General features: G+C 44.9%; 2 protein-coding genes across 6 annotated transcripts; both read left to right on the top strand.

Moving 5' to 3' along the window:
* Positions 1-54,658: 54,658 nt before the first annotated feature.
* Positions 54,659-137,945, top strand: LOC129699141 (putative malate dehydrogenase 1B). Its single transcript, XM_055638810.1, has 9 exons — positions 54,659-54,680; positions 59,296-59,408; positions 74,893-75,027; positions 85,746-85,888; positions 89,045-89,544; positions 107,788-107,929; positions 112,395-112,570; positions 118,724-118,863; positions 133,620-137,945. Exons 1-9 carry the CDS (start codon positions 54,659-54,661, stop codon positions 133,713-133,715), a joined length of 1,467 nt encoding a protein of 488 aa, XP_055494785.1. The 3' UTR covers positions 133,716-137,945.
* A 17,552-nt stretch (positions 137,946-155,497) lies between these two features.
* Positions 155,498-241,105, top strand: LOC129698918 (putative malate dehydrogenase 1B). 5 transcript variants are annotated; one of them, XM_055638354.1, is made up of 9 exons: positions 155,502-155,708; positions 158,332-158,444; positions 164,275-164,409; positions 171,569-171,714; positions 173,749-174,248; positions 182,744-182,885; positions 194,467-194,642; positions 216,859-216,998; positions 240,330-241,105. In XM_055638354.1, exons 1-9 carry the CDS (start codon positions 155,687-155,689, stop codon positions 240,459-240,461), a joined length of 1,506 nt encoding a protein of 501 aa, XP_055494329.1. In that variant the 5' UTR covers positions 155,502-155,686; the 3' UTR covers positions 240,462-241,105. The 5 variants fall into 5 exon arrangements, with proteins under 5 accessions (XP_055494332.1, XP_055494329.1, XP_055494331.1 ...); XM_055638353.1 differs by lacking the exon at positions 155,502-155,708 and adding an exon at positions 156,498-156,813; XM_055638357.1 differs by lacking the exon at positions 164,275-164,409 and having other exon boundaries at positions 155,498-155,708.
* The last annotated feature ends 47,253 nt before the right edge of the window (positions 241,106-288,358 follow it).

Raw genomic sequence — 288,358 nt, 5'->3', positions numbered from 1 at the left:
CTACAACTGGAAGAGAGAGATACTGTTTCTGAATTTATGGCTTACGTGCAAAAATATCATCCTACGTTGGGATTGTCCGTGATGACTCGCATCAAGCTATCGAACAAAGTCCCCGCAGCACTAGAATGCTGCCAATACATGTTCAATCGCATTGAGACTCTTTGTCATTGAGCAAAGCAGAATGCGGGTAAGAGCTGCAGAGATTTATTTACAGGTATAGGAATGCAGTTCATATTCCTGCAACACCTCAGGCAGGCAGTATGTGAAAAAAACTGCAAATGTGCTTGGGGTATAATTTAAACTTCCATTTCCAAATAAATATTCAAGAATAGGGAGGCACAGTGGCAAAGCTAGTAGAACTGCTGCCTCACTGCTGCAGCAACCTGGGTTCAATCCTGACTTCAGATGCTTTCCGTGTTGAGTTTGCATGTTCTCCCTATGACCACATGGGTATCCTCCTAGTGTTCCAGTTTCCTTCCAGATCCCAAAGACGTGCAGGTTGGCAGGTTAATTTACACTGTAAATTGCCCCTGTTGTGTAGTGTGCTTGGTATAATCTGGGGGGGGGGGGGGGGGGGGGGGGGGGGGGGGGGGGGGGGGGGGGGGGGGAGGCAGTCGATGGGAATGTGGGGAGATTAAATTGAGTCAGTCATAATAAGGGCTTGATGGTCAGTGAGCCAAGGGACCTGTTCCCATGCTCTATCTCTCGATGAATCTATGACAATAACGTAGCAAAACTCTTACTGTATTTAATTTAAAATAAAGGTATTCTGTAATATATAGTCATATGGTGAATAACATTTAAGCCAATACTACAAAGAATAGTGAGCTCCCTATCTAATATTTATCTCAATCAAATATCACAAAAAAAACAGTGATTTGTTCACTATTACATTGTTTGGCTTGCATAAACTGGATGCTGTAATTTTTCCATTACAACTGCTTTTACATTTCAGCAGTGCTTTATTAGCTGTAATGATTGGCTGAGTTGTGAAAGGAGCTTAATAAATGGACTTTCTTGTTCTTTAAATCACAGTACACGCTCACAATAGAATAAATCAATGGGAAGTGTAATGACTGTAAGGGTTGGGAAAACTTATTGCAGGCAAGTAAAGCACCAATCTGGTGCTGACTAAGATCCAGCAGCAGCCACTGATATTTGTAGCAGCCAGTGAAATTTGTGGCACGTTAATGTCCATTTGCCAAGAGAGAAATGCTCTTCCACACATTAGGCAAATACTCCTGAATTGTGACAAACGCCCAATGAACCAGAGCTCAGTTTAACTAGTCAACTGATTGGTCGGTTAATTGGTCACTGTAACTTGCCCTAGTGTGTAGTGAGTGGTAGAATTTGTGGGGAGTTGATGAGAATGTGGGGAGGAATTAAAATTTGAATTAATGTAGGATTGGTTGTTTGATGGTCAGTGCATACCTGATGCGCCAAGGCCTGTTCCGAGCTGTATCTCTATATTTTTGACAATGAACTAACCATTTTCTACATCACTGCTATTTTGGTATCATCATGCCAGACAAGGTCATGTGCTCTCATGGAATAAGAGCTTGAACCATCACCTGGCTCAAGGTGAAAGTAAGAGCCACAAACAAAGTGAGTACATATAATCTCATAGAATATCTTTGAAGAAACCCTCTGAGGTTCACTCTGCAGAGACTTGCATTACACAGGAGAACCGGCTTCACAATTAATTGTGGTAAGATGTAGGCTGCAATGTCCCACAAACACGAGGACTCCAACCATGTCCACAGTAGGAGGAAGAAGAAGGAAAGCAGAAAGTAAGGTTGTGGAGATCAAACTGTACCTCTAATTAATATAATCCAAGTTCATTCCCAGCAATTGTTGCAAATTTATTTGTCCTGAGGGTGGTACAGTGGCATACCTGGTAGAGCTTCTGCCTCACAGCTCCAGCATCCTCAGTTTGATACTGATCTCCAAAGCTGTCTGTGTGGAATTTGCCTGTTCTCCCTCTGATTGCTATCCCAGATGTTCTGGCTTCCTCCCATCATACAAAGGCATGTAATTGATAGGTTAAGTGACCACTGTGCATTGCCACCAGTGGGTAGGTAGTAGAATCCAGGGGAATAGTTGAGAATGTGGGGAGAATAAAATGGAATCCTACTCTTAGGATTGATGTAAATGGATGCTTAATGGTCAGCGTGGACTCAATGGGTCAAAGGGTCTCTTCTGTGCTGAATGGCCTATCAGGTCCCCTCATTTCCCAGAAGAACAGGCTTTTATTTTGCTATAGGTCACTAGTGGCTTAGCCTGCCATAGAAACTGTAGGATTATCCCCTCCATGAGAGTTGAGCTTAAAATGTACCTTATTTCTTGCAGCCTTGGTGTGGAGGGAGAGTAAGGCCAAGTGTCTTCAACTCCAGCATGACACCTCCGTTGTTGGCTGAATCATTAGTGCTGATGAGTCTGTTCACAGGGGAGAGATAGAACATGTGGTTGAGAGGTACTGCAGCAATAACTTCTCATTCAACGTCAGCAAACCAAAGAACTAATAATTGACTTAAAAAAGAGGAAAATTGGGAGACCATATCCCAGTTTGTGTTGGTGGGTTGGTGGAGGAGTTAGCAGATTCAAATTCCTGCATGTTAACACCTCAGATGACCTGCCCTGGGCCCAGCGCATAGATGTAATCGTGAAGAGTACACGCTTGTGCATCTACTCCCTTAGAAAGTTAGATATTTGGCATGTATCCGAATAACAATCTTCCACAGATGTAGCATAGAAAGTATCCTGACTGGTTGCAACCCGGCCTGGTATCACAATTCCAAGAGGCTGCAGAGAGTGGTGGACTCAGCCCAATCTATCACAGACAGCCCTCCCCATCATCCACATAAAGCGATGTCTCAAGAAAGCAGCGTGTATCATCGAGGATCCCCACTATCTGGGTCATGAGCTCTTCTTGTTGCAACAATTTGGGCAGGAAGTGCAGTAGCTTGAAGTCCTCACACCACCAGGTTCAGGAATAGCTACTTTATTACAACCATCGGGCACTTGACCCAACCTGCACAGTCCTAATTCTACCTCAGCAATGGAATACTATGGAAGGACGTACCAGGGGAACCCAAGATGGCGGCGGCGCGGGCACATGTGCCTCATGAGAATAAGCGAACTAGCAATAATTTACTTACTTGTTTCAAGTCTGTTCACACGGAGCAGTCTTGCGTTCCTATCGTACAGCCGACAGGAACTTCTGAACATCGGTTCCTGCAGTTGCAACAACGTTTTGGGCAAACTCCGTCTCGCTCCTGAACTAGCCAGAACAGCGGAGCAGCAGAACAGTGGAGTGCACCAAGCCAGCTCGGCCGATTGGAAGCACCCATAGACGCGAACGCAAACACCGCCGTGGATGCCGAGGTGGGTTAAAAGGTTTAACCCCACACAGGCTATCGATTCCTAGCCTTTTCCTCGCCAACGTACGCTCGCTGGTGAACAAAATGGACAAACATGGTGCACGGACACTACCATCATCGAGAGTCACTGTTCAGCTAACCTTGAGTTTCTCATGGTTAAATGCAGACCGTTCTATCTGCCCAGAGAGTTTACCTCCACTGTGGTGACTGCAGCCTATATTCCTCCAGAAGCTAATGCTAAGCTTGCAATGAAAGAACTGCACACTGCCATTAGCAAACAACAGACTCACAACCCCGAGGCAGCTTTCATTGTTGCGGGTGACTTCAATCACTCCATCTTGAAGACTGTACTCCCCAAATTCCACCAACACGTCTCCTTCACCACTAGAGAAGACAAGACACTGGACAAAGTTTACACCAACATGGCTGAAGCTTACAAAGCCGTCCCCCTCCCCCACCTTGGACAGTCTGATCACCTCTCATTGTTCCTGCTCCCAAAGTACTCTCCACTCATCAGACGTGTTAAACCCACAGTGAGGACCATATAACCATATAACAATTACAGCACGGAAACAGGCCATCTCGACGCTTCTAGTCCGTGCCGAACACATAATCTCCCCTAGTCCCATATACCTGCGCTCAGACCATAACCCTCCATTCCCTTCCCATCCATATAACTATCCAATTTATTTTTAAATGATAAAAACGAACTTGCCTCCACCACCTTCACTGGAAGCTCATTCCACACAGCTACCACTCTCTGAGTAAAGAAGTTCCCCCTCATGTTACCCCTAAACTTCAGTCCCTTAATTCTCATGGACAGTTAAAGTTTGGTCAGAGGGAGCGGACTCCACACTTCAGCAGCGTTTTGGAAACACTGACTGGAATATGTTTGCAGCTCAGGCCACCCTTGACTCCCACATGGACATTGACTCATATACCTCCTCCGTTTTGGACTTTATCAACTCCACCATTAACAATGTCACCTCCATCAAACGGATTACCACATTCCCGAATCAGAAACCATGGATGAACAGCGAGGTCAGGCTGCTGCTGAAGGCACGTGACACCGCTTTCAGGTCAGGCGATGCTCGAGCCTACAGTTCATCCAGGGCTAATCTGAAGAGGGGCATCAAGAAGGCTAAGCACAGCTACAAGCTAAGGATCAAGGAGCACTTCAAGAACAACTCCAACCCCCGACGCATGTGGCAAGGCATCCAGGCCACCACGGACCATAAACCAACACCACCCCCACATCCAGCAACGCCTCCTTCCTTGAGGAGCTTAACCACTTTTATGGCCGCTTTGACAGGGACAATCAAGAGATGGCCATCAAGACTGCTCCCTGCTGATCACCAGCCCCTCAAACTCACCCCCATTGACGTGTATGCAGCACTGAGCAGGATTAATGCACGTAAGGCTGCTGGCCCTGATGGCATCACGGGCACGTCCTCAGAGCCTGTGCTGCGCAGCTGACAGACGTCTGGACTGACATCTTCAGCCTGTCACTTGTCCAAGCAGCTGTCCCCACGTGCCAAAACACTCCACTGCGGCATGCCTCAACGACTTCCGCCCAGTTGCACTTACTCCCATCATCACTAAGTGCTTTGAGAGGCTGGTCCTGGCACACCTCAAAGGCTGCCTACCCCCCCACATTGGATCCCTATCAGTTCGCCTACTGCAAGAACAGGAGTACGGAGGATGCCATCTCCACGGCACTTCACTCCGCCCTCTCCCACCTCGACAACAGAGACACCTACGTGAGAATGTTGTTCATCGACTTTAGCTCAGCATTTAACACCATTATCCCCTCCAAACTGATCACCAAACTCAGCGACCTGGGCATCGACCCCTCCCTCTGCAACTGGATACTGGCTTTCAAACCACCAGACCCCAGTCTGTTACATTAGACAACCACACCTCTTCAACCCTCACCCTCCTCAGGGCTGTGTGCTGAGCCCTCTCTTCTACTCCCTCTTCACCTACGACTGCACACCTGTACATGATACTAACCCCATCATCATGGTACTAACTCTATTTCTGGGGGTCAACATCTCTGATGACCTCTCTTGGACCCACAATACCTCAACAATGGTCAAGAAGGCTCACCAGCGTCTCTTCTTCCTGAGGAGACTAAAGAAGGTCCATCTGTCTCCTTATATTCTGGTGAACTTCTACCGCTGCGCCATCGAGAGCATCCTTACTAACTGTATCACAGTATGGTATGGCAACTGGCCTGTCTCCGACCGGAAAGCACTGCAGAGGGTGGTGAAAACTGCCCGACGCATCACCAGTTCCTCACTCTCCTCCATTGAGTCTGTCCAGAGCAAGCGATGTCTGCGAAGGGCGCGCAGCATTGTCAAGGACTGCTCTCACCCCAACCACAGACTGTTTACCCTCCTCCCATCTGAGAGGAGCTACAGGTCTCTCCGTTGCCGGACCAGCAGGTTCAGGAGCAGCTTCTTCCCTGCGGCTGTTACCTTACTTAACTTTACGCCTTCATGATTGCCAGTCATACGACGCAGAAGGATTCAACCAACCCCTATGGTGGTCAGATCGCCCCGATGCAGGAGCTCGATCGCCCTGATGCGGAGGGCCCGACCGCTGGCTACAGGAACCAAGATCGCATTGTCAAAGGAAGGCTCGAGGCCCCCGACCGTGCTAGAACAATGAAGGAATGTGATTGAACTTTTTTTCACTTCCATCACAGTGCGGGATTTGGAGGAGTCACTGTGGTGGATGTTCATGTTAAAATGCATTTTGTGTGTCTGTTGCTTTTTATTGGTATGATTGTATGGCAAATCAAATTCCTCATGTGTTGCCAAACATACTTGGCTAAAAAAGTATGATTATGATTAGTATGACATACATTCTAATTCCGTTTTGTACTAATGTCTTGGTTTTTTTGCGCAGACTTTTTCTTTTCATTGTCTTTCAGAACTTTTGTGTAACGTATGCATACTGTATTTTATATTTCTGTTGTCTGAGTTTATGTGCCTATGATGCTGCTGCAAGCAGGATTTTCATTGTACCTGTGTTTCACCGTACTTGTGCATATGACAATAAACTTGACCTGATTTGGCAAAGATGAAGGAGCTCCCCAAATACGTTACTGCAGGGACACTAAATTGTTTTGTATTTATTTAACCCATTCTCTTTTACTTGTTGGAGACACAAGCGACTGCAGGTGCTGGAATCTGGAGCAACAACAATCTGTTGGAGGAAGTCAGTGAGTAAAGCAACATCTGTGGGGGTAAAGGAATTGGTGCAGGGTTTCAAAACATCATTATTTCCTGTTCCCCCACAAATGCTACTCAACTGGCTGACTTCCTCCTGCAGATTGATTGTTGCTCCTTGTCGAGACTGATTAGAAGGAACTGATTATTCTTTGACATAATTTTAATACATTATTTTCCAATGAATGGCAACTCGATTCACTATCACTTCCAGACAATATTGATGACGTTCATTAGGTCTCTGCCACTAAATCTCCCACGTTCCATGGCAGAGTTGCAGCTTGGCCCCCCATTTCTTCTGTGTCATGCTGTTGTGAACAATGCCATGTCATCCTCTTCTCCATTCCTTTCTGCTTATATCCTCAGGATCCAGAGTCTGGGCTAGGGCTCCCAGGATTGATTTGTGGGTAATTATTTGTCTGCTGTACTTCATCCCACAGTAGTTCCAAGGCAACAAGCAGTGCTAAAATCCAGGGTGTGAAAGGGAAAAAGTGGGAGAGGCAGAGACACTAAGAGAGACATAAGAAACTGCAGATGCTGGAACCTGTTGCTGATGTTGAACCTGAAGCAACAAACAATCCACTTATTACTCACACATTTCACTCACCAGCTCCCCCCGTCTCTCCCCACTGGTTCCATCTGCCGACATAAGGAGCTGCATGTGCTGGTTTACCAAAAAAAGGCACACAGTGCTGGAGTAACTCAGCTGGTCAGGCAGCCTCTGTGGGGAACATGGAGGTAGGGGGGGGGGGGGGGGGGGGGGGGGGGGGGGGGGGGGGGGGGGGGGTTAATAGGCAGGTGGTTGGACTAAGGCCTGTCACCATTTGCCTTTTTGGCTGCTTCCTTTTTACTCAAGCTTCCAGCACCTACAGTCATGTCTCCACCTTCCATCTACTTGCCTCTGCCAGGTAGACACAAAATGTTGGAGTAACTCAGCAGGTCAGGCAGCATCACTAGAGAGAATGAATGGGTAACATTTCGGGTCGAGACCTTTCTTCAGACTGAAACATCACCCATTCTGTCTCTCCAGTGATGCTGCCTGACTCGCTGAGTAACTCCAGCATTTTATATCTACCAGCATCTGCAGTTCTTTCCTACACTACCTGCCTCTGCCTCGTACTTCCACACCTTCCACATGTCGCTCAATCTGCCCTTATCCCTTATCCCCCTCCTCAATGCACCAATCATACACTGGTCCCTGTCTCACCACTCCCGGGCTCCTCTTTATGTTGGCAATCTCCTCCATTCTCATTCCTGATGCAGGGTTTGTGCCTGAAATGTCAACAATTCCTTTCTCTCCACAGATGCTACTTGACCTGCTGAGTTCCTCCAGCAGAATGTTTGTTGCTCGAGACACGGACAGATATTAGCATACATTGACAAGCACCATTAGATCCTATTCATAGTCATACCCAAAATGACAGAGGTTAGCAGAGACAGATAATCAAGACAAGTCGAGTTTGTCATATGCACAAGCAGGTGAAGTACGGGTACAATGGAAATGTTGCTTGCAGTAGCATCACAGGGGCTTAGGCTGACAACAAAAACACAAAAACATAAATGATTTGTGATTAATAACTGATCCCCTTCAGTCATTTTCAAGCAACAAAAGCCGCAAGCTAGAAATATCAGACACTGACAGACGTGCCAAGATCTGCAGATGGTCAAAGGTATTAGACTGGCTGGGATGCTCAAAAGTTGGACATCTGCTTTGTTTTTTCCTCTTCTGCTTGTCTGTGGTTTAATAGTCTGCAGATTGTGTTCATAATCTTACAGTTCAATGCACAGGTCTCATCAGAACACGTATAATAAACTGATGGCATGTTAAACCTGCATTTGAGCTATTCATACAATTAAAAAATTAATTGCACATTCAATTGGGGGCTGTCATGTAGCTAAATGGACCATGTATGGAAATAATTATATGCTTCAGCTGTAGCTCTTACATTTTCTGATTGTCCCAAAGTGAATTCCCCCAAAGAAAGTACCAGTGTGGTGTGGTTACTGTTGTAATACAGGAAATGCAACAGCCAATTTCTGGGTTTTGTGAAGTTTGTTGCAAGATAAATGTTGGCCATGACCCTTAGAAGTGTTTTGTAGCTGTGCAATAATACATCAGGATTCTCGACGAGAGAACAGAAGGCTTGATATTAAGATTTTGTTCAGAAGGCGACACCCCACTATCACATCATTGCACATGGTTTTCCATGTTGGTGATTACACTTCAATATTGCTCCACTGGCTTTAAAACAGTGTACAATATCCTGAGGTGATGAAAGGCGACATCCAGTGTGAAGAAAGGGATGATAATTTGGTGCTATTTAAAATCTAGCAATTTATGATGAATAGTATTAGAACTTTAGAAGATTCAACCCCTTGCGCCTGCTCTAATTTTCAATAGGATTGGCGTTGAACTTATACCTTTGCGATATTTACTTACCAACCTCTTATCCCTTGATTCTCTCAATGTACGTGTACGTGTTCCCTGGCTTTATAAAAGGGTTGCATTCCGAGAAAAAAAACATCTTTATTGCGGTTTTCCATTTCATAGATCCTTTTTTACCATCGAATCTCATGTTACAAGTGGAGATGTATTCCTGTGTGAGGCTTTTCTCTCAACAATAAGCCCCTGCATGTGCAAGTGACCAATGCACATTTAGGCCAGGTATCTCCTGTTCGTGCAGGCATAATTGGATTCTGTCCTCTAGTTAATATTGCCTCTTCAAAATGTAACACTTTGCATTCATTAATCTCACAACTTGTAATACAATTGTTACATTGAATGTACACAACCACAATTATGCCATATTTTCCAAACACTATTGTAACACTAAACACAGACTTGTGTTACACAGAAGTTACAATTACACATTGTTTTCAAAATATTACTAAATACTATGAATCCAATCATTTCATTTTCTATTTTGATGTCTTCTTTTGAAATGTTCCTCACCTTTTTGGATCTGCTCTCACACTTACAACCCGACTCCTCATTGACACTGAGCCACTGAGAGTGGTGAATCTCTGGAACTCTCTGCCAGAGAGGGTAGTAGAGGCCAGTTCATTGGCTATATTTAAGAGGGAGTTAGATTTGTGGCTAAGGGGATCAGGGGGTATGGAGAGAAGGCAGGTACGGGATACTGAGTTGGATGATCAGCCATGATCATATTGAATGGCGGTGCAGGCTCGAAAGGCCGAATGGCCTACTCCTGCACCTAATTTCTATGTTTCTATTAACCACGGTTCAAGAGGTCGCAATCCTTCAGGAAGGTATTCTTGGCATGGAGGGTGCAGAGAAAGCCATTTTGGACGGCACAATGATACAGCTCTGGTGACCCAGGTTCATGCCTGACCTATGATGCAGTTTATACACAAAATGCTGGAGCAACTCAGCGGAACAGGCAGCGTCTCTGGAGAGAAGGAATGGGTGACGTTTAGGGTCGAGACCCTTCTTCAGACTAATGTTGTTTACTGTTTGGATGTTCTCCTTATGACCATTTGGGTTTCTTCTAGGTGTTCTTGTTTCCTCCCACATCTCATGGACATGCAGGTTAGAGGGTTAAATGGCTGCTGTAAACTGCCCTTGGTAGTTAGTGATTGGTAGAATCTGTGGGGAATTGATGGGAATGTGCACAAAATAGATTCCAGAGAAAACTTATGTTGGAATGGGATTGCTCCGGTAACCAGCAAAGACATGATGGGCCAAAATGGCCTTCTTTTATATTGCAAGGAAAGATGGAGATAAGGATATACAGCACTAATAGTTCTACACACATACAGTGCTGGAAGCTAGCAAGTATAAATGAATTTTTAAATTGGGACCGAACACTGAAAGAGATTAATTTAACAATCTTTGTTCCTTCATGTAAATGCTGCATATTCCTTACATCATTTGTTTAGGCTCATAGAATTACAGAGAGATACAGTAAAGAAACAGACTCTCGGCCCAGCAAGACCATGCAAACCATCAACCACCCATTTACACTAATCCTACATTTGGTCGTGGGGAGTTCCCCCTGCCACGGGTACCATGTAATCCCATGCTACCTCCTCCATGGTCGGATAGTCGGCGATTAAACCGTTTACCCCACCTGATTTGCCAGGCGAGGAAGGGCTGTGGACCCCTAGCAGGACCAAAAACAAGACCCGTCAAAGGGCGGATGAGCTTCTAGCAAGCCAACAGCCATCCACACTTCAGTAGAAGTTGCAATCACTGTCATACATAGCATTGTAAGGAATGATGATAAAACACACACACCAAAATCCTATACTTCTAGCGGCAGACGTCCGCAGGAACTGGAGGACATAGATGTGTGGTGCATCCGTCACCGTTCCCGTTGGAAACCAGCACCACTGCACCGCTAATGTTTTCAATGATGATGAATGAATACACAAATCTAATTTAATTTTATTCTCCTCTCATTCTCATCAGCTCTGCTAGATCCACACACTGGGTGAAAATTACAGCAGTTAATTAATCTATCAACCCGCTCGTCTTTAGGATGTGGGAAGAATAGCGGAGTAGACTTGATAGGCCAAATGCCCTAATTCTACTCCTGTCACTTATGACCTTATGAAACCAAGGCACCTGGGAGAAAACCATGTGATCACAGAGAGGTCAGAATCGAACCTAGATCTCTAGCACTCAGACAGGTTTTCATTGTACCTGTATCTCACAATACTTGTGCATTTGACAATAAACTCGACTCTACCAGCTGTGCAACTCTGCATTAAAACAATCATAAAACCATTAATTGTGAAAGCATTAGCTACAGATGAAAGTAATGCAGTATTTACTTCTGGACTAAAGAAATGGTTCATGCTTCAAAGCAACTCCCTTCTGGCCACATTAAGAAAATTATGTTTCAAAATAACTATATTATGCCATTGGCAGAAATTATGAGCCCTAACCCCAATGAGGTTGATGAGTATTCAAAGATTAGTATGTTGCTGTTTCCCTGAAGGATGAGCAGATGGGCTGGGAAGAATCCAATTGCAAAATGTGCACGGACCAGTTCTATTTATAATATTAATCAGTTATAATTAATGTTTGTTACATGTAATAAATTGGTTCTCAGAATGTGTGCAGTGCGAAGAATGACTCCAAACTAACACCCATTGAAATACATGCGTTGCAAATTAGGTGTTGCTTATAAAATTACCAACATGCACATGAAATGTGGTAACTAGTTATTAGTCATTTTTCTAGTTGCAGTGCAGGGAAAAATAATTTGTACAATATAATAGCACACTTTTAAATGTCCAAAATGCACATGTGATAAATTCTGTCCACCAGCCTGGATGCATGCTGCTGCAACAATTATCAGGAAGTTGAAACCATCAACGATCTAGGAGGCTGCATGAGTGACATCTCCTGTACCTGACTAAACATTCACTCCGCTGTTGCACAGTGAATATGTTATGCACTCTTTACAGGATACACTGCAATTCATCTAAACCTCTTTCACAGCGCCTTCCAGCTTTCAGCATCCAGAAAGACAATGACAGAAAATTGCCTGCGCACACCAGCTAAAAATGTTTTTACAAATGTCACATCTGAATTAGACAATAGACAATAGGTGCAGTAGTAGGCCTTTCGGCCCTTCGAGCCAGCACCGCCATTCAATGTGATCATGGCTGATCATCTCCAATCAGTACCTCGTTCCTGCCTTCTCCCTATATCCCCTGACTCCGCTATTTTTAAGAGCGTTATCTAGCTTTCTCTTGAAAGCATCCAGAGAACCCGCCTCCACCGCCCTCTGAGGCAGAGAATTCCACAGACTCACCACTCTCTGTTAGAAAAAGTGTATCCTCGTCTCCGTTCTAAATGGCTTACTCCTTATTCTTAAACTGTGGCCCCTGGTTCTGGACTCCCCCAACATCGGGAACATGTTTCCTGCCCCTAGCGTGTCCAAACCCTTAATAATCTTATATGTTTCAATGAGATACCCTCTCATCCTTCTAAACTCCAGAGTGTACATTTTCCCTTGCTCCATTCTCTCAGCATATGACAGTCCCGCCATCCCGGGAATTAACCTTGTAAACCTACGCTGCACTCCCTCAATAGCAAGAATGTTCTTCCTCAAATTAGGGGACCAAAACTGTACACAATACTCCAGGTGTGGTCTCACTAGGGCTCTGTACAACTGCAGAAGGACCTCTTTGCTCCTATATTCGATTCCTCTTGTTATAAAGGCCAACATGCCATTCGTTTTCTTCACTGCCTGCTGTACCTGCATGCTTACTTTCACAGACTGATGTACAAGGACTCCCAGATCCCGTTGTACTTCCCCTTTTCCCAACTTGACGAATTTAGGTATTTATTGACAGTTCTTTATCATCATTGGGTTAAAATCGTATAATTTTCCATATAACCTTATAGCAGTTAATAAAGTTCACCAACACCGACTCAAGATCAAGGGAGACACTGTCGTGAGCTAATCGAGCTGCGGCCTCGCAGCTCCATTATCCCAGTATAATTCTGACCAGTGTGTGGAGTTTGCATGTTCTCCCTGCGACTACATGGGTTTCATCTAGGTGCTCCAGTTTCCACCTATATCCCCAAAACATGCTCTGAAGAAGGGTTTCGGCCCGAAACGTTGCCTATTTCCTTCACTCCATAGATGCTGCTGCACCCGCTGAGTTTCTCCAGCTTTTTTGTGTAACCTCCCCAAAACATGCGATTGGTTGGCAGTTTAATTGGCCTACAAAATACCTCTAGTGTGTAGTTGAGTGGAAGAATCCTGGAAGTCGATGAAAGTGTGGGAAGAATAAAATTCAATTCATGTAAATGGGTACATGATGATTGGTACAAACTCAGTGGGCATGTTTACATGCTGTATAGTTCCATTACTGTAACTAGGAACAGACAAAACTGCTGGCTACATCCAGAAAATGTTAGCATCCCATCTTAGGTTTGGTCAAAAAAGCTAAAAACCTTTCTATTTTAATAAATATCTCCACCCACCCAGTCCACCAAAACAGCCTTCACAAATTGGGGAAAGAGAATTTCCTTACTTAACTGAAGGAAGGAAACTCACTGGCTGGTTTAGCCAGCTGGTCAAAGCCGTTAGCTAGATATCACATGCCAGCATCTACTTAGTGCCACTAGTAAGAGCTGGATGTGAGGCGAGGAGGGAGGAAAACCAAAGCAGAAAAGGGTACAATGTTTATCCTTGACAAATGTGGCAATCATATCAGGCACCTCATACATCTATTCCCTTAAAAGAACAACATCTAGTCAATGCTTTGCAGAAGTTACCAGCCACTGAATTTCATGGTAGCTCCTTCACCTTTCATTCCTGCCAAATTTTCTTCCATTCTTACCTGAGTAAGGAGTCACTTCAAAAATTTAAGACTGTTGGTTGGGTGTATTAATGAGAGGGTGACCTACTCTGCGAGGCATGGATTTCCAGCAGAGAAATTAAGCTGGGAAAAATATCTACCTTCTCAAGTGGACAAAATGATCCTTCAAACATTAGATTATTCCATATGAATAAATCTAATGATTACAGACCAAAGATTCCTTTGCTCCACTCTTACGGAAACATTGTTGTCCAGTTGAAAATGAGCTGAAATGGAGTTAAGCAATTTTATACCCATTTCTTGGTGTCATGACGTTTTGGTAGGATTTTCATTTGCACCTTTTTTCTCAGCATAATTTCTGCCCTCAATGATTTCAATAGTGGTACAACATGCAAAATTAATTTGGACTGACTTTTTCAATCTCCTCAGTATGAACAACAAAGCCAAAAATATTGGGAAGTTGGGAGAACACATATCAATTTTCATTGGTGGACCAGCAGTAATGGCAGGGAAACAAGCTCTTCGGCCTAATGAGTCCACGACAACAATCAATCACCCACTCACCCAAGTTCTATATTATCACACTTGCTCATCCCCTCCCTCCACATTAAGGGCAATTATACAGAGGCAAAACTACAATCCCTCACATCTTTGGGACGTGGGAGGAAATAGGAACACCTGGAGGAAACTCATGTGTTCAGGGGGAGAACCAGTAAACTCCACACAGATAACACCTGAGGTCTGGGTTGAACCCAGGTCTCCAACGTTGTTGAGGCAGCAGCTCTACCAACTGCGCCACTGTGCCATCTTAAATAGCTACTTTGTTCATAGAACAACTCTCTTGCACTAAGACTGTGCTATTTGTGGGGCCAATACTCAAATACATATCTTCTCTTCATTGAACACTCTGATCCTTTGAAAGCTTCACAGGGCATTCGGTGTGCCCTGCCTGTGGTGAGCAGATCCATGGTCACTCTCAGTTTCCCAGTGATAGGATGATTTCAGGCATCAAATGCTGATTTCTGCGACAAATCAGTTTGTTGCTCACTGCAACATGAAGGACATTACACACATCCTGTACTCAAGGAGAGAAGACTTATGGGCCTGCCCCACATAGGTGACATTTTAGGCAACTGCAGGAGACTTTGCGGTCACCACATGGTCGCCACATGTTCGCGGGTGGTAGCCAGGGAGTCGCCTTCATGGTCGTGAGGAATTCCCACACTCCAAAAGCAACATCCTGTGCTGGTTCAAAATACAATAAAAAGAACAAATAAACCTGAAAATCTGAAATAGAATCCGAATATGCTGAAACTACTCGAGAGGTCAGGCAGCATCTATGGAGAGAGAAACAGAGATGCTCGGTCTAACAACTGCACCATTGTAGAGCTTGGTCATCAACTCAAGTCTGCATTGCTGGTGCGGTGACAGTTGAGTAGGTTTTACCATGGATAAATGTTACAGAGGTGATGAACTTTAAGTAAGCACTAGGGCAGGGAAAGTGAACTGGGAGGAAAGAGAGACATTGAAAGTCTGTGATGGAAATGCAGGAGAGATTTGGATTTTCACACTGATGACCTAAAATGTTAATACTGTTTATCTCTCCATAGATGCTGCTTGTCCTGCAGAGTATTTGCGGCAGCATGTTTTTACTTGTAATTACAGACCCTGTCCTTGGTGTTTGGTGTCTGGAGTATTGTGTGCAGTTTTGGTCCCCTAATTTGAGGAAGGACATTCTTGCTATTGAGGGAGTGCAGTGTAGGTTTACAAAGTTAATTCCCGGGATGGCGGGACTGTCATATGCCGAGAGAATGGAGCAGCTGGGCTTGTACACTCTGGAGTTTAGAAGGATGAGAAGGGATCTCATTGAAACATATAAGATTGTTAAGGGCTTGGACACACTAGAGGCAGGAAACATGTTCCTGATGTTGGGGGAGTCCAGAACCAGGGGCCGCAGTTTAAGAATAAGCAGTAAGCCATTTAGAACGAAGATGAGGAAACACTTTTTCTCACAGAGAATGGTGAGTCTGTGGAATTCTCTGCCTCAGAGGGCGATGGAGGCAGGTTCTCTGGATGCTTTCAAGAGAGAGCTAGATAGGGCTCTTAAAAATAGCGGAGTCAGGGGATATGGGGAGAAGGCAGGAACAGGGTACTGATTGGGGATGATCAGCCATGATCACATTGAATGGCGGTGCTGGCTCGAAGGGCAAAATAGCCTACTCCTGCACCTATTGTCTATTGTCTATTGTCTCCCTCAACAAAAGGAAGCACCTCTTGAATGTTTAACTAAGGATAAGCCTTGATAATAATAATGCTCTACATTGGTCACTATTCAGGCCAAGTTTAAGCCCTTTTAATCTTTCCTGATAGTTATAACCCTCTACACTCTGGTACCGATATCAGAAATGCTAAATCATTGCACTTTCTGTGAAAAATTCACCATTGCAAACCCTGGATTTACTTTTAAAGCGCATTTTATATCTTATAGTAAGGTTTGGTGAGAGCTCTTTCTACTTACACTAGATGTGCAGTTACACCAAAATTACTGCTGTTTCACTGGTCACTGAAAATATTTTCTGCACGCAGCTAACAGCAGTGAAAAAGAAGCAATGCATGACAATCCTATTCAAGAGTGATGGGAATATATAAACAGCTTACAGTGATTCTGATTAATAGCACAAAGCGAGGCGAGACATTCAGCCGAGGTCATTCAGTCAAATTTAGAATATGGATTGAAAGCAAATGTCAAATCAATGGTAAACAAAATAGAAACACCATAGATAACCCACCCTGGAATAAGAAAAATAGAAACAGGTCAAAGAGCAAAAATACAAAACTACCTGAGGAAAATATAAATCCAAGAAAGATTTGATTTGTTAACCTCGGGAGTTCATGTTTTTCAGCTCCCTGATCCTGAAGAGCTCCTTCCTGAACAGTTTGTGGGTTCTAGGACATCAGCAACTATGTCCAATTAAAAAAGTTGGTATTTGAACATTAAGTCAGTGAAATGACCAGAGGTATTTTTCCTCTGGTTGTTTCACACATATTGGAGGTTAATGTGAGTAACAAATCGCTATCAAAACATGGGGGGGACACAATTTCTTGGTGGCTGTACTCGCACACACGCGAGGCTTCGGATTCGGCCGTGGGCCCTATGGACGGTAACATCGGCAGCTGACCAACTCCGAACTCCAGCAACAGCAGCTTCGTCCGTCCTGAATTGTGGGGCTTGAATCGGCCCTTTTGCGGGGCAGAGAGAGAGCATTTTAAGCAGTTCTCCCTGAATACCTTCAGTAATACTTGAAGGTCAAAACACAATTGGTGACACATCGTGTTAATATGATGTTAATAGAGACATTTAACAAGCACTTAACAGTGACACCCCCACTGTATTGCGGAAAGCGGATTTTTAAATAGATTTTTTTCACCGAATTTCGAAATCCGGATTACAAAACATTGCACCTCTCAAAACATGGGAGGGACATGTTCCACCCATCCGGGATGTCTGCCCTTGTTAATGTGATGCTTCATGAACTAGGATCAAGTTGAGTAGGAAACGATGGGGCGATTATGATGAGAAAATTGTATAGCAGGCAATGTAGGGAGAAATGGCCTATAAAGTTGATAACAGCAGAAATGGAGTGTGCTATTTTATAGGGAGTTGTAAACAGCAACTCATCATATCTTCAATGCCAATGATTGATTAAACCAAAGCAGCTGAAGCCACAATGATAGACACAAGCTGAAAAATCAAAACTGGTTATGTTATCTTTTCTGATAATGAACAGGCCTCAACAGGCCTTTGTGGGAATAATGTCTGATTCTTCATCTTGTGATCTCACCTATTTCAGTGAAATCCAATTGCTCATAATGACATTACTCTTATCCCTGCCTGAAAAGTTGCCTGATCTAATTTTAACAGATGGCTTCACTTTCAGCTCAGAAGTAAAAAGCAAATGTTTGTGTAAAGATAGAAAGACCTGCTTATATACAATACCTTGGCACTTGAATGTGTTCTATTGTGCTACATAACATTTGAAATGCAATCTTAATGTCCAAACAGTATAATGATGGAATCATAGAAATCCAGAAGGAAATTTGAAAACAAACAGTAAAGGGGGAATGAATGTTACACTATTAATTATGGTTGAAGACAAAGAAGCAGTCAAGGACAGCTAGAAGGGGTACTTAAAAGACATGCCCCACTGTGACTGCATCCCACAGCAACCTTGGAAGTCTAGGTTTGCAATCATCCCTGATTGACAAGAAGCACAGAGACTACAATCAGCTAAGAGGCAGCAGGGTTTCAGATGCATATGTTGTCCTTGCTGAAGTTCTAAAATGTAATGGTGAGGTTTCTCAGTCACAGATTAACAACCTTATTGGACATGTCTGGGAAACCGAGGATGTATCGGGGATCTCAGAATGCCATTATCATGACCAGGTTCAAGGATGGAGACAACCCTTTCTGTGGTAACTACACTGACTGCCACGGGAAATAGTATTGCTTGGGTTCTCCTCAAATGTTTCCCCCTTGTGGTCAATGAGCATCTCCCTGAATCACAATGTGTATTCCTTCCATCGACTCATGGAATGTGCATGATCTTCACTATGCCTCATGTCCAAAATAAATGCAGGAAGAATATCATCTTCTATATGTGACCATTTTTGACCTGTAAACTCTTTGACTGTTTTTCATGAGGGCCAGAAATCCATCTCCCATCTTACATTTGGTTCATGATGATCGATTCATGACAGTGCCAAGCTTGGGACAAACTGGTGTCAAGCAAGGCTGTCTTGTTACCATAACACGTTTTGTAATCTTTCTTGCCACAACGTTGCACCTCACATCCAACAAACTTCCTTCTGGAGAGGAATTAATATCCATTAAACCTATTTCACTTTCCAGTCCTGACCCAAGGTCATCCTAAACCCAGTGAACAAGCAGCAGAATGCTAACGAGACTTGCCTACGTATCTCTTCAGAGGTTGAGATGGAAGAGCAGCTAGTAGATCCACTGTCTCACAACACCAGTGACCCAGATTTGATCCTAACCTCTGGTAGAATTGTAAAGAGTTTCCCCTTTATCCTTGTGACCATGTGGTTTCCTCCGGACCCTTGCAATCTGCAGGTTGGTGAGATAATTAGCAACTATAAGTTGCCCCCAGTGTGTAGGTGAGCAGTTGAATCTGTGGGGAGAGTTGATGTGGGGAGAATAAAATGGATTGAGTGCAAATGGATGATTGATCCAAATGGACCCAGTGGGCTGAAAGGCCTGTTTCCCTGTAGCATATTTCTGTTATCTGATGATTTTATGTACTGTATTCATCTCAATCTAACCTCATCTGGAAAAGGAAACAAAGGAAAATACAATCCTCCCTCGATAGCTCCTTGTGGGAGAGTAAGTCAGCAAATTCATAGTCAACTCCTGGAGTGAGCCATGGAAACATAGAAAATAGGTGCAGGAGAAGGCCATTTGGCCCTTCGAGCCAGCACCACCATTCATTGTGATCATGGATGATCATCCACAATCAGTAACCCGTGCCTGCCTTCTCCCATACCCCTTGATTCCGCTAGCCCCAAGAGCTCCATCTAACTCTCTTTTACATTCATCCATTAGGGTCACAACTGACTCCATGCGTATATAAATTGGTCGGTTGGGGCGCTGCAAGCTGGCAGCCCTGTCAGCAGCGTTCAGTTCTTTTAGTATGTCCTAATGTGGGTTTTCAATTTTCCTCTGTGTGTCTTGAGTGGGGGGTGGTGTGATGGGGGGGAGGGGGAAACCGTTTTGGTCGCCTCCTCCACGGAGAGGCGACTTTTTCCATTTCGCCTCCCCCATGGTCTAACAGCAAGGATTGGTGCGGCCTTTCCCGGAGACACATTCTTTTTCATTGTACCACTGCTGGCAAATTAATTTCCAATTGCAAATCAAGTGACAAATAAAACTGATTGTATTGTATTTTATGAGATCAGGTTCAGGCTGAACTCTCTTACAACCAAAACTCCCATCCCCCTTCATGGAGTAGCAAGTTAGAATGCATTTTGCAAATTCACACAAAGAATTGCAATTTGTTGAGGCACCATGGAGAAATTATCAAAAATGGAGCCTGCACAGGTGGTCCTGAGGAGCATGCGTGAAAATAGGGAGAAATTAATTAATTTCTTCTTTACCCTAGGAAGTGAAAAGCAACATGACAAATTCCTCTGTAGTGATGCATTTAAGGTGAGTTTTGTACTTGCTGGTCTCAAGACTCATACAGAAAATCTCAATCAGGGAGAGGAACAACACCCTCTGGTTCTCAGAGACTGGGCTGAAGACTGATAACAATGGGTTAACAGTGCAGTCCTGATGCAGTGTTTTGACCCAAAAAGTTTTTGCCTCCAAAGATGCTGCCTGATCCCTGAGTTTTTCAAGCATTCTGATTTTTGTTCCAGATTCAAGTATCTGCAATCTCTGTTCTCTTTCTGTTAGCTTATAAAAGGGTAAAGTAAGATGTGAATTCAGGAACCCACATGCTATTGGTTGTTGATTGACATACACACATACCTGGTGCTGATTCAGAAAAAATTTGAGTTTTTTAGCACTCAGCTAGTGAATCAATCAATGATGAAGTTGAACCATCTACAGCTATTTCTTTTCATGAAGCAAACAGCAAGGAATGGGTGGAGAGTAGGGGAAGGAGAAAGACAGGGTAGCTCGGAGGTGATTGAAGTGAGTTACATAAAAGGGCGTAATTAACATTAAAGTCTGACTGACAACTATTTGAGGATTCACTGAGTAAAATTGAATCTTCTTCTTGCGTATGGCGTGCACAGCCTAAAGTTGTAAGACAACTTGTTCTGTTTGATCGTCTGTTTGTGCACGTCAGGTTGATTGCATTCGTCGAAACAGGGTGAACCACGTAGGTATGTTACAAAACCTACCTGAATCGTGTCTGAGCATCTGCCCTAACCCGTGTGCGCGATTTTGGCGCTGTTTAGAGGGGGCGGGTTTAAAACGCGATTTTTACTAGGCTGTTGCAATCGAAAATGTTCAGCCTAGTAAATCATTAACGGAAAATCGCTGAAAGACCCCGTCGCAAAAGGTATTATTAGTTTTTATGGCCTTGTATAATAGTTATAGTAGTTTAAAAATCACTCTCTCAACTCGCAACCTCTCGCAGCCCCAGGGTTTTATAAAGCAAACAATTAAAGGTATGTACCTTATTTTTACATTAAATGGGGCTTGTATATAACCCTGTATATAACCCTGTATATAAAGTTTTCTATAGCGAGTAGGTCATTTTGGGCTCTTTATATCCCGCAGTTTCTGGGCATTTGAGGGCACAAATCCAGCGCAATGTGGACATTCTAAACCAGCGCGTTCACAGGAACCCACTAGAAAGCCAATTTAAAATGACTTTAATTTACAGCAATTGAACACTAAATTCCTTCCATTTGGCCTATAAATTGATGTAAATGAGATTTAAAAATCATGTTTTATTGTGAATTATTTGTGACACTTGAGCTATTTAAAAATGTTAATCATTTATTAAGAAATGGGTAGATGTTTAGATCTAGTAATTGAAGTTTGAAATTAGCTACAATTGGGTAACTAACTAATTATATGCTTTAATTTCAGGTCATCCAAGTAAGATTATTTTATATTTGTTTCAGAATGCTTCAATCTATGATAACTGAAAATTTCATTCAGTTCTCTTAATTTTTAAGAAGGTTATGGGCTTTTGACTGTCCACGATCACAGCTTTTTTGTTATGTCCATAGAAAATCAATAGGGAACAAGATGCTAATTTCCGAGTATGAAAATGGCCATAACTTTTTTATTACTTGAGATATGAAAGTGAATTAGGTGTAAAATTAAACTTATTGTTATGCTTTATCTGATGGGATAAATTGCAGACTTGAATTTTTAAATCTCAAAATTTTGTAACATTGCTAGACCACATGAAGGTTGCAATCTCCCACCCCAGTAAAACGTAATGATTTTTCATCTCCTCCCTTGCTTTTTTTATTAGCAAAATTAAAAAAAAATCTGTTGTAACCTACCAACCATTGGAAAACGTTTCCTCTTCTTTTCACTATCAGCAAAAAGTTGAATTTAGGCAGTGCCTTAATTCCAGGTATTTCACAGGCATGTTAGCACACAAATATTCGATCATAGTCCTTCTGTACCGCAGATTGGCAATTGCATGTTAGCCAATCAGAATGCTTAGTCGCGTCGGCCTGTCCCTCCATTCCCGATTCTAACCGGTTCCCTGGACTTCTTGCGCCGATCTAACCCCTGTCCTCCCATGGCCGTCTCGCCCTCCGTGTCCATTGGGTGTCCCGCGATGTTACCAACCACAGCTTCCATTTTTTTGGAGGAAAATGGATAAGATAGCTCCACCACATGGGGACCAGGTGGGTTAGCAGGCCATCCATTATATATGGTGATTGTGTTTAACCCCAGTATTATTCCCTTGGTTTAAAATGCCCTAGTTGTAGATTGTTTATCAGTTTAAAACGCCTTAGCCGTTCTTTTCATTTATACAAGAAGAGATGTAGATTGGCTATTGCATGTTAGCCAATCAGAATGCTTAGTAATTATCATCTGCCTAATTATAACATTTATACTGTAAGAACTTACCCACTGCTTGCCAGTAGCAGCAGTAGTGAGAACGTATGATGTACTGCTTAGATGATGTAGACCTGAACAATAAAGATGCTTGTGCTTCAACCTGTGTGAGACTAAGGTATTTACACATGTGGGATTAAGCTCTTTACAAGTACTTTGACCATGTGTGTAAAACCTCCCTTCAGGTATCGCTGCTTTAAGGATAACAAGCCCTAGTTGTTTCATGGATTATCATTGAAACATGAAGTAATTCAGCATAGAAACAGGCCCATTGGCTCACGGTGCCAACCATCAACCACCCATTGGCACCAGTCCTACTCCTTTTATTCCATTCCCCCCGCCCCACACAATCAGTATTAACTCCCACCCGGGTTTTACCACTTACCTGCATGCAAGGGTCAATTTACAGCAATGAATCCACCAACCTGCTGCCATGGTTAGCGCTACTGCATCACAGCTCCTGTCCAATGCCACTGTCTGTGTGGAGTTTGCATGTTCTCCCTGTGTGCATAGGTTTCCTCTGATGGTCTTGGTTTCATTCCACAAAAAGAAAATGTGCAGGTTGGTGAATCAATTGGCTGCTGATTTTTATTGACATTTAAGAAAAAATGTTTAGCTATTCACATCAACACAGTGGTGCATCTGCCTAAGACCCAGGTTCGATCATGACCTTCAGTGCTGTGTGTGTAGAGTCTGCATGCTCTCCATCTCTCCACATGGATTTCTCCTGGCACTCCAGTTTCCTCCTATATCCCAAAGATGTGCTCATTTGTAGGTTGACTTGTCACTGCAAATTGCCCCTCCTGTGTGGGAGGGTGATAGAATCTGGGGGAGTTGATGGGAGTGTGGGGATAATAACACAGATAGAATTAAGCTTGATCGTTAGCTGGGATGCAGGGCCGAAGGGCCTGTTTTCCTGCTGTATCTCTCTATGACTACTCCATCTTGTTGGGCATTTAATAAAATTACAAAAAGAGGATTGCTAGGTCATGGATGTCTTCTTTGGAAATCTTGCAAAACATAACTAGCATCTTCAGAAGGACGATGAGATAGTGAGTCAAAGGTCGGCAATTCTCTAAAGCACTTGCGGAAGGGAAAAAAGGTTACAGATAAAGTTTCAGAATTTGATGAGGAATCATTAACCTGAACACATCAAATCTGCTTTTCTTTTTCCATGGAGGCTGTCTGACCTGCTGAGTATCTCCAGCATGGTTCTGTATTAATGTGCTGTAGGCTGGCTGACTGCCATATTGCCTTTCCATTTTATAATATTGATTGCAATTCAAAAAATAAATTATTATGCTGTAAACCACTTTGAGACATCCCTTCTCATTTGTTCGCATTTGTTCTTTTTGTTCTTCTATTTCAACTTCATACGTTTTAAATTATGATTGAAAGCATTGTTTAATTTGCTTATTTGCTTTCTCTTTGAATCCTGCATCCGATTAGCCTCGGGTTAGTTCAAATCAAAGTTGAGTCAGAGAGATATGCTTGTGTTTGTGAACAAAATGAAGCTTGAAGCCATTTTTAAAGTAAACCAAGGTGACCCGGCACCTCGCTGCAGCCCTAATAGGCCATTTGCTTTGATATGTTGTTGAAACGCTGTAACTGTAGTAGAATTTTCAATAGGTTTTCAGAGGAATTATTTCCGCCTGATAAGTGTTGAGCCTGAATAAATTAGGTGGGATGACTAAATGAATTTGCACTCAAATGACTCATCCCCTTTCAATTCTGTCAATGTGCAGAGTAGAACTGTCTTGTTCTGAAATGGTTGCTATGTTGCATTTAATCTAATTATAAGCAGACAGCAATTTGCAAAGCAGCTGATTATTTTTTTCCCAATTAAGTAGCAGAATTATCAAGTGCCTCACTAAGTGGGAAAGAAGACAATTTCTGTTTACCATGACTGTGCATATGACAACGGTAACCAGGACTACTGTTGAGATGGATAACTGGCCAATGGCAAAGGTGGAAAGTTTACTTAAATGACAAACTATTGCTGAGAAATTCAAGAGTGGTTTATAATTGCCGGCCAAATCCTGCTTTTTAATGCAGAATAAATTTCCATCTTTAGTGCTTGAGGTGAAAGTTTCACGGACCAAGACAAAAATTTGAAAAAGTATCTATTAATGGAAATTAATGAATATATGTATTGGCTGCAAATCTATCATGTGCATCAAACACATCTCACTTAAAACAGAGATAGTATATTTGTCTTTGATTGGATTCAAACAGTAGCAACATTCTCACAAAGTTAGAAGATTGTGAATCCAAGTCCCACTACTGTAACTGAGCAGGTTAACATTTTGGAGTGTTGCTAATGAAACACTGCAATGTCCAGTTGTTAAACTGAGTCATACAGTGTGTACACAAGTACATTAGTTCATTGCATCCATGCCCAAGCACTCATTTTTATACTAATCCTACCCTAGCCCATTTTATTCTCAGCACATTTCCATTACCTCCTCACCCCAGTTTCTACCAGTCACATACAATCGGGGAAATTTACAGCAAACAATTAAACTACCAACCCGCATGTTTTATGGATGCTCCAAATGAGCATCTGGAGTAGACTCATTTGGTCACAGGGAAACATACAAACTCCACACAAATAGCATCCAAAGTCACTGAAGCTGTGAGGCAGCTGCTCCACCAGCTTGTCGCAGGAGTTAAAGGAACATTGAACGGCACAGAAGATAGACACAAAAAACTGGAATAAATCAGTGGATCAGTCAGCAACTCTGGACAAAAAGATAGGTGGTGTTTCGGGTAACGACCTTGAGGTGAAGTGTTCGGCGAAGCGATCGCCAAGCCTAAGCTTGGTCTCACCGATGTAGAGCAGCTGACATCTAGAGCAGCGGATGCAATAGATGAGGTTGGAGGAGGTGCAGGTGAACCTCTGCCGCACCTGGAAAGACTGCTTGGGTCCTTGAATGGAGTCAAGGGGGGAGGTAAAGCGACAAATGTAGCAATTATTGCGGTTGCAAGTGAAAGTGCCAGGCGAGGGGGTAGGATGGGTTGGAAGGGCCGAACACCTCAGCTCGGTTGGCAATAACCAACCTGTTCTCCCGGTGGCTCAGCACTTCAACTCCCCCTCCCATTCCAAATCCGACCTTTCTGTCCTGGGCCTCCTCCATGGCCAGAGTGAGGACCACCATAAATTGGAGGAGCAGCACCTCATATTTCGCTTGGGCAGTTTGCACCCCAGCGGTATGAACATTGATTTCTCTAATTTCAGGTAGTCCTTACTGTCTCCTCCCCTTCTCAGCTCTCCCTCAGCCCTCTGGCTCCACCACCTCTTCCTTTCTTCTTCCCGCCTCCCCCCACCCTCACATCAGTCTGAAGAAGGGATTCGGCCCGAAACGTCGCCTATTTCCTTCGCTCCATTGATGCTGCCTCACCCGCTGAGTTTCTCCAGCATTTTTGTCTACCTTCGATTTTCCATCATCTGCAGTTCCTTCTTAAACGCGTAACCGTGAGGATGCCTTTCTTGAGTCAAGATTTTGCAGTCTAATTACTTTTCCCGAGAATCTAAATAGATGGGAACCAATTTTAAATACTGAACCTGTAGGATCAAAATCATGATTGAATGCGTTTAATTGGCATCTGATATGGCTCAATAAATATCAAAAGACAAGCAGATGGTTCATGATTTCTGGTTTATTTATGTTTTGTATTTTACACATTAGTTCTGAGTGCCTGGTATCATTCCCTGTGAAAATCTCTATTATCGCTTTCTCATACCAGTGTTAAGTTTGTCATCTTCCTGTGAGAACACTAAGTGGATGGATAATTATAGGTTTTCTATAGTGTTGCCTAGTGATGTACATAAGAACATAACCCCCAGGGTTGTGTCTTATCACCGATTTTATTTTCCATCTACACAAACAACATAACAAACAATAACAGTGACATTTCCCTTTTTAACTAAGCAGATGATATGGCCCTGGTGGCCCACATCAAGGATCACACTTCTCTGGCTGCCTACTATCAGCAGGTCAACACCCTGATGCTGTGGATCAAAGAGAGCTCTCTGGAGCTTAACATCTCCAAGACCAAGGAGCTGTGTTGTGGGGGGAGGCAAACATCTTCCCCCCAACCTCTCTTTGAACCTCTGAGGCTGAATGGGCAGACAGTTGAGCAGGTGGAGGCCTTTAGATACCTGGGCACAGAGATTGACACCCGCCTGTCCTTCTCCCAGCACACGGACTCTGTGTACAAGAAGGCACAGCAACGCCTGTTCCTGCTGAGGAAACTCAGGAGCTTTGATGTCAGACAGGACATTTTAACAGCTGTCTATAAATCACATAGAATCTGTACTCACCTTTAACATCACATCCTGGTTCACCCTCACCTCTGTCAAAGACAAATCAAAGCTTTCCCGGATCATCAATCAGGCAAGCAAAATAACTGGCAAAACTCAAAATCAATTATCAGTACTCCACACCCAGGCAGTTAAAAGGAACAATCTCATTACACAGGATCCCACCCACCCCCTGCACAAGTCTTTCCAACTTCTGCCATCAGGCCACCGATATAAAGCCCCCCTATCCAAGAAAAACATCCACAAAAACTCATTCATACCCATTACCATAAACAGCATAAATAAAAAATGAACAATGGACAAATTAACCCTGACGCATTGTCACTTTACACGTATCCACAACTTTTATCTTGTCTATTTTTTAATCTTTATATTTGCTTTTAAGATCGATACACACTGTGTGTGTGCTCGCAGAAATCTGTGTTGTATGACTGATCAGCACATTGTCCTGTCTGTATGTTGAGCCACGTAAAAGAAGATTTTCTGTTACGACAGACAATAAAGTTCTCTGAATCTGAATCTGAATCTGAAAGAACACATTGAACATTGACATTTGTAGCCCAGATTCAGTGGTTGTTACACAGTGATGCAGACATGCTGTATTCAGTGGCGTAGCGTGGGGGGGGGGGCAGTGGGGCGGTTGCCCCGGGCGCTAAATTTTTAGGGGCGCAAAAAAATTGTTGCTCCGAGGCCAGGTCGCCGCCCCAGCTCCGTGGGCAGGCCGCCGCTGTCGCTGCTGCTGCCGCCGTCCCCCAGCCGCCGCCGCCGCTATAATGCCCCCCATACCCCCCCCCGGCCCGCCCCCCCCCCCCCGCTATTTGTATTACATGCCCCCGCCCCGCCCGGCCCCCCCCCCCCCCCCCCCCCTAGCTAAATGTCGATACTACAATGAATGACAATGGCCACAAGGTCTTTCCATGGAATGTGTTTGGAGCATAAGGGTACCAAATTGGTTCCAAAATGGTACACGGCCCACACTGTGATGCAACTTTTATGTGAGTGTATGAGCATGGCCAACACCTGCAAGAAGTAGATGAAGGAGGTAGGTGTAAGTTAATCACCGTTGCCCTCTCAATCTCACTTTGGCAGAACACACGTTCAGGATATCTGCCCATCGTGGCTGCATAAAGGGATTAATAACTGTTTGCAGGTGATATGCAACATGTTTTCTATTAGCTGTTGCTGCATGTCTGCAAGTGATTGGTATTTTCTCTAAATTTCTTTACAGTTGCCACTGGGAGAGGTATGGCAATTGGTCAAAGACTCAGGCTTAGAATACAAGAAAAAGAAGCAGGTGTAGGCCATTTGCCTCATTGTGTCTGCTGCCATTCAACAAGATCATGTTCCACCTCAGTGTCATTTTCCTGTACAAACCCAATATTCTTTGATTCCTTTAATATCTAAAAATCTATAAATTCTGGATACTGAATACAGGTAGAAAACATTGAAATATGCTATAATGCATATTTACATACCGTGAATTGGATATAATGTGATTGATGAGTTAGGGATCTATTTGTATTACATGGGCCAATTTTTTAATAATATGATTTTGATTGGAAACTGGTGAACTAGCTAAAAGTTACTTTGGAAATTGACAATAAAGCGGAACATTGAGTGACAAAATGAGACTTTAGGTGGCTGGACCCTTCTGGAGCACATTGCAAAGTGTCTCAAAATATGTGGTGATCAGGTGTATGTTGCCACGCACAGTCAACAACTCAGCAGTTATCAACAGCTGGGAGTGGGGCAAGAGAAGGAAAGGGAGGAGAAGGGGGAGGAATGGGATGAACAAGAGGAAGTGAGGTGCCACTGTTGACTCTTTGGCCCATCTATGAACAACTTAGCTATCTGTGATACCAATGAATACACCAAATCCCAAACCCTACCCGACCTGCATCTGTGAATGTGTCCACTGTAATGCAGCTGTTAGAGTTGCTGCCTCACGATGTCAAAGACCCAGGTTAAACCCTGACCTTGGAGCTGTGTGGAGTTTGCAAGTTCTCCCTCTGGCTACATGAGTTTCCTCCAGGTGCTCTGGTTTTCTCCCACATCCCAAAGATGGGTTGATTGGTTTCTGTAAATTGCACCTAATGTGTAGGGAGTGGATGGGAAGGTGGGATAACACAGAACCAATAAGAATGGGACGGGTGTTTAAGAAAGAACTGCAGATGCTGGAAAAATCGAAGGTAGACCTAAATGCTGGAGAAACTCAGCGGGTGAGGTGGGTGATCGATAGGTGATGGTGATATGGACGGGTGATCGATAATCGGCGTGGACCTGTTGGGCTGTAGGGCCTATTTCCAGGCTGTATCTCTAAAAGGAACTTTCAATACAGTTTTGAACCATAGGCAGGCATATAGCAGGGAAATATTAACCATTCTTTATGCCTAAAATCTGCGAATCTCATGTTTCTAAGTGATGCTACAATAATTAATAGAACACCACCAATTTTCAGTGAAGGAGATTGTAGATGGCCTTGGAGAATGACCTTGAACGTTTCTAGGCATACACTGTATCTTCTTGCATGTATCTGGGAAGGCTAGCTGTCAACCAACAGCAAGAGAATTGATAAAGGTAGGGGTGAGATTGCAAAAGAAGCTAACAGAACAGAGGGTAGGGGTTGGACGTTCGTAATTAGTACATTGTTACATTGTTCAGGATGTTGGTGAGGCTAGACCTGAATCCCTATTAGAGTATTTATGATTTATTTTGTACATAATTCTGGTCTCCGCCTCCTTAAAAAAGGGTATACAGTAGTAGCATTGGAAATTCACCAGGTAAATTTCTGAGATAAAAGAATTGTCCAGTCAAGAGAGGCTGTACAGATTGGATTTTCATTAGGGTGAATTTATTACAACATGTAAGATCCAAAGGGGGCATAACAGAGTTGATCTCAAGATGTTCGCACTCATGGAAGAGTCTTGAACAAGGGGTTATGATTACAATATAAGGTATGTCCCTTTAAAACTGAGTTAAATGGAATCTTCTTGCAAGGGGTGGTGCATCTATTTAATTCTCAGAAGTATTTAAAATGTAGATAGATACATTTTTCAAAGATTGGAAAATTGAAAACTATGAGAATCTGAGACAGAGGAGTTGAGGCCCAGGGTGAATCAGCCACGATCATATTGAATGGTAAGGAAGGCTTACAGGGACAAGTGACCTACTCCTTCTCCATTTTCTTATGTTCTTGTTCTCGGGTATTGCAAGGGATGATAGGATAGATGCCCATTAGAATATTGAGCTTGCAAATGTCAGGCGGAAGAAAGCACTGTGGAGGAACAAGTGACTTTAAAAAGCAAATCAGAAGTCTGAATAAGAAAGTTTACTCTGTAAAATGAATAAACCAATCTACTTAATTATTGTGAATAGTGTGGCTGCCTTGCTCCTCTAGGGTTTCTTTTTCCAATTTTTTATTTCTGTATTTTCTTGCATCTACTCTGTCTCATCTTAACCTCCAGCTATTTCCATGAAATGGGTATGAATCATACAAACACATATTTGCTTGCAATTTTTTCTGGCCCGCTGAGCCAATATCCCCCTAGATGATATTAAACAGGGTGTGAAAAAAAAATCTTTATCACGATCGTCTGCTTTCTCAAATTTGAAGGTCAAGACTTTGCACCACATTCTGTCCAGTCTTGGAATAATGTAAATTACAGGTTGGAAAACAGAACAGAGGTCAGTCACGCTTGATATCTATCTCTTCCCGTTTCATATCAGGTACCAATGGATCCACAATTCAACCTGAATCAGTGGCTTGTAGATTGATTGAACTCATTGCTAAAGAAATTTAGAATTTGGTTGAGGATCAAGTGGTGCGACAGTCCTGGATTAAATCTGATCTTGGGTGCTTTTTATTTGCAGTTTGCACAATCTCTCCGTAATCACATAAATTTCCTTCAGGTGCCCTGGCTTCCTCCCACATCCGAAGATGTCTAGCTTGGTAGGCTAATTGGCCACTATAAGTTAGCCCCTACTGTGCAGGTGAGTGGTAGAGTCTTGTGGGAATTGATGTAGATGTGGGGGGGATTGGATTGGAATTAATGTAGAATAAGTGGTGGATTGTCAGTGTTGGTTTGGTAGGCTAAAGGGCCTGTTACAATACTGTATCTCTGTAACTCTATGACTATAAAGTAGAATCCAGAACAGGGGCGGGGGTGTATACAAAAATAAATCTTGGTTCACTTAGGATGATGACTGAAATGTTTCCGTACGCAAAGAATCCACCAGGGAGGTAGAGGTTATTGAGGTAACTGCGGTGAATTACTGCAGTGCAGGCTCAGATGATGAACACTATAGCATGGTTACTCCAGGAATACAGCGGTTGATGCATAATTAATTGTAAACTGCCCTAAAAGGACGATGAGGTGGAGCCGTTTGAAAATTTCAAAACTGTGATTGACAGATATTTTTCAGGTCAATTTTAAACATTTTGGAAGGATGGTGGGTGAAGGGTGTCGACATATTATGTCCTGTATGTTAGGGCTAAGATACAGTATACCCTTCTCCTAGGTAGAAAGTTTATTGCACCTGATATTCCCAGGTGGTCTCCCATGTAAGTACCACACATTAGTCTGCTTAACAGGAAGCACAGAACACCACCGGTTCGGTCTCCCTCACTGAGGATGCTAAATAAATGCAAACAGTTTTTATTGTCCAGTTTCAGAGATCCTTATCACTCACAAATTCGGAGCCATTCTGGATCTCTCAACAATGGGCAGTACTTGATGTTATTGTTGGGTTGACTATTGGCTAGTTTACTGGAGTAATTTCCTATACATAGTTTGAGCTTTCAAATACTTTTCTCCCTACACTTTCAAACCATCAACGAACTGTGTGGTTACCTTGATAGACAATTTGAATATGTTAATTGTAAACAGAAACTTTAGAATAAATAAATCAATTCCTATGCCAATCATATCTCTACTAACTAGCCATATTAAAAAAAATCAAATTACTCCGAAAACAAATCTGTAATTTATCCTAGATAAGGTTATCTTTAAAACAATGTTTTGAAACATAGCGTTTACAGATCTCAGATACTTTACAATTCAAAAACCAATCCCCATTGCTGATCCTGCAACCTCCCACACTCTCATACATACATTATATAAGGCACATTCATTGATTCATATTATGTGATAAAGGTATCAATAATTGCTTGCTTTATGTAAGAATATCACTAATCAAGGGTTACTGTTTAGAAATGCCCTTAGTTACTCATGTGCACATAATCCAAGTAACCCCTTTTTCCTCATTATTCAAGAGACCTATCATTAATTTGTATCTCATAGAAGAGTATTCTCAATTTCATTTTATATTTGAAGAATTCCATATCATATACCTGGCTTTCCCTTTGTATACGTTGCAAAATCATGGCTGATTTTGCTTTATTTTGGAAGATGCAGAAATACTTTCAGCTGAATGTTCTTTATCTATGTCATGTATATTGTACATTTTACCACGCGTTCTATTTTACTTCAGAATCATAGAATCATAGAACCATAGAAGGAGCTAATGGGTCATTATTTTAATTATGAACATTTTCCATTTAATCTCATTCCTTTGCTCTTTTCATACATTTTTCCTTTTCAGTTATTTATTCTTACATTTGACAGTTATTATTTAATCATTAATGCATCAATTTTAAAGTTTCTACTTTGTGTTCAAACCCTTCCAAGGTCTTTTGCTTCCCTATATCTCATGGAATTATAGAGACACAGAGAGATATAACTTGGGAACAGGTCCTTCGGTCTATCGAGTCTGTGCCATTGATCAACGACCCATTTCAATTATTTGCGCATAAATTCCATTTTTTAAATTCTCCCCACTTTCTCATTAACTCTCCGCCCCAAATGGTACCATTCACATACACACAATGAGCAATTTACAACAGCCAATTAACCTACCAACCAAAGGGTCTTTGAGATGTGAGGTAAAACTGGAGCATTCAGAGGAATCCATCAAAATCCACACAGGTAAACCCAAGGTCAGATTGCACATAGGTCTCTGAAACTGTGAGGCAGTGACTTTACCAGCTGCACCAGCTCTTGCTCTATCAGAACTGGGGCACTGGCAAGTGGTAGGGAATGTGGAACCAGGGCATGGGTAGGTAAAAGGGAATGTGGGAACCAGAACACTGACAAGTGTAAAATAGAAATGGAACTGGGTATGAATGACTAGACGGGCGTGTAGGACACAGCATCCTGGACCCACATGAGAAACCACTGGATTCCTTAAAAGTTAGGTAGTGGATTATTGGAATTTTACTGTACTAGGTTTGCATACAGGTTCAGATTTGGTTATCTGTTGTCGATTTGGTTATCTGTTGTGGGCACCCTTTGTTTGGTACTTTTTTTACTCGTCTTTTCTAACCAAGATCTGCTCCGAACTTTCTACATCTTAAAATTCTAATTTTGTGTGGCATCCAGGTGAACTAAATTAAAAATTGAAATGTTATTGCACTTAATTCAGCAAGTGCCTAATGTGCATCCATGCTGGATTTGATGTTCAAGTTTTATTTGTCACCAAAATATGGCGATTTAAACAAAATGTTTTGGTATTTACATTTTGTGCTTTTCTGGCACTCTGATCTCTTTAATGGTGATTTTCATAGTTCTGGGGGAAATTGCAAAGATTAGGTAGAAATTCTGACATAAACAGTGTTTGGGATTAGTAATAAAATTATCAGAAATATTATTCTCCTTTACACTAATGCAAGGGCAGCACGGTGACGCAGTGGTAGAGTTGCTGCCTTACAGCCCTTGCAGCGCCAGAGACCCGGGTTCGATCCTGACTACGGGTGCTGTCTGTACGGAGTTTGTACGTTCTTCCCGTAATCACGTGGGTTGTCTCCGAGAGCTTCGGTTTCCTCCTAAACTCCAAAGACGTACAGGTTTGTAGGTTAATTGTCTTGGGTTTGTATACTTGGTATAAGTGTAAATTGTCTCTAATATGTGCAGGATAATGTGTGGGGATCGCTGGTCGGTGCGATTCGGTGGGCCAAAGGGCTTGTTTCTGCACTTTATCTCTAAACTAAACTAAACTGATCCAGAAAATTCTAAGTAGGAGGAGAACCAAGAAACTGCAGATGGCCAAAAAGGGACAAGCTACAAGTGGAAAAGTGAGGGATAAAGGAAATATGGGACTTGGGGACAGGAGATGAACATACAGAAGAAGGGAAAGAGCAGAGTGACTGGGATGGTGGGAGAACTGTGTGCACAAGAGAGGGGGGTGGTAGAGGGCGGTATTACTTGAAATTGGAGAGTTCAATGTTCACCCCTTTGGGTTGTGGCTACTCAAGCACAATACGAGTTACTGTTCTTCCAGTTTATGTGTGGCCGCGTTCTGGCAATAGACGAGGCCAAGGATAGAAAGGTTAGCATTGGGTTGGGAAGAAGAACTTTGCATTGTGTACTCCAATGTCCTCTATTGGCTGCAGGCATTCTGGATGTACACAGCATTTCCATCTTTCATATGTGGTTGATAAATGTATTTTTATGTCATGTCCATGCAAATGTCTGCCTACATTGTTCGCATTAAAAAAATGCTTGGTGTTCCTTTTGAGTCAACCCAGTTGATCAATTTATCATTCAGAATCTTCTTCTTGCATATGGCGTGCACAGCCTAAAGTTGATGATCAGACAGCATCAGTTACTGGGTGGAATCCATCAGGGAAAAGACTCAGTAAGCAGTCATTCACGATGTGTGGGATGGTCTGCTCTGGATGTCCACAGTCGCAAGCAGGGCTGCCTGTCATCCCCCACTTATGCATGGAGGGTGCGGATTCTGTTCAGGTTTAGCCATTGTTTGCGATGTAGCAATGTTACAAAATTTTGAGATTAAAAAAATCAAGTCTGCAATTTATCCCATCAGATAAAGCACAAAAATAAGTTTAATTTGACATCTAATTCATTTTCATATCTTCAGTATTAAAAAGGTTATGACAATTTTCATATTCAGAACTTAGCATCTTGTTCCCTATTGATTTTCCATTGACTTAACACAAAAGCTGTGATCGAGGACAGTGAAATGGCCATAACTTTCTTAAAAATTAAGAGAACTGAAAGAAATTTTCAGTTATTATAGATTGAAGCATTCAGAAATAAATATGAAACAATCTTACTTGGATGACCTGAAATTAAAGCATATAATTAGTTAGTTACCCAATTGTAGCTAATTCCAAACTTCAATTACTAGATCTAAAAATCTATCCATTTCTTAAGCTACATTTTAAATAGTGTCCAAATAACATTCACAAAGAATTCACAATAAAACATGATTTTTAAATCTAATTTACATGGCTTTATAGGCCAAATGGAAGGAATTTAGTGTTCAATTGCTGTAAATTAATGGCCATTTAAATCAGCTTTCGAGTGGGATCCTGTGGAACTCTGTGGAACGCGCTGGTTTGGAACGTTCCCATTACGGTAGATTTGTACCCCCATATGCCTAGAAAAATCCTGCGGGATTTAATGGGGCCCCAAATTAGCTACTTGCAACTTAAAACTTTGTATAAAGGGATCTTAAGAAGCCCTTTTTAATGTAAAAATGAACAACCTACCTTCCGTTGTCCCCTGTATGTGACCCGTCCTGTTGTCGGCGGTCGCGGGTTTAGAGGATAATTTTTAACCTACTATAACAATTAAATTAACCAAATAAATTAAAAAATAGCTCCAGCGAACGAACCTCCAAGCAACTAAGTAGGCTGAACAACCTCGATTTGAATAGCCTAGGGAAAATCGTGTTTTAAACCTGCCCCCCTCTCAACGGCGGCAAAATCACGCACACGCGCTGGGACAGATCTGCAGCGACGCTTAAGGTACGTTTTGCAACATACCTATGTGATGGAGGTCAAAACCCGGTGGTTTCACTGTGGAGTCTGTGATGACCTCTCTGTTGTTGGTGTTGGCATCTTTCCAGGCTCTGTGCCACTCAGTCTTGGAGTCCTGGTCTTCTGTTAAATTGCCGGAAGACTTTAAGGGTTTGCAGGACTTCAGGCGCATGTTGGGCAGATTGTTCAAGTTAGCATGGATGGAAAGGGTTAGCCTCGATGGTGCACCAATCTTTCAACATCCTCTGTGTTCAAGAAGGAATTGCAGATGCTCTGAAGAAGGGTTTCGGCCCGAAACGTCGCCTATTTCCTTCGCTCCATAGATGCTGCTGCACCCGCTGAGTTTCTCCAGCAATTTTGTGTACTTTCAACATCCTCTCCCTTCTGCGTATGCTGGGAGGGGAAATATATGAGAGAGGACAGAGAGCTACTGCAAAGGTGTTGACTTAAGTGTTCCTGTGATGACCCGCATTGCCGAGTTAAGGACAGTGTCAACTCATTTGGTGTGGCAGCTATTAGCCCAAGCTGTTGAGCAAAACACGGCTGTTCAGTAGACTAGGGCTAGGCTTGCGGTACGGAGGGTGTGTGCATTGGATCCCCAGCTGTTGCCTGCAAGTTTCCTGATGATATTGACTCTTGCTTTCAGTTTATCACCCACCCTCTTCAGGTGTTCACGATAGGTGAAGGTGCGATCCAGGGTGACTCCGAGGTACTTGGGGAATTCTTCATTCTTCACCGGCTTACCACAAAAGAACACTCGGAGCTTTGCATTGGCGAGCCGATTGCCGAGTTGAAAGGCAATGACAGTTGTCTTAGATGGGTTAGGGCAAAGTCGCTAGAAGGTGAAGTACTCCTCCATCCGCTTCAAGTCTTGGGTTAGGACTCTGCTGATAGCCTCAAGGGCAGTTCCCTGGTAGGCAAAGGCAAGGTCATCTGCATATGCAAACTTCCTGGACGAGGTAGTTGGCATGTCACTCACATAAATGTTGAAGAGTAGGGGAGCTAGGACAGAGCCCTGGGGGAGACCATCATTCAGGGACCTGACAGAGTTGGTCTGGTTCCCAAGCGAGACCCTAAATCTACGGTTGCTGAGGATGGATGAGAGGGCACGCACAGTGGTTTGGCACTTCAAGATTCTGGAAGATTTCAGCAACAGACCATGTCTCCACACGGTGTCATAAACTGAGAGCAATACCAGTTTTCAGGGCACATTAGGAGCCAGCCTCTACATTGGTAGAAGGCAAGGACTTGATCTGCACAGCTTCTACCAGGTCTAAAGCCAGCTTGCTCTCTGGGCAGATCAGGTTCTACCAATGGAGAAATCCTGGCAAGCAGGAGGCACTCAAACCACTTGTATGATGTGCACAAGAGGGAGATGGGTCGGTAACTAGCTGGATCATCAGCAGATTGCCCAGGCTTGATGATGGTGATGACTTTAGCCTCTCTCCAGGCCTTAGGAATAATTCCATTACAATGGACATGGGTGTTAAAAGCAGCCAACCAGTTGAGTCCAAGGTTCTTCAGAAATTCCGGGTAGATCCCATCAACTCCTGCTGCTTTCCCAGCTTTAATAGTGGACAGGCCTTTGTCTACATCAACTGAAGTGTATGGATTAGAAAGGAGGGGGCTTGCGGTTGGTGAAGAATAGATGGACTTTGTAAGGCTCCGTCTCACTTCTTGACGGGCTTCTTTGGAAGTGGCGACCTTCGAGTTTGCCAGCAGGTGAGAGGCTACAGCCCTTGGGGGTGGTGGGGGGGGTGGGTGGGGGTGGGTGGGGGGGGGGGGGGGGGGGGGGGGGGGGGGGGGGGAGTTGTACCGGGCAGGAGCAGCTGAACCAAGATGATGAAGGAGAGTTCAAGCCTTCCTGCTGGAGTGCGTAGTTCAAGTCATCTACAGTCTCTTGCCAGCACTGACGACGTGCTGCATCCAGAGAATCTAACAGTTCTGCGGCAGTATCTGGGTCACCTGTGGCCTCCTACTGCTTCAAGAGGTCTTGTGATTCAGGGAGCCAGCACGGAGTGAAGTTTTTGCAGAAGCCTCTAGGGATGTACATTTTTTTGCTGCAGAAGGACTTGTAGTTCTTGGGGACGGGTTCTAAACTTATGATCATTTCCTCAACTACTTGTATGAAACATGTCCAATCTGCTTTCCTGAAGTTCCAGCGTGGGAGAGGCCTGGATGAGATCACAGGACTCTGTACACCGACGTGGATCAGAGCAGGTCTATGTTGACTGTGAGGGAAGTGCGAAAGGATCTTACGTGACCGCATGGAGGGGGTGGCCAACATCGGTTTTCGATGTGAAGCAGAGGTCTGGGTTGTAGTCTCTCATCCATCTGCTTGAATGGAATGTGCCTGGTTGCTTGGCATCATGGAGGAGGTAGCGATCATTGTTGAATGCCCACAGATCCAGTCATTCTCCATTCTCATTGGTGGTTGAGTAGCCCCAGGATGAGTGATGACTGTTAAAGTCCCCTGCATGTACTTCTGGATGGTGGAAAGTGGGTAGAATGGAGGCAGGCCACGTGACTCTAGGGGATTTATATTCATTTGTGATATCCCCAATCCTCACAGTAACAGTGAAGATGTCATTAGAGCAAGATTCCTCAAGAACACAGAAATCATGTAGGTCATAACTCAAGTAAGTAGCAATGCCATATTTTTTGTGGCATACAGCAGCAACAAGCTTGAAGCCATAGATACAGAGCTTGGAAGCACATGAGGTATCAGCGATGTGTGTCTCTTGTAGAAGGAGGACATCAGCATTAAGGTCCTAAGCAGGTCTTGAGATGTAGTCATTCTTGGCTCTGGGCATTCTTTCCACATTTATCTGGAAGATGTGTAGAGATTTCCTGATGCTGCAGGAGTTTTGGCCCTGGGAAGGGCCATTTGGGTTACGAGTCATTAGTGGCATGGTCAAAAGTGACACCAAAACACTACATCTATTTGTTGGTGCACGTCGGGTTGATTGCATTAGTCGAAACGTGGTGGACCACGTGAAGGGTGCAATCTCCCACCCCATCATTCACCATCACCTTCTCAAGGGCAGTTATGGATGAGTAACCAGCGGCATTATCATTCATAATGCCGCTGCTGCTAGACTGATTTCCAAATGCTTAGTGAGTGTAGCGTTTAATCATTGGCATTTTACCAGCCATGTAATCACTCAGTGTAAACAATTTGGCAGAGTGATATTATGCTATTGGTCCATTGCAATTGATGCGTGCTAGTCCTAGTCATAGAGGCGAAAGTGATTCTAATGAAATTTCAATTGATTTTTCTTGGACACACCCCATTAAAATGTAGTTTGAGGGTAATGAACTGCACATAAATTGAAAGGTAATGGTCCAACATTTTCTTCCTATTGATTATAAAATTAGAAGAAGGTCATTTATTGCAGGCAACTGAAAATGAAAATATGACTATTGAATTGTTCCCATGACAGTAAACATGCAGTCAAAGCATTTGGTTTATCTCTTGTCTGCACGTCATGCTGTTTATCTCACCTTCTGCCTTTTTTAGTTTCTTTCTCATGCTTCTTTTATTGTCCTCTTTTCCGATTTTTGTTTTCCTTGTTAAATGGGAGATACCAAAGTTTGTAGCTTGCATTTGGGAGTGGGAGTTGCAGAAATAGACATTAATGTGAAATATTAACTCTGAATCTTTCCCCACAGACGCTGCCGACCTGCTGAAGTGCTTTGCATTCATTCCAAAAATTCCATGAATCACGGTTTTGAAAAATTAATTGGCATCTCTCGTGCTCCACAGGTTCAATACTTATTTAAGGATGCGAGTGATGTTGGCAAGGATGGTACTGATTACCCATCCATAACTGCCCTTGAGAAGGTGATGGTGAATCATGGCTGTGTATATGATGAAGGTGCTCCCACAATGCTGCTGGGGAGGGAGTTCTGGGATTTAGATGCCATGACAACAAAGGAGTGATGATAAATTTCTAGGTTAGGACAGTGTTTTACTTGAATGGGAAACTGCAGGTGTTGGTGATCCTATACACCCATTGTCTTAACATTTATGTGCTAAACTTTGGTCCCTGGATTTTCGTGAGGAGGGTGGAGTTGATGGGGATGCTAGAGAGAATAGGCTATGATTAAATAAGTGGGGGAATGAGACTGAATAAATTGCTCTGAGATTTAATATAACCATATAACCATATAATATGCTGAACGATCTCCTATGCCATAAAAAACAATAATTATAGTCTACTATTTCTTTCTCCATATATGTTCACATACCATCCCTTTAATATTGCACCATTACATCAACATTACATAATCCGGTAGGCGGCGCGACTCTGGTCAGCAGCGGCCTCTGCAGCCTGTCCGCGTTTTTATTATTTTTTGTCTGTGTTTTAATGTAGTTTTTGTTATTTTATGTTGGGGGGTGTGTGTGTGTGTGTGGGGGGCGGGGGTGGGGTGGGGTGGGGGGGGGGAAAACTTTTAAATCTTTCCATGCACTGGAGACACCGACCTTTTCTCGTCGGGTCTCGGTTGTCGTTGAGGCCGCAACGAGGAGCGGCCTCCAACAGGGAGAAGCCGGGGACTCAGGTGCCGACTCACCTCACCGTCGCGGAGCTGGCCGAGACCGGAGTGGGTGGAGCGGTGGAGGAGCGCTGCCGCTGCTGCTGCTGCTGCTGCTGCTGCTGCCCGACCTCCAGAGATTGGGAGGCTGCTGCTGCGGGTCTGCGGACGGCGGCGCCGGGAGACCGCTTTTCGGGGCTCCTGCAACGGCGAATTCTCCCGCCCGTGTTGCGGGGTCGAAGAGCTCCTGGAGCGGGGCCTAGCACCACTGCCCCGCGAGGCTTGGAACGGCCACGGGACTTTGCGAGCGTACACCGGGGGCTCCAACACCAAGACCCGGTGTGCGACGTCGCACCACCCGGCGTGGCTTTAATGGCCGTGGGACAATCGCCATCGCCAGCCGGGGGCTTTGACTTTGACTTTGACATCGGGGGGGGGGGAGAGTGCAGTGGAGAGATAAGTTTTTTTGGCCTTCCATCACAGCTATGTGATGGATGTTTATGTAAAATGTAATTGTGTTGTGTCTGGGGTCTATTTGTGTGTAATGTATGGCTGCAGAAACGGCATTTCATTTGGACCTCCAGGGGTCCAAATGACAAATAAATAGACTATTGACTATTGACTATTGACATTTCTAGTCCACCATCCTGATCATTCTCAGATTTATATCTTTCTGCTCATGAAGCATTTTTATTTTGTTTAGTGTCTAAATTTCTTGCAACCTCTGTCACCTATGTGAAAGAAACTTTCAAGCCCAGATTAGTCTGATCAATCACCTTGGTACACCGTTGACTAGTTGTCATGGTTTTCGTCAAGAACTAGTGAAGAAGAACAGCAAATGTTCTAAATTGGAAGTAGCAGTGAACTCAACTGCAAAGAAAACTAGTTACACATTATCATCAAGTGTAATATAGAGATGTAAATTGAATATGTACACTGACCAGGAGGTCACTGAGCAAAGTCTAACACTCCTACATTAATGAACTAACCTGGTTTTTTGCCTCTTCTTTAGCCATCACACTGCTGGCAGGGGCTCTCCATATCCTGCAAATAGCATTATAATGAGATTTATGCAAACATACCTGCCAAACGGGCCGAGCACCTTCTGTACTTCAATTGCTGTTTTGTTTTATCTTTTTTCCCCTTCCCGGTGATAGATAAGCATGACACACAGGCTCATTTTAAATTGAAAAGCAGGTTGCACTTGACAGGCCAATAGTTTTTGTTGAGAAGAAAACAAAAATCTTCTGCAAAACTGTGTGATTGGGGCCTTCCATCAGTAGAATCTAGTTCATGCAGAGGTGTGCATTGTTGGGATAACCACTTTCCTTAGGGTAACATCACCAGTTTCTTCTGCCAATGCAAAATGTCTCAAGATTTCATTGCAGGCTTAAAATAACTTTATTCCTGAGATTAGACGTGAGCAACTGGTAGCAATTGACCAAGTATAGCGCCTGGTAAAAGTAAAGTTGGTGGACATAAATGGGAACATACTGCACTAGCTGAAGACATACCCAACACAAAAGAAGATGACTGCAATTCAATTCAGCCCTAGGATCTCACCTCTAGCAGCTGCTGAGGTTCTGCCCGAGGCTGCTTCATAGTCATTTTCATTCCCAACGTAATGTCACAGTGTGATTATTCACGAATAGTTGCACAAGGACCATTCCTTTTGTAATTCTTCAAATATTGAAACAAACTGTCCAAGTCCAGCAGGACCTAACTAACATTAAGGCTAAAAAACATAGAAAGTGACCATTCAGCCCTTCAATCCTGCACCATTATTCAGCACGACCTGACTGTCCTGTATGTCTATTAACATACTCCTGCTCTCTCCGAATGCCACGGTTTCTTTTCTATCTACTAATTTTTCTGCCTCCTTTAGTAGTGGAAAATTCCACAGGTTCAGCAACTCTGTTCTGCCCATGACCTGCATGGGTTTTCTCCAGGATCTCTGGTTTCCTCGCACGTTCCACAGATGTACAGGTTTGTATTTTAATTGGATACCATTAGTGTGCAGGAATCACTGCTCGGTACAGTCTCGGTCAGCCGAAGGGTCTGTTTCTCCACTGTATCTCAAAACTAAACAAAACTGAGTGAAGAAATAGCCTCTCATCTCAGACCTAAATGTCCCATCTCGAATGCTAAGTGAATATTCTTACTCTCTGAAACTTGCCTATCAACCAGTTTTGAATTCATGCCACTATATTAGCTCCAATCTTATGAACTTTTAACCTCTTTATTTTTGCACACTAACCTTTTACATGGAACTTTATCAAAGATCTTACCAAAATTCAAATATACATTACCAGTTCTCCCTTCTCCATTGGCTTAGGTTAATAATAGGCAAGTAACATATCACAATAACTAGGCAATGATCTTCTCAAACAAGCATTCTACAATTAACTGTCAATTGTCAAGTCCCCATCATTCTTCTTCTTCTTGCATATGGCGTGCACAGCCTAAAGTTGTAGGACAACTTGTTCTGATCTTATTTGATTGTACACGCCAGGTTGATTCGATTCATCGAAACAGAGCGGACCACGTGAAGGTTGCAATCTCCCGCCCCAATCTACACACAATACCCCATAATAAAAAAGTTAAAACAGGTGTTTAGACATTTTTGCAAAGTAATTAAAAAGAAATAACTGAAATATCACATTTACATAAGTATTCACATCCTTTACTCAGTACTTTGTTGAGTCACCTTTGACAGTGATTACAGCCTCAAGTCTTCTTGGGTATGACACTACAAGCTTGGCACACCTGTATTTGGGTAATTTCTCCCATTCTTCTCTGCAGATCCTCTCAAGCTCTGTCAGGTTGGATGAGGAGCGTCAATGCACAGCTATTTTTCAATTCAATTCAACTTTAATGTCATCGCACAAATACAAGTATGAGTACAACGAAATGCAGTTTTGCGTCAGTCCGTAGTAGTTGTGCATAAAGAAATAAAAAAAATAGAAAGAGAGAAGATACAGTATAATCAAAAAAATACAGAATAATTAAACAATGGGGACGGAGGGACCGGAGAAATCTATTGGCGGGACTCCGAGTTCAGCAATGTAATTGTATTATTGTAGAAGCTGTTCCTCATCCTACTAGTACATGACCTGAGGCTCCTGTACCGCCTCCCTGATGGGAGGAGGGCAAACAGTCCATGGTTGGGGTGTGAGGGGTCTTTGGTGATCTTCCCAGCCCGTCTCAAACACCGTTTTCGGTGGAGGGCATCCATGGCAGGGAGCGGGGCACCGATGATGTGCTGCGCGGTTTTCACCACCCGTTGTAGTGCCTTCCTGTCCGCAACAGTGCAGCTGCTGTACCATACCGTGAAGCAGGTGGTCAGGATACTCTCTATGGTACAGCGGTAAAAGTTGGTCAGGATCCGGGGGGACAGGTGGGCTTTCTTGAGCCTCCTCAGGAAGTAAAGGCGCTGCTGTGCCTTTTTGATCAGCTTGGAGGTGTTGAGGGACCAGGACAAATCCTCTGAGATATGTACTCCGAGGAATTTATAGCTGGAGACGCGCTCCACCTCAGTCCCGTTTATATGGATGGGGGTATGACTGCCTCCTCTGGTCTGCCTGAAGTCAACAATAATCTCCTTCGTCTTTTTGGAGTTGAGGACGAGGTTATTGTTGGCACACCAGGCTGTCAGGTGCTGGATCTCCTCCCTGTAGGCTGACTCATCATTGTCGCTGATCAGTCCTACTACCGTGGTATCGTCAGCAAACTTAATAATGGCGTTGGATCCGTACTTTGGGATGCAGTCGTGGGTGAAGAGGGAGTAGAGGAGAGGGCTGAGCACACAGCCCTGTGGCACTCCGGTGTTCAGTGTTATAGTGGAGGAGGTGAGGTTATTGACTTAATCTTATCAATTTAATTTACAACTGGTGGACTACAATGAAGTTGTAGAAACATCTCAAGGATAATCAATGGAAACAGGATGAACCTGGATTTTGAGTGTCATAGCAAAAAGGACTGAATACTTATGTAAATGTGATATTTCAGTTATTTATTTTTAATTACTTTGCAAAAATGTCTAAACTCCTGTTTTCATTTCTTCATTCTGGGGTATTGTGTGTAGATTGATGATTAAAAAAAAAATAATTTAATCCATTTTAAAATAAGGCTGTAACGTAACAAAATGTGGAAAAAGTGAAGAGATCTGAATACTTTCTGAATGCACGGTATATAAGAGGCATGGTTGGAGTAGACAGAACTATTTTCCCTGGGTGGGAATGTCAAAGACTGAAGGGCACAGTTTTATGATGAGAGGGGTAAAAATTAAAAGAGACTAGACCAAGTCGGACCCGTTGGGTCCCATCCCCGACATCCGCCTGCAGCTCACCGACGCCTCATTCGCCGACACCCTGGCCGTCGGCAGGTGCACTAACGCACTGTGATTGGCGCGCCGGGATGAAGTCAGCACCCTGGCCATCACTCCGGGAGCGCCCGATTTCCTCCAGTTGATTCAAGATTCAAGATTCAATTGAATTGTCATTTGGACCCCTTGAGGTCCAAACGAAATGCCGTTTCTGCAGCCATACATTACAAACAAATAGACCCAAGACACAACATAATTTACATAAACATCCATCACATCGCTGTGATGGAAGGCCAAAAAAACTTATCTCTCCACTGCACTCTCCCCCCTCCCCCCCCCCCGATGTCAGAGTCAAAGTCAAAGCCCCCGGCTGGCGATGGCGATTGTCCCGCGGCCATTAAAGCCACGCCAGGTGGTGCGAGGTCGTACAACGGGTCTTGATGTTGGAGCCCCCGGCGTGCGCTCGCAGAGTCCCGCGGCCATTCCAAGCCGCGCGGGGCGGTGCTGTGAGGCCCCGCTCCAGGAGCTCTTCGACCCCGCAACTCGGGCGGGAGAAGTCGCCGTTGCCCTGAAAAGCGGTCTCCCTCCAGGGACCCGCGGGCTCCCGGTGCCGCCGTCCGCCAGACCCGCAGTTGCAGCCTCCGAATCTCCGGAGGTCGGGCCGCAGCAGCAGCAGCGCTCCACCACCGCTCCACCCGCTCTGGACTCGGCCAGCTCCGCGACGGTGAGGTGAGTCGTCGGCACCAGAGTCCCCGGTCTTCTCCTGTTGGAGGCCGCTCCTCGTTGCAGCCCCAACGACAACGGAGACCCGACAGAAAAGGTCGGGTCTCCCGTGCAGGGAGAGATTTAAAAGTTACCCCCTCCCTCCCACCCCACCCCCCCCACACACACACCCCAACAAAAAATAACAAAAACTACATAGAAACATAGACAAAAAATAATAAAAACGCAGACGGGCTGCAGAGGCCGCTGCTGACGAGAGTCGCGCCGCCTACCATTGGGCGGCTGAGCTGTGGAGGGAGTGACAGCTGCGCCCTGGAGGCCTATACGATCCCCTCCCCTGCGGCCGTACTGCACCTGCAGTCCCGCACCAGCAAGCTCCAAGCGCCACCGGCAGGAGGCACTGGTGCTATTACCACCAGCGCTGGGGTGCTGCAGCACGACAATGCCGCAAGCTATACACGTTTCTGGGAAACGCCGGGGCCTGCTGGTCCCCATGGTGGCTGGCCAGATTCATCGCCTCTTCGCCTGGGATCGGCGCTCCGTGGGTTGCTTCCTTGTGCATACTGGGGCGGAGCTGAGCGTCCTGCCCCCTTCGCTGGTGGACATTCGTCCCGGTAAGTGGGGGCCCATCCTCACCGTGGCAAATGGCAGACCCATCTGTACGTATGGGGTTCGAACGGTCCCGGTCGTTTTTGGCTCCTGTCATTTCTCGTGCCAGTTTACCTTCGCCGATGTCTCCCAGCCATTGCTCGGTGCCGACTTCCTCCGGGCTCACTCCCTCCTGGTGGACGTTAGGCGGCAATCGCGCTGCGTCTGGATGAGCCGATCGCACGCCCCCTGTCGTCCGTGGATTCCTGTTTTGCTCGGGTCTTGTCCGCGTTCTGGTCCCACAGTTCCGGTCGTCGACCCCCATGCATGGAGTGGTGCATTTCATATCAACTACCAGTCCACCCCTCCACGCACGAGCACGCCGACTGCCGCCTGATAAGCTATGTCTGGCATGGCAGGAGTTCCACATGATGGAGTCCTTGGGGATCGTCCACCCTTCGAACATCCCATGGGCGTCCCCACTCCACATGGTCCCCAAGGTAAGCGGGGATTGATGACATTGCGGGGATTATTGGCGGCTGAATGCCGCTACTGACGCAGACCGAAACCACGTGCCCCACATCCGGGACTTCAACGCCCATTTGGCCAGGGCTACTATCTTCTCAAAAGTGGATTTGGTGCGCGGCTATAACCAGATTCCGGTCCACCCGGAGGATGTGCCCAAGACGGCAATCATTACGCCATTTGGATTGTACGAGTTCATGCGGATGCCGTTTGGCCTTAAGAATGCCGTGCAGGCATTTCAACTGTTAATGGATGGGGTGTGTTGTGGTCTCGTGTTTTTGTTCATCTACCTCGACGACATCTTGGTGGCCAGCCGCTCACGGCAGGAGCACTGTGCCCACCTCTGGCAGCGGCTCAGTGAGCATGGTTTGGCTGTCAACCTCGCCATGTGCCGGTTTGGGGTGACCACTATCGACTTCCTCGGCCACCACGTGACTTCACAAGGTGCGGTTCCCCTGCCGGACAGGGTCGACGCCATCCGCTGGTTTCCCCGTCCATACACTGTGCGCGGCCTGCAGGAGTTCGTCGGCCTGGTGGCCTTTTATCACTGTTTTGTGCCATCCGCGGCCATCATGCAGCCGCTGTATCATCTTCTGGCGGGTAGGCGGAAGGACGCAGAGTGGACCGACGAGGCAGTGGCGGCATTTGATGGCACGAAGGATTGCCATCTGCTGGTTCACCCGCGGGAGAATGCCCCGACCGCCCTTACGGTGGACGTATCGGAGTCGGCGGTTGGTGCCATGCTGGAAGAACTGATGGATGGGGGTTGGCGGTCCCTGGCCTTCTTCAGCCGGCACCTCATCAACGCCCAGAGGAAGTACAGCGCAAACTCCTGGCTCTGTACCTGGCGGTGCGCCACTTCCGCTACTTCTTGGAGGGCCGCCCATTCACCGCTTACATGGACCACAAGCAATGGCAAAGGTTTCCGACCCCTGGTCCGCATGGCAGCAGCGGCAGTTGGCATACATCTTGGAGTACACCACCTCCATCTGCTTCATCGACAGGAAGGAGAACCGGGTGTTGTCCCACCCCGCCATCTACGCCGTTTTCATGGTGGCGCCCGGCATTGACTATTCTGCCTTGGTGGAGGCTCAGCTCACGGACAGTGATATGCCCACCTACCAGACTGCCATCTCCGGCCTTTGCCTTAAGGATGCCCTCTCGGCCCTGGATGAGCAACAATACTTTGCGATGTGTCGTCCGGTCAGCCGCGCACCATCGTCCCTGCTGCCTGGCGTTGGAGGGTTTTTGACGTGATCCATGGGCTGGCTCACCCATCCATCCAGGCGACAACGGCACTTGTGTTTGCTCAGTTCATGTGGCACGGTCTGCGCAAGCAGGTTGGCCACTGGGCCCGCACTTGCATTCGTGCCAGACGGCAAAAATCCAGTGCCACATCCAGGCGCCCCTCCAGGAATTTGGTCTACCATGCCGGTGGTTCGACCATCTCCACGTGGACATTGTGGGGCCTCTCCCGCCATCCCGGGGCATCACCCACGTCCTCACGGAGGTGGACCGCATCACGCGGTGGCTGATGGCCATACTGCTGGCCGATACCTCGACAGCTACGTGTGCTCGTGCATTGTCCGTGCACTGGATTGTTCATTTTGGGGTACCGGTGGCCATTTCCTTGGACCGGGGCCACAGTTCACCTCTGAGTTGTGGTCAGCCATGGCTCACCTGTTTGGTGTGTGGCTGCACCACACCACGGCCTATCATCCGCAGGCAAACGGCCTGGTGGAAAGGTTCCACCAGCAGCTCAAAGCAGCGCTGAAGATGCGAACTCGCTGGCCCGGACTGGATTGATGCACTGCCGTGGGTCTTGCTGGGCATTCGAACTGCGCCTAAGGAAGACTTGGCCTCATCTTCAGCATAGCTCGTTTACCGGTCTCTGCTCACGGTGCCCGGGGAGTTCGTGCCTTCGGCGCTGGGGAAGCAGGGACCGCCCTCATCCACCCTACAGGGCCTTCGTGAGCGAGTTGGCAGGCTCGCGCCCGTGCCGATGTCCCGTCATGGGACATTATGCCCACACGTGCCATCAGCCCTCCGAGATTGCCCCTATGTTTTCCTTCGCCGTGATGCCCACCGGACGCTGCTCCAGAGGCCGCATGAAGGCCCGTTCCGGGTGCTGGAGCACGGACAGACAACCTTTGTGTTGGACATGGGGGGCCGGCTGGAGGCCGTGTTGATTGACCGGTTAATGCCGGCACATTTGGACATTGACCAGCTGGTTGCCCAGACTCGGTTGCTCCTCCGCCGGCCCCTCTTTCGGCCGACTTCCATACGCTGTCCAGTCGGGTTGTATGCCCGCTGGTGCGATTCATGCCTCCTGTTCTGGGGGGGGGGGGGGGTTCCTGTGGCGGCTCCCAAGGGTCGGGCCATGCCACTATCGAACCCCTCGACACGGGAATGGACTAGTCCGTGGGCGGCCTTTAGCTACAGGGATAAAGGGCAGGAGTTTAGGCGTGATCGCTCTCTTGCAGACCCGACTGGACAAGAGAACAACAACTAATAAAATTCCTCCCGAAATACTTGGTTCCTCACCTTCATTTCGAGCTTATCGCTGCACCACAACTGTATGTTTGACTGGCTGAGGGCTCCTGGGTAGGGACAGGATGGAGATTTTGGCCTTGATGATGGGAAATTGCCAATCCAGAGTGGGAATGTATGTCAGCTTACCAGGATGTTAATGTTGACCACAAAATCAGTGTCAGTGGCATTTGAGGGACGGCCTGAACGTGTTGCCTTTGATGGTGGGTGGGAAGGGGCGAGGTCAGCACCATGGAGGGTAGAGGAAGTGGAGGAGTTCAAAGAGTAGAAGGTAAATAATGGTACTTTCCTTACCATCAGATCACAGAGCCGCACCCAGTATATTGCAATGACGGAACCTTAGTTCCATCAGTAACAAACGTCAAGCCTCCCAAATCTACTTCCTCCAGCAAGGTTCTAAAATGAATAGAAATGAAGCCATTTGATGCCAATCTGGTGTCAAAATTGGGTCCAATGTGCGAGCGCAATTCAAGCTGGGTCAAATTTACGGAGGGATTCCAAACAACTCGAAAGAGCTTACTATTGTATTTTGCTTGGGTAAAGTCCATTTTTAATTATGTAGTGTTGGAATAAACTGTTTGGTGCAAACAAATTTCTATCACTTCATGCAAAGACATAACGAACAGTATATAGACACGTCAGCCCATAGCTCCATCTGGTGGATCTTTAAACTGTAACCAAGTGAAAAACTGAAGTAAACCAAAAGAGAAACTGCTGATATATATTTATCTAGGAGCTCACAGCAGGAGCAGCGGATACAGTGGATGAAGTTTCTTCCGGTTGTCTCCTTGGCTTATGCAATCTCCTGGTTGCCAAACATTTTAACTCCCCTTCCCATTCCCATACTTACCTTTCTGTCCTGGGCCTCCTCAATAGACAAAAGATAATAGACAATAGGTGCAGGAATAGGCCATTCGGCCCTTCGAGCCAGCACCGCCATTCAATGTGATCATGGCTGATCATGCACAATCAGTATCCCTTTACTGCCTTCTCCCCATGTCCCTTGACTCTGCTACCTTTAAGGGCTCTGTCTAGATCTCTCTTGAATGCATCCAGAGAGCCAGCCTCCACCTGAGGCAGAGAATTCCACAGACTCACAACTCTCTGTGTGAAAAAGTTCTTCCTCATCTCCGTTCTAAATTGCTTACCACTTATTCTTAAACTGTGGCCCCTGGTTCTGGACTCCCCCAACATCGGGACCAGTTTTCCTGCCTCTAGCTTGTCCAAACATTTGATAATCATATGTTTCAATAAGATCCCCTCTCATCCTAAATTCCAGAGTATACAAGCCCAGCCATTCCATTCTATCAACATATGACAGTCCCGTCATCCCAGGAATTAACCTGGTGAACCTACGCTGCTCTCCCTCAATAGCAAGAATGTCCTTCCTCAAATTGGGAGACCAATACTGCACACAATACTCCAGGTGTGGTCTCACTAGTGCCCTGTACAACTGCAAAAGGACCTCTTTGCTCCTATACACAACTCCTCTTGTTATGAAGGCCAACATGCCATTTGCTTTCTTCACTGCCTGCTGTACCTGCATGCTGACTTTCATTGACTGATGAAAAAGGACCTCCAGATCCCGTTGTACTTCCCCTTTTTTTCAACTTGACTCTATTTAGATAATAATCTGCCTTCCTGTTTTTGCTACCAAACTAGATAACCTCACACTTATCCATATTAAACTGCATCTGCCATGCATCAGCCCACTCACCCAATCTGTCCAAGTCACCCTGCATCCTCTTAGCATCCTCTTCACAGTTCACACTGCAACCCAGCTTTGTGTCATCTACAAATTTGCATATGTTACTTTTAATCCCTTCATCTAAATCATTAATGTATATTGTAAATAGCTGCGGTCCCAGCACTGAGCTTTGCGGTACCCCACTAGTCACTGCCTGCCATTCTGAAAGGGACCCGTTAATCCCTACTCTTTGTTTCCTGTCTGCCAACCAATTTTCTATCCATGTCAGCACCCTACCCCCAATACCATGTGCTCTAATTTTGCCCACTAATCTCCTATGTGGGATCTTATCAAATGCTTTCTGAAGTCCAGGTACACTACATCTACTGGCTCTCATTGTCCATTTTTCTAGTTACATCCTCAAAAAATTCCAGAAGATTAGTCTAGCCTGATTTCCCCTTCGTAAATCCATGCTGACTCGGACCGATCCTGTTACTGTGATCCAAATGTGCTGCTATTTCATCTTTTATAATTTACTCCAGCATCTTCCCCACCACGATGTCAGGCTAACTGGTCTATAATTCCCTGTTTTCTCTCCCCTGCCTCTCTTAAAAAGTGGGATAACATTAGCTACCCTCCAATCCACAGGAACTGATCCTGAATCTACAGAACATTGGAAAATGATCACCAATGCGAATACAATTTCTAGAGCCACTTCCTTAAGTATCATAGGATGCAGACCATCAGGCCCTGGGGATTTATCTGCCTTCAGTCCCATCAGTCTACCCACCACCATTTCCTGTCTAATGTGAATTTCCTTCAGTTCTTCCGTCACCGTAGATCCTCTGGCCACTAGAATATCAGGGAGATTGTTTGTGCCCTCCTTAGTGAAGACAGATCCAAAGTACCTGTTCAATTTGTCTGCCATTTCCTTGTTCCCCATGATAAATTCACCTTTTTCAGTCTTCAAGGGTCCAATTTTGGTCTTAACTTTGTATTCCTCTTCACATACCTAAAGAAGATTTTACTATCCTCCTTTATATTTATATACATCCTCCTTTATCCTCCATGGTCTGAATGAAGCCACATGCAAATTGAAGGAACAGCATCTCATATTTTGCTTGGGCAGCCTGCAACCCAACGGTATGAATGTTGAATTCTCAAAATTCAGGCATTCTTTCCCCAGGCTCTTCCTACCCCACCCATAATGAAGGAGGTCACAACCTGGCCACTCCCTTTCCCATCGGGCAAAAGGTGTAGGTGTGAAAATGTGCACACCGCCAGATTCAGGGACAGTTTCTTCTCAGCTGTTATTAAGCAACTGAATCATCCTACCACAACTGGAGAACAGTGCTGAACTACTATCTACCTCATTGGTGACCCTCGGAGTACCGTTGATCGAACTTTGATGGCTTTACCTTGCACTAAACGTTATTACTTTATCATGTATTTATACACTGTAAATGGCTCGATTGTAATCATGTATTGACTTTCTGATGACTGGATGACGCAACAAAAGCTTTTCACTGTATCTCAGTACACATGACAATAAACTAAACTGAAACCCCAGTTATCGTACTAATTCCACTGTTTGCATCCTTGTATCCCTATCATTATGACATCTTCCCCAGCCAACAATGTGCCATTATGGACTCCACCCTTCATGAGGTCATCAGTTGTTGGTTCAGTTTTGTTCTAGCCTTCTCTATCTTTCAGTCTGAAGAAGGGTTCTTATCCAAATTGTCACCTATTCCTTTTCTCCAGCGATGTTGCCTGACCCACTGTGTTAGTCCAACATTTTATGTCTAGCATTTTCTTTATAAAGAAACATCTGCAGTTCCTTACTACACATTAGAAATAAAGTAAGATTTCCATTTGTGTGCAAGACTTACCAAAGACATGAGTGCAAGACTTACCAAAGTTTGTGAGATCTTCTATATCCATCGGCAAGAGATGATAGTCTTGCTTTAAAATCTTAACATAAGGATGGTCTTTAGTTAGTGCATCACTTGTCAGCATAGATTTTGTGGTTTGAACTCAAGTGTGACTTGAATTCACAAAGTTCCTCCCCAGACCTAAGAGTACTACCACTCAGTTATTATTAGTTAGGTTTAGTTTATTGTCACATGTACCGAGGTTGAAGTGAAAAATAAATAGGATGTCCAGTTACCTTAATCCATCACCCATCCTTAAAGCCAGCCATTGATAGAACCCACTTCACTGTCTGCAAATACATTCCATATATTAATCAGTCATTATATGAAGAATTTGCTGTTCCCTATGCATTTCCCTTTATTAAGAAATCACGTGTTCCCGAGTTCTGTTCTCACAATAAGTGAGTTCGGTTTTCCGACTGCGTATGCCCAGGTCATAGGTCACTTGCGATTACCCCATTCTCGGCAACTGTGGCTGCATGAATACAGACTGACTTCATCCCAAGTCAGGGACCGGGTCTTTTGCTGCAAGCGCTGTTGAATTGCTACTGGACCATCCCCGTCCCCTCCCGAGTGTCCCATCCCTATGCGGGGGGGGGGGGGGGGGGGGGGGGGAGGGGGGGCTGGGGCAGAGATGTCCGGGGTGACCCTGGACTCTGGACTGATGGGACACTGGCCCATTGCAGTAGCGGTCCAGGCTTACAGCCTGCGTGGAGACGAAGTGCTAACTCCACTGCTCCGGGCCGGTGTCCTGTCAGTCCAGGGCTGTTGGTTAACCCGGTGGGACAGGCAGTGTTGAGCTGGAGTTAACGCTTCTTCTCCGGGATAGGACACTCGCGAGGGGACAGTCTACTAGCAATTCACAGTGCTTGCAGCACCGGAGACCCGGGTTCGATCCTAACTATGGACTAAATGCATCCCGACTATGGGCACAGTTTGTACGTTCTCCCCGTGACCTTCGTGGGTTTTCTCCGAGATCTTCGGTTTCCTCCCACATTCCAAAGATGTACAGGTTTGTAGGTTAATTGGCTTAATAAATGTAAAAATTGTCCAGTATAAAATTGCCCAACTTCCTGTATAGTTCCTGATGGACTCTTTGGAAGGTACAAGGTACAAGGTCTGCATTCATGCACCAGCCACTACCTTCCACTACCTGCAACCTCCGGTAACCACCTTCAACTAGCATCGCAACCGGCTTCAAATAAAAAATTACCGATTTTTAGAACAGCAACCTATTTTTAGTCGAGGCCGGTTAGAAATTTTTGAAATAATCGCCGGAACATAGAAGAAGCTCGACTACGCGGACACCACTTTCGACCATTAGGAAGAGTGACAAAAACCTCCTGGAACCTCACGGAAACCTTGGGTGACCAGAGGTTTCCGTTCAGGTTTCCTAAGTGGGACAGAGGCTTCACAACGCACCAATACCCCACACCTCGTGCTCCTTGCCAAACTTGCCCGAGCCCAAGTTCCGGCGAGCCCTTAAAATTTACGAGATTCACAGGAATGTTTATCGTTCTACACCTCAAAAAAGTGAATTAGAAGTGTGTTGGAGGGTTTAAAAAAAATAACATTCAACTATCCTGAAAATGTGTCTGGCTGAACTGCAGATGTTGGTTTAAACCGAAAACAGACACAAAATGCTGGAGGAGCTCAGCTGGTCAGACTGCATCTCTGGAGAGAAGGAGTCCGAAACATCACCTATCCCATTTCTCCGGAGATCCTGCCTGACCCGCTGAGTTACTCCAGCATTTTCAGTCTACCCTGAAATTATGCTAGTCCGGCATTATAACCATGCTATCTTAAGAGGGTTTTACCGTTTTGTTCCATTCTATTTAACTACATTATGCCCTTCAAAAAAGACACCTTTAAAGACGAAGGGTTGGAAAATGTTCAGACGTCCCTCTGATCTGAGGACTTTGGGGGTAGTGTGTCAGCCTTGTGGTTTCTTTGTACTGCTCTTTGAAGTGGAGGGAGTGTTGGCCGATGCTCTGATCAAAGGCTTCAGCTGTTGATGACTGCGGCTCCCGGAACACAGTGTGGGTGGGTCACCGCTATTTGTGACTAACGTTGCCTGGCAACGCTAAAACAAGATGGTGAAGTTTGTGGTGGCAGGTGGGTTGGGTTTGTTTGTGAGTGTTAACTGAAGTTAAAGCTGCGGATAGGTAGCTGCAGCCCCCGTTGTAGTTTTCATTCCACCCACATTTAAGAAGTACAAGAGCGAAGGGGTTCAGAACGGGAAGGACAAGCAGTGGAATTTAACAGTCTATCCAACGCAGACTATTCAATGTTAGTGTGGAGGGCAGGCTAGTCTTCGCCTCAAGTGTCCTGTACAAGAGGGACAAGTTGCACCTGAACTAGAAGGGACCAATATCCTTGAAGGGAACTCTGCTGGTGCTACTGAGGAGGGTTTAAACGAGATTGGTAGGGGGTTGACAGTTATAGTAGTAGATTAGCTATTGGAAGGAGTGATGGAAAGGTAGAGGTTAGGATCAGTAATTCTCAAAGGAAGGACAGGCAGAGAGAGAGAGAGAGATGAAGTGATGAACAGAGCAGATCAATGCCTCAGACTGAGATGTGGTGGTCATTGTAGAATGCGATTGCAAGAGGGACATGACTGGCAATTCAACATTCCAATGTTTCAGATGTGAGAGAGAGGGAGGGGGGAAAGGCAGTGGAACCACTACTAATCAGGGAGAATGTCACCGTAACATTTGGAGAGGACTTACTGGAAGGTTTGTTTGCTGAGGTAATATGGGTTGAGCTCAAAAATAAAAAAGGTGCAACCACTCGAACTGGATTGTTCTTATAGCACCCAACCCTCTCCCCACAAATAGCCAGATATGTAGAGAGATGGCCAAAACAACCCAAATCAACACAGTTATTTTAATGTGACTTTTAACTTCCTCAATATTGATTGGGACTTTTTTTAAGAGGGAACTGACCTCCCGGTGGCTCAGCACTTCAACTCCCCCTCCCACTCCGCCTCCGACCTCTCTGTCCTGGGTCTCCTCCATGGCCACAGCGAGCAGCACCGGAAATTGGAGGAACAGCACCTCATATTCCGTTTGGGGAGTCTGCACCCCGGGGGCATGAACATCGAATTCTCCCAATTTTGTTAGTCCTTGCTGTCTCCTCCCCTTCCTTAGCCCCCCTGCTGTCTCCTCCCATCCCCCAGCCTTCTGGCTACTCCTCCTTTTCCCTTTCTTGTCCCCACCCACCCCCGCCCCCGATCAGTCTGAAGAAGGGTTTCGGCCCGAAACGTTGCCTATCTCCTTCGCTCCATAGATGCTGCTGCACCCGCTGAGTTTCTCCAGCTTTTTTGTGTAACCATTGATTGGGACTTGCTTAGTGTTAAAAGCTTAAATGAGCAGAATTTGTTAGATGTGTCCAAGAGGGTTTCCTGGCGTGATATGTGGATAGTCCGACTTGAGAAAGGAACATACTAGGAAATGAGCCTAGCCAGGTGACTAATGTTTCAGTGGAAGTGCATTTGGGAGGTAATGATCACAACCCTGTAATTTTAAGATTGTTTTGAATATAGAGAAGTTGGGACATTGTGTGAAGGTACTGTATTGGAGTGAGGCTGATGGTATGAGGCAAGAGCTCAGGAGGGGACATTGGGAGAACTTTTTATTAGTTAAGTCCACATCAAACATGTGAAACGTCTGAAAAAGGGTCTCAACCCGAAACCTCGCCTATTCCTTCTCTCCAGAGATGCTGCCTGTCCCGCTGAGTTAAACCAGCTTTTTTCTGCCTAACATGTGAAAGTTGTTTAAAAGCCAGTTGTTGAAAGTCCAGGACTGGCATATTCCTGAAAGGAGGAGGGATATGGATGGCAAATGAACCTTGAATGACAAAAGAGGTTGTAAATTTGGTGAGAAAAGAAAAAGAAAGCCTATGCAAGTTTTCGAAAGATAAAATCCGACCAGACCTTTGAAGAATATAAAGCAAGAAGGAAAGGAACTAAGTGGGCGATTAGCAGGGCCAAAAGGGGCCACACAATGCCCTTGGCGATCGTATTGAAATATATCCTAAGGTCTTTTTATACCCACATTTAAAACAAGGACAAGATAGGACCACTCAAGGATAAAAGAGGGATTTTGTGCTTGGAATCAAGGGATGTAGGTGAGGTACTAAACAAGTACTTTGCATCACTTTTATCACTCTCAGCTTAGTTTACAACCCGCAATGTTTATTTTAACTATACTAGCTGGGCTGTGGAACCTAAACACCACACCATTTATTGCCACACTGACATCGTAAGTTCCCTATGTTGGTAATTTTCCCATCATGCCTCCTCAGTATGTAAGCTCCAGGGTTAAACATATTACAAACTACTCATACATTTCAAAATTTCTGACATCAAAAAGCATTCAGGTGAATAAATCCCCAGGTTATTAACAAAAGCAAGAGAGAAGATTGTGGGAGTGTTGACAAATATCCTTGCATCTTCTCTAGCCACCGGTGAAGTCTTGGAGAACTGGAGAGTAACTAATGTTGTTCCTTAGTCTGAGAAGAGAAGAGAGAATCTAGTGAATTACAGGCCGATGAGCCTCACTTCAGTGGTGGTGAAGCTATTGGAGAGATTCTTCAGGATAGGATTCACTCCAATCTAAAAGAGAATGGATTAATTAGTGGCAGTCAGATAGCTTTGTACACAACAGGTCATATCTTACTAACCAGATAAAGTTTTTTTGAAAGGTGATGAAGGTGATCAATGGGGATAAAATGGTGGATGTAGTCGACATGGATTTTAGTAATGCATTTGATAAAGTTTGATTCAGAAGATTAAGATGTACAAGATTAACATTGATTTGATCATTTGGATTATTCGCTGTCATTGATGGAAGACAGAGGATTGTGATGGAAGGATGATATTCAGACTGGAGGTCTGTGATTAATGGTAGTTAATAGATGCAGCAGCATCTATGGAACGAAGGAAATAGGTAACGTTTCGGGCCGAAACCCTTCTTCAGACTGATGGGGGGTGGTGGGGAGAAGAAAGGAAAAAGGAGGAGGAGGAGCCCTAGGGCTGAGGGATGGGAGGAGACAGCCCGAGGGCTGAGGAAGGGGAGGAGACAGCAAGGGCTAACAAAATTGTGAGAATTCAAAGTTCATGTCCGCAGGATGCAGACTCCCCAAGCGGAATATGAGGTGCTGTTCCTCTTTTTAGTCGGAGAAACTCAGCGGGTGCAGCAGCATCTATGGAGCGAAGGAAATAGGCAAAGTTTCAGGCTGAAACCCTTCTTCAGACTGATGGGGGGTGGCGGGGAGAAGAAAGGATAAAGGATTAATGTTCTGCAAGGAACTGTTGCAAGGTGGGGAGGGAGGGACGGTGTCATCTCAATAATTAAATAAAAACTGTGATGATGTGGACATACACGCACTTGTTGCCCCCAAAACTTTAAAGATGTACAAGAATGCTTTTCCAATGATCAGCAAACTTAAATTCCTTATAACAGAGGGGGAAGAAGCTGTTCATGTCAGGTGGAACACACTTTCAAGCTTTTGTATCATCTGCAGGATGGCAGCAGGTAGAATGATTGGAGTGGGATGTCTTTGATTATGTTGGCTACATTCCGAGGTATACTGTAGATGGCGGGAACTCTGGTCTATGAAATGGACTGGGCTACATCTCCCAGGCTCTGCAATTTCTTGGAGTCTTGGGCAGAGGTTTTTCCAAGCCAACCAGTGATGCAACCCAACAGTATGCTTTCCATGGTGCTTCTGCAGAAGTTTGTAAGAGTCATTGGAAACATGCCAAATTTCCTTGGTCTCCTCAGGAAGTAGAGGCATTGGTGTGCATGAAATTGATTGGTCCATGACAGACCATTGGTAATATTAACACCGACACTTGAAGCTCTCAACCATTCAACATGTACAGTGGACGAACTCCCCTGTTGTTCTTTGGAACAGTGTCATAGAGTTATACAGCACAGATGCTGGCCCTTTAGCCCAACATGTCATTTCCGACCAAGATGCTCATCCATTTGCCCACATTTGACCCATATCCTTCTATTTGTACCTGTCCAAATATATTTAAAATGTTGTTATAGTACTTGCCTCAACTACTTATCCTGGCAGCTTGTTCCATATCCATTACATCCCCTGTGTGAAAAAGATTGCTATTAAATCTTGTTCTCAATTTCCCAACCCCAGGACAAAGACTCTAACTATGTCCCTTGTGTTTTATGCACCTTTATAAGATCATCCCTCAGCCTCCTATGTTCCAAGAAATAAAATTCCAGCCTGCCCAACATCTTCCTATAACTCAGCCCCTCGAGACAAGTGAGGGAAAACTTAAATGCCGTTAATAATGCAGTTAGTGCTTTGGATGACACCATCATATCTAAAGGTGTCCTTCTGTGCACACCTGTCCCTTGTATAGTCATAGTGAATTTTGGTCACAAATTTGTGGAGTGCAGCTTGAATATCTTCAGATTCAGATTCAATTTTAATTGTCATTGTCAGTGTACAGTACAGAGACAACAAAATGCATTAATCTTCCTCTGTTGAGTGTGCTATTCTTCATGTATAGCAGCCATTTTTCATCCCAAGTTGTTAAACAAGAATAGGATATGGTCCTAGAAATAGATTGTTTACATGAGCAAATTAAGGCATTTCTGAAAAATTTGTAAAAGGGTGAATAGAATTTAGATTTTAAAAGTAGGATCTCTGATTTTTACCTGATCCTAAAAATGTTTCTGATTTATCTCAATTGCTGCAGGCAGGGTAAATTGCCCTTATTATGCCAAGTGTGAAATGGTGGCAGATCATCTTGTGCAAAGTTTGACAGATTTTGAGATTCATAAGATTGTTTTACATCCTGATGACTGGAAGGTGAGTTACATCCTAATTCTAATATTAAGTTGGTAAATAAATGGAGTGCCCCTGAAATCAACGGTAAATTCGGGGTTAGATCGAGAGGTCAAATACATTGTTTTCTGTACTTCCATCCAGTAGATCTGCCAGCTGATAGTTAGCATGATTCAGCCCAGGAAATTAGTATATTGTATTTTCTAGCTTGGGCTCCAGTTTAGCTGCAAGCTACGCGAGTCTTCTCTCTGCAGGGATGTTAAATGCTCAGTTTCAGGGAACTGTAGTCCTTGAATGAATGTAAAATCAGTTCATGATTTTCCTTGGTGTTTCTTCAAGATGCCTAAGATATTTTTTCACTTGTATTCTCTGACCTGAGTATACTCGAGGGTGGCACTGAACAGGTTAATATCTGTAAATTATTTTGTCATTTAGATTTATCATTTTTTTGTATTGGTGGACTAAAAAGCAAAGATTTACACATTTCTCCCTGCACATTTCAAATCATTACATTGTGAAGTGAATCTAGAAAATAGTCTTGTTTGTTCTAGGTTGGAATAAAGGAAGCCTTATTAATGCTGTTATCCTGGAGGGGATGTTTGGAGTCTCATTATTCACTTATTCTCCCCTGAGCAGCAATGTAGAAAGATCAGTAATTGATTGATGTGGGAGAATGTATGACATTTATTTGAATATGGTTATGTAAATATGTCTCATGATATAATTGACAATCACAGAGTTTTCTTTCTGTTAGAATAAACATTCCTGTTGAAAGCTCCTGTGTCCTAAAATTGATATTGTAATGAGAACCTATCAGAACTTTGGGAGTATCCAAGGTTCACCTGAGCATTGTCAACAAGACTTGGAAAAGTCTGAAAAAAATTACAAGTAGTTTCCCACGTTATGTAAAAATCCTGTTCCTGAGAACAGTTTAAATTAATTTTTCCACCAAAAGTTAGTAACAAACAATTTCAAAGAGGATTAATTAACATTTATTATCTTCCGCTCAAGTCTCCATCTTGATGGGTGGGTTTATATCTTTATACAGAGAAGATTCTGAATCTATTCGAAACCTCAAAGTATAACTTCTCTTTGTAGAGTTTATAATAAGTCATCAAGTCAAGTTTATTTGTCATACACATACGAGATGTGCAGTGAAATGAAAGTGGCAATGCTCGCGGACTTTTGTGCAAAAGACAACCAAACAAACAAACTATAAACACAATCATAACACACATATTCTTTTACATAATAAATAATGGAAGGAAAAACGTTCAGTAGAGTTAGACCCTGATGAGATAGGCGTTTACAGTCCGAATGGCCTCTGGGAAGAAACTCCTTCTCAACCTCTCCATTCTCACCGCATGGCAACGGAGGCGTTTGCCTGACCGTAGCAGCTGGAACAATCCATTGCAGGGGTGGAAGGGGTCTCTCATGATATTGTTGGCTCTGGAGTGGCACCTCCTGATGTATAGTTCCTGCAGGGGGGCAAGTGAAGTTCCCATAGTGCGTTCGGCCGAACGCACTACTCTCTGCAGAGCCTTCTTGTCCTTGACAAAGCAATTCCCAAACCAGATGGTAATGTTCCCGGACAAGATGCCTTCCACCGCCGCTGCGTAGAAGCACTGGAGGATCCTCGGAGACACTCTGAATTTCCTCAATTGCCTGAGGTGGTAAAGGCGCTGCCTTGCCTTACTCACGAGTGCTGAGGTGTGTGATGCCCATGTCATATCCTCGGAGATGTGGACTCCCAGATATTTAAAACAATTCACCCTATCCACAGGATCCCCATTTATCCTCAATGGAGTGTACGTCCTCGGATGATGTGCCCCCCTAAAGTCCATAATCAGCTCCTTCGTTTTTTTGATGTTCAAGAGGAGGCTGTTATCCTGGCACCAGAGTGCTAGACCAGCCACCTGCTCCCGGTAGGCCTTCTCGTCGTTGTCTGAGATCAGGCCCACCACCACAGTGTCATCAGCAAAATTAATTATTGAGTTGGAGCTGAACCTAGCCACACAGTCATGTGTGTACAGGGAGTACAATAGGGGGCTGAGGACACAACCCTGGGGCGATCCCGTGCTCAGGGTGAGGGACTTCGATGTATTCCCTCCCATCTTGACTACCTGGGGCCTGGCGGTGAGAAAGTCCAGGACCCAGGCACACAGGGGAGTGTTGAGCCCCAATTCCATTAGCTTCCCGGCCAGTCTGGTGGGGACTATCGTGTTGAAGGCTGAACTGTAGTCTATGAACAGCATCCTCACGTAGCCCCCCTTCTGGCTGTCCAGATGGGAGAGAGCGGTGTGCAAGACCTGGGAGACCGCATCGTCCGTGGATCTGTTCTGACGGTATGCAAACTGCAACGGGTCCATGTTCCGAGGGAGGAAGGCGCAGATGTGTTTCTTCACCAACCTCTCAAAGCATTTCATGACTACCGAGGTAAGGTCCACCGGACGGTAGTCATTCAGACAGGCTGGGGAGGCATTTTTTGGTACCGGTGCAATGATGGATTTTTTGAAGCAGGCAGGGACCACGGACTTGTCCAGGGAGAGGTTGAATAATGTAGTGAGCACTGGAGCTAGCTGCGTAGCACAGGACTTGAGTACTCGCCCCGAGATGCCATCGGGGCCTGCAGCTTTTCTCGTGTTCACCCGTGTCAGAGCCCTCCTCACGTCATGCTCGGACAGCGAGAATGTATGCACATTCCTCCCTTCAGCTTCGGTAGCCAGCCCATTGGCGGTATTGTCAACAGTCGGCAGACCTGGAGTGGTGTTGCCCCTCTCGAAATGACCGTAAAAGGAGTTCAGGTCATCAGCTAGGGAGGTGCCGGCACTCGCGGATGAGGGAGGGGTGCTCCGGTAGTTGGTTACAGTCCGTAGCCCCTGCCACAGGCTTCTGGTGTCCTGCTGCTCCATCTGTAACTCCATCTTGTCTCTGTACCTTCTCTTTGCGTCCTTCACTGCCCTTCGCAGTCGGTAGGACTCTGCCTTGTAGACAATAATCGCTATCACCAGTAGCCATAGGAAAAGATTTTAGAGCAACACTTCATGCAAGCATGAATGACTTCAACCATATGTTGACACGCTCATTGGAAAGGTGTTTTTTGTTTGAGTTTGGCCTGAACCTGGCCAGCTGGGGTAAATCGTTTTACGATTTACGTTTTAAGAGCATCACAACCCAAAATTCCTCCTGAAAGTTTTATTAAAACTGAGGAAACATCAGAAACAATATAAATATGAGCACACTATAATAACCTGACATAAGATGTTCAGTGAAATTACTGAGGATATGATAAAACGATTAAAAATCGTCATATTTTAATGTGCCCTCGGTATCCTGTACCTTGTCAAATTTTAAACTCTGTCACCTATGCCGTATACTCACATACACATTCCCTCACTCTGGGTGACCAACTCTGCAGTTCTTTCAGTTTAAAACTTACTCTTTTTAATAGAAAGATTAAACGAGAACTTACCGTTAGAAGTTTGATCTTGATTTTATGAGAAGTTGGAGTGAGAGACTTCGTGAAGAACCCGCCAGCCCCGCATGCACATCAATCTTCAGAGCCACTGTATGAAACGACAGTCCACTTAAACCAGGATCAAGCTTTGAAAGATTTATAACCCTTGACTTACCGAATTAAATTTATGAGATTCAGGGTTGGGAGTGTAGGGCACGTAGTCTCTCACTCCAACTTCTCATAAAATCAAGATGAAATTTCAAACAGTAAATTCTCGTTTGATCTTTCTATTTTATTTCGAAGTCTCGTGATCAGACTATGTGAAGCCTTTGAAGCTCTGTGGTTTCATGCAATAAACCAATCTGTATGTGAACTACACTGATAAATCATAAATGGTAGAAAATACATGGAGCATTATCAACATGATGCTAACTTTACATACATGTACATCATCCTTAATTGAATCACAGTCCCATTTGCCTTTGAGTTAGACAAACAGCTCATGTAGCACTGTCCAGAATTCTATCTGCAATCGTCCAGACATGTTAAACGGTATTTTATAACTTCTGAAAGTGCATTCATCTGAGCCTCCTGCCGTTGCAAGAATGTGATCACGAGGAACATCCATTCTATTGACTGCTGAAATGCCAACAGTGTGACTTGAAATTCTTTGGAGCGCAGAAGGTTAAGGGGGGACTTGATAAAGGTCTTTAAAATGATGAGAGGGATAGACAGGGTTGACTTGGATAAGCTTTTTCCATTGAGTGTAGGGAAAATTCATACAAAATGACATGATTTGAGAATTAAGGGACAGAAGTTTAGGGGTAACATGAGGGGGAACTTCTTTACTCAGATAGTGGTAGCTGTGTGGAATGAGCTTCCAGTGAAAGTGGTGGAGGCAGGCTCAATTTTATCATTTAAAAATAAATTGGATAGGTATATGGATGGGAAAGGAATGGAGGGTTATGGTCTGAGTGCGGGTAGATGGGACTAGGTGAGAATAAGTGTTCGGCACAGACTAGAAGGGCCGAAATGGCCTGTTTCCGTGCTGTAATTATTATATGGTTATATGGTTATCTGTATTCACTCCCGCTTTCAGCTGGTTACTCTCTATCCATCATGAAATAGTCTGCACCAACACTTTTGAGAGACTATTTTATAACTATGAAGAAACTTTTCCTTCATCTCATAGGTTCTTAGTAACCTCAATGTACCTTTTCACATAATAAACACCCACAATCTCCGATCTGGTGGGTGTGTTGTCAACTCCAACTTGTATCCAACTATGCCTGCTCTGCTTTATGAGTTCATTCACATAAAATGCTACCCTCTTGTCAGATATGACCAAGTTATCCAGACGGAGATTGTGTAAAGACTGAACTCTTCATGCTGAAATAAGTGTCATAAGCATGACTAACTTAAGAGTAACTGCTCCAACGTTAGGGATGCAGATGATGTCAATTTGAGTTAAAAAAATAATACTGATTACACATTTCACACTACTTTGTATCTAGGCTTTAGAGGGTTCATATTAAAGACACCTTCCATAACCTTTGTCACTAGTGGGTGAGTGCCTATCGTTTATTGTCCCACTTCTAGTACTAGATACGATCACAAAGCACTACGAGCAGTGTTAATTGCGCTATAACTTAGTCGCTTCTCATAAAACCAAACTGAAAGAAACCCCCAAACCTCTGCTACTTCTGCTTAAAAGTAGCTCACATGTGTTTCTTCACAAAACGTTTCCATACGACCATGCAGTGTTAAGTGCACGAGTGATAGGTTGAACCAACCACTGCTCGTGTCTGTGAGCAAATATACAGCTGACCTATTTATAATGGAAACCATGGTTGAGTAGGCCAATTTGGCACTACTATAATTCATGTTGCCTCGTCTTGAATTATCTTTTGGAGGCATCTTCCGATATTTATACCCTGTTCATGCCACTACAATTTTCTGTTTCTTATTTGTGGGCAGGGTCACATACATATCTGCAGAGTTTATGACAAAACCTAGATATATAATAGATTTTGTCAGCTCCAGTCCAGTATGGACATTCATGGATGAATAACAAAGCCTAGATATTCTAGGAGTGCCTTGGTTGCTGAAACAGCAAACTTTGTGACACATGATCTCTTCCCTACAATTAGCATGTCCTCTATAAACCCCATGACAATATGCCCATTAGATCTGAATAAGGCAACACTGGCTTTAGAATCTTTGTAAATAGCCTAGGGGCTAAACGCAACCCATTAGGTCAAGCCTAAAATTGCCACAACTGGCCTTGCCAGATAAACTTCAGATATATCCTGTGACTCTCGTGTATTGGTACTGAATAGTATGCATCTTTGAAATTGATTAAGGCCATAAAGCAATCCTCTGTAATTAGTTATTTTGCTGAATGAAAATTATCCATCTTAACATGGTTATATTTCAAGCACGTTCAGACTAACCAAATCCTAGAATGAATCGGTATCCTCCACTTTTCTTCAACCTTGAGAAGATATTAGAAATATACCCGTCCTGTTCATGGACAGACTGCTCAATCACACCCTTTTTGTGTCATTTCTCTATTTCAACTTGGATATCCACAGTTTCCTCTTTAGATTATATGTACAGGAGTCTTGGCTTTTGCCACGGAGGAAATTGGTCAGCCAGAAACTCAATCTTATAACCATTTATGATTTGTAAAATGAAAGGATCAGAGGTTATCTGTCCCCACCTGTTTATGAACAGTCTCAATCTACCTCCGACTTGAATATCGTCAGCACATCTCATGCGACTGATGGAATAATATTCAGATACCTCCATGGCCTTAGGCGTTTGATCAATAGTGTCAGCTGACACTAGACTTTGCTCTGCCCCTTTGGCTCTGGCATCGTGGGAACAATACTGTGTATGTGGAGTGCATTGCCTCCATGGTCAGCGCTGTGAACCTGCGCACGAAAAAGGCTTGGTTTTAATTGTGTAGGCCTGGTGCTCCAACCAGCCTCAGTGTAGCGGTTTCTGCCGCTAGCTTGATATAGGTATGTTACAATACTTACCTTCAGCGGCGCAATTCTGCCACTGGCTGAGTGCGCGATTTTGGCGCCTTTGAGGGGGGGGGGGGGGGCTTCGAGCCTGCACCGAGCCTGCTGAAGAATCGTTCCGACGGGCATTCTGTGTAGTTTTTTTTTTTTTTTTTAAATCGCCCAACAAGTTCAGTGCTGGAGTAATTTTTAAATCAGCTTCTAAAGCCCGTCAACGCCAACAACGGGGACGGATTTCAGGTACGGGACAGGTAAAAGAAAGCTGTTTATTTTATGTATAAAAGTGCTCCTTAAGATGCCTTTCATTCAAATTTTAAGTTGCGAAACGGTGATTTTTTTTCCCCCCATACGAACCGGCAGTATTTTTCCTGCCGATATGGGGTATAAATTCACCACAAACCGCAACGTTCCAAATGATCGTGCTCCAGAATAACCCATTCGCAAGATGATTTAAATGGCCATTAATTTACAGGTAGTAAACATTAAATTCCTTCCATTTGGCCTATAAATCCAAAACAATGAGATAAAAAAATTATGTTATATTGTGAATTCTTGTGTGAATGCTATTTGGACACTTAGGCTATTTAAAAATGTTAATCTATTCTTAAGAAATTGATAGATGTTTAGACCTAGTAATTGAATTTTGTAATTAGCTACAATTAGGTAACTAACTAATTATATGCTTTAATTTCAAGTCATCCAAGTAAGATTGTTTCATATTTGTTTCAGAATGCTTCAATCTATAATAACTGAACATTTCTTTCAGTTCTCTTAATTTTTAAGAAAGTTATGGGCTTTTGACTGTCCTCGATCACAGCTTTTGTGTTAAGTCAATAGAAAAGCAATAGGGAACAAGATGCTAATTTCCGAGTATGAAAATGGCCATAACTTTTTTAATACTGAAGATATGAAAATGAATTAGATGTCAAATTAAACTTTTTATGCTTTATCTGATGGGATAAATTACAGACTTGATTTTCTAAATCTCAAAATTCTGTTACATTATGTAATTTTGTAACTTGGCAGGGATGATATGCATGCCGGTAGACAGGAGTATTACCCACAAAGGGTGTCTTTACCACACCCACAGCAGCCTTGTATTCTTCTTGCAAGTCTTTTACTTGCTTGCTCAAATCTTTTCCAAAGAGATACTTTGCAGACTGCACATTACTTGCCTTGCACAAATTAGCATATATTGGGTTGATCTCAGGCCTTATACCATCCTTGCGAACACAATTGAGCTCAAACTGTGCATTACACAGAGGTGCTAAGACATCTTGCTGCAAATCAGACAGCTGAGTTCCCTCCACCGACCTTGCAAAGGCCGTAATCCCTCTTGTGAGAAATCTCTGAACTCGCTGGAGTTTTAAGTCTTTTTACTTTGTTTTGCCATTCAGATTGCCCCAAATGGTGGCATTATTCTTCGGAACCTCCAGTGTCTAGCAGTTATCAGGGCTAGCATACTTTCCAGCAGTGTCCTGAATGTTCTTCTCATTCAACTGATGAGAAGTAAAGCAACCAATGCTACTTGATAGTTCTTCCTCTAACGGTTCTCCTATCCCCGAGGGGGATGGCAAATTTAGTCACAAGTGCCGGCAGCTACTTTTTAGACTTGAGTTGAAGCATATCATCCACGTTGAGGGAATTCGAGTTCACTGTCGACTTCCCCACAGTCAGAGTCTACCACATAATAATCCTCAAAACACCCCTCCTCTGAGCGGGAGATATCATAATGCAACATGAACCAGGTATTGCTGCCGCAGACATCTGACTGGAACTTCCTTTATCGGTCGCCAGTGTGCGGAACACATTCCCGTCGACCAGCCTCTCAATCAGGTTTTCCAGTTTTGAGAGCCGACAGATGATAATGGATGTTGAGGCAGTACCTTTGGACATTTTTTGCCGATTTGGCCTTGGCCTTCCCCGAACTCGGGGTCGCCAAACTGCTCCCTTTCGGAGCTTTTGTTTTTTTTTTTTATCACAAGCCTGCCCGTTATCAGGATTAACATACTTGTCAGCATTGGCCTGCATGTTCTCCTCATTCAGCTGGTGTGAAGTCAAGTATGTAATGCTACTTGCCAGTTCAGCCTCTACTGGTTTACCTATCCCCGATGGCAAATTGGGTCCCAGAGTGCTGGCAGCTCTTTTTTAGTCATGAGCTGAAAGTATTATGCATGTGTTGAGGGAATCCTCAAACTCCCTGCCTCTGAGCAGGGGATAACCTCAAATATCTGAATTTAACTGCAGGTATCAGTGCAGTGCACCTCCCCATGACCAGCCTCTCACTCCTTGCTCTGGTGAGTAGCCTGATAACCTCAATCTTAGATGTTGAGGCAGAGCTTCCTTGGCCAATATGGTCCTTTTGGACAGCCAGTTCTGAGTTGGTCTTCCCTGAACCCGGGGTTGACAAGCTGCTCCTTTTTGGAGCTTTCACAGAGGTTGCTCTGCAGGCCACCCTGCCAGCGTCTCTGAGCCCGGGGTCGCCAAGCTGCACCTTTTTGGAGCTTTCAGAGGTTGCTGTGCAGGCCACCCTGCCAGCGTCTCTGAGCCCGGGGCACCAAGCTGCTCTTTTTCTGAGCTTTAGTGGAGGTTACTGTACAGGCCATCCTGCCAGTGTCTCCAAGCCCGGGTCGCCAAGCTGCTCCATTTCGGAGCTTTCACAGAGGTTGCTGTGCAGCCACCCTGCCAGCGTCTCCGAGCCCGGTTGGACCAGCTGCCCCTTATCAGAGCTACTTGTGCAGGCCGCGCCTGTTCACATCTTCGAGCCTGGCTTGACAAGCTGCTCCCCTTTCGGAGTTTAAATGGAGGTTGCTATGCAGGTCGCGCCTGCCAGCGCCTCCGAGCCCAGTTTGACAGGCTGCTCCTTTTCAGAGCCTTAGTGGAGGTTACTGTGCTGGTTGCACCTGCCAGCTACTCTGAAACCGGGCTGGGCCACCTGCTCCCTTTCGGAGCTTTAACAGTGGTTGCTGTACGGGTCACGCCTGTCAGCATCTCTGAGCTCGCTGCACCGTTCCTGCAAATAAAAACGTACCTCATCGTTTCTGACGGAGCATTTCCGAATGCATCTGTATCTCGCACCATGGGACGACGTAGTGATGCGCATGCGGGTTGGCGGGTTCTTCACGTAGTCTCATCACAAGACTTCGAAATAAAATTCTGCACAAGTGATCAATCTGTCTGCAATTCCCATGCAAATTGCAAAACTCTTCCTGAGTCTTCCCTACTTTAAAACCCAAACATTGCTCTTATGTCGATTTGATGACACATCTTCCTTTTGTACAATTGTACGATGTTGCTACTAAATCGTAACCTGAACAATTTGGAATATTTGATGTCCAACCACTAGCACAATGGAGATGCCTAGATGGGGGAAATTGTTATGTTTCACAAATTTTCTAAAGGTTGTTAATGAGTTATGTTCTACTGACGATTGTCGAATCAGATGTACTGGTGCTATCTTGTTATTTATGGAATGACTTTTGATGGTATTGTTACGTAGGATTGGTCCAGAGAAAAGCTTGTGATTGTATAAACAAATGTATCGAGAGTATCTTTCCACTTTGAGCCAATTTGAAATGTTCAACATTGATACTGTTTTCCCCAAAGCATCTAGCATTTCAATGAATTCTGGTTTACCATGAGTTATACATGCTTATTAATGGCATGACAGTAGGTGTGAGAGATTTGGTCCAGGCAAGCGTGCATTCTCCTGTTATAGAGCATTTCAGGGCCTGGTTCTAGTTACAAAGGGTGGGGGTCATCCTTTTCCTGGATTCCGTCTTTCCTCCTTCATTAAGAAAGTGCAATAAATGTTTCATTCCAATGGGTGACTTCATTCTTGAAACCTAAGTCCAAGTAGGACTAACTGTAGCCTTGGATTTAGAAGTGTAAGTTTAAAGAGAAAATTAATACTATCCTGCCTCTCGCAAGTCTCATTTCTGCTGCCTCTTTGCCCTTGACAAGCTCCTTCAAAAGTACATGTAGGCCTGCTAAAACGTGACAGTTGTGTTTCTAAGGAACCTCGTGTTAAAGAAAATCGTGTTAGACAATCAATTGTGACAATGAGAAAAAAGTGGTTAAGGTCCAGAGAACTTCAGATTTACAATAACAAAGTTTTTTTTCCCCTGCAGGATTTTCAAAAGTAAAAAGGTCTTTCTAATAGCATTTAGCTTATGGTTTTGCTGCAAACTAAAATTACTAGAGGCTGTGTGTTACAATGTTTAATAGAGTATCATTGCACAAATCTCAAATGTGGAGTTTGTCAATTTCAATGTCCTCCTGCTGTGATACTGACATACTGTGTTCTTAACAGACAATGGTGTGTGACTACTGTGGGGAGGGTTTAAATAAATATTTTTGCCCGAGACGTTTTTATGCGAGATGGCTTTTTGTTTTGGTTGTCAATTTTAAAGTAACTTTTCTAGGCAAAAGTGTGCAAAATTTCAAGTGTGCAAAATTAGAGCACATGGTATTGGGGATAGGAGGATATAATAGACATAGACAATAGGTGCAGGAGTAGACCATTCGGCCCTTTGAGCCAGCACCGCCATTCAATGTGATCATGGCTGGTCATCCCCAATCAGTACCCCGTTCCTGCCTTCAGATTCAGATTCAGATTCAATTTTAATTGTCATTGTCAGTGTACAGTACAGAGACAATGAAATGCATTTAGCATCTCCCTTGAAGAGCGACATAGCAAACGATTTGAATAAATAATAATAAGTGTCCGGGGGGGGGGTGGTGATTGGCAGTCACCGAGGTACATTGTTGAGTAGAGTGACAGCCGCCGGGAAGAAGCTGTTCCTCGACCTGCTGGTTCGGCAACGGAGAGACCTGTAGCGCCTCCCGGATGGTAGGAGGGTAAACAGTCCATGGTTGGGGTGAGAGCAGTCCTTGGCGATGCTGAGCGCCCTCCGCAGACAGCGCTTGCTTTGGACAGACTCAATGGAGGGGAGCGAGGAAACGGTGATGCGTTGGGCAATTTTCACCACCCTCTGCAATGCCTTCCAGTCGGAGACAGAGCAGTTGCCATACCATACTGTGATGCAGTTGGTAAGGATGCTCTCGATGGTGCAGCGGTAGAAGTTCACCAGGAACTGAGGATGGACCTTCTTCAGTCTCCTCAGGAAGAAGAGACGCTGATGAGCCTTCTTGATCAGAGTAGAGGTATTGTGGGTCCAAGAGAGGTCATCGGAGATGTTGACTCCCAGGAACCTGAAGCTAGAAACACGTTCCACCTCCGTCCCGTTAATGTGGATGGGGGTGTGCGTGCCGCCTCTGGACTTCCTGAAGTCTACAATGAGCTCCTTGGTCTTCTTGGAGTTAAGGGCCAGGTTGTTGTCAGCGCACCATGCTGCTAAGTGCTGGACCTCCTCCCTGTAGGCCAGCTCATCGTTGTTGCTGATGAGGCCAATCACCGTTGTATCATCTGCATACTTGATGATGGTGTTAGTACCATGTACAGGTGTGCAATCATAGGTGAAGGGGGAGTAGAGGAGGGGGCTCAGCACACAGCCCTGTGGAACGCCGGTGTTCAGGGTGAGGGTTGAAGAGGTGTGCTTGTCTAACCTCACAGACTGGGGTCTGTTGGTTAGAAAGTCCAGTATCCAGTTGCAGAGGGAGGGGTCGATGCCCAGGTTACCGAGTTTGGTGATCAGTTTTGATGGTATAATGGTGTTGAATGCTGAGCTGTAATCGATGAACAGCATTCTTACGTAAGTGTCTCTGTTGTCGAGGTGGGAGAGGGCGGAGTGAAGTGCCGTTGAGATGGCATCCTCCGTACTCCTGTTCTTGCAGTAGGCAAACTGATAGGGATCCAGTGTGGGGGGTAGGCAGCTTTTGAGGTGTGCCAGGACCAGCCTCTCGAAGCACTTGGTGATGATGGGGGTAAGTGCAACTGGGCGGAAGTCGTTGAGGCTTGCCGCAGTGGAGTGTTTTGGCACTGGCACGATGGAGGTGGTTTTAAGGCAAGTGGGGACAACTGCTTGGGCAAGTGACAGGTTGAAGATGTCAGTCCAGATGTCTGTCAGCTGCGCAGCACAGGCCCTGAGCACGTGCCCGGGGATGCCGTCAGGGCCAGCAGCTTTACGTGCATTAGTCCTACTCAGTGCCACGTACACGTCGTAGGGGGTGAGTGTGAGGGGTTGGTGATCGGCAGGTAGCACAGCCTTGATGGCTGTCTCTAGATTGTCCCTGTCGAAGCGGCCATAGAAGTGATGGCCTTCTCCCCATATCCCCTGACTCCGCTATTTGTAAGAGCCCTATCTAGCTCTCTCTTGAAAGCATCCAGAGAACCCGCCTCCACTGCCCTCTGAGGCAGAGAATTCACCACTCTCTGTGAGAAAAAGTGGTTCCTATCTCCGTTTTAAATGGCTTACTTATTCTCAAACTGTGGCCCCTGGTTCTGGACTCCCCCAACATCGGGAACATGTTTCCTGCCTCTAGTGTGTCCAAACCCTTAACAATCTTATATGTTTCAATGAGATGCCCTCTCATCCTTCTAAACTCCAGAGTGTACAAGCCCAGCTGTTCCATTCTCTCAGCATATAACAGTCCTGCCATCCCGGGAATTAACCTTATATTGACATGGATAAAGAACTGGTTGGCAGGCAGGAGCACAGTAGAGAGCATGCTGACCGGTTGCATCATGTCTTGGTTCGGCAACTTGAGCGCCCTGGAGCGGAAAAGACTACAAAAAGTAGTAAACACTGCCCAGTCCATCATCGGATCTGACCTCCTTCCATTGAGGGGATCTATCGCAGTCGCTGCCTCAAAAAGGCTGTCAGCATCATCAAGGACTCACACCATCCTGGCTACACACTCATCTCCCCGCTACCTTCAGGCAGAAGGTACAGGAGACAGAAGACTGCAACAACCAGGTTCAGGAATAGCTACTTCCCCACAGCCATCAGGCTATTAAACTTGGCTTGGACAAAACTCTGAACGTTAAAAGCCCATTATCTGTTTATTTGCACTTAATCAGTTTATTTATTCATGTGTGTATATATTTATATAATAGTATATGGACACACTGATCTGTTCTGTATTCATGCCTACTATGCTCTGGTGTTCTGTTATGCTGAAGCAAAGCAAGAATTTCATTGTCCTTCAGGGACACATGACAATAAACTCTCTTGAACTCTTGATCATATTGAATGGCGGTGCAGGTTCGAAGGGCCAAATGGCCAACTCCTGCACCTATTTTTCTATGGTTCTAGGCATCTAGGCATTTCTGTTGTGCTAGTAGTTGGACCTCAAATATTCCAAATTGTTTAAGTTATGATTTAGTTCTCTAATCCAAAATAAAAATCGCATTATAGACTATTTAGTCTGTATAATGGTGATAATGTTATATTATTTATCAATCACATTCAATTTGCAGTGTGGAAACATGAGTTATAACAGAACTACATTTATCAAGCTCCAGATCAGAGTATTTTGGATAATTTACAAGGTGACATGGCACCAAATTATACATATGGCATGGCACGGTGGCGCATCGGTAGAGTTGCTGCTGTACAGCTCCAGAGACCCATGTTCGATCCTGACTATGGGTGCTGTCTGTACGGAGTTTATGCATTCTCCCTGTGACCTGCATGGGTTTTATCCGCGATCTTTGGTTTCCTACCACACTCCAAAGACGTACAGGTTTGCAGGTGTAATTGGCTTGGTAAGAAAATATAAATTGTCCCTATTGCAGGATAATGTAAATGTGCAGTGATCGCTGATCAGCACTGACACGGTAGGCTGAAGGGCATGTTTCCGTGCTGTATCTGGAAACTAAACTAAATAAGCCATTTATTATCCTTATTATATTCCTTTATTTTCTGACATGATTGGTTTTTAAGTGACTCTAAAATGTTCAAGACAAAATAATAAATAGCTTCGAGGAGATTTTACCAAAATAAATTAGGTAGTGCAAACACTATAAATTGAATCGAGAAACAGCAAAGAACATATGACTGGTAAAAATTGTCTTTAAAAGTGCAAATAAAAATGTAAAGACAAATACAGAATGTTGGGGATATGTGCAACAAAAACAATGTCCTTATAATGCAAGATATAATTTTAATGTCAATTTTAAAAAACAATATAACTAGAGTGGTGAAGGCAAAGGATTTTTGGAAATGTGATGAGATTAACATCTGTTGAGCGTTTGACGGCACTGGGCCAATATTTGATGGAGTTTAGAAGAATGAGGGGAGACGTCATTGAAGTACAGAATAGTGAAAGGATTAGATAGAGTGGATGTGGAGAGGATGTTTCCACTGGTGGGAGAGTCTAGGACTGGAGGTGATAGCCTCAGAATTAAAGGACGTACTTTTAGGAAGGAGATAAGGAGAAATGTATTTAGTCAGAAGGTGGTGAATCTGTGGAATTTGTTGCCTTAGAAGGCTGTGGGGGCAAAGTCAGTGGATATATTTAAGGCAGAGATAGATTCTTGATTAGTACAGGTGTCAGAGGCAATGGGGAGAAGGCATGAGAATGTTGTTAGGAGAGATATATCAGCCATGATTGAATGGAGGAGTAGACTTGATGGGCTGAATGGCCTAATTCTACTCTGATAACTTATGATTGTATGATGTCATTGAAATGGTTTTCGAAAACAATGCGTTATTTTAATTTTTGGCCACTTCTACTTAGAAAGTGGCAACCATGATTTTTGAGGCTCCAGCTTCATTTGCCTTAGGTCAGTTTGGGTATCTAATTTATGGACTGGCCAGTGTTACCTGTAGTTTTTTTTCTGCAAATGTGATGGATGGGAAGAGACCCAAAGCAGCAGCAGTGTTGATTATATTGTAGGCAGCGCAGAAGCACTTAAGCAAAGACAATTCGAAAGTAAACATTTTAAAATAACTAAATTTAATATAAAGAAAAAATATTTTATTCTCTTATACGAACAAATTCTTTCATTACAATTTTGTTTAGCATTATATATTCCCTCAGCTACTGGTAATTATGGTTTAATATTGTGATTCAAGAAAATAAATATATTATGTTGTTGCATTTATTGTTTATCTAGTCATGGCTTCAAACAATATGTACTGCAAATAAATGGCAGCATGAAAACTCCCCAATCATATGGCGAGAACTAGTGGACCGTGGAGGAAAGGGATCGCTATTAGGTGGATTCAATGAATTTATGGAGTATGTACAGGTAGGATGTACAGTAATTTGCAAGTTGGAAATATGTTAGAAATTGAATTAATTTTGTCATAAGTTTTTCTGAACTAGAAGTGCCAATGCTTTGAAAAATGGCAGGATGTCAACTAATCCTGGCAGTTCATAGCTACCTTGTAACTGTAGACTGTCTACTTTTGTAGGTAAACATGTGGTGACTTAGAGGTTTAAATGACAGGGATCACCAGTGCTGTACCTTTTATCCGGTGTTGAAACCGAAAAGCTTCAACCGGCCAATTTATGCGGTTTGGCGTGACCCAAAATGACCCACGGTCAACCCAGGTCTGTACTAGTAGCGGCTGCCTCCTCCCTGGAGTACGCTTAAACATCTGTAATTTGCTTAAATGTTGGTTAATATGCTTTATGTGAAGGGGGGTGAAGGGGGTAAACTTTAATTTTGTCACCTGGTAGAGTTTTTCTGTAAACTCCGCAGCGAAGTGGCCGGTCTGGCCGCGGGCGGCGGTTTGCTCCGACCCCGGCAAACCCCTGGCTGCGGGCGCTCCAAATCCACAATCCTGGCAGCTCCGTGAATGTCGGGATAGCTACCTGGGTAACTGTATGCCTACCGGGTCGCCTGCGGCAACTTGCTGTGCCGCCGACACAAACATCGCGGAGCGTGGTGGACTTAGCGCACAGGGTTTGGTTAAATCGGACACCGGCGGAGCCCGCGGCCGGACCAGCTCCGCGGCTCCAAATCCAGCGACGCTCCGCGAATTTTAGGCGGCCACAGCGCTCCGGAGCTACGCACGGCGACCCGGAAAAGCTCCCTCCCGAAATTTACATCTTTCCATCTGCTTTTGGTTTGTTCTCTATTATTTGCTGTATGGGGTTCATCGGTAGTGGCATAAGAACAGGATGAGGCTAAGAATTTTTTTTGACTAACATTTATCAATGATTCTCCCGGTCTGCAGCTGCTCCAGACTTTTCAAGCCGCCCGCGCTACCTACCTAATCCTAAAAATCTTCCATTCAATCCGAAAATCAAGGCTGGACCCCAAGGCTTTCGGATTAAAAGGTTGTGACCCTGTGAAAAGCTCCCTCAAATTTACATCTTTCCCATCTGCTTTTGGTTTGTTTCTATATTTTTTGGGGTTCATCGGTTTATTTCACCATTCAGTATCAAGGCTGACATGTGGCTCATTAACATGGACCCACCTTTTCCCTCTCCCCATTTATATTTTTGGTTTAGAAAAATCCATCCTTCTCAGATTTAAAAATAACTATTGACCCAGGATCATTTGCCATTCATTAAAAAGGTCCAAATATCTGCTCATAGACTTGTTTCCAACAAGATTCCCGACTAGAAGTATCTAATTTTTAAGCTTATGGTCTTTATGCCAGATTCTAGACTAGACTGTGGGGCCCGTTGGGTCCTATGTTCACACAGGAGGGCTGGTCCCCCAATGCAATGTTCCACCTCTCCACCAATTCCAATATTGGTGGCCAGTGGGAGGGGGGGGGGGGGGGTTTCTATAGCACTAGTATGGGTGTGGTGGGCTGAAGGGACTGGTTGTCAGAGGGCTAGTATGGACATTGTGGGCTGAATGGATTCTTGGGCTGGCAGCTCAGTCACTCAAGCCTGGCGTCCTGGCAGCTCACTCACTCACGGCTGGTGGGCTGGCAGTTGACTCACAGCTATTCCTGGAAATTCCATTTCAAGCAGGGTGCAAGGCCACCAAATTCAAATGCAGTTTCCTACCATTTCAAGCAGGATGCATGGCCACCAAGGGCAGTGTCCTACCACTTCAAGCAGTGTGCAAGACCACCAAATTCAAGTGCAGTTTCATGCCATTTCAAGCAGGGTGAAACCACCACAAGACCACATAAAACACCACATAAAAACCACACTCACAGTTCAGTAGACATTCAGTGTGTTCAGTTGGTTCACAGCTCAGACAGAGAGTCGTGACCTCTCTCTCCCCCATTTTGCAGAGACTGAGCCATGCCCACACTTCCTGGTTTTATAGTCCCTCCCCCCGGAAAGGGTGTGACCTTCGTGGCATGATTGACAGGAGAGAGAATTGCAACATTTAAAAAACACTAATAACTCTTTTATTATTAGTTGATGGGAAAAATCCTCTGCACCTGATGAGCGGAGGGGGACTTTGAGTAAGATGGCCAAAAATCATAGCCATGTGGTAGTGTTGTTCCTAAAATCAATATACAGTGCAAACAGGAAGTGGTCAAGTTTAGATATTTAAATATAAGCTTTTTCAAGCCAACCACCACATTTGCTTAGCATTTTCAAACCAACCACCACATGTGCTTAGCTTTTTCAAACCAACTACCACCACATTTGCTTAGCTTTTTCAAACCAACCACCACCACCACCACCACCACATTTGCTTAGCTTTTTCAAACCAACCAACCACCACCAGCACAATTGCTTTGCTTTTTCAAACCAACCACCCAACCACTACATTTGCTTTTCTTTTTCAAACCACATTAAGGGCACTAACTGGTCAGTAAAAACACCCACAGTTTAGTAGACATGTGTTCAGTGTTATTCACAGCTCAGACTGAGAGTCGTGACTCGGCTTGTACTCGCTAGAATTTAGAAGATTGAGGGGGGATCTTATAGAAACTTACAAAATTCTTAGGGGGTTGGACAGGCTAGATGCAGGAAGATTGTTCCCGATGTTGGGGAAGTCCAGGACAAGGGGTCACAGTTTAAGGATAAAGGGGAAATCCTTTAGGACCGAGATGAGAAAAACATTTTTCATGCAGAGTGGTGAGTCTCTGGAACTCTCTGCCACAGAAGGTCGTTGAGGCCAGTTCATTGGCTATATTTAAGAGGAAGTTAGATGTGGCCCTTGTGGCTAAAGGGATCAGGGGGTATGGAGAGAAGACAGGTACAGGATACTGAGTTGGATGATCAGCCATGATCATATTGAATGGCGGTGCAGGCTCGAAGGGCCGAATGGCCTACTCCTGCATCTATTTTCTATGTTTCTATGTGACCTCTCGCTCCTCCATCCTGCAGAGACTGAGGCAGTCCACACTTCCGGGTTTTATAGTCCCTCCCCCCCTCCCGTCGGAAGGTGCGTGGCCTTCAAGGCGTGATTGACAGGAGAGAGAATCTCATCATTTTTTTAAACATCATTAAGTCTTTTATGTTTCATCGATGGGAAAAATCCTCTTGTCCTGCGCAACTGAGAGGGACTGAGTAAGATGACTAAAAAACACAGCCGTAAGTGGTAGCATTTTTTCTAAAATCAATATGCAGTGCAAGCAAGAAGTGGTCAAGATTTGAGTTTTAATTATATAGATAACCCCAGTTTCCTACCACCTTCAGTACCTTCTGCACCTTCCGCCCTATTAACATTTACATTCAACAAATTATTCTTCATGCTTTCTGCAGTTCTATCAAAATCATGGCCAGTCACATATTTTCTTCCCCTCCCTTTTCAGCATTTCAAAGAGATAACTACCTTCACAGCTCTTTTGCCCATCTTCAATCCCCACCTACTGTTCCCCATTGATTGGCATTTTCCATGCAATACGTGGGGCATAGTATCTGTCCTTTCATCTATTCTCTTCCACCTCTAGGGATTCAAAGCAGTTTTCCAGTGAAGGCAAATATTAATTTCCACTTCTTCCATTTAATACATCGAATTTGATGTTTAAAATGTGGCCTCCTCTGTTTTGAAGAAACCAAATGCAGATGGGGTGATCGCTTTGTGGAACACCTGTGGCCAATCATGACATGCTACCATCAAAGTCCTGGATGTATAAATGAAAATAGCTTTCCCTTACTAATTAGACTCCTGCGTCTGGACACAGACATGAGCATATCATTTTGATAATAGAGTAAGGGCACTATCTTGTATGTGAAACATTAAACCAATTTTCCATCTGCGGTTTTAGATTTCCACAAAGCATTTTGCGGCATTATTTCAAAAAGGATTTCTCCACTCTTTATCTCTCTATAATCTATATATTACTAAAACTCTCATCTTGTTTGTTTGTATACGTGTGTGCGTGTGATCCCAAAACCCCGCCAAAGCGATACACGATATCGCTATAATTTTTGGCCCACCTTACTCACTTTTGTCCTGGGATGTAAATGAAACACTTTTTGTTCGGATTAATGTTATATTTTATATTATTGACATTTTAAACTTTACAAAAATCACTTTTCAAACCACCTTTCCACTTCCCCTGCCCGTCAGCCACGTTCGACATCACAATGATGTCATAATGGGATCACAAATCTCATTTACATTAAAAAATCGCGATTTTCAAAAAAACTTAGATTTAATCAAATTCCGTTTTCATAAACAGCTATCATTGTGTTTAGGTTATTTGTAAAGAAAAAACATGATTTTCATTGAGAATTTTAATTTAAAACAAGTATCGCGATTTTCATTGGGGGGCAGGGTGGGAAAGGGGGAAAGTTTCATTTAAAAGAAACATCGTGATTTTCATTGTGGGGGGTGGGGTAGGAAGGAGGTGAGAAGTGGGGGAGCATAGGGATGGAGGGGGGTATGGAGGGGAGAGGGAGGGGAAAGTGTGGGAGGTGAGGCGGGAGAATGGGGATAGAGGGAGAGGAGTGGGGGATAGAGGGAGAGGAGGGCAGGGGGGGAGATAGAGGGAGAGGAGGGTGGTAGGGAGAGGAGGGTGGTAGGGAGAGGAGGGTGTCGGGAGGGGAGATGGGTTATGGAGGGAGGGAGGGAGTGACTGAGTGTAGGGGAAAGTAGATGGAGGGTGGAAAGGAGGGGGAGGGAGTGCTGGAGCTATGGGTCAGTGGTGGAATATTGCCTTGGGGGACAGGCCCAATGTGTCCGCACCTGGTCTAGTTATCCATAAAAATAACCAGAGTGGATTTTATCACCTTTCTGTTTGTGGAAGCTTTCTCTCTGAAAATTGGCTGCAAACCTTTCTACATTACAATTTTTTAAAAATATTTGTTTTTCTGGTATATTTTCTACCGGTGTAGGTTAGTGTCAACTGTAATTTGATAATGATCCTCTAAAAATATTGGGACAGTTTGCTATATTACAAGTGGTAGATAAATGCAAGTTGCTGTTATGACGCACTTTAGAATGGAATATGAACATCAGTAACAGGGTCAGCAGTTGACGATCCACCCCTCTACGTGGCAATATACTGTGATTTACCTAAACTCTCTCTGACATCCACTCAGAGCATGGGGTAGATGTGAGATTTACATGATGGACTTGAACCCTTTTCTACTTCCGGGCAGCTGTTCTTTGCACTTCACCGGCCCTACCCACTCTGTGATTGTGTAGGGGTCCTGCCAGGTGACCAGAAACTAGCACTCAGTATTCGGGAGTATCAAGACTCGGTCACCAGACTGGAATGCACGGGGCTGGGTCGGCTGGTTGTAGCTCCTCTGTTGGGTTAGCTGGGCCTCTTCCATGTGTTTTCTTACGATCGGTGTTATCTTAACGATATGTTCCCTCACTTGCTGAATGTGCTTGATCAGCGAGCGATGTGGTGATGGTTGTTACTCATATGCTTTCTGTTTGATATCAAAGAGTCCCCAGGGGTGTTGCCCATATATAGAAGTTCAAAAAAGGAAAATCCGATGGAAGACTGGGAAACCTCCCTGATGGCAAAGAGAACCTTTTGGATCATCAAATCCAAGTTGTTCCCATCCTCAGCCACCACCTTGTGGAGCATGCGCTTGTGTTAGGTTGAATCGCTTCACGAGGCGGGAGGTAAACTGAGGTGTGTAAGTGGCGAGCACAGAGGAGCTTACATTGGCCATGATCCGGGAGATGAAAAGGTTGCCCTGGTCGATAAGTAGGTTCTTTTGGGAGGCCAAATAAGAGAACCTGTTCTCAATCAAAGGCGTTACTTGTAGCCTTTCTAAAGGGATTGCCTCCGGGTATTTTGTTAGTCAAGGATTTAGGAGGCAGCTCTATCAAGTTCATTCCAATGCACTCAAAGGGCATCTCAATGAGGGCGGCAGTACTAGAGGGGCTGGAGCTGGGTGGTCACCCAGGTGCCCTCCCCATGGATAAGTGCTAGCCTGCTAGCCAGTTCCACTACAGTGTCTATTTTGGAGTGCGGTAAACCAATAATCCAATAGGCTCGCCTCCCCATATGAGGCCACTTTTAACCATTAGGTCGTTGTCTGGGTATCGCCCCCCCTCTTTGTTCACTCTATGAAATTGAGTGTAACAATTCTTTAATCGGTCGCCTTGCTCTGATCCATCCTGAATGACCCTTCCTCCCCTGCTTGTTCAAAATAATCTAATAGAGGGTCAATTTGTTGGGGCAACTAATTTAGCCAGATGAGTGTAATGTGGCTGCCCATTGGTATGGAGGGTCATAAGGTCATAAAGAATAGGAGTAGAATTAGGCCATTCGGCCCATTAAGCGTACTCCGCCATTCAATCATGGCTGATCTATCTCTCCCTCCAACCCCCATTATCCTGCATCCTCCCCATAAACTTCTTCATGTGAGTCTACCCTACAATGAGTGTGTTGGTGTAGTTGTTGTTGAGCTGATCCCCATGTTCAGAGTGGTTGCCTTTCTTCCGGCACCCATGGGTGATGCAGCCCATCAACCATGTTTTGGGCATGGGATGGGGGTGCCCTTGGCGTGGTCCCTGTGACCTGGGCTATGAGGTGTGCTTGTGCCTTTCTGTCCTGCCCACCAGCTGTTTGGGCCGGGGTCCTGGTTTCCTCCAGAGAGGAGTAGGGCATCTGGCCATGCTGGGACCCCCAAGCCATGGCTCGTGTTGCTTGAGCTCGGTCAGTGTAGTCGATGATTTCCTCATAGGTCCAAGGGGCTTGTGCTACTATGCGCTAGTCCTTAGCCGGCAGGCTTCTTAGATAGTGATCCATCACTGCGTGGTCCACTACTTCCTCAGGTTTATGTCAGTGGCCGTGAAGCCAGCAAGTGAAGAGTTTTGTGCTATTTTCTTGCTTCCAGTTCCTCCCCCCTATAATTAGTCTGAAGAAGGGTTTTTCTCCAGACATGCTGCCTGACCCACTGAGTTACAGCAGAATTTTGTGTTGATCTTTAGTATAAACCAGCATCTGCAGTTCATTTTTATTATAGAGAGTCTCCTTAATTTGGCCATCTCAGCCCAGAATATCTTTGGCATGTCTATTCGTGAAACTGCTAATCTGCAACTACATGTGAGAGGCTGAGGGGGTGTAGTACTTTTGCCTTGACAGTGTCAGTCAGTAGCCGGCGCTTGGGGCATCAAAAGAAATAAGCCTGCTGGGCCTCCCCAGTAAGATACAGGGCAAAGGTGTACATCCAATTCTCCCACTCCCACCCTTCTCTCTCAGCAGTCAATTCAAATGTTTACAATATTTGCTTCCACATAATTTTACTTTGTAAGCTTTGTGAGATGTCCATGGGCCATATGTACACTCCCAGTCACATCCTGGGATGCATGCCTTCACTGACATAAAGCATCAGTGGTTCCATTACTCAAGCAAAGTAATTGATCAACTTGAGTGGTCCATTGTTGTTCCAGGGAGACTCTCTGGAACAGCGGTTCAATGCTGGCCTCTGGCAAGTGCCAGATCAGCTCTTTCATCGTGTGAGTAGTCAGTATATTCATGCCCACACTCTCCACCAGTGTGGCATCAGGTAAGACACCAGGTCCGCAACAACTACACCAAACCACTTATCGTAGGGTAAACTCACATGAAGTCACATGAGTCTGAAGAAGGGTCTCGACCCAAAACGTCACCCATTCCTTCTCTCCAGAGATGCTGCCTGGCCCGCTGAGTTACTCTAGCCTTTTAAGTAAGTAAGTCAGTTTATTGGCCAAGTATTCACATACAAGGAATTTGCCTTAGTGCTCCGCCCACAAGTAACAACATGACATAGTGACAGTTACAAATGACTCAAAAAACACTAAACATTAATAATAATAAAACATTTATGATAAAACACCATTGATCAAGCATGTGAACCAACAAAATACCGGATCAAAGGGAGGCTACAGATTTTGGCTGTTGAGTACTCTACTCATGGATAAAAACTGTTTTTATGTCTGGCTGTAGCAGCTTTGACAGTCCGGAGTCGCCTTCCAGAAGGAAGTGATTCAAAGAGTTTGTGGCCAGGGTGAGAGGGGTCAGAGATGATCTTGCCCTCTCGCTTCCTGGCCCTTGCAGTGTACAGTTCATCAATGGAGGGAAGGTTGCAGCCAATAACCTTCTCTGCTGATCGGACAATTCGCTGCAGCCTCCAGGTGTCGTGCTTGGTGGCTGAGCCAAACTTTACCATGATGGAGAAGGTGAGAACAGACTCTACGATGGCCGTAGAGAATTGGACCATCATTACCTGTGGCAGATTGTGCTTCCTCAGCTGCCATAGGAAGTACATCCTCTGTTGTGCCTTTTTGACTGAGGAGTCGATGGTAGCTCCCCACTTAAGGTCCTTGGAGATTATGGTTTCCAGGAACTTAAAAGACTCCACAGATGTAACTGTGGTGTTGTTGATGGTGAGTGGGGTGAGGATAGGGGGAGCTCTCCTAAAGTCTACGATCAATTCCACTGTCTTAAGAGCATTGAGCTCCAGGTTGTTGCAATGGCACCAGGAGGCCAGGTGGGACACTTCCTGTCTGTAGGCAGATTCCTCCCCATCCTGGATCAGTCCAATCAGGGTTTTGTCGTCCGCAAAATTGAGAAGCTTGACAGAGGTGTCTGTGGAGGTGCAGTCGTTGGTGTAGAGAGAGTAGAGGAGACGAGAGAGTACGCAGCCTTGCAGTGCTCCTGTGCTGAGCGTTTGCAGGTCCGAGATGTGCTTTCCCAGCCACGTGCTGCTTCCTGTCCGTCAGGAAACTGGTGATCCGCCAACAGAGGAGTTCAGGCACAGTCTACACAGGCACAGGCAGTGTCTAAACTCGCATAAGGTTTATTTACTGATTTAAAAGAAAACAATGGATAGTTCCTTGTAGATATGGGGGCACAGTCCCTCATCTTCTGTGGGTAGGTGAGGAGGCACTGGGAGTCTCAGGTGTGTCCTGGCAGCTCAGTCTTCCTCCAAGCCTGCAAAATGAGGCACAGTTAGTAGAGAGTCCTCCATTTTCTTCATTCCTTCTGACAGGAACACCCTTACTAAGGAGTAGGATAGACTCGGTGCAGGTGAGTTGATCCAATCCTGGCTAATTAGACCCCAGCTGTTGCTCCTTTGCTGTGGCTTCATCTCAGCCCAGATGCTGTCTAGCATGCCGGTGTTTTCTGGCAGCCAAGCTCTGTTCATGGTGCTGGTTGTTGGCTCCTCCTGGCCTGTCTGCCAGTGATGGGGATCGGAGCAGCCCTGACGGAGGTTGCATCGTCACAAACTTTATAACTGGCTTGTTCAAAGTGGCCTACTAATCTGAAATTGTTGAATTCAATATTATCCCCAGAGATTCAAATTGCCAGATAGATGATAAGATACTGTTTCTCAAGCTTGCATGGGCTTCATTAAAATACTGGAATGAACCAAAGATGTGGAGGGCAGATTGGGCAATATGCAAAATTATAATTTTAACATATTAGTATACTGTCATATACTCCAAGGTGCAAGAAATGACTTGCTTGCATGAAGCTCATAGAGCAGCTTTTCTCAACCGGGGTTCGCTGGATCGCTAGGGTTCCGCGAGAGGTCGATAGGGATTCTGAGAGAAATAGTGATAAATAGGCTAATCATATGGAAATGCATTTTTGAGTCATTTTTGTGTTTAATTTCGTATTTGTAATTTTATTATACACGTACGGCATATTTAGCGACGTCTATTTAGCAACCTTATATTTAACGACACCTAAACAGCTCCAGTGTGAAATGGCCTTTAGTGGTCAGTGGAGTTGTACGTGACAGATTTGTGTATCATCAAGTGACTCACTCGAGTACAGGCACATGCACAGTCTCCATCAGTCCAGTCTGTGCTTCCTGGCGTGCAGGATTATATAATAATTTTTACCCATCATTTAGGGATGTCATATGAATTTATTTTAATTAAGTATGTTTGTTTATTTTTATTAGTTTATCAAAAGTTTATTTATGTATGTTTTTGTTGGTTTATGAAAAGTTTATGTGTGTTGTTTCCGGTCTCTCTCTGTCTGTTTCTCTCTCTGTCTGTCTCTCTCTGTCTGTCTCTCTCTGTCTCTCTCTCTCTCTCTCTCTCTGTCTCTGTCTCTGTCTCTCTCTCTCTCTCTCTCTGTCTGTCTCTATCTCTCTGTCTGTCTCTCTGTCTCTCTCTAGTCTCTCTCTCTGTCTCTGTGTCTCTCTCTCTCCTCCAAAGTTAGTTCTGTTTGTCTATTTGCTTCAGTTTTGAACAAGCAGTTTGATTTCAGTTATTTTTTTGGCATTGTCAATAAACTTTTGAAAAACGTGTTATTTTTTGCTTAAGCGTTATCAGAAAAATATATTATGTTTACCTTATGAACTTGAAGTTTATGAAAGAGAAAGAAAGGGATTACTGGGTAATAAAGATATATATAGTAATTTTTATGTAGGGTTCCCTGAGACATGAAAATTATTTCAAGGGTTCCGCAAGGGTAAAAAGGTTGAGAAACGCTGTCATAGAGTAAACATATACCCGGTAATGATAAATTCAACAATGAATACGATGAGAGCAAATCAGCAGAATGGTGCAAAAATAAATAGTGTTAGAAGGAACAACAACTCTACTGGGTAAAAAGACAGGATTCAATTTTCTTACAACAAAGCCTGATTAAACAAATTGCGGCACTTTCCTACCTGTTTTAACTTTAGGGTTACTATGGATATGTTTCTGATATGCAAACTGACCATCAGATCAAAACTGGAAAGGAGAACTTCATGAATAGCATAATAGAGCAAGACGAATTGTCAGCAAAAAAACGTCAGATAAAACCAATGTCAATCTGGATTAGTGGGTAAGGATGGATTGTATTTTATCTCATAGTTGTACTAGTTATCCCAACCTATGTTCAAGACACCTCAGACACTCTCCATCGTCTCTGGGCATTCCGCTCTCTAGGCCCCCATCCCCTCATCTTCACGATGGACGTCCAGTCACTCTACACCTCTATCCCCCACCAGGGGGGTCTCAAAGGCCTCCGGTTCTTCCTCGACCGGAGAACCTACCAATCCCCGTCCACAGATACTCTCCTCCGACCTAGGTTATTACCCTTAATAAATTTTCGTTTGACTCCTCCCATTTCCTCCAAATACAAGGCGTAGCGATAGGTACGTGCATGGGCCCCAGCAATGCCTGCCTCTTTGTAGGGTATGTCGAGCAATCCTTGTTTGAGATGTACCAGGGCCCCATCCCCAACCTCTAATCCCGGTAAATCGACAATTATAATGGAGCTACCTCCTGCACCCACACACAACTCACTGACTTCATCCACTTCACCACTAACTTCCATCCGGCACTCAAATACACCTGGACCATTTCCGACACTTCCCTACCATTTCTTGACTTCACTATCTCCATCGCAGGTGATAGACTTCTGACCGACATCCACTATAAACCCACTGACTCCCCTGGCTATCTAGACTACACATTCTTCCCACCCTGCTTCCTGTAAGGACTCCATCCCCTACTCCCAATTCCTCCGCCTATGCCGTATCTGCTCCCAGGATGAGGTGTTCCACACCAGGGCATCGGAAATGTCCTCATTCATCAAGGAAGGGGGGGGGGGGGGGGGGGGGGGGGGTTCCCCTCCCCTACTATAGATGAGGCTCTCACCAGGGTCTCTTCAATACCCTGTAACACTGCTCTCTCTCCCCATCCCCCCACTTGTTACAAGGGCTAGGTCCCCCTAGTCCTCACCTTCCACCCCACTAGCCGTCACATACAACAAATAGTCCTCCGTCATTATTTTCGCCACCTCCAACATGACCCCACCACTCACCACATCTTCCCCCCCCCCCCCTCCCCCCCCCCCCCCCCATCTGCTTTCCGCAAAGACCGCTCCCTCCATAACTCCCTGGTAAATTCTTCCCTTCCCACCCGCACCACCCCCTCTCTGGGCACTTTCCCTTGCAACCGCAAGAGATGTTACACTTGTCCCTCCTTGACTCCATTCAAGGACCCAAGCAGTCGCTCCAGGTTCACCTGCACCTCCTCCAACCTCATCTATTGCATTTGCTGTTCTAGATGTCAGCTGATCTACATCGGTGAGACCAACACACGATCGTTTCGCCGAACACCTCCGCTCGGTCCGCAATAACCAATCTGATCTCCCGGGGCTCAGCACTTCAACGCCCCCTTCCATTCTGAATCTGACCTGTCTGTCCTGGGCCTCCTCCATGGCCAGAGTGAGTACCACTGGAAATTGGAGGAGCAGCACCTCATATTCCGCTTGGGCAGTTTCCACCTCAGCGGCATGAACATTGACTTCTCCAATTTCCGGTAGCCCTTATTATCTCCTCCCCTTCTCAACTCTCCCCCAACCCTCTGGCTCCTCCTCTTCCTTTCTTCTTCCTGCCCCCCCGCCCGCCCCCACCCCACCCTACATCAGTCTGAAGAAGGGTTTCGGCCCGAAACGTTGCCCATTTCCTTCGCTCCATAGATGCTGTCACACCCGCTGAGTTTCTCCAGCACTTTTGTCTACATTCGATTTTCCAGCATCTGCAGTTCCTTCTTAAACAATTATTTCTTCCAGCTTGCTTCATAGAACTTCTTCCTCAACAATTGTCACAGCTTGTTGATTCACGCACATTTTGTACAATATTCAGGGCCTTTGCCTTGCAGTTCCACTGTGTAGTATGTATTTTGGGATTTACCATAATAATCATAGTTCAGAAATTAATTAAAATCAAATAACCACTTGTTCTTTTGTGGAACTAATGTCCCCTCTTTTTCTGATATGGAATGGTCAGACTTACCTTTATACCCCTCTGTCCCTACCTCAACAGGTTCCAGGCTTGCCAGGATGCAGAGCTCTTTTTTCGTCCTCGCCTCAGGGCCTTTTTCTATGAGAAGGAGTCATCACTGCCCAGTGATGACCTTACTCCATCTCCAATATTCTTCCTCCTCTTGGATTGTCCCTGCTGGCCTTCTACCCTTTTTATTTCTAATTGATAGTGAGACATCAACCATCTTGACTTTTCTACTCTCCTTACCCACTCCAATCTCATCCCCTCTGGACAGAGACAGCCCTCATTTTGCAACAATCCTGACTGTCATTAAACCTGCTGACAAAGGAGGTGCCATTGTTGTCTGGTGGGCTGATGGCTACTGTACTGAGGCTAGGCGCCAGCTCTCGGACACCTCCTCATACCTCCCCTTTGACAAACAGCAGGCCATTATCTCTTAGATGTTTCTGATTTCGTACATCTGGCAATCTCCCCTCCGCAGCCTCCTACCGTATCATTCTCCAGGCCCACACTGCCCGTTTACAAACCAACGGTATGAGCATTGAATTTTCCAATTTTAGTTAACTCTCACAAACCCCCCCCCCCCTCTCCTGCACTAAAAGTCAGTTAACTAGTTCCGCAGATCGCAACTTTTGGGATCATACCATCTCTAGCCAACAGTAAGCCTCCTTGCCAAAAGCCATCTGTTGCCAGCCCAATTTGTCTTGTTTTTTCCTTTTCTTCCAGTTTCTTCCCCCACTCTTCTGACTACAATCAGTCTGAAGAAGGATCCCGACACGAAATGTCATCTATCGAATTTCTCCAGAGTTGTTGCCTAATCCGCTGAGTTCCTCCAGCATTTTGGGTATATCTTTAGAAATATTTGGTTCAGCATTACACCAAATTGTGATCTTTCACTACTGAGCTAACATGCAAGTTGTATATAACAGAAATTGTAATAAATATGTATAGCACAACAAAGAACTATTTTTACCCAGTGCTTATGGAATTATTTCTCAAAGGCTTGGTAACCAACTTGGTACATATGAAACAGAATTGTTATTTCATTTTATACTTATGAATTTGGTTCTATTCAAGCTGTACTAATAAGTTAATAGCATGTGAGTCCCCTAGATATCTTAATAACATTTGTAGGTGAAAATAATCAATGGATAGCGATGGGTCATTTGTACATACTTAACATAAATTTGCTTCAAAATTTACAGAGCATTACATACTGCATGCAGTATTCTGATTCCGATCTTGATAAGTGGAGAGATATTTGGTGAGAACCAGCTAATCAACTTAAGTCTGTTGGACAATGAAGGCTCCATGTCATTGTTAAATGGCTTGCAAATGGAGGTTGAAGATATGGCCTGCCCACTGCTTCATAAAGTATCAGCACAAAATAGCCTAAGAAAGGCTTTTATGGATGCCGACATAATTATTATTCTTGACGATATTGCACTAGATGAAAATCAACCAATTGAAGACTCCTACAAAGACATAGTCAATCTTTACCAAGACATTGGAGTTAGGATTGACACTTTTGCAAAATCTGGTGTCCGTGTGATTGTGGCTGGTGATCACGTATTGAATTTGAAAATACATAATCTTCTGCAAGGTGCATTTTCAATTGATCATAATAATATTATAGCACTATCAACTCAACTTGAGGGAGAGGCCAAGGCACTACTGGCAAGGAAATTAAAAGTGAATACACAAGGTGGGTGCATTTTGCTCTTGTTTTGTTAACCTCTCTTTTCTCGTGTAGTCATGCTTGCCTCTGAGTCTAAGTTTCATAACTTGAGGGACCATCACTTGCTTTCTCTATGGAGTTTAAGTTCCTTGAAATATTAATTTTATCCCTCTTATTAAAATGAGCACAATTCATCTATTATTTGGGAATATGTAAATTATGAGTGATTTCACATTTCTTAAGCATCCTCCCTTTACATAAAGATTTAGAAATGTCATTATTATTGAGTACTAATGTCACAGTGTTAAGCCCAATATTCCATTAAAATCACCTTAAATTTTCCACAAAATCATTGAAAGTTCCAGTTCGTGATATGAGCTACTTGCTGTAACTTAACAATTCTAAAGCCAGTATTTAATGATATTAATGAAAGAAATCCTAGTCCGGTAATCTCATCCTATTTTCCATATGTCCCTCATATCAAAAATGATCTTCTAATACAAATGTTAAAATATCAGTTCAGGAATTCATTATTTCATTAAAAATATGCTAGTGTAAATTAAGATTGCATGGTGGCGCATCTGGTAAAGCTGCAGCCTCATAACGCCAGAGACCTGGGTTCAATTCTAACCCCAGGGTATTATGTGGAGCTTGCACGTTCTCCCTGTGACTGTGTGGGTTTTCTCTGCATGGCCTGGTTTTCTCCCACATCCGAAAGATGTGCAGGTTTGTAGGTTGGTTTGGCCTCAGTAAATTACCCCCTTGTTGTAAGGAGTGGATAAGGAAGTGGGATAGCATAGACACGAGTGAACAGGCGTGGATTCTGTATACCGAATGGCCTGTTTCCATGCACCTCTTCATTTGTCTTGATAGTTACAAACAAGATTTTTTTTTTTGCTTTAGTTTTTGAGATGCAGCATGTGCTCTCTTGGTGTGGACTTTCTTGATTATGGACCAATCTGTCAATGTCAATTAATATGTGCTGTGCAGTGGTCATTTCTCCAAAATACTACTGGTTAGAGCAAAGTTAATCCACAAGCAACCCTAGAACCCACAGAACTGCAGCGAAACCAAGTCATCCTCAACTCCCCCCCCCCACAACTAAGGACTGGTTATGATGGTTACACAAAAAAGCTGGAGAAACTCAGCGGGTGCAGCAGCATCTATGGAGCGAAGGAAATAGGCAACGTTTCGGGCCGAAACCCTTCTTCAGACGGTTCAGATCCCTCTGCAGTTCCCTCTTATCTCCAGCATCTGCAGTTCCCTCTTAAACACTGGTTATGATGGAGTAGGTTAACTTATGGTAGGGGCTACTATTATTTCTATTCTATATTAATGGCACAGGCAAAGGATGTATTATATAGAACTTTGCAGATGATACAATGATTGGTGGGAATCTATATTGTTTTTAAGTTGAGAAGAATGTAGGGCACCTAGCGAAAAGAGTGGGGTTGGAGGGGTGGGGCAGTCATTTTGAACTGAAATATGTGGAGGCTTGATCATTGAAGAAGTTAAAATAGAAAGTAGATCAGGGATTTGAGGACTATGGGATGTGCCACGGAAAGGGATCAGAAGGCCTGGGCAGTTTACTAATAGTCGTATTATAGTTAGCAACTGATTTGGGCAGGTGCTTCCGGTATGAAATTAATGAAAGGGTCATGGGGTTCCTGAATTGAAGAATGCGGCAGGTATATTGCACAGGGTAATGGTAATGATGATGATGACATCATGTAACTGAGATGGAGAAACTGAACTGATAGACAAGAATCCATACAGAAAGAAGGTGGATGTCCAATTAAGATATCTGCAAAACCCTGCAAAACGTGTTTCTTGAGAGCATCTTTGATAACTCTAACAGACCTTTCCGCCGCCCTGTTGGAGGCTGGATGGTATGGGGGAGTGTGTGTTTTACACCATTCCGCTGCATGAACTCCTTGAACCGTTCTGAACGAAACTGAGGCCCGTTATCAGAAACAAGTAAACCATGGCATGCAAAAATTGATCTCAACTCATCTATGGTACACTCAGTAGTAGTGCTTGACCCCATATGCTTAACCTCAATCCATTTGGAATGACTATCTACTAGTACCAGTAAGTGATCATTACCCTTTTCACAAAAATCTACATGAACTCTCTGAAAAGGTCTGCTGTGGTTTACTCCAGTAATTTTGGCTGACACTACATTTGCTCATCAGTGACTCAATGTCACTGTCAATACCAGGCCAATACACAAAACATCTGGCAATTGTCTTCATGCTTACTATGCCAGGATGTTCGGCATGAAGTTCATTCATAATTTTGTTTCTCTCTACAACCACTCTGTAACCCCACTTAATGCATCTCTGGTCACATTATAATTCATGGCATCGATTATGGAAAGGCGTCAGAACTGAGTTCAATCCACTATCGATTTCAGTCTATCCGTTCAATGTCTGTTCATAGACGCACTTCAGCACAGCGTCTCTCTCTGTTTCTGCTGCAATTTTTGTTGCAGTCACTAGAAAGTGCAAATTGCAGTGTGTAAATTGAGTTCTCACTTCCCACGTCAGAGTTCTCATGGGGCAACCGGGCCAACGCATCTGCATCTGCGTTGCACTTGGAGCTTCTGTACTCCACCTTGTAGTCATACTGGGACACCAAAATTGCCCAGCGCTGCATCTTAGATGCTGCCATGGAAGGTATAGTTGACTTGGGACCAAGTATCACTAGTAGTGGCTTGTGATCAGTCACTAGGGTGAATGATCTGCCGAGAAGAAACTGATGGAATTTCTTGATTCCGAACACGATGCTAAGTGCTTAATTATCTATCTGTGCATAATTGGGCTCACTCGGTGATAGGGTGCGAGATGCAACATCAATAGGCTTTTCCTGTCCGTCATTCATTACGTGGGAGATCACTGCACCTACACCATAGCTTGAAGCATCACAAGCAAGTTTCATCTCGCGTGTCGTATCGTAGTGAACAAGGAGTTTGTCACTTGTCAAGCTTTCCTTGCAGATGTCATATGCACGTTGCTGTTCCTTTCCCCACATCCATTTCACATCTTTTTGTAGCAGATGATGTAGTGGCTTTAGCACTGTTGCTAAATCTGGAAGGAATCGTGCATAGAACTGCACCATCCCAAGGAATGATCGTAGCTCTGACAGATTGTTCCCGATGTAGGGGAAGTCCAGGACAAGAGGTGCAGTTTAAGGATAAAGGGGAAATCCTTTAGGACCGAGATGAGAAAAACATTTTTCACACAGAGAGTGGTGGATCTCTGGAACTCTCTGCCACAGAAGGTCGTTGAGGCCAGTTCATTGACTATATTTAAGAGGGAGTTAGATGTGGCCCTTGTAGCTAAAGGGATCAGGGGGGTATGGAGAGAAGGCAGGTACGGGATACTGAGTTGGATGATCAGCCATGATTATATTGAATGGCAGTGCAGGCTCGAAGGGCCGAATGGCCTACTCCTGCACCTATTTTCTATGTTTCTATGTTTCTATGTGACCTCTCGTAAACAAATCCTGTTTAGTGACGATTCTTGCTCCTCTAGGTTTTGTGTGCAGATCTTGTGAGGTTGGTAACCGATATTGTTCATCATCAACGGCTTGGTTGATTGTGACTTTGTGGTCACTGCATAGTCGAACAGTTTTGTCGACCTTGGGTACTGCCACAATTGGCGTTGCCCAGTTAATCTGGACTGTCTTCACGAGTACTCCATTCCGTTCTAACCTGTCAAATTCTTCCTCCACTTGTTGCTTTAGTGCATATGGTACAGGTCTTGGTTGATAATACACAGGTTTCACATCTTGCTTAAGTCGAACGTGTTATTTCTGTGGAACTGTTAGCAAAAATTTCTGCATGTTTGCTTATGACGTTTTCAAGAAGTGATTTGGACAAATCGACGCTGAAAATGTTCTTCCAGTCTAACTCTATTCTACTCGGCCAATCCTTTCCGAGGAGGGTTGGTTTATTTCTGTAGCTGGTCACTACGATGGGCAGTGTTACTGACTGACCATTATGCTGAACTTTACAGTTCATTTGTCCGCATGTCACCAAATTTCGCCCGAGTAGGTTCTCAGCTTGACATTACTCTCAAACAATGATATCTGTGGGAATTTTGTTTCCTACAGGTCTTTGCTCATGACCGAACAATCTGCTGCCATATCAAGACACATATCGATTAACTGTTCATTAATCAATAGTTTAATTCGAAAGTCCTTGCCTTGGCTGGTTGTAGGCTTATCGATGTTGGTTGTATGAATGTTGTACAACCCAAGTTCATTTCCATCTGGGTTCATCTCCAAGTTGTGAACTCCTTTCTGGTGTTGTCACTCGTTTCCCGCAGGTTGTTGGATTTCTGTTTTAAGCTTGGCCTGACTTGCTGAGGCGATATGGCATTTCTTCTGGCAGTTATAGCACTTGGCCATTTTGAATTAACAAAATTGGGATGAGTGATTACCGTTGCAACGATAACAACTGGCTGAACTCGGCTCCCCACTTTTGTGCCTCTTGGTTTGACCATTGGCACTGCCTTATGACTGTAAACGGCCACTGCAGTCTGTGGTGGACGATACTCGCGAGTATTCTTTGATGCCATCTCCATTGTGGTAGCAATCTTGCTTGCTTTCTAGAATGAAAGATCTGGAGTGTTCATGAGTTTGGGCCGAATTAGTTCATCCAATATACCACAAACAAATCTGTGGTTCCAAATTTACAGTACAAAGTTAAGTTTTTCAAGGCAACAAGGTACTCATTGATTGTCTCATTCTGCTTCTGATTTCTGGTGCCGAATTTATAGCTTTCTGCAATTTCCAGAGGCTTTGGGTTGGTGCTCATCGAACTTCTTCATAATGTAATTGAATGGCACGTCTTTTGCCTTTATGGGCGCAAGGAGATTCACGAGTGTGCCGTACACTTCAGGACCGAACTGCGTGAGCAGAATCGTTTTGATGCATTTGCAAATGGCCTTATTTGTTTCAGTCGCTACCTCTCCTCCACCATTAATCTCCATTATGTTGTTTGCCGTGAAAAACAAGTTCGCTCTCTCCGTATAGGAGCTGAACGGCTCTCTACTCTTGTTGAAAGTGCCAAGGTTTCCGATGTAGCCCGTGGATGCCGCCATCGTGTTGTTCTCTTTTTTTTTAAAGTCTGTTAAGAAACCCTGATTTCCTGTCTGTTCTGGTGTAGCAATTCACCTAAAACTTAGCTGTACAAAGGCTATACAGCTTGAGGAACTCGACAAAAAAAAAAACTCAGTCTAAAATCGTATACAATCCCAAGGACAGCATCTTGCCACGTAGACACAACATAGAGATAGCCTGACAAACTCTTGACGATTTGTAAAGCTGCTGTTTTAAACTACAGTCCCATACGTACAAGGATCTGCGGCCTATCGTTTCCAGTTCGCAAACAACTGCAACACCTCTCCTTATTTACTGTTTAAAATGTTGAACAATACTGCATGTATAAGTCCTACACTGTATTTAAAGGATGAGTTCACAAACTCTAACCCATCCTCATCGCCAATTTTGTTACATTCCGGATGGCAGAATGAATAACACACTTACACACTGGTTGCCTGGATCATGAGAGAGTGATTTATTACCCTGCTTATATTGAACACCACATGTTACTGGACTTGCTGAATGTCCCTATCCAGCTATCCAGCAAGCTAAACAATTGATCCAATAAAGACCAGTATAGACGAGCTGTCGTTTGATGCTTTACTGTATTCAACTGTGAAACTGTAACATATCAGTACAAAAAGAAACAACATAGGGTTTAGTTACGTTATACGTATAGGAACACAAACGAGGATGCCACCACCAAACACAGTTTGGTATGCGAAAAACCAGCCAGAGTACATGAAACATTCTTAAACCTTTGTTAATAATCACAATCCTGCTCAATAACATTCATAACATATAAATATGATGTCAATAAACATAATTACTTACAGACATTCCGTCTAACAAACTCTGTGAGGAAGGGTGAAAGCAGATTAAACACCAGTGAATTACACTGTCTAAACACCATGCGGTTTACCCTTTCTGAGCTGCACTTGCTTGTTTATGACAACTTCCTGTCTAATAGGAAATGACACTTAAGGCTGCTATACCAGAACTACCAGCAGGTGGCACTAATGCATTTAAACAAAATACAGTCCAGTACACTCCCTGCCTGGGGTCTCCCAGACCCCACGCAAATCTCCCATTTAATCCCCAGAGTCCTCGAGAGACAGGAGGACCACTTCAGTGATTGGGTGGATGTCGAGCTTCTGGCTTCCATCCTTGAAGATTCTTACTTCCACTCTCTGAACCTTCCCATCCTGACTCGGAAAAGTCTTTGAGATGATTGCCATGGGCCACTCATTTCTTCTGGCCTATTTGTCCTTCAGGAGGACAATGTTCTCTTTCTTTAAGATTTTGCCTTATGTCCAACCACTTGCATCGGCTTTGCAGAGTAACAAGATACTCCTGAGGCCACCTGCTCCAAAAGGTTTCCGCTAGGCTCTGAACACGCTTCCACTCTTCTTTGAGAAGAATTCCTTTCCCAAAGTCACCAGGAGCAGGAAGGGGAATGCCTATCTTCTGAGTCAAGAGTGTAGCTGGAGTCAGAATGAAAGGTGATTCTGAGTCCGAAGAAATAGGGATGCGGGGACTTGCATTAATCACAGCTGTGACCTCTGCCATAAATGTTGTTAAGACCTCATGTGTGAGGCGGGCTGCTCCATCTGGAGGAGCATGTAGTTGATGATACGACGGGCGACACCGAATCATCCCCTCCCACGCACCAACCATGTGGGAGGAATGGGGAGGATTGAATACCCATGTACACTTCTGATCCTGGAAGTATTTCTCGACTCTTTTGGAAATGTGAGCTCTGGCTGGGTTGCCAGCTTTGCTTTCCCAAAGATGAAGCCCACCTCCAGTTTTCCATCTTCGGTGGTGACCCTCAGATAGGCAACTGCGGCAATGGCCTTGACTGATGCGTCTGAGAACACACTAAGCTCCTTTTGTGGCATACTCAAATTTGAGAATGTGGTGTAGGGGCGTAGAATCTGTAGCTTCTCTTGATCCTGGAGCGAGTCCCTCTAATTCATCCTGGAGCGTGTCCCTCTACTTGATCCACTCTGCCTCCATATCTTGGGGGAGAGAAGAATCCCAATCAACAGCCTGCTTGGAGAGCTCCCTGAGTAACAGCTTGCCTTGTATGGTGACCGGAGCAAGGAAAGCTAGTAAGGTGTTGTTGAGATCAGGCCCTTTGAGCAGCAGGTAATTCAACGAAACACCCTCAAACGGTGTGCTGTAGTCAAACACCACACAAATTTGTCTTGCTTTCTGGGATGGTAGACTCCGAATGAGAGAAGATACCAACACACAATGAGAGATGAGATCAACTCTGAGTGGTGGGGCTACCCCTGCATGCTGACTGCTGAGCATTTTGTCCATGAACTCCACATAGTGTGTCTTCATCTGTAGTCGTTTGTCCAAAGTCTGATGGAGAGAGGCAAGTCTGTTGTTAGCGTACTCTAGATTATTGGGCAAACGCTGCCTGGGTGACTGAAACGGCAGAGGTGCGACCTAGCTATTTGAGTTATCTTGGTAACACTGGTCATCCATAATGTGGAGAAACCTCAGGTCATCAAATAATGGTGCTAAATCGTTATCACTAGCAGTACGACGGAAGACTGACTGCCCCAGGTTCTGTCCACATGTGGTCCCCTGTAGACCGGCCATGGACATCAACTCTGGATCATCCTCACAAAGAGGTGAGTAGGTGAACTTCTCCTTCACTGTAGCATGGCATGTGCATGGTGGGAGGTAAGTAGGTCGACCGCTTCCTAGAATGCAGGTCTTGTAGGTGCTCACTTGGGTAGGTCTATGTGCTCCACCAAGACATGAATCATTGACAACTACCCATCCCAGATCCAGCTTCTGGGTGAATGGAGCATTGTTAGGACCATTAATTTTCTTCCTCACTTTATGCACCTGCAGAATATCTCTTCCCAATAGGAGCAGTATTTCGGCCTTTGGATCCAGTGGAGGAATCTCATTGGCAATGCGTCTGAGATGGCTGTGGTGACGCGCAGCATTAGGAGTGGGGATCTCGGCACGGTTGTTAGGTACTTGATTGCATTCTAGGAGCGGAGGAAGAGGGAGCAATATCTTCTCATTCACAGACTCCACCATGTAACCGCAAGCTCTCCTACTTGCAATCTGCTTGAGCCCAGCACATGTCCGCAGTGTAAATCGCTGAAGATTTCCTTTGATCTCAAAGATATTGAAGAACTCAGATTTTGTGAGAGAGCGGTTGCTCTGTTCATCTAAGATGGCGTACATCCTGCGTGCCTCTTGACGACGTCCTTCTGGATAAACTGAGATGAGATATCTTAGCACATGCTCTCGCTCTGACCACTTCACTGCACATCTCTGTGCATCTGGAGGTGATCTCCTGGTTTACCGCTACATCTTCCTCCCCGCCATGCTCAGATGTGGGAGGAGATGGCTTGGACTTCAAAGGGGCTGGGCCAGAATATAGAGCAGAGAGGTGTCTATCACTGTCGCACTCAGTACATTTCACTTCTGTTTTACAGTTCTTGGCGAAATGACTTGTGGAGGAACAGCAGCGGAAACAAATGGAATGTTCCTTAAGGAAGTGTTTGCGGCCTTGCAGGCTCTTCTCTGAAGGCTCTGCACTTCTTTAATGGATGAATCTTAGCATGAATGGGACACAGCTTGGCTGGGTCACGGGATTTCTGTGTCTCAGAAGTTGTTGGAGATGCTTGTGTCCTGTGGACGGAGATGAGAGTTTTACCATGTCTCTCTATTTTTCTCTTTTGACCATTGCTGGATGAGAGAAGCAGAGATTGAAGCTGGGGTCAGTTCTGGTTTTTGCCTCCAAGCAGATAAAGTCGGGCAAATACTCTAAATGGGGGAAAAGGGACGTTATGCTGGAGTTTGTAATTAGCTCCAAAGGTGGTCCACTTTTCCTGGATGTTATAAGGAAGCTTCTCAAAAATCGGTGCAACTCCCCTGGAGGTGTCATGGTAAGACAAACCAGATAGATACCCATCTAACTTTGCCGCTTTGATTTCTGACAGAAGGTCCCCGAGCTCGCATAGCTTGTATGGCTCTTTGATGGTGATCCTAGGAAAATTGTCAAGCTTGGTAAAGAGGGCATGCTCAATAGACTCAGGTGAACCATAGGTTTCTTCAAGCCTCTGCCAAACCATCATCAAACCTGCTGATGGACATCTGATGTTGACAGCCTTAATTCTTGTTGCCTGCTCCGAGGATTCTTTTCCAAGCCATTTTATCAAAAGACTCTTCTCCGGGTGAACGGCACAGGCCTGCTATGGTGCTTTGGAAGGAAGATTTCCAAGCCCGGTAATTCTTGGGCTTGTCATTAAAGGCTGTTAATCCCATTGTAACAATATGGCTGCGCAGAAGGTATCTGGCGAGGTCTATGGTGGTGGGATTAATATCATTGTTGGCTCGAGGAGAGTCGATAAAGCCACTGTGCAGAAAGGTTGCAGTTGGCTTTCTATCCTCCAATTTAGGCTCCATGCTTCCTTGGACATTACTGGGATTGTGACTCCTATGAAATGTACTGGCCAGATTAGACTTGGTCTGATGGGTGAGCGGCAATGAACCAAATAGTATGCTTTCAATCTCAATATCATGATTGGTGATATGTTGGCTTGACTTTATGCTGGCTTGCTCTATGACGTAGTCCAGAGTATGCTCGTGTTGGTTTTGAGGGTGAACAGGGCTTGGTGATCTATTACGTGACCCTTGTTCTGCTAATAAACCTGCTTCGATGGTGTCGGCCTCTGCAATGGCTTCTTTCATCTCTTTCTCTTGCTGCAAGGCCTCTAAGGTCGCCTGAAGCCGAGCAGCATCGACCTTCATCTCTATCTCTCTCTGAGCGAATGCTGCTCTGGTTTCAGTTGCATTGGCTTTAGCCCGAGCCCTAAGGGTGGCCATGCTGAAACGGGAACTGGCTGAAGAGCGATAAGAACGAACGCCGAGAGACTTGACTTCATTCTGTGAAGCGTTGTCTTGGTTGCCTGTTGCCATGGAGTGGATGGACAATGTGATGATGTGAGCCAGCTTGTAGCACAGCTTGTTGTGTTGCTGTCTTTTCACTATACTGGACTCGCTGAATATCCTTATCCAGCTATCCAGCAAGCTAAACAATTGATCCAAGAAAGACGAGTAGAGACGAGCTGTTGTTTGATGCTTTACTGTATTCAACTGTGAAACTGTAACATATAAGCACAAAAAGAAACAACATAGGGTTTAGTTACGTTGTACGTTTATTATAGGAACACAAACGAGGATGCCACCACCAAACACAGTGCTAGTATGCGAGAAACCAGCCAGGACACATGAAACATTCTTAAACCTTTGTTAATAATCACAATCCTGCTCAATAACATTCATAACATATAAAGATGATGTCAATAAACATAATTACTTACAGACAATGCGTCTAACAAACTCTGTGAGGAAGGATGGCAGCAGAGTAAACACCGGTGAATTACACTGTCTAAACACCATGAGGTTACCCTTTCTGAGCTGCACTTCCTTGTATATGACAACTTCCTGTCTAATAGGAAATGACACTTAAGGCTGCTATACCAGAACTTCCAACAGGTGGCACTAATGCATTTAAACAAAATACAGTCCAATACATTCTTCATTTTCCTAACAAACTGTCCTGAAGTCAATTTCACCCCCAATATTTTCAGGGCAAATGTTTGTTCCAATGCTCCCCATTCCCAATTACTTTTACATTGAAGTGATTGAAATCCAAGTGAAGTTTAAATGGCATCAGAAAAATAAAACCTCCGGAATGGATGATATTCATTACGTGGTTAGTTGGAGTCAGTATCAGCACAATTACTATATTAACCTTTGAATCTTCAGATGTCCTGGTTCAAGCTCAAACTAAAGACAATAATAACCTCCTCACACATTCCCCTGCAAGTATCTCTGTCACTCCTTTAAAATATGCCCCTTCTTTAAACAAGCTCTTAAACATCGCATCTAAATTGGTTTCCATCTGATTACACTCCTTGAGGATGTTCATCTACGTGTTCAATTAATAAAACAATGAGATCGGGGGCATTTCTATTCAACCTGTCAAAGGAATTTTGAGGGGGGGTTAGAAATAGTCAGTGAGGTAAACAAACATAGTTAGTTTTAAAAGTATGTTTATTTAGCTTTTCTATGTGGGGGAGGGAGGTAGGGTAAGGGAGAAACCATTTCACAGCCATTTCCTGGTGAGGACGTGACTATTCTCTGAGTCGCGTCCTCGCCCCCCTCTCGTGGCCTACCATCTGGTTTGGAGCGGCCTTTCCTCCCGGGGACCCGGACCAGAGCTCCAGCAGCGGCGGCGCAGCGCTGGATTCACCGCAGAGCGGGTGATGCCTTACCTGGGATCGTCATAGTTGAAGCTCCGGAATGCTGGGCCTGCTGCAACAACATCGCCACTTTTGCCACTCCATTTGGCAGATTCAAGTTTCTAAGAATGCCATTCGGCATAAGCTCGGCCAGTGAACTACTGTTCCAGGGCCTCCCGTGTGCCATCATCGTAGACAATATCTTGGTTTATGGCAAAGACACAGCAGAGCATGACAACAACCTAAAGCTTATCATGGACCGGGCACGTCAGATCAACCTGAAATTCAACCCTAACAAGTGCACGTTCAGGGTTCCAGAGGTCATCTATGTTGGACATGTGTTCACTCCTGATGGTGTCAGGCTGGATCCGAAGAAAACTGCTGCCATCACAGAGATGCCAGCCCCCACCGATGTGCTCAGCCTGCAGCGATCCCTGGGTATGGTGAACTATCTGGGAAAATTCATACCTGACCTCAGTGAACTGAGTTCGCCTCTGAGACAACTGACTCGAAATGATACTGCCTGGTCCTGGTTCCAGCAACACCAAAACTCGAAGCTGACCAGTGCCCCCACCTTGACATTTTTCGACCTGAAGCGCCCTGTGACAGTTACCTGCAATGCCTCACGATTCGGACATGGCGCAGCCTGCCTTCAAACCTCTGCCGATGGAACTTTACGCCCTGTCTCCTTTGCCTCCCGCACCATGACCGACACTGAACAGCGCTATGCGCAAATCGAGAAGGAGCTGCAAGCTGTGGTCTTTGCTTATTCCAAATTCAAGAACTTTATCTTTGGAAATGTTTTCACGGTCGAGACAGACCACCAACCCCTAGTGACCATCCTCATGAGACAAGCCTATACAACGCAACATCTGCACGTCTGCAGCGCATGATGATGCAACTACAGCGATTTGACTTTAAAATTGTTTACAAGGAGGGTAAAGACATGCTCCTTGCTGACACTCTCTCTCGCGCCCCACGGGCATCCAACGAATGACACCCCTACGAACGGGACGAGTTTACGGTTCTCAGCATTGACTTTGTTCCCACAAAACAATTGCGCCGCTTAATCGAACACACAGCCGCTGACGCCACCCTCCAGCTTCTCTCATCCATAATCAAAAGAGGCTGGCCAGACAGGCAATCCAGCACACCAGCTGGTCTTCTTAGTCTGTGAACTGGTAATACAGGACGGTGTCATAGTTAAGGGCAACAAAGTCGTGATCCCCTTATCTCTACGTTGCGAATACTACAAAGAGGCACACAGCGGCCACCCAGGCACCGATGCCATGCTGGCCCACGTGCAGAACATGTTTTACTGGCCCAACATGGTCAAGTACATACGGGACAGGACAGCCTCTTTCCCCATTTGCAACAGCCTGGTACCGCACCAACAGAGACAACCCTTATTGCAACAGCCTCCACCAGCACTGCTCTAGTCCTGGTTGACTCCTATTCTAACTGGTTCAAACTCGATTTACTGCCTTCTATCACATCAGAGATGGTCATTCAAAAGCTACAGAAACACTTCTCCACATTCGGCACACCCGTCCGTTTGCAGACCGACAACAGAAGACAGTTTACCGGTCATGCCTTCAAACACTTTGCCAGCCGATGGAATTTCCACCACGTCACGAGCAGCCCTGAATACCCACAAAATAACGGGCTCGCAGAATGAGCTGTCAGAAGCGGTAAACAGCTAATGGAATGCATCCACCTAGCCAAGTCAGATGTGTATCTCGACCCCTTAAACCTCAGGAACATTGCTAGAGACGGGATCCTGGCCTCGCTGGCCCAGCGACACATGTCCAGGACAACGAGACCTCGATTCCGATTGCCCAACAGAAGCTGGTGCCACAGGTGCTGAAGCCAGCTACGATCCAGAAGCACATCCAGGGGAAACATGACATACAGAAACGATCGCATGACGAGTCCTGCAAACCACTTAAACCACTATTACCGGGCCAATTCGTTCGTTTGCAAACTTCTGTGGGCATTCCCGTTTGGGTTACGTTGTTGGCCTGGCTGAAGAACCACAATCTTACCTTGTTGACATTGATGGCTCCCTGTACTGTCGGAGCTGCCAATACTTGCTGGCTGTGAAAGAACCATATCCGCCACCAGCTGATCCTTTTGCTCCACCTCTACTGTTCCAGCCGCCTGCTGCCGCATCCACCACCAGTTCCAGCATGTCCATAACCCTACCACGACCGGTGGCTATGACTAACCACAAAACTATCTCTCCCACATGCTCCCCCTGTCGGTCACCACGGGTGTCCCCTGCTGCTTTCTCACCTCCGGGTTCACCACCTCCTTTTAATCTTTCTGGCGAAGGGGGAGAGGGCTTGGTCCTTACGCGTTCGGGCCGTATTAGTAGACCGCCTGGCAGATACAGTATGTTTGAATTCCTGCGACATGTATGTTTAACCATATTCACTCTTTACGGGGAAGGATGTAGATTGGTATATGCATGAAAGCCAATCATAGTAAAATAGCATCACTAACCCCATCCTACTGTATGATTCATACTAACACCCACTTCCTACATTTGTCAGTCTTGGAACCGGTCACGATGTACTAACAACCAACGACCTGCTGTACTGTTATAATATGGGTACTGATTAAAGATGGACTTGAAATTTATATTTTGCTTATTTACAGTCTGACTGCACATTTACTGGCCTTCCATACATATACACGTGGAACCTCTCTAGACCAAACACCACTGCCAACAATTCTTTTTCTATTTGTGCATATCTGGTCTCCGCATCCGTCAGGGCCCTGCTGGCATAGGCAACTGGATGGCCCTCCTGCATCAGCGTCGCACCAAGTCCAGTTTCTGACGCGCTGGCCTGTACTGTCAGCTCCTTGGTTGGATCATAGTATCTGAGTACTGGCTCAACTGGAGTACATGCCAAAACCCATTCTTTGCATCAAATGTGCTAAAGACCTTGGCGTCATTCAGGTCTGTGAGAACATCTTCAATCGTCGTCATTGGGTAATGACTTCTTTTCAGCCCCTTGTTCAGATCCCTCGGGTCTAAACACACTCTCAACTTTCCATTGGGCTTTTCCACACACAAGGCTGGATACCGATGGAATGTGGGTCTCTACTGGGGCAATTATTTCAGCTTCTGTTAGTCTGCCTAACTCCTCTTTCAGCTTACTCCGTAAGGCTGCAGGGACTCTTTGTGGTTGATGGATCATCGGCATTATGTTGTCATCTACCTGCAAATGGTACTTGCTCTCAAATTTACCCGACCCTTCAAACACATCAGCATACTCAGCCATCAGTCTTTCCTTTCTCAGAGGCATTTCACTGCCATTCAATGTCATTATGTTCACTTTACGCACTGAGAAGAGCCCCATCTGCTGGGCTGCCCTGCTTCCCAGGATTGGAATGCAGTCTTCCTCGAGGACTACAAACTCTACTTTGTATTTCCTTCCATTCTTTCGGTTCACTAGTCTCACATTGCCTTTCCCAAGAGGCACCACTGTCGTATTGTTGTACATCGACAATACTTGCTTGGTTTCATTCACATCCTTTGCATACATCTTGGGAATGATGTTACATGTGGCTCCACTGTCCATCTGTAATTTTACTTCCTTCCCTTTCAGCATCATGGTCACAAAGATTTTCTTTGGGAATTGAGTCTCCTCAACATTCCGCTTTTCCTTCTTCGGGTTGCAGTTCCATTGTGTGAATTCCATCATCATCTTGACTGTCATCATACTCATCACTGGAACTCTCCACTTCCACCACTGCATGCACAGGTTTTTTTCCTTTCTTTTCTTTCTTCTGTTGCACCTGCTTTTCCATGCATTGTGATGCAAAATGGCATTTGAAACATTCCCGGCCATATGACGGACATTTCTCCTTCCTCCTCTCATGTTTGTATCCGCAGTATTTGCACTGTATGGTTAGCTGGTATCTCTTGTCTCACTGCACAGACATCTTGTCGTTGGTCATTTAACAGGACATCAAATCTGGCCTTGGCAAGCACCGAAGCCTGGCATGCCTTCACACACTGAGGCAAGTGAGGTTTCTCGGAGTAGTATGTTTCTCCTGCAGCATGTCATCTCTTATGCTGCATATTATTCTATCACGTATCAGTGAATCTTTCAACTCTCTGAAACCGCAATGAGCTGCCAAGAGCTTCAGTTCTATTAAAAACGAATCAAAAGTATCCCCTCTTTCTTGGCTCCTTGTAAAGAATCTATACCTGTCGATGGTCTCGTTCCTCACGGGTTGAGAATGCTGTTCGAAAGCATCGAGAGCCTGCTCTAGCGTAACTTCTTGTACGTTGCCCTCTGGCATCCGTGTCTCTAGCATTTGGTCTAGCTCTCTCCCTTGCGGTCCAACTAGATACATGAGCAGTTTCCTCATTGTCTTCTCATCCTTCCCTGCCATGCTCAATTCACCATAGAGCTCAAACTCCTCCCTCCATTGCCTCCACTCCATTGGTGGTTTCAAAATGCCCAATAATTTTGGTACTGATATATTAGAACATCAGCCGCTTTAAGATTAGCATAACTATTTAATTCCTATTTCTTATTTTAGTTTAGTTTAGAGATACAGCGCAGAAACAGGACCTTTGGCCCACCGAGCCGACCAGCAATCCCCATTGCTGGCACTTGTGTGGCATGAATGTCAATTATCACGTCTCAGTCCATGCTCATCTAACACTTACTGGAAGTGTATGGAGGCAAGTCAAGTCAAGTCAAGTCAAGTCAAGTCGAGTCAAGTTTATTTGTCACATACACATACGAGATGTGCAGTGAAATGAAAGTGGCAATGCTCGCGGACTTTTGTGCAAAAGACAAACAACCAAACAAACTATAAACACAATCATAACACACATATTCTTTTACATAATAAATAATGGAAGGAAAAATGTTCAGTAGAGTTAGTCCCTGGTGAGATAGGCGTTTACAGTCCGAATGGCCTCTGGGAAGAAACCCCTTCTCAACCTCTCCGTTCTCACCGCATGGCAACGGAGGCGTTTGCCTGACCGTAGCAGCTGGAACAGTCCGTTGCAGGGGTGGAAGGGGTCTCTCATGATATTGTTGGCTCTGGAGTTGCACCTCCTGATGTATAGTTCCTGCAGGGGGGCAAGTGTAGTTCCCATAGTGTGTTCGGCCGAACGCACTACTCTCTGCAGAGCCTTCTTGTCCTTGGCAGAGCAATTCCCAAACCAGATGGTAATGTTCCCGGACAAGATGCTTTCCGCCGCCGCTGCGTAGAAGCACTGGAGGATCCTCAGAGACACTCTGAATTTCCTCAATTGCCTGAGGTGGTAAAGGCGCTGCCTTGCCTTACTCACGAGTGCTGAGGCATGTGATGCCCATGTCATATCCTCGGAGATGTGGACTCCCAGATATTTAAAACAGTTCACCCTATCCACAGGGTCCCCATTTATCCTCAATGGAGTGTACGTCCTCGGATGATGTACCCTCCTAAATTCCTTGATCAGCTCCTTCGTTTTTTTGATGTTCAAGAGGAGGCTGTTATCCTGGCACCAGAGTGCTATACCAGCCACCTCCTCCCAGTAGGCCTTCTCATTGTTGTCTGAGATCAGGCCCACCACCACAGTGTCATCAGCAAACTTAATTATTGAGTTGGAGCTGTACCTAGCCACACAGTCATGTGTGTATAGGGAGTACAATAGGGGGCTGAGGACGCAACCCTGGGGCGATCCTGTGCTCAGGGTGAGGGACTTCGATGTATTCCCTCCCATCTTGACTTCCTGGGGCCTGGCGGTGAGAAAGTCCAGGACCCAGGCACACAGGGATGTGTTGAGCCCCAATTCCATTATCTTCCCGGCCAGTCTGGTGGGGACTATCGTGTTGAAGGCTGAACTGTAGTCTATGAACAGCATCCTCACTTAGCCCCCCTTCTGGCTGTCCAGATGGGAGAGAGCGGTGTGCAAGACCTGGGAGACCGCATCGTCCGTGGATCTGTTCGGACGGTATGCGAACTGCAACGGGTCCATGTTCCGAGGGAGGAAGGCGCAGATGTGTTTCTTCACCAGCCTCTCAAAGCATTTCATGACTACCGAGGTAAGGGCCACCGGACGGCAGTCATTCAGACAGGCTGGGGAGGCATTTTTTGGTACTGGTACAATGATGGATTTTTTGAAGCAGGCAGGACCCACGGACTTGTCCAGGGAGAGGTTGAATAATGTAGTGAGCACTGGGGCTAGCTGCGTAGCACAGGACTTGAGTACTCGCCCCGAGATACCACCAGGGCCTGCAGCTTTTCTCGTGTTCTCCAGGCAAGGACTGGAGGCAAGGACAGCTTTGTTTCCTAGAAGTTACAAATAACTCCTGAATTTTATATTTTTCAAAATGTCCAATAATTTAGGTACTGATAAATTAGAATATCAGCTGTTTTAGATTAGCATAATTATTTAATTGGTAATATTTATTTTAGTTTAGTTTAGAGATACAGCGCAGTAACAGGCCCTTCGGGCCACAGAGCCTGCACTGACCACTGATCCCCACACACTAACACTATCCTACACTCACTATGACATTTTACAATTATACCAATGCAATTAGCCTACAAACCAGTATGTCTTTGGAGTGTGGGAGGAGGCCAGGGATCCCGGAGAAAACCTCCACAGGTCATGGGGTGAACGTACAAACTCCGCAAAGGCAAGCACCCATAGTCAGGATTGATTCCAGGTTTCTGGCACTGTAAGGCAGCAACTCTACCACATTGCCCCCGTGCCGCACTTATATTTGAGCTTTATCTTTAACATCAATTCTGACAATATATATATTATATATAACGAACGTGCTTGTTTATGGACATAATGAATATATTTTGTCTTCCATTCCCACACTCCCCCAACAACCTTCTGGTTCTATAGACGTGGAAAATATAATTGTTTGGGGAAACATCGGCAGAACTACTTACATTGACCTGCACAAAGCACGTGTTCATCGGTACGAAAGCGCAGTCTGGGGTCCAGCTGATTTTTCACTCCCTGTAATGGAGATAATCAAAGATAGGTAAGAAACGATTCTTGATAGAGAATAGGTTTGCACTGAATATTTTCTTCAATATCCATCTGCCTGGGTAGAGAATTCTAAATATTAATAATCTTAACTCAAATTAGAAATAGTTCTAAAGAAGCATTTCTTTATCTTGACAGAGTCCACCGTGGGAAACATTCTCTTGCTCCACCCCCCCATGCCATTTTACATACTTTCCAAAATTCAGAAAGTTCAAGACCTGAAGATTGGAAGATGGGTTCTGACCTAAAATACTATCTGTCCAGTTTCTAACACAGATGTCGCCTGACTTGCTGTTATTATATTTAAAATTCCAGTCTTTTGTGTCTCCCCGTTTTGGGTCAATTTATTTAGTTTTATTTATCTTAATTCTTGAAATTAACAATGAATCTTCCCTATATTACCTCCCAGGCTCTGATACGCTTCCTTAAATAATGAAGGCAAGACTGAATACAGTATTTAGCTCTGGTCTCACCATAGCCTTATGCAGTTACAGCAAGACTTCTTTCCTCTTGAGTTCTGTTCTGTTGGCAAAAAAACATTCCATGGATCTTTGTAATTACTTTCTATGCCTACAAGTTACGCTTCTGTTTTCATGAAAACATTCAGATCTTAACGCCTACATTCATGAGTCTCACACAATTGAAATAATGTTCTGCTTGCTTATTCCACCTATCAAAATGGCTAATCTAAAATGTAATATATTTTTATGCCATCTGTAATCTCTTTGGCCATTCATGTAACCTCCCTATATCAAATTTAGGGCCGGCCTTGGGAGTTGCGGGGCCCAATTAGGAACCATTTTGGCGAGCCCCAGGTTCCCAGCCAAGGTCTGTAGATTCATAGAAATATAATTAAAGTCTATTATAGACTTTATATCTCTATGGTAGAATGGAAAGTAATCAGAATGTGCACTTAAAAAGTGCATGCGACTTAATGGACCAAACAGATCTAAGTTACATTATAATATAAAATTGCATACATGTAAGCCTACAAGTAACAAACAAAATGTGTAGATCACCTCTGAAAAGTACATAGTTACAATACCACTTGTTTTAGTGACTGTGAAATTAAAAAAATAATAATTTAATTAAATAGATCCTGGAAAACCGATAACCATTGGTGAAAAACCAGTCCAGGCATTACATTTTGGGTTTCAGCCCCATCCTACCCTTTGGGCTTCTACCCCATCCTAACTTAGTTGTGTGTGTTAGTTGTCTGTGCATGATATGTGTGTTAGTTGTCTTTGCGTTATGTGTATGGGGGAGGGAAGGAGAGAAGGGAGGGAGGGAGAGAAGGAGAGAAGGGAGGGAGGACAGAAGGGAGTGAGGGAAGTAGAGAAAGGAGGGAGGGAAGGAGAGAAAGAAGGGATGGAGGGAATTAGAGAATGGAAAACAGAGAGGAAGGGGGGAGGGAAAGAGTGGAGGGAGGGAAGAAGGGAAGGAGAGAAGGGAGGTAGAGGGCCGGCAGCGGGAGCGGATGCCGGGGTCCGGGCGGAAGGATGTGAGCTGAGGCCGATGTTTGTAAACGTTGCTCCAATCCCCGGCCCTCCATGTATTGTTCACCGCTTCTCCCCAGGGAGAGAGAGGGGTGGAGCCGGGGCTGTGTGCATGAAGCACGGCGACTGGAGGGGCGGGAGCGCTGCCGTGAGCAAACGGCCCACCTCCCCCGCTCCCTCTTCTCCATTCCCCCTCACACCCCCCTCCCCATCTACCCCTTTCTTCCCCCTCCACCCCTCTGCTCTCTCTCCATCCCTCCACCCGGGGTAGATCTACCCGAGCCGAGAGTAAATTACTGGCGCTGGGCCCCCTTATTCGCGGGGCCCAATTGGGAGCAATCGGTCCAATCGGCTTAAGGCCGGCCCTGATCAGATTACACCTTGTGTGTCTTTCACAATCTGTTTTTCCCATCTGACTTTGTAACATTAACAAACTTGGATCCATATGCCATCCCACTAAATACATCTTCTCAACTTAAAGTGATCCATTTTCCTTACTCTTTTGGTCAGTTAACTAATTCTCCATTCTAATACATTACCCGAAATATCATGAACTCTTATCATGAGAAGCACATTTTTACATGGCTTATCATTTTTTTTTTTGGCCAAATCCACTGATCCCCATTTATTCATCTTTTTAATAATATTCTCAATTAACTCAAATAGGTATACTAGATTAGAACTTGAAACCTCACGTCACAGTAGGCATTGGATAAGATGTGTGGAAATAGGACAAGTAATAATGGGGATACTTAATGGTTGACACGGACATCTGTGATTCTAAGATTTTGATTTAATAATCCCTGAAAACTTTGTGCAATAATAATTATTTTTGAATGAAATTGGCTCCACCAATTTTCACAAGAATACAATTTAAGTTAATCTGTGTATCTTTATCTGTCCTTTCACAATTTGTAAAGTTGAATTTGTGATCATCCTATCTGCTGGGCCCTATCTGGTATTTAGAAAATGTTGCAAACTTATAACCAAAGCAGCTCATATCTCTGTTATTTTGCATGGATCCCTGGTATTCAGGCTGTAAGATCTAGGGGGTTTGTCAAACTGTAATTCAATTTAGCAATTGTTTTACATTCCTCTCTTCCTTGTCTTGGCCCAGTTGTAACTGTTTTTACCATGCTGTTTGTTCCCTTCCATTGAGAACTGACAACAAAAAATACGTGTTGTAATTTATATCTTTATTATATCTTTAATTATATCTTTAATTCAAGCCATCCTATATGTCTATTGGTCTGTTGTCAACCAGTGCCTTGGCTCTTTGAAGTACTGCTGTAGATTGTCGAGAAATGTTTCTGGAACCATTCTTATTTCTATGCACACGTCTGTATCTTCTGTGTGGCCTAGATCTCTCCACTGGAAAGAAGAAGGATTTTCAGACATCATACCCCTTAACATATATTTTCTCAAAATCTGCTTCATTTTCGACATCCTTTACCATCAAGTAATGCTTCCTTAACCTTTTCATCTCCCATACAGCTTTAGGATGAGGGATTCATAATACATTGAGTGACAGAAAAGCTGGGATTGTTCTCTTCAGCAGATAATTAATTGAATTGTTCAAAATTAGAGTTTTAATTCATAACCCAAAAATGAAGATACTCAGCAGGGAAGTTAGCATCTGTGGAGAGAAAAATCTTAATGTGTCAGGTTGTGGACTTTTCATCAGAAATTCTGGCAAATAGGACAAAACCTCTCCACTGGCAGCCCTGCAACTAACTGGAGTACAAAGTAGTGACATAACAGGCCCGTATGAAGCTTGTTTTTTAATATTTTACTGATAGCCTGCACATATGTGAATTTTTCACAATTCTTGTAATAGAATTTTATGATAAAGAATCATAAAACGTTTGTTTTTTACTGCACCAAGGAGATCTTCCAACTCCATCTTCTGCCTAGGTTCCACAGCAGCAACATCATCAACGGACTGCTGCATTACTGCAGACAGATACATGATGACCATGAAAACATGCAGATTTTTGTAATATTCATATTACATTAAAAATATGCTGCAAAAAGAGTCACAAACTTTGGAATTCATAATTTTCAGTATAGTTATCAAGGCAAAGAAAGCAGTTCAAATTGTTTGATATTATTTGATATTATTCATGAGGAAAAAATATAATAGCTCTAAAACCTACCTCAATTTTACAATCTCATTAAAATATTCCCCTTTCCCTCTCCCTTCCCCCATCTCTCTCCCCCTACCCTTACCCACTCTCTCTCTCCTCTCCCCCCTCTCACATCCCTCCTCTTTCAGGGGGGGGGGGGTGAATATGAAGGTGATGCGGGCCCACCAGCGGCATCTGGTGGTGGGGTTACAGCCACTCCCGCCCGGCAACGGGAGGACGAGCTCCTGGTCGCCAGGCTGGCCGATGGCAAGGCTCGGACGCCGCGGATGGAAACGCTGGAAAAGGCGTGCAGACACCGCACCCCCCCCCTCCCACTACTTACCTGGAGTAGACGCGAGGCATCGAGCTCAATGGGTGAAGCACAAATGGCAGTCTGATCCCGCCCGGGCCCACTGCGCATGCGCGGATAGACGGCGCCATTTTGCGTCGCTTACCCAACTGCGCAGGTGCGGATGGGCGCATTTGTTTCTCCCCCAGCAGCCGGAGCCAGAATTCCGGGCGATTTCCCAGTGCACCCACCCCCCCTTCGGACGACCATGCATAAGGACTATTGAGGGTGACAAAGAGGTGAATCTGTTTTATTTACTGGTAGGTCTGGAATGTATTTGGTAAGTTGCATAATTAATTGATTTGATGATCTCTATAAACAGTTATTATGTCATATCTTCCCCCATATAAAACACACCAATCTTTAAATCTTCTTATATAACTACATTGTTGCATGATTTGTCAATTGGCCTCAATTGTTAGATATAATTATTGGGAAATTTTTACACCAGTGCCATGTATTATTTTTGCATTAACTTTTACTTTACAGAAAATGGATAGAGACCGAATTCCAGGAAGCAGTACATTCTCACCGAACAACACTTCGGCAGATAATAAAACATCCTATAGGTTCTTCCTTGGCCATTGCAATATACAAAGTCTTGAAGTACTGGTACTTTGATTCACCACCAGGGGAGATACTGTCTCTTGGAGTTATCAGCAAAGGTGAGTTACACGCTTTAAAAATTATCTTTCCCTCCAGTTTGCTCTTCTCTTTCTACACTGCTGACGTGTTAAAGCATATCTAGATAGTTATTTTACCAGTACAAGCCTTAGTGGTTTTGGTGCACCTCTGTCTTATATCCAATTATTTCTATATTTCCAAACTGGAATTAAGGGTAGGGGGCCAATTTGACCTTTACTGTCTAATCCAATCAAGCTAAAGCCAATCTATCATGGCACTCTATCGCCACCTCCACCGGATGGCCCTTCGATGGCAGCCTTTCCTACAGTCTGTCCTTTTAGTTTTTTTTGTATTTTTTAGTGTTTATAAAGTCTGTGTTAATGTTCTCTGGTTTGTTTTTTGTGAAGGGTGAGCGCGGGGGCAGGGGAAACTTTTTTTCAATCTCTTACCTTGCCGAGATGCAATTGTTTTCCGGATCGTATCTCCGGTCGCTCTGCAGCCTAATATTGTGGAGTTGGAGGCCTTGCTCGGGACTGACTTTGAGCCCCACTGCGGGCATGGATTGGGATCAACGCTCCAACTGCAGCCTGCGGACTTTAACATCAGGATCTCGCAGTCTCAGGTAAGAGACCGACGTCGGGAAGCTCCAAAAGCCGCCTGACGTTCAACTCGCCCGGCATGGGGAGCTGAGATTCTCCCCCGATGGAGATGTTTGATCGCCCCGATGAGGAAACCCGCTGCCGGCTATGGGAGTAAGATCATCCTGTCAATGGAAGGTTAGAGGCCCCCATCCACTGGAGAACAAAGAAGGGATAGATATAACTTTTTTTCGCCTTCCGTCACAGTGAGAAATGTGAAGGAGTCACTGTGGTGGATATTTATGTTAAAATGTATTTTGTGTGTTCTGTTGCTTTTATTCGCCCTACCCCTCTGTGGATTGTCACCTTGTCGTGGTGGAGAAGCTTGTGTGGTCCTGAGATCCTGAGAGAAATGCCATCTGGACCTATGCTCCTGGTAGGGCCACCCATGGCTGTAAGGTTGAGGGGGAGGTCTCTGACAAAGAGCAATTCAACCAAGGCCTCAACAGTGGAACAGGCAGAGGATGATGGCACACGTCAAAGAGAAAGATCAAGGTGTTAAAAGCAGTATTCCATGGCTGAAAGGAAATAAAGGATGCAAAGAATGAAAATATAGTGGTGCGTAGGTCTCAAAACAAAAGGGAGGAGTCAGGTATTTCGAGAGGCATCTTTATTTGTGTTTCTCCCGGTTGTAGGGAAGTCCACACGAGAGAAAGATGGCACCCAAACCCCTGCCTTTAAACCCTCTGGTTAAGGGCCGCCTCTGGACTGAACCACTCCCGTGCCGAGGGGTTCGACAGTTAGGATGACCCGACCCTTGGGAGCCGCAACAGGACTCCCCCCTCCCCCAGAACCCGAGACACAGAACGCACCGGCGGGCGCACGACCCAGCCGGCCTGAGTGCGGAAGTCAGCCGATCGTGGGGCTGGCGGAGGCATAGGTTGAGGGATAGGTCGAGGGATCGGCGGGAGGACAGGTGGAGTGACAGGCGGAGGGAGCCGTGAAGGGGGGTGCCCTCGAGGCTGAGGTTGGGCAACCAGCACCGGCTGGTCAATGTCCAGGTGTGCCGGCTTCAACCGGTCAATCAACATGGCCTCTGGCCGGCCCCCCATGTCCAGCACAAAAGTCGTCTGCCCGTGTTCCAGCACCCAGAACAGGCCCTCGTACGGCCTCTGGAGCGGTGTCCGGTGGGCATCACGGCGTAGGAAAACGTATGGGCAGTCCCGGAGGGCTGATGGCAAATGCGGGCGAAATGTCCCATGGCGGGACGTCAGGACGGGTGCGAGCCTGCCAACTCGCTCGCGAAGACGCTTTAAGGTGGATGCGGGCGTTCCCTGCTGCCCCGGCACTGATGGCACTAAATTCCCGGGCACCATGAGTGGCGACCCGTACATGAGCTTCGCTGATGATGAGGCCAAGTCCTCTTTAGGAGCAGTCCGAATGCCCAGCATGACCCACGGCAACTCGTCCATCCAGTCCGGGCCGGAGAGTCGCGCCTTCAGCGCTGCCTTGAGCTGCCAGTGGAACCTCTCCACCAGACCGTTAGCTTGCGGGTGATAAGCCGTGGTGTGGTGCAGCCGCACCCCAAGCAAGCAAGCCATAGCCGACCACAGCTCGGAGGTGAACTGTGGCCCCCAGTCTGAGGAGATGTGTGCCGGCACCCCGAAGCGAGCAATCCAGTGTGCGGACAACGCACGAGCGCACATTGCTGTTGAAGTGTCGGCCAGCGGAATGGCCTCCGGCCACCACGTGATGCGGTCCACCATCGTGAGAAGGTGGGTGATGCCCCGGGACGGCGGAAGAGGCCCTACAATGTCTACATGGAGATGGTCGAATCGCTGGTGAGATAGACTGAACTACTGGAGAGGCGCACGGACATGGCACTGGATCTTCGGCGTCTGGCACGGAATGCGAGCAGACCTTGCCACATGAAACGAGCGACCACTAGTGTCATTGTCGCCCGGATTGTTTGGTGAGACAGTCCGTGGATAACCTCAACCACCCTCCGGCGCCAGGCGGCAGGGACGATGGGGCGTGGCTGACCGGACGATACATCGCACAGGATCGTTGCTCCTCCAGGACCGAGAGGGACATCCTCAAGGCGGAGGCCAGAGATGGCAGTCCGGTAGGCGGGCATCTCACCGTCCGTGAGCTGTGCCTCTGCAAGGGCAGAATAGTCAATTCCGGGTGCCACCTCGAAAACGGCGTAGATAGCGGGGCGGGACAATGCGTCATCCACGTAGCGGATAGATGTAGTATATTCCGAAATGTAGGGCAATTGCCGCTGCTGTCGTGCGGACCAGGGGTCGGAGACCTTTGCCAGGGCGAAAGTGAGCGGCTTGTGGTCCATGTAGGCGGTGAACGGGCGGCCCTCCAGGAAGTAGCGGAAGTGGCGCTCTGCCAGGTACAGAGCCAGGAGCTCGCGATCGAACGCGCTGTATTTGGTCTGCGCGCGGTTGAGGTGTCGGCTGAAGAAGGCGAGGGGATGCCAACATCCGCCCGTCAGTTGCTCCAGCACGGCACCAACCACCGACTCCGAGGCGTCCACCGTGAGCAGTCGGGGCATCTTCCCATGGGTGCACCAGCAGTATGGCCCGAGCAAGGGCCTCCTTCGCGCCGCCAAATGCTGCCACTGCCTCGTGGGTCCATTCAACTTTCTTATGCTGCCCACCTGCCAGAAGTTGATACAGCGGCCGCATGATGTGGGCTGCGGATGGCACGAAACAATGGTAAAATGCCACCATGCTGACAAACCCCTGCAGGCCGCGCACCGTGCGTGGGTGGTGAAACAGACGGATGGCGTCGACCCTGTCCGGCAGGGTAACCGCGCCTTGCGAAGTCACGCGGTGGCCGAGGAAGTCGATCTCACTTACCCCAAAACTGCACTTGTCGAGGTTGATAGCCAAACCATGCTTGCTGAGCCACTGACAGAGCTGCCAGAGGTGGGCGCCGTGCTCCTGCTGCGAGTTGCTGGCCACGAGGATGTCGTCCAGGTAAACAAAGACAAAATCGAGGTCGCGACACGCCCCGTCCATTAGGCATTGAAAAGCCTGCACAGCGTTCTTGAGGCCGAACGGCATCCGCGTGAACTCATAAAGTCCGAATGGCGTGATGATCGCCGTCTTGGGTACATCATCCGGGTAGACCGGGATCTGATTATAACCCCGTACCAGATCCACTTTTGAAAATATTGTAGCCTCAGCCAAATGGGCGGTGAAGTCCAGGATGTGGGGTACGGGGTATCGATCCGCTGTTGTTGCGGCATTCAGCCATCGGTAATCCCCACAAGGTCGCCAGCCCCCGCTTGCTTTAGGGACCATGTGGAGTGGGGACGCCCATGGGCTGCTGGAAGGGTGGACGATCCCCAAGGACTCCATTGTGCGGAATTCCTGCCGTGCCAGACGCAGTTTATCCAGCGGTAGTCAGCGTGCTCGTGCGTGGATAGGTGGGCCGGTAGTTTGTATAAAATGTACCACTCCATGACTGGAGGTCGATGACCGAAACTGTGGGGTCAGGATGTCCGGGAACGCAGCCAAGATCCGTGCGAAGTCGGAATCCACGGACGACAGGGAGCGTTCCACCGGCTGATCCAAACATAACTTGATCGGCTCCATTGTAGCGGCATTGACCAAGCGCTGACGCCTGACGTGCACCAGGAGGGAATGCGCCCAGAGGAAGTTGGCCCCGAGCAACGGCTGGGAGACATCAGCAATGGTGAACCGCCATGAGAAATGGCAGGAGCCGAACACAATCGGGACCATGTGCGCTCCATACGTGCGGATGGGGCTGCTATTCACCGCGGTGAGGCCGGGCACCCGCTTACCTGTACGAATGTCGGCCAGCGAAAGGGGCAGGACGCTGAGCTCCACTCCAGTATCAACGAGGAAGCGGGTCCCGGAGCGGCGATCCCAGGCGAAGAGGCGGTGAATTTGGCCGGCCGCCACGGGAACTGTTGGCAGCCGGCCCAGGCATTTCCCAGGAACGTGCACAGCTGGCGGCATAGTCGTGCTGCAGATCCCCAGCGCTGATGGTAGTATCACAAGCGCCTCATGTAGGTGGTACTTGGAGCTTGCCGGCTCCTGTTGGTGGCACTTACAGCTTGCTGGCGCTGGACTGCAGGTGCAGTACCCGACACAGCCGCGGGGGGGGCGATCTTACGGGCCATCGGGCTGGAGCTGTCACTCCTTCCACAGCTCCCCCGCCCCATCGGAGGAAATCGGGAGCTGCTGGGGTGGCGTCATCGGTGCGCTAGCCGACGGCCAGCACGTTGACGTCATCAGGGCGCGTCGTCCTCAGTGCATCCCCGTCTCTGCTGATGGCCAGCGCGTTGACGTCATCAGGGCACGCCATCCACAGCGCGTCGGCGCGCCTCCCGAGGGCCCTGATGTCAGTGAAGGAGGCGTCCGTGAGCTGAAGACGGATGTAGGCCGGCAGCAGATGGAGATAAGTATACTCCAACAGCAGGCACGGTGTGTGCCCATCCAGGAGAGCAACCATCCCATTTAAGAGGCTAGATGGCCGTCGGTCGCCTAGGCCCTCCATATGAAGGAGCCTAGCAGCACGCTCCATCCTGCTGAGTCCATAAATCTGGAGCAGGAGTTCCTTAAGTCCGAGGTATTTATCGGTGGCCGGGGGGGGCTGCGAGGAAGTCCATGGCCTCTTCGACTGTGTCCTGGTCGAGGGCCCCCACCAGGTAATAGAAGCAGGTGGCATCGACTGTGATGCCCCGCAGGTTGAATTGGGCCTCCGCTTGCTGGAACCAGATGTGCGGCCGGGTGGTCCAGAAGGTGGGCAATTTTATCGAGACCACGTCCAGAGACAGGGCCTGGCCGGCCTGTGAGGTGGTAGGGCGTTCTTCTTTCTCCATCATGACGACAATGGAGCGTCGGGGTCACCAATGTGGTGCGTAGGTCTTGAAACGAAAGAGAGGAGTCAGGTATTTCGAGAGGCACCTTTATTTGTGTTCCTCCCGGTTGTAGGGAAGTCCACACGAGAGAAAGATGGCACCCAAACCCCTGCCTTTAAACCCTCTGGTTAAGGGCTGCCTCCAGACTGAACCCCTCCCGTGCCGAGGGGTTCGACAGTTAGGATGGCCCGACCCTTGGGAGCTGCCACAATATGTTTATAGCAGACAATCAATATTGCATGCATTATTGGCTCCAAGATCTATACTGGGATTTTAATTGTTCTAACGTGTAATAAGGTGAACAAATTAGTTTTATTATTATCTAACTGGAAATCTAAATTCTCATGTCAAGTTTAATTTCATTTTATTTCATATTTGAAGAAGAGTAGCTGGACTTTCCCTCTTTCCCTCAGTTAACATCATAAATTCAGATGATTAAGCCATTTCCTGCTTCAGGACTTGTTGCATGCAAATTAGATTATATCTTACCACAGTGAACACTCTTCAACAATTATGCTATTGTGTATGGTGTGTCCTATGATTGCAAAAGGTACCATGTAAATGCAAGCATTTTTTCTTGCACAAATATGTGAAGCAGTGCGCTATGAGAGGAATTGAACACCTTCAAATTATCTACATTTTCTAAGACTGAGATATTTACTTACTGTTATAAGATGTGCACTAATCTACACCATTTAACCCTGTGTTAGGTGAGTTCAATATTCCAGCGGATATTATCTTCTCTATGCCAGTTCGATTTTGTGGTGGAAAATGGGTGATCCAAACAAACATTAAGATCAGCAAGGTGACCCAAAGAAAGCTGCAATACATTGTTCAAGAACTGAAAATGGTGAGTTGGCGAGAGCAACAGAAAATTATTTTGAATCAGCCTAAAAGGGCATTGATGTTTGCAAAGAGGGGGATTTTGCTACAACAAAGGCCGTAAAGAAAGTTTTCACGGGAAGTCTGATAGAGGGAAGTGATTCAAAGAGTTTGTGGCCAAGGTGAGAGGGATCAGAGATGATCTTGCCCGCTCGCTTCCTGGCCCTTGCAGTGTACAGTTCATCAATGGAGGGAAGGTTGCAGCCAATAACCTTCTCTGCTGATCGGACGATTTGCTGCAGCTGTCGTGCTTGGTGGCTGAGCCAAACCAGACCATGATGGAAAAGATGAGAACAGACACTATGATGGCCGTGTAGAATTGGACCATCATTACCTGTGGCAGATTGTGATTCCTCAGCTGCCGTAGGATGTACATCCTCTGTTGTGCCTTTTTGACTGTGGAGTCAATGGAAGCCACAAACTTAAGGTCCCTGGAGATGATGGTTCCCATGAATTTAAAAGACTACACAGATGTGACTGTGGTGTTGTTGATGGTGAGGGGGGTAAGGGGAGGTGGAGCTCTCGTAAAGGCTACAATTAATTCCACTGTCTTAAGAGCATTGAGCTCCAGGTTGTTGCGATGGCACCAGGACACCAGCTGTGACACTTCCTGTCTGTAGGCAGATTCCTCCCCATCCTGGATCAGTCCAATCAGGGTTGTGTCATCGGCAAACTTAAGAAGCTTGACAGAGGTGTCTGTGGAGGTGCAGTCATTGGCGTAGAGAGAGTAGAGAGGAGATTCAAGATTCAAGTTTCAAGAGAGTTTATTGTCATGTGTCCCTGATAGGACAATGAAATTCTTGCTTTGTTTCAGCACAACAGAACATAGTAGGCATGACTACAGAACAGATCAGTGTGTCCATATACCATTATATAAATATATACACATATGAGTAAATAAACTGATCAAGTGCAAATAACAGATAATGGGCTATTTTACTTCGGAGTCACGTGAGTGACTACGTGAAGAAGGACCGTCCGCCTGCGTGCGCGTCATTACGTCTGAACGCAACGCGCGCGACAGACTGGCAGAGGCACTGTGTCCTTCCAGCCCGTCGGGATGGGCAGGTAAGCAAGTTGAATTACTTACCTGCGTTCTTTCAGGCTTGAAGCTTTTTGTAGTTTCAGAGCCCAGATGTCGAGGAGACGGTCCGCGGGGAAGTTGGCTGCCGAAGACCGCAGCATTTCCAGTAGCGGGCGACGGTCTTGTTTCCCAACATTAGCGCCGGCAGAACCGGCAGGAGACTTCGGGAGGAGGAGGAGCTCCGTTGGTGGTCCCGGGGGACGTAAACCACCCGCAAGTCTGACAAACCCGTTGACTCAGATGAGTCCGGGGAAGAGGGATACCCTCCCTCAACGGAGAGCGTCTGAGGACGACTCTCCCACATGGGGCAACTTTTGGAGAAGTTGCTCCAACAATGACCTGCTCCAAAGGAGGGAGCTGTGTCAGCCCGGGGCCTACAGCAGTGCCGGGAGCCTCGCACATGGGGCAGCCCAATGTCTTCCCCATTGGAGGGGGAAGTACATATGGAAGAAACCACTCTGAATCAGAGTTCAAAAGCAGGGGGGGGGGGAAGGAAACCTTCCCGGGGACAAACAGAAGAAAGGAAGTAAGTAAGTAAGTTTTACTTATATAGCACTGTTTAAGTTAACTCGCATTGACACCAAAGTGCTTTACATAAAATGAATAATAAGCTTCCATACAAACAAAAGAAAATAAGTACTTCTGCAATCATCAAGTTTCCACTGGGTGCTTCCCTGGATGGAGATCTAGCAAATGTCTCCTGCTCTGAGGAGAGGAGCATTCATGGTCAGTTTCAGTCTGACCCAAAGCAAGAATCTCATTTAGATCCGCTGGAGGGGCCATGTCAGCGCAGGTATCCTCAGGGGCCTGCGGCAGCACATGTTTTCAGGGCTGCCTACAAATTTCACTCTCAGTGGAGGGGAGTGTGAGTGATCAGTAGGTAACTGATCTCAAATTTAAAGTATGAACATACTGAAGCACATGCATATGGCCTCAAGAGCCAGCAGTTGGCGGAATATCCGCACGCTACAAATGCCGGCAAGGGAACAGCGCTATCAGGGTGACTTTGGAGAAACCAGCCGCTGAATCCTCTCTTCAGGTAAGACCAGAAGAAGGAAGCAAAAGCTGTCGGGCCAATTAAGGTACCAATGACAAGCAAAACTTCAATAGTAGGCGACAACACACCCCCACACCACCGTAGGGGGTAAGCGGTTCACTGAAGCTGGTGGTAGCTTGAAAGCTGGGCACGGAAATATGATCAGTCGTCTTTCAAGGCAGACTCAGAGTTATGGCCAGAATTGTCCTACAAGGCAGGCTCAATATGATGAGTTTTTCAGACCAACATGGAATCTACACTCCCTACCAGTCCTACTCCCAATCAAGGAGAGAAAAGGGGCATTTGGGCTTACCACAAGACCACCGGTAGCCATGGAGGTAAGTGGGTCTGGGTTTACTGAAACAAGGGATTGTGGACCAGTTACATGTTGGTAATTCTACTCTTGTGTTTTTGTTCAAAATTACAATAACATGAATTTCAGATCTGTTTTTAAAAAACAGATAATAACATGTGATTATGTTTACTGCACAACATACATAGGTTCCAAGCAGACTTGGAACCTGGACCGGAGTTGTCTTCAAGGCAGGCCCAGTATTATGGGCAGGATTGCCTTTCAAGACAGGTGACAGATGGAGGATGACACTTCATCAAGGTTTAACTCATTTGTGCAGTACAGACTTTCAGAACAGCCAATTTTGTTACGGTCTAACAACTGTTTTATAGGAGCTTCCTGTAAAATGGTCACATGGCATGCATCAACCTCAAAGATGCATACGATTCGGTGGTCTATTCACTAAGAACAGGAGATATTTGAAGTTTAACTGGATGGCATGGCTCTGCCAAATGGGTTGACATCAGCTCCTAGACTATTGACAAAACTACGGAAACCAATTCTGGGTCTACAAAGGTCTCAGAACCACATAGTAATGGCATATTTGGAGGACATTTTTCATTTTGGAATCACCAAGAATTGGCAGAAGCATCAGTCAAAGCAAACCAAAACCCTGTTTGAAAGACTTGGTTACCTCATCCATCCAGTTAAATCAAAATTGACACCTACAAGGGTAATTGATTACCTAGAATTTACTATCAAAAACAGTAAATATGTTGGGAACATTGCCTAGGGGCAAACAACAATATTTAATTAAGCCTGCTATGACCTGATAGTCAAATACTAGCCACCTTTCAGGCAAACAGCGAGTGTAATTGTCAAATAGTAGCTGCATATCCAGCAGTACGTCACGGGCCTTTGCATTACCAGAATGTACAGCGAGCAAAGGAACGAACACTCAGATTCCATGCAGGCCAAATTGGCAAAACTATGGATTGCCAGCAGAGGCCATTGTTGATAGCCATGCTGGATAACGAACGTGAGACAGCTCAAGGGAAATTTTGCTCGAAAGTCATCGGGGGTTCTTCAGACCTATGCAAGCGGCTAAGGATGGGGAGCCACAAACACAGTCTAGAGCTGTGGAGGCAGATGGACTGAGCAGGAGTCTGTAATTCCCCAACACATGGAATCAATTACCCAGAATTGTTGGGGGCACGATATGGACTCAAGGTTTTGGAGCAATATATAACCAATGCTTGTTCAAATTCAGATTGATAACACCACTGCGGTGGCATATATCCATTAACAAGGGTGGTGGAAAATCTGTATCTTATGACAGATTGTCGAACCTCATTTGGCACTGGTGTATCGAGAGGAATATTTGGGTAACAGCGGTCTATCTACGAAGTAGATATAACACGGTGACAGATGCTGGATCACGAATGTTTAATAACAACACAGAATGGATGTTGAATCAGACAGTATTTAATGAAATAACTACACGATTTGGCATACCAGGCATTGATCTGTTTGCATCTAGACTAAACCATCAGTTACCCAGATATGTGTCCTGCGTGCTGGATCCAGGAGCAAAGGCAGTGGATGCTTTCCCCCTCAATTGGGGAAGAATGTTTATGTATGCTTTCCGCCAATTTGTCTCACAAACCGATGCTTGACCAAAATCAAGCAAGCCTAAGCCACAGGCATATTGGTAGTGCCAGATTGGCCTGCTCAAGCATAGTTCCCAAAATATTTTGGGAACTATAGTCCAGCCAGTTATGGCTGTACCCAAGAGCAGGGACCTCCTAGTGAACCCAGTTACAGGGAGTAATCATCCACTACATGAACGTATTAACTTGTTTGTCTGCAGATTCTGAAGAGGCCATTTCAAGGCATAGGACTGTCCGAACAAATACAACACAGTTCGGATAATGGGTGTCTTGGAGTTCCTATCATCTCTGTACTATAACTATAAACAAAGTTATAGTGCAATCTATAGTGCCAGAGGCGCACTCTCCTCCAATCTGATACTGCAAGCAGGGCACGGGTCGATAGGAACGCACCCCTTTACAACAAAATTCAGAAAGGGTATCTACAATTTAATACCTCCAAGGCCAAGGTACACGGACACATGGCATGGGAGCATGGTACTAACCCTACTTTGATAGTGGGGACCGACTATAACTAACCCTGAAGGTGGTATGCTGACAAAGAGTCCAGACACTGCAAAAGTTACGGTTGAACTACATGACCACCAATATGAACAACATAACATTCGTAATCAGGAACCTGATAAAACAGAGCAGGCCAGGAATGCCAGGGATGGAGATCCAGTTCTTGGCATATCCAGAAGACCAATGGTTGTGTGTGTGGTAACATACTAACACCACTATCTGAGAGTTATGGAGAACCTCAGAGGCTCAGAACAATCGGTCTTCATCAGCCATAAAAAACCACACCAGAAGGTGTCAACTCAAACCATCTCCAGATGGTCAAAGGAGGTAATGGCGGTCGCAGGAGTGAACATATATATATGGTTAAATCTCACTCCACCGGGACTGCATCTACGTCGGCAGCAAGAGCTATGGACGTGCCCCTTGACGACATCCTAGTGGCTGCAGGATGGACGAATGAAATAATGGTCCACCGGTTTTATAACAAACCCATAACTGGACTGGGGATGTTTGCACGTACCATTTTAAGTTCTGTCCCTTAGTTTCCCCCCAAGGTGACTATTTTTTTTTTAACTTTTCTTTCATTTTAATAATAATAATAATAATAATAATAATAATAATAATAATAATAATAATAATAATAAAGTTTATTTATATAGCACATTTATAGTCAATTTTCATTGACCCCAAAGTGCTTTACATAATTTAAAAATCAGTTCCATACAAAGCATAAAGATGGGTTAACAAAATAATAAAATGCATAAACAGGACACAACATGTAACATAAACATCCACCACAGCATTCATCACTGTGGTGGAAGGCACAAAAAATTTTGGCCGTCCTCCTCCATTCCCCCCCCCCCACCCCCGTCCAGAGTCCAGTCCAGGATCGGTCTTTCCTCACCGGAGACCGCGGCTTCAAGATTGTGTAGGCCGCAGGCCGGCGGTTGAGATTTAAAGTCCCCGCCGCAGCCAGAAGCACCGTAGATTGCAGGGCCGGCGGTCGAAGCTCCCCTCCAGGGGTGATGGTAAGTCCATGCCGGGCCCGCGGTAGAAGTTATCCGCGGGCCGGCAATGGCGGCTTCTTCTTCCCCCACGTCCCCCACGAGGGATCCCGGGCTGTAGACGCCGCAGCAGCTGGAAATCTGCAGACCGCGGCTTCAGGCTGCGACTTCAGGCTGCCGGCTGCCCCGGGCCAGTGAAACGGAGCACTCCCCTCCGGCGAGCCCCAGCGAGGGCTCACCCGCTCCACGCCGAGTCCACGCTTCTATCCACATTTAAAGCAACGGTGTCTTTACTTAACTACGTAATGTCTGAATGCTTTTAATGATTACACGCATCCATGGTCAATCCATTCAGTGTGTGACGCCTGGATTCGTAGCCGGCGTAAAATCACAGAGCTTTGAAATCTTCACGTAGTCACTCACGTGACTCCGAAGTAAAATAGTGAGATTAAACGAGAACTTACCAGTTTGAAATTTGATCTTGATTTTATGAGGAGTTACGATGAGCGATTACGTGCCCACGGCTCCCACCCTCATATTATCAAGGTCATATGGAAGTTCTAGTTTCTTCACAATCTTACTATTCTCAGGTCTTCTTTTTATCTGTGATTTAACACCGCTGCTTTGAAGATTGACGCGCACGCAGATGGACGGCCCTTCTTCACATAATCGCTCATCGTAACCTCATAAAATCAAGATCAAACTTCAAACTGGTAAGTTCTCATTTAATCTTACTATTAATGTTCAGAGTTTTGTCCGAGCCAAGTTTAATAACCTGATGGCTGTGGGGAAGTAGCTATTCCTGAACCTGGTCGTTGCAGTCTTCAGGCTCCTGTACATTCTACCTGAAGGTAGTGGAGAGATGAGTGTGTGGCCAGGATGGTGTGGGTCCTTGATGATACTGCCAGCATTTTTGAGGCAGCGACTGCGATAGATCCCCTCGATGGAAGGGAGGTCAGAGCGATGATGGAATGGGCAGTGTTTAGTATTTTTTGTAGTCTTTTCCTCTCCAGGGCGCTCAAGTTGCTGAACCAAGCCATGATGCAGCCGGTCAGCATGCTCTCTACTGTGCACCTGTTTCTGGTGTCCAAGTGGTCCAGAGCGCAGTGGAGGGCCAGCGAGATCACATCCATCGTTGATCTGTTGTGGCGGTATGCAAACTGCAGTGGGTCCAGGTTTTTGTCGAGGTAGGAGTTGATTTGTGCCATGATCAACCTCTCAAAGCACTTCACCACCACAGGCGTTAGTGCCACTGGTCGATAGTCATTGAGGCACGTCACCTTACTCTTCTTGGGCACTGGTATAATTGATGCCCTTTTAAAGCAGGTGGGGACCTCAGACCTCAGAAGTGAGAGGTTGAAAATGTCCGTAAAAACTCCAGCCAGTTGGTCCGCACAGGTTTTTAGAACACGACCAGGTATACCATCAGGTCCAGGCACTTTTCGAGGGTTTACCCTTCTGAAGGATTTCCTGACGTCGGCCTCTGTGACTGAGACTGAAATACCATCACAGCGAATCGGGGCTTGGGAAAGCACATCAGTATTCTCCCTATCAAAGCGTGCGTAAAACGCATTGAGCTCGTCAGGGAGTGATGTTTCGCCGACATTCGAGCTGCCTCATGGTTTCGCCTTGTAGGAGGTGATTGCATTCAGGCCCCGCCACAGCTGTCGAACATCTGTCTCATCCTCCAGTTTGGAGCAGAAGTCCCTTTTGGCCTTTTTGGTGACTTTACCAAGGTCGCATCTGGACTTCTTGGAGACCACTGTATCATCAGACATGAATGCCCGGTGTCTGGTCTTCAGAAGAGTGCGGATCTCAAAGTTCATCCAAGGTTTCTGATTGGGAAACACTCAGAATGTTTTTGTAGGGATGCATTTCTTGGTGAAGTCTGTAACGCCTGTGGCGTATTCGTTCAAGTCCGTTGCCGAGTCCTTGAACATTGCCCAGTCTACAGACTCCAAACAGTCCTGTAATTGTTCCTCTGCCCCCCCCCCCCCCCCCCCCCCCCCCCCCCCCCGACCAGCTCTGTACTGTCCTCACCTCTGGGGGTGCACTCTTTAATGGCTGCCTGTTGTAGGCAGGAAGAAGCAGCACCACGGTATGGTCGGATTTACCAAAGTGAGGGCGAGGGATAGAGCGGTAGGCATTCTTGATGGTCGTGTAGCAGTGGTCGAGGGTGTTTTGGTCCTCTGGTGCAGCAGGAGACATGTTGGTGGGAGTTAGGGAGTGATTTCTTGAGGTTTGCCTTATTGAAGTCCCCAGCAATGGTGGTAAATGCCTCGGGGTAAGACGTCTGGTGTTTGTTGACCATGGCGTGCAGCTCCTCCAGTGTCAGACAGACGTCTGCCTGGGGTGGGATGTAGACCGCGGTCAGGATGATGGAGATGAATTCCCTTGGGTGGTAGAAGGGACGGCACTTCACCGCCAGATGTTCCAGGTACGGAGAGCAGGAGTTGGACACGACTGCCACGTCTGAACACCACGCAGAGTTGACCATGAGGCAGACGCCCCCTCCTCTCCCTTTCCCAGACACCAGTGTACGGTCCATACAGTGGATGGAGAACCCTTCAGGCTGGACCGCTGAGTCTGGGGAGCTGGGGGTGAGCCATGTCGCTGTGAAACAGAACACAGAGCATTCCCTCAGCTCCCTTTGATAAAGCAGCCTTGCCCTTAAGTCCTCCACTTTATTTTCAAGGACTCAAGTCAAGTTAAGTCAAGTTTATTTGTCACATACACATACGAGATGTGCAGTGAAATGAAAGTGGCAACGGACTGTACATTGGCCAGTAGGATAGTAGGGAGAGGGGGCCGAAATCCCCTGCACTTCAGTGTGACCTGAAGCCCTGCCCGTCGGCCACGTTTCCGGACACAATGGAGGCCTCCCCTTTGTTTCCAGGTACTGTGCTTACTGTACCTGCTGTTTCTGCGAACCTGCGCTGGGGATTCCCTCACAGACGGCAGCTCCAGCTCCGTAATGAACGGGGGTACCTTCAAAGTCAGCTGCTCCAGCTCCGTTGTTCCTGGAAGATCCAGCTCGTCGGCTCTGGAGGTCATCCCGGAGTTTCCAGGTACCGTACCTGCGTTCCTCCGTCAGGTCGGGAGTTTTACAGCCAGCGGGGAAAGTTTAAAGTCCGGGGCTCCCGCAGCTGCGGGAGATCGCAAAATTGCCAGAGCCTTCAGGTGCCCAAGCAGCTTATCCGAAATGGCAGCGATTTCTGCCGTTTCTATGATCCAAGTGTTGATGGAAGTTGTAGGTAAACCTTTTATGTTCTGGTGCTCCGCAAAAGTCGCCGCAGGCAGGCGCCATCTTGGGTTGGCATCTTTGTATGCAGCCTTGTGGTGCTCCTCTTCTGAGTGTTTGGGGGTCCAAGATGTGCTTTCCCAGCCTCACATGCTGCTTCCTGTCTGTCAGGAAGCTGGTGATCCATCAACAGAGGGGTTCTGGTACAGTCAACTCGGAAAGTTTGGAGTGTAGTAGCTCTGGCACAATGGTGTTGAATGTAGGGCTAAAATCAACAAACAGAATTCTCACATAGGTCCCCTGGCAGTCTAGGTGCTGTAGGATGAAGTGCAGGCCCAGGTTGACTGCATCATCCCACAGATCTATTGGCCTGATATGCAAACTGCAGAGGGTCCAGCAGGGGGTTTGTGATATTTTTCAGCTTGGCCAGCAGAAGCCTTTCGAGTGTCTTCATGACTACAGAGGTCGCTGCGATAGGCGTGCAGTCATTAAGACAAGTAATCCTTGCCTTTTTGGGTACAGGGACAATAGTGGAGACTTTGAAGCAGGCAGGGACAGTACATGTTTGCAGGGACTGTTTAAAAATGTCTGTATAGACCGGTTTGGCACAGAGCTTAAGAGTGGAAGGGGAAACGTTGTCAGGTCCTGGAGATAATGTTTTGTGGAAGGAACCCTTCTTCAGACGTTTCTTGAGTGTGTTCTACGCACAATTCCAGCATCTGCAGTTCCTTGTTCCACTAAAGTTATTTTCTACTCGGTATTGTAAGGAAATATTCTCATGTTTAACATTTTCAATGTAGCTGACCTCTCCTGGTGTTAAATATTAAGAAATACAAATTAAGCAAAGAAATGGTGGAAATGAATCATACTGGAGGTATAGTTTCGTATTGATGGCTGAAATTTACCTTCAATGGTATCTTAGTGCTGGGTGGTATCTATTTCACATCTCTGTTAAAGTCTGTTATCTAGAATGGTTCCAACTCCTTCTATAATTAATGTTATGGAAATTAAGGGAATCGGAGAATATGGGGTGAATGCAGAAAAGTGGTGCTGAGGTAAAAGATCAGCTGTAATCTTATTGAAAAGCAATGCAGGCATGTGGGTTGAATAATTTTCTGTTGCTTATATATATTTTGTTTTTATGTTCAAATGTTTTTACTTTCTGGATTGGCACATCCTGAAAAAAGGCAAGGCTAAATAACAATGTAATAAAAAAGAATTGCAGATGATGGTTTAAATCAAAAATAGACACAACGTGCTGGAGCAACTCAGCAGATCAGGCAGCATCTTTGGAGAAAATAGGTAGGTGATATTTTGGGACCCTTCTTCAGCCTGATTGTAGTAGGGAGAATGGCGAAAAAACTGCAAGCAAATAAGAAACAGCACAAATCAGGCTGGCAACAGATTACCTCAGGTGAGGTTCCCTGATAGGCTGACTGTTGGCTAGATACGTGTGTGAGCCCAATAGGGATATATAATTACGCTGTGGAATTACCGACTTTCAGTGAATGAAAGTAGGGGAGGGGGGGTGGGGAATTGTGAGGGTAAAAGGAAGGGAATGGTGAGGGAGGTGATTGTAGAAGTTACTAAAATTGGACAATTCAGTGTTCATACCGCTGGGTTGTAAGCTACCCAAGCAAAATATGAAGGTGGATGCAAATGCTGGAGAAACTCAGCGGGTAAGGCAGCATCTATGGAGAGAAGGAATAGGTGACATTTCAGGTCGAGACCCTTCTTCAGACTGATGTCGGGCTGGGGTGGGTAAAAGAAAGGAAGAGACAGAGACAGTAGGCTGTGTGAGAGCTGGAAAGGGGGAGGGGAAGGAGGGAGAAAGCAAGGACTGTCTGAAATTAGAGATGCTGTTCCTCCAATTTACGTGTGGTCTCATTCTGGCAACGGAGGAGGCCCAAAACAGAAAGTTCAGTATGGGGAGTTAAAGTTTTTTCGTAACCTGAATATCTAGTAGGCCTTGACAGACTGAGCGCAAATCTTCAGCTAAACTTTTGCCGAGTCTGCGCTTGGTCTCATCGATGCACAGGGACCCACATTGGGCACACCAGATGCAGTAGATGTGTTAGAGGAGGTGCATCTGGAAGGGCTACTGCATCCCTGGATGTAGAGGAGGAAGGAGGTATAAGGGCAGATGTCACATCTCCTGCAGTTGTAGGGGAAGGAACCTGGAGAGGGGGGTGGTTTGAGTTTGAAGGGATGAGTGAACCAAGGAATTGCGGAGGAAACTGTCCTCTAAGGAAGGTGGAAAGGGGTGGAGATGAGAAGATGTGATTAGTGGTGGGAACACATTGGAGGTTACGGAAATGCCGGAGGATAATGCGTTAGACGCGGAGGCTGATGGGGCGAAAGGTTAAGACCAGGGAACTCATTGATTGTGGTGTCTGGGGGGAGGGAAAGCGAGAGCAGAACTAAGGGACACAGAGGAGACGTGTACAACAATTAGACATTTGGGCAAGGGGAGGATAAGGATAAGACAAAAGTTCTCTTAAATATGTTTGAACAACACTTCAAACCGTAGACCCACCAACAGATACATTGCTACGCTTTTCAAGGAATAACTCAAACTAGCGATAAATGTGTGGATGATTACCTCACAAAACAGAACAATGCTGCATCGAAACGTAAGTTCAGAGATACGGGAGAGGAGAATGATGATGCATAATCAATTCATGTGAGCACAATCCACTAAGACGTTTGTAAGTTTCTCATCAGAAGGGATGAGAAGTTGACCTTAAAGAGTGATTATTGCCCCATGCCCACTCTTGAAGAAAATACTCCCTCATTAGCTGGATCAAAGCTGTTCCCCAAACTGGAGTGGTGGGAGATTGCAACCTTTGCGTGGTCAACCCGGTTTGACTAATGCAATCAGCCCGATGTGCACAAACAAATAGATGTAGTTTTTCATGCCACTTGATCTACAACTTTAGGCTGTGCACGTTATACGCAAGAGAAAGAAGACCAAACTGGATATCAGGAATGAATATTGGAATATCAGGATCGACGAAGAGTTATCTATGTGTAGGAAGGAACTGCAGATGCTGGTTTAAAATGAAGGTAGACACAAAATGCTGAAGTAACTCAGCAGGACAGGCAGCATCTCTGGAGAGAAGGAATTGGCGACGTTTTGGGTCGATTGATGTCAGGGCAGTGGGCGGGACAAAAATAGAATGTAGTCGACGGCAGTAAGACTGGTGTGAGAAGTGGGAAGGGGGAGGGTGTGGAGAGAGAGGGAAAGCAAGGGCTATTTGAAGTTAGAGAAGGCAATGTTCATGCTGCTGGGATATAAGCTACCCAACCGACATATGAGGTGCAGTTCCTCCAATTTGCACTGAGCCTGACTCTGACAATAGAGCAGGCCCAGGACAGAAAGGTCAGATTGGGAATGGGAGGGGGGTTGAAATGCTGAGCAACCAGGAGATCAGGTAGGTTAAGGCGGACTGAGCGGAGGTGTTCAGCGACATGATCTAAATGGTGTCAAGTTGGAACAAGGGGAATTACAATGGGATCTGGGGGTCCTTGTTCATCAGTCAATGAAAGTAAACATGCAGGTACAGCAGGCAGTGAGGAAAGCGAATGGCATGTTGGCCGTCACAACAAGAGGAGTTGAGTATAGAAGCAAAGAGGTCCTTCTGCAGTTCTACAAGGCCCTAGTGAGACCACACCTGGAGTATTGTGTGCAGGTTTGGTCTCCAAATTTGACAAAGGACATTCTTGCTATTGTGGGAGTGCAGCGAAGGTTCACTAGGTTAATTTCCAGGATGGCGGGACTGTCATATGCTGAGAGAATGGAGCGGCTAGGCTTGTACAATCTGGAGTTTAGAAAGATGAGAGGGAATCTTATTAAAACATATTAGATTATTAAGTGTTTGGACATGCTGGAAGCAGGAAACATGTTCCCGATGTTGGGAGAGTCCAGAACCAGGGGGCACAGTTCAAGAATAAAGGATAAGCCATTTAGAACGGAAATGAGGAAATACTTTTTCACACAGAGAGTTGTGAGTGTGGAATTCTCTGCCTCTGGATACTTTCAAGAGTGAGCTAGATAGGGCTCTTAAAGACAGGGGATATTGGGAGAAGGCAGTAACGGGGTACTGATTGTGGATGATCAGCCATGATCATATTGAACGGCGGTGCTGGCTAGAAGGGCCAAATGGCCTATTCCTGCACCGATTGTCTATTGTCTATTGATCGCCGAGCCTGTGCTTGGTCTTGCCGATGTACAGAAGTTGGCACCTGGAACAGCGGATACAATAGATGAGGTTGGAGGATGGACTATAGTTCTATTACTTTTCCTTCACTGGCATCAGTTCATTATCCTGGAATTATCTCCCTAACAGAATTGCAGAAATACCTACACCTCAACGACTGCAGCAGTTCAAGAAAACAGCTCACCACCACCTTCTCAACTAAATACATTGCCTAAATCAATGTATAGAAACTCCTTATTTTTTAGCACTGATCCTTATTCCTATATTCACACTTTATATATTATATATTTCTATATTCACACTATATTCACATCTTCAAGATGGCGGATGTGCGGGAGTGGGCGCCGTCTGTGTATGGCAGCCTGCCCGCAGTCCGTCTCTACACCTTTTTTATTTTAAGTCCTGTTAAAAAATGTTAGTGGAGGTCTTCTATGTGGGGGGTGGGGGTGGGGAAGGGGGAAACTTTATTTCTTAGTCACCTACCTGGTCGGAGAGGCAGCATCCCTCCAAGCTGCTTCTTCGCCCCGTCTTCGCGGCCTACCATCGAGAATGGAGCAGCGTTTCCTGTCGGGACCGTCCAGGACTACAGCTTCGGCGGTGGTGGCGCAGCGCTGGGATACCAACACGGAGCGGGCGATGCCTTGCCGGGTTACCGTGCGGTAGGCTCCGGAGCGCTGTGGCCGTCGATCCCAACATCGCGGAGCTGGGGCTGCGGGCGTCCGGCCGCGGGTGGCGCTGGATTTGGAGCGCCGCAGAGCCAGGGATCGAGTTCACCGGGGTCGGAGCTCCAGCCGGCGCGGCCTGAGGACTTCGAGTGCCCCAGTCTCCAGGGAGGAGGCAGCCGCTCCAGACTTTTCCAAGCCGATGAGGAATGTTTCACCCGACGCCGAAGTTCCATCTTCATGGCAAGAGGGCCCTGAAAATCATCGGACTGGCTGCACGGCCACAAATGGGCCCCGACCTCGGGTGTTTCACAGAGGAAGAGGACTTAACTTTCTGGTGCCTTTCCCCACAGTGGAAAGTTTTGATTCTGCTGTGGGGGGACATTTGTGTTGAACTCTATAATGTGTTGTGTCCATTTTATTCATTTTTTTTTAACCTTTTTCTATGGTTTGTAATGGAACTTATTATTTAATTTATGTAAAGCACTTTGGTGTCAATGCGAGTTGACTTAAAACGTGCTATATAAATAAAACTTACTTACTATATTTCCAAAATGTGAGTACTGTAGCACATCTTGTATGTGTATGTGACAAATAAACGTTACTTGACTTGGAGAGGTGATGGATCTAGACTAACACCACTGAAAGTTTGGTTTAACATTTTTCCACCACAAGTATGGAATAAATGTTTGGCAAATTGTAATCTAGCACCAGAAAAACACCAGGAATATAAATGACCATCAAAAGAGGCTGCAAGAACAGGGTGAAAAACAGGGATGAGAATTATATGCAAGAGCAAAAAACAAAGTTATGGAGGATGAAACCATGAGGGATTTGAAAAACATGGACAGCAATTTTTAGATATGTCTTTAATATCCAAACAGTGACGAAGAAAATGAAAATTATCTTTATTTTACCAATATCTAAAATAATATAACAATGATGTAAGAAATGAAGGAAGTCAGCCACCACTCTCACACATTATCTTAGTTTTTTAATTTCTTTCAACAGGAGGAAAGTTTTGATTTCTCTCCCATAACTGAAATGCACATGGGATCCAGTCTCACGTCTGTTGAAGGAATGGTTCAGGAGGAAGATAAAGCCTAAGAAAAATAACGATCGACAATGTTGGTGTTTATCACCTTTTTAGCTGCACCGATTAAGTTTGAAGTATTTCTGGTTGCTTAAGTGAGCATTTTATGATATCCCTGTTGGAGAAGGGACGTTTTATCGTAGGCATACAAAGAACTTTTGCTTACATTTATTTTTTAGGGATTTGGAAAAGGAGGCAGTTATTGACCATTCCTAATTATTACTGATCAGCATCATCTGCTAGGCCTTATTGGGACATTTAAGAGTCACCCAATTGCTATATACCTGGAGTTAAATTATAGACCATAATGCGTATGGCAGATTTCCTACCCTGCAGGACATTAGTGAACTAGATGGGGTTTAATGACAGTCTAGTAGTATTGTGAAACAGCTAATTTTGTAGAAAAGTGTCTAATTTAAAGGCAATAAATTTGGGTTCTCTCATAGTTAATATATAATGCTACAAATCAACCATAATATGAGGCAACGTAAAGTTTTTAAGTAAGAAAAATTTAGATAGTTACTTTCCCTCATTCTGTTATGATTTATTTCCAAATTTCTGTTACTACAAGGAAATGTAAGCAGAACATGTTATGTTATCCCCATCATGCAATGGTGCATTCTGTTTTGATTTATATCAGCTCATGGGACTGTTTGTCATCATATCCCAATCATATTTATTGATCTCTGACCCCCAAAAGTTTTTTTAGAAAGACAATGGAAATGGTTTTATTCATCAAAAGGCCAACTATTGCATGCTATTTAACCAACTAATAAGTGGATCACCACCGGGTTAACTTTAAAATCATTTTTTCAAAGTTTATTTGGGTATTCTTGAATATTTTTTTTGAAGGAACAGTGAATATTAGTGATATCGTCAGGATGTTTACGTGGAGGAGTTATAGAGCTCTATGAAGAATCAATGCATCCATGTTTATGAAAGAACTGTAAATGATTAGTGATTGCATGGTTTCAGTGATTGACTCATCTAATTTGCAGCATTTGGGTTAGTTTGTGTCCAATGGAATAGGAGATACAATTAACACATAAGGGGTTGAGGAAAAGGATAGAAAGACTGCATGATTCACAACATCACAATCATCACCATTATTCATTGTAAAAAAAAACAATATCCACTTCCCTCAGGAAGTATTGCGTCCTGCAACCCTCTGTGCCAAGCAACCAAGCAGACACTCGCATACTCATTCTTTCTGATGCTTTTGGTACTGCTTTTAAACACTTCACTCAAATCTGAAACATACAAACTTTTTTTTTAATGATCTTAAACCCCTTAATAATGTTTATCCCCTCACACCATGTTTTCAACCCTACATTTCTGAAAAATCAAACTCTAAGTCCATCTAAAAACAAAATTTGGTCTTATCCATGTTCCATGTACAGCCTTTATCCAGCACATTAAATGTCAGACCCGAATTAGACTCAATACTCCCAAATAATTGTACAGCTTAGTTTACTAGTTAACCAATATTATCTTAAAATAACAAAGAAACCTTATCATTATTCATAAGGGCTGAATTTTAAAAGGAAATCTGAATACTGTACCCCCTTTACTGCAAAATCTTAATACGAATCTAGGAAATGACATATGGAAACCGATTTAGATTCATATTCACTGTCTGATTGTAACCATCAAATTATATTCTATTATGCTGTTACTATATAATAAAATAATTCTTCCAATTATTTGTTAATAGAGTTGATGCTGTTCGTGGGAATGGAAATAAAAAGATATCCGGCAGAGGTTTTAATGCAGCTGAATGATGTATTTTATTTTTGGCTGTTTCAGAGAAACAATGAAAGTCCATGTGAGACTGCTTTTGAATTTAGACCAGACAGGATATGGTTGACACAGTTACTTAGATGCTGCAGACATTAGGAACAGGAGCAGGCAACGTTCTCTTTCAAACCTTTGCTCATTATATTAAGGTCATGGTTGATCTAACTTCACATTACTATCTATTGTTGGTAACCATTCATCCCGTTGCTTATCAAGTATTTCTTTATGACATAAAGTACTGGAGTAACTCAGCATGTCAGGCAGCATCTCTAAATAGGTGACGTTTTTGATCAAGACCCTTCTTCAAACAAGTCTGCCTTAATAAATATTCAGACCTGCTGTAAGACCCAACTACTGAACACCAACATTTGGAGTAGGACGATTCATATTTGTTCCTCAGGCCTCTGAAATCTGGAGGAGTATTTATGGTTTGCTGTAGCACCAATCCAATTCCTTTTGGCTAGCCAAGACTGCACTGGGGATTTGTGGGGCCAGTTTGTGACAGTTTGCTCAGGCTACTAGTCTGAGTATACATTTTTATGTTTGTTGTGAGCTTTCAGACTAAATTATTTCAATATTATCTATACTATAGCCATCGGGAGATAGAGGGACAGATATGTAGACAGATAATTGAAAGGTGCAAAGGCAATGAGGATGTCGTAGTGGGTGACTTTAACTTCTCCAATAATGACGACATAGTACAAAAAAGCAGAGAAGAGGCAGAATTTGTTTAGTATATCCAAGAAACATAGAAACATAGAAATTAGGTGCAGGAGTAGGCCATTCGGCCCTTCGAGCGTGCACCGCCATTCAATATGATCATGGCTGATCATCCAACTCAGTATCCCGTACCTGCCTTCTCTCCATACCCTCTGATCTCCTTAGCCACAAGGGCCACATCTAACTCCCTCTTAAATATAGCCAATGAACTGGCCTCAACTACCCTCTGTGGCAGAGAGTTCCAGAGATTCACCACTCTCTGTGTGAAAAAAGTTCTTCTCATCTCGGTTTTAAAGGATTTCCCCCTTATCCTTAAGCTGTGACCCCTTGTCCTGGACTTCCCTAACATCGGGAACAATCTTCCTGCATCTAGCCTGTCCAATCCCTTAAGAATTTTGTAAGTTTTTATAAGATCCCCTCTCAATCTCCTAAATTCTAGAGAGTATAAACCAAGTCTATCCAGTCTTTCTTCATAAGACAGTCCTGACATCCCAGGAATCAGTCTGGTGAACCGTCTCTGCACTCCCTCTATGGCAATAATGTCCTTCCTCAGATTTGGAGACCAAAACTGTACGCAATACTCCAGGTGTGGTCTCACCAAGACCTGTACAACTGCAGTAGAACCTCCCTGCTCCTATATTCAAATCCTTTTGCAATGAAAGCTAACATACCATTCGCTTTCTTTACTGCCTGCTGCACCTGCATGCCTACCTTCAATGACTGGTGTACCATGACACCCAGGTCTCGCTGCATCTCCCCCTTTCACAATCGGCCACCATTTAGATAATAGTCTGCTTTCCGTTTTTGCCACCCAAATGGATAACCTCACATTTATCCACATTATACTGCATCTGCCAAACATTTGCCCACTCACCCAGCCTATCCAAGTCACCTTGCAGTCTCCTAGCATCCTCCTCACAGCTAACACTGCCCCCCAGCTTAGTGTCATCCGCAAACATGGAGATATTGCCTTCAATTCCCTCATCCAGATCATTAATATATATTGTAAATAGCTGGGGTCCCAGCACTGAGCCTTGCGGTACCCCACTAGTCACTGCCTGCCATTGTGAAAAGGACCCGTTTACTCCTACTCTTTGCTTCCTGTTTGCCAGCCAGTTCTCTATCCACATCAATACTGAACCCCAATGCCGTGTGCTTTAAGTTTGTATACTAATCTCTTATGTGGGACCTTGTCGGAAGCCTTCTGGAAGTCCAGATACACCACATCCACTGGTTCTCCCCTATCCACGCTACTAGTTACATCCTCGAAAAATTCTATAAGATTCGTCAGACATGATTTACCTTTCGTAAATCCATGCTGACTTTGTCCAATGATTTCACCACTTTCCAAATGTGCTGCTATCCCATCTTTAATAACTGACTCTAGCAGTTTCCCCACTACCGATGTTAGACTAACTGGTCTGTAATTCCCCATTTTCTCTCTCCCTCCCTTCTTAAAAAGTGGGGTTACGTTTGCTACCCGCCAATCTTCGGGAACTACTCCAGAATCTAAAGAGTTTTGAAAGATTATTACTAATGCATCCACTATTTCTGGAGCTACTTCCTTAAGTACTCTGGGATGCAGCCTATCTGGCCCTGGGGATTTATCGGCCTTTAATCTATTCAATTTACCCAACACCACTTCCCGGCTAACCTGGATTTCACTCAATTCCTCCAACTCCTTTGACCCGCGGTCCTCTGCTATTTCCGGCAAATTATTTATGTCTTCCTTAGAAAAGACGGAACCAAAGTAGTTATTTAATTGGTCCGCCATATCCTTGTTCCCCATGATCAACTCACCTGTTTCTGACTGCAAGGGACCTACATTTGTTTTAACTAATCTCTTTCTTTTCACATATCTATAAAAACATTTGCAGTCAGTTTTTATGTCCCCTGCCAGTTTTCTTTCATAATCTATTTTCCCTTTCCTAATTAAGCCCTTTGTCCTCCTCTGCTGGTCTTTGAATTTCTGAGGGTTTCATAAAACAGTATGTGGATAGTTCAACGAGGAGAGATCATACTGATCTGTTATTGGGAAACAACCTTCTTCGGGTAATATGGGAGTATCGTATCTTCATATGTTTTTAGATCCTTAGTGTTTGTGATACTTGAGATACTTAACTATTATTCTTTGTATTTTAAACTTTGGAAACTCTGCATGTTTGTGCTCTGTGTGAAGGCCTTTGTGCCCTATATTTGGGTTTGATTGTTTTTGTAAGCTTGTTAGTATAGTGGTTATTATCCCCGCCTGTCACGCGGTAGACTGGGGTTCAATTGCCCGACGGGGAGCCACGGGGTTCAATTCCCTGACTTTTTGCTTTTGATATATGCTACTTTTATGCCTTCATGGCTACTTTTTTGATATTTATTAATAATTGCGTTATATACTTGGAACAATTAGCCACTAGGTATGTAGTGGCCATTTGGCTTGTTTTTGTGTGTCATTATTAGGGATTTTGCCGTAAGTGCCGTAAGTACCCTTTCATGCTTTTTAATGATTTCAGGGAGATAATGCCTTTTTCACAATTGAGTGCCTAAATCAGCCCTTTTTGCCGTTTTAACGTAACTTACAAGAACATTTACACCACCGGGGCGAAACCCGGCTGTAAGTGGGGGTGGTGATTGGAGAGGGGTGCGTGGGAAAGGGTCCAGTCTTTGCAAATTGGAGTCATCCTTTAAGTAGGTGTGAAGTGTTTATTGGGGAGGAGTAGGTGGGGAACGATCCATTCATTTTAAACTGGACTCAAGCTTGTGAGTAGGTGTGAAGTGTTGGTTGAGGTTACCAGGGTTAAGTTTCTGTTTATCAAAACTGCAGTAGAACTCATTCAGTTCATTCGTCAGCTGACGATTGTCCAAGGAGCGGGGTTTTTTTCTCTTGTAGCTTGTGATTTCTTGCAAGCCCTTCCACACTGAAGAAGAGTCATTTGCTGAGAACTTGCTCCTCAACTTCTCGGAGTACCTTTCCTTGGCAGCTCTGATTCCTATTCTTAGCTTGGCCTACAGGAGAGGTCTGCATCCCCGCTCCTGTAGGATCTACCCCTGCAAGTGTCAAAATGCCTAAAGTCAAGTCAACACCTTGCAAAAAACTGAACGATTTGGTGAGAGTGTACGAGAGTGATATATTCTCTACAGACAACTGTGTGCTGTTTTGCAATGCATGTGAGAAAGTGGTGAATCATGAGAAAAAATATTTCATCTCCATGCATGTACAGACAGCTAAACACAAGTTGGCGGCAGAGAAACAGAAGGTAGGAAATACGCAAGCTTGTCATCTCATAACATTTACTGCTGGCTCCAATTGCAAATCTGAGTTTTCGAGTGATCTGTGCAAAGTATTCATTGATGCTGGAATTCCACTGTGGAAATTGGAAAACAAATCTCTCAGAGGTTTTTTAGGGAAATACACAGAGGAACATATACCAAGTGAGTCATCATTACGGAAAAATTATGTCGACAGCAACGTCAACATTGTTGTGCAGAAAATTAGAGATGAAGTTGCATGTAACAAAATATGGATCTCAATAGACGAGATAAATGATGCTGTGGGGAGATTTGTTGCCAATATGGTCATTGGTACACTGGAGGCAGGTCAACCATTAAAGGAGTATTTCTTGACATCGGAAGTATTGGAGAGGTCAAAGAGCTAAACTATTGCCAGGTTGTTTACATCTTCACTTGCTGTATTTTGTACTTAAAGTTCCTGGCAATGTAGGTGAAGTCATACAAGGAAAATGTGAGAGGGTGATTTTAGCTAACAAAGATCTTGAAGAAATACAAAACATAGCTAAAGTTCTCAAAGGTAGTTGTAATGCACAAGATATCGACATGAATGTAGAGTTTGTAGCTTGTTTCAGGTATGCACCAGCGACCTCAGCTGGGGTAGAAATAAGTTTTTCACTACTGTAGCATATTCTGTCTCACAGACGCCATAGTTTAACACCAACCAATCAATCAATCAATCAATCAATCAATCAATCAATCAATCAATCAACCTTTATTGTCATCTTGCAAGCCAGTTGTACAGTGCAAAATGAAAAGACGTTTCCCAGGGAGTACCGGAGCATCACACATGAAATTTAAAACATTTCACACATAATAACACTAAAAAACAATCCAGTCCCTGATGGATCAGTATAAATAGTTAAAAGCAGGTAAAACAACAACGTTAAAATACAGTAAAACCAATCATAAAAATGTCCGGGGCAGCTGATTTGAGTGGTCAGTGCCAGTTATTAAAGTGGCCAGTGCCAGTTATTAAAGTGTCCGTGCCAAGCCGTAGAATCAGGTAACTGTGAATACAGAGTGACTGTTTAGCAGCCTCACAGCCTGTGGCAGGAAGCTGTTTAGCAGTCTTGTAGTCTGGGCTTTGGTGCTGTGATATCTCTTGCCTGATGGCAGTAGATCCAGGTGTATGTGGAGGGGGTGCAGTTTGTCCTTAGCAATTCTCTGAGCTTTTTTTCAGACAGCGGCTCTGGAACAGTTCTTGTTCCGAGGGTAGGGAGATGCCAATGATCCTCTCTACTCCCCTCACTACCCTCTGCAGAGCCTTCCTGTCAGAGCAGTTGCAGGTGGAGTACCACGTATTTATGCAGTACGTGAGTAGACTCCACCATACCCCTGTAGAAAGTCCTGAGGTTGTTGGTCGGGAGTGAGGCCTGTTTTAGTTTCCTCAGGAAGTGCAGTCGCTGATGGGCCCATTGACGGTCCCAGTGATGTTCCTGGACCAGGTGAGGCTGTCTGTAATTTGCACACCGAGGAACTTTATGCTCTCCACTTTCTCCACTGCGGTGCCACTGATGTTGAGGGGTGTATGCTTTGGCTGCGCCCTCCTGAAGTCGACAACCATCTCCTTTGTTATGTCGACATTTTATTTTTGCCGCACTAGTCCACTAGTTGTTTTACTTCCTCCCTGTACATTGATTCGTCATCTCCGCTGATGAGTCCCACCACCAAAGATCCTATAGCAGAGCAAGATGGGTTCCTCTCACGCAAACGTGAGGTACGTTCATGGGCGGATTCATGGACGATTTTATGCCTCATTTTAGCAACCTGCCTCCGCCATCTTGTTCCGCCATCTTGCTCGCTTTCTTGCTCCCGCCTTCTTGCTTCCGGCCAAAGATTGGATCCGCAGCGAGGAGAAGGAGTGCGGGGCAGCGAGGAGAAGGAGTGCGGGGCAGCGGGGAGAAGAGTGTGGGGCCCGGGGCAGTGGGGAGAGAGAGTGGGGCCCGGGGCAGCGGGGAGAAGGAGTGCGGTGTCCGGGGCGGCGAGGAGAGAGTGTGGGGTCCGGGGCGGCGAGGGAGAGAGAGTGCGGGGCCCGGGGCCGCGGGGAGAGAGAGTGCGGGGCCCGGGGCAGCGAGGAGAGAGAGTGCGGGGGCCCGGGGCAGCGGGGAGAGAGAGTGCGGGGCCCGGGGAAGCGGGGAGAAGGAGTGCGGGGTCCGGGGCGGGGCGGGGGCGAGGAGGAGAGGGGCATGGGGGGGGGGGGACATTGTAGTAAGGGGGCAGGCGAGAGAGTGCCGGGGGGGATAAGGCCTGGTGTGTGTGAAGTTGCGGGGAGGTTTACAATGTTTCTTATTTACAATGTTTCTTGTGTTTACAATGTCCCTTGTCTAGTCTGAAATAAAGTTCATTATTGGATCAGAAGAAATATAATGTGTGTGTGATTATATACATTTATATAATTTTCATGTATGTGTGTTTATAAACATTTTATTCTTTAACAAGAATCAACAGAATTATGAACTAACAGAATTATGAATCTAACCCTATAATCACGCACAAAAAGTCTCCCCCGTCAATCACCCTGCGAGTCGGGTCGGTTCCGGTTACTACAAAATCAACTCAAACACTGCTTGTGAGCCATTTAAAAAGAAATGATTTAAAAAACATTAAAAAAGACAATTACCAGAATCAAATTTTATTCTTGACAAGAAGTTTGAACTGACAGATTTATGAATCTAACACACACAAACTGTTGCCCCGCAACATTGATTACAGTGCGAGTCGGGTCGTGTTAGGTAGGCTCAGGTTGCTAAAATGGGCGTGGAAAAATGCCCATGATCCCCTCCATAGCGTACTACACGTCAGTCCATTGCATTTAGCAGGAGTAGCCTATCTTGTTCTGCTATAGGATCTTTGCCCACCACTGTTGTGTCATCCGCGAATTTTATGATCTTATTGTCCCTGAATCTGGCAGCACAGTCATGTGTGAGCAATGTGAACAACAGCGGGCTGAGCACACAGCCTTGAGGGGAGCCGGTGCTCAGCGTGATCAAGCCTGAAGTGTTCTTGCCAACACGGACTGACTGCGGTCTCTCTGTCAGAAAGTCCAAGATCCAGTGACACAGGGTGGTGTTGAGGCCCAGCAGGATTAGTTTCTCCACAAGTCTCTGTGGGATGATGGTGTTAAACACTGAGCTCAAGTCAATGTACAGGATTCTGGCGTATGTGTTTTTGTTTTCCAGATGCGTGAGTACTGTGTGCAGCGTGGTAGAGATGGCATCCTCTGTAGAACGGTTGGGGCGATAGGCAAACTGGAGGGGATCTAACGATGAGGGGAGGCTGGCAGTAATGTGGGGTTTCACAAGGCGTTCAAAACACTTCATTATTATTGGGGTCAGGGCGACAGGGCGGTAGTCATTTAAGCAGGCAACAACTGGTTTCTTCGCTATGGGGATTCTTGTGGAAGTTTTGAGGCATGTGGGGACAATGGCTTGACTAAGGGAGATGTTAAAGATGTCTGTTAGCTCATCTGCTAACTCCTCAGCACATTCCTTGAGCACACGTCCTGGGATGTTGTCGGGTCCGACAGATCATTTGGAAAAAATGCTGGTAGTTATGTGCAACCAGGCAACTTTGGTCATTTAATGTAGTATACCTTTATAATGATCATTTATAACTATATTTTGGTGGTGGAAATAAATGCCTTATTACGCCTTTTTTTTGTCAATAAATGCCTTTTTCCGTGCCTTTTTTTGTAATTTTATTATGCCTTTTAGACAGCCTATTTCAGAGATTTTTAGCACCTAAACATCCTGGCTCTAGTCATTAATTATGGCAAGTGTCTTTAAATTTTAGACTGCCCATTATATTGTGGGTGGGATTCATGACGTATTTTTGGGCATGTTTCGAGCTAAGTTTCTGGCGCAGAGCTTAGTTTTTAGTTTAGTTTCGGACCAGCATGGAGAAGGTTTATCCTTTGACCATGCAAAGTGTAACGGAGACATGAGGAGTTTTCTAATGTTTAAAGCGATAAGCTGAAGTTTGATGAAGATTATAGTAATGAGTTGGAAGAAGTTTGGATGTACTTTTATTGTTTTTCATCAACAATAAAGAATTTATTAATCAAAGGACTGTGTTTTGAAGATTTATCTCTGAAGAAGCTCTGAAGGTTTCTTACGGTGAGCTCGCATGTGTATAAAGACATTCCCCTTAACCATGCAGTCCATTTAGCGGCTAGAGGGAGTAATCTCTTGAATGATATAAAAATCTGCGCTGCACCACAGTCTGTCCGTATTAGTGGAAATGTGTCATCCTCGATAATCGCACGGGAGCACCTCAAGCCTGCATGCTCAGCCTCCTGCTGTACTCACTCTATACACATGACTGTGTAGCCGGACATAATGCGCACTCCATCATCAAGTTCGCCGATGACACCACTGTTGTAGGACGAATCACTGATGGTGTCAAGTCAGAGTATAGAAGTGAGATGGACCGATTGACCAAATGGTGCCAACACAATAACCAGGCTCTCAACACCAGCAAAACCAAGGAACTGATTGTGGACTTTGGAAGGGGTAGGATAGGAAACACAAACCCGTTTATATCAATGGTGGTGGAAATGGTCAAGAACTTCAAATTCCTGGGCGTGCATATTTCTGAAGATCTTTCCTGGTCCCAGCACACTGATGCAATTATAAAGAAAGCACATCAGCGCCTCTACTTCCTGAGAAGATTACGGAGAGTTGGTATGTCAAAGAGAACTCTCTCGAACTTCTACAGATGCACAGTAGAGAACATGCTGACTGGTTGCATCGTGGGTCGGCAACTTGAGCATCCAGGAGCGGAAAAGAATGCAGAAAGTTGTGACCACTACCCAGTCCATCATCGGCTCTGACCTCCCCACCATCGAAGGGATCTATCAGTTACCCCTTAAAAAAGCTGCCAACATCATCAAAGACTCACACCATCCTGGCCACACACTCATCTCTCTGCTGCAATCAGGTAGAAGGTACAGGAGCCTGAAATCTGGTACATCCAGGTTCAGGAACAGCTTCTTCCCCACAGCCATCAGGTCATTAAACTCGCCATCAAACAAACTCTGAACTATAACAGCCTATTGCACTTTATCTGTTTATTTATGTGTATATATGTGGTCTATGCTATATAGACACACTGAACTGTTCTGTATTTATGCTTACAATACCCTGTTGTGCTGCAGCAAGCAAGACTTTCATTGTCCTATCTGGGACACATGACAATAAGCTCTCTCTGGACTTGACTTGACTTCACTGGGACATGAGAAGAATCTCAAATCCACACGTAAAAGTTAATAAAGATCAATATGGTCTGGACAGAAATGTTCAGACTCAAGGCCTAAGAGTGACACCCACTGGCACAAGAACATGAGATCAAGAATATTCCATTGTGGCTGAAGGAGACATTCTGGTATCTGTTTCAGCTACTTCACACTTAATAATTTCCAGTTTATGTGCGGGCCTGCTCTAATAGTCACACAGCATGTGAACAGGCTCTTGAGCCTGACTCATCATGCCAACACAGACCATTTTCTACGTTAATCCATTTTTCCTGAATTTGGCCCTCATCCCTGCACACAATATTCAAAGTATGGTCTAAACACCGACTTGTACAGCTGCAACTCTTCCACTGAATAACCCTACCTATGAAGGAAGGCAAGTGAGCTCAATACCTTCTTCACTACCCAATCCACCTGTGTCACTACTTTCAGGAAGCTATGAACTTGCATCCCTGGATCACTCTGTTCATCAACATTTCTGAGGTCCTTGCCATTTACAGTAATTCAAATTGGGTGGTAGATAATAGACAATAGGTGCAGGAGTAGGCCATTTGTCCATTCAATGTGATCATGGCTGATCATCCCCAATCAGTACCCCGTTCCTGCCTTCTTACTATATCCTCTGACTCCGCTATCTTTAAGAGCCCTATCTAGCGCTCTCTTGAAAGTATCCAGAGAACTGGCCTCCACCGCCCACTGAGGCAGAGAATTCCACAGATTCACAATTCTCTGTGAAAAAAAGAGTTTCCTTGTCTCCGTTCTAAATGGCTTACCCCTTATTCTTAAACTGTGTTGCTGGTTCTGGACTCCCCCAACATCGGGAACATGTTTCCTGCCTCTAGCGTATCCAAACCCTTAATAATCTTATGTGTTTCAATAAGATCACCTCTCATCCTTCTAAACTCAGAAGTATACAAGCCCAGCGGCTCCATTCTCTCAGCATATGACAGTCCAGCCATCCTGGGAATTAACCTCGTAAACCTACGCTGCACTCCTTCGATAGCAAGAATGTCCTTCCTCAAATTAGGGGACTAAGACTGCACACAATAATCCAGGTGTGGTCTCACTAGGGCCCTATACAAGTTCAGAAGGACCTCTTTGCTCCTACACTCAACTCCTCTTGTTATAAAGGCCACCATGCGATTCGCTTTCTTCACTGCCTGCTGTACCTGCATGCTTACTTTAATTGACTGATGAACAAGGACCCCCAGATCCCGTTGTACTTCCCCTTTTCCCAACTTGACACAATTTAGATAGTAATCTGCCTTCCTGTTTTTGCTACCAAATTGGATAACCTCATATTTATCCACATTAAACTGCATCTGCCAAGCATCTTCCTACTGACCCAACTTGTCCAAGTCACCCTGCATTCTCATAGCATCCTCCTCACAGTTCACACTGCCACCCAGCTTTGTGTCATCAGCAAATTTGCTGATGTTACTTTGAATCTCTTCATCTAAATCATTGATGTATATTGTAAATAGCTGTGGTCCCAGCACCAAGCCTTGCGGTACCCCATTAGTCACTGCTTGCCATTCTGAAAGGGACCCGTTAATCCCTACTCTTTGTTTCGTGTCTGCCAACCAATTTTCTATCCATGTCAGCACTCTACCCCCAATACAATGTGCTCTAATTTTGCACACTAATCTCCCATGTGGGACCTTATCCAATGCTTTCTGAAAGCCCAGGTACACTACATCCACTGGCTCTCCCTTGTCCATTTTCCTAGTTGCATCCTCAAAAAATTGCAGCCGATTAGTCAAGCATGATTTCCCCTTTGTAAATCCATGGTGACTCGGAACGATCCTGTTACTGCTATCCAAATGTGCCGCTATTTCATCTTTTATAATTGACTCCAGCATTTCCCCCACCACCAATGTCAGGCTAACTGGTCTATAATTCCCTGTTTTCTCTCTCCCGCCTTTCTTAAAAAATGTGATAACATTACCTACCCACCAATCCACAGGAACTGTTCCTGAATATATCGAACATTGGAAATTTATCACCAATGCATCCTCAATTTTGAGAGCCACTTCCTTAAGTACCCTGGGATGCAGACCATCAGGCCCTGGGGATTTATCAGCCTTCAGTCCCATCAGTCTACCCAACACCATTTCCTGCCTAATGTGGATTTCCTTCAGTTCCTCAGTCACCCCAGATCCTCTGGCCACTACTATATCAGGAAGATTGTTTGTGTCCTCCTTAGTGTAGACAGATCCAAAGTACCTGTTCAACTCATCTGCCAATTCCTTGTTCCCCATAATAAATTCACTTTTTTCAGTCTTCAAGGGTCCAACCTTGGTCTTAACTAATTTTTTCCTCTTCACATACCTAAAGAAGCTTTTACTATCCTCCTATATTCTTGGCTAGCTTACCTTCATACCTCATCTTTTCTCCCCGTATTGCCTTTTTAGTTATCTTCTGTTGCTCTTTAAATATTACTCAATCTTCTTGCTTCACGCTCATCTTTGCTATGTTGTACTTCTTCTCTTTTATTTTTATACTGTCCATGACGTCCCTTGTCAGCCACGGTTGCCCCTTACTCCCCTTGGAATCTTTCTTCCTCTTTGGAATGAACTGATCCTGCACCTTTTGTATTATTCACAGAAATTTGTTGTTTTCTTGTCCTGTTTTAGTTAGTTAATTTGAGTTATTAGGTTGTGTATGTGCGGGGGGGGGGGGTGGGAGAAACTTGTTTTACTCTCTTCCTTCGGAGGGGTGCGACTCTTCTTGTCGTATCCTCCGTTTCTGTCTCCATCTGCGCTGAGGCGGCCGGACTTGGAGCTGAGGCGGCGATCCGGCGTTCTGCGGCGGCCCGACTCGGAGCTGAGGCTGCGTTCCGGCGGCGGCCCGACTCTGGGCTGAGGCGGTGGCGACCCGACTCGGGGTTGATGCGGTGGCGGCTCGACTCGGAGCTGAGGCGGCGGCAGCCCGACTCGGGGTTGAGGCGGCGGCAGCCCGACTCGGGGCTGAGGTGGCGGCGGCTCGACTCGGAGCTGAGGCAGCGGCGAACCAACTTCGGAGGTTCAGCCGCGGGCCAGTGGACGACATCGTTGGGAGCTCGCAGGTCACAGGTTGGTGACCTGTTTTTCCGGAGCTCCCGCAACAACAGCTTCGTCCACTGGACTGGAGGGTGGCAGCTTCGACCACCCCGGGCCGCGAAGTATGAACCGGCCCGTTCACGGAGCACGGTTGAGCCGCGGCACTTACTTACCATCACCCAGTGGGGTCACAACATCGGAGGCCTGGATCGCCTCAGCGCAGAGGGAGAGCAAGGAGGGAAGGGACAAAGACTTTAAGACTTTTGCCTTCCATCACAGTGAGGAGGTGTCTGGTGAACTCACTGTGGTGGATGTTAAATTTGTGTTTATTGTGTGTTTTGTTATTTTATTATATGTATCACTGCAAGGCAACAACATTTCGTTCAGACCGAAAGGTCAGAATGACAATAAAGGATACTTTGACTTTGAATACCTGCCATTGTTGTTCCACTGTCATTCCTGCTAGGTTATCTTTCCAGTCAACTTTGGCCAGCTCCTCCCTCATGGCTCCATAGTCCCCTTTGTTCAACTGTAACACTGACACCTTTGATTTACCCTTCTCCCTCTCCAATTGTAAATGAAACTTGAGCATATTAGATCTATAGTTAAGGGGTCGGACATGCGATTCTGTGGATGCAGTCGGGAGACCCGGATGGTAGTTTGCCTCCCTGGTGCCAGGGTCTGGGATGTGTCTGAACGTGTCCAAGATATCCTGAAATGGGATGGGAGAGGAGCCCGAGGTCGTGGGGCATATAGGTACCAATGACATAGGTAGAAAAAGAGGTCCTGAAAGGATAATTTAGGGAGTTAGGAGGGGAGTTAAAGAGAAGGACCGCAAAGGTAACAATCTCGGGATTACTGCCTGTGCCACACGACAGTGAGAGTAGGAATGGAGCGAGGTGGAGGATAAATGCATGGCTGAAGGACTGGTGCAGAGGGCAAAAAGGATGGGTTGCACTTGAACCCGAGGGGGACCAATATCCTGGCGGGGAGATTTGCAAAGGCTACTGGGGAGACTTTAAACTAGAACGGTTGGGGGGAAGGACTCAAATAGAGAAAGCTAGTAGACAATGTGTGAGGCAGGAGGCAGAGAAGGAAAACACTCAGACCCAACATGTAGGGGGTAAAGAAGAAAACAATAATAAATAGAGAATAAGAGGTGGTGGGGTTCTTAAATGGGTGAGCAGAGAGACAGAGGGGTGTAAAATGGGGGTGGAAGCAATAGGTAGCAAGGTGAAAAGTAAAAGTGGCAGGCAGACAAATCCAGGGCAAAAATCAAAAAGGGCCACTTTTCAACATAATTGTAAAAGGGGTAAGAGCGTTGTAAAAACAAGTCTTGTTGTGTGTGCCCCCTTGGGCAAGAGTGACCATAATATGGTTGAATTCTTCATTAGGATGGAGAGTGACATTGTTAATTCAGAAACAAAGGTTCTGAACTTAAAGAAAGGTAACTTTGAGGGTATGAGACGTGAATTGGCCAAGATTGTCTGGCAATTAATTCTAAAAGGGTTGACGGTGGATATGCAATGGAAGGCATATAAAGACTGCATGGATGAACTACAAAAATTGTTCATCCCAGTTTGGCAAAAGAATAAATCAGGGAAGGTAGTGCATCCATGGATAACAAGGGAAATCAGGGATAGTATCAAAGCAAAAGATGAAGCGTACAAATTAGCCAGAAAAAGCAGCATACCAGAGGACTGGGAGAAATTCAGAGACCAGCAGAGTAGGACAAAGGGCTTAATTAGGAAAGGGAAAATAGATTATGAAAAAAAGACTGGCAGGGAACATAAAAACTGACTGCAAACGTTTTTATAGATATGTGAAAAGAAAGAGATTCGTTAAAACAAATGTAGGTCCCTTGCAGTCAGAAACAGGTGAATTGATCATGGAGAACAAGGATATGGTGGACCAATGGAATAACTACTTTGGTTCCGTCTTCACGAAGGAAGACATAAATAATCTGCCGGAAATAGCAGGGGACCGCGGGTCAAAGGAGATGGAGGAACCGAGTGAAATCCAGGTTAGTCGGGAAGTGGTGTTGGGTAAATTGAATGGATTAAAGGCCGATAAATCCCCAGGGCCAGATAGGCTGCATCCCAGAGTACTTAAGGAAGTAGCTCCAGAAATAGTGGATGCATTAATGATAATTTTTCAAAACTCTTTAGATTCTGGGGTAGTTCCTGAGGATTGGAGGGTAGCTAACGTAACCCCACTTTTTAAGAAGGGAGGGAGAGAGAAAACGGGGAATTACAGACCAGTTAGTCTAACATCGGTAGTGGGGAAACTGCTAGAGTCAATTATTAAAGATGGGATAGCAGCACATTTGGAAAGTGGTGAAATCATTGGACAAAGTCAGCATGAATTTACGAAAGGTAAATCATGTCTGACGAATCTTATAGAATTTTTCGAGGATGTAACTAGTAGAGTGGATTGGGGCGAACCAGTGGATGTGTTGTATCTGGACTTTCAGAAGGCTTTCGACAAGGTCCCACATATAAGATTACTATACAAACTTAAAGCACATGGTATTGGGGGTTCAGTATTGATGTGGATAGAGAACTGGCTGGCAAACAGGAAGCAAAGAGTAGGAGTAAACGGGTCCTTTTCATAATGGCAGGCAGTGGCTAGTGGGGTACCGCAAGGCTCAGTGCTGGGACCCCAGCTATTTACAATATATATTAATGATCTGGATAAGGGAATTGAAGGCAACATCCCCAAGTTTGCGGATGACACTAAGCTTGGGGGCAGTGTTAGCTGTGAGGAGGATGCTAGGAGACTGCAAGGTGACTTGGATAGGCTGGGTGAGTGGGCAAATGTTTGGCAGATGCAGTATAATGTGGATAAATGTGAGGTTATCCACTTTGGTGGCAAAAACAGGAAAGCAGACTATTATCTAAATGGTGGCCGATTAGGAAAAGGAGAGATGCAACGAGACCTGGGTGCCATGGTACACCAGTCATTGAAAGTAGGCATGCAGGTGCAGCAGGCAGTGAAGAAAGCGAATGGTATGTTAGCTTTCATAGCAAGAGGATTTGAGTATAGGAGCAGGGAGGTTCTACTGCAGTTGTACAGGGTCTTGGTGAGACCACACCTGGAGTATTGCGTACAGTTTTGGTCTCAAAATCTGAGGAAGGACATTATTGCCATAGAGGGAGTGCAGAGGTTCACCAGACTGATTCCTGGGATGTCAGGACTTCATATGAAGAAAGACTGGATAGACTTGGCTTATACTCGCTAGAATTTAGGAGATTGAGGGGGGATCTTATAGAAACGTACAAAATTCTTAAGGGGTTGGGCAGGCTAGATGCAGGAAGATTGTTCCCGATGTTTGGGAAGTCCAGGACAAGGGGTCACAGCTTAAGGATAAGGGGGAAATCCTTTAAGACCGAGATGAGAAAAATATTTTTCACACAGAGAGTGGTGAATCTCTGGAACTCTCTGCCACAGAGGGTAGTTGAGGCCAGTTCATGGGCTATATTTAAGAGGGAGTTAGATGTGTCCCTTGTGGCTAAAGGGATCAGGGGGTATGGAGAGAAGGCAGGTAAGGGAAACTGAGTTGTATGATCAGCCATGATCATATTGAATGGCGGTGCAGGCTTGAAGGGCCGAAGGGCCTACTCCTGCACCTATTTTCTATGTATCTATGTATCTATGTATATTGTGGTCACTACCTCCTAATGGCTCCTTATCCTCAAGTTCCTTTATCAAATCCAGTTCATTATATAACACTAAATCCAGAATTACCTGCACCCTGGTAGGCTCCAATACAAGCTGCTCTAAGAATCCACCACGGAGGCACTCCACAAACTCCCTTTCTTGGGGTCCAGTACCAACCTGATTTTCCCAGTCTACCTGCATGTTGAAATCTCCCATAACAACCATAACATTACCTTTAAAACATGACAATTTTAACTCCTGATTCAACTTGCACCCTATATCCAGGCTACTGTTTGGGGGCCTGTAGATAAGTCCCATAAGGGTCTTTTTACCCTTACAATTCCTTAGTTCTATCCATACTGTCTCCACATCTCCTGTTTCAATGTCACCCCTTACAAGGGACTGAATTTCATTCCTCACCAACAGAGCTACCCCCAACCCCTTTGCCCACCTGTCTGTCGACAGGAGGTATACCCTTGATTATTCAGTTCTCAGCCCTGGCCTTCTTGCAGCCATATCTCTGTAATTCCCACAACATCATACTAATTTCTAACTGAGCCTCAAGCTCGTCCACTTTATTTCTTATACCGCGCATTCATATACAACACTTTGACCTCAGTATTCACCTCGCCTCTTGCACCATTCACAATTGGTCCTGACCTTATTCTCTTATCCCTTTTCGAACTTTCATTCCCATTAATTTGATAGTCTTTTGTAACTTTTCCTGTACCAAATTTCCGGAGGGATTCCAAACAACTCGGAAGAGCTCACTCTTGTATTTTGCTTCGGAAAGTCAATTTTCAATTATGTAGTGTTGGAATAAACAGTTCGGTGCAAACAACATTCTATCCCTTCATACCGACATAACGAAAAGTAAATGGACAAGTCGGCACACAGCTCCATCTGGTGGATTTCTAAACTGTAAACCAGTGAAAGACTTAAGTAAACCAAACTAAAGAGAAATTGCTGATATATATGTTAATATTGGCTAAATTAAAGAAGTCACAAAATGGAGGATCTTTGTATTTGCAGGACCTGCTTGGCCTCTTTCTGTGAAAGCTGCAGGGCTGGGGGTGGCTCCAGAATGTTTGGATCCTGGATGGAAGTAAGTGGCCTGATGTCCTCTTTGTTGTTAGTACATATGAGTATTTTGCAGAAATAGATAAACAGGTCTGCAAATGCATGATTAGGATTGGTTATAGAGGGGGGTGTAGAAAGGTATTGTTAATTATGCTTCAGATTGTGAAACCTAGTTCAATTTTTTTTATAACCTGGGAAAATGTTTCTTTACTTTGGTTAACCGTCTTCCATCTAGAAGCTTCTGTGGAAACAGTGTAATGGGGTACTATGTGTTAGGGAACTGTCAATAACTGTATAATATGATCAATATGTGTGATTGGCTTGTAGGGGTTGTCCCCCCCCCCCCCCCCCCCCCCCCCTATATAGTCTTGTGCCACATCCGATGCCCTATAAAAGAGTGAACCCACATGGATCAGAGTCGGTCTTCTGCAGGTGCACCTGGGACTGTGTGACTGTCTGGAGGTGTCTGCTTGCATGAGACTGAAGGGCTTGGACGAGTAGAGACAAGGATCGGACCCATGTGGTTAGGTATTGTATAGGGAGTTTGTTTGTGTTTGGGAGGAATAAAGAATAGTTGATCCAGTGCTTGACACAGTGTTTTACTGAACTAGACTAAGGGGATAAGCTGTTGGAACACAATTATATATATATGTAGGAGCCCACACCGTGAACACCGGATACAGTAGTTAAAATTTCTTCCGGTTTCCGGCTTTGGCCTACGTGATCTCCCAGTTGCCAAACATTTTAACTTCATGTTCCCATACGGACCTTTCTGTCCTGGATATCCTCCATGGTCAGAATGACACAAATTGAAGGAACAGCATTTCATATTTTGATTGGGCAGCTTACAACCCAGTGGTAAGAACATTGATTTCTCTCATTTCAAGTATCTCCTGCATTCTTCCCCCCCTCCCTCCTCCCCCCCTCCATTATCCCACCCATAGTCAAGGATGAGTCGCACCCTGGGCACTCCCTCTTCTCATGAAAACACATACCTCCAGATTCAGGGACAGTTTCTTCCCAACTGTTATCAGACAACTGAATCATCTTACCACAACCAGAGAGCACTGATGGACTACTATCTATCTCATTGGTGACCGTCAGACTATCTTTGATCGGACTTTGCTAACATTACCTTACACTAAACATTATTGCTTTATCATGTAACTATACACTGTAAATGGCTCGATTGTAATCATGTTGTAAATTTATGGAATTCCCTGCCACAGAGGGCAGTGGAGGCCATGTCACTGGATGGATTTAAAAGAGTTAGATAGAGCTCTAGGGGCAAGTGGAGTCAAGGGATATGGAGAGAAGGCAGGCACGGGTTATTGAAAGGGGACGATCAGCCATGATCACAATGAATGGCGGTGCTGGCTCGAAGGGCCGAATGGCCTCCTCCTGCACCTATTTTCTATGTTTCTATGTATTGTCTTTCTGCAGATTGGATAGCACGTAACAAAAGCTCTTTACTGTACCTCAGTACACGCGACAATAAACTAAATTGAAACCCCAGTCATCGTACTAGTTCCACTGTTCGCATCCTTGTATTCCTGTCATTATGACATCTTCTCCAGCCAACAATGGGTCATTATGGACTCCACTCTTCCTGAGGTCATCAGTTGTTGGTCCTGTTTTGTTCTGACCTTCTCTATCTTTCAGTCTGAAGAAGGGTGCCGACCCTAAATGTCATTTATTCAATTTCTCCAGAGATGCTGTCGGACCCACTGAGTTACTCTAGCATTTTGTGTCTATTTTTTTATGACCCAGCATCTGCAGTTCCTTACTACACATAAGAAATAAAGTAAGACCTATTTTTATTCATATTATGCCTTTGATGTGCAAGACTTACCAAAGTGTGTGAGATATTTTATATCAATCGGAAAGAGCTGATAGTCGTGTGTTAAGGTATTAGCATAAAGATGGTACTTTGTTAGTGCATCACTTGGAGTGTCAGCATAGATTTTGTGGTTTGAACTCATGTGTGACTTGAATTCAAAAGTTTCTCCCCAGAGCCAAGAGTACTACCACTCAGTTATTTTTAGTTTAGTTTAGTTTATTGTCACGTGTATAGAGGTACATTGAACAGCTTTTGTTGCGTGCTAACCAACTATTCAGAAATTTTAAGACACACAATGCTGGAGTAACTCAGTGGGACAGGCAGCATCTCTAGAGAGAAGGAATGGGTGACGTTTCGGGTCGAGATCCTTCTTCCAGAGATGTTGCCTGTCCCGCTGAGTTACTCTAGCATTTTGTGCCTATCTTCGGTTTAAACCAGCAACTGCAGTTCCTTCCTACACATATTCAGAAATCTAAACGATTTGGTGTTTCTGGCTCATCGGTGATGTTTGCTGCACTCCTCTCTGACTCACCGGGGTTTCAGTCCCTGCACTCCCTTACAACGCATCAACACCCCACACCTCGTGCTTCTTGCCATCCAGGTTCCGACGAGCCCTTAAAATTTACGAGATTCACAGGAATGTTTGTCATTCTACCATGTAACACCTCAAAAAAGTGAATTAGAAGTGTGTTGGAGTGTTTAAAAAAATACATCCAATTATCCTGAAAACTTGTCAGGCTGAACTGCAGATGCTGGTTTAATCCGAAGACAGACACAAAATGCTGGAGGAGCTCAGCGGGTCAGGCAGCATCAAAGATTATTCCTCTATAATCTTTGGGCAGCATCCCTGGCGAGAAGGAGTCCGATACGTCACCTATCCCATTTCTCCGGAGATCCTGCCTGACTCGCTGAGTTACTCCAGCATTTTGAGTCTATCCTGAAATTATGCTAGTCCGGCACGATAAGCTTAAGAGAGTTTTGCCGTTTTGTTCCATTCTATTTACGTACATTATGCCCTTCAAAAAAGATACCTTTAAAGACGAAGGGTTGGAAAACGTTCAAACTTTCCCTCTGATCCGAGGGATTGTGGGTCGGTCCTGTGGTTTCTCTGTGTACTCGAAGGGCCAAATGGCCTACTCCTGTACCTATTTTCCATTTGCTCTAAAGTGGGGATCAGTGTTGGGCGATGTTCCGATCAAAAGTTTCTTCTGTTGATGACTGCGGCTCCCGGAAGACAGTGGGCGGTCCGTGTCTCTGTCACCGCCATTTGGCGACTGCCGGCGGCGGCCGTTGCTTGGCAACGCTGCATACAAAATGGCGAAGTTTGTGGTAGCAGGTGAGTTGGATTGGTGTGTGAGTGTTAAGTGAGGCTAAATCTGCGGATAGGCAGCTACAGTGCGCGCTTTACCTTCTATTCCACCCACATTTAAGAAGGACAAGAGCGAAGGGCTTTAGAACGATACGATAGATCTTTATTTATCCCAGGAGGGAAATTGATCTGCTAACAGTCATAAACCACAAGATACATGCAACTAGGAAATTAAAGTGACGTGTGGAAAGGATTGTGGATGTGAAAGGATTGGGGAGGGGAGTCAGTCTACCCCACCACAGAAGGGGAAGAAGTTCTAGAAGTTCAGGGAAGAAGGACCACCTGTGGCGGTTCTGTACTGCATCTTGATTGATGGAACCAGTCTGTTGTTGAAGGTACTCCTCAGATTATTGACCAGTGTGCCATGGAGGAGGTGAGATATATTGTCCAAGATGCTCTGCAGTTTGAGGAGCATCCTCCCCTGCAAGACCACCTCTCATGAATCCAACTCCGCCCCCAGGACTGAGCCAGCCTTCCTGATGAGCGTGTTAATCCTGTTGGTATCTGAGGCCATCGTCCTGCTGCCCCAGCACACGATAGCAAATAATATGGCACCAGCTACCACCAGCTAGAACAGGCATCAGGGTAAGGAATTTAACACTGAGACTATTGAATTCATGTCTCAGGATTTAGTGTGGAGGCTGGGACTCAAGTCACCTGTACAAGGGGACAAGTTGCACCTGAACTAGAAAGGGACCAATATCCTTGAAGGGAGGTTTACTGATGCTACTCAGGGGGGTTCAAATGAGATTGGCAGGGGGTTGACAACTAAAGTAGTAGATTAGCTATTGGAAGGAGTGATGGAAAGGTATAGGATAGGATCAGTAATTCTCAAAGGAAGGATGGGCAGAGAGAGATGAAGTGATGAACTTAGAGCCTAGATCAATGCCTGGGACTAAGATGTGGTGGTCATTGTAGAAATGTGTTTGCAAGAGGGACATGACTGGCAGTTCAACATTCCAGGGTTTAATTGGTTCAGATGTGAGAGAGAGGGAGGGGGAAAAAGGCAGCAGAACTAGACTACTAATCAGGGAGAATGTCACAGTGGCACTCGGAGAGGACATACTGGAAGGTTTGTCTGCCGAGGCAATATGGGTAGAGTTAAAAAAATAAGAAAGGTGCAACCACTCTAATAGGATTGTTCTATAGCACCCACCCCTCCCCCCAAATAGCCAGCAGAGACGGATACGTAGAGAGATGACCAAAAATGCCAAATCAACAGGGTTGTTTTAAAGTGGCTTTTCACTTCCATATTGATTGGGACTTATTTAGATTGTAAATTTGGTCAAAAAAAGAAAAAGGAAATATGCAAGATTTCAATAGGTGAAATCAGACCAGGCTTTTGAAGAATATAAACCAAGGAGGAAAGAACCTAAATGCGCGATTAGCATGCCTAAAATGGGGCACAAAGCCGGTGGGTGCTGCGAGGGGTCGGCCAGGCTGTCGGTAGGCCGGAGGGTGCTGCGAAGGGTAGATCAGGCCGTCAGCCTGTTGGTGGGTGCTACGAGGTGTCGGTCGGGCTGTCGGTGGTCCGTGGGTGCTGCGAGGGGTCGGTTGGGTTGTCGGTAGGCCGGTGGGTGCCGTGAGGGGGTCGGTTGGGCTGTTGGTTCACCGGTGGGTGCTGTGAGGGGTCGGTTGGGCTGTCGGCCGACCGGCGGTGCAGAAAGCGAGCAGGTGGACTGACGGAACCAGTGCAATGGGGGTGCTGAACGCGGCCCGGGCGGCGTGCAGGGCAGTGCTGCTCCCTGCCATCATCACCAGGATAATCCAGTAAGGCATGCAGGCGAAGGTGGACGCGCTGAGTGGCCACACGTACGGAGCTCGCAGCCGGTCCCATAGCGGCTCTGGAAGGGGGGTGAGTTAGGGTTAGGCATTTTCCTCTCAGTGGAAGATGCCTTAGCCTTCCCCCAGCCTGGCACTGCCCCAGTCCCACGATGGCCGTGACCCTCACTCTGCCCACTGGCAGTCAGTGGGGTTAAATAAACGGGGGAACCCACAGGGTCTGCTCTCACCCATTAATTAGGCGGGTTCAGGAGCCGGTGAAACCCGGGACCTCTGCAGCAGTCTCACTCAACATGCACACTCACAATTATATTCATCATATTATTTTTTATATCATATAATTAAGTATAACTATATATATATATATATATATATATATATATATATATATATATATATATATATATGTGTATATGTATATATATATATATATATATATATATATATATACACCCCGAGATATATTAACATTGAGCACTAAATCCCACTTACTTTTTCTATCTAATTTTCTAATGAGCAACTTCATTAGTGTGCAACTTTAGCCACTGATGAGTTATGAATTCCTTCTCAATTGTATTTTATCTAAATCTGTGCCAAATTTCAAGTAGATACCAGACACGGGTCACAAAAAAAAAATTCTAGATACATTTTCAATGCTCGGCTCACGGCCTATTTCAAATCATCAGCAAACTTAAATTTCTTTAGTTGTTTTGAAAAAAATGTTGTAAATGGGTGAATAGAGTTTGGATCAAAAACAGGACCTCTGATTTTGTTTTTCCTGACCCTAAAAATGTTTCAATTGTTGCAGGGAGGACAAATTGCCCTTATTGTGCCAAGTGTGAAATGGTGGCAGATTATCTTGCGCAAAGTTTGCCAGATTTCAATGTTCATAAGATTGGCATACACCCGGAAAATTGGCAGGTGAGTTACATCCTAACTCTAAGCAAAATGTAGTAAATAAATGGAGTGCCCCATGAATCAATGGTTAATGCTGGGTTGGATCAAATGTATTGATCGAGAGGTCAAATGCATTGTTTTCTGTATTCCCATGCAGTAGATCCACCAGCTAATAGTTAGCATGATTTAGCCCAGTAAACTAGTATATTGTACTTTTCTGCTAGGACCCCAGTTTAGCTGGAAGTTATGTGACAGTCTTTTCTCTGCAGGAATGTTAAATGCTCATTTTTAGGGCACTATAGTCCTTGAATGAATGTAAAAACAGTTCATGACTTTCCTTGGTGTTTCTTCAAAATGCCTACGAGTTATGTCATACGTGATAGGAATAGAATTAGGCCATTAAGCCCATTAAGTCTACTGCGCCATTCAATCATGGCTGATCTATCTCTCCCTCCTAACCCCATTCTGCCTTCTCCCCATAACCATTGAAACCTGTAATAATCAAGAATCTATCTCTGCCTTAAAAATATCCACTGACGGCCTCCACAGCCTTTTGTGGGAACAAATTCCACAGATTCACCACCTTCTGACTAAATATATTTCTCCTCGCCTTCCTAAAAGAATGTCCTTTAATTCTGAGGTTATGACCTCTAATCCTAGATTCTCCCACTAGTGGAAACATCCTCTCCACATCCACTCTCTCCAAGTTTTTCACTATTCTGTATGTTTCAATGAGGTCCCCCCTCATTCTTGCAAACTCCAGCGAGTATAGTCCCAGTGCCGACAAATGCTCATCACAGGTTAACCCACTAATTCCTCGGATCATTCTTGTAAACCTCCTCTGGACTCTCTCCAGAGCCAGCACATCCTTCCTTAGATATGGTGCCCAAAATTGCTCACAATATTCCAAATGCGGCCTTACCAGCACATTTTGGAGCCTCAGCATTACATCCCTGTTTTTGTATACAAGGCCACTTCAAATAAATGCTAGCATTGAGTTTGCTTTCTTTTTGAGTTGCTGATGTGAAAAATGTTGCTTTGATTTCCAAGGTTTAATGGAATTTTGCAGAGACCTTTCAATGTGTAGAAAACAGGGCTGCCAACTCTCACGCTTTGAGCGTGAGACTCACTCATTGCAGCCAATTCTCACGCCCTCACGCTGAAGACTCACTCATTGCAGCCGATTCTCTTGCCCGTGTGTGTGTCTGTCTCCCTCCCTGTGTGTGTGTGTGTGTGTGTGTGTGTCTGTGTGTCTGTCTCTGTGTGTGTGTGTGTGTCTTCCTTTGTGTATGTGTCTCCCTGTGTGTCTATTGTCACATCCTGGCCTTCGACAGGGCTGCCAACTCTCACGCTTTGAGCGTGAGAGTCACGCATTTCAGCCAATTCTCACGCTGATGACAGAATTCTCACGCTGTCTTCAGTCCCTGCCCAGTCTCTTTGCGTCACATCACAGCGATCTGTGCAGTCTGGGGAAGCGCGTCAGTTGGCGGCTGTGAGTGATGTCGCATCTCTTCTCTTCTCTTTCTTGGTTGGATGTGCAACCGCCGACAACATGAAACAGCCGGAGATAGAACTAACCAGATGAATTGGTTGTAAAACATGGGGGGGATCGCAATGAGGACAAACATCTAGGACATGGTTCGGCAACCTACGGCACACGGGCCGAATCCGGTCCGTAACCCGAAAAACCAGGGGGTTTTTCCAATTCGTTTTTGCAGGGTCGGGGCAGGCGAGCCGACCTGAGAACTGCAGCCAGTCCCTGGGACGCGAGCTGATCTGGGAACGGCAGCCAGTCCCTGGGCACGCAGAATGCCAACTTGATCATTATGGACAAATTGGGCCAGTCATGTACATGTTGTATAACTCTGACTCTATGTAGACTGAATGGGCTTAGAATGACAATTTAAGCAAAATTGCCCTCACTTTCCCCATTTTGATTCTTGAGATTAATATCCCTTTGCCCTGTTAACAGCGTTAAAATACTTATGAGGTAGAGTCGGGAAAGGGAACATGTTATTTTTTTTTAGTTTGCTTTAATTTGTTAGTTGATTTTTTGTTGACTGCCATAATTTCTGAAATGGTCTTAAAGTAACTTAACTGTTATAAACCAGTAATAAGTGATTTTTGTCCAAACAATTGGAACTTGCATAAAATGTTTGCATTATTAGCAGGGCTGCCAACTCTCATGCATTGAGCGTAAGACTCATGCATTTCACAAAATTCGCACGCTCTCACGATGATCACAAAATTATATAATGAGAATAGGACCTGTTTTGCTTAACAAATAGTGTAGGAAGGAATTGCAGATGCTGTTTAAAACTGAAGATAGACACTAACAACTAGAAAAATTCAGCAGGACAGGCAGCATCTCTGGAGAGAAAGAATGGGTGATGATTCGAGTCGAGACCTTCAGCCTGAAGAGGTTGAAAACCAGCCATAAAACACAATGACTGGACATGTGTGTTACCCAACTTAGGGCAGAAATCAGAATCATGTGTTCATCTTTATTCACGTAATACCATAATAAATATATTACAGAAATTATTTTAGTGGTGGCACGGTGGCGCAGTGGTAGAGTTGCTGCCTTACTACCACATGGGTTTTCTCTGGATATGTTAATTGGCTTCTGTAAATTGTCCCTGGCATGATGGATGGAATTGGTGTATGATAGATTGCTGGTCGGTGTGGACTTTGTGGGCGGAAGGGCCTGTTTCCATATATATTTTTACATGTATATCTTAATTTCATTGAACCATATATGATTGAATATGTGGCATTATTTTCGTCTTGTTTCTATATTCAAAGGGTAAGGTTGAAACCGTCTGAAGAAGGGTTTCTTAGAAGAAGGGTTTCCCTATTTCCTTCGCTCCATAGATGCTGCCGCACCCGCTGAGTTTCTCCAGCAATTTTGTCTACCTTTGATTCTCCAGCATCTGCAGTTCCTTCTTGACAAGGTTGATTGATTTATTTGTGCAGAACAGTGATGGAAGTCCGACCATTGCTTTGTTTCTCTGAGTTTTTCTATATATATATATATATATGCATAACAGCATGAATTATAATCTGATTCCCATACATGAATATAGTCATTCATGTGCTGCACCTGTTGATCAGAGCCTGGCTCTATGGTGGAATGTAATTAGGAATGTAATTTAGCCTTACCTTATTCATACCTAATCCAATTTAAAGCATAAATGTTGCATTCAAATGCAAGTTAAAAGACTCGCTACAGTATGCACCAGATTGCACAATTTCAAGCTGAAAAATGCAAAAGCTCCCTACCACCCCCAGGTAAGAATGCACTCTTATGCTATATTGAGACTTTCGGGGCCTGGTTCAAATTACGAAGGGTGGAATCATCCTTTTCCTGGAAGGCAATATTCCACTGTCTTTCCTCCTTCATTAAGGAAGCACAATAAATGCTTCATTCCAATGGCTGACTTCATTCTTCAAACATACAGTGCCCTCCATAATGTTTGGGACAAAGACCCATCATTTATTTATTTGGCTCTGTACTCCACAATTTGTGATTTGTAATAGAAATGTCTGTAATCAATTTAATAAAGGCCATTTTTATACATTTTGGCTTCACCATGTAGAAATGACAGCAGTGTTTAAACATAGTCTCCCCCCCCCCCCCAATTTCAGGGCACCATAATGTTTGGGACACATGGCCTCATAGTTGTTTGTAATTGCTCAGGTGTGTTTAAATGCTTCCTTAATGCAGGTATAAGAGAGCTCTCAGCAAGTAGTCTTTCCTCCAGTATTTCTATCACGTTTGGAAACTTTTATTTACGTTTATCAACATGAGGACCAAAGTTGTGCCAATGAAAGTCGAAGAAGCCATTATGAGACTGAGAAACACTAATACAACTGTAAGAGACATCAGCCAAACCTTATAAAAATGGCCTTTATTAAAATCTGACAATGTGCACTTTCACCACTTGTGATTTCTTCTATTACAAATCTCAAATTCAGGAGTACAGAGGCAAATAAATAAATGGTGCGTCTTTGTCCCAAACATTATGGCATTGTATGTTAGTATGTATGTTTGAAGAATGAAGTCAACCATTGTGGAGTACACAGTCCCAAACATTATGGAGGGCGCTGTAGAAGTGCAAGTTTAAAGAGAAAATGAATACTATCCTGCCTCTTGCAAGTCGCATCTCTGCTGCCTCTTTGTCCTTGACAATCTCCTTCAATAGTACATGTAGGCCTGCTAAAACGTGACAGTTGTGTTTCTAAGGAACCTCGTGTTAAAGTCGTATTAGAAAATGAATTGTAACAATGAGGAATAAGTGGTTAAGTGCTATAGAACTTCAGATTTGCAATAACGACGTTTGCTTTCCCCTACAGAATTTTCAAAAAGAAAAAGGTCTTTCTAATAGTATTTGGCTTATTGTTTTGCTGCAAACTAAAATTACTAGAGGCTGCATGTCACAATGTTTAATGGAATATCATTGCACAAGTCTCAAATGAAATGATCGTCAATTTCAAAGGCCTCCTGCTGTGATACTGACAAACTGTGTTCTGAACAGACAATGGTGTGTGATTACTGTGGGGAGGGTATTAATAAATATTTTTGCCTAAGGCATTTTTATGTGAGATGGATTCTTGTTTTGCTTGCCAATTGTTAAGTAACTTTTAAATAGTTCTCTAATCCCCAATCAAAATCACATTATAGATTATTCAGTCTTCATAATACTGATAATGTGCAATAATTAATCAATCACATTATAGCCAATTTGCAGTATGGAAACATTAGTTATAGCAGAACTTAATTTATCAAGCTCCAGATCAGAGTACTTTGGATAATTTACAGGGTAACATGGCACCAAATGATACATACGATATGGCATGGTGGCTCAGCGGTAAAGTTGCTGCCGTACAGCGCCAGAAACCCATGTCTTGATTCTGACTACGGGTGCTGTTTGTACGGAGTTTTTACGTTCTCCCCATGACCTGTGTGGGTTTTCTCCGAGATCTTCGGTTTCCTCCCACACTCCAAAGCCATACAGGTTTGTAGGTTAATTTGCTTGGTATAAAAATGTAAATTGTCCCTCGTGTAGGATAGTGTTAATGTCGGCACAGAGTTGGTAGGCTGAAGGGGCTGTTTCCGTGCTGTATCTCTAAGCTAAACTAAATAAAAATTCATGGCAAATGGGGAACAGCAGGAATTTTAGCCACAAGAGGAGATTTTAGTAAAATAAATTAGGTAGTGAAAACACTATAAATTAAATCGAGAAACAGCAAACAACACATGACTGATAAATATTGTTATGAAGCGTGCAGATGCAAATGTAAATATGAGGGATAGACAAATACAGAACGTTGGAGATGTGTGCAACACACATGTCTGTATAATGCATAATATAATTTTCATGTAAATTTTGAAAAACTATATAACTAGAGTGGTGAAGGCATGGATTTTTGGAAATGTAATTGAAATGGTTTTCCAAAACAATTCACTTATCTTAATTTTTGACAACCATAATTTTTGAGGCTCCAGCTTCATTTGCCTCGGGTCAGTTTGGGCAACTAATTTATCGACTGGCCAGTGTTACCTGCAGTTTTGTTCTCCCAAATGTAGTGGATGGGGAGAGTCCCGAAGCAGCAGCCGCATTAATTATATTGTAGACAGCCCAGAGGGACTTAAGCAAAGACAATTCAAACGTCATTTTAAAATAACTACATTTAATATAAAGAAAAAATATTTTCTGCTCTTGTAGTGACAAATTCTTTAATTACAGTTTTGTTTAGCATTATATATTCCCTCAGCTATTGGTGATCATGGTTTAATATTGAGATCCAAGAAAACAAATATATTACGTTACTGCATTTTTTGTTTATTTAGTCATGGCTTCAAACAACATGTACTGCAAATAACTGGGAGCATGAACACTCCCCAATCATATGGCGAGAACTTGTGGACCGTGGAGGAAAGGGATCACTATTAGGTGGATTCAATGAATTTATGGAGTATGTGCAGGTAGGATGTTCATTCATTTGCAAGTTGGAAATATGTTAGATATTGAATTAATTATATCATGTATTTCTGAACTGCAAGTGCCAATGCTTTGAAAAACAGCAGGATCTGTACATAACTAAAACTCTGATCTTGTCTTCTTCTCGTTTTGCATTTGTTTTCTATTTGCGCAAAAACGGTACACAATTTTTCGCCACCTTACTCACCACTCTCCTGTGCTACAAGGGCAACAAGTTTTTTTCCGATCTATGGTATATTTATGGTATATATAAGTTATTGTTTAAAAATCGTAAAAACCGCGAATGTGCAGATTCGTCTCCTCTCCTGACAGTCGCCGCCATGCTGATTGTTCTCCACTCCTGTCAGTCACCAGGATGATGACGTCTCTTCCTGCCCCATTGCCGCGCTGATTGGCCGGGTCCGATGTCGGGCACGGGCGGCACCCGCCTCGCCCAGTGAGGAAGCTGAAGAAGAGGAGTGAGCATCACTAACCCTCCGCTGGCTGGAGCTGCGTATGCAGGCCCCTACGTGGTGCCGAGCGGCTGAGCCCACTTCACGACCGAGCCCACTTCACGGCCGAGCCAACTTCAAGGCCTCCGTGGTGCCCAGCCTCTGGCGCCGTCGGCCGCTTTGTCCGATCAGGACTTCTACCCGCGAGGACCCTGACGGAGCAAAAGGGGGAGGTGTGGAGTGGGGGATAGAGCAATAGGAGGGTGGTAGGGAGGGAGAGGGGGAAGTGGGAGAGGTGAAGATGGAGAGTGGGGGAGGAGGGGGAGTGGGGGAGGTAGGAAGTGGGGAATAGAGGGAGAGGAAGGCAGTGGGGAATTATGGAGGGAGGGTGTGAGTGACTGAGGGTGGGGAAGGGAGAGGGAGGGAGAGGTGAGGGAGGGACTGGGGAGGGGAAAGATCCTGGGGAGGTGAGGAGGGAATGTGGGGGGATTGAGGGAGAGGAGAGGTTAGGGAGGGAAAGGGGGGAAGTGGGGGAGATGAGGAGGCAGAGTGGGAGAGGAGGGGGAGTCGGGGAGGTAGGGAGTGGGGAATAGAGGGAGAGGAGGGCAGTGAGGGAGGTGAGGAGGGATAGTGGGGGGGGGGGCTGGGGAGGTGAGGAGTTTGGGTAGAGCGATAGGAGGGGGGTAGGGAGAGGAGTTATGGTTGGAGGGAGTGACTGAGGGTAGGAGAGAGGGATTGGGAGGGGAGGAGGAGAGGGGAAAGATGAGGGGGAGTGAGTGCTGGGGAATTAGGGGAAATGAGCTGCGGCTGCGCAGTTGGGGGCTATGCGTGAGTGGTGGAATATTGCGTTGGGGGAAAAGGGTGAGTTGTGAAATATTGCGTTGAGGGAGCAGACCAACAGGCCTACACTTTGTCTAGTGACATCTAATCCTGGCAGTTCGTAGACACCTTGTAACTGTAGAGTATGTCTACTTTTGTGGGTTAACATATGCGGTGACTTAGCACCTTGTTTGCTTAAAGAGCAGGGGTCAACAGTGCATTCTTTTATTCCACTGTACTGTGAAAAGCTCCCTCAAGTTTACATCTTTCCATTTGCGTTTGGTTTCTTCTCTCGTATTTGTTGCATGATGTTCATCAGTAGGGGCATAGGAACAGGATGCGGCTTTTTTGTTCAAGTGCTTATTTCACCATTCCGTATCATGGCGGACATGTGGCTCATTAACATGGACCCACCTTTTCCCTCCACCCCTTTATATCTTTGTTTAAAAGTAATCCATCCTTTAAATCCTTTAAAAATAACTATTGATCCAGGATCAATTGCCATTCCTTAAAAAGGTCCAAATATCTGCTCATAGACTTGTTTCCAACAAGATTCCTGACTAGAAGTTTATAATTTTTAGCTTATCCTCTTTGAGCCAGATTCTCCAACTGGAGAAAAACTTTTTTATGCTCTACTCAAATTTTCCCCAAATATCTTGAAAATATAAATCAAAGCAAGCTTTCACTTTTTAAATTTTAGTGAATATAACCCCAGTTTCCTACCACCCTTCAGTACCTTCTGCACCTTCCGCCCTATTAACATTTACATTCAACAAATCATCCTTCTCGCTTTCTGAAGCTCTATCAACATAATGGCCAACTATAAATTTTCTTCCTCTCCTTTTTCAGTATTTCAAAGCAATCGCTACCTTCACAGCTCTTTTGCCCTTCTTCAATCCCCACCTACTATTCCCTATTGATTGGCATTTTCCATGCAACTACATGGGGCAAATTACCTGTTCTATCATCTGTTCTCTTCCACCAGGGATTCAAAAGCAGTTTTCCAGATAAGGCAAAGATTAATTTCCACTTCTTCCATTTAATATACTGCCATTGATGTTTAAAATGTGGCCTCCTGTTTTGAAGAAACCAAATGCAGATGGGGTGATCGCTTTGTAGAGCACTTGTGGCCAATTATAACTTATGCTGCCATCATATTCCTGAATGTGTAAATGAAAATATCTCTCAGCTTTCCCTTACTAATAAGACTCCTGCGTCTGAACACAGTGTCATTCCCTATGCAACAGACATGAGCATATAATTTTTATAATAGAGTAAGGGCACTATATTATGGGTGGGACATTAAATTAACTTCCCATCTGTGTTTTTAGATTTTCACAAAACATTTCATGGCATTATTTCAGAGGATTTCCCCATTCTACTAACAATATTTATTCTCGATAAAAATAACCAAAGTGAATTGTAATCAGTCACCTTTCTGTTTGTGGAAGCTTTCTCTCTGCAAATTGGCTGCAAACTTTCCTACATCACAATGTTTTTAAATATTTGTTTTTCTGGTATATTTTCCACCGGTGTAGGTTAGGGTCAACTGTATTTTGATAATGATCCTGTAAAGATATTGGGACAGTTTGCTATATTACAAGTGGTAGATAAATACTAGTTGCTATTATTACGCACTTTGGAATGGTATAGGAACATCGGTAACAGGGGCAACAGTTAGCAATCGACCTCTCAGGTCTGCTCCGTAATTCAGCTGTTATGGCTGATCCATTCTTGGACTCAATACAGTTTTCCTGCTCTCGCCTTATATCCCCTGATTCTCTTGTAGCACAAACATCTGTAAATGTTTTCCTTGAAAATATTAATTGACTCCGCCTCCACAGTTGTTTGGAAACACAGTCCATTCATTATCGTTTGTAAAGTCAGGGTTGCGCAGCGAGGACTCACTGGTGAGGACTGCTTTTAGCTTCAGGAAGGCCTACTGTTGTCCACTAAATCATCTCCAGTTGGTCAGGCCTGAGAGGGGGGCTGCCACTGAGGAGAAAAGAGGGATAAAACAGTGGCGATAACCTGTAAACAACGTAAAGCCATTAGCACTCCCTGAAGGCACAGCAGGTGTTCCTCCCAATCCTCTGAGTGGATGACTACATCGTCCATGTGGACCGTGGTATAACAGTGGTGGTGGGGGAAGATAATGTCTATCATATGCTGATGGGGGGGCTGGGGCTGGGGCTAGTGTACTGCCATTAGCTGTAGGTAGTTGAGGTTGTTTTCTGTTTAGCAGAGGGGTAAAGAGGGACTTGCCAATACCTTTTTTGTCAAATATATGTGACAATATACTGTGATTTACCTAATCTCTATGACCTCATCCACTCAGAGGATGGGAAACCTTTGAGGAGGCGGTGATCGTTGCAGAACATGAATGTACCATCAGACCTGGGGACTATTACGATTGGGGTGAACCAGAAGTTGGGTGATTTCTCTACTACATTGACTGCTCTCATTTTACTCGACCTTGTCCTCAATGGTGCAACTGCATGCTTCTGGGACTCTGTGGGGCTGCTGATGGACTACCTCTCCAGGGTTGGTGTGTAGCTCATGGAAGATGACAAAGGTCTATCCAGGGATCAACAAGAATACGTCCTTAACATGGACCACAAGTACAGCAGCTTGTTGCCAGGTGGTGGGGAGAGAGCTGGTCCCTGATGGCGAAAGATTCTCTAACCTGTGCATCCGTTAAATTCTCAGCCCATGCTGTGAGAAAGGGAGAGGGTCCAATCCATTTAAAATAATGAGATTCACATGATAGATCTGCACCCCTTTTCTACTTTCGGGCAGTTGTACCTTGTACATCACCGGCACAACCCAGTCTGTGATGGTATAGGGGTCCTGCCAGGTGACCAGAAACTTGCACTCAGCATTCGGTAGTATCAGGACTCGGTCGCCAGAGTGGAATGCACGGGGCTGGGTCAGCTGGTTGTAGATCCTCTGTTGGGTTAGCTGGGCCTCCTCCATGCGTTTTCTTATGATCGGTGTTATCTTAGCGATATATTCCCTCACGCTGAATGTGCTCGATCAGCGAACGATGTGATGATCGTTGTTACTCCCATGCTCTTTATGTGCTATCAAAGAGTCCCCGGGGGTGTTGCCCATATATAATTTAAAAGAGGAAAATCTGGTGGAAGACTAGGAAACCCTGACGGCACAGAGAACCTATAGGATTTTCAGTTCTCAGTTTTGCCCATCCTCAGCCACCTCCTTTTGGAGCTGAGCTTGTGTTACGTTGAATCACTCCACAATGTGGGTGGTGAACTGAGGTGTGTAAGTGGTGAGCGCAGAGGAGCTTACATTGGCCATGACCCCGGAGATGAAGAAGTTACCCTGGTCGATATGCAGGTCCTTTGGGAGGTTGAATAGGAGAACCTGTTCTCGATCAAAGGCTTTACTTGTGGCCTTCCTAAGGGGACTGCCTCAGGGTATTTGGTTGCATAGTCAAGGTCCTTATTCATCAGTCACTGAAAGTAAGCATGTAGGTACAGCAGGCAGTGAAGAAAACAAATGGCATGTTGGCCTTCATAACAAGAAGAGTTGAGTATAGCAGCAAAGCGGTCCTTCTGCAGTTGTGCAGGGCCCTAGTGAGACCACACCTGGAGTATTGTGTGCAGTTTTGGTCTCCCACTTTGAGGAAGGACATTCTTGCTATTGAGGGAGTGCAGCGTAGGTTCACCAGGTTAATTCCCAGGATGGCGGGACTGTCATATGTTGATACAATGGAGCGGCTGGGCTTGTATACTGTGGAATTTAGAAGTTTGCGAGAGGATCTTATTGAAACATGTAAGATTATTAAGGGTTTGGACACGCTAGAGACAGGAAACATGTTCCCGATGTTGGGCGAGTCCAGAACCAGGGGTCACAGTTTAAGATTAAGGGATAAGCCATTCAGAACGGAGATGAAGAAAAACTTTTTCACACAGAGTTGTGAGTCTGTGGAATTCTCTGCCTCAGAGAGCGGTGGAGGCTGGTTCTCTGGATGCTTTCAAGAGAGAGCTAGACAGAGATCTTAAATATAGCACAGTCAAGGGATATGGGGAGAAGGCAGGAATGGGGTACTGATTGTGGATGATCAGCCATGATCACGTTGAATGGCGTTGCTGGCTCGAGGGGCAGAATGTCCTACTCCTACACCTATTGTCTATTGTCTATGATGAGTATATACTGATCACCTCGGGCGGATTTAGGAGGCAGCTCTATCTAGTCCATTCCAATGCACTCGAAGGGCATCTCAATGAGGGCAGCAGTACCAGGTGGGCTGGAGCTGGAAGGTTTGGTGCTGTCTTCTGGCAGTCTGGGCACCTGTGGCAAATGTTCTGTACCTCGCCATAGCAAGTGTAATCTGCTCCCTATATATTCTGTAGTTTTCTGGGCACATAGATGCCCTCCTTGTGGATGAGTGCGAGCCAGTTCCTTTACAGTGTCTATTTTGTTTAAGAAGGAACTGCAGATGCTGGAAAATCGAAGGTAGACGAAAATGCTGGAGAAACTCAGCGGGTGAGGCAGCATCTATGGAGCGAAGGAAATAGGCAACGTTCCCTTGTTACTTCTGCCTTGACAGTGTCATAGTCAGTGGCCGGCGCTTGGGGCAACTAAAGAAATACGCCTCCCCAGTAAGATACAGAGCCAAGATGTACATCCAATTCTGCACTCTCACCTTTCTCCCTCAACAGTCAATTCAAATGTATACAAAATTGGCTTCCACATCATTTTGCTTTGTAAGGTTTGTGAAATATCCACGAGACATACATACACTACCAGCCACATCCTGGGATGCATGCCTTCACTGATATTAAAGCAGCAGTGATTCCATTACTCTCTACCAGTGTGACATCAGGGAAACACCAGGTCAACACAACTACACCTTGGTCGGGAAAACTTACATGAAGAGGTTTATTTACCAATTTTTTAAAAAGGAACAGTTCCTAGTCCATATGGAGGCACAGTCCCTCATCTTCTGTGTGCAGGTTTCAAAGGCCTTTTATTGTCACGTGTACCAATTAAGTTACAGTGATATTCGTATTATTATACAGCCATACAAAAAAAAAGCAACAAGACACAAAACTACATAAAAGTTAACATAAACATCCACTACAGTAGATTCCCCACATTCCTCACTGTGGTGGAAGGCGATAAAGTCTAATCTTCTTTGCTCATTTTCTCCCGGGAGGGAGGCACTGGGAGTCTCAGGTGTGTCCTGGCAGCCCAGTCTTCTGCCAAGCATGCAAAGAGAGGCACGGTTTGTAGAGAGTCCTCCATTTTCTTCTTTCCTCCTCCAAACAGGAACAGCCATGCTTTTAAGGAGTAGGATAGACTAGGTGCAGGTGAGTTGATCCATCCTGGTTAATTAGACCCCAGCTATTGCTCCTTTGCTGTGGCTTCATCTCAGCCTGGATGCTGTCTAGCATGCCGGTGGTTTCTGGCAGCGAGGCGTTGTTCATGGTGCTGGTTGTTGGCTCCTCCTGGACTGTCTGCCAGTGATGGGGATCGGAGCAGCCCTGAGGGAGGTTGCATCGTCACAAACTTTATAATTGGCTTGTTCAAAGTAGGCTTGTAATCTAAAATTGTTGAATTCAGTATTATCCCCAGAGATTCAAATTGCCGAGTGGATGATAAAATACGGTTTCTCAAGCTTACATGGGCTTCATTAAAATACTGGAATGAACCAAAGAAATTCCTTGCTTTCATGAAGCTCAGAAGGCAAACATAAGTAATGATAAATTCAACAATGAATATGATGAGAGCAAATCAGCAGAATGGTGCAAAAATACATAGCGTTAATAGGAACAACAAACTACTGGGTGAAAAGTAGGATTCAATTTTCTTACAACAAAGCCTGATTAAACAAATTGCTGCACTTTCCTACCTGTTTTAACTTTAGGGTTACTATGGATATTTTTCTGATATGCAAACTGATAGTATGATCAAAATTGCAAAGGAGAACTTCTGGACTAGCATAAAGGAGCAGCAAGATGAAATGTCGATGAGAAAAAATCAGATAAAACCAATGTCAATCTGGATTAGTGGGTAAGGATGGATTGTTTATTATTTCATAGTTCTAGTTATTAATTTCTATAAGCCTGCTGCATAGTATTTTCTTCCTCATAATTGTCACGGCTTGTTGTCGCTCACACGTTTTCTATAATATTCAATCCTTTGCCTTTCTGTTCCACTGTGTAGTATGTATCTTGGGACTTACCATAACAATCATAGTTCAGAAATATATTAAAATCAAATCACCACTTGTTCTTTTGTGCAATTGTGCTCTTTCTGATATGGGATGGTCAATATCTTTGTACCCCTCTGCTCCCACCTCAACAGGTTCCAGGCTTGCCAGGATGCAGAGCTCTTTATTCGACCCCGCCTTCGGGCCTTTTTCTATAAGAAGGAGTCATCACTGCCCAGTGCTGACCTTTTCTCCATCTCAAATATTCTTCCTCCTCTTGGACTGTTCCTGCTGGCCTATCCTCTCTGGATCTTTTTATTTGTAACTGATAGCGAGACATCACCATCTTGACTTTTCTACTCCTTACCCACTCCAATCTCACCCCCTCTGAACAAACAACCTTCCGCTCACTTTGCAACAAACCTGACACTCTCATTAACCTGCCGACAACGGAGATGCCATTGTTGTCTGGCGGGCTGATGTCTACTGTACTGAGACTAGGCGCCAGCTCTCGGGCACCTCCTCATACCTACCCTTTGACCATGACCCCTCAGACAAACAGCAGGCCATTATCTCCCAGTCTGTGTCTGATTTCATCATCTCTGGCAATCTCCCCATCACAGCCTCCAACCTTAACATTCCATAGCCCCATACTACCCACTTCTACCTTCTCCCCAAAATCCACAAACAGAGCTTCTCTGGCAGATCCATTGTTTCGGCCTGTTCATTCCCCATCTTCATCATGGATATCCAGTCCCTCTGTCTCCTTCTCCCACCGCAACTCTTAGATTCTCTTATCTCTCCTCACTTAAACCAACTTAAACCAGGTACCTTCCCCTACAACTGCACAAGATGTAACACCTGCCCTTGTATCTCCTCCCTCACCTCTACCCAGTGGTCCTTCCAAGTGAGCAGAGGTTCACATGTACCTCCTCTAACCTCATCTGGTGTTCCTGATGTGGCCTCCTGTACATCGGCGAGACTAAGCGTAGACTCCGTGACCGTTTCGCTGAACACGCGCTTGGTCCACCAAGCCCTGGTGGATCTTCTGGTTACTGATCACTTTAACACCGCTTCCCATTCCCATGCTGAATTTTCTGTCCTGGACCTCCTCCATGCCAGAGTGAGGCCATGCATAAATTGGAGGAACAGCACCTTATATTTTGATTGGGTAACTTACAACCTAACGGTATGAACATTGAATTTTCCAATTTTAGTTGTCTCTTACAAACCCCTCCCTCCCTCCATCTTCCACCCCTCTTCCCCTAACCTCCCCTTCCTCCACTACAAGTTGGTTAACGAGTTCCATAGATCGCAATGATGTATCCCTTTTGGGATTACACTACCTCTAGCCAACAGTTGGCCTCCTTGCCAGATGTTGGCCTCCATGCCAGAAGTCATCTGTTGTCAGCCCGATCTGGCTTGTTTTTTCTTTGCTTTCAGTATCTTCCCCCACTCTCCCTACTACAATCAGTCTGAAGAAAGATTCAGATACGAAATATCACCGATCCAATTTCTCCAGAGTTGTTGTCTGACCCGCTGAGTTACTCCAGCATTTTGTGTCTATCATTACACCAAATTGTGAACTTAAACCACTGATGTATCATGAAAGTTGAATATAGCAGATATTGTAATAAATATATAGCACAAGGAAGAATCAGTGAAACCAATGATAATGGAATTATTTCTCAAAGAGTTGGTAACCAATGGGATGAACCTATGAAACAGAATTTTTATTTTAAGAAGCTTATGAATTTGGTTCCATTCAAACTGTACTAATAAGTTAATAGCATGTGAGCCCCCTAGACATCTTAATAAAATCTGTAAGTGAAAATAACAATGGATAGCGAAGGGTCATTTGTATATACTTAACATAAATTTGCTTCAACATTTAGAGCATTAAATACTGCATGCAGTATTCTGATTCCGATCTTGATAAGTGGAGAAATATTTGGTGAGAACCAGCTAATCAACTTAAATCTGTTGGACAACGAAGGCTCCATGTCATTGTTAAATGGCTTGCAAATGGAAGTTGAAGATATGGCCTGCCCACTGCTTCATAAAGTATCAGTGCACAATAGCCTAAGAAAGCCTTTTATGGATGCCGACATAATTATTATTCTTGACGATATTGCACCAGATGAAAATCAACCAATTGAAGACTCCTACAAAAGCATAATCAATCTTTACCAAAACATTGGGGTTAAGATTGACACTTTTGCAAAATCTGGTGTCCGTGTGATTGTGACTGGTGATCATGTATTGAATTTCAAAATACATAATCTTCTGCAAGGTGCAATTTCAATTGATCGTAATAATATTATCGCACTGTCAACTCAACTTGAGGGAGAGACCAAGGCACTACTGGCTAAGAAATTAAAAGTGAATATACAAGGTGGGTGCATTTTGCTGTTTTTTTTGAACCACTATTTTCTGATGTAGTCATGCTTGCCTCTGAGTCTGTGGTTCATAACTTAAGGGACCATCACTTGCTTTCTCTATGGAGTTTAAATTCCTTGAATATTCATTTTATCCCTCTTATTAAACTGAAGACAGGTCATCTATTATTTGGGAACACGTAAATTATGAGTGATTTCACATTTCTTAAGCATCCTTCCTTTACAGAAAGATTTAGAAATTTTATTATTATTGAGTACTAATGTCACAGTGTTAAGCCCAATATTCCATTAAAAGCACCATAAAGTTTCCACAAAACCACTAAAAGTTCCAGTTTGTGATAGGAATTACTTGTTATAACTTCACACTTCTAATGCCAGTATTTAATTAAATTAATGAAAGAAATCCTAGTCCTGTAATCTCATCCCTCTATTTTCCATATCTTTCCTATCAATAATTATCTTCTAAAGGGCCTGTCCCACGAGCATGCGACCTGCAGGCAGCAAGCGCGACCAAACTGGACACATCAATCCAGCTCTTGCAACCGGAAGCGGGGACTGCGCGGGGGCCGCACGGAGGTCGAGCGATCCCCGTACAGGTCCGATCCCACCAGCATGTGCCTGCATGCGACGAACGCGACCAAACCAGAAGCGGGGACCGCGCGGAATTCGAGTGGGTGATGTGAAGTCCGCGGGAAGTTCGCGCATAACGTACGGCGTCAAGACGTGCATAAAGCATCCAGACGCTGCGTATGCCCGTCGAGGCGGTGCGTACGGCGTTGAGGTGGCTGCGTGCCAGCAGGCCGTTGCCACGCGGAATTTTTGAACACGGTCAGTTTTTCGGATGCCTGCGCGATGTCAGGCCCCGCTCCGCACAACTCCATATGGCTCCGGCGATCGAAGTGGGACCGGCCCCGCAAGGCCGTACGGCTCAAGCGACCACGTTGGGTCGTGCTTGCGGCATGGAGTCGCATGCTCGTGGGACAGGCCCTTAATACAAATGTTAAAATACCAGTTTAGGAATTAATTATTCCATAAAAAATATGATCAAGTAAATTAGGATTGCATAGCAGCGCATCTGGTAGAACTGCAGCCTCATAACCCCAGAGACCTGGGTTTGATTCTAAACCACGGACGTCATGTGGAGCTTGCACGTTCTCCCTGTGACTGCGTGGGTTTCCTCTGGACACTCTGGCTTTCTCACATATCCCAAGGGCATGAAGGTTTGTAGGTTGGCTGGCCTCAATGAATTCCCCCCTAGTGTGTAAGGAGTGGATAAACAAGTGGAATGGCATAGACTCGTGTGAACAGGCGTGGTCTCTGTAGTCAGAACAACCTGTTTCCATGCACCCCTTCATTGGTCTTTATAATTGCAAACAAGGTTTTATTTATTTTTAACTTTAGTCTTTGAGATGCAGCATGGAAACAGGCAGTAGTTATTTGTGTGCAAGTCTGTGCTTTCTTGATGTGGACTTTCTTGATTTTGGACCAAAACATTGGTCTGTCAATATTAATTAATATATGTCGTGCAGTGGTTATTTCTCCAAAAGGCCACTGGCTAAAGTTAAAATAATCCCCAAATAACCCTATTATTTCCATTCTATATTAATGGCACAGACAAAGGATGTATTATATACAACTTTCCCGATGATACAATGATAGGTGGGAATCTATATTGTTTTTAAGTTGAAAAGAATGTAGGGCACCTAGCGAGAAGAGTGTGGTTGGAGGGGTGGGAGCAGTTATTTCAAACTGAAATATGTGGAGGTTTGATAATTGGAAAAGTGAAAATAGAAAGTAGACAATTTTTGAAAAGATCAGGGATTTGACTACTATGAGATGTGCCACAGAAGGGGATAAGAATGAATCTCTTTATGAATGAATCTCTTTATTGTCATTGCACATGGTACAACAAAATTTAAAAGTCAATCCCACGGTGCGATTCACAAGAGCAATTTTAAATATATAAGAAAAGGTAAAAATATATACATATAAAAAAAATAATTACAGATAAATAACAATAGCAGCTGAGGTAGAACCATTCAGTTGAATGCGAGTGTTATTACTTGATTTGCATTGTTAAGTTCACGTATGGCTCTGGGGTAGAAGCTGTCTCTGAGTCTGTTTGTGCGAGTTTTGAAAGACCTGTACCGTCTGCCAGAGGGCAGCAGGTGGAACAGGTTGTGTCCAGGGTGGGAAGGGTCCTTCAGGATGTTGGCTGCCCTGCCAAGGCAGCGAGAGCTGAAGATGTCCTTCAGGGAGGGCAGTGGGCAGCCAGTGATTTTTTGTGCGGTGTTGATGACCCTTTGAAGGGCTCTCCTGTCCGCTGCAGAGCAGCTGGCATACCATGTGGTTATACAGTACGCCAGCACACTCTCGATGGAGCAGCGGTAGAAGGACACCAGCAGCTTCTCCTCCAGGTTGTTTTTTCCTGAGGATCCTCAGAAAGTAGAGTCGCTGCTGGGCCTTCTTGACTGCTGTGGTGGTGTTTGTAGTCCAGGAGAGACCCTCCGTAATTTGTGTGCCCAGGAATTTGAAGTCTGAGACCCTTTCCACACAGTCCCCATTGATGAATAGGGGTTTGGGGGCTGCACTGTTCTTACGGAAGTCTTTGATAATTTCCTTTGTTTTTGTGGTGTTTAGGATGAGGTTGTTGTCTGAACACCACGCTGCCTGTCTTTGGACTTCCTCCCTGTAGGCTGTCTCATCTCCTCCTGAGATACGTCCAACCACAGTCGTGTCGTCCGCAAACTTGACGATGGTGTTGGTGGAGTGGGCTGGGGCACAATCGTGGGTGTAGAGGGCGTAGAGGAGGGGGCTCAACACACAGCCCTGTGGGGAGCCGGTGCTGAGTGTGATGGGGGTGGAGAGGTGATGGCCCAGTCTGACAGCCTGGGGGCGGTTAAACAGAAAGTCCTTGATCCAGAGGCAGATGGGTTGGGTGAGTCCTAAATCCATGAATTTGGGGACCAGTCTGCTGGGGATGATGGTATTGAAGGCGGAGCTAAAGTCAATGAAAAGCATCCTCACATAGCTCCCCTGGTGTTCGAGGTGGGTGCAGTGTGAAGAGCAGTGGCGATGGCATCCTCAGTGGACCTATTTGCCCTGTAGGCAAACTGGTGGATCAAAGGTGGGCGGGAGGCTGGCTTTGATGTGCTGCTGGACCAGCCTCGTGAAACACTTCGTGATGACTGGTGTGAGAGCGACCGGTCGGTAGTCGTTAAGGCCGCTGATAACAAGCTGAGCAGATTAATAATAGTTGTATTATAGTTAGCATCTGATTTGGGTAGGTATTTTCGGTATGAGATTAATGAAAGGGTCATGGGGTTCCTGAATTGAAGAAAGTGGCAGGTATATTAGAGGTACAGGGTGATGATGGTGATGATGGTGATGATGGTGATGATGGTGATGATGGTGATGATGGTGATGATGATGATGATGATGATGATGATGATGATGATGACGACGACGACGACGACGACATCATGCAACTGAGATGGAAAAACTGAACTGATAGACTATAATCCATGGAGAAGAAAGCAGATGTCTAATTAAGATATCTCCAGGAGATATAGAGATCATAGTATTGATAACCTTAGTATTGATTCCCCGCTCACATCTGGCAGTGCTCTCCATCTGAACCAGGGGCTGAAAGTGGTGGGGTTGAGCGATCCCTGATCACTGGCCTTCGGGGTACCTTCCGAAGGTGTGGAGCGACCGAGTGTGGGGAGGGTATGGGAGAGGTTGCCTCCCCCCTCCCACGGCAAGAACGTTTTGAAATTTGATGTATTAAAATCATGTTTTAGTGCATTATGGAAGTATGATTTCAATGTTTTTTGTTTGAAGTATTTTTATGAGAACTTTTAAAAGGGTAACTTTTTTCCACACAAAGGCTGGTGGGTGCATGGAACACGCTGCTAGTGGAGGTAGTTGAGGCAGGGACTATCCCAACATTTAAGAAACAGTTTGACTGATACATGGATAGGACAGGTTTGGAGGGATATGGACCAAAAGCAGGTAGTGTAGCTGGGACATGTTGGCGGGTGTGGGCAAGTTGGGCCGAAGGGCCTGTTTTCACACTGTATCACTCTATGACTACATTATACCTCCACCATGCATGAATGCTTCAAAATCAAGTGGTCGAGTTTTATTGCCATATACTCAAGCATAGAAACATAGAAAATAGGTGGAGGAATAGGCCATTCGGCCCTTCGAGCCAGCACTGCCAATTAATATGATCATGGCTGTTCATCTACAATCAGAACCTCTTTCCTGTTTTTTCCCCATATCCCTTGATTTCACAAACCCCAAGAACTAAATGTAACTCTCTCTTGAAAACATCCAGTGAATTGACCTCCACTGCCTTCTGTGGCAGAGAATTCCACAGATTCACAACTCTCTGGGTGAAGAAAGTTTGCCCTCATCTCAGTCCTAAATGGCCTTCCCCTTATTCTTAAACTGTGACCCCTGGTTCTGAACTCCCCCAACATCGGGAAATTTTTTCCTGCAGTTACAGTAAGTGAAAATCTAGCAGACAAGCAGGATGCTTTCTCCAACCACCCCCATTAGAAGGCCACTATCTTCCACCGCTTCTACCCAGTGCTTGGTACCTACTTCCAGCAGCCACTGGTTGTCCTCCAGAATGCACCGAGCCACAGCCTGGTCCATGCCAGTCACCAGGGCGAATTCGGCACAGAGACTCTCACGGCAGCAGAGCAATGCTTCCGACGCCTCTTGCACTGAGGCTGCAGCGAGCTACTCGCCAGCCCAGCAAACACTCGTCAGTCCCGGCTCCCTGTCCGCATCTGCCCCCGCCGCTGCTTCTGCTTCCATCCCTCCCTCTGCCCCGGCTCTCCAACATCCATGACCAAGTTGCTCAGAGCACAGCAGCGCCTCGTCCAAAGCCGGAGATATTGAAACATGTCTAACCTTGGCAAAAAAGTGTGGCAAAAAAGTGGGGGGGGGGGGGGGGGGGCTGCAGCTCCCCGGGTTCCACGGCCCATGTGAGCACCACACTCCTGCCGCTCGCCGGCCTCGCTCATGTCAGCCGCTTTCCGCAAATCCTTAAATTCCGACTGCCGCCGGGAGCAGGACATGGCCTTACTTGCTGCGCTGGGTGACACTCATTCACTGCCCGGTCCATGTCTTTCAAGGTAATTTGCATGGGGACATGCTTTGGAGGTGTGTGATGGTTCGGTCAAGTGAGAATAACAAAGAATATGAATGCTGCTGTCTTGTCAACAGACGCGCACACAAGCATTTGATATTAGTTTTTTAATTTTTGTTGATCACAGAATTTCTCACGACAGAAGAAGTAAACTGATCTTTGCTCATTCTTCTAAACGAGAGTGAATGCAGGCAAAGACTGCTTAATTTCTACCTACGACAAATCCACTAATCCGGGAACCGGTCTGATGAATCTTCACTGCACTCCCTCTATGGCAAACATATACTTTTTTTTTTAAGTAAAGAGACCCATATTGTTGTCTTTCAGTGGTTTGTATATTTAGCACCTTGGCCCCTTGGATGAGCATTGGCCAATCTGACACCATTTAAAAAATATTCTACCTTTCTCTTTTGTGTACCAAACTTTACATTTTTCACCATTATATTTAATGTGTTCAAGAAGGAACTGCTGATGCTGAAAAATTGAAGGTAGACAAAATTGCTGGAGAAACTCAGCGGGCACCCGCTGAGTTTGTCCAGCAATTTTGTCTACCTTATATTTAATGTGCCCTGTTCTTGCCCACTCACTCACTCACTCAATAGAGTTACCAATGACCCGACCATGCAAATTCTCCCATTTCATTCAATCTGAAGAAGGGTCTCGACCCGAAATGTCGCCAATTTCTTCTCTCTATAGATGCTGCCTCACCCGCTGAGTGAAGTTTCTCCAGCATTTTGTGTCTACATGCAAATTCTCCCTTATGATTTTAAAGCATTTTTCGTTAGTAAAAGTAATGAAGTATTTCATGGTCTTTATTGATATCTGGATACAACAAATATTCCATTAGTTTATTTCTGGGTATCATTAGGGTGATTATTCATGAACTGAAAGAATCATGTAGACCAATACGATATGTTATCATAGAAAACCAACGTTTATGACTTCAAAATAGCCTACATTTTTCTCAACAATCCCCCTGTCCATGACTTCTGAGACCATACACTGTAGTTAAAGACTGAAGAATGTGCTAGAGATCAGAAACCAGCATATCTGAAGTCCCATTCTATTGCTGCACTCCTCTGAATCCAGTGACAGTTCCAGGTCGCATCTCAGTTATCAATTAATGTCTCCATTCATTTGAATAGAATTGTTGACGTAAGCTTATTTTTCCATCATTAAACTATGAATATTTACAGTTATATAAATATTTACAATTTTAGCTAAATTAAATTTTGAAAAGTTTAAAATTTAATTTTTTAAAGTATTTAAACTTTTTTAAACATTTTGAAAATGCCAATCAGGCCATTCTGCTCTCTGAGGACTTCACCACTCATAGCCACTCCACCTCGCAGAATGGCAGTGCGGTGGAGGGCAGTGCAATGAATCCAGCAGATAAATGCAAGAGCTGGATTGATGTGTCCTTAAAAGAATTAAGGTCTGGTGAAGCCTAGCTCAGCCCTCTGTTTCAGGTTGTTTGGAGATGAATGTTTTAAGATGCATTGGAAGAGGAGGCAAGGGAAGAGAAAATTAAATGGGAAAGTCTATTACAGGGTGGAATGTAGGAGAGATCAAATATGAAACAGATACAGGCATAAAATGATTGAGGGCTTCAACGAGATAAACTTAATCAAAAAGCCAACAACTGATGATATGGTAAGAAGTTGGTAAAGGGAGGGAAGGCTTATGCCCCTGTCCCACTTAGGAAACCTGAATGGAAACCTCTGGTGACCTTGCGCCCCACCCAAGGTTTCCATGAGTCACCAGAGGTTTTGGTCACTCGCCTGGAAAGCCTCCACCGAAGCGTGCGCTGCATCTACTGACTATAGATCCTGCAGGATCTTTGCTACCGACCGCACACACACACACACACACACACGGAGGAGCGCTGTCTGCGCAATGAAGAGGAAGGTAAACGGCTGCCACAGACCATGGTAAGTCCTTTAGAGAGCGCATGAGGGAGGGAGAGAAGGGGAGAGAAGGACAGAGAAGGGGGGGGGGGGGGGGAGAAAGGAGTGGGGACAGTTTTTAAGAAGTTTAATAAAGTTAGCGGGCATTTTACCTTCCGGCGGAACTTCTAGGTCCTGAAAACCAAAGATCCTTGCTGAATCTTTGCTGAAAATTCCAATGAGCCAATCAAAATGGCTGGTCAGCGAAGGAGATTGCCTTCGACTGCCTGTAAGTAAATAGCAACCCCACTCCACTGGCTTCGACCAAATGGCAACCTATTTTTATTCAAGGCCGGTTTTGAATTTGTTGAAATAATCGCAGGAACATAGAAGAAGCCTCGTCTATGCGGAAACCACTTTCGGCCATTAGGGAGAGTGACCAAAACCTCCGGGAACCTCACAACGTCAGGGCGCAACGTCACCAGAGGTTTCCGTTCAGGTTTCCTAAGTGGGACATGGGCTTTAGGGTGATTCATGGAATGCTAAAATGCAGGCTGTATTGTCCTAGATGGTGCTGAGCTTCCTATGTGCATTTGGACTGGTACTTTTGGAAAAGGTCTTGCATGTGAGGTGATGAATCATTTGCCACATGATACCTAGCTCCTCCCCTGCTATTCATGTAGCTAGTCCACTTGCATTTCTTATCAATGACGATCCTCAGGACTGTGCAGTGATAATGCCACTGAAAGTCAAGGATAGGTAGTTAGTCATTTTCTTTTGGTAAATGGTCATTGCTGACACTTGTGTGGCATGAATGTTAATTGTCACTTCTCAGTCCATGCTTATCTAACACTTACTGCATGGAGGCAAGGACTGCTTTGTTTCTTAAGAGTTGATATGTTTCAAAATGTCCAATAATTTAGGTACTGATAAATTAGAACATCGGCCGCTTTAGATTAGCATAATTATTTAATTGGTAATATTTATTTTATATTAGTTTAGGGATATAGCGCAGAAACAGGTCCGTTGGCCCACAGAGCCCGCGCTGACCAGCGATTCCAACACACTAACGCTATCCGACACTCACTATGACATTTTACAATTATACCAAGCTAATTAGCCCTCAAACCTGTATGTCTTTGTAGTGTGGGAGGAAACCAGAGATCCCGGAGAAAACCTACACGGGTCACGGGGAGAACGTACAAGCTCCGCACAAGCAAGCACCCGTAGTCAAGATTGAACCCATGTTTCTGCCACTTTAAGGCAACAACTCCACTGCTGCGCCACTGTGCCTTCCTTATCTTTGAGTTTTAGCTTTAAATTTAATTCTGATAATATATATATATATATATAAATATACTATATGTAGCCAAGTATTTGTTTATGGACATAATTAATATATTTTATCCTCCATTCCCCCAATAACCTTCTGGTTCTATAGACGTGAAAAATGTAATTGTTTGGGGAAACATTGGCAGAACTACTTACATTGACCTGCACAGAGCACGTGTTCATCGATACGAAAACGCAGTCTGGGGTCCACGGGGTTTTTCACACTCTGTAATGGAGGTAATCAATGATAGGTAAGGAAACATTCTTGATAGAGAATAAGACTGCACTGAATCTTTTCTGTTGAACTACTAGATATAATTGTGGCAGTAGGATTGTACAATAACGATTTAAATTTTTTTTAGTAATTTAAATCTTAATCATGTGTTCTATTTTCCCTTAGACAGCAGAATAATATATGGAATAGGAGGAAGGCTAGGATATACAGCCACTTAGACTTACTTCGGCATATTATTAGATCATCTTGGCTGGCCTAAATTCTATTTTACTGACTATTCCCATAAACCTTGATTCTCATGCAATCCCAAAAACATCTTGGATTTGAATATATTTAATATATTCTTTCACCTGTATCTGCAGGAGATGCAACACCTGTCTCTTTACCTCCTGTCAACTCCATCCAAGGATCACAACAGTCTTTTCAGATGAGGCAGAGGTTCACTTGCACCTCATCCAACCTCTTCTACTGTATTCACTGTTCCAGGTATCAACTTCTGGACATCGGCGAGACCAAGCGCAGGCTTAGCGATCGTTTCGCTGAACACCTCCGCTTAGTCCGCCTTAACCGACCTAATCTCCCGGTTGCTCAGCACTAACTCCCCCTCCCATTACCAATCTGACCTTTCTGTCCTGGGCCTCTGTTTTCAGAGTGAGGCTAAGCGCAAATTGGAGGAACAGCACCTCATATTTTGGTTGGTTAGCTTATGCCCCAGCGGTATGAACATTGACCTCTCTAACTTCAAATAGCCCTTGCTTTTCCCCCCTCCCCATCCCCTCCGCCTTCCTAGTTTTCCCACCAATCTTACTGTCTCCAACTACATTCTATCTCTGTTTTGCCCACTCCCCTGACATCAGTCTGAAGAAGTGTCTCGACCCGAATCGTCACCCATTCCTTCTCTTCAGAGATGCTGCCTGTCCCGCTGAGTTACTCCAGCATTTTGTGTCTGTAGATTGGTTACTTCACACTAACCAATTGTAGTGCTTTATTAGAAGCTCCGCCTACTATGTGGTTTATATTATCAGAATTAAGCTCATGCTGGCAGTTGAATAGTTGCTACACAAGCTATAACAACATGCTGAAGTGTACTGTAAGTGATCTTTAATAAAATTATGTTGTACCACATTATGCAAATGACTGGGTCAGTTACATGGTGTCAAGAAGTGGTTGCCACCCACTCCGCATTTAAGAATATCAGTTTTTATTTTGTCCACCTATTTTGTTTGTACACTTGCTATTGCTACCATGGCTAGCTTGCTTCACTGTTCAGATCCTCTGATCTTTGTCTCGGACATCGCTGAACGTTGGCGCATCTTTGAACGCAACTACAACCATTACATTTGTGCTGCTCATCGCAACGCTGCACCTGATGTGCGTGCCTCTATACTACTTAATGTTGCTGGCCCTGCAGCAATGAAGCGTGCAGAGCGTTTTAACTATGCACCTGCTGTTATGGATCACAACAACCAGGTTGTAGTGCCTACTAAAACTATGGATGACCCTGCAGTCCTGCTCACTAAATTCAGACAGCTACGCGACCTTCGAGCCAACTGCAAAATTGAACATACTACGTTTTTTGCTCGCTTCCAACAGCAAGGGGAACATATTGAAAACTTCCTCAGTGATTTGAAACACATGGCTGCACGCTGCCATTTCGGAGATTTATGTGAAGATCTCACCCATGACAAACTGGTAGGTCGTTTACTCAGTGACAAGGTACGAGACGAATTGCTTCGCGATATTGAATTAATTTTGGACCGAGCTGAACATGCTTGCAGAATCACTGGTTGCGATTTCCCACACAAAGTCTTTGGGCTCTGGGCCATGATCCCAGTTCAATGTTTATGCTACCGACACCTCATATCATAACGGGTGTTCATAACCCACCCATCTCAGCCTCAGAGATCTATCCAACTGTTACAGCTCCCACGCTCCAGGTCGCGAATACTACGCTGCTTACGGTAAAATTTTCCGCTACTGTAAGAAATGTAACCACTTCATGAAATTTTGTCATTCTCGCATGGCTCGTTCGTTCCCAAGACAAAGTATCCACCTGTTAAAACATGAACCAACTGATAACTGTAGATCAGTGTCACTCTTGTTATGAGTCATACATGTAGCTCCGCCCACTATTATAACAGAAAGCTTCTCTTCCCTTTCTCCCTCAGTCTCGAGTTATGTGTTAAGATGAAGTTACCTATGCTGTAATGCTAATAAAGTCTTTGGATCTTAATCACTGTGACTTAAGTTATTCCAACAGCAGAGCTCAACATGGTGTCAGAATACTCGGACTCACTCCTTGCCTAATTATATTGCTTTTATTTTAGTTTGTTGTTTTCTCCGGTTTATATAATACTACGGCTTCTGCTCTCAGAAAACCAGAGATCCTGGTGTTTGACAAAGACCTTGCAGAACGGTGGTGTATATTTGAAGAAGATTTCTCAATCTACATTGAAGCAGCTCACCCTGCTGCTGCTCCATGTGTTCGAGCGTCAATTCTTCTTAATATAGCAAGCACAGAAGCTGCTCGACGTGCCAGAAAATTTCACTATGAACCGGCTAGATTTGACCCGGCTGGTGTCCAGATCGCTCCGGCTGAATCTGTCTGGGACGCTGCCTTGTACGTCAATCCCGATAGCTATGTGAGTTAAGAACTAACTTAGTTATGTAGAGGCATTTGTTCTTTTTCTCGAAGCCAGAGACAGAGTGAACCTGTCGAAATGTATGTTAGAGCTTTCAAGCACATTGCCAGTCGATGCAATTTCAGAGACATACATGACAGCCTAGTCCATGACCGTCTGGTCTATGGTGTCTGCAATGATAAATTACGCGACGAGTTACTGCGAGATGCTGAGCTCACTCTTGAGACTGCTGAAAACCTCTGCCGCATTGCCTAAATGGCTGACGCCCATACAAAAGCTTTAGGGCACTCGTGGAATTAATGTTACCAGCATGTCTTATCAATTCTCTCGCCGTTCTCCTCAAGTGCCCGTCAGCTCTATTGTTCGACTAATAGACAATTGTTTTAACTGTGGGGGTTTGCATGCTGCAGCTCGTGACCGTTGCCCTGCATATAGACAATTATGTTGTTTTTGTAACAAAAGGAACCATTTCTTCAGATGCTGCCGCTCGTAGCAACAGAGTTCAAACAAGACAATCTGTTATTTCACTCGACCATGAGAACATGTTCTTGGAATGCTCTCAACCAGCTCCCATGGATTTGCAGGCTGCTAGCGAAGATTTTGACTTGGATTTTCACTCCTTGTCTGATTTACTGCACAAACAACTAGATACCAAGGTTGCTTTGCTCATTAATGGCAAGAATGTTTATATGAAAGTTGACACAAGGACCAGGTGTAATGTCATGCATCGAGCTGTGTTGAAAAAGATACGAAAAACAGAGACTGGCACAGATACGAAAAACAGAGGCTGCCTCCCTTCTTCCATTTGCAGGAGGTCCAGTGCACCCTATCGGTCAAGTCGAGTTATGCTACTGTCTTACCTCACGTGTCCACAACCTGAGTTTCTATGTTTAAGAGGGAACTGCAGATGCTGGAGAATCGAAGGTTACACAGAAAAGCTGGAGAAACTCAGCGGGTGCAGCAGCATCTATGGAGCGAAGGAAATAGGCAACGTTTCGGGCCGAAACCCTTCTTCTGAAGAAGGGTTTCGGCCCGAAACGTTGCCTATTTCCTTCGCTCCATAGATGCTGCTGCACCCGCTGAGTTTCTCCAGCTTTTCTGTGTAACCTGAGTTTCTATGTTGTTCGTGAGGATGTGCCATCCCTGCTGGGTGTCAACACTTGTCGCGAACTGGAACTTGTCTCTTTCAGCCCTTCTGTTTGTCATCTGACTACAAACTGCGACTTTACCCAACAAATCCTGACCCAATACAAAACTTTGTTTGACCACAAGCTGGGCAGGTTACCCGTTAAGTACACAATTACCATTAACCCTGAGGTACTTCCAGTTGTCCGTCCAGCAGACAGGATTCCCCATGCTATGATGGACCGTGTTCAAAGTGAACTCAACAGGATGGTGTCTCTAGGTGTAATTGCTCTCGTCGCTGTTCCCTCGGATTGGGTCTCCACCATGGTTGTTGCAACGAAGAAGAATAAAGACAAAATACGGATTTGTATCAATCCTAAGGACTTAAACACAGCCATTAAACAACCTCACTATCCCATGTGCACTGTGGACGAGATTGCAGCGCAGATGGCTGAAGCAACTGTATTCACTGTACTAGATGCCAAGAGTTCATTCTGGAAGATATCACTGGAACACAACTCCTCTAAGTTAACCACCTTCAGCGCACCGTTTGGGCGATACAGATTTCTTTGCATGCCTTTTGGCACAAGCTCTGCTAGTGTAGTATTTCAACAAGCTATGGAGCAGTTGTTTGCAGGTTACCCATGTTCCATTGTGGTGGATGACATCCTTGTTGCTGGACGAACTATCGAAGAACACGATGTTAATCTGACAAAGGTCCTGGATGGCGCCAAGGCCATCAACCTCAAGCTAAACCCCCAAAAAAGCAACTTCAGGGTAAGTGAGGTGAAATACATGGGTCATGTGTTCATTAAGGACGGCCTAAAAAGTGATCTGGCATAATCCAGTGCCATCAACGAGCTGCCAGCACCCACAGACGTGCTTGGTCTGCAGAGATTCCTTGGCATGGTTAAGTACTTGAGTAAATTTATTCCAGACTTCAGTGAAATATCAGCCCCGTTGCACCAGCTTACCTACAAAGACACTGCTTGGGTCTGGCACGAGCAACAGCAGAGGGTGTTCGACACTCTTGAGCAGCAGATGCCTTGTACTCCTACTCTCGCTTATTTTGATCCTAAATAACCGGTCACACTGACTTGTGACGCTTCACAACACGGACTTGGCACAGCATGTCTTCAGAATGACTGTAGCGGCCATAAGCCTGTTGCCTATGCCTCGCGCACTATGACTGGCACAGAACAAGCCTATGCCCAAATTGAAAAAGAGCTGCAAGCAGTTGTTTTCGCCTGCAAGAAATTTAATGACTTTATCTTCAGACATACGGTCGCAATTGAAACTGACCACCGACCTCTGGTCGGCATCTTTAACAAACCGATTCATGCCTCTTTAGGGCGCCTACAGCAGATGCTGCTGCAACTGCTGCAACAAAATATGACATTGTTCTGACATACAAACGTGGTAAGGATATGCACCTGGCTGACACTCTCTCGCGTGCACCCCGAAAGACCTTTGAGGGTCCGTCCTCACCGGATGATGACTTTATCTTAATGACTGTCCTTTATTCCCTCGTCCTTTGTGGAAGGCTTGGTTGCCCACACTGGTAGATGATAGTACCTTACGGTCGCTCGCCTCCGTCATTAAGCGCGGCTGGCCAGACAAACACTACAATGTTCCGCTGCCAGTTCAGCCTTTCTTTGCTGTCCACGATGAGCTTGTGCTGCATGATGGCATTATTGTAAAAGGCCATAAGGCTGTGGTCCCTTCTTCGCTGCACTGCAAGTATTTTAACGCTGTCCATGCAGGGCACCCAGGCACTGAAGCCACTGTCCAAAGGGCAAAAAACATGTTTTACTGGCCTGGTATGGCTGAATACATCAATGAGAATTTGGCGTCCTGTGCAGTGTGTAACAGTTTGGCACCTCATCAACAAAAGCAACCACTTCCCTCACATCCGGCTCCTGCCCTCTTGTGGTCTACAGTGGCAACTGACATATTTGAATGGCATGGCAAGCAATACCTGGTACTTGTCGACTCGTGTTCTGGATCAATCAGTCAATCAATCAAACAGATTTATTCATCACATACACAATAAAGTGCAGTGAGATGAATTTGCCAGCAGAGGTAAAATTAAAAAGAACACACAATACACAATAAATTTAACACAAACATTCACCACAGCATTCTTCACTGTGGTGGAAGGCACAATATACAGTCAGTCCTCCATTCTTCCCCTGTGGTCAGTCGCCGCTGTGGGTGGCCAGATGTACAGGCCATCTCCTGTCTGGAAGGTGAGTCACGAATCGGCGCGTCTCTACCGGAGACTGCGGCTTCAAGATGTTGTAGGCCGCGGGCCGGCGGTCAGAGCTTTTCCGGCGATCCCTAGCAAGGGATCCCAGGCTCCGAACGCCACACCCGCGGCTAGAAGCTCCGCAGAACGCGGCTTCAAGATAGAAACATAGAAACATAAAAATTAGGTGCAGGAGTAGGCCATTCGGCCCTTCGAGCCTGCACAGCCATTCAATATGATCATGGCTGATCATCCAACTCAGTATCCCGTACCTGCCTTCTCTCCATACCCTCTGATCCCCTTATCCACAAGGGCCACATCTAACTCCCTCTTAAATATAGCCAATGAACTAGCCTCAACTACCCTTTGTGGCAGAGAGTTTCAGAGATTCACCACTCTCTGTGTGAAAAATTTTTTTCTCATCTCGGTTTTAAAGGATTTCCCCCTTATCCTTAAGCTGTGACCCCTTGTCCTGGACTTCCCCAACATCGGGAACAATCCTCCTGCATCTAGCATGTCCAACCCCCTAAGAACTCTGTAAGTTTCTATAAGATCCCCTCTCAATCTCCTAAATTCTAGAGAGTATAAACCAAGTCTATCCAGTCTTTCTTCATAAGACAGTCCTGACATCCCAGGAATCAGTCTGGTGAATCTTCTCTGCACTCCCTCTATGGCAATAATGTCCTTCCTCAGATTTGGAGACCAAAACTGTACGCAATACTCCAGGTGTGGTCTCAGCAAGACCCTGTACATCTGCAGTAGAACCTCGCTGCTCCTATACTCAAATCCTTTTGCTATGAAAGCTAAAGTCAGGGGGCGCTGTTCTGTGCATGGCTACCCAGCCAGCAGCTGTCTGTCTTTTCATCTTTTTATTTTTTATTTTAGTTAGTGTTTTGTTTGGAGGTCTAGACTTTTTTATGTGGGGGGTGGGGGGGAACTACCTTTCAGGGTCCCTACCTGGTCGGAGAGGCAGCTTTTCTCCGGGCTGCAGTTTCGACCCATCCTCGCAGCCTACCAGCGGGCCTGGAGCGGCGTTTCCTGTCGGAGACCGCCCAGAACCTCGGCTTCGGCGACGGCACAGCGCTGGAGCGCTAACGCGAAGCGGGCAATGCCTTGCCCGGGTCGCCGCGCTGGAGCTCCAGTGAGCTGAGACCACCGGGTAAAACATCGCGGAGCTCGGCTTCGGTGGCGGCACAGCGCTGGAGCGCTAACGCGAAGCGGGCAATGCCTTGCCCGGGTCGCCGCGCTGGGGCTCCGGTGAGCTGAGACCACCGGGTAAAACATCGCGGAGCTGCGGGACTGTGGAGCAACCAGCTGCGGGCGGCGGCGCTGAACTTTACACCAGGAGCCTGGGATCTCTAGATGAGATTGCCAGTTGTGGAGCTCCAACCGGCGCGGCCTTGTTGGTTTCGGAAGCCGCGGCCTCCAGTGCGGAAGCGGCCGTTCCAGGGTTCCCAAGCCGCTGGGAGGACTCTCCCGACGCTGGAGCGACATCACCCGGCGAGAACGGCCTGGAACATCGGGCCTCTGTAGAGGCAACTGTGGAGGCCTCAATGGGCACGACGATGGGTGAACTGGGGTTGGTGACTGGACTTTGTGCCTTCCATCATGGTGGGAGCCATTGTGGGGGGATGTTCTTTGTGTTTAAAACTCTTATTGGTGTTATGTCTGTATTCTTTTTTTGTGTGCTGCAAAATGGCAAAAAGCATTTCACTTCACTACACCTGGGTGTATGTGAATGCGACTAATAAAATACCTTTGACCTTTGATACCTTTGATACATACCATTCGCTTTCTTCACTGCCTGCTGCACCTGCATGCCTACTTTCAATGACTGGTGTACCATGACACCCAGGTCTCGCTGCATCTCCCCTTTTCCTAAGCGGCCAGTTGTAGGCCATGTTGTAGGCCGTGGGCCGGCGGTCGGAGCTCTTCTCCGGGAATCCCCAACTCTGTCGCTGTAGATCCGCAGACCGTGGCTTCAAGATGTTGTAGGCCGCTGCCACCATTAACCAAGGGGCAAGGTGGTTCGTTTGCAAACTGACTAAGGTCATGCCCGTATAGGTGTAATTTCTGGAACTGCCTCTGAGCCACATTCATATCTGGTCAGTGCTGATGGTAGCACCTACATGCGTAACAGACAACATATCCTGCCTGTGAATGAGCCAGCTCCACCTCCGTATTATCCAAACCATACAAGTGTACTTCCATGCGCGTCCAGCGGGCCAGCGATCAGAGCACTGCGTTCTGGCGACCCCGGCATGGGTTCGCCCTGCTCTGCGATGGAAAAAGTCCACACTGCGCCCACTGCTGAAGCTCTGGGCCCTACTCCGGGAAAGGCCGCACCAATCCATGGTGTTAGGCCGCAAGGGAGGCGACATGGAAAAAGTTGCCCCTCCGTGGAGGAGGCGACCGAACGTGGTTCCCCCTTTCCCCCCTCACCACTCCCCCACACAAGACACACCAAGAGACATTAAAGCACACATTTGGAAACACTAAAAAAACCCCATAAAAAGTAGAAATGATGACCATGCTGCTGGCAGGGCAGCTGTCTCGCATGTTTGACATCGATTTTCTTTGCAGCCCCACTTCTCGCAGGGTAGTTTTTATGCTTGCTCGCCATTTTGCAGAGCTCTTTGCAAACTGACTAAGGCCATGACCGTATCGGTGTAATTTCTGGAACTGCCTCTGAGCCACGCTCATATCTGGTCAGTGCCGATGGCGGCACCTACAGGCGTAACAGACAACATATCCTGCCTGTGAATGAGTCAGCTCCACCTCCATATTATCCAGAGCGTACAAGTGTACTTCTGTCCGCATCCAGCGGCATCGATCCGCCTGCACCAATACAACAACCCATTTCTGGAGCGGCTGCACTGCCAGTGGCGACGCCCCTGTTTCATCACCGGGAAGGCTGGTTCAATCTCCGTCACTAGTCAAGCCATCGACTCTGTCCCCGGTGGGGAAAGGCCGAGATGGTTTTTAGCGCACACGTGCTGGTCACGTTTGCAAGCCCACCGGCTGCACTGCCAGTGGCGACGCCCCTGTTTCATCACCGGGAAGGCTGGTTCAATCTCCGTCACTAGTCAAGCCATCGACTCTGTCCCCGGTGGGGAAAGGCCGAGATGGTTTTTAGCGCACACGTGCTGGTCACGTTTGCAAGCCCACCGTGAAGTACCCGGGCTATGTTTGACTTTCCTCCAGTTTATTGTCAACTGCTATGCATGCCTTATTTAGTCAATGGTTTTGTACTGAGATTTAATTCTTTAAGAGGGAGGATGTAGATCAGTGTCACTCATGTTATGACCCTACTTGTAGCTCCGCCCACTAGTTTAACAGAAAGCTTCTCTTCCCTTTCTCCCTCAGTCTCAAGTTATGTGTTAAGATGAAGTTACCCATGCTGTAATGCTAATAAAGTCTTTGGATTTTAATCACTGTGCGTGCCTTAAGTTATTCCAACAGCAGAGCTCAAAAATAACAAATTCCAAGAGCTGGAAGAGCCATCCCCTGCTCACCTCCCTGCGAACCAAGATAACAGTCCAGACATTCACTCCCTGTTTGCTTCCACTAACAAGCAACTTGACCCTGAAGTCTCTGTCCTCGTTAACAACAACACTACACTTGCAAAGATTGAGACTGGTGCGAAATGTAATGTCATGTCTTTATCTGAATTTGAACAAATTCGTAATAGCGAACGTATTGCAAACACTATGGCTACGTTACGAGCCTACGGGGGACAGGTACTGCTCTCAATTGGAGAAACTGAACTGAATTGCCACGTAGAGTCACAAGCTCCCAAACTGCAGTTTTTCATTGTTTGGGGGGGGGTTCTGCAACACTGCTTGGCATCAACAACGCACGCCAGGTTCTAGGCTTGGTCACCTTTGGGCCTGCTGTCCATCAAATCTCTACCATTGAGGGCTCCTATCAGCAGACACTCACAATACAAAGAACTATTTGATGACAAGCTTGGAAAGCTGCCCATCAAGTACAATATCGCCACTGATCCAAATGTTACACCTGTGGTCCGAGCACCACACTGTATCCAGCTTGCTATGCGCGACAGTGTATACAATGAGCTCCAGCGGATGGTGTCCCTCCCTTCGCCGCCTCCACTCTGCGAGCCTCCGGCACCGTTCCCAGTTACTTCCCCGGTCACTTCCGCGGTGAAGGGAGGAGACGCAGATCTATACCACACATGCGCGCGGGACAGGTCTGTAGGCCACCCCTTAGATATGGAGATTTTGTGTAACCATCTATATGTCCCTGTATGCGTTATTAGCGTTTCGGGTACTGTATTATTTAGCCATTACGTATTAGTGTGTTTCTGCTTATTGGCTTGCATTTAAATGTGCTTCATTTCATTTCTACAAGGACAGATGTAGATTGGTTACTTCACACTAACCAATTGTAGTGCTTTATTAGTAGTAGCTCCGCTTACTATGCAGTTTATATTATCAGAACTCAGCTCATGCCGGGAGTCGAATAGTCGCTACACAAGCTATAACAACATGCTGAAGTGTACTGTAATAAAATTATGTTGGACCACATTATGCAAATGACCGGGTCATTTACAGTGTCTACCTTCGATTTAAACCAGCATCTGCCGTGCTTTCCTACACATCTCAATTCTAAAGAAGTATATCTTTATCTTGAAAGTGTCCACCGTGGGAAACATTCATTACCCCCACCCACCTCCTTATGCAATTTTACATGTTTTTCTAAGGTTATCTGTCATTTCCTCTATCCAGTAAGTTTAGGGCCTGAAGATGGGTCCTGACCCAAAATGGTGTTCGTCCATTTTCTATCACAGATGTTGCCTAACCTGCTGAGTTCCCCCAACAGTGGGTTATTTTAGTTTAAATTCCAGCATCAGTAGTTCAAAGTTCAAAGTTCAAAGTAACTTTATTGTCAATTCAATTATGCAACAGTAATTACACATAGGATCGAAATTACGTTTCCCCATACTCCAAATGTGCAAGTAATATTAAAAACACAGACAGACAACATACCAATAAAAATAGACAATAGACATACATTATTTAAAATATTAAAATATTCACAGTATGCCAAAATGTAGCAAAACCTTTGAGGTATTTTAAACTGGGTGCAACAATGAAAGGTGCAATATAGAAAAAGTGCAAATTTCGTACTGGAGACATTGAGCCAAAGTTATTTTCACAGTTTGTTGTCTTTGTTTGGGTACTGTTCATGGAATTTTCTTAAGTGTGTTGAGTAGTCTGATGGCCTGAGGGAAAAAAGCTGTTTTTGAATCAGTGGTTTTGCTCCGCATGCTGCGGTAGCGCTTACCGGAAGGTAGGAGGGTGAACAGTTTGTGTGCTGGGTGGGTGGTGTCTTTGATGATATTGCTTGCTCTCTTGCGACAGCAAGACAGTAGTCTTTTATGTCTCCATGTTTTGGGTCAATTTAGTTGGTTTTATTTATCTTAAGACAATTCCTTAATTCTAGAAATCAACAATGAATCTTCCCTATCCTTCCAGGCTGGGATTGTTAGATATAATTATTGGGGATTTTTTACACCAGTGTCGTGTATTATTTTTGCCTCAACTTTTACTTTACAGTGAATGGATAGAGACCGAGTTCCAGGAAGCAGTACATTCTCACCGAACAATACTTCAGCAGATGGCAATACGTCCTATAGGTCTTTCCTTGGCCAATGCAATATATAAAGTCTTGCAGTACTGGTATTTTGATTCACCACCAGGGGAGATACTGTCTCTTGGAGTTATCAGTAAAGGTGAGTCACGCACTTTTTAAATATATATTTTCCTCAGGTTTTCTCCTCTTTTTCTGCACTGCTGACTCGTTCAGGGATATCTAGATAGCTATTTTAGTACAAGCCTGAGTGGTTTCGGTGCACCTCTGTCCTTATCCAATTAATTTATATATTTCCTTGCAGGAATTAGAGGAGATAGTAGGGGGCCAATCTGAACTCTACTATGGAATCCAACCAAGCTAAGGCCAATACACCCTCTATTAATTACCAATTTTGGTCACATTTTACAGATGGTTGGGACAGCAAGTAGTGCACTTGCATTGTCTGCTGTTGTGCCACCTAATTATCCAATGATGGTCAACAGTTCAGTAAAACTGGATGAGAAGAAATAGTTCATAGTCATATAGCATGGAAATAGGCCATTTGACCTGCAACATCCATGCATCCATTGGCACTCATCCCTATTAATCCCATCTTTCAGCACTTGACCCATAGTCTTCTTTGTGTGGGTAATTCAAACACTCATCTAGACATTTCTTAAATGCTGTCAGAATCTCTGCGTTCATGTCTCCCGCAGATTCCCTCTGATGGGCCTGTCCCACTCGGCGATTTTTTTAGGCAACTGCCGGCGACTGTCAGTCATAGCAGGTCGCCGAAAAACCGGCGACAACCTACGACAGCACCTCGGTCAGGAGAAGTCCAGCTACGCTCATCGGTGTCAAACCCACTGTCGCCAAAAATGTTTCAACGTTTTTTTAATTTAGCGGCAATCAGAAAGACGCCATGACTTTTTGTGCCTAAGTGAGACAGGCCTATAAATCCCTTACTCCTTACCCTAAATCTATGTCCTTTAGTTTTATCTATCTCTGACATGGGAAACATCCTCCTGCAGTCTACCCTCTATATGTGTCTCCTATAATTACCTCCATCATGTCCCCTCTTAAACTAACCTTTTTTGTACCACGGAAATCAGACCTATTCTCTCCAGTCTCTGCTCATAACTGAAAGTGACTGGTTGCAGCACGGCCTGGCTTGACAATTCAAAAACCCAGGAATGAAGGAGATTACAAAAAGCGCTGGACACTGCCTGGTCCATCATGGGTACTGACCTTCTCACCATTGAGGGGATCTATAGGAGGTATGCCTCAAAAAGGCAGCCAGCGTCATTAAGGACTCACTCCACCGGCAATGATCTAATTTCACTCATGCCAACGAGACCTGGCCACACTAATTTCACTCCTGCCATCGGGAAACAGGTATAGGAGACTGAAAACCTTGACCTCCAGATTTAGGAACAGCTTCTTCCCAACAACCGTCAGGCTATTGAACACTACAAACACCAACTACGATCTTCCTTGGTTGCACTAGGAACTTTGGAGTTCTGTGTTGTATTGCACTATATTGTGTTTTATTATTTATTGAACAACTTTTTTTTCCCTTTATTATCCTGTCAATTAAGTAGTGTTTACAAACCTGTTGTGCTGCTGCAAGGATTTCATTATTCTATTTTGGTACTTAGGGCAATTAAACACTCTTGACTTTTGAATCCCTCCATCCCAGGCAAAAACATGAGGGTCCTCTGCACCCTCTCTATCGCTGTCAAGTCTTTCAAGATCATTCACAAGATCACTATTAACCAACATAATTCTTCATTGTAAAAAAAAGCAATTGAAATCAGTAACTTTATTTCATTATATTAAAAAATTATGATACATTGTTACTTGAGTGAATAGAGCATTGAATACATTATGTCATTGAGTGGATGGACTAAGAAGGAGAAAGGAATAGAATAATGTGCTAATAGTGTTTAGATAAGACGAATGGGTGGATGCTCTTGCGCAGCAGCAGTGAACGGATTCACTAGTGTCTCTTCATGAAACATTGCAGCAGGATCTTGATTGGTCGGGCAGGCGGGCTGAGGAATGGTTAAGGGAGTTTAATACAGATTTTACTTCGGAGTCACGTGAGTGACTACGTGAAGAAGGGCCGTCCGTCTGCGTGCGCGTCATTACGTCTGAACGCAACACGCGCGACGGACTGGCAGGCACTGTGTCCTCCCAGCCGTCGGGATGAGCAGGTAAGGAAAGTTGAAATCATTTACCTGCGTTCTTTCGGGCTTGAAGTTTTTTTCAGAGCCCAGATGTCGAGGAGACAGCCCGCGGGCATGTCGGCTGCCGAAGACCGCAGCTTTCCAAATAGCGGGCGACGGTCTTGTTCCCGACATTAGCGCCGACAGCAGAATCGGCAGGAGACTTTGCGCGGGAGCAGGAGCTCCGTGGTTGTCCTGCGGGACGTAATACCACCCGCAAGTCTAAACCCGTTGACTCTGATGAGTCCGGGAAAGAGGGATACCCTCCCTCAACGGAGAGCATCTGAGGACGACTTCTCCCACATGGAGCAACTTATGGAGAAGTTGCTCCAACACGGCAGGAGACTTTGCGCGGGAGCAGGAGCTCCGTGGTTGTCCTGCGGGGCGTAATGCCACCCGCAAGTCTATCAAACCCATTGACTCTGATGAGTCCGGGAAAGAGGGATACCCTCCCTCAATGGAGAGCGTCTGAGGACGACTCTCCCACATGGAGCAACGCTTCCCGACATTAGCGCCGACAGCAAAATCGGCAGGAGAAGTTGCTCCAACAATAATCTGCTCCAAGGGAGGGAGCAGTATCAGCCCGGGGCCTACAGGAGTGCCGGTGCCGGGAGCCTCGCACATGGGGCAGCCCAATGTCTTCCCCATTGGAGGGGGAACTACATGTGGAAGAAACCACTCTGAATCAGAGTACAAAGAAGAGGGGGGGGGGGGGGGGACCTTCCCAGGGACAAGCAGAAGAAAGAAAGTAAGTAAGTAAGTTTTACTTATATTGCACTGTTTAAGTCAACACCAAAATGCTTTACATAAAAGGAATAATAAGCTTCCATACTAACAAACAGAAAATAAGTGCTTCTGCAATCATCTAGGTTCCACTGGGTGCTTCCCTGGATGGAATCTAGCTCTTGACAGCCCGGGTATAATGTAGAACCAGCAGGCAGCAGCACCTGTTTTCAGGGCTGCACAAATGCCTCCTGCTCTGAGGAGAGGAACATGTCAGCACAGATATCCTCAGGGGCCTGCGGCAGCACCTGTTTTCAGGGCTGCCTACGAACCTGACTTTCAGTGGAGGGGAGTGTGAATGATCAGTAGGTAACTGATCTCGAATTTAAAGTATGAACATACTGAAGCATACATATGGCTTCAAGAGCCAGCAGTTGGCAGAATATCCGCATAGGCGACAACACACCCCACACCTCCATAGGGGGTAAGCGGTTCACTGAATCCGGTGGTAGCTTGAAAGCTGGGCACGGAAATATGATCAGAGTCGTCTTTCAAGGCAGACTCAAAATAATGGCCAGAATTGTCCTACAAGGCAGGTTCAGTATGATGAGGTTCAGACCAGACCCAAGCAGAGGTCAGGAGAAACATGGAATCCACACTCCCTTACCAGTCCTACTCCCAATCAAGGAGAGAAAAGGAACCCGCATCAGGGGCCTTTGGGCTTACCACAAGACCACCGGTAGCCATGGAGGTAGGTGGGTCTGGGTTTACTGAAACAAGGGATTGTGGAGCTGTTACATGTTGGTAATTTACACTTATGTTCTTGTTCAAAATGACAATAACATGAATTTGCAGAACTGGTTTTAAAACAGATACAGGTGCACAACCTTTTATCCGAAAGCCTTGGGACCAGACACTTGTCGGATTTCGGACATTTTCGGATTTCCGAATGGAAGATTTTTAGCGTAGATTAGGTAGGTAGCGTGGGCGGCTTGAAAAGTCTGGAGCAGCTGCCTCCTCCCCGGAGACCGGGAGAATCATTGCATAAATGTTAGTCAGTTAGTTTGGAGGGATTTTATGTGGTGGTGGTGGAGTAGGGGTGAAGGGGGAAACTTTAATTCTTAGTCCCCTACCTGGTCGGCGACTCCCAACCTCGCGGAGTTGGGGGCTCCGTCCGGCCGCGGGCGGCGCCGGTTGGAGTTCCGACCCCGGCAACTCTACCCCTGGCTGCGCGGCTCCAAATCCAGCGACGCTCCGCGAATGTTGGGGAGTCGGCGGCCACAGCGCTCCGGAGCTTGCCGCACGGCGACCCGGTAAGGCATTGCCCGCTCCCCGCTGGTATCCCAGCGCTGCGACGCTGCCGACTCCCGACATTCGCGGAGCTGGGGGGCCCGTCCGCGGGCAGCGCTGGATTTGGAGTGCCGGAGCAGCAAGGGGTAGAGTTATCGGGGTCTGAGCTACAACCGGCGCCGCCCGCAGCCCCACCGGCCACAGCGCTGCGGAGCTTACTGCACGGCGACCCGGTAAGGCATTGACCGCTCCCCGCCTCTCCGACCAGGTAGGGGACTAAGAATTAAAGTTTACCCCTTCACCCCCCCTTCACATAAAAGTCCTCCAAACTAACTGACTAACATTTAAGCAATGATTTACAGATGTTTAAGTGTCTCCCCGGTCTCCAGGGAGGAGGCAGCAGCTACAGTAGTACAGACCTGTGTTGACCGTGGGTCGTTTCGGGTCAAGTTTGGCGCCAAACGGGAGCTTTGGTGCGCAGTCGACATCTGGAAAAAATGGCCGGTTTTCGGAGTTTTTCGGTTTCCGGAACACCGGATAAAAGGTTGCGCACCTGTAATAACATGTGATAATTTTTACTGCACAACATACACAGGTTCCAAGCAGACTTAGAACTTGGACTGGAATTGTCATCGAGGCAGGCCCAGTATTTTTGGGCAGGACTGCCATTCAGGACATGTGACAGATGGAGGATGTCACTTCATCCAGGTTTAACTCATTTGTGCAGTACAAACTTTTAGAAACAGTAATTTTGTTATGGGCTAACTACTGTTTTATAGGAGCTTCCTATAAAATGGTCACATGGCATGCATCGACCTAAAAGATGCATACTATTCGGTGTCTATTCACTAAGAACAGGAGATATTTGAAGTTTAACTGGATGGTATGGATCTGCCAAATGGGTTGACATCAGCTCCTAGACTATTGACAAAACTACGGAAACCAATTCTGGGCCTACAAAGGTCACAGAACCACATAGTAATGGCATATTTGGACTATTTCATTTTGGAGTCACAAAGAATTGGCAGAAGCATCAGTCAAAGCAAACCAAAACCCTGTTTGATAGAATTGGTTACCTCATCCATCCAGTTAAATCAAAATTGACACCTACAAGGGTAATTGATTACCTAGAATTTACTATCAAAAACAGTAAATATGTTGGTGACTTTGCCTAGGGGCAAACGACTATATAAATCAAGCCTGCTATGACCTGATAGTCAAATACTAGCCATCTATCAGGCAAACAGCGAGTATAATTGGCAAATAGTAGCTGCATTTCCAGCAGAACGTACGGGCCTTCGCATTACCAGAATTTACAGCGAGCAAAGGAACAAACACTCAGATTCCATGCAGGCCAAATTGGCAAAACTATGGATTGCCAGCAGAGGCCATTGTTGAATAACTATGGTGGATAACGAACGTAAGGAAACTAAAAGTAAAATTTGCTTGAAAGCCATCGAGGGTTCTTCAGACCTATGCAAGCGGCTAAGGATGGGGAGCCACTAACACAGTCTAGAGCTGTGGGGGCAGATGGAATGAGCAGGAGTCTGTAATTCCCCAACATATGTAATCAATTACCCAGAATTGTTGGGGGCACAATTTGGACTCAAGGGTTTCTGTAGCAATATGCAACCGGTGCTTGTTCAAATTCAGATTGATAACACCACTGTGGTGGCACATATCCATTAACAAGGGTGGTGTAAAATCTGTATCTTACGACAGATTGACGAACCTCATTTGGCACTGGTGTATCAAGAGGAATATTTGGGAAATCTACGAGGTAGATATAACATGGTGACAGATGCTGTATCATGAATGTTTAATAACAACACAGAATGGATGTTGAATCAGGCAGTATTTAATGAAATAAATACACGATTTGACATACCAGATATTGATCTATTTGCATCTAGACTAAACCATCAGTTACCCAGATATGTGTCCTGCAAGCAGGATCCAGGAGCAAAGGCAGTGGATGCTTTCTCCCTCAATTGGGGAGGATTGTTTATGCATGCTTTCCGTAAATTTGTCTCACAAACCAATGCTTGATCAAAATCAAGCAAGACTAAGCCACAGGCATATTGGTAGTGCCAGATTGGCCTACTCAAGCCTGGTTCCCAAAATTTTTAGGAACTATAGTCCAGCCAGTTATGGCTGTACCCAAGAGCAGGGACCTCCTAGTGAACCCAGTTACAGGGAGTAATCATCCACTACATACACGAACGTATTAACTTGTTGGTCTGCAGATTCTGAGGAGGCCATTTCAAGGCATAGGACTGTCCGAACAAATACAACACAGTTCGGATAACAGATGTCTTGGAGTTTCCTATCAACTCTGTACTATAACTATAAACAAAGTTATAGTGCAATCTATAGTGCCAGAGGCGCACTCTTCTCCTATCTGATGCTGGAAGCAAGGCACTGGGTTGATAGGAACGCACCCCTTTACAACAAAATTCATGAAGGGAATTTACAATTTAATACCTCTAAGACTAAGGTACACGGACACATGGGATGTGAGCGTGGTACTAACCCTACTTTGACAGTGGGGACCGCCTATAACTAACCCTGAAGGTGGTATGCTGACAAAGAGTCCAGACACTTCAGAAGCTACGGTTGGACCACATCACCACCAATATGAACAACATAACATTCGTAATCAGGAATCTGATAAAACATAGCAGGCCAGGAATGCCAGGGATGGAAATCCAGTTCTTGGCATATCCAGAGGACCTACGGTTTTGTGTGTGGTAACGTACTAACACCACTATCTGAGAGTTACGGAGAACCACAGAGGTTCAGAACAGACCAGAAGGTGTTAACACAAACCATCTCGAGATGGTCAAAGGGGGTAATGGCGGTAGCAGAGTGAACATTCATATGGCTAAATCTCACTCCACCAGGGCTGCATCTACGTCGGCAGCAAGAGCAATGGACGTGCCTCTTGACGACATCCTAGTGGCTGCAGGATGGACGAATGAAATAACGGTCCACCGGTTTGATAACAAACCTATTACCAGACTGGGGGTGTTTGCACGTACCATTTTAAGTTCTGTCCCTTAGTTTACCCCCAAGGTTGGGAGGGGGAACAAGTGTTTAAAAACTTTACTTTCATTTTAAGCATCAGTGTCTTTACTTCACTACGTAATGTCTGAATGCTTTAATAATTACACGCATCCATGGTCAATCCATTCAGTGTGTGACGCCTGGATTCGTAACCGGCGTAAAATGACAGAGCTTTGAAATCTTCACGTAGTCACTCACGTGACTCCGAAGTAAAATAGTGAGAATAAACGAGAACTTACCAGTTTGAAGTTTGATCTTGATTTTATGATGAGTTATGATGAGCGATTACGTGCCCACCGCTCCCACCCTCATACTATCAAGGTCACATGGAAGTTCTAGTTTCTTCAATCTTACTATTCTCAGGTCTTTTTATCTGTGATTTAACACCGCTGCTTTGAAGATTGACGCGCACGCAGACAGACGGCCCTTCTTCACGTAATCGCTCATCGTAACTCCTCATAAAATCAAGATCAAACTTCAAACTGGTAAGTTCTCGTTTAATCTTACTATAAGTATCAAGTGTTGCATTTTGGGAAGTCAAACCAGGGCTTTGACCCATTCCCAGTGAATGGCAGGGCTGTGAGCAGTGTTGTAGAGCAGAGGTATCTAGGATTGCAGGTACATAGTTCCTTAAGTGGCGTTGCACTAGCTAGATAGGGTGGTCAAGAAGGCTTTCAGCACATTGATCTTCATCAGTAATAATACGTTTAATTTGACCCTAATTCACTTTCATATCTTCAGTATTAAAAAAATTATGGCCCTTTTCATACTTGGAAATTAGCATCTTGTTCCCTATTGCTTTTTCATTGACTTAACACAAAAGCTGTGATCGAGGACAGTCAAAAGACCATAACTTTCTTAAAAATTAAGAGAACTGAATGAAATTTTCAGTTATTATAGATTGACACATTCTGAAACAAATATAAAATCTTACTTGGATGACCTGAAATTAAAGCCTATAAAAAGATTAGTTAGTTATCTAATTGTAGCTAATTACAAAATTGACCGTTGTGACGGAATAGTAATAAACACCCAGACTGCCTTGAAAATTCAAAAATGTGATATTCTCAAGATCTGAACTTTAATATTATTGTATTATATGCTGTAAGTCCATAACAGATAGGTAAATAAATTACAATTTCTAGCAATAGACCAAGTCTTTATGGAGAAGATCAGTTGCTACCTGGTACATTGGCATATCATAATCAATAGCATCATCATACACCTCAGATTGTAACCAATAAGCAACTCTGTACACCTTGTTTTTCCTCAACTTTTCAATTTTGGCATTGTAAACTACAAGTTTTTGCTCTTCGAACCACGCATGACATGCCTTTCTGCCCACTACTTTTCCATTAAGAATGTCCTGTAGATTCTATTTCTTAAGAAAAGGATAATTGTTTTAAATAGCCTAAGTATCCAAATAACAAATTAATCCCATTCACACAAGAATACACAATATAACATGCTTTTTAAATCTCACTGTCATGAGCATATGCCAGATGGAAGGAACTTAATGTTTAATTCCCATGAATTAATCTAGAAACAGCTACTTTCAATATAATCAAAATTATTATTTTTTGCACAATAAATGTGGCTAAAGCTGTTGTGTATATCTATCTATCTATCTATCTATCTATCTATCTATCTATCTATCTATCTATCTATCTAATATATATCTATCTAATCTATCTATCTATTAATATATAAAACTCAAATCCATCCGTCCGCCTGCAGTACGGATCCCTTCCTGCCTTTTGATTCGTTGATGGCTGCTCCTTCCTATCAGTTTCCAACACACTTTGAAACAAAGTTGCAAGACAGGAACACTGAACTTTTCACTGCTGCAGCAGGCAGGGGAGGTGCAATTGAGGGAGGCAGAGGAGTGCTGGAAACTTACATTTGGCAACGGCTTCAGTTCCATTGGAGGAGACGGGTGCATGGTGGAATATTGGGTTGGGGGAATCACACCATTGGGGGAGCAGACCCAACGGGTCTGCACTTGGTCTAGTTAATATATAAAACTCAAACCCATCCGTCCGCCTGCAGTACGGATCCCTTCCTGCCTTTCGATTCGTTCCCGCCGTGCGATGTCACAATGCCCGATGCTCGCGGACTTCCAATCGGAATGGATCCATTTGCATGTACGGCTTCCGGCCACGTTTCTTCCTTTGATTCTCCGCAACTCCGAAACCGGACGCAGAATCGCCGACGTCTTTTCCATTTCGGTAGAGATTTCGCTTTTCTTTCTAAGTATCCGCTCCTCATTACATTTCGTCGTGTTTAAGTACACTTTTTTAATCAAATCCCTCACCCCCCCCCACCACAATATTTCAAAAAGAAACCGGCTTCTCACCCATAGAAGCAGCACCAGCCCATGGTGAATGTTCCATCGTGTGATGTCACAATGCCCAATGTTCACATATGTCCAATCGGAATGGATTCATTTACATATGCCTTTGCAGGAGCCCAGCCCATGGTGAACGTTCCATCGTGTGATGTCACAATGCCCAATGCTCAAATACATTGTTGCCATAGAGAACGCTCAGTGATTATTCAAATTCTTCACTAACTGTCATTCTGGTTTTGCTTGTGAAGTGAAAAGTCCTGAATTGCATTTGTCTGATGCAGGAAGATTGTTCCAGATGTTGGGGAAGTCCAGGACACGCGGGACACAGTTTAAGGATAAAGGGGAAATCCTTTAGTACTGAGATGAGGAAAACATTTTTCACACAGATAGTGGTGAGTCTCTGGATCTCTCTGCCACAGAAGGTAGTTGAGGCCAGTTCATTGGCTATATTTAAGAGGGAGTTAGATGTGGCCCTTGTGGCTAAAGGGATCAGGGGGTATGGAGAGAAGGCAGGAACAGAATACTGAGTTGGATGATCAGCCATGATCATAATGGCGGTGCAGGCTCGAAGGGCCGAATGGCCTACTCCTGCACTTAATTTCTATGTTTCTATGTGTCCCTCTCCTCACCCCTCTCCCTCTGCCACCCATCTCTCTCTCTCCCACCCCCTTCCCTCTCTACCACCACCCTCTTCCCCCTACCCCTCTGTCCCTCTTTCACCACTCCCCCTACCCATCCCTCCCCACTCTTCCACTTCTACCCCCTCACCCCACGCCCCTCTCCCACCCCCCCCATCTCTCTTCCCCTCCCTTCCCCCTCTCTCCACCCCCACCCCTTCCCCCTACCCCTCTGTCCCTCATCCACCACTCCCCCGTCTCTCTTCTACCACTCCCCGCTACCCCTCCTTCCCTCCCCACTCTTCCACTTCTCTCCCACTCTCTCCTCCCCCTCTCCCTCACCTCCTCTCTCCATCCCTCTCTACCCCACCCCTTTCCCTCTCGCCCCCCACACCCTTCCCCTATCCCTCTGTCCCTCTTCCATCACTCCCGCTCCCCCTCTCCTCATCTCCTCCCTCCCCACTCTTTTCCCCTCTTTTTCCCTCCACCCCCTCTCCCCATCCCTCCCTCCTCGTCCCCTCCCTCCCCATACCCCCCCCTCCCCCAAAGCTCTCTCCCCATCATTCACCCCCTACCCCGCTCTCCTTTCCCTCCCAAATCTATCCCGTTTCCTCCTCCTCCCTCCCCTCTTCTCACCCCCCCCCCCGCAAACGCCATTCGCAAACGCCGTTGGGGAAACAGATGTCACAATGCCCAATGCTCAAAGGCATTGTTGCCATAGAGGGAGTACAGAGAAGGTTCACCAATGGAGAGAGTACAGAGGAGATTTACTAGAATGTTGCCAGGGTTTCATCAACTAAGTTACAGAGAAAGGTTGAACAAGTTAGGGCTTTATTCTTTGGAGCGCAGAAGGTTAAGGGGGACTTGATAGAGGTCTTTAAAATTATGAGAGGGATAGACAGAGTTGACGTGGATAAGCTTTTCCCACTGAGAGGAGGGAAGATTCAAACAAGAGGACATGACTTGAGAATTAAGGACAGAAGTTTAGGGGTAACATGAGGGGGAACTTCTTTACTCAGAGAGTGGTAGTTGTGTGGAATGAGCTTCCAGTGAAGATGGTGGAGGCAGGTTCGTTTTTATCATTTAAAAATTAATTGGATAGTTATACGGACGGGAAAGGAATGGAAGGTTATGGTCTGAGCGCAAGTATATGGGACTAGGGGAGAATACGTGTTCGGCACGGACTAGAAGGGTCGAGATGGCCTGTTTCCGTGCTGTAATTGTTATATGGTTATATGGTTAAGGTTCACCAGACTGATTCCTGGGATGTCAGGACTTTCATATGAAGAAAGACTGGATAGACTCGGCTTGTACTCGCTAGATTTTAGAAGATTGAGGGAGGATCTTATAGAAACTCCTGATTACATTTTGTCATATTTATGTACACATTTTTAATCAAATCCTTCTCCCCCCCCCTCCCAATATTTAAAAAAAAAACTGGCATCTCACCCATAGAATCAGCCCATGGTGAACGTTCCATCGTGTGATGTCACCATATAACAATTACAGCACGGAAACAGGCCATCTCGGCCCTACAAGTCCATGCCAAACAATTTTTTTTTTTTTTTTTTTTTTTCCCCTTAGTCCCACCTGCCTGCACTCGTACCATAACCCTCCATTCCCTTCTCATCCATATGCCTATCCAATTTATTTTTAAATGATACCAATGAACCTGCCTCCACCACTTCCACTGGGAGCTCATTCTACACCGCCACCACTCTCTGCGTAAAGAAGTTCCCCCTCATATTACCCCTAAACTTCTGTCCCTTAATTCTGAAGTCATGTCCTCTTGTTTGAATCTTCCCTATTCTCAAAGGGAAAAGCTTGTCCACATCAACTCTGTCTATCCCTCTCATCATTTTAAAGACCTCTATCAGGTCCCCCCTTAACCTTCTGCGCTCCAGAGAATAAAGACCTAACTTATTCAACCTATCTCTGTAACTTAGTTGTTGAAACCCAGGCAACATTCTAGTAAATCTCCTCTGTACTCTCTCTATTTTGTTGACATCCTTCCTATAATTTGGCGACCAAAATTGTACACCATACTCCAGATTTGGTCTCACCAATGCCTTGTACAATTTTAACATTACATCCCAGCTTCTATACTCAATGCATTGATTTATAAAGGCTAGCATACCAAAAGCTTTCTTTACCACCCTATCTATATGAGATTCCACCTACAAGGAACTATGCACGGTTATACCCAGATCACTCTGTTCAACTGTATTCTTCAATTCCCTACCATTTACCATGTACGTCCTATTTTGATTTGTCCTGCCAAGGTGTAGCACCTCACATTTATCAGCATTAAACTCCATCTGCCATCTTTCAGCCCATTTTTCCAAATGGCCTAAATCACTCTGTAGACTTTGGAAATCCCCTTCATTATCCACAACTTGGTATCATCTGCATACTTACTAATCCAATTTACCACACCTTCATCCAGATCATTGATGTACATGACAAACAACAAAGGACCCAACACAGATCCCTGAGGCACCCCCCACTAGTCACCTGCCTCCAACCCGATAAACAGCCATCCACCATTACCCTCTGGCTTCTCCCATTCAGCCACTGTTGAATCCATCTTGCTATTCCTGCATTTATACCCAACATTTGAACCTTCTTAACCAACCTTCCATGAGGAACCTTGTCAAAGGCCTTACTAAAGTCCATATAGACAACATCCACTGCTTTACCCTCGTCAATTTCCCTAGTAACCTCTTCAAAAAATTCAAGAAGATTAGTCAAACATGACCTTCCAGGCACAAATCCATGTTGACTGTTCCTAATCAGACCCTGTTTATCTAGATGCCCAATGCCCAATGTCACAATGCCCAATGTTCACATATGTCCAATCGGAATGGAATCATTTACATATGCCTTTGCAGGAGCACCAGCACCCGCTGAACGTTCCATTGTGTGATGTCACAATGTCCAATGGTCAAAGACATTCTTGCCATAGAGGGAGTGCAGAGAAGGTTCTCCAAACTTATTCCTGGGATGTCAGGACTTTCATATGAAGAAAGACAAGATAGACTCGGCTTGTACTCGCTAGAATTTAGAAGATTGAGGGCAGATCTTATAGAAACGTACAAAATTCTTAAGGGGTTGGACAGGCTAGATGCAGGAAGATTGTTCCAGATGTTGGGGAAGTCCAGAACAAGGGGTCACAGTTTAAAGATAAGGTGGAAATCCTTTAGGACAGAGATGAGAAAAACATGTTTCACACAGAGAGTGGTGAATCTCTGGAATTCTCCGCCACAGAAGGTAGTTGAGGCCAGTTCATTGGCTAGATTTAAGAGGGAGTTAGATGTGGCCCTTGTGGCTAAAGGGATCAGGGGGTATGGAGAGAAGGCAGGTACAGGTTACTGAGTTGGATGATCAGCCATGATCATATTGAATGGTGGTGCAGGCTCAAAGGGCCGAATGGCCTACTACTGCACTTAATTTCTATGTTTCCCTCTCCTCACCCCTCTCCCTCTCCCACCCATCCCACTCTCCCTCACCCCCTTCCCTCTCTACCCCACCCCTTCCCTCTCTCCACTCACCCCCTTCCTACCCCTCTGTCCCTCTTCCATCACTCCCCCTACCCCTCTCCTCCTCCCTCCCCACTCTTCCATGTCTCCCCCTTCCCACTCCACTCTCCCTCCCCACTCTTTCCCCTCTCTCCCCCCACCCCTCTCCCACTCCCTCCCTCCTCACCTACCTCCACATCCCCCCCCCCTCCCCCACATCTCTCTCCCCATCCCCCTCTCTCACCCCCTACCCCGCTCTCCTTTCCCTCCCAAATCTGTCCCGTTTCCTCCTCCTCCTCTCCCCTTCCTCCCCTCTTCTCACACCCCCCCCCCCCCCCCCCACCTGTGAGTTTGGGCGGTGGTTAATATGAGTGCTCACCCCCCCCCCCCCCCCCCCCCCCCCCGCAAACGCTGTTGGGGAAATAGACCCAACGGGTCTGCACTTGGTCTAGTTAATATATAAAACTCAAACCCATCCGTCCGCCTGCAGTACGGATCCCTTCCTGCCTTTCGATTCGTTCCCGCCGTGCGATGTCACAATGTCCGATGCTCCCGGACGTCCAATCGGAATGGATCCATTTGCATGTACGGCTTCCGGCCGCGTTTCTTCCTTTGATTCTCCGCAACTCCGAAACCGGACGCAGAATCGCCGACGTCTTTTCCATTTCGGTAGAGATTTCGCTTTTCTTTCTAAGTATCCGCTCCTCAATACATTTCGTCGTGTTTAAGTACACTTTTTTAATCAAATCCTTCACCCCCCTCCCCCCACCACAATATTTAAAAAATAAACTGGTTTCTCACCCACACAAGCAGCACCAGCCGCAGCCCCCTGTGAACGTTCCATCGTGTGATGTCACAATGCCCGATGCTCACAGATGTCCAATCGGAATGGATTCATTTACATATGCCTTTGCAGGAGCCACAGCCCCGGTGAACGTTCCATCATGTGATGTCACAATGCCCAATGTTCAAATACATTGTTGCCATATTGGGAGTACAGAGAATAGGCTGTGGGCCGAGGAGCTTTATTCAGCAGTTTCGTGACCCAAGTCACCAAACTACATGAAATTGTCACATATTGTGTAAAAATATTTATATAAATCGCCCCTGAAACTCGATATGAAGAAGACTTGCACATTTTTATTAAATTAGAGAAAACCGGGAAAAATGGCGGGAATTTTTTAGTCCAATGAAAGCACGTTTGACATTGAGTTGTCTGCCAGTTGGCCAATCACGCACTTTGTTTCAGGCAAGCACACAAAATGGCTGAGGGGGCTTCACAGATGCCTGTTTTACTGGAGATTCCGATGTGTTGTTCTGTAGAATAAATGTCATGGAAACTTGCAGCAGGTTCATTGTATTTATTGGGAAAAGCATAAAAAAGCTGAAGAAAGTGCTGCGAAGTGGATTAAAGTGCAAGAAAGCAAAGTCCCTACTTTTCACTCACTCACTCACTCACTCATTCATTCATGAAATTGAGGGCCTAAACTATAACACGGTCAATTAAACATTGTCACTAATGCCAGCCTGTTGTAGAGTAATAAGTCTTTAACAAATAATCTTGAAGCTGCCTGTGAAAACTTGCCGGGAAAAAGTGCTCCGATCGCGGAACTTAGGTACTCGCGGTAAATAGCGATCGATATCCCTCCGTTTTTCTCCCGTTATCAGGGTCTGAAAACGAGCAAACGACCGCTACAGACGGAACTATGTACAGCCACGCCCCCCCCACCCCTGCCCGCCCGCGGATATGATCCTCGGCTCCACGATCGCGAATCGGCCGCTTATTAATTGAGACCGCGGCTTCACTTTACCGCGAGTACCGGTAAGTTTTCACAGGCAGCTCCGAGATTATTTGTTAAAGACTTATTACTCTACAACACGCTGGCATTAGTGACAATGTTTAATTTACTGTAATAGCTTAGACCCCTCCCCTCCCTCCACACTCTTCCCCCTCTCCCTCCTCATTCCCTTACCGTGCACAGTCTCTGTCTTTAAGAAGGAACTACAGATGCTGGAAAATCGAAGGTAGACATAAAAAAATCTGAATTAAACTCAGCGGGTGCGGCAGCATCTATGGAGCGAATTGAATGGTCACCGTTGGCCGAAACCCGGAAGAAGGCACCCGCTGAGTTTATCCAGCTTTTTTGTTGTTGTACCAACCTCTCTCTCTCTCTGCCCTTCTTTCTTCTCTCGACTCATGCACCCCCGCTCCCCCTCCCCCCCCCCCCCCCCTCACCTCTCTCCCCCTCTTCTCCCCCCCCCCCCCCCCCTCCCCTCTCCCCTCCTCCCTCCTCCTCCTCCTCCTCCCCTTCCTCACACAATATTTTTTGTGGGGGCGGGTCCACAGTGTGCGTGACTGTTTGTGGAGGCGGCCACGCGCTCTCCATTCAAGAAGACGCTCATCTGTTTGTGGAGGCGCGAGCTTAGTGTGTGACCAAAGATCTTATAGCGGAGCTCTCCGCTACAAGATCTTTGTGTGTGACGACACACGCACCCCCCCCCCCCCCCCCTCCTTGGTGCAGGAGGCGCGCGCAGCATCTTGAACGCTCAGCGATTGTTTGAATTCTTCACTAACCGTCATTCTGAGTTTGCTTGTGAAGAGAAAAGTCCTGAATTGCATTTGTCTGTTGCAGGAAGATTGTTCCCGATGTTGTGGAAGTCCAGAACAAGGGGTCACAGTTTAAGGATAAGGGGGAAATATTTTAGGGCCGAGATGAGAAAACATTTTTCACACAGATAGTGGTGAATCTCTGGAACTCTCTGCCACAGAAGGTAGTTGAGGCCAGTTCATTAGCTATATTTAAGAGGGAGTTAGATGTGGCCCTTGTGGCTAAAGGGATCAGGGGGTATGGAGAGAAGGCAGGTACAGGATACTGAGCTGGATGATCAGCCATGATTATATTGAATGGCGGTGCAGGCTCGAAGGGCCGAATGGCCTACTCCTGCACTTAATTTCTATGTTTCTATGTGTCCCTCTCCTCACCCCTCTCCCTCTGCCACCCATCTCTCTCTCCCCCACCCTCTTCCCTCTCTACCACCACCCCCTTCCCTCTCTACCACCACCCCCTTCCCCCTACCCCTCTGTCCCTCTTTCACCACTCCCCCTACCCATCCCTCCCCACTCTTCCACTTCTATCCCCTTACCTCACACCTCTCCCACCCCCACCCCTCTCTCTTCCCTCTCTCCCCCCCACCCCATCCCCTACCCCCCTCTGTCCCACTTCCACAACTCCCCCGTCCCTCTTCTACCACTCCCGCTACCCCTCTACCCCCTCCCTCCCTCCCCACTCTTTCACTTCTCTCCCACTCTTTCACTTCTCTCCCACTCTCTCCTCCCCCTCTCTTCACCCCTCTCCCATCCCTCTCTCCCCCCCCCCCCCTTCCCTGTCTACCCCACCCCTTCCCTCCCTTCCCCCACCCCCTTCCACCTATCCCTCTGTCCCTCTTCCATCACTCCCGCTACCCCTCTCCACCTCCCCTCCCCACTCTTCCACTTCTCTCCCCCTTTCCTGCCACTCTCCCTCCCGACTCTTTCCCCTCTTACCCCCCACACCTCCCCCACATCTCTCTCCCCATCTCTCACCCCCTACCTCCTTTCCCTCCCAAATCTATCCTGTTTCCTCCTCCTCCCTCCCCTCTTCACACCTCACGCCCCCCCCCCCCCCCCCCCCCCCGCAAACGCTGTTGGGGAAACAGACCCAACGGGTCTGCACTTGGTCTAGTTTAGTATAAAAATATTGATTATACAATTACACAAAATATAGACGATTTAGATGTTCTTATGACATGTTCCCGATGTTGGGGGAGTCCAGAACCAGGGCCACAGTTTAAGAATAAGGAGTAAGCCATTTAGAACGGAGACAAGGAAACACTTTTTCTCACAGAGAATGGTGAGTCTGTGGAATTCTCTGCCTCAGAGGGCAGTGGAGGCAGGTTCTCTCGATGCTTTCAAGAGAGAGCTAGATAGGGCTCTTAAAAATAGCGGAGTCGGGATATGGGGAGAAGGCAGGAACGGGGTACTGATTGGGGATGATCAGCCATGATCACACTGAATGGCGGTGCTGGCTCGAAGGGCCAAATAGCCTACTCCTGCACCTATTGTCTATTGTCTATTGATTGTCCAAAAAAAAAAGAATTTTAATAATCTTGCGAGAGGATGATTCTGGATTGGAACGTTGCATTTGCGGTGAATATCGGCAGGAAAGACACTGCCGAATCGTATGGGGCCCAAATCACATTTTCGTAACGTAAAATTAGATTAAAGCCTCCCCAAGAAGCAAGATTATATGTAAAATATACTCTTTGTTTTGTCCCGTTCTTGTGATCCGTCACGTTGAGGGCATTAGAAGTCGCCTTTTATTTTAATCAAACTATTAAATTGTACAGCGATTTAAAAAAAAAAAAAATGGGAACGGAAGTCCGATCGATTTTTCTTCATCGACTCGCAGCTCGAGGAAATCCCTCTCCGAGAAGCGGTACAAAACTACATTTTAATCCCGCTTCCCCCCCCCCCCCCCCCCCCCCCAGGCACAAATGTCGCGTACACAGCCAGTGGCAGAACTGCAGCACCGTTGAAGGTAGGTATTGTAACATCGCTGTTTTTTACAATAATATAATAATTTCATGATCATCATAATTGATGCCTGCTTTTTATTTCAGATTTATTTACAGTAATACATGAATTTAAATTCACATAAATGATTTAAATATTTGAATATTTTGTCACATGATGTGGCTAGTTTATCGAGCTTTAATCTATTGGTTGAAAGAACAATGAACTGTCTCCTACATAATGCTTTTGCTATTTAACAAACATGTCGCCCTTTGGATTATAACACTTTAACGTATATCTATCATCATATCTATATACTTTAAAAACTCTGTGTGTGTGGGTGTATGTCATTATTTTTGCCTTTGATTCGTTACTCCGCGAAAACCAGACGCAAAAACGCCGAGATTTTTACCATTTTGCTAGTGATTTTTCATTTACATTCGCTGATCCACTCCTCATTACATTTTTCATTTTTCTGTACACATTTTTAATAAGATCCTTCCCCCCACTCACTCATTTTTTCGCCTCACGCTGGCCACCTTCTCATCGCGTGTCCCACGTGGCCATAACGGCTGCTGCCGCCCTGGCAATTCTCCACTCCCCCCCCGGCCCGGCTCTGTCACGCTGGCGGAACCCACAGATCAGCTGGTCTCCCCGCTACTTTTCACCATCCTTGCTGGCGGCCCGCAGGCTCACTTGGCATCACGCCCACCCGCCCACTCCCCCCCTCCCCCCCCCCCAGTACACGCTGGCGGAAGGCACAGATCGGCTGATCCCCCCGCTGCTTTTCGTCGTCTTCGCTGGCGGCCCGCAGGCTCAATTGGCATTACGCCCGCCCGCCCACTTCACCCTCCCCGCCCCCCCCCCCTCCCCGTACTCGGGGTCTGAAGTACCGAGGATGCGAGGCCATGGAGCTGACGCTCACTCTGACGGCTGCTGGGCGGCCCTACCCCTCTCCTCCCTCCCTTCTTAATATAATTTCAATAGGGGTGGTTAGTGTGTGTGTGTGAGGGATGGTTAGTGTGTGTGTGTGTGAGAGGTTGGTTAGTGTGTGTGTGATGCCTCAGCCCGCCCCCTCCCCTCGCAACCGCGCGTTGCGGGAACAGACCCAATGGGTCTGCACTTGGTCTAGTACTTATTAAAAGTCTGATCTTGTACATGTATATATGCGTGTGTGTGTATATGTGATTGTATTTACATCTTTGCAAAAGCACTATGCGGTAACGATTACAGTTTTCATTATTCCGATTGACATTTTTCCAGTCAAAGCTGGGACCACCTTATCTGAACATTTCATGCTTTATTTCTCGACTTATTCTCGACATTACTGATTAGGTCTAAAAAAATCAAAAGACTATGAAAATAAACCCACCAGCTTCAAATGATGACGTCACAATGACTCAACTAGCAGAGACCAGCCTCAATTAAGATTTCATCCTACATTTGACACGTTATTCGCGATTAAAGCTTAAAAAATGCCAACTTTCACCAGATATTTACATATTCTGATTCACATTTTCCCCCTCAAGGCAGAGATCACTTTCACTGAATATTTTATGCTTTATTTCTCGAAATTATAGATTAAAGTTTAAAAAAATCAAAATACCTTGAATTTCAAACCGATCAGCTTCAACTGGTGACGTCTCTATGGCTCGACTTACAGGGGGAGTAGCTATTGCAACACGCAGGGCAAGTGCAATTGGAATTTTTTTACGTCACAATGGCTCGACTAGCAGGGGAGGGCGAATTGTTTTGCAACGCGCAGGGCAAGTGCAATTGAAATTTTGTTTTAAGATCACTGCTGAGGAAGGCAAGGGGAGTGCTGGAATCTTATGTTTGGGAGCGGCTTGAGTTGGAGGACCATGCCTCCCACGGAGGCTACGGGTATGGAACGGGTGCGTTGGGGGAGCAGACCCAACGAGTGTGCACTTGGTCTAGTATATCACTAAAATTGTTTGTTTGTATATATGCGTGTGAGTGCATGACAATCCAAAACTCTGCCAAAACGGTACACAATAGTGTTACAATTTTTGGCCCACCTTCCTCACCATTGTCCTGCGATGTAAAAGGGACAAGTTTTGTTCGGATTGATATTATATTTTACAAGTTATTGACATTTTAAACTTTACAAAAGCCACTTTTAAAGCACTTTTCCACTTGACCTGCCTGTCAATGACGTGACAATGGGATCCCGAATCTCATTTACATAATTTAAAAAAAAAGGTTTTATTCAAATTCTTCCATTTTTATTCACAATTACGTCACAAAGGGATCCCGAATATCATTTACATTAAAAATAGGGAGGAGCTTTCATGTTAGAAAAACATCACAATTTTCATTGTGTGGGGGTGAGGAATGGGGGGAGCAGGGAAAAAGAAGGGTGATGGAGGGAGGAAGAAGGGTGATGGAGGGAGTGGCTGAGGGTAGGGGAAAGGAGAGGGAAGTAATGGGGGAGGGGAAGAGGAGAGGGGAAAGAAGAGAGAAGGTGAAGAGGCCTGGTGTGGGTGGAGCCCCAGGGCTGTAGCCGGGCTTTGGGTGCTGGGGAGCGGACACAGTCAAAGATTGGGCCCTGAGTGCGGCTCTAGGCCCTGGACTGGAGTTCGAGCCGGTGCGGGGTTCGGGGGCTGTTGCTCCAGGCCCGTGGGGAGGGAGAGGAGCGGGACCCGGGACAAGGACAATGCCACAGCCTCGGTCTCTTCCTCCCCTTCCCGTGGCTCCAGACCGCAGCATTGGCCTCTCCCTCCACCTCCTGCGGCTCCAGACCGCTTGGCCCGTCCCCTCCGACAGCCCCTGCCTCAACTACAACTTCATCACCGAGAGGGTGGCGCAAACGTGCAGTGATTTACATCGAAATCCTGGGGAGGTGAGGAATGATAATGGGGGGGGTTTAAGGGTGAGGAGGGGGGTAGGAAGGGGAGAGGGGTTATGGAGGGATGGAGGGAGTGACTGAGCATAGGGGAAAGGAGAGGAGGGGCAAGGTGAGGAAAGGGGTGGGGGAGGAGAGGGGAAAGAAGAGGTGAAGAGGAGGGGGAGGGAGTGCTGGGGGATGAGGGGGAATAGAGGAGGATAGGAGTAGGAAGAGGGATGGCAAGGTAATGGAGGAGGGGAGGGGGAAGAGAGAGGAGGAGAAGGAGCGGGTAAGGGGAGGAAGCAGAGGAGGGTTGGTGGAGGGTGGGGAGAGGGAGAATAATGGAGGAGGCGAATAGGGGACAAGTGGGAGAGTGAGATGCGTTCACATTGATCTTATATTTTACGTTATTGTCATTTTAAATTAAAAAAAATTCAGCCGCGCCTGCGCAATTGGGGGATATGGGTGAGTGGTGGAATAATTTGTTGGGGAAATGGGACCCAATGGGTCCACACTTTGTCTAGTATCACATAAAGCTATCTGTAGAAATAGGCTCCACCGTTCTTGGCAAATTGGCTTTAATATAAAGCCAAAGAGAAAGATCAAGTTGTTAAAAGCAGTATACCATGGCTTAAAGAATGCAATAACTTAGATTAAAGAATGAAAATATGCCTATAGAAGACAATCAATATTGCATGCATTACTGGCTCCAAGATCTATATTGGAATTTTAATTGTCCTTAAATGTGCAATAAGATGAACAAATTAGTGTTATTTTTATCTAACTGGAAATCTAAATTCTCCTGTCGAAGTGTCGATTTAATCTCATTTCATATTTGAAGAAGAGTAGCTGGACTTTCTCTCTTTCCCTCAGTTAAGCATCATAAAATCAGATGATTAAGCCATTTCCTGCTTCAGGACTTGTTGCATACAAATTAGATTATATATTACCACAATTAATACACTTGAACAATTACCCCATTGCGTATGGAGCGTCCTATGGTTGCAAAAGGTACCATGTAAACGCAAGCAATTTTTTCTTGCACAAATGTGTTAAGGAGTGCGCTACGAGAGGGATTGAACTCCTTCAAATTATCTACATTTTTTAAGACTGGGTTATATACTTATTGTTATAAGATGTGCACTAAAATAATTAACTGTCTACATTTTAACCCTGTATGTTAGGTGAGTTCAATATTCCTGCGGGTCTTATGTTCTCTATGCCAGTTCGATTTTGTGGTGGAAAATGGGTGATCCAAACCGACATTGAGATCAGCAAGAAAACCCAAAGAAAGTTGCAATACATTGTTCAAGAACTGAAAATGGTGAGTTATTGAGATCAACAGAAAATTCATTTGAATCTTCCTAAAAGGGCATGGCTGATTTGCACAGTTGATTAAGGGGGGTTTTGGTATAACAAAAGGGTTTAAAGAAAATTTTCAGGGCAGTCGGGTGCCTCCATCCTAATTGGCCTGTCCCACTAAGACGACTGCATGAGACATTGCAGTCGCCACATGGTCGACACATGTTCGCGGGTATTTGCCGGGGAGTTACCTTCATGGTCGTGAGGAGTTCCCGCATTCTGGGAACTAGTCGTGGTCATTATGGTCGCCGTAAATTTTTCAACATGTTGCCGCCATGGAGAATAGCAAGAATTTTCGTGCCGTAGCTGTGTCGCCAGGAGGTCCTTGTCGGTTGCCAGGAGGTCGAATGTTCTCGTAGGTTCTCGTAGGTTGTAGCCGCTGCTGACCGGTGAATATCTTTGGCTCATTCGCGGAAATAAACGTAAGCAGTAGTTTTCAGAACCAAGGATAACAGACCGGTAATGTTAAATGTCTGCCGAGCTTCACAGCCGTGTATCTCTGGCTTCTTAAAAGTTGTCTCTCCCCTCTCCCCCCTCTTTTAAAGGACTTACCGTACACTGTGCTTTAGCCGTCTTAATTACAGCGCCAACCTTCCTGTTCATCGCAGTATCACTTTGGCCTTGCACGGTGTGAATTTCACTCAGCGCTCCCCCCGCTTGCCTTGTCCCCTGCCTGCATAACGGGCTGGTGATGGAAACAATGTGTGTTTGTGTGTGTGTTCCACTCTGACAGTCATCGTTCCAGTTGCCAGTTTTTCCGGCAATAGGCCAGCTGAGGCCTGAAAAATCACCTAATTGAGATAGGCCTATTAGTTATACGATCAAACTAAAGTCACTTTCCCAGAACATACAGTGCTGGAGAAAATCAGTGGGTTTGGCAGCATCTCTAGAAGTGATAGATGATGTTTAGAGGCAGGACCCTTCTTCAGATCTTATTTGAATGTGTTCTATGCACAATTTCAGCATCTGCAGTTCCTTATTATTCTAAAGTCATTTTCTACTTGGTATTGTTAGGAGATAGTCTCAAGTTTAACATTTTCGATGTAGATAACATCTCACCTGAAGTTAAATATTAAGAAATGCAAATTAAGCAAAGAAATGGAGGGACTGAATTATACTGTAGTTTCATATTGGTGAAATTTATCTTCAAAGGCATCCTAGTATCAGTGGTATCTATTTCTCATCTCTGTTGAAGTCTGTTATCTAGGATGGACCCAACACCCTCTATAATGAACTTTATAGAAATTAAGGGAATCAGAGAATATGGGGTGAGTGCTGAAAAGTGGTGCTGAGGTAAAAGATCAGCTGGAATCTTATTAAAAAAACAATGCAGGCATGTGGGTTGAATGACTTGCTATTGCTTCTATTTATTTTGTTTTTATGTTCATACGTTTTCACTTTCTGGATTGGCAACATCCTGAAAACAGGCAAGGCTAAACAGCAATGTAATAAAAAAAACTGCAGATGATGGTTTAAATCATGACCACTGGATGACCACCGGGTGGCTCCGCGTTGGCAGCGTCGCCAACAGCCTGTCTGTCCTTTCATCTTTTATTTGCTATTTTTAGTGTGTTTTAAAAGTTTGTGTTAATGTTCTCTGGTTTGTTTTATGTGGGGGGATGGTAAAACCTTATTTCAATCTCTTACCTTGTCGGGAGCTCCAAAAACGCACGAAGTTCGACAAACCCCAACCTGGGGTCCGATCGCTCAGCGTGGGGAACTGACATCCCCCGAAGCAGGAGCTTGATCGCCCTGACACTGAGGGCCCGCCACCGCCTACGGGAGTCAAGATTGTTCCCTCAACGGAAGGTTCGAAGCCCCCGACCACGGGAGAACAAAGAAGGGAAGAGATTGAACTTTTTTTCGCCTTCCATCACAGTGAGGAATGTGGAGGAGTCACTGTGGTGGATGTTTATGTTAAAATGTATTTTGTGTGTTCTGTTGCTTTTTATTAGTATGACCCTATGGCAAAACAAATTCCTCGTATGTTGCAAAATATACTTGGCTAATAATGTAAGTATGAGTATGAGTATGAAATCAAAGGTAAACACAAACTGTTGGAGTAAGTAACTCAGCAGATCAAGCAGAATCTCTGGAGAAAATAGATAGGTGATATTTTGGGTTTGGACTCTTCTTCAGACTGATTGGAGTAGGGAGAGTGGGGGAAAACTGCAAGCAAAGAAGAAACAACACAAATCGGGCCGGCAACAGATTACTTCAGGCAACAAGGTTCCCTAATAGGCTGACTGTTGGTTAGAGGCAAGTGTGAGCTCAAGAGGGATGTATAATTACGAACTGTAGAAGGGAAAGTGGAAGGAGGTGTTTGTAGAAGTTACTGAAAATAGTAAGATTAAACGAGAACTTACCAGTTTGAAGTTTGATCTTGATTTTATGAGGAGTTACGATGAGCGATTACGTGAAGAAGAAGGCCGTCCAGGCACATGCCCTTCAATCTTCGAAGCAGCGGTGTGAAATCACAGACAACAGTAATTGAACTAACATAGTAAGATTTAGAAATGATTAGAACTACCAGATGACCTTGATAATATGAGGGAGGGAGCGGTGGGCACGTAATCGCTCATCGTAACTCCTCATAAAATCAAGATCAAACTTCAAACTGGTAAGTTCTCGTTTAATCTTACTATTTTACTTCGGAGTCATGTGAGTGACTACATGAAGATTTCAAAGCTCTGTGATTTAATGCCGTGGGAAACCGAATCCACACAATCACGACTGCCTCAGTTTACCACAGATAAAGGTAAACATTAATAATTCAATCAGACATGACATAGATTTAAAACATGCTGATGCTAATAAATGAACAAATTATAATAATAGTAACCCCTCTCATCCGGGGGGGGGTCTATAAAATAGAACCTAAAAAAGCATTGGCAAATACCCCTGGTCTGGCAATGGGTTAAAATAAAATGTTTGGAAAACTCGTTCGTTAGACCATCCTGCAGTCGGCAGGATGTGATCCAGAGGACCGTACATAACCCTTGCTGCTGTAGTAGTAACAGCCCTGATGGAGTGAGATTAGAAATTAGTATCTACTCCTGTATAAACTAGAACCCCGTTATAACCACCTGGAAGTGGTCTGAACTGATACCTTCTTAAGAGGTTTTTAGTAACTAACTACATGGTTGTATGAAAGCCCCTAAGGCTCTAGGTGATCTTGACGTAATGTTGTAAACGTGTGACCACACATAACCGAAGGTGTATGGGGTATGCCATGAGAACTAGTTTGAGACCTGCCCTGGGCTGCTTAACTGATCGTAAACATGAAATATTATATTATTAGCAGGTATAACCATCCTGTCCAGTCACAATTTATGCAATGACTGGACCCGTTGCGCTGGGAACAGCGCCAAGGGAATACTACCTTGTGAGAGCCGAGCCAAAGATAGGGATATAGCTGGAGCCCCTTGAAGAAGTAGTGTTAACACAATGTCAATATCCCATACTTCCGTGTACTTGGGTCTGGGAGAACTTGTGTAAAGATATCCTAATAAACTGGAATCAGAGGGTGAGACCCTACAGAGCTGGGTCCCGCTCACGACAGGAAATATGATGAGAAAGCACGTTGGGCACAGTTAATGGGACTATAACTTTATTTATTGTCAAGTGCCCATTGAAAATGAACTCTATGACGTCAGTGTCCTTGCCTTATAATATGTAACATGGCGTTTGAACAAAAACGCTTCCCATCTCCTGAAGAGGAAATGTACTGCTTTATTGGTGCTATCCTTGCATTCTGCTGTGAGAGCACACACATGGATCGGTCTGACACCCCGAGCCACAGGGGCTGTCTTCTCAGATTCTGCAAGGCAATCAAATGGGATCTTGCTGTATTTATTGCAAGACCCGACTGATGAGGCAAAATGGAGCAACAACATGAGAGAACATTCCTCCTCCGTGTAGCGAGAATGTATCTCTCGCCACTGTCTTGCCACATGTCTTACAACCTGTGAATGAGCCTGGATGCAAACATATCAATATTCGGTGTTCCATTGAGCCATAATCTCATAAAATAATTAGTGATCCAACATCCATTCTGTGTAGTCATTAATTTACGTGATGATACACCAACGCCAAATAAGGTTGGGTAAATTATGACAGGATACTTTGGCTTGATTGCACCCATGTGACCAGCATATGTTACCACTACAGTGTATCAACCTGGAACTGAGCATGCATATCCGCACAATAACCCTTTAACCCATAGTATGCACCTAGTGTCTATGGGTATTTGATACCAATAACTGAAGAATTGGTAATTCATGCAAATCCCATTCGTCTCCGTAACTGGAGTTGGCATTCGTAATTTCCCATCTAGAGCACGAGCATCGGTTTGTAATAACTGAAGATTTATTGACCAAAACTACTGGAGCAATGCTGAATATTGTTTGTCCACCATTGTGACTTTGGTGGCTTCAGCTGGTAAAAGCATAGATCTGTTACCAAATTACACAGCCGAAACACAGCTGCTATATATTGCCAATTACACTTGATGAATAGAAGACTGCTTCAAAACAAGGTTGTTACAGGCTTCTATTGATTCCAATCTCTTGCCCTAGGGCGTAGTCACAGATAATAAATAGTTAACGGTAATACCGAATAACCAATAACTGCAGTTGATATCAACTTAAATTTAACTGGAGGAACCTCAATTTCTCAAATATAGTTGCGGCTGAAACAGTTGATTTTAGCAAAACACAGAGTTTAGAATATCATCCAGATAAACCATAACAAGTGATTTTTGAGCTCTGAGCAGTCCCAGCACCGGTTTAGTAATTTGGTAGATGGCCTGGGAGCTGAAATAGCCCATTTGCAACACATAACTGGTATCATTGCCCCATCCAGAAAATAAATCCAAATGTCTCCTGGGATCCCTGTGAATGGGACCTGAATTATATTCAACTTTGAAATTGATGCATGCCATAAAGATCCTAAGGAAATCAGTTTGTTAGACAGTAACAAAGTTCCATATACTGAAGAATCTATGTTGCACATGGTAGTTAAATCAATTTTAAACCGGCATCCTCCATTATTCATAATGAACAGGCCACGCCTGCCATAAATTTGTGCCTGCCTTGAGTTGACAACTCTGGCCAGCTTCCCGAGCCCGTCTCGAAAGGTGATCCTGGCCATAATACTGAGCCTGCCTCGAAAGACAACTCTGGCCATAATACTGGGCCTGCCTAGAAAGGCTACTCCGGCCATCATTCTGAGCCTGCCTCGGAAGACAACTCTGGCCAATTTCCGAGCTTGTCTCGGAAGACGACCCTGGCCGTAATACTGAACCTGCCTCGAAAGACAACTATGGCCATATTTCCGAATTTGTTCCAGAAGAAATCATGGGCAAAATACTGAGCCTGCCTCGAAAGACACCAATTCCAATCCAAGCTTGGTACCCTAGCATACTGTGCAATAATAACCCAGTCTCATGTTATCCTTTCCATTTGTACAAAAATTTTTGTAAATATTACCAACTTGTAATAAGTGTTTGGCACGGACTTGAAGGGCCGAGATGGCCTGTTTTCTGTTCTGTAATTGCTATATGGTTATATGGTAAATGGTCCACTACCCCATGTTTCGGAAGAACCAGACCCACCTACCTTCATGGTTATCTTTGGTCTGTGGTAAGCCCAAACGGCCCTGATGTGGGTTCTATTCCCTTCCTTGATTGGAGAGGAGGAATGGTTGTGTATGTGGATTCCATATTTTCTGAGACCAGCTTGGACCTTGGCCTAAAAAGCCTTTGCCCAGCTATCAAGCTGCCACCTGTTTCAGTGAACTGCTACTGCCGATGAGGCGTGGGGTGTGTTGTTGCCGATACGATGAATCTTTGTTCGTCGTTGGTACCTTGATCAGTCCTCCACCTTACTTCCTCATCCAGGTATATCTGTTAGATAAGTCTTACCTGAAGAGATTCGGTGGCTGGTTTCATTTCCTCTAATGTCACCCCTGATAGCGCTGTTCACTGCCGGCATTTGTAGCGTGTGGGGAAACTCTCCTGTGGGAGATATATCGTGGCTACCCTCCACAGGAAAACTCTGAAACAGAGAATCCTGCAAAACATAACCTGAAAATTAGTTTAAAAACTTACCTTGAGGTTTAAACTTACCGCTGGCAGGAGCAGCGCCCTGCCAGTCCGACGTAGCGCAATGCGGTAGACGTAATGACGCGCATGCGCCTGGACGGCCTTCTTCTTCATTTAGTCACTCACATGACTCCGAAGTAAAATTGGAGAATTCAGTGTTCAATCTGCTGAGATGTAAGCTACCCAAGTGAAATATGAGTACTTCATTCATTTCACCACCTACTTCCATCCGGCACTCATATACACCTGGACCATTTCCGAAATTTCCCTACCATTTCTAGACCTCACTATCTACATCGCAGGTGATAGACTACTGACCGACATCTACTATAAGCCCACTGACTCCCATGGCTATCTGGACTACACTTTTTCCCACCCTGCTTCCCTGTAAGGACTCCACCCCCTACTCCCAATTCCTTCGTCTACGCCGCATCTGCACCCAGGATGAAGTGTTCCAAACCAGGGCATCGAAGATGTCCTCATTCTTCAGGGAACGGGGGTTTCCCTCTTCTACTATAGATGAGGCTCTCACCAGGGCCTCTTCTATACCCTGTAACTCTCTCACTACCCATCCCCCCACTTGTAACAAGGCCAGAGTCCCCCTTGTCCTCACCTTCCACCCTACCAGCCGTCACATCCAACAAATAATTCTCCACCATTTTCGCCACCTCCAACGGGATCCCACCACTGGCCACATCTTCCCATCTCCTCCCCTGTCTGCTCTCCACAGAGACCGCTCCCTCCGTAACTCCCGGGTCAATTCGTCCCTTCACACCCAAACCACCCCCTCCCCTGGCGCTTTCCCTAGAAACAGCAGGAAATGCTACACTAGTCGCATTACCTCCCCTCTTGACTCCATTCAAGGACTCAAGCAGTCTTTCCAGGTGCGGCAGAGGTTCATCTGCTCCTCCTCCATCCTCATTTATTGCATCCGCTGCTTTAGGTGTCAGCAGCTCTATATCGGTGAGACCAAGCGTAGGCTTGGTGATCGTTTCGCCCAACACCTTTGCTCGGTTCGCAGTAACCAACCTGATCTCCCAGTGGCTCAGCACTTCAACTCCCCCTCCCATTCCGAATCTGACCTTTCTGTTCTGGGCCTCCTCCATGGCCCTGGGCACCTCATATTTCGCTTGGGCAGTTTATACCCCAGCGGTATGAACATTGACTTCTCCAATTTCAGGTAGTTCCTGCGTTCTCCTCCCCTTCCCAGCTCTTCCTCAGCCCACTGTTTCCGCCTCTTCATTTCTTCTTCTTGCCCCCCATCCTCACATCAGTCTGAAGATGGGTCTCGACCCGAAATGTCGCTTATTTCCTTCGCCCCATAGATGCTGCCTCACCCGCTGAGTTTCTCCAGCATTTTTTTTTCTACCAGTGAAATATGAGGTGCTGTTCCTCCAATGTATGTGTGGCCTCACACTCTGGCAATGGAGGAGGCTCAGGACAGAAAGTTCAGTATGGGAATGGGAAGGGATGTTAAAGTGGTCAGTAACCAGGATATCCAGCAGGCCTTGGCGGACCAAGCGCAAGTGTTCAGCGAAATGGTCACTTAGTCTACACTTCGTCTCATCGATGTACAGAGGCACAATGGATGCAGTAGGTGAGTTAGAGGAGGTGCATGTGTACCTGGAAGGTCTGCTGCGTCCCTGGATGTAGGGGAGGAAGATATAAGAGCAGGTGTTACACCTCCTGTAGTTGTAGGGGAAGGAACCTGGAGAGGGGGTGGTTTGAGTGGGAAGGGATGAGTGAACCAATGAATTGCAGAGGGAATGGTCTATGTGGAAGGCAGAAAGGGGTGGAGATGAGAAGGTGTGATTAATGCTGGGATCACATTGGAGGTTTCAGTAATATCTGAGGATACATGTTGAACGCGGAGACTGATGGGGTGAAAGGTGAGGACCAGGGGAACTCCTTTCTTGTTGCGTCTGGGGAATGGGAGCGAGAGCAGAACCAAGGGACACAGAGGAGACGTGTACAATAGTTAGACATTTAAGCAAGAGGAGGATAGGGAGGAGAAAAATGCTCCTCAATAAGTTTGTAAAAAACCTTGAACCGAAGACCCACCATCACAAACATTGCTACACCTTTCAAGGAATAACTAGTGAGAAACGTGTGGATAATTACCTCACAAAACTGAACAATGTTGCATCAAAATATAAGTTCAGAGATATGGGAGAGGTGAATGATGATGCATAACCAATTCATTTGGGCATCCACAAAGACGTCTGGAAGTCTCTTAGCGGAAGGGCTGAGTTGACCCTCCGAGTTGCCATTGACATAGCACAAGGGCATGAAGTTACAAATTCCGGAAGTGGCGGCGCTGTGAAACGGCTGCGGCTCGCCTGCAGTCTGTCTGTTTTTACTTTTTTGTGTTGTTTTTTTGTCTAGTTCAGTTAAATTTTTGGTTATTAGGTGGTGTTATGTTTGGGGGGGGGGGGGGGGGGGTGAAACAGGGCTTTCTGTCTCTCCCTTCGGGGGAATGCGACTTTTTTGTCGTATCCCCCTTCTCTTCCCCCGCCTGAGCTGAGGCCTAATGGCGGAGCTGGCGGCCTCCAACCTGCGACCGACCTCGAGGCTCCGGAGGTAGAGCCAGCCAGGCTGGCCGTCTTCGAGCTGCGGCAACGTTCGGGCAGTGGCACGACTCGGCACTCCGGTGAGGGCGGACGGCACGGGGCTGAGACACTCCCGTGTGAGCGGCGTGGCTACCGGCTGGAAGGTGCTCCCGTGAGGGCGGCCTGGGTCCCGGCTGGAAGGTGCTCCCGTGTGGGCGGACCGGATCCCGGCTGGAAGGTGCTCCCGTGTGGGCGGACTGGCACCCGGCTGGAAGGTGCTCCCATGGGGGAAGCCCGGTGCGGGGCGGAGACGGTGCTCCGGTGGCTGAGGCAGCGTTCTGGCGGCAGCGACCTGAATCTGGGGCTCGGCCGCGGGCCAGTGGACGACATCATCGGGAGCTCGCAAGTCACAGGCTGGTGCTTGGTTTCCGGAGCTCCCGTGGCTCCGGAAAACAGGCACCAGCCTGTGACCTGCGAGCCCCAGATTCAGGTCGCTGCTGCCAGAACGCCGCCCAGATTGTTTACAGCTGCTAATGCAGGCATATAAATAAGGCAACTAGGAACTATCACGATGACTTGCACACATAACAAGAAGCAAGCTAACTGTACCTTCTTCATGACTAATGCTGGCGGCCTAGCAATCCTGGGATTGCATGCCCACCAGGACTTAAAATTCATATTCCATCACTGCGAGATCACTGACATATCCCATCTACTCACTGAACTGAGTAGAGTTACCAGGAAACAATATTGAAATATCAAGATCGGCAAAGAGTTATCTACGCTCACTATTACAGTCAAGATGGCGGATGTGCAGGAGTGGGCGCCGTCTGTGTATGGCAGCCTGCCCGCAGTCCCTCTCTTCACCTTTTTTTTATTTTAAGTCCTGTCCAAAATGTTAGTGGATGTCTTTTATGTGGTGGGTGGGGGTGGGGAAGGGGGAAACTTTAATTCTTAGTCACCTACCTGGTCGGAGAGGCAGCACCCCTCCGAGCTGCTTCTTCGCCCCGTCCTCGTGGCCTACCATCGAGATTGGAGCGGCGTTTCCTGTCGGGACCGGCCGGGACTACAGCTTCGGCGGCGGCACAGAGCACGGACACCATCACGGAGCGGAGCCACGGAGCGGGCGATGCCTTACCGGGTCACCATGCGGTAAGCTCTGGGGCGCTGTGTCTGCTGGATTGGAGCGCCGCGGAGCCTAGGATCGAGTTCGCCGGGGTCGGAGCTCCAACCGGCGCGGCCTGAGGTCTACGAGTGCCCCAGTCTCCGGGGAGGAGGCAGCCACTCCAGACTTTCCCAGCCGCTTGAGGAATTGTTTCACCCGACGCTGGAGTTCCATCTTCACAGCAAGAGGGCCCTGAAAATTATCGGACTGGCTGCAAGGCAACAAATGGGCCCAGACCTCGGGTGTTTCAGAGGAAGAGGACTTGACTTTCTGGTGCCTTTCCCCACAGTGGAAATTTTTGATTCTGCTGTGGGGGGACGTTTGTGTTGAACTCAATAATGTGTTGTGTCCATTTTCTTTATTTTTTTAACCTTTTTCTATGGTTTGTATGGAAACTTATTATTTAATTTATGTAAAGCACTTTGGTGTCAATGCGAGTTGACTTAAAACGTGCTATATAAAACTTACTTACTTACTTACTTACTTACTTACTTACTTACTTACTTACTTACTTACTTACTTACTTACTTACTTACTTACTTACTTACTTACTTACTTACTTACTTACTTACTTACTTACTTACTTACTACTTACTTACTTACTTACTTACTTACTTACTTACTTACTTACTTACTTACTTACTTACTTACTTACTTACTTACTTACTTACTTACTTACTTACTTACTTACTTACTTACTTACTTACTTACTTACTTACTTACTTACTTACTTACTTACTTACTTACTTACTTACTTACTTACTTACTTACTTACTTACTTACTTACTTACTTACTTACTTACTTACTTACTTACTTACTTACTTACTTACTTACTTACTTACTTACTTACTTACTTACTTACTTACTTACTTACTTACTTACTTACTTACTTACTTACTTACTTACTTACTTACTTACTTACTTACTTACTTACTTACTTACTTACTTACTTACTTACTTACTTACTTACTTACTTACTTACTTACTTACTTACTTACTTACTTACTTACTTACTTACTTACTTACTTACTTACTTACTTACTTACTTACTTACTTACTTACTTACTTACTTACTTACTTACTTACTTACTTACTTACTTACTTACTTACTTACTTACTTACTTACTTACTTACTTACTTACTTACTTACTTACTTACTTACTTACTTACTTACTTACTTACTTACTTACTTACTTACTTACTTACTTACTTACTTACTCTCTATTACTTTTCCTTCACTGGCATTAGTTAGTTATCCTGGAACACTCTCCCTAAGAGAATTGCGGATATACCTACACCTCAAGGACTGCGGCAGTTCAAGAAAGCTGTTCACCACCATCTTCTCAACTAAATGTTGGTTCAGCCTGCAAAGCTCACATCACCTAAATTATATGTAAAAACCCCTTATTTTTAAGTACTGATCCTTATTTCTACGTTCACACGAGAAAACATCTCATCAAATTGCATATTTCTAAAATGTGAGTGCTGCAGTGGAGAGGTGATCGATCTAGACTAATACCCCTGAATGTTTTGTTTTAAATCTTTCCACCACAAGTAAGAGATTTTTTTTTGGCAAATTGTAACCTAGATAAACACCAGAAGATGAATGACCACTGAAAGAGGCTGCAAGAACAGGGTGAAAGGGATGAGAATAGTAAGATTAAACGAGAACTCCTCATAAAATAAAGATCAAACTTCAAGCTGGTAAGTTCTCGTTTAATCTTACTATTTTACTTCGGAGTCACGTGAGTGACTACGTGAAGGTTTTAAAGCTTCTGTGATTTCAGGCCGTAGATTTATCTCTGGCGTTTCACTGCATTTGATTGACTCTATATGAGTGAAAGACAGTCAATAACATGCAACCATAACATTTATGTAATCAGTAAATGTTTTTTATTTATCGTAAACATTTTGTGTCCCCTTTTTAATCACTGGGGAACATTTAATACTGAATCCAAAACAGTACCACCAAATACACCAGGGTCTGCAATCTCTTTGTGGTAATACTTGTAAAACATCCTTTCATTTGCCCATCCTGCAGCCGCGAGGATATGGTCTATTGGAACATCCAAATCCTTGGCCGCCGATGTTGCCGCCGCCCTGGTGGAATGAGATTTAAATTTCTCAGTATCAATTCCTGCATCCATTAGCACCTGCTTCAGCCATTTGGAAATTGTTTGTATTGACACTTTCTTGTGTGGTTTTTTGTGGCTGATAAATAATGCGGATTCTACACCTCTTAGATCCTTGGTGGCCTCAATGTAGTATTTTAAATGTGTCACTACACATAGTCTTGGATCTGAAGGATATGCTGTAAAGACGAATTTACACCCCGTGACTGCTGGTCTGCTCTGTTTTAGTAAGTCATAGACATAGAATGTAATTTCCTCTGTGGTCATTCCCATTCTGTCTATCCGTAGTTTGTGTAATGTCTGTACTCTGTGCTGAAACTAATGCCATTAACATGACTACCTTCATGGTAATTTTGTCCAAAGACAAATTTGAGATGGGACTCCAATCCCGAAGTAACATGAGCACATCCCTCACCTTCCAGATTTCCGTATATCTAGGTCTGGGAGGTTTAGCATTGAAGATACTCTTCAAGTATCTACAGACCAAGGGGTGTGATCCTAGAACCTGGTGTTCCGATGCTCTCCATAGAGAGGGCACCCCTAGCAGTGTTAATCGCACTATAACTTAAATTTACATCAAAATGTAATGTTGACAGAAATTCTAACACATCTGAAGTGTCTGCATTTTGGTATGAAATGTTTTGTCTTGAGCAAAATTCCTCCCATTTCGTAATGTAAGAAATATACTGCTTCTGGGTACTATCCCTCCAGGCTCCTGCAATTACATCCATAGTGCAATTTTGATAGTCGTCTTCCGAGATATGGCCTTTTTAGAATCTGCAAATCAACAAATCAAGACGATCATGTAAAGGATGAAAATCACCAGTTACAGGGTGCACGAGTAGGCTTTCTTCTCTTGAGATATGCATTAGAGGTTCTGTCACCATATTTAACTAGTGGATACCATGGTTGTGTAGGCCAATCTGGGACAACCAATAATCCTGAAGCATTATCTTGTTTGACCTTTTGTTGACACCTACTAATGACAAAAGGGAGGAAATGCATATAACAATGTTCCACGAGAATGCATCCACCGCTGTTGCACCTGGATCTGGTTCCCATGAAACATATTGAGGTAATTGATGGTTCAGTCTGGATGCAAACAGGTCAATTTCTGGCTTTCCAAATTTTTGAACAATGTTGTTGAAAATGTCACGATTTAACATCCATTCTGTATTGTCATTGAATTTTCGTGACCTACTGTCTGCAATTATATTAAATTTACCAGGTAGGTAAATTGCCGAAAGCCAAATGTTTCTAGTAATGCACCAGTGCCAGATAATATTTGCCAATCTGTCACAAGCTTCTGACTTGATTCCACCCATATGATTGACATATGCTACTGCTGTAGTATTGTCAATCTGAACCTGCACATGCAGATTTTGCACCTTAGCGCAAAGAGCTTTGAGCCCATGAAATGTACTTAGTAATTCTAGATAGTTAATGCCATGTGCCTCGAGCAAAGGTTCTTCTTCCGCATTCCATCTACCTCCACAGCTTGAAATGGTATCAGCAGCTCCCCAACCTAGTGCACTTGCATCGGTCTGCAGAATGATAGCTGGTGACTCAACCAGCTGTAAAAACAAGAAACATTCTTAATCCACCATTGTATATCATCAATTGCTGTTTTTTGTAGTTGCATGGGCCTATCAAAGTGTCCCGAATGTATTTTTAATGATTGGACCTTTGCTCGCTGCAGCTGCTGGTAATGCAGTGGACCAAGCAATTAGTTTGTCAAGTAGGCTTGCCACTTGCCTAATTGATGGTTGATGATCTGAAATTAGTTTGTTACAACCCTCAATTAGCTGCAGCTTTGTGTCCTTGGGTAACGGCACTTACATGTGCTCTGAATTAATAGTGATACCCAAGTAGTCAATTGTTTTGTTTGGTGACAGTCTAGATTTATCTGTATGTATAAGAAATCCCAGATTTTGAAATGTTAGTTTGACTTCTAACACTGATGCTTTTGTTGTAGCTTCAGTGTCTCCCACAATTAAAATGTCATCCAGATAAGCCATTACCAAATGGCCTTGGGCTAAACAATGCTAAAATTGGTTTTAGCAATTTTGTAAACAACCTTGGAGCTGAGGTTTATGCATTAGGCAATGCTTTGAATTGCCACAATTGATTAGTCCAGTTAAATTTCAAATATCTGCAGTCATTCACATGCACAGCCACCAAATAATATGCATCTTGGAGATCTATGCTTGCCATAAAGCATTCTGTTGAAATTAAATGCAAAGCATTAACATGGTGAAACATGGTTGCAGGAGGGCTGTGATTGGAAACTAAATATTCCAGGATTTTGTTGCTTCAGGTGTGATAGAATTGGAGGGGCAAGAGGTGGAGGTGTTGCATTGCTTATCAGGAAAGACATTACAGCAGTGCTTTGGCAGGATAGATTAGAGGGCTTGTCTAGGGAGGCTATTTGGGTGGAACTGAGAAATGGGAAAGGGGTAGCAAAACTTATAGGGGTGTATTATAGACCGCCAAATGGGGAGCGAGAATTGGAAGAGCAAATATGTAAGGAGATTGCAGATATTAGTAGTAAGCACAAGGTAGTGATTGTGGGAGATTTCAATTTTCCACACATAGACTGGGAAACACATTCTGTAAATGGGCTGGATGGGTTGGAGTTTGTAAAATGTGTGCAGGATAGTTTTTTGCAGCAATACATAGAAGTACCTACTAGAGAAGGGGCGGTGCTGGACCTCCTGTTAGGAAATGAGACGGGTCAGGTGGCAGAGGGAACAGTTCGGGACCAGTGATCACAATACCATTGGTTTCAATATAATTATGGAGAGGGTCAGAACTGGACCTAGGGTTGAGATTTTTGAATGGAGAAAGGCTAACTTTGAGGAGATGCGAAAGGATTTAAAAGGAGTAAATTGGGACAGTTTGTTTTATGGGAAAGATGTGGAAGAGAAATGGAGGACATTTAAAGGTGAAATTTTAAGAGTACAGAATCTTTATGTCCCTGTTCGGTTGAAATGAAATAGTAAAAATTGGAAAGAGCCATGGTTTTCAAGGGAAATTGGACACTTGGTTCGGAAAAAGAGAGAGATCTATAATAATTATAGGCAGCATGGAGTAAATGAGGTGCTTGAGGAGTATAAAGAATGTAAAAAGAATCTTAAGAAAGAAATTAGAAAAGCTAAAAAAAGATATGAGGTTGCTTTGGCAAGTAAGGTGAAAGTAAATCCAAAGGGTTTCTACAGCTATATTAATAGCAAAAGGATAACGAGGGATAAAATTGGTCCATTAGAGAGTCAGAGTGGACAGCTATCTGCAGAGCCAAAAGAGATGGGGGAGACATTGAACAATTTCTTTTCTTCGGTATTCACCAAGGAGAAGGATATTGAATTATGTGAGGTAAGGGAAACAAGTAGAGTAGCTATGGAAACTATGAGATTCAAAGAAGAGGAAGTACTGACACTTTTGAGAAATATAAAAGTGGATAAGTCTCCAGGTCCGGACAGGATATTCCCTAGGACATTGAGGGAAGTTAGTGTAGAAATAGCAAGGGCTATGACAGAAATATTTCAAATGTCATTAGAAACGGGAATAGTACCGGAGGATTGTCGTACTGCGCATGTTGTTCCATTGTTTAAAAAGGGGTCTAAAAGTAAACCTAGCAATTATAGACCTGTTAGTTTGACATCAGTGGTGGGCAAACTAATGGAAAGGATACTTAGAGATAATATATATAAGCATCTGGATAAACAGGGTCTGATTAGGAACAGTCAACATGGATTTGTGCCTGGAAGGTCATGTTTGACTAATCTTCTTGAATTTTTTGAAGAGGTTACTCAGGAAATTGATGAGGTTAAAGCAGCGGATGTTGTATATATGGACTTCAGTAAGGCCTTTGACAAGGTTCCTCACGGAAGGTTGGTTAAGAAGGTTCAATGGTTGGGTATTAATGGTGGAGTAGCAAGATGGATTCAACAGTGGCTGAATGGGAGATGCCAGAGACTAATGTGGATGGTTGTTTGTCAGTTGGAGGCCAGTGACTAGTGGGGTGCCACAGGGATCTGTGTTGGGTCCACTGTTGTTTGTCATGTACATCAATGATCTGGATGATGGTGTGGTAAATTGGATTAGTAAGTATGCAGATGATGCTAAGAAAGGTGGGGTTGTGGATAATGAAGTAGATTTTCAAAGTCTACAGAGAGATTTATGCCAGTTGGAAGAGTGGGCTGAAAGATGGCAGATGGAGTTTAATGCTGATAAATGTGAGGTGCTACATCTTGGCAGGACAAATCAAAATAGGACGTACATGGTAAATGGTAGGGAATTGAAGAATGCAGGTGAACAGAGGGATCTGGGAATAACTGCACAGTTCCCTGAAAGTGGAATCTCATGCAGATAGGGTGGTAAAGAAAGCTTTTGGTGTGCTGGCCTTTATAAATCAGAGCATTGAGTATAGAAGTTGGGATGTAATGTTAAAATTGTACAAGGCATTGGTGAGGCCAATTCTGAAGTATGGTGTACAATTTTGGTCGCCTAATTATAGGAAGGATGTCAACAAAATAGAGCGAGTACAGAGGAGATTTACTAGAATGTTGCCTGGGTTTCAGCAACTAAGTTGCAGAGAAAGGTTGAACAAGTTAGGGCTTTATTCTTTGGAGCGCAGAAGGTTAAGGGGGGACTTGATAGAGGTCTTTAAAATGATGAGAGGGATAGACAGAGTTGACATGAATAAGCTTTTCCCACTGAGAGTAGGGAAGATTCAAACAAGGGGACATGACTTGAGAATTAAGGGACAGAAGTTTAGGGGTAACATGAGGGGGAACTCCTTTACTCAGAGAGTGGTGGCTGTGTGGAATGAGCTACCAGTGAAGGTGGTGGAGAAAGGTTCATTTTTATCATTTAGAAATAAATTGGATAGTTATATGGACGGGAAAGGAATGGAGGGTTATGGTCTGAGCGCAGGTATTCAGATTCAGATTCAGATTCAATTTTAATTGTCATTGTCAGTGTACAGTACAGAGACAACGAAATGCATTTAGCATCTCCCTTGAAGAGCGACATAGCAAACGATTTGAATAAAAAAAATAATAAGTGTCCGGGGGGGGGGGGGGGGGGGGGGGGGGGGTGGTGATTGGCAGTCATCGAGGTACGTTGTTTTAGTAGAGTAACAGCCGCCGGAAAGAAGCTGTTCCTCGACCTGCTGGTTCGGCAACGGAGAGACCTGTAGCGCCTCCCGGATGGTAGGAGGGTAAACAGTCCATGGTTGGGGTGAGAGCAGTCCTTGGCGATGCTGAGCACCCTCCGCAGACAGCGCTTGCTTTGGACAGACTCAATGGAAGGGAGCGTGGAACCGGTGATGCGTTGGGCAATTTTCACCACCCTCTGCAATGCCTTCCGGTCGGAGACAGAGCGGTTGCCATACCATACTGTGATGCAGTTGGTAAGGATGCTCTCGATGGTGCAGCGGTAGAAGTTCACCAGGATCTGAGGAGACAGATGGACCTTCTTCAGTCTCCTCAGGAAGAAGAGACGCTGATGAGCCTTCTTGATCAGAGTAGAGGTATTGTGGGTCCAAGAGAGGTCATCGGAGATGTTGACTCCCAGGAACCTGAAGCTAGAAACACTCATAGGTATATGGGACTAGGGGAGAATACGTGTTCGACATGGACTAGAAGGGTCGAGATGGCCTGTTTCCGTGCTGTAATTGTTATATGGTTATTAGTAAATGTCTCCATTTTGAACTGTTTATATTGTACAAAAGGGTTGAGACTTGTTAAATCTAGAATAATTCTACAGCCATCCATCCTTTTTTTGGTCTAGAAAAAATACTAGATATAAATTGGTGGTTTTGATACTGTTTTTTCAATAACCCCTTTTTTACTCAAAATGTCAAGTACTACTTGAATGATTCTATTCTTTTCTTTAGAGAAATAATTTATTCGTCTCGGAATATGTTTAGTAGGGGGATTCTCATTTTGGTAGAATTCAATTTTAAACCCCATTATACTGCACAATATAAATGCGTCAGATGTTATTTTCCGCCATTGTTTGAGAAAGAATTGTAACCTTCCCCCAACTTGCGAAAATGAAACACCTGATATGTTTCTTTCAGACCTTTTGTACCTTGCCCCTTGTGGGAATGCCATGTCCTCCACGTCCTGGGGTTGTGCGCGAATAGCGAGTATACGGGTACGAGCGGCTTGTCCCTTCACCAGCTCCAGCGACCCTTCGGTATGGATATTGCCTTCGAACTGTTCTGCCAAACATTGGTGGTTTTATCATACTCATGGTTTTTGCCTCTTCATTCGGGACTTTCAGCTTTTTGGCTAGATCTTCTCCAAAGAGTAAGTTCGGCAATTGTATATCCGATGGTTTACAGAGTCCTGCAAACTTAGGATGTATGTTAGGTCTTATCGCACTTTTGCGAATACAGTTTATTTGAAAGTGTGCATTACACATCATCCCCATAACATCCTGTTGTGACGTTGTTACATTTCCTTCTTCCAGGTCTCTGGCAAACGGCGTAATGCTTGACCCCATTAATCTTAGTACCCGCTGTAACCTCATTTCTTGTGCGCGTACTGCGGTGCCCAGATAACCCCATATTTCACTGTTTAGTGCTGGGACTGCTAGCAGTGCGCAATTCTGCGGGATTTCGTATTTATTCACAATCTCATCCATCGTTGGTTCTTCCAAAAGATGGGAAAGCAGGTAATTTATACTTTCTGCTATATCCTCTAGCAGAGGTTGTCCCTTGTGTCTGGGACTATAAAATTATGGGGCCAGACCTGGTACTTTGCGCTGTATTGTCGGGCTCTGGTCTTCATATGATTCATTGTCAGAATCTTCTGGATATTCCTCCTCATAATGGGGTTAACCTGGCATCTCTTCTTCAGATGTTTCATGCGCTGGCTCTCTGATAGGCCTACGCTTAGTAAACCCTTTTTTGGGTATAGCAGGCTCTTCCATAGAACCATAATCTGGCAGCCCTTTTTTGGATGCTGCTTCATACGCTGGCTCTCCAGACAATGTCTGTATTGTCTTTCAGACATTTCTGTTGCTGACTCTCTGCTATGCCACCATACATATTCTTCTTCATCAGGCATTTCAGGCGCTGGCTCACTTGTAGGCCAACGTTTCCCAGGACCTCTAATGGGTGTTCCATACGCTGGCTCTCCTGTAGGCCCGCGGTAACTTTGCTCCTTGCGGAGTTCGCCTTTATATATCATTTTCCCCATGAGGAATTGCAATTGTCTGACATGACCTCCGATTCCGACTCATCCACTGGCCTGTTTCTTTTCTTTTTGGCCTGACACCCTGCGGGTGTTTCAACGGGGCTTTTTTCTCCCGTTTTAGAAGTCGCTGGTTTTTCTACAGCCGACTTTTTTACAGGGCGCCCGCTACTCTCAGACATTCTGTCCTCTTGAGTTCTTACTGCGGTGCGCTTCCCTCTACTTTTTCCACTTTTCTCCATAATAGACTTGCCTGATTTGCAGCACACAATCTCCTCGGCAGAAAAATGGCCTGAAGTGAAAGTAAAACTACTTACCTTCAGATTTTCTTTCACTCACCGCTTGGAGGGCTCTGTTCCTCCTAATTCCTCAGCGTCTGATGATATGACGCACGTGCGCCTGGACGGGTCTTCTTCACGTAGTCACTCACGTGACTTCGAAGTAAAATTTTATATGTAAGATATATCTGTAAATCTTCAATATTCAGACAATGACGAAGAGAACTACTCTGATAAATAATTTCTCCACAAGCAAAATTAAATGGGTTCACTGATTATGCTTAAATAATGGAAAATATCTTTATTTCACAAATATCTAAAATAATGTAAAAAGGATGTAAGAAAAGAGCGCATTCAGCTACCACGCTCACACATCTTATCTAATTATATTACTAAAAGTCTCATCTTGACCACTTCCTGTTGCACTGCATATTGATTTTAGAAAAAATGCTGCCACTTACGGCTGTGATTTTTTGGCCATCTTACTCAGAGTTCCCCTCTGCTGTTCAGGACAAGAGGATTTTTCCCATTGATGAAAAATAAAAGACTTATTAATGTTTAAAACATTTTGAGATTCTCTCTCCTGAAGGCCACGGCCCTTCTGGAGGGACTATAAAACCCCGGAAGTGTGAAGTTGCCGCAGTTCTCTGCAAGATGGGGGAGCGAGTGGTCGGAATTCTCAGTCTGAGCTATGAATAACACTGAACACATGTCTACTAAACTGTAGGTGGTTTTGCTGACCTGTCAGTGCCCCTTAATGTGGTTTTCAAAATGTAGTTTGAAAATGCAAAAGTGTTTTTTGGTTTGAGAATTCAAAAGTTGCCTTGCCTAATTGAAAAGCTGGTTTGAGAATGCTAAAGTTGCCTTGCCTAATTGAAAAGCTGGTTTGAAAATGCTAAAGTTGCCTTGCCTAATTGAAAAGTTGGTTTGAGAATGCTAAAGTTACCTTGCCTAATTGAAAAGCTGGTTTGAAAATGCTAAAGTTGCCTTGCGTAATTTAAAAGTTGGTTGGAGAATGCTAAAGTTGCCTTGCCTAATTGAAAAGTTGGTTGGAGAATGCTAAAGTTGCCTTGCCTGATTGAAAAGTTGGTTTGAGAATGCTAAAGTTGCCTTGCCTAATTGAAAAGTTGGTTTGAGAATGCAGAAGTTGCCTTGCCTAATTGAAAAGTTAATTTGAGAATGCCTTGCCTAATTGAAAAGTTGGTTTGAAAATGCCTTGCCTAATTGAAAAGTTGGTTTGAGAATGTTAAAGTTGCCTTGCCGTCTATATAATTAAAAGTCTAATCTTGACCACTTCCTGGTTGCGCTGTATATTGATTTTAGGAAAAACGTTATCACGTATGGCTGTGATTTCTGGCCATCTTACTCAGAGCCCCCCTCCGCTCCTTAGGTGCCGAGGATTTTTCCCATCGATAAACAATAAAAGAGTTATTAGTGTTTAAAAAATGTTGAGATTCTCTCTCCTGTCAATCACACCATGAAGGTCATGCCCCTTCTGGTGAGAGGGACTATAAAACCTGGAAATGTGGGTGGCTCAGTCTCTGCAAGTAGGGGGAGGGAGAGGTCATGACTCTCTGTCTTTAGTCGCCTTGCACCCTGCTTGAAATGGTATGAAACTGCATTTGAATTTGGTGGCCTTGCACCCTGCTTCAAATGGTAGGAAACTGCACATGAATTTGGTGGCCTTGCACCCTGCTTGCAGTGGCATTTCAAGGAATAGCCGTGAGTCAACTGCCAGCCCACCAGCCTTGAGTGAGTGAACTGCCAGCACACCAGGCTTGAGTGACTGAGCCGCAAGCCCAAGAATCCTTTCGGTCCACAATGTCCGTACTAGCCCTCTGGAGACCAGTCCCTTCAGCCCACGCTCCAGAACCCCCCTCGTCCCCCCACTGGTGAATTATTGCGTTGGGGGACCAGCCCTCCCGGGTGAAGCTGGGACCGAACGTGTCCTACTTAGTCTAGTACTATTACTAAAACTCTCATCTTGACCACTTCCGGTCTGCGTTGTAATTAAATTTGCGTAAAACCAATCCCCCATGACGCTACGATTTTACACCACCTTACTCACCATTCTCCTCTGCAGCAAGTCAAATAAGTTTGGTTCAGATCGGTGAAATATTAGAAAAGTTATTGGTCTGTTGTTCAGGACAGCGACGCCCCTACCGGCAACCGCTATCGGGGGCAGTGCTCTGTGTTCTGCGAGCAGGGTCTGTGTTCTGCGAGCTGGGGCTGTGCTCTGTATTCTGCAAGCGCGGGTCCACACCATCCCACCTCACCCCATCCCACATACACCCCATCCCACATACACCCCATCCCACATACCCTCCCTCCCTGACACCTCCTCCTACACCTTCCCCCTACCATACCCCCACCATCCCCCGCCCTACCCCCCACCATCCCCCGCCCTACCCCCACCATCCCTACTACACCCCCCATCCCTCCCTACCAACACCATTCCTCCTCCTTACCCCCACCATCCCCCCTACCCCCACCATCACTCCCCCTACTCCCCCCACCCTGACAGGTCCCGCCTGAAGCCGTCCCCGTCCCCCGGCTACAGAACGCTCCCGCCGTTGCGTTGGGGGAACAGGTGAGTGGTGGAATATTGCGTTGGGAGACCAGACCTCCCGTGTGACTGCAACCCAACGGGTCCCACTTAGTCTCGTAACTATTAAAACTATTATCTTGGATGTGTGTGTGTGTAATCATCATCTGCTCCGAAAAATGAAGCCCTTGCGGTAAAATTTTTACATATTTCAAATAAATTAGAAAATAATCGAGCTGATGATGTCACAATGGGTCTGCTCGTGTGGCCTGCTGCTCACTGTTTTCCACGCACAGTCTGCTGCGCACTGTTTTCCACGCGCTGTGAGTTACCCCATTCCCCCCCCCCCCCCCCCCCCCCGACTCGCAATCATCCCCCCCGCACCCTTACCCCATCTCCCCCCCTTCGCTCCCGCCTTTCCCCCCCCTCCCCTCCCTCCCCACCCCCCTTTCCCCCATCTCCCCCTCCCCCCCTTCCCGCCCTTACCCCATCCCATCTCCCCCCTTCCTCCCTCCTCTCCCCCCTTTACCCCCTCCCCCCCCCCCCCTACCCCCCCCCCCCCCTCCCCCTACCCCCCTTCCTCCCCTCCCCCTACCCCCCTTCCCCCTTCCCCTTCCCCCTACCCCCCCTCCCCCCTCCCCCTCCCTCTCCCCCTCCCCCTCTCCCCCCCTCTCTCTCCTCTCCTTCTCCCCCTCTCCCTCTCTCTCCCTTCCCTTCTCTCCCCTCTCTCTCTCTCTCTCTCTCTCTCTCTCTCTCTCTCTCTGCACCTCTCTCACCTCTTTTTATCTCTCTCTCTCTCCACCCCTCTCTCTCCCCCCCCCCTCTCTCTGCCCCTCTCTCTCTGCCCCTCTGTCTCTGCCCTTCCCTCTCTCTCTCGTCCCCTCTCTCTCTGTCTCTGCCCCTCTCTCTCTGTCTCTGCACCCTCTCTCTGTCCTTGCCCCTTTCCCTCTCTCTGCCCCTTTCTCTCTGCACTTCCCTCTCTGTCTCTGCACCTCTCTGTCTGTCTCTGCACCCTCTCTCTCTAACCCCCCCCTCTCCCTCTCCCCCACCACCCCCTCCCACTCTAGATGCGCCTGTGAGTTGGGGGCAATGCGTCAGTGGATAGGGCGGGGATATGGTAAAAGGAGCCAATGAATAATATTAATATAATATCAAGGGGGCTGGTTAATGTGTGCGTGAAGGGCTGGTTAGTGTGTGTGTGGTGCCGCAGGCCTCTCTCCCCCCCTCCTCGCAACCGCGCATTGATGGGACGGGACCCAACAGGTCCCACTTGGTCTAGTTCTTTATATTAGTTTCTTTTCATTTCTTTCAACAGGAGGAAAGTTTAGATTTCTCTCACATAACTGAAATGGACATGGGAAACAGTCTCACATCTGTTGCAGAGCATTCACCAGAATCTATTGGAGAAATAGTTCAGGAGGAAGATAAAGCCAAAGAAGAAGAATGATCAATAATGTAGGTGTTTATCACCTTTTTAGCTGCACCGATGTATTAAGTTTGAAGAATATCTGGATGTTTAAGAGCATCTTATGATACCCCTGTTGGAGAAGGGACATTTTATCTTTGGCATACAAAGAACTTTTGTTCAAATTTGTTTTTGGGGGGGGGGGAATTTAGAAAAGGATGCAGTTACTGTCCATCCCTAATTGCTACTGATCAGCGTCACCTGCTAGACCTTGTCGGGACATTTAAGAGTTAGCCAATTGCTATACACGTGGAGTTAAATTATCGAACATAATGGGTATGGCAGATTTCCTCCCCTGTAGGACATTAGTGAATGAGATGGGGTTTAATGACAGTTTAGTAGTATTGTGTTCATCAATAACAAATTGACTGAGTTTGTAGAACAGTGTCTAATTTAAAGGCAATAGATTTGGGTTATCTCATAGTTTATATATAATGGTACAAATCAACCAAAATATGAGGCAATGTAAAATTTTTAAGTAAGAAAAATTTTGATCGTTTTTTTCCCTCATTCTGTTTTGATTTACTTCCAAATTTCTGTTACTTCAAGGAAATGTTAGCTGAACATGTTATGTCATCCCCATCATGCAACGATGCATTCTGTTTTGATTTATATCAGCTTTATTTTTCATCACATCCCTTTTTCTTCTATTGTAGGCTCTGAACCATATTTATTGATATCTGACCCCCCCCAAATGTTTTTTTTAGAAAGATAATGGAAATGGTTTTATTCATCAAAAGGCCAACTATTGCATACTATTAAACCAACTAATAAGTGGATCACTCCACCGGGTTAACTTTTAAATCCTTTTTTTTAACGTTTATTTGGGATTTCTTGGATACCATTTCATAGATTAGTGAATATTAGTGATATCATCAGGATGGTTAGGTGGAGGAGCTATAGAGCTCTATAAAGAATCAAGCCATCAATGTTTATGAAAGTACTGTAAATGATTAGTGATCGCATTGTTTCATTGATTTACATTGACTCATCTAATTTGCAGCATTTGGGTTACTTTGTGTTCAATGAAACAAGAGATACCATGAAGACATAAGGGGTTGAGGAAAAGGATAGAAAGACTGTATGATTCACAATATCACGATTATCACCATTATTCATTTTCTAGGAAATGCACTTTAGTGACAATAGCTTTGAAACTAGCTTCAGGGAAAAGTCCTGGGAAGTTTATTCCTTACATGGTAAGGCATCACGTATATTCCAAGGTCTGTAATATAAACTGAATTAAGTAACACATTTCAGAAATAGATGTTTACAAAAAAAAAACAATATCCACTTCCTCTGGAAATATTGCTTCCTGCAGTCCTCTGTGCCAAGCAACCAAGCAGACACTTACATACCCCATTCTCTCTGATGTACTGCTTTTGAACACTTCACTCACATCTGAAACATACAAACTTTTTTTTAATGATCTTAAACTCCTTAATAATGTTTATCCCCTCCCACCATGTTTTCAGCCCTACATTTCTGAAAAATCAAACTCTTTAAGTCCATCTTACATAAAAATGTGTTCTTATCGCATGTTCTATGTGCACCCTTTCTCAAGCACCTTAAATGTTGGACCAGAATTAGACTCAATATTCTCACATCGTACAGCTCAGTTTGCTAGTTAACCAATATTATCTTAAACTAACCAAAAAAAAGCTTGTAATTATTCATCAGGGCTGAATTTTAAAGGGAAATATGAATTCTGTACCCCACATTACTGGAAAATATTAATAAGAATCTTGGAAATGACATACGGAAACCGATTTATATTCATGTTCACTGTTTGATTGTAACCATCAAATTATATTCTATAATACTGTTACTATATAATAAAATCATTATTTTTCCAATTATTTGTTAATAGAGTTGTTACTGTTTGTGGGAATGGAAATAAAAATATATCGGACCGAGACTGAAGGTTTTGATTCAGCTATTTTTGGCTGTTTCAGAGCAACAATGAAAGTCAAGGTGAAGAACCTCATGTAAAAGTAAATCTAGATCAATATGGTCTGGACAGAAATGTTCAGACTCAAAGCCCTAGAGTGACACCCACTGGCACAAGAATATTGCTTTGTGGCTGAAGGCAGGGGCGGATCTATTTTGAAACTAATGAAGCTTAAGCTTCAGGGCCCCTAATCTCGGAGGCGCCCCAGAAGCTACTTTAGTTCAGATATTCTTCCGATTTAAATCGGAATTCCAATTTTTTTTTTTTTTCCTAGAAATGAATCTGATTTTTCACCTCGACTAAACCCCTCGCCTCGACTAAACTTCACCTCACACTTAAATCTCAACTCACTAAACCTCGCCTCGACTAAACTTCCCACCTCACGCCTCCCCTGGTTGGAGCCGTTCCGTTCACGTGAGGCGCCGCCAATGGCCCGGGGGGGCTATAAATAGCGGGAACGGAAGAGAGGCGGTGATTAGTCGAGGCACGAATTATTTATTTGAGGTGGAGTTTAATCATGAGGTGGGAGGTTTAGTTAAGTTGAGGTGGGGTTAAGGTGTGAGGTTTATTTGAGGGGCGAGGTACGGTTTAGTCGAGCAAGGTTTAGATGTGAGGAGAAGTTTGGTAGTGAGATATCGTCGAGGTGAGGGGTTTAGTGAAGCGAGAGGTTTAGTCGAGGTGTAGGTGTGTAGGTGAGGAGAAGTGAGCATAGGTGAGGTGAGGTGAAGTGGGTGTCTGAGCTCAAGAAGGGAGACCGAGGTGCTGCTGAAGGAGATGAGAGACCACTGCTTCTGTGGAAGAGAATTCCACAAATTCACAACTGTGTGAAATTGTTTTTCTCATTTCAGTGCTTGGCGAAGAGACATTTCAGGTAACATTTTTTGTAAAGATTTTGTTAGCTGGATAAGGCCATTTGTTGAAACATATAAGATTATTAAGGGCTTGGACACACTAGAGGCAGGAAACATATTGCCAATCTTGGGAGAGCCCAGAACCAGGGGCCACAGTTTAAGAATAAGGGGTAGGCCTTTTAGAATGGAGATGAGGAAACCCTTTTTCACACCGAGAGTTGTGAGTAGACAATAGGTGCTGGAGTAGGCCATTCGGCCCTTCAAGCCAGCACCGCCATTCAATGTGATCTTGGCTGATTATCCACAATCAGTACCCTGTTCCTGCCTTCTCCCAATATCCCCTGACTCCGCTATCTTCAAGAGTGGATTGGCATTGGAGGCCAATTCTCTGGAGGCTTTCAAGAGAGAGTTAGATAGAGCTCTTAAAGATAGCAGAGTCAAGGGATATGGGGAGAAGGCAGGAATGGGGTACTGATTGTGGATGATCATCCATGATCATAGTGAATGGCGGTGCTGGCTTGAAGGGCCGAATGGCCTACTGCTGCACCTATTGTCTGTTTCATGAAATATATATCTTTTGGGGGTTATTTTACTGCTTATGTGTTAGAAAAATTCTAAGCTTCTGTTATGTAAACTACCAGCAGAAAGCTTGAGAATCACTAATTTTATTGAAAATGCAGGAGCTTCAGGGTGTTTCCCCCTGAACCCCTACCGGGGCGCTGCCCCTGGAACCCGCCGGGGGCGTAGCCAGCCTGTCATGGAACAACCCCATTGAAGAAGATAAAAGTGGTTACCTAGACCTCGTTGCTGGTTGTGAAGGGGCCCCCATAACAGTTCAAACTTCAGGGCCCCAAAAATGTAAGTCTGCCACTGGCTGAAGGATACATTCTGGTATCTGTTTCAGCTACTTCATACTTCCAGTTTATGTTGGGGCCTGCTCTAATAGAGTCATACAGCATGTGAACAGGCTCTTCAGCCTGACTCATCCATGCCAACTGAGATCCCTTTCTGTGTCAATCCCATTTTCCTGAATTTGGCCCTCATCCCTCTAAGCCTTTCCTAACCATGTACCTGTCCAAATATCTTTTAAACATTGTTATTGTATTCGCCTCTACCATCTATGGCAGTTTGTTTCATATACCCACCACTGTCCGTGTGAAAATCCTACCCCTCATGTCCTCTTTAAATCTTCCCCTCTCATCTGAAACCTATGTCCACTAGATCTAGACAACCTATCTCTGCCTGTCTTCATTTTATAAATCTTTATGATGCCTCCTGAGCAACAGTGAGAATAATTCTAGCCTATTCAATTTCTCCTTGTACCTCCATACTATGCCAAATCCTGATGAATCTCTTTTATACTCTTTCTGATGCTACAGCATCCTTTCAATAGTGTGTGCACACAATATTCTGAATATGGTCTAACCGATGTATTGCACAGCTTCAACTCTTCTACTGAATATCCCTACCAATGAAGGAAGGCAAGCAAGCTAAATGCCTTCTTCACTGCCCTATCTACCTGTGTCAGGGAGCTATGAACTTGCATCCCAAGATCACTCTGTTCATCAACATATATACAAGTGACAAAGGCTAGAGGAGACAAAAGGATGTTAGATGAAGAAAGGGGTGAAATATAAAACCGGCGGGAAGAATATGGTGGAATTGGAAAGAGGGAAATTAAAGGAAAATGTGGGACTTAGCCATGAGAGATGAGTGTATGGAGGAGGAGAAAGGAGTAGGGGAACTGAGAGGGTGGGAGAAATGGGTGCACACCAGAGTGGGGGGGGGGGGGGGGGGGGGGGGGGGGGGGGGGGGGGGGGTAGCGCTCAAGAAAGGGAGAGAGAGTTGGGTGTATTTATTAATTGACGAGCTTCTACATTAAAGTTTTTTCCACTTTCACTTAGATCAAGAAATGTTTTAATCATTTTATCAGATGTTACATCGGAACATCAGTGGCCCCGTCGAATATCGCAAGCTTTTGAGATTCCGTGGAGCTTGGGTGTCATTTGTGTACTTTGAATTTTATAGATATTACTGCAATCCTTTAACAGTTTGTCTTCCAGCAAGGGGATTCATTGCTCTCTTTTTCTGTTCCATCCAAGAGGCAATTCTTCACATATCCCTAACTCCATTAGGCATCAAAACTATGACTACCTATGCTCAAGGACACATGGATATATGATCTTTTTTCTATTTTGATTTTCAATCGGGGTAAAATTTAGACCAGTGTTAATCGTCAAGAGGTAAGACTATTTAGTTGTCATATGTACCTGCAACGGATCAATAAATTCTTACTTGCTGCAGTTTAACAGACCCATTAACACAATAACATACCAATAAATATACAATAATCAGTAATACTAGGTCACCAAAATTGTGTAAAACCAAAGAGCGTAGTGCAACCAAGCACAATTAGGCTGTGGGCCGAGCATCAAAAATGTGTCTAGAAATTGGTTTTCGTGACCCACGTCACAGAACTACATGAAATTTTCCACAGATTTAAATGAAATATAATTGAGAAGGATGTCATAACTCGTCAGTGCCACAAGTTGCACATTAATTAATTAAACTAATTAGAAAATGAGATCGGGAAAGTAAGCGCCATCTAGTAGCCAATGCCCATATTACACCATGGGCAGCCAATTTCCATGTTGCAGTCCATTTAAACTATTATTATATGTATATATATATATACATATAATATCAAAAATCATATTTACAAGTCATATATATATATATATATATATATATATATATATATATATATATATATATATATGTAATATGATTGTATTCATATATAATTAAGTATAATTATATTATATAAAAATAATATGATGAATATAACTATGAGTATTTTTTTTATGACACTGTCGCAAAGGTCCTGCTCCTGAACCAGCCTAATTAATGGGTGAGGGCAGTTCTTGTGGGTTCCTCCCTTTACTAATAACCATATAACCATATAACTGAACCCCATTGACTGTCAGTGTGCAGAGTGTGGGCAACGGCCATAGTGGGACTGGGGCAGTTCCAGGCTGGGGGACAGTCCTGCAAGGCATCTTCCAGTCGCTTTAATAGGAAATGTAATGAGACTGCAGCAGAGGTCCCAGGTTTTAAGGGCTCATGAACCTGCCTAATTAAAGGGTCAAGATCCTCTGGGTTCCCCCTTTTACTGAACCCCACTGACTGCCATAATGGGGAGAGTGGGGATAACGGCCATAGTGGGACTGGGGCAGTGCCAGGCTGGGTGGCAGACCTGTAAGAGACCTGTCTTATTTCTGATGTAAATGTCACATCCTGACCAAAAATCAAATGCTCTGATGTTTACTCGATGTTTTAAGCTACAATGAGCCTACATTTATGGTAGTGACCTTTGCAAATGAGGGTGCCTTTGTAAATGAGGGCTATTACCTTTAACCTAAAATAACCCTAAAAGTGTTGCATTGTTTGAGTATCTGTAGTTTGTGTGTGTGTCTGTGGATACCTGTTAAATGGGTATCTGTGGATGTGTGGATGTAAGTGTGTATGTATGTGTGGATGGATGTATGTGTGGATGTATGTGTGTGGATGTATGTGTGTGCATGGATGTGTACATGTATGTCTGCTTGCGGATGGACGTGTGTGTGTGCGGATGTATGTGTGTATGTATGTGTGTGTGTGTGTGTGTGTGTGTGTGTGTGTGTGTGCATGCATGGAAGTGTGCGTACGGATGGATGTGTGTGTGGATGTGTGTATGTATGTGTGGATGGGTGGGTGGGTGGACTGTTGCACTGTCATTCACCAGCACGCCATTATCATAAGTAATTCACTCATTGTTTAAATAATTTGACCAAATAAACAGTGAAACGATCGACACTAAAATAAAACTATATATAATCATTTATTTCCCCAATTTATTTGTTTACATTACATCTGATCTTCATCTGAATATTCTTCATCAGATTCCAAGTCTTTTGATAAGTCCATTGATGTTAGTTCAAGTTCAAGTGGACGGTCAGGCAGAGGCTACAAAAAAAACCCTCATAATCATTAAGTCTGCCTGGACTTCAATTCATAAAATGTCAACCTCTTCTTAATGTTAATGCGAATAACACTGTTACTACCATAGATAAAGTAGTTTGTTCAAGTTCACATACACCAATTCATTTCAACATAAACATCAGCCATTTCTGACCATTTCTCACTCCAATGGCAGCCTATAAAGTGCAATGAATATTCGTCTGTTTTTCTCCCATGTCGGGGCCTGGAAGCAGCCGCCAAACATGGCACTATGTACAGCCCCCCCACGGAGATGATCCAAACACACTCCGCGGCTCCATGTTCGCGAATCGGCCGCTTCTTAATTGAGACCGCGGCTTCACTATGTTAAGTACATAGGCCCCGCGATCGGAGCACTTGTACTCCGTAAGTTATCGCAGGCAGCTCCGAGGTTAGATGTTAAAGACTTATTAGACTACATCAAGCTGGCATTAGTGAAAATGTTTAATTTACCTTGTTATGGATACACATAGTTTAGGCCCTCAACTGCATGAATGAATAAATGAGTGAATTAATGAATGAATGAATGAATGAATGAATGAATGAATGAATGAACAGCCTCCAAATCTCATGCTTTCACATTATAAAGGGTGCAATTAAACTAATTAAAGTCCATACAGTTTAATTTTCATAAATTCAGAATTTAGATCTTACCTTTCAGTTCGTTGATTCACAAAGTTTGACTGGTTTCACAACTTTGTGTTGCAGCATCTCAGCAGCGACTTTGCTTTCAAGACTTGAAAGCAAAGTCTTTCTTGAGTATAGAAGCTGGGATGTAATGTTAAAATTGTACAAGGCATTGGTGAGACCAAATCTGGAGTATGGTGTACAATTTTGGTCGCCCAATTATAGGAAGGATGTCAACAAAATAGAGAGAGTACAGAGGAGATTTACTAGAATGTTGCCTGGGTTTCAACAACTAAGTTACAGAGATAGGTTGAATAAGTTGGGTCTTTATTCTCTGGAACGCAGAAGGTTAAGGGGGGACCTGATAGAGGTCTTTAAAATGATGAGAGGGATAGACAGAGTTGATGTGGACAAGCTTTTCCCTTTGAGAATAGGGAAGATTCAAACAAGAGGACATGACTTCAGAATTAAGGGACAGAAGTTTAGGGGTAATATGAGGGGGAACTTCTTTACGCAGAGAGTGGTGGCGGTGTGGAATGAGCTTCCAGTGGAAGTGGTGGAGGCAGGTTCATTGGTATCATTTAAAAATAAATTGGATAGGCATATGGATGAGAAGGGAACGGAGGGTTATGGTACGAGTGCAGGCAGGTGGGACTAAGGGGAAAAAAATTTGTTCGGCATGGACTTGTAGGGCCGAGATGGCCTGTTTCCGTGCTGTAATTGTTATATGGTTATATGGTTATATGGACTTTCTTCCAATTCTATCCTTGCTGCACATTCTTCAGACTTTTTAATGCTTTCCTCACTAAATACAAGTACCCTGCTGCAAGTTTCCACGACATGTATTCCACAGAACTAGAAAGAACCTTCATCGGAATCTCCAGTAAAACAGGCATCAGTGAAGTCCTCTCAGCCATGTTGTGTGCTCCCTGCCTAGCTAGCCTGAAACAAAGCGCATGATTGGCCAACTGGCATACAACTCAATGTTAAACATGCTTTGATTGGACTAAAAATACCCGAACATTTTCCGTTTTTTCTCTAATTTAATAAAAATGTGCTATTTTTTGTTCTTGACGTGTTTCAGGGGTGATTTATATAACATTTTTACACAATATGTGAAAATTTCATGTAGTTCTGTGAGTTGGGTCACAAAAGTAGAATAAAGTTCCTCGGCCCACAACCTAAATGTCCATGGTAGATCATAGTTGATCTTCTTGCGTATGGAGTGCACAGCCTAAAGATGTAGGACAAATTGTTCTATTTGATCTTTGATTGTGCACACCAGGTTGATTGCATCCGTCGAAACAGGGCGGACCACGTGAAGGTTGAAATCTCCCACCCCATCATAGTTGATGAGGTAGAGGTTAGTGTTATGCAATGTTCGTCTGATGGATGCTGGTACAAAGTTCTTGAACCAGGTTGTCACAGTTTCCAAGCTCTTGTCCCTTCTTCCCGATGGTAGTGGTGAGATGACTGTTACAGAATTCTACAGATGCACCATAGAAAATATAGTTTTATGTTGCATCTTAACTTGATTTGAAAACAGCTCTGCCCCAAACCACAAGAAATTGTAGAGTTGTAGATGTGGCCCAGTCCATTACACAGACCAGTCTACCCATCACTAACACCATCTACATTTAATGCAAAAGGCAGCCAACATAATCAAAGACATGTCCAACCCTAGTCATTCCTTCTTCTTCTTGCTCTCAAAGTACAGCAGCTTGAAATGCATGCCATCAGACTAGGGAATAGCTTCATCCCTTCTGTAATCAGGCTTCACAATGGTCCTTCCATAAGCTTGGGTACTGTTTGATTCACCTCTATCCCATTGTCGATGTTGGACTTTGTCTATGTAACTCATGCGCTACAATGCTGAGAACTACATTCTGCACTCTGTATCTTCCCTTTTGCTCTATCTATTGTACTCGAGTTTGTCTTGATTGTATTTATGTATGGTTTATCTGATCTGTTTTGATTGCATGCAAAACAAATCTTTTCACTGTACCTCAGTTCACGTGACAATAATAAATCTAAACCTAAACCTAAACTTCAAAGGTGGGGAGGGCATTACCCATAAAGGACCGGGCAATATCTACCACTCCCTATAGTCTCTTTCTTTCCTGGACATTTGAGTTACCGAATTAGTTTGTGATGTAACCAGTCCATATGTTCCCTACATACACCTGTAAAGTTCTGAATCTCCTCAAACTTCTAAGGATGCAGAGGCATTCATAAACTTTGTAATTGCATCAATGTACTGATGCCAGGGCAGATCTTCAGAGATAATCATGCCCAGGAATTTGAAGCCGTTGAGTCTTTCCACCGCAGTCTTATCGATGAGGACAGGTTTATGGATCATAGGATCATCAATTCATATATCACAGATATGGGCCCTTCATGCTACCATATACATGCTGATTGTTTTTGCCCATTTACACAAATCACATTTGCCTGCATTAGGATCATATTCTTCTATGACTTGCCTACTTAAGTGCCTGTGCAATTGTCTCTTAAATGTAGTAATTGCATCTGATTCCACCACCTCTTCTGGCAGTGCATTCCATATACCAACCGTATAAATAAATTGCTCTTTAAAATTCTTACCTCTCAACTTAAACCTATGCCCTCTTGTTTTGATACCCTTGCCATAGGAAAAACAAGATTTTGACTATCTAACCTATCTATGTCTCTCTTCTTTAATCTTTATATAATACTCACTATATTAAAATGGAATACCCCACACATAGTTCGGTAACAAAACAACAGAAATATGAAATTTTGCATGTAAGTTAGTACTTACTTACTGCCTATTATGCCTCCTGGCATGTAGGGCAGCAACAAAGGTCCTCCACTCCTGTCTGTCTGGACTAACTTCTGGACACTACTCCAAGTCCATTGTTTTCATTTCCTAGCATCTGTCGATAGCCTGGAAGTCCATCACGCCCAGTAGTGTTGATTCCTTCAGTTGCTGTTTCGGTAACATATTTGTTTTACGAGACAGGGTTATTAGCCCTGTAATCAACCTCCAACCTGGTGGACCAGTGGATCGCTCTTCGTCTCGCCTCTACCCTCTACCCTTCGACCTGTCCAGCATGGGAGACCCTAACAGGAGATGAATCTCCCACTGGCATAGCTCTAGGGGTCACTGAGACACACAAGCTCCCCGACCACGACAAGGTCACAATCCAACGGGGAGATGTGTTAGGTTTAGCATAAACTACATTCTTAGTTTTGTAAAAAAAAAACACCCCATAGGAGATCTCCACAGCCCATGGAGGGGAAAATTGCACATTTGACCTCTAAACAGCCTTTAAATTTGAAGGCTGGGAACCGCATAGATAAAAATTCTAAAAGATTGCAAGCTTAATGTATGGGATGAATGTACAATGGCCCACAATGTTGCCAATGAAGCATTAGATCAAATATTGCAAGATCTTGTGTACCAAAAATAAACAGATGGGAGATGGTACGTTAATGCAAGGTGGGAATTTTCTGCAAACACTAGCAGTAGTAATTCTTTGAGATACTAAAGCAAATGAATTGAAAACGTGTATTAAAGCATCATATATCTGCAAAAAGTTAAACGATTACTTGAAAACAAATGTGTGAGTCCTTTTGATAGGCAATCCATTTGCTTCAAATTTTCTCAAAATCGGAAATGAAGAAATTAACCATGAAGGCTAAACAGGAATGATTTTGCTGAAAGACGTAGGTTGAACTGTTATGTCAGTTCATGATCTGATGCAAGCCGTTTTTGTAAATGGCACTCAACACTATTTAATTACGAGTAGTTGCATGAAAGGGCAATTTTAGCACCAAAATATTACAAATGTGGGACTTGAATAAGAACCTTTCAAAGCTGCCCTACAACTAGTATTAACAGTATGACAGACATTGATGAGGCTGTAGAAATCTCTATCACCACCTGATGTACCATAACTTAATCTTGAAAAAGAAGAAGGAGGTCCAACATGCTACCAATGGATTTGGATCTACCAGTATAATGCAAAGGCACCAGAATCAAAAATTACTGCCACATGTAATTGAGGCTATAATAATGACAGATAATGCTGGGGGGGGGGGGGGGGGGGGGGGGGGATCTTCATCCTTTGATTATCCAATTTGATCTACAACTTCAATTTCCTTTCCAGTTTAATTTTGCTATGAGTATTTACAAGGTGCAAAGACAATCACTGAAAACTTGTAATCCTTAATCTCAAAACTCAATATACTTGCCATGGTCGGCTGTATGTAAGCTGCTCCATTGTTAGAGATAAAAATCATTTATATTTTTTACACCAAATTCAAAAGAAGGAAATATAGTGTATCTGAAGCATTTCAACCATGAAATAAAGTGTTTTTTACATTGTGCATGGATGTACACCTACTTAAAAAGGAATACTTTAAATATAATTTTTCTATACATTCTTATTTTCAGTGTGTATTTTTCTATTGATAACAAGTTATAGTACACAATTTAAACTTCCTTCAGACCTGCATCCACCTATTATTTGCCAAGCTTTGCCCTGCTCCCACCTCTCTTTTCCAGCTTTCTCTCCCTCACCATTATCAGTCTGATTAAGGATCCCGACCCGAAACATTGTCTATTCTGTCTATTTTCCTCCACAAATGTCGCCTGGCCCACTGAGTTCATCCAGAACTCTGTGGTTTACTCATGATTCCAACTTCTGCAGTTCCTTGTGTCAAATGATTTGTTAAGCAATGATCACTTTGTGATTTTGTGCTTAGCTCACTCTCCCACGTGTCAGAAGGTCATGGGTTAAAGTAACACTCTCATGCTTCAACTCTTCCATCAGGCAAAAGATGTAGAAATGCAAAAAGGCTCACTTCCAGATTCAGCGACAGTTTCTTCCCAGCTGTTATCAGGCAACTGAATCATCCTACCACAACCAGAGGGCAGCGCTGAACTACTATCTACCTCTTTGGTGACCCTCGGACTATCCTTGATTGGACTTTGCAGGCTTTACCTTGCGCTAAACGTTATTCCTTTATCATGTATCTATACACTGTAAATGGCTCGATTGTAATTATGTATTGTCTTTCTGCTGACTGGATAGCATGCAACAAAAGCTTTTCACTGTACCTCGGTACACGTGACAATAAACTAAATGGAACTGAGATTCATATTCTAGCACTGATGGTGTTCTGCATTATAATAACTGCTGCCTTTAAACCATCTGCTGTTGGTTCGATGTAAAATACATTGTTGACATGTGTAGATGAATAGGAAAGGTTTAGAGAGATATGGACAAACACAGGCAGGTGGGACTAATGTACAGTAGATGGGGCATGTTGGTCGGCACAGCAAAGTTGGGCTATAGGGCCTGTTTTCCTGCTGTACAACTCCATGACTGAAAAAAACCATGGTATTGTGACATTGTTATGCAAAGTAGTAGGGTGGTATCTGGCTAATCCTTCAAGGAAATTGTGGAATGTGGGGCGAATAAAGTGGGACGAGTGTAAATTGATGGTTACACAAAAAAGCTGGAGAAACTCAGCGGGTGCAGCAGCATCTATGGAGCGAAGGAAATAGGCAACGTTTCGGGCCGAAACCCTTCTTCAGACTGGGTGTAAATTGATGCTTGATTGTTGGTGCTGACTCGGTGGTCTGCAGAACCTGTTTTTGTGCTGTTTCTCTCTGTGACTCTTTAATATCATGACAAGAGGATACGATCATCGCCATGTCCCAACTGGATGCACACCTTTTCCCCTTCATCACTGTCCCCTTCCACCTATATTCCTTCCACTAGCTGCACATTTTAAGCCTCTTCTGTCCTCACCTCCTAATCTCATTACCTTTTGTCTTTTCATCTCTGGCCTTTGACCAATCGTCTGTCAATGAAAACCCCCATCACCTGTATCTGCCAACCACTTGTCAGGCTTTGTCCCATCCCCACCTCTCTTTCGGCTTTCTCCCTCCTACTAGAATCAATCTGAAAGGCCCCGATGCCAAATGCGTCTATCCATATCCTCCAGGGATGCTGCCTGATCCTTCTTACACAGCTTTTGCCTGCGCTGGTTTGTAAAGGTACCCTCCGAGCTTAGAGTAATATTTGACCAATGGTCCACCATTTTCCCTGTAGTTATTCATACTCTTTGGATTTATTTAAACTTTTGGTTATGCTCTGATCCCAAGTACTTATAAACTGACCATTAGTAGAAGGAACATGGCTCAGGACTATTTAAAATGAAGCTCATCAAATGTGATTTACGACTAGTGTTTACAATCAAGTTACAGTGGACAAGATCAACAAACATGAGAATTTATATCTTAAAATTGAAACAAGCTTTGTTCCTTGACATAAATCAATGCAAATGTAAACTTTATTGGAAAAGGGTGAGCAATTCCATGTTACATTCATGAGTCATGATTGATCTGATTCCTTTGAATCCATGTGGAGATAATTTGTGTCAAATATGTCAGGTCCGAAATGAGAGTACAGGTACGTCATAAACTGGAACAGCGCACTTCACAGCATAACCAAAAATGGCATTATTAAAATAATTTCCCCAGTAACCAAGGAAAATATGATAAATGTCAAACAAAGCTTTTTTCACCTGTATAAATCTACATGCCGGTTAGGCAGGAGGAGTGTGGGTGTGTACGAAGTATAATTTAAAACAATACAAAGGCTGTACTCTTGCTTCCGAGTCAGAAGGACACAGCTTTCATTCCCATGGAGGGATTCTCCTTCGTCAGCTGTCCTTGGGTTCGAGGATGAGATTTCAATTCTGGTTTCAGGTGGAAGCACAGAATCAGCATGGAAATAGGCCATTTGGCCCAACTCATGCAGGCCATACATATCCCATTAGCCTGCATTTGGCCCATATATCTCTAAGTCCTTGCTATCCATATATCTGTACAAATGTCTCTTAAACGATTTAATTGAACCTGCAGCTCGTTCCATATACCCTCCACCTTATGTGAAAAACACGAGCCTTAGAACCTTATTAAATTTCTCCCTCTCACCTTAAACCCGTGCCCACTCGTTTTAGACATACGTATGCCAGGAAAAATCACCCTGCCTACAGTGCATTCAGAAAGTATTCAGACCCCTTCACTTTGTCCACTTTTTGCTACGTTACAGCCTTTATTTTTAAATGGATTTAATTCACACACAATACCTCAGAATGAAGAAGCGAATACAGGTGTTTAGAAATTTTTGCAAAGTAATTAAAAAGAAACAACTGAAATATCACATTTACAGAAGTATTCAGACCCTTTGCTGTGACACTCATAATTGAGCTTAGGTTCATCCTGTTTCCATTGATTATCCTTGAGATGTTTCTACAACTTGATTGGAGTCCACCAGTGGTAAATTAAATTGATTGGACATGATTTGGAAAGGCACGCACCTGTCTATATAAGGTCCTGCAGTTGACAGTGCATGTCAGAGCAAAAACCAAGCCATGAGGATGAAGGAATTGTCCGTATACCTCAGAGACCGGATTGCGTCAAGACACAGATCTGGGCAAGGGTATAAAACAATTTCTGCAGCATTGCAAGTCCCGAAGAGCACAGTGGCCTCCGTCATTCTTAAATGAAAGAACTTTGGAACCACCAGGACTCTTCATAGAGCTGGCTGTCCGGCCAAACTGAGCAATCAGGGCAGAAGGGCTTTGGTCAGGGAGGTGACCAAGAACCCGATGGTCACTCTGACAGAGCACCATATTTCCTCTATGGAGATGGGGAAAACCTTCCAGAAGGACAACTATATCTGCAGCACCACCAATCAGGCCTTTATGGTAGAGTGGCCAGACGGAAGCCACTCCTCAGTAAAAAGCACATGAAGCCCGCTTGGAGTTTGCCAAAAGGGTTGTTTTCTCTGGTTGCCATAGAGGGAGTACAGAGAAGGTTCACCAGGCTGATTCCTGGGATGGCAGGACTTTCATATGAGGAAAGACTGGATAGACTCGGCTTGTACACGTTGGAATTCAGAAGACTGAGGGGGGATCTTATAGAAACTTACAAAATTCTTATGGGGTTGGACAGGCAAGATGCAGGAAGATTATTCCCGATGTTGGGGAAGTCCAGAACTAGGGGTCACAGTTTAAGGATAAGAGGGAAGACTTTTAGGACCAAGATGAGGAAATCATTTTTTACACAGAGAGTGGTGAATCTGTGGAATTCTCTGCCACACAAGGTAGTTGAGGCCAGTTCATTGGCTATATTTAAGAGGGAGTTAGATGTGGCCCTTGTGGCTAAAGGGATCAGGGGGCATGGAGAGAAGGCAGGGATGGGATACTGAGTTGGATGATCAGCCATGATCATATCAAATGGCGGTGCAGGCTAAGGGCCGAAGGGCCTACTCCTGCACCTATTTTCTATGTTTCTATGTGCTCTGGTCTGATGAAACCAAGATTGAACTCTGTGGCCTGAATGCCAAGCATCACGTCTGGAGGAAACCAGGCACCGCTCATCACCTGGCCAATACCATACCTACGGTGAAGCATGGTGGTGGCAGCATCAAGCTGTTGGGATGTTTTTCAGCGGCAGGAACTGGGAGACTAGTCAAGATCGAGGGAAAGATGAACGGAGCAAAGTACAGAGAGATCCTTTGATTATCAGCTATCCCATTTGATCTACAACTTCAGTTTCCTTTCCAGTCCCAGCTCCTATACTCAATGGTTCACCACCCTGTTTACTTGTGTCACCACTTTCATGGACCTATGTAATTGTATCCCTAGATCTCTCAGTTCAACAACACTCCTGAGGCCTGACATTCAGTGTGTTTGTCCTGCCAGGTTTAACTTCCCAAAGTGTATCATTTCAACTTCTTCACTGTCCACACACTACCAATTTTAGAGTCGTGTTCAAACTTGCTAATGCCACCTACATCTGTGCAGTCATTTTGTGGACTCTGAGGCAACTGATGAAGCCAATGTGGGAACCACAGATAGGGGAGGACATACCCAGTGGGGTTGATTAGTGGAGCATTTAGCAGGTATTTTGTTCCTTCTACCATTTGCACAAGGCTGCTGTGTGCTACCAATGCATAAACTTGAAGTTCTCAACGCCATTTCAAATGCTCCTTCTCTGCTTAGAGTTGTAACAGGTCAAGAATCAAGGATCAAGAATGTTTAATTGACAAAATCATGGAATTATTACTTGTTGCAGTTTTGTAGGCACATTAACACAACAACACATTGTATTTATATAAATAAATATACAATAAACTGTAATACAATAAATTATCAGTATTACTAGGCAAATCAGACCATACCTGTGCAAGCCGAAGTACGTAATGCATCCTGTTACAAAATCAGTAATAGTTCGGTGTTGAGTTTGGGTAGGGTTAAGGTTGTGCAGTGTTGTTCAAAAGCCTGATTGATGGTTGATGGGTAGAAACTATTCTGGAACCTGGAGGTAATGGTTCTCAGACACCTGTATCTTCTTTGTGATGGTAGCAGCAGGATGTGCGTGTGGCCAGGGTAGTGTGGGTCTTTGATGATATTATCTCTCGTCATTGACGTCTGCCTTCGCCGAGAAGCCTTCTCCTGAGATATGGAAAGTGCTCCCTGTTTTCAGAGTATTGTCGGAGCGAAGTATGATGCAATGGGATAGGTTGATTTAAGACTTTGAGCATCGAATGTAAAACACATTTATTTCCTGCCCTGCTTTAAATATTATCATTAAAATGATGTGGTTATTCCCAACACACTTTGGTGATGACAATATGGCTTTCCCTCAAGTACTCCAGTCTCATCCCATGTCCCAATGAAGTGCTGACAAGTTAAGTGGCTACTGCAAACTACCCTTATTGTAGGTAAGTGGCAAAGAATCCAGATGGAAATTCATAAACATGTGAGAGAGATTAACATGTGGATGTGAGAAACAAGTATGGATTGGATGGACTGAATGGCCTCGTTTGGTGTAATGGAAATAGATATTATGCCTGGTCCCAGTCATTTTGTATGAAGGATATGACATTTTTGTGTCTAGATTTATGACTGAACGGATTATAAACAAAATTATAGACACAAAGTGTTGGAGTAACTCAACGTGTCATGCAGCATCTCTGGACAAAAGGAATAGGTGATGTTTTAGGTTGGAACCCTTATTCGGACTCAGTCTCCAACCTTATCATTCCATCCACTGCCTCCAACCATATAATTCCCCAGCCCCGCATGGTCCACTTTTACCTTCTAGAATTAGAATTGGAATTACCTTTATTGTCATTCAGACCTTACGGTCTGAACGAAATTTTGTGCCTGTAGTCATACATACAATACAATACAATACAATACAATACAATACAATACAATACAATACAATTTATTTGTCATTTGGACCCCGTTGAGGTCCAAACGAAATGTCGTTTCTGCAGCCATACATTACAAAACGAAAAAGACCCGAGACACAACACAATTTACACATACATCCATCACATCGCTGTGATGGAAGGCAAAAAAAAACTTATCTCTCCACTGCACTCCCCCCCCCACCCCGATGTCAGAGTCAAAGTCAAAGCCCCCGGCGGGCGATGGTGATTGTCCCGCGGCCATTAAAGCCACGCCGGGTGATGCAAGGTCGCGCACCGGGTCTTGGTGTTAGAGCCCCGGCGGGCACTCGCAAAGTCCCAGGGCCAATCCAAGCTGCGCGGGGCGATGGTAAGTACCCGCTCCAGGTGCTCTTCAACCCCGCAACTCGGGCGGGAGAAGTCGCCGCTGCGGAAGCCCCGAAAAGCAGTCTCCCACTAGGGACCCGCGGGCTTCCGGCGTTGCCGTCCGCCAGACCAGCGGTTGTAGCCTCCGAATCTCCGGGGGTCGGGTCGCAGCAGCGCTCCACCACAGCTTCACCCGCTCCGGACTCGGCCAGCTCCGCGACGGTGAGTACGACCGCAGCTCCGCAACTGGAGCCCCAGGTCGTTCCTGTTGGAGGCCGCTCCACGTTGCAGACCCAACGACAACGGAGACCCGACAAGAAACGGTCGGGTCTCCCGTGCAGGGGAAAGATTTTAAAGTTACCCCCCCCCCCCACCCACACCCCCCACACACATACCCCGACAAAAAAAAAAAAATAAAAACTACATAGAAACGAGACAAAAATAATAAAAAAACAGACGGACTGCAGAGGCCGCTGCTGACGAAAGTCGCGCCGCCCACCGAACATACAATAATAAACAACAATAAACACAAATTAACATCCACTACAGTGAGTCCTCCAAGCACCTCCTCACTGTGGTGGAGGCAAAAATCTTAGGACTGCAATCTTAGGGCTCTCAAAAAAGAAAAGAAAAAGTCAGAAGAAGGGTTCCGACTCAAAACATTACCTATTCCTTTTCTCCAGAGTTACTGCCTAACCCGCTGAGTTACTCCAGCATTGGCAAGATTTTGGTAATCAGAATTTTTAAGGGAACTATTTGAGAGGAGTGACAGAAAGGTTTCATTTCTGCAACTCTGCAAGTGAAAATTATTGCAGAATACATTAATGGCTAAGGATTTTTGTGATTAAAAGTACCATCAATGTTTTTACATTTGCCTGATAGATAACGTCACTAATGTCATGTTATACTTAAAGACCCGAAGTGAGGGTTTATTCCTCTCCGAAATAGGGATACATATACCAATTGTTTTTATCAAGTAGGTGATGCTATCCAATGATATGATCTGCTAAATTAATGGCTCTTTGAGCTTGCCGGAATTAGATATAGAAAACTTTGAAAAAATATATCTTTACTTACATCAAATAACAATGACTATGTGAAACAATCAGTAAAGATGATGGTGTATATCAAATTGGTTATAAGAGTACATTCAATGTATACCTGACAAGGATTGAAGTATACTGAAATAATTTTGAATAATGATTAAAGTTTCCAAACAGAGTGAATTTGAACTACGGGCTAATCTAGCCAACCAGACAATTGAGATCAAGTATTTTAATAATGATATTGCTTCAGACAGTTAGGTTAACTCATACTTGCCCCCAAACAAATACAAATCCTCTGGAAGGATAAGGGGACCAATGTCAATGTTCTCTCGCAGGTCATACACTCAAGTGGCTCCATTGACCACACAACATGCCAACACAGCCTCAGACACATACTTTATTCTGAGCTCTGTCACAGGAAGCGATTACTGGGTTATTCAAGGATATTCTCAAAGCTCCTTGAAAAGATTGCAATGTTACCGTGAACTCCTGGGCCCATGTGTGCTCGAAGTGAAGCAGAAGCAGTCGGGGATATGAGCAACACAAGACTGTGCCTCAGTAACACACAGGTGTGCAAAAAATGGCAGAAGGAGTGAATCTTTTGACAAACCAGCCACATCCCTATACTGAGGTTTAATGCTCTATTGACATTTATTAAAATGTTTATGTACATTCTCTTATTGAAGTTTATTTTTTTTACACTTGAGGAATTATTGTATTGGCATGTGCTACAATTGCTTCAATTAACTTTCCAATGTTTTACATCTTGGTTTGATAGTGTATCCCAAAAGAGTGCCAGATGGCAGGTTAATTCCACTATAAATTGCTTTATGTAGATTAATGGAAGATTAGTGTAGATTAGTGGGAGAATCTGAGGTGGTTTTGTGGGAATATGAGGTCAATAAAATGAGTTGGGGTAAAATTAGTAAATGGATAGTCAAGAGTTGGAGCGGTCTTGGTGGGCTTAAAGGTCTGTTTCCATACTACATGATTCTTTGTATCTTAGATGTTTGCTCCACAAATTTTAGAATTATTTTCTTGGTTGTATGTGTCCTTAGTCAATGCAATGTTTCCTTCTCTAAATGTCAGTAGATTTAGTTTCTCCAAGTCCATCGGCAGGATTCATAGGGAATATAGGTGGATACATGATACATGAAATTCAAACAGCATCGCCCCGGAAAAGAAGAATGATACAAACTGGAGAAATCTGCCTGCGTTTTCGTGCAACGATTTGCCCACAGTGAGGTTCCACCATCAGAAGAACGAACGGGCGGTGATGTTGACTGAGTGTTTAACCTCCCTGCCCTCTACTGAAACATGTTGGGACCATTTATGTGAGGGAAGATGGAGTCTCATTTTGGAATCTTTTTGGAAGAATTATGCAATGAATGTGAATGTTCTCCCTTTATCCATGTGGGTTTTTCTGGGTCTCCGATTCCCTCACACACTCCAAAATCATGCAGGTTTGGTAGGCTAATTGGCCACTGTAAAATCATCCCTTGGTAAGTGGGGAATTGTTTAGGGTGAGAGGAAAGGTTGTAGGGAAATAATTAGGATTGTTCTGAAATAGCCCTCTAGGTCATGGTATGTTTGTGCTTCCCTGGCTCAGGACACTAACCTATAAATAGACACGTGTTGGAATAACTCAGTGAGTCAGGCAGTGTCTCTAGAGAACAACACCAACCCCTTTCTTTTCCCCCTTGCTTCTCTGTGCCCCAGATGGATGCACACCCATTTCTCCCTTTCCCATTCTGCCTGTGCCCTTCCACCTACAGTATATTCCTTCCATTTAGCTTCACATTTCATGCCTCTTCTGTCCTTATTTCACACGTTTTGTCTTTTCATCTCTAGCCTTTGTCTAACCAACTGCGAAGGGTGTCCCCCTCCCATTGGAATTGTGCAATATGGTGCATACTGCAGCGAGTCTTTTCACTTACACTTGAATACAATATACATGCTTTAAATTGGATTGGAGCATTTTTGAAAGGGGGGAGGCTGTGCAATCACTGATCACTGGCCTTGGGGGTACCCGGTGAGGGAGTGGAGCAACCGAGTGGGGAGAGGGTGTGGAAGAAGGGGGTCCCCCCTCCAAGGGTAGGAACTTTTTGACATTTGATGTATTAAAATCATGTTTTAGTGCACTGTAGAAGTATGATTTCAATGTTTTTTGTATGAAGTATTTTTAAGAGGTAACTTTTTATGGGGTAACTTTATCCACACAAAGGGTGATGGGTGTATGGAACAAGCTGCCAGAGGAGGTAGTTGAGGCAGGGACCATCCCAAAAGTTAGACTGATGCATGGATAGGACAGATTTGGATGTATGGACCAAAAGCAGGTAGCGTAGCTGGGACATGTTGGCGGGTGTGGGTAAGTTGTGCCGAAGGGCCTGTTTTCACACTGTATCACTCTATGACTACATTATACCTCCACCATGCATGAATTCTTCAAAATCAAGTGGTTGAGTTTTATTGCCATATACTCAAACTTGGAAACATAGAAAATAGGTGCAGGAATAGGCCATCGACCCTTCGAGCCAGCACTGCCATTCAATATGATCATGGTTATTCATCTAAAATCAGTACATCTTTCCTGATTTTTCCCCATATCCCTTGATGTGGTTAGCCCCAAGAACTAAATGTAACTCTCTCTTGAAAACATCCAGTGAATTGGCCTGCACATTTTTCCTGCAGTTACAGTAAGTGAAAATCTAGCAGGCAAGCAGGATGCTTTCTCCAACCACCCCCATTTGAAGTCCACTATCTTCCACCGTTTCTACCCAGTGCTTGGTACTTACTTCCAGCAGCCACTGGTTGTCCTCCAGGATGCACTCTCTCCTCTCAACCCCCCCTCTCTCTCTCCCCCTCTATCTCTCCCCTCCATCTATCTTTCCCCTCTCTCTCTCTCCCTCTCTCCTCCCTCTCCACTCTCTCCCCCTCTCCCTCTCCCCTTCCCTCTCTCTTCCCCCCCCTCTCCTCTCTTCCCCTCTCTCCCACCTCTCTCTCTCTTCCCCCTCTCTCCATCCCCCCTCACTCCCCCCTCTCCCCGTCCCCTCTCTCCTCTCACTACCCCCTCCCCTCTTTCTTCTCTCTCTCCCCCTTCTTTCCCTCAATCTCTCTCCCTCCTCCCCTCTCCCCCTCTCTTCTCTCCCTCTCATCTCTCTCCTCCTATCTTCACCGTCTCCCTCCTTCTCTCTCTCTCCCACTCTCTCTCTCTCTCTCTCTCTCTCTCTCTCTGTCTCTCTCTCTCTCCCCTCTCTCTCTCTCTCTCTCTCTCTCCTCTCTCCCTCCCCTCTCTCTCTCTCTCTCTTCTCTCTCTCCTCTCTCTCTCTCTCTCTCTCTCTCTCTCTCTCTCTCTCTCTTTCTCTCTCTTTCTCGCTCTCTCTCTCTCTCCCTCCCCTCTCCCTCTCCTCTGTCTCTATCTCCTCTGTCTCCCCCCCCCCCATCTCTCTTTTCCCCTCTCTCTTTCTTTCCTGTCTCTTTCCTCCTCCCCATCTCTCTGTTCCCCCTCTCTCCCCCCTCACTCTCCCCCCTCCCTCTCTCCCCCCCCCCCCCCCCCCTCTCCTCCCCCCCCCCCCTCCCCCCCTCCCTCCCTCTCTCTCTACACCTCCCTTTGAGAGTCTGTCCCTTTGGCACAGAGACTCTCGCGGCAGCAGCGCTTCCGACGCCTCCGACGGCCCGGGACACTCGCACTGTCCGTAGTGCTCCATGGCCGAAGCTGCAGCGAGCGACTCGCTGGCCGCACAAATACTTGTCAGCCCCGCAAACTCACCAGCCCCGGCACCCCACATCTGTATCCGCCCGCTGCTTCCATCCCTCCCTCAGCCCCGGCTCTCCAACACCCGCGGACCATGCAGTTTATCCGAGTTTTGAAATTTTTGTTGATCACAGAATTTCTCACCACAGAGCGTGAGAAATTTCTGATTAGCGTGAGGGCGTGTGAGTTTGCTTCAGGGCTCAAAGCGTGAGAGTTGGCAGCCCTGCCATCTCCTCCCCACACATCTGTGGGTGACTCACAGCAGCCAATTAACACACAAAACAGCATGTATTTGGGATGTGGCAGGAAACTGGAGCAGTGGGGGGTAACCCATAGGGTCACAAAGAGAACCTACAACCTTCTCATTTGTATTATAACTTCCTTCAGAAAGGTTTCAAAATTAAGGGCCTATCTTTCTTCATAAATGTTTACATATTATGCTCAGGTCATTAGAATGGAACTTACTATGTGACTATGGGAAAGTTTATTTTTCTTCAGAAACATTCATGTTAGATACCCAAAGTAAGTTCCTCTAGGGGCGCTGCACTGGCAGCAGCCTATACCTACAGCCTGTCTTGTTATTTCAATCTTTTTTTTTATTTTTAGTTAGTCTAAAGTTTTGTGTTGGGGGAACTTTAACTTTTCTATGTGGGGGAGAGGGGCAGGGTAAGGGGGAAACCGTTTCCCAGTCTCTTCCTGGCGGGGACGCGACTATTTCTTCGAGTCGCGTCCTCGCCCCCCACCTCGCAGCCTACCAGCTGGATCGGAGCGGCCTTTCCTGCCGGGGACCGGGAACCGGACCGGGGCTGCTACAGCGGCGGCGCAGCGCTGGAGTCACTGCAGAGCGGGCGATACCTACCTGGGTCGCCGCTTGGAGCTCCGGAGCGTTGGGCCGCTGCTCCAACATCGTGGAGCTCTGGTGTGGAGAGCTTCCAACGCGGACGGCGCTGATTGGCATCGTGGAGTCCTGGGGCACCTTGCAGAGGGCCGCCAGCAGCAATCTCCACCCGGCGCGGCCTACGGACTTTGGGAGCCGCCGACTCAGGTAGGAGGGGGCCGACTGTGTGTCCACGCCGCTGAGGATGTCCCGCAGCCCCGACGTCGGACTTGTATCACCTCGGCGAGCGGTCCTGGACATCGGGCCACCCGTAGCTGCAACTGCGGGGGGCTTGGGGAGGCCCTGAACACGGGGAACAGTGGAGGAAGAAACTGACTTTGGTGCCTTCCCACACAGTGGGAAACTTTGATTCTGCTGTGTGGGATGTTTTATGTCAAATTCTATAGTGTGTGTTCTTTAGAGTGACATTGTTAATTCAGAAACAATGGTTTTGAACTTAAAGAAAGGTAACTTTGAGGGTATGAGACGTGAATTGGCCAAGATTGACTGGCAATTAATTCTAAAAGGGTTGACGGTGGATATGCAATGGAAGACATTTAAAGACTGCATGGATGAACTACAAAAATTGTTCATCCCAGTTTGGCAAAAGAATAAATCAGGGAAGGTAGTGCATCCATGGATAACAAGGGAAATCAGGGATAGTATCACAGCGAAGGATGATGCGTACAAATTAGCCAGAAAAAGCAGCATACCGGAGGACTGGGAGAAATTCAGAGACCAGCAGAGGAGGACGAAGGGCTTAATTAGGAAAGGAAAAATGGATTATGAAAGAAAACAGGCAGGGAACATAAAAACTGTCTGCAAAAGTTTTTATAGATATGTGAAAAGAAAGAGATTAGTTAAAACAAATGTAGGTCCCTTGCAGTCAGAAACAGGTGAGTTGATCATGGGGAACAAGGATATGGCGGACCAATTGAATAACTACTTTGGTTCCGTCTTCACAAAGGAAGACATAAATAATCTGCCGGAAATAGCAGGGGCCCGCGGGTCAAAGGAGTTGGAGGAATTGAGTGAAATCCAGGTTAGTCGGGAAGTGGTGTTGGGTAAATTGAATGGATTAAAGGCCGATAAATCCCCAGGGCCAGATAGGCTGCATCCCAGAGTACTTAAGTAAGTAGCTCCAGAAATAGTGGATGCATTAGTAATAATCTTTCAAAACTCTTTAGATTCTGGAGTAGTTCCAGAGGATTGGCGGGTAGCAAACGTAACCCCACTTTTTAAGAAGGGAGGGAGAGAGAAAACGGGGAATTACAGAACAGTTAGCCCAACATCGGTAGTGGGGAAACTGCTAGAGTCAGTTATTAAAGATGGGATAGCAGCACAGTTGGAAAGTGGTGAAATCATTGGACAAAGTGAGCATGGATTTACGAAAGGTAAATCATGTCTGACGAATCTTATAGAATTTTTCGAGGATGTAACTAGTAGCGTGGATAGGGGAGAACCAATGGATGTGGTGTATCTGGACTTCCAGAAGGCTTTCGACAAGGTCCCACATAAGAGATTAGTATACAAACTTAAAGCACACGGCATTGGGGGTTCAGTATTGATGTGGATAGAGAACTGGCTGGCAAACAGGAAGCAAAGAGTAGGAGTAAACGGGTCCTTTTCACAATGGCAGGCAGTGACTAGTGGGGTACCGCAAGGCTCAGTGCTGGAACCCCAGCTATTTACAATATATATTAATGATCTGGATGACGGAATTGAAGGCAATATCTCCATGTTTGCGGATGACACTAAGCTGGGGGGCAGTGTTAGCTGTGAGGAGGATGCTAGGAGACTGCAAGGTGACTTGGATAGGCTGGGTGAGTGGGCAGATGTTTGGCAAATGCAGTATAATGTGGATAAATGTGAGGTTATCCATTTTGGTGGCAAAAATGGGAAGGCAGGCTATTATCTAAATGGTGGCCGATTGGGAAAGGGGGAGATGCAGCGAGACCTGGGTGTCATGGTACACCAGTCATTGAAGGTAGGCATGCAGGTGCAGCAGGCAGTAAAGAAAGCGAATGGTATGTTGGCTTTCATAGCAAAAGGATTTGAGTATAGGAGCAGGGAGGTTCTACTGCAGCTGTACAGGGTCTTGGTGAGACCACACCTGGAGTATTGCGTATAGTTTTGGTCTCCAAATCAATGGAAGGACATTATTGCCATAGAGGGAGTGCAGAGAAGGTTCACCAGACTGATTCCTGGGATGTCAGGACTGTCTTATGAAGAAAGACTGGATAGACTTGGTTTATACTCTCTAGAATTTAGAAGATTGAGAGGGGATCTTATAGAAACTTACAAAATTCTTAAGCGGTTGGACAGGCTAGATGCAGGAAGATTGTTCCCGATGTTGGGGAAGTCCAGGACAAGGGGTCACGGCTTAAGGATAAGGGGGAAATCCTTTAAAACCGAGATGAGGAGAACTTTTTTCACACACAGAGTGGTGAATCTCTGGAACTCTCTGCCACAGAGGGTAGTTGAGGCCAGTTCATTTGCTATATTTAAGAGGGAGTTAGATGTGGCCCTTGTGCCCAAGGGGATCAGAGGGTATGGAGAGAAGGCAGGTACGGGATACTGAGTTGGATGATCAGCCATGATCATATTGAATGGCGGTGCAGGCTCGAAGGGCCGAATGGCCTACTCCTGCACCTAATTTCTATGTTTCTATGTTTATTTTTTTATTGTATGGCTGTATGGGAATTTCATTTCACTGTGCCATCTGGCACGTGACAATTAAATGTATCTTGAATCTTCTCTAAAGATTTCCTTTCAAGACTTAATCCCTCTCTTTTGCTAAATTGACAGCACCCATAGACAATTAGAGTTAATTAAGCACTTAAATGCAACACTGTTTGATTTATTTATGTACAAAGTAAACTCAGCATCACATTACAGAACAAAGAATGGTTTTCAAACCTTTTCTCTTTCCACTCACAGAGCTACATAACTAAATAAAAAGCTGTTGAGACTTATGGAGGAGATATTGGCAATTCAGCACAGGTATTTCAGATATGTTTATTATTGAACTTAAAAAAGCCACAAAATGAAACCGCAGCACGTACATTTATATAGTTGAGTAACCTTTGAGCACCATATTTTTTGCTATCATGTTTGGCAAGATGTTGGGACCACTCCGGTACACTTGGATCCCAACCCAGTCTTGAACAAAGTCTTTTAGTTTGGGATTTTTCATGCTTCGACCCTCTACGAAGGTCCCTGAGAAGAAAGCAAAAATCCTAATGTTATTATCACCACATTTGTAAAGACCTGATCTTACACTTATAACAACAAAGGAGACGCCATGGTCCATTGTATGCCTGCCAACTCTCAGGGAAGTTATACCATCAGTCCCAACCACGTCTCCTTATTGTCTCTGTGGCCCTCTAACCTATTCTCTTTCACACATTCCCATCAATTTCACTTTGATTTATTTTGCTGTTAAGCAACCCTAAGTGGTCATTTACAACAGCCAATTAACCTACTAGTAAGTCGTTATGTTGTGGAAGAATATGCAAATTCCAGACAACACCAGAGGTCAAGATCAAACTGGGTCCCTGGAAGCTGTGTGGCAGCAGCACTAACTGGGTCCCTGGAAGCTGTGTGGCAGCAGCACTAACTGGGTCCCTGGAAGCTGTGTGGCAGCAGCACTAACTGGGTCCCTGGAAGCTGTGTGGCAGCAGCACTAACTGCTGTGTCACTCTGTCATCCTCAAGACATGCCACAATCAGTTTAGTCCTAAATGCCCAGCGATAATGGTAAATAAATAAATGTTGGGTCTTCCTTAAACTAGAAGACAGATACAACATTAGCAATCTGCTAATCTTTAACCCTTCCTACTATATTCTCTCCCCATTCCCACAGTTCCCATCCACCTCATACTCCAGTTCTGCATTGTATTCCTCACTTTGTTCCTTATCCAATTCCACATTTACACCCCTCTTCTTCACTTCACTTCATCACCACCTATCTCTTCCCCACCTAACTCGCCTGATGGTTCATGCCCCATCCCTCCCTCGCACCTCTCTCTACAAACTTCTCCCCTCTACTCCATCAGTTTGAAGGGACCTGAATCAGAACACCTTCCCTCCACAGATGCTGCCTGGCCTGCCGAGTTCTTCTGGCAGTTGGTCCTTTGCAGCAATAATATAACAACATTGACTCAATCAGCATTGGAGAATCAATTGGATAATGTGCTCAAATGCTTAGAGCGATCACAGCCATCAGACTAAGCTGAGAAAGCTACTATTTAATAAGGCTAATCATTCATCTTAATAAAGGTTCTTCTTTTTCAGAATTGGAGGAAACGTCTGCATCAGGAGGATCATCCAAGTTAGGGGGTGAAGAGGAGGTGTAGGAATTCATGTTACACCCACTACAGTTGCAGGAGAAATTGCCTCTGGATCGGGATCGGGGTGATGAGAGATGACTGAACTGGAGAGGCAGTGAGAGAGGGGTACATGGGGAAAGTAGAAAAGGGTGAGGAAGGGAATATGTGGCTGCTGGTGGAATCACCAAAGAATGATATGCTTGATGCAAAGGTTGGTGGGGTGAAAGGTAAGAACTAAAGGAACTCTAACCGAAGGTAAGAGTGAGAAGTGCAGGATACAAAGGAGATACAGCTGAGGGTTTGGTCATCCACAGTGCTGCAGGAGTGGGAGGAGATGGTGAAGCTGCTTAGTTCCTCTATGTTTTGTTTGTGGGAGGAGATGGTAAAGCTGCTTAGTTCCTCTATGTTTTGTTTGTGGGAGAACATGTCTCACAAATCTGATTTGAAGATGTCACCAAAAAGTTTGATGAGGGCAAAGCTGTAGATGAATCTATGTATTTCAGCAAGGTATTTGACAAAGTTCTGCATGGTAGGTTGCTCTTGAAGGTTAGTTAACGTGGGATCCAGCAAAGGAAGTAGAGGGTGATGGTGAAAGGTTGTTTTTCGGACTAGGGGCCTGTGACTAGCAACTCCTTCCCATATCATGCAGCTGCAAGGACATAGACAAGCCAGCATTTATTTCCAGAGACATCTGTGATGAGCTCTATTTCTAATATAATAAATTATTTGTTTTCAGTATTAGGGAGGACACCTAGTTTTAAAACATAGTTGACAGATTAGGGAAGAGTGTGAGATCAGGATTTAACTCGAGATTATTCTGGTGCTGTGTGCAAGGCTGCAAAGTAGTACGGATTTTCCTTATTTTGTACTGAAATGCGATCAGAATACGGATGTACGGATTTGCTTTGTAAAATACGGATTTTTTAAAAATCAGCCCGACTTCCTGTTTCATCTTGCTGCTTAAAAAATGCATGGATATAAAAAGTCATACTGTAACTTTAAAAACTATAGCAGATTAAATCTATTAGTATTTTAAATTTCAACCTCTCCCTAACGGGCCTGTCTCACTTAGGGAACATTTTAGGCGACTGCAGGAGACTCTGCGGTCGCCACACATGGTTGCTGGGGAGTCGCCTTCATGGTCGTGAGGAGTTCCCGCATTCTGTGAACTAGTCGCGGCCTCAGAGTAGGGAAATCAAGAACCAGGGGTCATAGATTTAAAGTGAGAGGGGGAAAATTTAATAGGAACTTGAGTCACCTGAAAAATCGCCTAAGTGGGACAGGCCCATAAATCTCAGGCCCTCAAGTCCTGGCTCCATCCTCGTAAATCTGCCCTGCACTATTTCCAGCATAACAACATTTTCCGATAGCAGGGTGACCAAAAGTGAACATAATACTCCAAATGCGGCCTCTTGTGCAATCTTATACAACTGAAACATAACATCCCAACTTCTATACTCATGCACTGACTGATGATGGTCAATGTACCAAAAGCCTCCTCAACCACCCTATCTACCTGTAATGCCACTTTCAAGGAACTATGTACCTAGATCTTGCTGCTCTACAACACTCCCCAGGGCCCTGCCATTCATTATGAAGGTCCTGCCCTGGTTTGATTTCCCAAAAATGCATCATTGCCTCCATTAAACTCCATAAACCATTCCTCAGCCCACTTGCCCGACAGATCAAGATCTTGCTGTAATATTTGATAACCATCTTCGCTATCTACATTACCATCCACTTTCTGTGTCCTCCTCTGAACTATCTTTAATCTGAAAATATCTCTCCCCATGAAGGAGATTAGACTGCATGTGGTTTTCTAGGCCCCGATCTCTCCAGAATCCTGCAAAGTCACATCAAAGCTTGTATGTTTTTGTAATCTACCCTCCTACCAATAAAAAACAACATTCCTGGGCATTGCTAACTATTTGTTGTACCAACATGCTAACCTGACATATTTTGTATATGAGGTACATCCAGTTGCAGCTCCTGACTGGCCACATGAGGGAAGTGGAATGATGGATGGATGACCTCAAGAACAGTTGGGATAACATCATAGTTATAATGAGGTGGTCACACATAAGATGCAGGCAGAAAGTAGATGGAGGACCATCAGGAAAGGGAAAGGGACTGGACTAAGAGGGCAGGAATTACCTGTGGCCATTTCCACTTAATCCTTACATGCATTAAGTAACTAAGAAACATAGAAAATAGGTGCAGGAGTAGGCCATTTGGCACTTCGAGCCTGCACCGCAATTCAATATGTTCATGGCTGATCATCCAACTCAGTATCCTGTACCTGCCTTCTCTCCATACCCCCTGATTCCTTTAGCCCACAAGGGCCACATCTAAATCCCTCTTAAATATAGCCAATGAACTGGCCTCAACTACCTTCTGTGGCAGAGAATTCCAGAGATTCACCACTCTCTGTGTAAAAAATGTTTTTTCTCATCTCAGTCCTAAAAGATTTCCCCTTTATCCTTAAACTGTGACCCCTTGTTCTGGACTTCCCCAACATCGGGAACAATCTTCTTGCATCTAGCCTGTCCAAACCCCTTAAGAATTTTGTACGTTTCTATAAGATCCCCCCTCAATCTTCTAAATTCTAGCTAGTACAAGTCGAGTCTATCCAGTCTTTCTTCATATGAAAGTCATGACATCCCAGGAATCAGTCTGGTGAACCATCTCTATACTCCCTCTGTGGCAAGAATGTCCTTCCTCAGATTAGGAGACCAAAACTGTACGCAATACTCCAGGTGTGGTCTCACCAAGACCCTGTACAACTGCAGTAGGACCTCCTTGCTCCTATACTCAAATCCTTTTGCTATGAATGCTAACATACCATTTGCTTTCTTCACTGCCTTCTGCACCTGCGTGCCTACTTTCAATGACTGGTGTACCATGACACCCAGGTCTCGTTGCATCTCCCCTTTTCCTAATCGGCCACCATTCAGGTAATATGAACGATTTGGATGTGAATGCACAAGGCATGATTAGCAAGTTTAAAGGTTACACTAAAAATGGGTGATAATGTACAAAGAACAGTTGGACAAGTGGACCAAGGAATGACTGATGGAGTTTAAAATTGGATAAATGTGAGGTGTTGGATGTTGGGAAGTCAAAGCAGGACAGGACCATCACAGTGAATGTCAAAGTGTTGTAGAGAAGAGGGATCCAGGAACAAAAGTACATAGTCCCCGAAAGTGGATCACAGGATGGTGAAGAAGGCTTTTGGCATAATGTAAAAACAAGGAACTGACAATGCTGGTTTACAAAAGAGGATACAAAATGCTGGAGTAACTCAGCAGGTCACGTTGTATTCCTGGAGAACATGGATAAGTGACTTTTCAGGTCGGGACCCTTCTTCAAAACCTTTGGCCTGCTGGTCTTCATCAGTCAGGGAATTGAGTATAGAAGTTGGAACGTTATGTTACATTTGTCTGGCCATTGGGGAGTCACACTAGGAGTATTGTGTTTATTTTTGGACAGCCTCCTACAGGAAAGAGTGCAGAGATAATTTATGAAGATGTTGCCAGGAAGCAAGGCCCAAGCTATAGGGAGAGGTTGGACAGGCTGGGAATTTATTCCTTGGAGCGCAAAAGGCAGAGGGGTACTCTTGGATATGAATAAAATCAAGAGGGGAATAAATAGGGTGAATGGGAAAGTGGTAGATACATGGGGCAAGGTGCCAATGAAATAGTTGAGGTAGGTACAATAATAACATTTACAGTGCCCTCCATAATGTTTGGGACAAAGACCCATCATTTATTTATTTCCCTCCACTCCACAATTTGAGATTTGTAATAGAAAAAAAAAATAATAATAAATAAATAAATAAAAATCACATGTGGATAAAGTGCACATTGTCAGATTTTATTAAAGGTCATTTTTACACATTTTGGATTCACCATGTAGAAATTAGAGCTGAGTTTATACATAGTCCCCCATTTCAGGGCACCATGATGTTTGGGACACATGGCTTCACAGATGTTTGTAATTGCTCGGGTGTGTTTAGTTGCCTCCTTAATGCAGGTATAAGGGAGCTCTCAGCACCTAGTCTTTCCTCCAGCCTTTCCATCACGTTTGGAAACTTTTATTGCTGTTTAGCAACATGAGGACCAAATTTGTGTTAATGAAAGTCAAAGAAGGCATTATGAGACTGAGAAACAAGAATAAAACTGTTAGAGACATCAGCCAAACCGTAGGCTTCCTAAATCAACTGTTTGGAGCATCTTTAAGAAGAGAGCACTGGTGAGCTTACTAATCGCAAAGTGACTGGCGGGCCAAGGAAGACCATCACAGCTGATGACAAAAGAATTCTCTCTATAATAAAGAAAACATCCCAAACACCTGACCGACAGATCAGAAACACTCTTCAGGAGTCAGGTGTGGATTTGGCAATGACCACTGTCCGCAGAAGACTTCATGAACAGAAATACAGAGGCTACACTGCAAGATGCAAACCACTGCTTAGCTGCAAAAATAGGATAGCCAGGTTACAGTTTGCTAAGAAGTACTTAAAAGAGCAAACACAGTTCTGGAAAAAGGTCTTGTGGACAGATGAGACGAAGATTAACTTATATCAGAGTGATGGCAAGAGCAAAGTATGGAGGAGAGATGGACCTGCCCAAGATCCAAAGCATACCACCTCAACTGTGAAACACCGTGGTGTGGGTGTTATGGCCTGGGCATGTATGGCTGCTGGAGGTACTGGGTCACTTATCTTAATTGATGATACAACTGCTGATGATGAATTCTGAAGTGTATAGACACATCTTATCTGCTCAAGTTAAAACAAATGCCTCAAAACTCATTGGCCGGCGGTTCATTCTACAGCAAGACAATGATCCCAAACATGCTGCAAAAGCAACAAAGGAGTTTTTCAAAGCTATAAAATGGTAAATTCATGAGTGGCCAAGTCAATCATCTGATCTGAACCCAATTGGTCATGCCTTTTATATGCTGAAGAGAAAATTGAAGGGGACTAGCCCCCAAAACAAACATAAACTAAAGATGGCTGCAATACAGGCCTGGGAGCGCATCACCAGAGAAGGCACCCACCAACCGGTGATGTCCATGTATCGCAGACTTCAAGCAGTCATTGCATGCAAAGGATATGCAACAAAATACAAAACATGACTACTGTCATTCATATGACATTGCTGTGTCCCAATCATTATGGTGCCCTGAAATGGGGGACTATGTATAAACGCTGCTCTAATTTCTACATGGTGAAACCAAAATGTATAAAAATGGCCTTTATTAAAATCTGACAATGTGCACTTTAACCACGTGATTTATTTTCTATTACAAATTTCAAATTGTGGAGTACAGAGGCAAATAAATAAATGATTGGGTTTGACCCAAATATTTTGGAGGGCACTGTAAAATACATTTTGACAGGTACACGGATAGGAAAGATAGAAAAAGGGACTAGCTTGGATGGACAAATTGTTCCGCATGGATGAGTTGGGTGAAGTGCCTGTTTTCCATGCTGTATGACTCCAAATCCGAGAGCGTGCATATTGCAGCCACCTATAGTCTCTCCTGCTCGCTATTTAAGTAATACTAGACTTTTCCATTCTTGGTCCTAAAGTGGACAAACTCCTTTCCCTACATTATACTACTTTTGCCATATTTTTGTTCACTTACTTAATCTGTCTATAGTGTAAATTAACATATCTGACATTCTTGTTGCAAGAAGCTAGCTCTTGCATGAGAATTGCTCAAACAAAAAACGACCATACATCATAAATGTACATCAAAAATGACTTGCGGAGTTCCTTTAGCTGTTATTTTGCTCAAGATTCCAGTATCTGTAGTCTCTTGTATCACTACCTAACTATATGTCATATCCTGTTAAAAAAAACAATGTTTTACACTGCAATCCTATATTTAAGGCCAAGCAACATTGACATGAAATACACCAAAAATAATCAAATGACTGTATCCACCAAAGGGATGCAGCTGATAATCAATCTACAACTGCACTACCTACAACTGTATTAACGTAAATAAAATATTAAATATATATTTCTACATTTGCTTTGCATAAAGTGTAATAAAATTCAGTTTGAGATTGTCACAAAAACTCATTATTGGTAGTTGCATGAGCATTGAGAAGCACGAAAACCAGTAAAGTGAGAGTTCAATGTACATCCCTTTGCAAACTGTATTATTTTTGCACTTTGTTATCTCATCCATTTTTTGTATCAGTAAATTTGGCTATGGTACTTGTCCCTACACTAAAGAACATAGATCATAACTACTGTAAAATAATAACACACTTGGAGCTTTAGTGGTGCCAGAATGACTGATTTTCCATTACTCCTATTAATAACCCAATTCATCTTCTAATTTGTTTTTTTTTATGTTATATACTATGGGAAATGGACCCCCAGTCAGTCCATAAAGAGCACAGGAAGTGGTGCTACAGCGATTCAGAATGGCGTGTACGAACCAGGACTCTGGAGAGTTGGACGAGTACCAGGCCCTGTGAGTCTGAAGGGAGTGCAGCAAATCTCACCTGCTGAGCTGCTTGCCGAACCATTGGGATTTCTGAATTATCAGGCAGCAGATTATCCAAGTGCCATTGCACACCACTGCATCACCCTGGTCCATCCTTATCCATCTCTCCACTTTCCACCAGCTACCAATCCTCTATCCATGCTAATACATGATTATTGTGTGCAGTAATGCCTTTTGTAAATCCAAACCCACTGCAATTTCTGGTTCCCTTCATCCATCCGCAAAGAGCACAAATAAATTCCTCTTCCCCCCCACACAGCCTCTATGCCTTCATCTGGCTTCACATTTCATGCATCTTCTTTCCTTATCCATCATCATTTCATCTTTGTCCAACCATCTGTCTCCTATCCCCTGTATTCACTATCATTTACCAGGCTTTGTCCCACCCCCAGGTACACAAGATTTTCCAGCATCTGCAGTTCCTTCTTAAACACTTTGTTCCACCCCCACCTCTCTTCAAGCTTTCTTCCCCCTTACTGCATCAACCTGAAGAAGGATCCCAGCCCAAAATATCACCTATTCATGTTCCCCAGAGATGCCACCTGACCCGCTGAGTTACTCTAGCACTTTGCTAGTATTTTTCTGATTTGTTGTGTCTGGAATTAGGGGGCTAAGGATTTCAATTATGGGATCATGCTTGGTTCAATAATAACACAAGTGAGGAGAATGCAAGACAAATACTTGTTGCCAACACCCATTGTTCCCTTTATTTGCTTATCTCTCAAATGGCTCATGCTGTGCGAAGAGATAATTCCAACCATGAATCACCAACTATTCATGCTGTCGTTCAGATATCATCAGCCTCTGTGACCTCCGCATCCGATTAACTTGCAAATGCTTGCTGTAACCTCTCCCATCGTAGTTCCAAGAATTCTGAGTTTCTCCAGCTCGGGCCATTTTCCATTTCCTTGGCCTCACCATTGACTACCATGCTGCAAGCACTCTGGCTCTCTCTATCTCATTCTCCTATTTAAACATTGTTTAAATCCAGCCAACCACCAACCACCCAGTGACATTAATAGACAATAGACACGTCCAGGATTAGGCCATTTGACTCTTCAAGCCAGCACCGCCATTCACTGTGTTCATGGCTGATCATCCACAATCAGTACCCCGTTCCTGCCTTATCCCTTGATTCGAGCAGAGTCAAGGGGTATAGGGTGAAGGTGGTGAATGGCGGTGCTGGCTCGAAGAGCCGAATGGCCTACTCCTGCACATATTTTCTATTGTCTATTAGTGTCAATGGGTTGTTGATGGTTGGCAGGATTTACAGGGCCAAAGTGCCCGATTCCACATTGGATCACTCTAAATTTGAGAAGTTGAAGCTGAATTTGAAGATGAAAATCTCTCTTGAAAGCATCCAGAGAATTGACCTCCACTGCCTTCTGAGGTAGTGAATTCCACAGATTCATAACTCTCTGGGTGAAAAGGTTTTTCCTCATCTTCGTTCTAAATGGCCTGCCCCTTATTCTTAAACTGTGGCCCCTGTTTCTGGACTCCCCCAATATTGGGAACATGTTTCCTGCATCTAGCGTGTCCAAAATAGCGTGGAAGGCATTTTCAAGACTGCATGGATGAACTCCAACAATTGTTCATCCCAGTTTGGCAAAAGAATAAATCAATGAAGGTAGTGCATCCGTGGATAACAAGGGAAATCAGGGATAGTATCAAAACAAAAGACAAAGCGTACAAATTAGCCAGAAAAAGCAGCGTACCAGAGGACTGGGAGAAATTCAGAGTCCAGCAGAGGAGGATAACGGGCTTAATTAGGAAAGGGAAAATAGATTATGAAAGAAAACTGGCAGGGAACATAAAAATTGACTGCAAAAGTTTTTATAGATATGTGAAGAGAAAGAGATTAGTTAAAACAAATGTAGGTCCCTTGCAGTCAGAAACAGGTGAATTGATCATGGGGAACAAGGACATGGCAGACTAATTGAATAACTACTTTGGTACCACCTTCACTAAGGAAGACATAAAGAATCTGCCGGAAATAGCAGGGGACCGCGGGTCAAATGATATGGAGGAACTGAGTGAAATCCAGGTTAGCCGGGAAGTGGTGTTAGGTAAATTGAATGGATTAAAGGCCGATAAATCCCCAGGGCCGGATAGGCTGCATCCCAGAATACTTAAGGAAGTAGCCCCAGAAATAGTGGATGAATTAGTGATAATTTTTCAAAACTCTTTAGATTCTGGAGTAGTTCCTGAGGATTGGAGGGTAGCTAATGTAACCCCACTTTTTAAAAAGGGAGGGAGAGAGAAAACGGGGAATTACAGACCAGTTAGTCTAACATCGGTCGTGGGGAAACTGCTAAAATCAGTTATTAAAGATGGGATAGCAGCACATTTGGAAAGTGATGAAATCATTGGACAAAGTCAGCATCGATTTATGAAAGGTAAATCATGTCTGACGAATCTTATAGAATTTTTCGAATATGTAACTAGTAGAGTGGATAAGGGAGAACCAGTGGATGTGTTATGTCTGGACTTTCAGAAGGCTTTCGACAAGGTCCCACATAAGAGATTAGTATACAAACTTAAAGCACACGGTGTTGGGGGTTCAGTATTGATGTCGATAGAGAACTCCCTGGCAGACAGGAAGCCAAGAGTAGGAGTAAACGGGTCCTTTTCAGAATGACAGGCAGTGACTAGTGGGGTACCACAAGGCTCAGTGCTGGGACCCCAGCTATTTACAATATATATTAATGATTTGGACAAGGGAATTAAATGCAACATCTCCAAGTTTGGATAGACTCGGCTTGTACTCGCTAGAATTTAGAAGATTGAGGGGGAATCTTATAGAAACTTACAAAATTCTTAAGGGGTTGGACAGGTTAGATGCAGGAAGATTGTTCCCGATGTTGGGGAAGTCCAGGACAAGGGGTGACAGTTTAAGGATAAAGGGGAAATCCTTTAGGACCGAGATGAGAAAAACATTTTTCACACAGAGAGTGGTGAATCTTTGGAACTCTCTGCCACAGAAGGTAGTTGAGGCCAGTTCATTGGCTATATTTAAGAGGGAGTTAGATATGGCCCTTGTGGCTAAAGGGATCATGGGGTATGGAGAGAAGGCAGGTATAGGATACCGAGTTGGATGATCAGCCATGATCGTATTGAATGGCGGTGCAGGCTCGAAGGGCCGAATGGCCTACTCCTGCACCTATTTTCTATGTTTCTATCCCTTTATAAGTTTCTATAAGATACCCTCTCGTCCTTCTAAATTCCAGTGTATACAAACCTAGTTGCTCCATTCTCTCAACATATGACTGTCCCGCCATCCCGGTAATTAACCTCATGAAACTACAGTGCACTCCTTCAATAGCAAGAATGTCCTTCCTTAAATTTGGAGACCAATACTGCAGACTATAATCCAGGTGTGGTCTCACCAGGGCCCTGTACAACTGCAGAAGGACCTCTTTGCTCATATCCTCAACTCCTCTTGTTATGAAGGCCAACATCTCAGAGAATTGACCCTACAAACTGCACCACATCCCTATCCTCGTTGCATTCAACCTGCAAAGTGACTTGAACAAATGTAATATTGAAGTCACAATATCATTGCAAAGTGCTGTGGTTTTGGGATTATCCACGAGAATGATCACTTGGCAAAGCACCAGGAAGCTACCATTGCCCACAGGAGCATTCCTCATTAAATGGCACATTGGGGAATCCTGGAGTTGTGAATCAAGAGTGGGTTAAAACATTTAAAAAGCAAGATTAAAACTATAGACATACTGCCTGAGATCCAAGTGTGTAGATGTTAGTTCCTTCTTGTCTTCAACGAAACGTCTTCGTCCCAACCCGTGGGTTCGAGATATCATACAGTCCACGTAGATGTCCCAGAAAAGTTGTGCCAGGACCCAGAAGAGGCTGGCGTGCTTGGATTCTTCTGATGACTTGAGGTAGATCATGAAGTCCCAGAAGCCGCTGACGGTGTCTGCTATACGGGGCTTCCGCAGTTCAAGGAGAAGGGCAGAGGAGGATTCCCAGCACTGAGGGTTTGGCCGACCCAGAGTCAGGGGGTCGATCTGTCCACGACATGAATGGAGGGGTGGGAGGAGCATGACCACGAGAGACAGTATCAAGCATGTCACACTCTGGTTCCAGAACAGCCTCCTCTTATTACTGAGGCCCATCCTACTCATTCTGTAAAATAAACAGGGATACACGAGTTTAATCAATTGGAAAACAAGTGCATATATTTCTAAGTCTTCCATATTTTTTATGACAGTAATGGAGGTCATTTTGGCCCAATGAGTCCATGCTCTTTTTTTCTCTTCACCCACTTTTCTTTTCCAGTCAATTCTCCCTATATTCCTATCAACATTCCCCACTCACCTATATAAAGGGGGGGGGGGATACACAGCAACCATTTAAACCACCAACCACATTTTGGGGATATGGGTGGAAACTCCCAGATTCACAGGAAGAGCGAAGAATGTGCAAACTCCACACAGAGAGCACCCAAGGTCGGAATTGAGCTGGAGTTGCTCCAGCAGCTCCACAGTTCCACTATGCTACCTGAACAGGCATTACACTTCTTGTTAAACTGAGACTGTTGCTCCTGCTTGGGTTTACACCTTTAACACTGGGATTTTAACAAACTAAACCGATGTATACGACTTTCTTCCTGATACAAGAACAACACAAAATGCTGGAGGAACAAGATAACTAATGGAAATTACTAATGGCCTAACTAATGGAAAATCCATCTCTAAACTTTTTTATCTTCATCCTCTCTACGTTACTCCAAAGCTGGTATTATCAGACAAAGCTTCTGCGAAGTGCCTCAAGATGTATTTATACAGCTCTTACACCTTGGCAAGCAAGTCATGATTGTCCATATAAATCAGGGCTTGGAGGGTTCTTACTGTTCCATGGATGGCTGATGACTAACAATAAAGCTGACTCTCTTGAAAACAGTCATAACAAATGTAGTCTCTTCCATGAGCTGTAGAAGACGCTAAGCCAAAGTGGTGACATAGGATAAAATGTTGAATTCACATGCTGCTGCTCCACATTACAATATGAGATTTAGTTACATTTTTTTGTCATTATCCGAGAGTAAGGAAAGTGCATTAATCAACTGACTTTTCTTGTTACTCAAGCCTCCGTTTAGGTTCCAGAGCACCAGGGGGCAGGAACACCCCTTATGGCCAGAGCTGGGGTTCGAAGTGCTTGCAATTTTCCTGCTCTCTTTAAACTTACCAGATTCACTGGGAAATCAATTCCATTATTGTGTAACATGGGAAAAGATTGAAATAAAATAATGTTTGAGGATTAATGGGAGTACCATCCAATAGTTCAGAAAACCTGATCTGGCACCCACGGTCCCCAGGGTTTTATTGTATGTAAGACTGCAAATGCTCAGTCATTTTGAGGAAGGGATGTATAAGTACCTGGTTAAGATAACTTCTCTACAGTGCCGTCCTAAATGGCTAAGCCCAAATCCCAGCAGCTCTGCTCTCTCATTTCGCACTTCATCATGCCCTGTTAGCATCCTTTCTGTCGCAATGAGATCCTTTGTCACTCTGCTAAGCTCCAGTAACTGCAGGACAAGTATCCTCAGACACTCCTCATGGGATATTGCCTTTAGGAGTCTACCTTACACTAAGGTGGTTGGCAGGCGGGTGTATCCTTCTTTGGTTGTCCTATCCACAGTAATATTACCCTAATCCCGTGGCACCTTATTTTTTGTAACACAACAGATATGTTCTGTGGAAGGCAGCATCAAGGGCAGTTTAGCACTCCCTTTGCACAACACTGAACCTTCCTGGATGCATGCTCAAATTTCTGGAGGAGAGTTTAAACTTGACTCATGGCCGTGAGATTTTGTTTAAGTCACTGCACTTTTCTCAGTCAGAGGGTTGGGAAATCAGTCACAGTGATACAATATTAATTGGGCTATTAATGCCTCCCTCAGTCGACATAAGCCACTCACAAGATCCAAATCAGTGACGAACTCGTACGTGTATTTGATAACAGCTTCTTCTGCTGTTGCTCAGGGAAAATGAATGGTTGCTGCAGGTTACTCATAACCCTTCATGATGAAGGACGAATGTTGTTATCGCACCTATAACAACACTTATCACCGTTCCATCACCTAAGGACTTTGACGGCACTGGGCCCGCACTCGCTGGAGTTTAGAAGAATGAGGGGGCACCTCATTGAAACTTTCCGAATAGTGAAAGGCTTGGATAGAGTGGATGTTTCCATTAGTGGGAGAGTGTTGGACTAGAGGAATTAGCCTCAGAATTAAAGGACGCTCCTTTAGGAAGGAGTTGAGGAGGAATTTCTTTAGTCAGAGGGTGGTGAATCTGTGGAATTCTTTGCCACACAAGGCTGTGGAGGCCAAGTCAATGGATATTTTTAAGGCATAGACTAAACTAAGTGGGACCCGTTAGGTCCCATTCTCACACGGGAGGCCTGGTCCCCTAACAAAATATTCCAACACTCACGCCTAGCCCCCAACTGCGCATTCGCAGCTGACGGGTTCCCGTTGTGCCGCCCCTGATCCCCCCCTCCCACTCCGCCCTTTGCCCTTCACCCGCCCCGCACTCACTCCATTCCCCCCATCCATTCTTAGCAGCTCTCCGGCGGCGCAGCCATTCCCGCCCATTGGGTTCCCATTGTGATGTAGAACATGCAAGTATTACTGCGCAGGAGCAGCTAACGGGCACGACAAGTGGAAAAGGGATTTATTAAAGTTTGAATGTGAATAACTTTAAATATGGCCTACGCCCTGCCGCTGCCTACCCCTGCCGCTGGCGTGGCGTGGCTTACCGCTGTGTGGTGGGATGGGTGAGTGGCGGGGTGGGTGTGGGGTGGGAGAGTTGCGGTGGGGGGGTTGTGGTGGGGGGGTTGTGTGTGGTGGGGTGTGTGAGGGTGGGGTGGGAGGGTTGTGTTGTGGGGGGGTGTGGGGGGGGGGTAGTGGGGGCGGGAGGGGAGTATGTGGCAGGGGGGTGGGGGGGGGAGGGGTGATCAGGGGCGTCCCCTGGTAGGGTCGGGAGGGGGGGCTCAGCGGCTCCCGGCCTCACCGGCCCAGGACCCAGCTCTGGACTCACTCAGCGGCTCCCGTCCCCGGCTCCTGTCGCACTCAGCGGCTCACGGCCCCGTCTGCACTCAGCGGTTTCCGGCTCATCGTGGTGGTCACCCGCGGAACACAGCCCCCGCCCGCGAACACAGCCCCCGTAGTCGGGATCGAACCCGGGTCTCTGGTGCTGCAAGCCCACTTGCTTAGTCTTCCACAGAATCTGCTGTACGTTTTAACTTGAGGAATAAATCTTAGTTTATACTGAGTTTCTACCCTCCAACCGAGACTCTCCAACCAAGAGACCATGGTTAACTATTCCACGGTGTTGTGTCAAGTCAATTTGAGTTCATTGTTATATGCATAAGTAAGGTGAGGCATGGGTACAATGAAAATCTTGCTCCTTAACAGGAAAATAACTGTCCCTGAACCTGATGGTGTGGGACTTCAGGCTTCTGTACCTCCTGCAACAAGAAGAGGTCATGGCATGGATGGTGAGGATCTTTGTTGATAGATGTCACCTTCTTGAGGCAACACCAAATATAGATGCTTTCGATGGTGAGGAGGTCTGTGTCCATGATAGGCCAAGCTGAGTCAATTACCTTCTGCAGCTTCAAGCTGGGTGTTGGAATTCCTGGGTGTTGGAATTGGAATACCAGACAATGATACAACCAGTCAGGACACTGAGAATTTTGTTCCATCATTCGGTAACATGCCAAATCTCTTTAAACTTCTACGAAAGTAGTGGCACTAGCATGCTTTCTTCATGATTACATATATGTGCTGGGCTCAGGACAGGTCATTGGACATGTTAGTGGCTGGGAATTTGAAGCTGCTAACGCTCCCAACCACCGACCGGGAACCCGCCCGGAAAGACCCAGTGGGCAACATGGACAACATAGAAAGACCCAGCAGGCTGTGGCTGTAGGGGCAAACCACTGGGCCCAGACCCTGCTCACCTTGCTTATAGAAACTTACAAAATTCTTAAGGGGTTGGACAGGCTAGATGCAGGAAGATTGTTCCCGATGTTGTGGAAGTCCAGGACAAGGGGTCACAGTTTAAGGATAAAGGAGAAATCCTTTAGGACCGAGATGAGAAAAACATTTTTCACACAGAGAGTGGTGAATCTCTGGAACTCTCTGCCACAGAGGGTAGTTGAGGCCAGTTCATTGGCTATATTTAAGAAGGAGTTAGATGTGGCCCTTGTGGCTAAAGGGATCAGGGGGCATGGAGAGAAGGCAGGTACATGATACTGAGTTGGATGATCAGCCATGATCATATTGAATGGCGGTGCAGGCTCGAAGGGCCGAATGGCCTACTCCTGCACCTATTTTCTATGTATGTTTCTATGTATCCCCCCAAGACCAGAGAACTAAAGAGGGAAATGGCAGCGATGACAGCGGTGGTGCTGGCGGTCAGACAGACCCGGCGTGGGACGTCCGCCAAAAGAACAAAGAGGGACCCGGCATGGTGGGCCCATTAAGAACAAAGAGGGACCATTGGGGACTACATTGAACACTTCGTAACTCTGTCGGTGCCCTACACATGGCGACTCTTCACATACTTGTGTATGGTATGCAAAACAAAGAATTTCACTGTGACATGGCACATGTGATAATAAAGCATCAATCAAAACCTGATGGTCTGCATCCCAGGGTCCTCAGGGAGGTGGCTCTGGAAATAGTGGACGCATTGATGATCATTTTCCAATGTTCAATAGATTCAAGATCAGTCCCTGTGGATTGGAGGATAGCTAATGCTATCCCACTTTTCAAGAAAGGAGCGAGAGAGAAAACGGGGAATTACAGACCAGTTAGCCTGACCTTGGTGGTGGGAAAGATGCTGGAGTCAATTATTAAAGAGGTAATAATGGGGCATTTGGATCATGTTTGACTAATCTTCTGAATTTTTTTGAGGATGTGACAAGTAAAATGAATGAAGGGGTGCCAGTGGATGTAGTGTATCTAAACTTTCAGAAAGCCTTTGATAAGGTCCCGCATGGGAGACTGGTGACTAAAATTAGAGCACATGGTATTGGGGGTAGGGTGTTGACAAGGACAGAAAATTGGTTGGCAGACCGGAAGCAAAGAGTAGGAGTGAACGGGTCTTTTTCAGAATGGCAGGCAGTGGCGAGTGGAGTGCCGCAAGGCTCAGTGTTGGGGCCGCAACTATTTACCATATATATTAATGATTTGGAAGAGGGAATTAGAAGCAACACTAGCAAGTTTGCGGATGACACAAAGCTGGGTGGCAGTGTGAACTGTGAAGAGGATGTTAGGAGGTTGCAGTGTGACCTGGACAGGTTGAGTGAGTGGGCAAATGCGTGGCAGATGCAGTATAATATAGATAAATGTGAGGTTATCCACTTTGGTGGCAAAAACAAGGGGGCAGATTATTATCTCAATGGGGTTAGGTTAGGTAAGGGGGAGGTGCAGCGAGACCTGAGTGTCCTTGTACACCGGTCACTGAAAGCTGGCGTGCAGGTACAGCAGGCAGTGAAGAAAGCTAATAGAATGTTGGCCTTCATAACAAGAGGATTTCAGTATAGGAGTAAAGAGGTTCTGTTGCAGTTGTATAGGGCTCTGGTGAGACCACATCTGGAGTATTGTGTACAGTTTTGGTCTCCTAATTTGAGGAAGGACATCCTTGTGATTGAGGCAGTGCAGTGTAGGTTCACGAGATTGATCCCTGGGATGGTGGGACTGTCATAAGAGGAACGATTGAAAAGACTAGGCTTGTATTCACTGGAGTTTAGAAGGATGAGGGGTTATCTTATAAAAACATATACAATTATAAAAGGACTGGACAAGCTAGATGCAGGAAAAATGTTCCAAATGTTGGGTGAGTCCACAACCAGGGGCCACAGTCTTAGAATAAAGGGGAGGTCATTCAAGACTGAGGTGAGAAAAAACGTTTTCACCCAGAGAGTTGTGAATTTATGGAATTCCCTGCAACAGAGGGCAGTGGAGGCCAAGTCACTGGATGGATTTAAGAGAGAGTTAGATAGAGCTCTAGGGGCTAATGGAGTCAAGGGATATGGGGAGAAGGCAGGAATGGGTTATTGATAGGGGACGATCAGCCATGATCACAATAAATGGCGGTGCTGGCTCGAAGGGACGAATGGCCTCCTCCTGCACCTATTTTTTATGTAACACTAACAATTTTGCTGTCGTCTCCTAACTTGCAAACCAATCACTCTACTTTATATGCAAGTCATTTATACTGTATATATCACAAACAACAGAGGTCACAGCACAGATCCTCATGTAACGCCATTGGTCACAGAACTCTGGCCAGAATAACACCCTTCCACCACAACCTTGTCTTCTATGAGCAATTTCTAAATTTAAATGACCAAGTCTCTGCAGATACCATGCATCTTAATCATCATCATCAGCCTACCATGAGAGTCTTTGTCAAATGCCTTACTAAAATCCATGTGTCAATATCCACTGCCCTACCCTCATCGATCACCATCGTCACTTCCTCAAAAAACTCAATCAACTTCGTAAGACATGACCTGTCACAGACAAAGCCATGCTGACTGTCCCTTCACGGCCCATTCTCTTCAAAAAGAGAGTAGTTCGTATCCCAACTGAGACAGTTTCTCAACTACTGCCATGAAACTAATTGATTTATAATGTCCTGGATTACCTCCCTTTCTTAAAAAAAAGGAAGAACATTGGCTACTTTCCAGTCCTCTGGCTAGAGTAAATGCAGATCTTTGTCAATTTCCTGCAGTTTCCCTTCTTGCCTCTCTCAATTACCTGGGATAGACCCTCGCCCTGGGGATTTATCTTAAAGAGCCCCAACATATCCTCCTTGATCTCAAACTGCCCTAGCATATTAGTATTCCCCACACTGATCTCAGTGTCCTTCCATGTCCTTCTCCTTGGTGAATACAGATGCAGACTATTCATTTAGTATCTCGTCTACATCTTTGATGACTCAAACGACGCTCGGTAACAAGATCAAATATTTTGCGTACTAACCACATCAAAGCCATTCAGAGTTACTCCTCCAGCCACTTGTTCTACAATGCCAATTGTTTATCATTTTAGTAAGAGAATAAAATGCATCACATATTGTTTTTTCTTGTCAAACTGTTATCAGCAAATACCCACCAGCTCAATATAAACCCAGACATTACTATTCGTAACATCAAGGATGTTTTCTGAAAAAAACCTCAAATAGCACATTCTATAAACAAATTTCAGATCATGTAGTGCAGGAACATGCCAGCCTGCAAAGACTGACCTTCAGACAGTCATTTACAATCATACACTCAACACATTTTATTCTCCCCACACTGGAAGACACTTAAGCTGGAAATAGTGCAGAGAAGATTTACGAGAATGTTGCCAGAACATGAGGGCCTGAGGTATAGGGAGAGGTTGGGTTGGCTTGGACCTTATTCCTTGGAGTGCAGGAGGATGAGGATCTTATAGAGGTGTATAAAATCACGGGGGGAAATAGGTAGGGTGATTGCAGAGTCTTTTACCTAGAGTAGGGGAATCAAGAACAGGAGGATTTAGGTTTAAGGTGAGAGAGGAAAGATTTAATAGGAACCCAAAGGGAAACATTTTCACACAGAGGGTGTTGGGTATATATATCGAGCTACCATGAAGGTAGTTGAGACAGGTACTATAACAACATTTAGATGAATAAGAAAGATTTAGAGGGATATGGGCCAAATGCAGACAGGTGGGTCTAGTGTAGATGGGGCATCTTGGTTGGCATGCGCAAGTTGGACTAAACGGCCTGCTTCCGTGCTCTATTACTCAATGACACCTCCATTAGCTTCACTCAGATTCCATTACACATCTACTCACTCGGAACAAGTTACAGGGACCAATTAACCCACCAAACTGCATGTCCTTGGGATGTGGGAGGAAACCAAAGCACCCAGAGGAAAACCCCGCTGTCACAGGGAGAACGTGCAAACTCCACACAAAAAGTACACAGGCTCAAACCTGGGTCACTGGAGTGGTGAACCAGTGCCTCTGCCAGCTGCACCAATGCGGCGCCCCTCATTTACAGAAAACAACATGTTGATCTATAATTGAAAGAGATGAGACTCCAGGTGAAATGTCAAGGGGTGGGGTGGAGGAGAGTGGGTAGCGGGAGGGAGACAGAGAAAGATGGGGAGGTTTGTGGGTTAGGCAAGAGGCAGCAAAGTGGCAGGGAAGGGAAAGCAGCAAAAGATTATGCGGTGAGGGAGGGGGGAGGAGAAAAGATGAGAGAAGGGGAGTGGAGGAAAGGAAGGAGTGAACGGGCAAACATGGTAAGGTGTGTGTGAGAGAGAGAGAGAGAGAGAGAGAGAGAGAGAGAGAGACATGGGATGGGAAAATGAAATGGAAATTGGGGTGAAAGGGACCTGATTGCGAACGTTCCCGAAGAAAGTCCGCAAGCAGAACACATTCGCACAAACAAAACTAATACATGCATTGTTCAAACACGCTGAAAATATTCCTGATTCGCTTTAGTTCCGAGCGAAGCAACCCGCTGCATTTCTGTTTATGCACCGTGAGATTTATACTCAGCACCAGTTTGCTAACTTTGGCAGATGTGCGGGTTCCTAGCGCCGAACTTGCCTTTAAGTTTGCGGGATGGGCGCCGCCGGCCGCGGAGCTCTCAGATCCTTCGTCCCTCGCCGCTCCCGGGGACTGAATGCTTCCACTCAGTCTTGCCGCCCTTTTGAAGCCCCGACACTCACTCTGCATCATACGTCAGGCTCTTGTGTGAGTGTGTGTGTGTGTGGACAGAGACGGAGGTAGAAGGGTGCTTATGATCGCTGTGATTCAGCCACAGTTCTTTCCAAATGACGGCACAAACCCAGGACACTGACTTTTGCCGAGGGACAAGTCGCTTACCTTTAATTAAATGCAAGCGTTGTCTGCAGATTGCACGTTGCATTGCCTCTGGGTTATGGTTTTATGTTTAGGTTTGTTAGATTACTATTACTATGACATTTGTGATGTGTGTAGTTGGGGTCGTTTTATTTCAGAACTGCATACTTCGGACCACTGAGTCACTCCCAATAGTCTATGTACACCAGGGCTGCCAACATTGGGTGAGAGTTGGGATTGAGAAATTGCGAGAGACCAAGCCCGAGGGAGCATAGCGACGGGGGGGGGGGGGGGGGGGGTGGAAGGACTGTGTCCCCCTCCCATTGGTATGGAACATTTGCATTTTTCAGCTTGAAATTGTGCAATATG

The sequence above is a fragment of the Leucoraja erinacea genome, chromosome 7 (genome assembly GCF_028641065.1).
Source record: "Leucoraja erinacea ecotype New England chromosome 7, Leri_hhj_1, whole genome shotgun sequence".
Lineage (NCBI taxonomy): Eukaryota > Metazoa > Chordata > Chondrichthyes > Rajiformes > Rajidae > Leucoraja > Leucoraja erinaceus.
The sequence above is the reverse complement of the archived record's forward strand: the minus strand, read 5'-3'. Positions and strand labels throughout refer to the sequence as shown.

Excerpts from the sequence above, each read along its gene's own strand:
- LOC129699141 (XM_055638810.1), top strand. The coding sequence starts at position 54,659 with ATGGTGAAGTTTGTGGTGGCAG. Across the intron at positions 75,028-85,745 it reads AATTTATGGAGTATGTACAG|GGTTACTATGGATATGTTTC; the intron begins GTAGGATGTACA and ends TTTTAACTTTAG. Across the intron at positions 85,889-89,044 it reads ATGTCAATCTGGATTAGTGG|AGCATTACATACTGCATGCA; the intron begins GTAAGGATGGAT and ends CAAAATTTACAG.
- LOC129698918 (XM_055638353.1), top strand. The coding sequence starts at position 156,681 with ATGACTGGCAGTTCAACATTCCAGGGTTTAATTGGTTCAGATGTGAGA. Across the intron at positions 182,886-194,466 it reads ATGGAGGTAATCAATGATAG|TGAATGGATAGAGACCGAGT; the intron begins GTAAGGAAACAT and ends TTTACTTTACAG. Across the intron at positions 216,999-240,329 it reads TTGTTCAAGAACTGAAAATG|GAGGAAAGTTTAGATTTCTC; the intron begins GTGAGTTATTGA and ends TTCTTTCAACAG.